Consider the following 212555-nt stretch of genomic DNA (forward strand, 5'->3'; position numbering starts at 1 on the left):
CATCACCTTGGTTCCCCACTTCCCTGTTTGTCTCTTCTTCCACTTCAGTTGTCCCCCCCCCCACACACACTTTGGTTGTCCCCCTCCACTACGGTGCTCCCCCCCCACTTAGGGTGTCCCCCCACATTGGTTGTTCCCCTCTCCCCCCACTTTGCTTGACACCCTTTCCCCCCTTCCCTGGTCATCCCCCTTTTCTCTCATTTCAATTGTCCCCCCACACTGGTTGTCCCCCCTCTGTCTCCACTATGGTTGTCCCCCCCCCTCAACTTTGCTTGTCCCCCTTTCCCCCTCCCTGGTTGTCCCCCTCTTCTCCAACTTTAGTTGTCCCTCCACTTTGGTTGTCCCCCTCTACTCCCTCTTCGGTTTTCGCTCACCTTCCCCCACTTTGGTTGTCCCCCTTTCCCCCTTACCTGGTTGTCCCCCTCTCTGGTTGTCCCCCTCCCTCCCTTGGTTGTCCCCCTCTCTCCCCTCCCTGGCTGTCCCCCTCTCTGGTTGTCCCCCTCTCTCCCCTCCCTGGCTGTCCCCCTCTCTGGTTGTTCCCCTCTGTCCCCCTCTCTCCCCTCCCTGGCTGTCCCCCTCTCTGGTTGTTCCCCTCTCTCCGCTCCCTGGCTGTCCCCCTCCCTGGCTGTCCCCCTCTCTGGTTGTCCCCCTCTCTCCCCTCCCTGGCTGTCCCCCTCTCTGGTTGTCCCCCTCTCTCCCTTCCCTGGTTGTCCCCCTCTCTCCCCTCCCTGGCTGTCCCCCTCTCTGGTTGTCCCCCTCTCTCCCCTCCCTGGCTGTCCCCCTCTCTGGTTGTCCCCCTATCTCCCTTCCCTGGTTGTCCCCCTCTCTCCCTTCCCTGGTTGTCCTCCTCTTCCCCCACTTCGATTTTCCCCTTGTTCTCCTGTCCCTCCACTTTGGTTGTCCCCCTCTCCCTCCCCTTCAGTTGTCCCTCATTTTCCCCAACTTTAGTTGTCCCATTCTCCCCCCACTTTAGTGGTCCTCCCCTTCTCCCTCACTTTGTTGGTCCTCCCCTTCTCCCTCACTTTGGTGGTCCTCCCCCACTTTGGCTTCCCCCCTACCAACTGCCTTGGTTGGTCGTGCTGTTCTCTTTTCCTTATGACCCCCTCCCCATGTTTGTCCCCCTTCTCTAAATTGTTCCTTTCTTCCTCCCCTTCTCTCTCCGAAATTGGTTCTCCGTCTCTCTCCCCCCTCCTTTGTTATTTCTCCCTCCCTTCGTTGTCCCTCTCTCTTTCCCCCTTCCTTTGTTGTGTTCCCCCCCCCCCCGTTGTCCCTCTCCCCCATGCCTGATTGGCACTAGAGTGGACCTGTTGATTTGGCAATGTGGATACTGGACAGATTGGCCCTAACTGATCTCAGAAAACCGTGTACTTTGGACCAGACGATGAGAGGCCACCTGTCCTCCCTCTCACCCACTCAGTTTTCCCACCCCCTTGAGGTTTTATCCTTGGTTGCCTCTCCCTCCTCCCAAGTTGGCTGTCCATATCTCCCCCCTTTTTTCCTTGGTTGCTCCTCTCCCCTGAGTTTCCCCACTGGTTGCCCATGTCTCTCCCCCCTTCATTGTCCTCTTCACTCTCTCCCTCTTCTTTGCTGTCCCTTTCCATATCAGTCACCTCATCCCCCACCTTGGTTGTCCCTCTTTCTCCCCCTGCTCAGTTTTCCCTCTCTTTCCTCTTTGGTTGTTTCTCCATCCTTTCCTCGTCCCTTTCTCTCCCCCTAGGTTGCCCCTACCCCTTTTGTTGTCTCCTCCTCTCCCCAAGGATGTTCCTCACTTTCCCTCTCTTCCATGGTTGTCCCTCTCCTATCTTTGGTTATTTGCCCCCCCCCTTTTCCTTTTTCCCAGTAGTCTCTTCTCCCCTCGTTTGCCCCCTCTCCGGTCCCAAACCGCCTCTCCCCTCTGACGTACAGACCTCTCATACAGTATTATAATGGTGCACTTATCCTTACACCCATCTCTGCTTGGTGATTGGCCCAGTGCTGCCACATAGGGGCGGGACCCGGGGAGGGCGGCACTAAAGCAGAAAGTTATCTCAGAAAACCATGTATGTTGGGCTAGATTAGTGGTCTCCAAACTGTGGCCCGGGAGCCGGATTTGGTCCTTTGCTTGCTATTATTTGGCCCTTGGGGCAATATTTCATCCTCACCAACAATGGGGCATAATTACTCCCAATGACGCCAACAATGGGACACAGTTCCTCCCAATGATGCCAACAATAGAGCACAGTTCCTCCCGGAGATGCCAACAATGGGGCACAGTTCCTCCCAGAGACGCCTACAATGGGGCACAGTTCCTCCCAGAGACGCCTACAATGGGGCACAGTTCCTCCCAGAGATGCCAACAATGGGGCACAGTTCCAATGATGCCAACAATGGGGCACAGTTCCTCCCGGAGATGCCAACAATGGGGCACAGTTCCTCTCAATGATGCCAACAATGGGGCACAGTTCCTCCCAGAGACGCCTACAATGGGGCACAGTTCCTCCCGGAGACCCCAACAATGGGGCACAGTTCCTCCCAGAGACACCTACAATGGGGCACAGTTCCTCCCAATGACGCCAATTGGGCACAGTTCCTCCCAATGACGCCTACAATGGGGCACAGTTCCTCCCAGAGACGCCTACAATTGGGCACAGTTCCTCCCAATGAGGCCTACAATGGGGCACAGTTCCTCCCAATGACGCCAACTATGGGGCACAGTTCCTCCCAGAGACGCCAACAATGGGGCACAGTTCCTCCCAGAGACGCCAACAATGGGGCACAGTTCCTCCCAGAGACGCCAACAATGGGGCACAGTTCCTCCCAGAGACGCCTACAATGGGGCACAGTTCCTCCCAGAGACGCCTACAATGGGGCACAGTTCCTCCCAGAGACGCCTACAATGGGGCACAGTTCCTCCCAGAGATGCCAACAATGGGGCACAGTTCCAATGATGCCAACAATGGGGCACAGTTCCTCCCGGAGATGCCAACAATGGGGCACAGTTCCTCTCAATGATGCCAACAATGGGGCACAGTTCCTCCCAGAGACGCCTACAATGGGGCACAGTTCCTCCCGGAGACCCCAACAATGGGGCACAGTTACTCCCAGACACCTACAATGGGGCACAGTTCCTCCCAATGACGCCTACAATTGGGCACAGTTCCTCCCAATGACGCCTACAATGGGGCACAGTTCCTCCCAGAGACGCCTACAATTGGGCACAGTTCCTCCCAATGACGCCTACAATGGGGCACAGTTCCTCCCAATGACGCCAACAATGGGGCACAGTTCCTCCCAGAGATGCCAATAATGGGGCACAGTTCCTCCCAGAGACACCTTCAATGGGGCACACTTCCTCCCAATGACGCCTACAATGGGGCACAGTTCCTCCCAGAGACGCCTACAATGGGGCACAGTTCCTCCCAGAGACGCCAACAATGGGGCACAGTTCCTCCCAGAGAAGCCAACAATGGGGCACAGTTCCTCCCAGAGACGCCAACAATGGGGCACAGTTCCTCCCAGAGAAGCCAACAATGGGGCACAGTTCCTCCCAGAGACGCCAGCAATGGGGCACAGTTCCTCCCAGAGACGCCAGCAATGGGGAACAGTTCCTCCCAGAGACGCCAGCAATGGGGCACAGTTCCTCCCAGAGACGCCAACAATGGGGCACAGTTCCTCCCAGAGACGCCAACAATGGGGCACAGTTCCTCCCAGAGACGCCAACAGTGGGGCACAGTTCCTCGCAGAGACGCCAACAGTGGGGCACAGTTCCTCCCAGAGACGCCAACAATGGGGCAAGTTCCTCCCAATGACGCCAACAATGGGGCACAGTTCCTCTCAATGATGCCAACAATGGGGCACAGTTCCTCCCAGAGACGCCTACAATGGGGCACAGTTCCTCCCGGAGACCCCAACAATGGGGCACAGTTACTCCCAGACACCTACAATGGGGCACAGTTCCTCCCAATGACGCCTACAATTGGGCACAGTTCCTCCCAATGACGCCTACAATGGGGCACAGTTCCTCCCAGAGACGCCTACAATTGGGCACAGTTCCTCCCAATGACGCCTACAATGGGGCACAGTTCCTCCCAATGACGCCAACAATGGGGCACAGTTCCTCCCAGAGATGCCAATAATGGGGCACAGTTCCTCCCAGAGACACCTTCAATGGGGCACACTTCCTCCCAATGACGCCTACAATGGGGCACAGTTCCTCCCAGAGACGCCTACAATGGGGCACAGTTCCTCCCAGAGACGCCAACAATGGGGCACAGTTCCTCCCAGAGAAGCCAACAATGGGGCACAGTTCCTCCCAGAGACGCCAACAATGGGGCACAGTTCCTCCCAGAGAAGCCAACAATGGGGCACAGTTCCTCCCAGAGACGCCAGCAATGGGGCACAGTTCCTCCCAGAGACGCCAGCAATGGGGAACAGTTCCTCCCAGAGACGCCAGCAATGGGGCACAGTTCCTCCCAGAGACGCCAACAATGGGGCACAGTTCCTCCCAGAGACGCCAACAATGGGGCACAGTTCCTCGCAGAGACGCCAACAGTGGGGCACAGTTCCTCGCAGAGACGCCAACAGTGGGGCACAGTTCCTCCCAGAGACGCCAACAATGGGGCAAGTTCCTCCCAATGACGCCAACAATGGGGCACAGTTCCTCCCAGAGACATCTACAATTGGGCATGATTCTTCCCACCCAATGACAACAAAGATGGGCAGACTTCCCACTTCCAATGGCCACAGTCCGGCTCCCATAAAGTCTGAAGGACAGTAATCTGGCCCTTTGTCTAGACAGTTTGGAGACCCCTGAACTAGATAAGAGGACACCTGTCCTCAACCCCCACACATACACACAATTTAATTGTTCCCCTTACCTGAGTTATGCCCTTCTCTTCCCTTGGTTGTCCATATCCCTTCCTTTATTGTCTGTCCATGTCCCCCCCCTTTCCTTGGTTGTCCTCCCACCCCCTTGTCCCTCTCTGCCCTCTCCTTTGTCTTCCCCCCCCCAGTTTTCCTTCTCTCCGTTTTTCCATTGTCCCTGTCTCTCTCCCCTGCCTTGGTCAAAATTATAAATCATGTATTCATTTCCACATTGTATTTCATTCATTTCTAGCCCACTCCTATTACACTGGACTGTCTTGAAGTTTCTGAACTTGGCGAAGATCCCACACAGTTGCTTGGATTCTGCGAGAAATAGTCAGTATGAACTGTGAGTAGTTACACATTTCACAGAGCCTGCCTTCTGAACTGCAAAGGTGCCAAGAGGGGCTTGCAGACAGCAAGGCACCATGGGATATGTAGTCCTTTGAAGTTGACAGTAAACAGCAGAGGAGAAGCTTCAAAGCATGAAGGAAATCCAGGAAAGAGACGGCCGGCAGACAGGCAGGATTCTTCAAGTACTCTTATAATGGACTATCAAAAATAACTATTGTTTATAAAGCAGAGTTCCACCCAAAAGTGGAAGCTCCGCTTGTTTGCTTCCTCTCCCCATCCACTGCCATATTTGGCACCTTTTGGGGTGAAGAGGGGAGCGGGTACCTGGTTTTGACAGGTACCCGCACCCACTTCCGGCTTAGTTCGACACGGCAAAGTGAGCCAGAATTTCGTCCCCCTCCTTCCTCCAGCAGTCTCCTGGGAACTTTCACAGGTCCCAGAAGACTGCCAGACCAATCAGGATGTGAAGCGCGACTCGCGCATACGCAGTAGGCACCCGGCTGTGAAGCTGCAAGCTGTCACAGCCTGATGCTCACAGTTGAGATTCCGGCGCCGTAGAGGAGAGAAGGGTGAGAACATCGCTGGAACCCGGGACAGGTAAGTGTGTGTTTATTAAAAGTCATCAGATACAGTTTTTGTAGCTGCTGACTTTTAATAAACACAAAAACGTCTGGAACTCCGCTTTGCAGTTAGACTTAAAAAATATCAGAAAGGAACACCAGAGGGAACACCAGAGGGCACGATCTAAGTGCAGTAAATAATCTCTTTATTGATTAAAAAGATAATTGGCCACTCACATGTTGGGGAATAAAAATCGCTTGTTATTCTACAACGTGAGTGGCCGAATATCTTTTTTTTTTTTTTTTTTTTAATCAATAAAGATATTATTTACTGCACTTACCGTATTTTTCGCCGTATAAGACGCACCTGACCATAAAAATTCTGAACTAATGGACTGCAGACACAGTACAGATGACCAGAGACTGCGGACAGCACAGGGATGACCAGAGACTGCGGACAGCACAGGGATGACCAGAGACTGCGGACAGCACAGGGATGACCAGAGACTGCGGACAGCACAGGGATGACCAGAGACTGCGGACAGTACAGATGACTGCTGACCTTTGGGGAGGTGGGGAGCGGGTACCTGAATTTGACAGGTACCCGCTCTTACTTCCGCAGAGTTTTTGTTTGATCTCACCTGTTCCTCGATCCAGCCGCGCGCTGTCTTCCCGGCTTCTGTAATGGCGCTCGGCATGACAGCCGGGTGCCCAGTGCGCATGAGCGAGAAGCACTTGCGCTTTGTGATTGGTCCGGCGGCTTCTGGGATCTGTCATGTGTCCCAGGTACCGCCTTACCATTCACAAAAAGCACCGCTTCTTGCGCATGCGCACTTGGTATCCGGCTGCCATGCCCAGTGCCCACACTACAGAAGCTGGGAAGACAGCGCGCCGCTGGATAGAGGAACAGGTAAGGTCCCGCTGCAGAGCTGAGCGGCCGGCCCGGTATTCTGACACGGCGGCGGTGGAAATACCGGACCGGCCGCTCCATATTCGCCTTATAAGACGCACTGACATTTCCCCCCCAGTTTTGGGGAAGAAAAAGTGCGTCTTATACGGCGAAAAATACGGTAGATATTTTTTTTATTGTAAAGATTAAAATGGATTAAAATTAGATCGTGTTCCTTTTTTATTGTAAAGATTAAAATGTTGTGAGCTTAAAGGGGAACTACACTGTAGCTGAGCACCACAAACCAACATTTTATTATTTTTTAATTGATTTTTAATATTAAAAGCAAACTCCCCCATCCATCCATGTCTCAAAATTTTATTTTGCGGAGAAATCACTTTGAAAAACACCCCCTTAGCATTTATGTCCGTCGTCATCTTGAATAAGGGCAGATGATTCTTGTAGCACTTACTTTCTGGAATCCATCTGCTGTTAGCTCAGACAGGAGGGTGTGCTTAGCTGACAAAGCCACTCCTGAAGACTCCAGGGAATATCCGATTGCCTCTCGGGGGATCAGGAAGGATTTTTTTTCCCTGCAGGAGCAAATTGGATCGTGCTTTGCTGTTTTTTTTTTTTGCCTTCCTCTGGATCAACTGTGGGTGTAGGATTATAACTTTTTTTTTTTTAATGGATGAACTGGATGGACTTTTGTCTTTTTACAGCCAGACTGACTATGTAACTATGTATGACATCATTTGCCTAGGCATGGAAACCAGGAAGTAACTGAAGAAATGGATGGAAAAAAAGTTTAATTCAAGTAAATATAATATAGCTTCCTATCTACAGTCATCACCAAAAATCTTGCCTCCCCTGTACAGGGGCGGACTGACAACTCATGGGGCCCCCGGGCAATAGGGGATCATGGGGCCCCTGTGTCCTTGCCCAAACTCAAAAAAGCCTATGAAAAAGGTACCAGGGCATCTCATGGGGCCCCCTACTGACCCCGGGCCCTCGGGCAGTGCCTGAGTTTCCAAATAGTCAGTCCGCCACTACCCCTGTATTTCTGTCAGATAACGCACCACTTCGCCCAAAAAACTGTTGCAATTATAAATGTTTAGGCATCATCCTGTTTATTTTTTTTGTTTGTATTGGTATGATAGAAAAAAGTGGAGAAACAAAAAGCCACATCTGACACATTCCGCGCAATACCCCAAAAATGGACTGGACAAAATTATTGGCACCTTCTTTAAATTGTAAGAAATAATTGCATTCCAAGTTTGCGATGCTCCTGTAATTTGTCATTAAACTCACCTGTGTAAATTACCAGGCGCTGACAATATAGAAATCACACCGGCAACCAGTTAAAATGGTGAAAAATGGACTCCACCTTTCAAGTCCATTTCCAGAGATCCTAATGTTCCTGTGTCCACAGTGCACAACATTGTCAAGACGTTTACAGCCCATGGCACTGGAGCTAATCTCCATGGACGTGGAGGAAAGAGAAAAACTGATCAAAGATTGTAACAAAGGATTGTTCGAATGGTGGCTAAAGAATCTCGATAAACTCACAGACAAATTAAAGCTGATCTTTAGGCACAGGGTATAAATGTGTCAGATCACACTATATGTCGCCATCTGAATGAAAAGGGACGTTGTGGTAGGAGACCCAGGAGGACCCCACTGCTGACACAGAAATATGGTAGGAGACCCAGGAGGACCCCACTGCTGACACAGAAATATGGTAGGAGACCCAGGAGGACCCCACTGCTGACACAGAAATATGGTAGGAGACCCAGGAGGACCCCACTGCTGACACAGAAATATGGTAGGAGACCCAGGAGGACCCCACTGCTGACACAGAAATATGGTAGGAGACCCAGGAGGACCCCACCGCTGACAGAAATATGGTAGGAGACCCAGGAGGACCCCACCGCTGACAGAAATATGGTAGGAGACCCAGGAGGAACCCACTGCTGACACAGAAACATAAAAAAAGCCAGATTGGAGTTTGCCAAAACTTACCTAAGGAAGCCAAAATCCTTTTGGAAGAATGTGCTGTGGACAGACGAAACAAAATGGCAGCTTTTTGGTAAAGTCCATCATTCTACTGTTCTCAGAAAAAGTAATGAGGCCTTTCAAAAGAATCCAGTCCCTCCAGTCACACATGGTGGGTGGTCACTGATGTTTTGGGGTTGCGTTGCTTCAGGCCAAGGATGAAATCTAAAGACTACCAAAGAATTCTGGGGTGCAGTGGAGGGCCCAGTGTCAGACAGTTGGGTCTCCATCAGAGGTCATGGGTCTTCCAGCGGGACAATGACCCAAAGTACATGTCAAAAAGCCCCCAGAACTGGTTTCAGACAAAGCACTGGAGAGGACTGAACTGGCCAGCAATGCGTCCAGATCTCAGTCCCATAGAGCTCCTGTGGAGAGATCTCAGAACATCAGTTGGGAAAAGGAACCCTTCCAATCTGAGAGACCTGGAGGAGTTGGCTGAAGAAGAGCGCTCCAAAATTCCAGTAGAGAGGTGGAAGAAACATTGATGGTTCCAGGAAGCCATTGATTTCACTTATTTTTTCCAAGGGGTGTGCGACCAAATATTACATGGAGGGTGCCAATAATTTTTTCCAGTCCATTTTTGGGGTTTTGCGTGGAGTGTGTCAGATTGGGGTTTTTGTTTCTTCTCTTTTGTGTCACCAATACAAACACCAGAAATAAACACGAGAATGCCGAAACATTTGTAATTGCAACAATTTTCTGGGTGAAGTGGTGCGTTATCTGACAGGAATGCCGGGGGAAGGGGGGTGGGGCAAAATTTTGGCCATGACTGTATTAATGCTAGCAGCATAAGGATTAAAAACAGTCCATGTTGATTGAGAGAGTGAATTTCTACTTTATCCCGTTGGCGCCTCCCGGCCCTTTAAGGGTTTTGTTGGGCCGGGTTTTAGAGTCATGTGATGGTGAATCACGGCGGTCACATGATCGGGAAAGGTCCCGATCGAAAAAGGAGATCGGGACCTTTCCGTGAGTACCGGACATGTGTGCTGGGAGCACGCAGGGCGCGCACTCTCAGCACATATGTTTTTCTTAATTGCACGCAAGTGTGCGGCCGCTCGGTGTCAAGGCCCAGACGCCGGGAGGCCGCACATTTGCGTATGGCCGGTGCCAAGAGGTAATGAAGCTTCCCTGCAGATAGATGGAATGCAAAAGAACACCAGAGGGCGCAATCTAAGTGCAGTAAATAATATCTTTATTGATAACAAAGATCATTGGCTACTCACATGTTGTAGAATCACAAGCACCTTTTTTACTACAACATGCGAGTGATCACTTATCTTTTTTCAATCAATAAAGATATTATTTACTGCACTTAGATCACGCCCTCTGGCGTTCTTTTCTGATATTTTTATAGAAAAGTTTAAAATGGTCTGATTCTGAGAGTTTCTCTATATTGCCGGCCTACAGACAGTTCACGAGTCTCCATGTCCATTTCATTGCATATCCTAGGAACGTGCTGTGGTGTGAGCAGTTACAGGTGACACAATACAAGCAGATAATAATAGTGACTCCGGACCACCAGGTTCATGCTGCTTTGTGAATTTATTTATTTTTTTCATTTTATTTATTTATTTTTTTTTCAACGCTTAAATGTTTCCACTTGTGCTCCTGCCGCGAGTCATCCAAAAAGACAATCAGAGCAGCAAGAGTTGGAGCTCGGCATCACTGTGTCCTCATTATAAAATCATGTACATTGGTAATTTTTTATTTGTTTATTTAATTTTTTTTTTTTTTTTTTTTTTGCTTTTTTGTGTTTTTTAATTTTGCTTCTTTGAAACCACAAACATTCCAGTATCACACTGCAGGAGGAGGAACAGCGATACAGCATAACCTTTTGCATAGTATTAAATGAACATAGACATAACGGTTTTTTTTTTATTTACAATTAGTATTACCTAGAATTAAAAAAAGTATGTAAAAATGGGTGAACCAAAAGATTTTCTCCCTCACTGCTAAATAAAAAAATCTTAAACAGTAAAGCAGTCTTTTTTTTTTTTTTTTTTTTTTCTTTTAGCATAGATAGAGGAAATCGTTTACTGAATGGACAACTGTACCGTTTTTTTTTTGTTTGTTTGTTTTTTTTTTTGTTTTTAATATATATTTATATATTTATATATCTTTGTATATATTTATATTTTTTGCCTATTTTTTTTTTTTTCACATCTCCCATGCTGCTAATTACAGAATGTAGAAAGCACATTTGTGTTTATAACAAGCTTTTGAAAAAATACACATTAATTCCATTTCCTGAACGCCACTCACATCAGGGAGCTGTTATTTCTTTAGGCTGTGATTTATGCGTGCAAACATTTTTAGTTGAAAGGGACAGACAAAGATACAGAAAGCAATTGCAAGTGATGAATCTTCCTTTACTTACAAACTAAAAGTACGCAGCGGCGCCATTGTGTGGGAGGAATAGTTGTCCCCTCAGGAAACCAGGCTCATTTCTCTGGACTTTCAGCCTTTTTTTTCTTTTTTTTTTTTTGGTTGTTGAAGATTCCTGAATGGCAGCTCATGAATCTTTTTTTTACACACTTACTACATGTTGTATGGAGTCACATAGTGTAGCCAGGCCCTGTGTGCATTGAGCTGCTCCATTAAGCATCAGTGTTTTGCTATAAAAGACAATGCATGCAGTCACACTATGTACATCTTAACTGCTATGTCCTAAAGTCGTTGGGCACGGCCTGGAGATCGAGGGCATGGCTTGTGCAGTCCGAGAGATGACTGACAGGCGTACTTATTGCTCAGATACATGCTTCGAATGGCAGTTGTGATACAACAGGTCGGGTTTTTGCCGTGTGTAAAATCAAATTCAGGTACCTCATCTAAAAAAATCAGAAATACAAAATACTTTGATGTGGTTATCTTGGTATTTCACCTTTTGCCTTGTTTCTGTCGTTTCGTGGTCATTTTAGAGTTGAAAGTCAATGGGCGGGAGCTGGATCCAGCTGCCGTCCCGAGCCTCGTCAAAGAAACCTACAGCTGTGACTTCAGAAAAGGGATCTTTTGGCAAAAAAAAAACCACACAGGCCTGGAACGCCTGGAGGGGTAGACATTAGCAGTCATATTTTAAGAGCTTCTTAGGTCAACTATCGTGTTTCAGCTTCATAATGTGTACAATGGGGTGAGTATCTGGTCTGTTGCGTTGGGCTAGAAAGAACAGGTGACACTTGTTTTATTTGAATGATGTCACATAATGCGACTAGTTCGGGCCCGTGGAAAAATTAATTCAATTTTCAAAGTTATTGGGATAACAAATGAATCCAAATTTCGTTAATGCTGATGCACATGATGCCAGCCGATATTGTCCAGTCAGCTCATGCCATTTCTCTTGGTGGGTTGGACTACACTCAGGCCTTGAATGCCTAGAGGGGTAGACATTAGCAGTCATAGTTTAAGAGCTTCTTAGGTCAACTATCGTGTTTCAGCTTCATAATGTGTACAATGGGGTGAGTATCTGATCTGTTGCGTTGGGCTAGAAAGAACAGGTGACACTTCTACACCAAGGCCCATCCGTATTATAAATGGGACATCTGAGGGCTACATTTCATTTTAAACTTGAGAGCCGGTTAAAGTTTTGTGAGTTATGGTTCCCTCATGAGTTGTGAGTTTAGTAAACCTGCCATTGCGACGTTTTGGAATTATTGCCAGTGCAAATTCCTCAACCTTCAACCTGCTGCACTCTAAAACCTGCGTTATATGGACTGGGCTCATTAAAATGGGTCCTATTCTGGGGAGGAAATCCAATGAATTTGCAGAAATTCTAAATTAAACATGCATTTCGTTTCGATTTGTTTTTAGGGCAAAAATTCCATTTTTTTTTTGGAGATTCGGATGTATAAGAATCTCAGAATTGGACATATTAACGAATGTCAACAAATCCAAAAAAAAGTTATAACGAAATGAACGAATGCTTTTGTTTTATTTGAATGATATCACATAATGCGACTAGTTCGGGCCCGTGGAAAAATTAATTCAATTTTCAAAGTTATTGGGATAACAAATGGATCCAAATTTCGTTAATGCTGATGCACATGATGCCAGCCGATATTGTCCAGTCAGCTCATGCCATTTCTCTTGGTGGGTTGGACTACACTCAGGCCTTGAATGCCTGGAGGGGTAGACATTAGCAGTCATAGTTTAAGAGCTTCTTAGGTCAACTATCGTGTTTCAGCTTCATAATGTGTACAATGGGGTGAGTACCTGATCTGTTGCGTTGGGCTAGAAAGAACAGGTGACACTTCTACACCAAGGCCCATCCGTATTATAAATGGGACATCTGAAGGCTACATTTCATTTTAAACTTGAGAGCCGGTTAAAGTTTTGTGAGTTATGGTTCCCTCATGAGTTGTGAGTTTAGTAAACCTGCCATTGCGACGTTTTGGAATTATTGCCAGTGCAAATTCCTCAACCTTCAATCTTCAACCTGCTGCGCTCCAAAACCTGCGTTATATGGACTCGGCTCATTAAAATGGGTCCTATTCTGGGGAGGAAATCCAATGAATTTGCAGAAATTCTAAATTAAACATGCATTTCGTTTCGATTTGTTTTTAGGGCAAAAATTCCATTTTTTTTTTGGAGATTCGGATGTATAAGAATCTCAGAATTGGACATATTAACGAATGTCAACAAATCCAAAAAAAAGTTATAACGAAATGAACGAATGCTTTTGTTTTATTTGAATGATGTCACATAATGCGACTAGTTCGGGCCCGTGGAAAAATTAATTAAATTTTCGAAGTTATTGGGATAATGAATGCATCCAAATTTCGTCAATTCTGATGCACATGATGCCAGCCGATACTGTCCAGTCAGCTCATGCCATTTCTCTTGGTGGGTTGGACTACACTCAGGTCTGGAACGCCTGGAGGGATAGACATTAGCAGTCGTATTTTAAGAGCTTCTTAGGTCAACTATCGTGTTTCAGCTTCATAATGTGTACAATGGGGTGAGTATCTGATCCGTTGCGTTGGGCTAGAAAGAACAGGTCTTTCTTGAGACACTTCAACACCAAGGCCCATCCGTATTATAAATGGGACATCTGAGGGCTACATTTCATTTTAAACTTGAGAGCCGGTTAAAGTTTTGTGAGTTATGGTTCCCTCATGAGTTGTGAGTTTAGTAAACCTGCCATTGTGCCGTTTTGCAATTATTGCCAGTGCAAATTCCTCAACCTTCAATCTTCAACCTGCTGCACTCCTAAACCTGCGTTATATGGGCTGGGCTCACTAATATGGGTCCTATTCTGGGGAAGAAATCCAATGAATTTGCAGAAATTCAAAATTAAACATGTGCATTTCGTTTCAATTCGTTTTTCGGACAAAAAATTCATTTTTTTTGGAGATTCAGATGTATATGAATCTCAGAATTGGACATAACGAATGTCAACAAATCCGAAAAAAAAAAAAAGTTATAACGAAATTAACAAATGCTTTTGTTTTATTTGAATGATGTCACATAATGCGACAGTAGTTCAGGTCCATGAAAAAATTAAATTTTCACATTTTCAAAGTTATTGGGATAAGGAATGGATCTAAATTGTGTTAATTCTGATGCACATGATTCCAATCAATATTGTCAGCTCATGCTCATTTCTCTTGGTGGGTTGGACTAGCATCTGAATCTTTTCGATTCAAATCCGTCCGATTCCGTAATGTATCGAATATATAGCAATCTTCCGAAAAAGACTGCAAAATTTTTCAAATGCACCTAGACCAATGAAGATATGAAACAAACCTGATTCAATATGAAACAGGTCGGTTCAACATAACAGATATGACAAAACAAAATCAATGACCGAATAAATCCGAAACTAAATTAAAATTTCCAGCGTGCACATGTCTATTGGACTCACTGAAACGGGTCATATTCTGAAGAAGAAATCCATTAAATTTGTGAAAATTCCAAATTATATTTAGACAAAAATGATATCTGGCTCCACAATTTGCATTTAATTTGAATGCTCTGTTGTTTTTTTTTTCTCTATATCTTATCCATACATTTACTTACAGCCACCACCAATAGCGGATTAAGAGTAGTAGTGGCACCACCCAACTTCAGAGTCTGAAATAGATTCATTAAAGTTACCCAATACAAGATAAATCTACCTGTTTGTCAGTGTAGCGGGGGGGGGGGGGGGGGGTTAGAAACCTATTTGAGGATTCTGAGTATTTGGGCATCCTGCACATCTCCCATCAGTCACTTCTGCTCTCTTTCTTTGGAGTCTTCAAATTCTTCTGCCAAGGGCTCTTTCTTTGGAAGCTTCCTATTCTGTTGCCCAGGGTTCTTTCTTCGGAGTCTCCCTATTCTGCTGCCAAGGGCTCTTTCTTTGGAGGCTTCCTAATCTCTTAATTTGGGGGAAAGTACTTCGGGGGACACAACTGGTATCTTTTCCATACATCTGTTTGCAGCCATCATCAACTGTGAACTATGTAAAGAAGTGAAGCCACCAAAGTTCAGAGTCTAAAATAGGTTCAGTTAATTACCAGATTAATCCACCTGTATGTCATGGAAGGGGGAGTTAGGGATTCTGAGTATTTGGGCATCCCACACAGCTCCCAGTAGTCCTTTCAGCTCTATTTCTTTGGGGCTCTTTCTTTGAATGATTCCAATTCTGTTGCCAAGGGCTCTTTCTTTGGAGGCTTCTTATCCTGTTGCCAAGGGCTCTTTCTTTTGAGGCATCCTATTCTGTTTCCAAGGGCTCCTTCTTTGGAAGCTTCCTATTCTGTTGCCAAGGGCTTTTTCTTCGGAGTCTCCCTACTCTGCTGCCAAGGGCTCTTTCTTTGGAGGCTTCCTATTCTCATAATTTGGGGGAAAGAACTTCGGGGGACACAACTGGTATCCTTTCCATACATCTGTTTACAGCCATCATCAACTGTGAACTATGTAAAGAAGTGAAGCCACCAAAGTTCAGAGTCTAAAATAGGTTCAATTAATTACCAGATAAATCCACCTGTTTGTCATGGAAGGGGGGGTTGGGTGGGGATGGTGAGAAACCTATTTCGGGATTCTGAATATTTGCCCATCTCCCAGAAATCCTTTCTGATCTTTCTGTGGAGGCTTCCTACACTGTTGCAAAGGGGTCTGTCTTTGGAGGCTTCCTGTTATAATTTGGTGGAAAGAATTTTGGAGACACAGTTGGCAACTTATCCATACATCTAGTTACAGCCACCATCAATTGTGGATTAAGAATAGAAGTGGAGCCACCCAACTTCAGAGTCCGAAATAGGGTAATTAAAGTTACCTGATACAAGGTAAATCCATCTGCTTGCTGGTGCAGCGGGAGGGGTGGTGGAAAAGGGGAGGGGGTGTTTTGGTGAGAAACTTATTTGGGGATTCTAAATATTTGGGCATCCCACACATCTCCCAGTAGTCCTTTCAGCTCTATTTATTTGGGGCTCTTTCTTTGAAGGATTCAAATTCTGTTGCCAAGGGCTCTTCCTTTGGAGGCTTCCTATTCTGTTTCGAAGGGCTGTTTTTTGGAGGCTTCCTATTCTGTTTTGAATGGCTGTTTTTTGGAGGCTTCCTATTCTGTTGCCAAGGGTTCTTTCTTTGGAGGCTTCCTATTCTACTGCCAAGGACCCTTTCTTTGGAGGCTTCCTATTCTGTTGCCCAGGGCTCTTTCTTTTGGAGTCTTCCTATTCTCCTGTTTTGAGGAAAGAACTTTGGGGACACAAGTGGTATCTTATCTACACATCTATTTACAGCCACCCTCAATTATGGACTAAAAATAGAAGTGGAGTCACCCAACTTCAGAGTCAGAAATAGGTTCATTAAAGTTACCTGATACAAGATAAATTCATCTGCTTGGGGATTGGGGGCTGTAAGAAATCTGTTTGGGGATTCTGAGTATTTGGGGATTCTTTGCAGTAACTGTGGACTAAAACCTATAAATCAAACTCTCTGAATTGTCTTTATAAATTAAAGCTTTAAATCATTTATGTTGGGGCTTTTCCTAATTTCGTAATTGAGCAAATAAATTGCTTTTGAAGGATTTAAATTTTATATTTAAACAGTGTGGACCATGCAGAAAATGTAATTAATGCATTTTTGCCATTTATCATGTAAAAAAAAAAATATTAAAAACAAAAAAAGGCAATGTTGATAACAATGAAAATACGCTCTGCATAAAATATAAGTATGGAATTTCTTACTGCTTTTTGTAAACTTTTTTTTTTTGGTATTTAAGTTTCTACTTTAATGGTATTTATTATTAATTACAGGTCTATGTGAAAAAATAAAACTTCCATTTAAATCACTTATTATACATTTTTCTGGTCTCTTGTTCTCCTTAATTCTAGAGAATAACCCCAAAGTTTTAACTCAAGCTCTCACATCATTATTACAAAAATATGTCTCTATTTAATTTAAAACATACATTTTTAATTTTTTTTGTAAACTATGTCGTGTTTTTAAACTAGACTTTTTTGATGTTATGTGGACTGAGGTTTCCTTTTTTCTTTTTCTCATTTTCAAACTAATCCATATTGATCCTTCTGAGAGGCTTCCGGCAATCTGCCATACATTCAGTTATATCTCAGGTGCAAATATTTTCTACACAATAGGAATTGGAGTTCTCTAGTAGTTATAGTCATAAAATATATGCTTCCTTCTGTCTTTAGTATACCCGTACATCATATTCAACACTGCTAACTGTAAGAGAATAGAAATCTTTACGTTCTTGTATAACACAATTTCAGTAAAACTATATCACACATGGACAGAATGATGATGCGTTAAGGCATGCTGTGTCAGTGGCTGAGTGCTCCAACAGGTGTTTATTGCACATAAACTGACCTATATGTACCCCTAATGTCATCCCGCACATCTCCCAGCAGTCCTTTCTGCTGCCAAGGGCTCTTTCTTTGGGGGGCTTTCTATTCTGCTGCCAAGGGCTCTTTCTTAGGAGGCTTCCTAGTCTGCTGCCAAGGGGCTCTTTCTTAGGAGGCTTCCTATTCTACTGCCAAGGGCTCTTTCTTAGGAGGCCTCCTTTTCTGCTGCCAAGGGGCTCTTTCTTTGAAGGCTTCCTATTCTACTGCCTAGGGCTTCTTTCTTTGGAGGCTTCCTATTCTACTGCCAAGGGCTCTTTCTTAGGAGGCCTCCTTTTCTGCTGCCAAGGAGCTCTTTCTTTGGAGACTTCCTCTTCTGCTGCCAAAGGCTCTTTCTTTGAAGGCTTCCTATTCTACTGCCTAGGGCTTCTTTCTTTGGAGGCTTCCTATTCTACTGCCAAGGGCTCTTTCTTAGGAGGCCTCCTTTTCTGCTGCCAAGGAGCTCTTTCTTTGGAGACTTCCTCTTCTGCTGCCAAAGGCTCTTTCTTTGGAGGCTTCCTATTCTGTTGTCAATGGCTTTCTTTGGAGGCTTCCTATTCTGTTGCCAATGGCTTTCTTTGGAGGCTTCCTATTCTGTAGCCAATGGCTCTTTTTCTTTAAAGGCTTCCTATTTTCATAATTTGGAAGAAAGAACTTTGGGGATACAATTGGTATACTATTCAAACAGACTGTCTCCACAACGAACAATGTTACTGTGATTTCACATCACTTCGCCTTAATCTTTCCTTTTTGTCCCGACCTTAGCGTCGGGAAACTTACATTCTTCTTCCCGGGACACAAACCGCAATAATAAATAGTTGAGACTGAAATAAGGCAACCTGCCAAAGTATCGTGTTCTCTGAGGGTGTCTGTCTAGGGTTCCTAAAGAAAACAAATGTAATAAAACAAGCTGTAGCTTTTACAGAAGCAAATAATTAGCGTGTTGTAGTAGCAGCCCATCAAGGTAAGAACCTTGGCGGTCAGACACAAAGGGAATTATTGCTATTGTAACCCCTAATGGGGAAAAAAAATGGTAAAAACAATCAATGTTTTTACAATAACATCTACTCTTTGTCCTAGTTCCATGGCAGATGTGCCATGTTGGTGTGGGTCTTGGCTGGTCTGATGAAGCAATATCCAGCCGCATTGCACATGGAAACGGTCCAGTTGGTGGAATGCCTTGTGCATGTTCTCCACTACACACAGTATATAGAAATAGACATAACCTTTTCGTGCACCCTGCTTGCAGTATTATAATTATATTTTTTTTTGTATTTTTTTTTTTAAATATCTTTTTACCTCATATTTTCTCATAAGGGAACAATGTTTTCCCCTTCTCATATGCATGCATAAAGGGTTTATACACATATTTCAATTTTTTTTTTTCAAAGAGACAGAAAATATATGGAAGGATGGTGTCATTTTCCACCCCTGGCTGCAAAGATATGCCAATGTACTTGTTTTTTTCCCTCAGGCTCATATGAAGGGATTTATACATACAGTATGTATATATAAATATATATACTGTACATACATGCGCGCGCACACACACACACACGCACCTCTCCTACAGAAATGTTTTGTATATGTTCCTTCGTCATTTTGGGTGCTGTAAAATCCCCTGTGCAAGTCAAGCTTTGCAACTTCAAAAAATAGCATTTGACTAGAAAGGTCTGAGCACGAGGTCTTTGCATTGTTAGCAGTTTTGTGGCTCATGTGTCAGTTACCAGATAAATACTGTTGTCTGGGGAAAACTCTTTCTTTTTCTTGTCTTTCACATCCCTGTGCAAGGAAAGTCCCAGAAGTGTATGTAAAAAAAAAAAAAAAAAAATCAAAGCAGTAAAAGGAGGGATTGTTAGTGTACATTCATGCAGGAACATGGTTGGATAGTGTCTTTGTTTTTTTTTTTTTCCTAGTTTGTCTTTCTCTTTTTTTTGTTTTTTTTTGTTTTTTTTTTCCGGAGGCAGCAACATCAGGCCGTCATGAAAAACCCGCCACATTCTCACTGCCAGCACTGCTTGGACACGGAGCTTCCTCTGCCGGGCCTCCAAAATGTGAAAACATCTTACTGAGCCAGACACAAATATTCCTTGTTTTGGTGATTAAGGAAGCGGTGCCATCTCCAGCTAAAGGGACGTCTCCAAGCTGTGTATGGGGCTCCCTGGGCTGGAAGAGGTAGCTGATTTGCTGGTCTCTGTAGTGAGGTTTATCCCGCTGTCAACCGCATTGTTGTTCTTGTTGGGTGAAGGGGGCTGGCTAGAGTTTTGTTTCAGGGCAGGATCTTCCTCCAGATCTGTGTCATCAATAAGAGGGATGTGAGGCTGAGAATCTTCTATCTTAAACTCTGGATGGGTCATGAAGTTGTGAATGGAAGTTCGAGAATCCGGTTTTTCTAAACCTTCATAGAGAGAGCTACGGAATGCCTTCACGACGCGGATCTGTGTGAAGGGAGTCGGGAGAAAAAGAAAAAAGAAAAGAGGGTGAAGCAGACAAAAGTGGCAAGATTCTTCATTTCTACACTACGAATGGAAAGGTAGGAGTCATAGGAGGCCCCACGGCACACAGCAGCTATTAGAAAAGGGCAGAACAGGCAGCACAAGTTCAAAACATCAGAGGACAAGGCAGCTCAGTGTTGTGCTTTCACGTGTCTAAAATATTATAAGTCTTGAAGACTATGTGGATTACTGGCCAGTTTAAGGGTCTTTGTGATCAATACCAAATGGATGAAGCTGGATTTTATCCTGTGGTAGAGCTAGTTGTGCATGGCCAAGTTAAACAGTAAAAAACGAGGCCAAGGGGTGGGTTTTAGATAGTCACAAAAAACTCTTCTATGGGTACCATCTCAAGTTTGAGCAAATAAAAGAGGCACTCTACCACTTAATCCACCAAAACCAAGGTGGCTGGGGGATAATAGTGGATGGGACTTTAATTGTACCTCACAGAACAAAAAAAAACATTAAGGATAAAACATACAACTGGCTATTGCAAAAATGAAAAGGGATATAATCCATGTACACAGAGTGTTACCATCAATTGTTATTTTTTAGGGCTCGTTTACACTTGCATCAAAATGTGGCACTGGACACGCTTTTTTAAAGCACTCTGAATGCCAATTAAAGCACCTGTCACTTAATAAAAAGGTCACCTTACAGTCCTGTTTACACATTGCATTTCCTTTGCTTTGCTCCAAAAAGTAAGCCCCAGGTCACTTAGTGCTTCAAAGCATCTCCAAAGCTTCCGTAGAAGTCTATGACAACAATCGCTAACAGCACCTGAAAGTGGTTCCTTCAATGTGCAGCAGCCCCCCGCCCCCATAATACTTGCCTGAGCCCCATCACGATACAGCGATGTGCACAGCAGTCTCTGCCTCCTCATTGGCTGAGAGAGCAACGGAAGCCATTGGGAGCGCAACTGCTCAGGGGCCCCACAGCAAGCTGCTTGCTGTGGGGGCACCCAACAGGAAGGAGGGGCCAGGAGCGCCTGCAAGGGACCCAAAAAGAGGAAGATCAGGGCTGCTCTTTGCAAAATCACGTTATTTAAAAAAAAAAAAAGCCTTTAGTAACGCTTGAAGCTTTTGAGGGGCTTTTATTCAGCTTTAGCTTCGCTTTGTTTTGTAAATATTGCAAGCATGAGATATCCCAGGATGCACCAGGAAACTAACAAGCAAATCAGAAAGACATCATCAGCAGTCTCTTCCAGTTCATGTGTATATATTCAGGGAGTGTCTATTGCAGATGTCATATCTGGTGTGCAGTGTGGAACATCAGGAAGTCAAGTAGAGACTGGACTGGAGCAACTAGCAGATGGCACACCTGGTGTGCCACCTGGGAGCGCTATAGCGGAAGGTGAGCAGGGACCAAGGAGGGAGAGGACTGAGTGGCAGAGGATCAGCAGAGCTGGGGAACCGGAGCAGGAGAAACTAGCAGTTTCAAACATGGTGCACAGCATGGAAGCAATATAGCGGGATCAGAGAAGGAGGGGATCTGCAAAACAGAGGATCAACAGAGATGGGGGTAACTACTGAGTAACGGATCAGCAGAGCTGGGGGTTACTAATAAGTAGGGAATCAGCAGAGCTGGGGGTACTACTGAGTGGGTCATCAGCAGAGCTGGGGGTACTACCGAGCAGGGGATCTGCTGAATGAGGGTACCAATGAGCTGGGGATCTGCTGAACATGAGTACTAATGAGTTGGGGATCTGCTGAACAGGGGTACTATAGAGCTGAGGATCTGCTGAGTGGGGGTACTAATGGGCCCCTTTTTTAAAAAAATTGAAAATCAACACACAGGGCATTTGCCAAGCTTCAAACAAAGCCTCATTGAAGCATGACAGGGACATCAAAAAGCATGTTGAAGCAGTAGGTACTGTATGTTAAAGTCGAAGCAAGTGTAAATGAGTCCTTAGGGTTCTTCATAAGTTGATCAAAGATGTTATACATTATGATCATGGAGATTATACAGTTTGGTTTTGGTGAACTGAGTGGTAGTTTGCCTCATCTTTGGCCATATAGTTTACAAATTCAACAGCAAAAGAATACAATCAAATGGAGCAATAACACTGCAGACAGGAAAAGCATAGAACAACACTGGCACGGCTGATGAGTCCAAGAATGGAGAGATGTCCATTACGAGGGGTAGCTTTCATTGCAATCAGAAAACAGGGACATGAAATGTTTTCCTCTCAACGTCCTAAGGAAAGTAAGAGGCTCATTTTAATAAATAAATACATGTATAATGGCTCTTTGTAAAAACATTCTTTAAGTTGCTAATAAACATGCTTTATTCATCAAAGTGCTATGTGTCCTGGTATTTTGGGTCAAATTTTATTACGACTGTGGAAGACCTGGAACCTTCGTCAGGTCTGTATTGCTGTCTGTGTGTGTCGGTAGACTTCCCCCTCTCTTCCTGTCACGGTGACAACATTCTTAGTAAGGAACTTTCCAATGAGGACACAACAGCAAAAAAAAAAATAAAAATTTTGGCTAGCACCTTTTGTTGGCTTCCCTCTCATTTGATCATGGTGTCAGCTTTGTCACTGGGACAGGAAATGATGGGAAAATCTCCACAAAGAGGTCCCACACACCAATAAAAAGCTAACGGAGGTTCTAACAAGTGTTGTTACACTTTAAAATAAGATTTGGTAAATTGTTTCAAGCTTTTTGGTTGGGTTTACGCAGCTCGTTACTCTTATTCTAGAGCTTTGGAGGTTCCCATGAAGACGGTCATACATTTAGGAACCTGATTCTGCCCTTGAAGTGACGTCCTAGAAAAGTAGTAAGGAAGACTTTAGGATACATGGAGTCGAATGCAAAACAGAAAAGCACAGCAGCCACAAGCAGACAAGGAACAAATACATGCCACGGCATACAGAAGGGTCACAGTTACCACTAACACAAAGGACTGGCACAGCACAGCTACAAATTGGAGGCCTGGATAATGTGAAACATTGAATGTTTCATATGTAAAAGTCTTATTTTTTTTTCTCATGCACAAAAGGTAAACACTTGAGTATAGGCCCAACGTTCTCTCCAGCAATCTTAGTCCTAACTGTCAAATAGAAGGTGTTTTCCACAAGATGTAACTTGGTTCCAAAGTGATGACCTCTAAAGAGAACAGAATCTATTCACCGAGAATGTGCTTCGGAGAACCCCAATGAGATAGTCAACCAAAAACTGGCTTCTTAACTTAGAAGAACAGTTGCTTAAGACACTAATCCTGATATATGGGCTGTCCTATTCCAGGACTGGCTTTAGGGGGTTGATTAGATTTAGAGCCCTGCATCAGTTGACCTTGAATTCTGAGGTTTCGGAAGCTCGTCATTGCCAAAACTGTGAAAAACCAGCTGCCATGCATGGAAAGCTTTTTTTAATCAACAATATTGACCTGTGGAGTGTCTTTATTTTCAAACTGGAGAGGTATTCACATGCAGGACAGGATAAAAAGCTCCCATTTTTTTTCAATGGAACTTAGTGTCACCAAGCCTGGGATAGAGCTATGAAAGCCAGTGGACAGAAGACCACATCATAACTAATACTGCATATAACTGGAAACCTGAAGAGCTAAATGCCAGGAAACAGACACTGAGGGAGGAAGAGCGACACTGACAGACAAGGATAGACAGGCCCCTGTACTAACGGGAGCAGAGACAACAGCACAAAGACAAAAATAAACTTCTGGGGACATGGAGGCTACAAGACAGACATGGATAATAATATTCCGCTACACACAATTCTCTTCTTCTCCGACAGCTGGAACAAATAATCACAATAAGATCTTCGTCCAATGCCCGCTGCCAGCCCTGTAAGTTAGACTGGTAATACTGACAGTGCTGGAGAAAGAAATACATTCACTTTGTGTCACATATTCTACAAGTTAGTGGTTGCCTACCATGACTTGTACAAGAGGCACCTTATTTAGTGTGATATCTTTTGTCTTTAGTAATGCAATTATGTGTAACATCTCTGTGTTGGTTGGATGTAAAGGATGATAGAAAGTACAAGGATGAAGGGCGTATCAATTAAAGGAGCCCAGCTTTCTTTCAAAGCAACACACGACAAAGAAAGAAGTCCCTTGCCTGGTGGCATCAGAGAACATAGGGTGTAGTAATGTAATCACAATGTAGCAAACACCGGAGCATGTTAGAGAACCCTCTTTACTGGTGGAAATTATAATACAGAATAAGATATAAAGCTAGATTGCCTTCATATTATATATATGTCCTGCATGTATACTCTTTTAGGAAGATGAAGACCACCATGACAGTTCCTACAACTAGAAGATAGAGGATGGTTTGCTGGACAGAACCTATGAGTTAACTAATTTCCTTAGATAAGGGGTCTCCAAACAGGGGGCTAGATGTGCCCCTTTGTTTGCCTTTACCTGGCCCTTCAGTCACTATTCCTTCAATGAAGAGGAACTATTCCTCGCACTGACACCAGGGATGGGACACTATTCCTTCCACTGAGACCAATGACAGGGCATTACTCCTCCCACTGACACCAACGATGGGGTACTAGTCTTTTCACTGACACCAGTCATGGGGAACGAATTCTTCCACTGAAACCAATTATGGAGCACTTTTCCTCCAAATTACATCAATGGTGTAATTGTTTTTTTCTTACTTCCACTGACCACCAAGCTTATGGCATTGTTGACTCCTACCAATGCAAGAGAATTTTCTACTCCCACTGGCCACCATCTGGGCCTCCTAAATCTTTGTAATGAGACCCCTTTAGAGACTGGCTGTCTAACTCCAGTCTCCCGGTGCCAGGATCATCAGGTGTTTTGAGGACTGCTCCAAAATATTCCTTGAGCATTGAGAAATTTTGGCCTCTCAGATAAGTTCCCACTGGCACAATGAATGTTTTAAGCTACAGTATCTGTAAGGGGGAATTCTTCCCAAATGTAAGGAACATTCTTCCCACCGACTATCTCACTAATGTATCATGATTTATAGATAGTCATTTTTATCAGGGGTTCTCCTTGATTGGAAGGTTATTTGAAGGGTTCCCCTGTGTTGAAAAGGTTGAGAAAGATGATAAATGGTTTTGCCTATCCCATAATCCTTGCCTGTATGTATAGTCATTGAACAGTGGAGTTTTACACTGTTTTATATTCTGCAGGGTGGGTGTACTCTGGGGTCTGCGTGCGATCTAGTAAAAGTGAATATCACCTACTTAACAGGTTATATTTTCATAAATGCTGAGTACACATCAGCCAGACATCCACAGGTTATATTTTCATAAATGCTGAGTACACATCAGCCAGACATCCACTATAGAAAACTGCCAGGAAAGGTGGAATTGCATTGAAGTACGATTGGTACCATCATCTTTGGGATTAGCACAAAGAAAGAAATGCTCTCTATATAGGTTTAGATCAGGGGCCTCCAAACTTTCTAAACACAGGGCCAGTTTTCTGTCCTTCAGACTTTAGGTGGCTGGACTGTGGCTAGTGGGAGTAGAAAAGGTCCTGGCTTTAATGGTGTAAACAATGGCTCGTCATTTGTGTCAGTGAGAGGAATAGTGCCCCATCATTGGTGTCAGTGGGAGAAATAGTGCCCCATTATTAGTATGATTGGGAGGAATGGTACCCTAATATTTGGTGCCACTGGGAGGAATAATGCCCCATCATTGTTGACAGTAGGAGGAATAGTGACCCATTATTTGTTGTAGTGGTAGGAATAGTGCCCCGTCATTGGTGTCAGTAGGAGGAATGGTGCCCCATTATTTGTTGTAGTGGTAGGATTAGTGCCCCACCATTGGTATCAGTAGGAGGAATGGTGCCCCATTATTTGTTGTAGTGGTATGATTAGTGCCCCACCGTTGGTATTAGTGGGAGGAATAGTGCCCCATCATTGGTATCAGTGGGAGGAATAGTGTCCCATCATTGGTATCAGTGGGAGGAATAGTTTCCCATCATTGGTATCAGTGGGAGGAATAGTGCCCCATCACTGGTATCAGTGGGAGGATTAGTGCCCCACCATTGGTATTAGTGGGAGGAATAGTGTCCCATCACTGGTTTCCATAGGAGGAATAGTGCCCCATCATTGGTGACAGTAGGAGGAATGGTGCCCCAGTATTTGTTGTAGTGGTAGGATTAGTGCCCCACCATTGCTATTAGTGGGAGGAATAGTGCCTTTTATCAGTGGCAGGAAAAGTGCCCCAAGGTCCAGATAAAGGCAAGCAAAGGGCTGCATTCAGCTCCAGGGATGCAGTTTGGAGACCACTAGTTTAGATGGACACAAAGGTCAGACTGCAGGCCGAGATAGTTTTTGTCCTGCATGAGATCCTGTAGTGTGTTATGTTTGAGACTCTACAGCACTGGAACATCCAGATAAGTCAGAGTATACTCTACATATCACTCCTGCCAGAGGCCATGCCATAGCTAGAAAACTCACTATATACAATGCCTAGTACCAGTAACCTTCCCTATTATGTGCAATAAACTTCCCATCACCTCTGTTGTGTCTGTAGAACTGGGGAAACTGAAGAACATGACATGACAGTCCATGGGTGCCTTAGACCAAAACATAATATGGGTGCATCGCTGGCTGTTTTTGGGCATATACTCGAAGTTTTACCCTGGCTTCGGCAAGACGAAACCTTTGGAAGTCAGTCACATTAAATTCAGGCTCAAGGATAAAGACTCACAACCTGTTTATATTTCACTCTCTCTTGCTAAACCTTTGGTCCAGTGTTTTCTAGCCCTCTGAGAAAGACAAACAGAGTGGAAAAGGTTTAGACAGAGAGTAGAAAAAAAAAACAAGAAATCAATTTTACTGCAGTATGTTGGCTAATTTCCATTACTCTTTATATATTGAAAATGTTTAAACATTCCCAAGAGATGCCAACTGCATGGAGGGATGCTCAATGATCTGGGAATGGGATAGTCTGTTCATTGAAAACCTGACGTCCTTCATTCGGTGTGCTCTGTCCCGTGTCTTCAGGCAAGAAATCAGTGTTCTATTCATAATGGAGTGCGTGTATATGTGTGGGAAGGAAGGGAGGTGGAGGAGTGACGTTTGATGATGTCATCACATTGAAATGAGGTGGGGGAGGGGGCATCCTGTGATCTCATCATATCAGTATGAGATGAATGAAAGGAGACTGGTAATCCAAAACTGAGCTCATAATATTTCCTCCCCCCATGTCCCCTCTACCCAACTTCAATGCAATCAATCACTGCCTTCAGGTGAGGGTGCTAGGTGTAATTTCGGACTCAGACCTCTCCGTTTAGCCCCACACCCAATCACTGTCCAAATCTCGCTGCTTTCATCTGTGCAACATTTTAAACAAATTGCCCCATTGTAACAAAGGACACCACTAAGCTTCTGATAAAATCTCTTGCCTCGAGTATCGCAACTCTCTCCTTGTTGACCTGCTTCTACCCAAGCTATCCTCTCATCACTCGATCATGAATGGTGCTGCCAGACATCCACCTAATCAACTGCTTAGTGTACACCACACCTCTATGCCAATCCCTCCAAAACATTCAAAGCTTCCACAACTCCCGAGCTACATCACTAGCCTCATCTTATGACCCAAGCCTTCCCTTCCACTCAGGGGTGTATTTACCACAAGGCAAACAAGGCAGTTGTCTAGGGCAGCATTTTTCAGGGGGGCAGCACCTCCCCCCAGAAGAAGAGATGGAAGAAGGGACACGCACGCCATGAGAACCAGGTGGGATCCAAGAGAGGCTCAGAGCTGCTTGATGGTGTATGAAGAGCCTTCACACGGGGGGGGGGGGAAGTAATAATGGAAGGCTCGCACAAGTGGGGGCAGGGGTGTTGTTGGTCAATGTCAGAATTACTCTGCGGGAGGGGGGTATGGTGTTGGTCAGTGTCCGTGGGGGGCAGATGATTTTTGTGTTGCCTAGGGCAGCACAAAATCTAAATAGACCACTGCTTCCACTCCTCCCAAGACCTCCTGTTCTCGACCCTCCTTGTCACCTCCAGAATTTCTCCAGAGCTTCTCCCATCTTCTTTAGCCGCTTCCAGACTGCCCTATAGCAGAACCACTCCTAGAGGGCAGCACGGGTGCGCAAAATCACGTACATATACGTGATATTGCATTTCCAGGTAGGGGGCGTGCTGCGAGCCCTACCCGCGCCGCCATTCGCGGCCGCCAATCACCGAGTCCCGGTCAGTAATTACTCAACTGCGCCCGGTGATTACTGAGGACCTTCGACGGGGAAGAGAACTGTTTTTTAAACTAACAGTTCTCCTCCATGTCAGCTCAGGCACACTGCTCTGGCTGGCTGTGCACAGCGCAGCCAGCCAGAGCAGTGTGATTACAGTGAAGCACACAGACACCGCCCTTTAGTAAAACACTCCATGCACACAGTTAACCCTTTGATCGACCCTCATGTTAACCCCTTCCTGCTCAGTGCCATTAGTACAGTGTCAGTGCTTTTTTTTTAGCGCTGATCACTGTGTTGGTGTCACTGGGGATGTCATTCGCTGCTGCCAATCACCGGATTCCGGTCAGTAATTACTCGCCGGCACCCCGTTATTACCGAGGATCTTCGACGGGGAGGAGAACTGTTTTTTATATTAACAGCTTTCCTCCATGTCAGCTCAGGCACACTGCTCTGGCTGGCTGTGCACAGCGCAGCCAGCCAGAGCAGTGTGATTACAGTGAAGCACACAGACACCGCCCTGTAGTAAAACACTCCATGCACACAGTTAACCCTTTGATCGCCCCTCATGTTAACCCCTTCCTGCCCAGTGCCATTAGTACAGTGTCAGTGCTTTTTTTTTAGCACTGATCACTGTGTTGGTGTCACTGACACCAAGTCAGTTCCCCCGCAATCCCACCAGCTGCACGCAAATGTGCGGCCTCCCGGCGTCTGGGCCTAGATGCTGAGCGGCCTCACATTTGCGTGCAATTAAGAAAAACGTGCTGAAAGCGCGCACTCCCAGCACACGTCCGGTAGTCACGGAAAGGTCCTGATTTCCTCTTTCAATACGGGAACTTTCCCAATCATGTGACCGTCGTGACGGTGAATCACGGCGGTCACATGACCCTAAAACCCTGCCGCGGCTTCTGAAACCCTTAAAGGGCCGGGAGGAGACGGCGCCAAGGGGTTAACATTTCCCCACATAGTTATTACCTTTTGTATCACTGACCTCTACCTTTAGATTGTAAACTCTGAACCCTCCTGTATTGGACTGTATTGTAACAGAACTGTCTACCTTTATATATAAATCCCATTTAAAAAATTCACGTCATAATGGTATGAGGTAGTGATGGGAGGCCAGTGATATCAAATTGGTGTCAGGTGGAGGAGGGGTGTCCTGTGATTTCATCATATTGGTATCAGGTGGAAAGGAGGAGGCTGGGGATTTCATGATCTTGGTATGGAGGGAAGGCTTTTGCTATTGTTATATTGGTATAAGGTAGAAGAAGGAAGTTTTGAGGATCTCTTCATCTAGGGGAGGCTGTTGATTTCATTATATTGGTATGAGGAGAAGGAAGAAAGGCTTGAGGATCTCTTCATGTTGGTATGATGGAGAGGCTTTTGATTTCATTTTATTGATATGAGGTGAAGGAGGGGTGTCCTTTGATCTCACCGTATTGGTATCAGGTGGAGGGGGGGGGAGGCTAGGGATCTCATAATACTGGTATGGAGGGGAGGCTATTGATGTTGTTATTTTGGTATCAGGTGGAAGAAGGTAGGCTGGGGATCTCATCATGTTGGTATGGAAGGGGAGCTGTTGATCTCATTATATTGGTATGAGGTGGAGAAGGAGTGTCCTTTGATCTTACCATATAGGTATCAGGTGGGGGAGAGGCTAGGGATCTCATAATGTTGGTATGCATGGAGGCTGTTGATGTCATTGTATTGGTATGAGGTGGAAGAAGCAAGTCTGGTGATGGGAAAGCTGTTGATGTTGGTATAATGGTATCAGGTGGAGAAGATGAGGAGTGAGATTTCATGATGTTGGTATGGAGGGGAGGCTGTTGATGTTGTTATATTGGTATGGGGAGGAAGATGGAAGGCTGGGAATCTCTTCATGTTGGTATGGAGGGGAGTCTGTTGATCTCATTATATTGGTATGCAGTGGAGAAGGGGTGTCCTTTGAGCTTACCATATAGTTATCAGGTGGGGGAGAGGCTAGGGATCTCATAATGTTGGTATGGATGGAGGCTGTTGATGTCATTGTATTGGTATGAGGTGGAAGAAGCAAGCCTGAGGATGGGAAAGCTGTTGATGTTGCTATATTGGTATCAGGTGGAGAAGATGAGGATTGGGATTTCATGATGTTGGTATGGAGGGGAGGCTGTTGATGTTGTTATATTGGTATGGGGTGGAAGAAGGAAGGCTGGGAATCTCTTCATGTTGGTATGGAGGGGAGTCTGTTGATCTCCTTATACTGGTATGTGGTGGACAAGGGGTGTCTTTTTTGATCTTACCATATAGGTATCTGGTGAGGGTGAGGCTAGGGATCTCATAATGTTGGTGTGGAAGAAAACTGTTGATGTTGTTGTATTGGTATGAGGAGGAAGAAGCAAAGGCTGGGGATCTTATTATACTAGTATAGATGGGAAGGCTGTTGATGTCATTATATTGGAACCAGGTGGAGGAGGGAAGGCCAGGGATCTCATAATGGAAGGGAGGCTGTTGGTGTCATTATATTGGTATGAGGTGGAGGAATGGAAGGCTGGGAATCTCATCATGTTGATATGGAAGGGGAGCTGTTGATCTCATTATTTTGGTATGAGGTGAAGGGGGGGGGGTCCTTTGATATCAACATATTGGTATGAAGTGGAAAGGAGGAGAGGCTAGGTATCTTATAATACTGATATGTAGGGGAGGCTGCTGATGCTGTTATATTGGTGTTGGGTGTAGAAGGGGAGGCCACGGATATCATAATGATGGTATGAAGGGGAGACTGTTGATGTTGTTATATTGGTATCGGGTATAGTAGCGAAGGCCAGGGACTTCATAATGTTGGTATGGAGTGGAAGCTATTCATGTTGTTATATTGTTCCAAGGGTGTTGTTATATTGGTATGAAATGGAAGAATGGGAAGCTGGGGATCTCATCATGTTGGTGTGGAGGGGAGGCTATTTATCTTGTTTTATTTCTTTGAGGTGGCGGACGGGTGTCCTTTGATCTCAAGTGGAACAAGGAAGCTAGGGATCTCATAATACTGGTATGGAGGGGAGGCTGTTTACATAGCTATATTGGTATTGGGTGGAGGAGGGTTGTCCTGTGACTTCATCATATTGGTATCAGATGAAAAAGAGAAGGCTGGGGATTTCATGATGCTGGTATGGATGGGTTGGTGTTGTTGTTATATTGGTATTAGGTGGAAGAAGGGAGGCTGAGGATCCCTTCATGTTGATATGGAGGGAGGCTGTTGATCTCATTATATGATATGAGGTGAAGGAGGGGTGTACTTTGTTCTCTATGTATTGGTATCAGGTGGAGAGTGGGAGGCTAGGGATCTCATAATACTGGTATGGAGGGGAGGCTGTTGCTCTCATTATATATGAGGTGAAGGAGGGGTGTTCTTTGATCTCACTGTATTGTTATCAGGTGGAGAGGGGGAGGCTAGGAATCTCAAAATACTGGTATGGAGGGGAGGCTGTTGATGTCATATTGGTATTGGGTGGAGGAGGGAAGGCCAGGGATCTCATAATACTGGTGTGGAGGTAAGGCAGTTGATGTCATATTGGTATTGGGTGGAGGAGGGAAGGCCAGGGATCTCATAATACTGGTATGGAGAGGAGGAAGTTGGTGTCATTATATTGGTAATGGGTGGAGGAGGGAAGGCCAGGGATCTCATAATACTGGTGTGGAGGGAAAGCAGTTGATGTCATTATATTGGTATTGGGTGCAGGAGGGAAGGCCAGGGATCTCATAATACTGGTATGGAGGGGAGGCAGTTGATGTCATATTGGTATTGGGTGCAGGAGGGAAGGCCAGGGATCTCATAATACTGGTGTGGAGGGAAGGCAGTTGATGACATTATATTGGTTTTGGGTGCAGGAGGGAAGGCCAGGGATCTCATAATACTGGTGTGGAGGGAAGGCAGTTGATGTCATTATATTGGTATTGGGTGGAGGAGGGAAGGCTAGGAATCTCATAATACTGGTATGGAGGGGAGGCAGTTGATGTCATTATATTGGTATTGGGTGCAGGAGGGAAGGCCAGGGATCTCATAATACTGGTGTGGAGGGAAAGCAGTTGATGTCATTATATTGGTATTGGGTGGAGGAGGGAAGGCCAGGGATCTCATAATACTGGTGTGGAGGGAAGGCAGTTGATGTCATTATATTGGTTTTGGGTGCAGGAGGGAAGGCCAGGGATCTCATAATACTGGTATGGAGGGGAGGCAGTTGATGTCATTATATTGGTATTGGGTGCAGGAGGGAAGGCCAGGGATCTCATAATACTGGTTTGGAGGGAAGGCAGTTGATGTCATTATATTGGTAATGGGTGGAGGAGGGAAGGCCAGGGATCTCATAATACTGGTATGGAGGGGAGGCAGTTGATGTCATTATATTGGTGTGAGGTGGCGAAATGGGAGGCTGGGGATCTCATCATATTGGTATGGAAGGGGAGCTGTAGTTCTCATTTATTTGTATAAGGTGAAGGATAGAGAAATGTTGAGTCAAATGATATTGGAATGAAGTGGAGTTAGGTTAGGAGAAAGATGTGTGGGTTCTAGCAGAACCTTTTCTCTGTTTTAACTGATCCTATTACCACATATCTTGGTTTATAACCTGACTTTAGCTATGTCTAACAATGTATAATTATATTTGGATGTAATATTGTGTGTAGTTATACTGTGGTCCTTTATAGATCGTATTGCTGGAAGGATCTGGTGATGACATACAATGAGCATTTGGCTCTCACTGAGGTTCTTTCGCTACAAGTCATTCCTCTCATTCTGATATTCCATGTTTTTAGGGCAGCACGCATAATTTCAGTGATTCATTCTCCCTAACAATTTCCACTGGACTTGGGACAAAGGAGAATCTTGGGACTGTACAAGGAATGCACTGGCTACCTTTGAGATTACAGGTCTAGACTGACTCTTGTCTGATCACCTACACTGTGCCATGTATTCCATGGCCTATAGAGAGTTAAATGACCTGTCGGTGTACATGTATGGATATATTATGGTGATCACATGAAATGGTTTTTGGTGTGGTTGCTGGTCTTGGTAGAATGGCACAGATTATGGTCACCTGTAAGGAAGAAGTCAGAAGGTTGAGGAGGCTCTAGTGAGGATGCAGCACAGATAGTGGATACATGAAAGAAGAGGCGTCCCGGAGATGTAACAACTGAAAATGGATCTGGTTTATGTTACGGCAAAGATAAATGATGATACGGACATAAAACCAATGGAGGAAGGTCACCGGCAGAGGACAAATAGAACGTTACAATCTAGGCTGGCAGGCTGCACAGCTGCTTGTTAGTTTTCACTGTATTACATGGATATGTTTCCGTTATCTGTGCTCGCTTCCTCACAGAGACAGAATGGGGTCCAGAGTTGGCATTTCTGTGGATGTGAGGCAGTAAGAAGACACACTCACGCCCTGCGGCTGCAGCTGACGCACTGGTAGGAGAGGAAAGAGCATTGCTTAGCGATACGTGACTAGGACTAGAAACATTTGTTACATCCTGGTTCTGGCTGGTGGTGGAGGATTGTCTCCGCAGAGCCCCCTGAAAGGAAGCTCCGCTCTTGAATGTATTCACTACTTCAATCTGTAACGGAGGAGAGAATGAGACAGGTTTGTTCAACACCCCACACAAAAAAAAAATGGCAAAAATAATACAATAAAGACACAACACAAGGACAGGACGAAACACAAAGACAACGCACCTGGATGTAATATGCAGAGACTACTGAGCCGGGTTGCAATATGCACATACAGCCTAGTAAATATTGTGCAAAATACAAGTATAATCTGTAGAATAAGTTAGAACATATATACTTAAACATGGTACAGTTTCTACACTTACTCTGTTATGATCCATAGGGTCCTAATGTTAACATACCTAAATAGGAGACCAAAATATCTTCTGTGTGATTTTTTAATTTTTTATTGTTGTGAAAAAGTCTATGATTTGATTGTCACGGAGGGCTGACCCTAGATAAGCACATATATCCCTGAGAGTGACAGACCTGTCCTTGAAGCGCCTCGACCCGTCACTTGGCTGGAAAAATGAAGTGTCACCTGAAGAGGCCTAGATATGCCTTAGTCCCTGTCACTGATGGATGTCCAATACGTGGATCTTCCCTTTACCAAAGCTGGAAGTAGAACTAAAGGCAAAATGTTTTTTTTTTTGGTTTGGACAGAGTGGAGAGGGATTAGAACACCTATCAGGTTTTTATCGCTACCCCTGCCCCCGTTGGGGAGAGTCACCCTCTCTATTTTTCCTGTTTACCGTTATCATTAAAAGTGAAAGAAAACCCCAATTTTGAGTTGTCCCCAGAAAAAGAAATAGAGGGCAAACTTTCCAATGGGGAAACTTGTTCTGGTAACCTAGGGGTCCCCAAGGGATTTCCTTTATTTGTAGGGGTTTTCTCTCACTTCCTGTTGTGGCTATGTGTCAAGGTCCTACCTTTTCCCTGAAGTTTTGTTACTCCATGTGCTGGCGTCCATCTTGGATTCTGCTGTGCATGGTGGGAATCCTTTTATGCCTTCAGGTCTCTGAGGTCCACCCCCCAGAGGGGCGTGGCTGATGACATATAAGCCTGTGGCCCGCACATGCTCTTTGCACTTGTGTCTTGTGTCTTTGTCTTCCTACAGCTCTGTGTATATGCTCGTGACTCTTCTGGTATCTGACTCGGCTTGTGATTAAGACCATTCTCTGTGTTTTCCTTCGATCTGACCTTCCGTTGCTGAACCCGGCCCATGACCTGTGATTCTCTGTCTACTGTTCTGTACCGTTTTGTCCCGTTGTTGTCGACCCAGCTTGCCTGACTACGCTATTGTCATTCTCACCAGCTACACGCCATTGGCGGCGGCCATTACCGCAGCCGGGGTGTCTCGGGGGCCGCGACCTGGTACCTGGCTGCGTCAAGTCCATCCCCACCATCAGGGGCCCTGGTGAAGGTCAGCCTGGGACTTAGACTCCGCGCCCTGAGGGACTTCGGTCTGTTGATGGTGGTTGTCGTCAGCCAGTGCGTTACCCTGCCACTAGGCCTACCTGTCCGTTCCACAGCCCTGCCCTGACACTATGGGACAGGAAGTGAAGGTAAATCTCTACGATGGGATGCAGATGGCAAAAAATAATCTGACAAGGGTTATAACCCTCCATTACTGTATCCAAAATGAAAGAAAAAAATGTTTTGCCTACTGTATAGTTCTACTTTAACCCAAAGCCGTTCTGTAGATGTAGATCACTTAGGAGGTTTTCTGGCATATCCAACATACTCATCTATTTAGAAGTAGTCTCTGGGGGACTTGATGAAGATTAGGCCACCTTCTCCCCATCTGTGATTGGTTTCTGTGATTTTGTAATCTGGCTCATTCAGTAAATTCATCTGTTCAGGAGTAGTCTCTGGGTGGCTTGTTGAAGAGATCCTCATCTATCTTTGGCTGCAGGTCACGTAGAAGGAATTCAGGCTCCTTTGCTATACTCATCTGTTCAAGAATAGTATCTGGGTGGTCTGCTGAAGATCAGGCCCCGTATCCTCCTCTATGATTAGCTCCCATGTTCGTTGTAACCTGGCTCAGTCAGTATACTTATTTGTTCAGAAGTAGTCTCTGGGTGGGTTGTTGAAGAGATCCTCATCTATCTTTGGCTGCAGGTCACGTAGAAGGTATTCAAGCTCCTTTGCTATACTCATCTGTTCAAGAATAGTATCTGGGTGGTCTGCTGAAGATCAGGCCCCGTATCCTCCTCTATGATTGGCTCCCATGTTCATTGTAACCTGGCTCAGTCAGTATACTCATTTGTTCATAAGTAGTCTCTCGGTGGCTTGTTGAAGATCAGATCGGATCTAGTCTCCTTATCTGTCTTTGGCTGCAGGTCACATAGGAGGTATTCTGGCTCCTTCACTATACTCATCTGTTCAGGAATAGTATCTGAGTGGTCTGTTGAAGATCAGGCTCTGTCTTTTCATTTACAATTGGCTTCAACGTTCTCTGATCTGGGTCATATAGTATGTTCATCAGTTAAGGAGTAGTCTCTGGGTGGCTAGCTGAAGATCAGTCACAGTCTCATCATCTACGATTGACTGCAGGTCACTTAGGAGGTAATCTGGCTCTTTCACTATAATTACTGTATCTGTTCCGGGTGGTCTGCTGAAGATCAGTCGTCTCCTCATTTATGATTGGCTGCCATGTTCTTTGTTCTGGCTCACCCAGTGTGCTCATCTGTTCTGTCCTTGTCTACAATTGTCCTCTGTGTTTTGGTAATCAGGTTCATTCTGTATATTCATCTATTTAGAAGTAATCTCTTGGTGGCTAGCTGAAGATCAGGCCTCATCTCACCATCTACACTTGACTTCCAGGTTCTGGCAATCTAGATCATCTATCTAAGAACGAACTCTGGGGGGCTTGTTGAAGATCAGGCTCTGTCTCCTCCTCTACGATTGGCTTCCATGTTCTGGTAATCTGGTTCTTCCAGTATACTCATCTATTCAGGAAGAGTCTCTGGTTGGCTAGCTGAAGATCAGTCCTCATCTCCCCATCTACACTTGACCTCCAGGTTCTGGTAATCTCACTCATCGGGTATATTCATCTGTCCAGGAATGATCTCTGGAGGGCTTGCTGAAGATCAGGCAAAGTCTCCTTGTCTACGAGCTTCTGTGTTTTGGTAAACTGGGTCATCCAATATATTCATCTGTTTAGGAATAGTCTCTGGGTGGCCTGCTGAAGGGCAAGCCTGTCTCTTCGTCTACTAATGGCTTCCACTTTCTGGTAATCTGGCTCTTCCATGATACTCATCAGTCCAGGAATGATCCTTGGGGGGAGGGGGCTTGCAAAAGATCAGTGCCGTTTCTGATTGGTTGCAATCCTGTATAGTCATATGTTCAGGAATAGTATCTTGGTATCTTGCTTGATAAGTTGAACACCAGGTATGATCCTCTTTGCATGGTTACATTGTGCCAACTTGGACCGATGAAAGTATATGCATACCTGGTGGACCACTGTGGAAGCTGGAAATCACTGTAGTAGTCAGTGCTACTATAGTGCTCGATGCTATATTCCAGGTCTTGTGCTGACCATCTTTCCTCTGTGCATACTGAACACAGAGGGCTGATCGCTCAGCATTGAAAGGTGGTAACTTTCTTTAATAAACACAAGATATTCTCTGGTTGGCAGAGTTGGAGATTGTGACTTCATCACCCAGATCTCCACTTTGTCCAACCAAAGACCACTGAGACCACATTCATTGAAAGAATAAAAAATGTCGTTCTGTGAATGGTGGCAGTGCCACAGGACCCGGAAGATAATGGCTATTACTATTGTAGCGCTGATTACTATAGCTTTTTCAGCTATCCCCAGCTGCCCCTAAGAATGAGATTCACATACTTACATTGGTCCAAGCTGGACCAATGTGAATATGCAATAAATATCATACCTGGAGTTCAGCTTTAAGATCTGGCCTTGTCTCGCCATCTACGATTGACTTCTCTGTTCTTTAACAATGTCATATTGGTAAATCTGTATGAACGGCTCACTACATACGTGCAGTTACTTGTAAATCTGTAGACTTGGCTATCCATATACATTTGGTGCCTTGTACATCAATAGGTGCAGATCTCCATATACATGCAGTCCTCGTAAATCTGAAGGTGTGGCTCTCCATATACATGCACTCCTTTGAAGATTAAGAGTCTGACATGGATGCTATATGGCATTGTAAAACGCATCTGTGGTCTTTATATGTGCATGGAATAGAGATCAGATCACATTTCAGGAGCCCCTTATGCAGAAATAATGAGCCTACATAAGTCAGTTTCGAAAAAAATTGGTGCTAATGAACCAATTGTAACTAATAAGAAATTTGCATTCAGTAAATGATAATGGGCAGCCATTGTATATAAGGGCAGTGTTGATGGGCGAATGCAGAGGTATTTTCACTTGCAGTTGACCTGCATTTGACCTGTTTCAGCTGCTGTTCCATAGGCTTGTATGGGGAGAGAAGCAGTTCTAAAGCAAACAAAAGCCAGCTGACTCTGGCTTGAAAGCACTTTCCTATTGGTTGTCGCAGATGCCCTTTGTAGTCACTTATGTACTGCACATGATGTGATACGTAGTATACTATCCTGTATAGATTTCTGTGATGTGTAATATACTCCTATGTTATTCTGAGGTGTGATATACAGTATATTGTACACAATAGCGTGCTTTCTATACTGTGTGATATATTTTGTAGTATGCTGTCTATACTGTTCTGTAGCGTGTTATATATGTAGTATGCTGTCTATACTGTTCTGTAGGGTGTTATATATGTAGTATGCTGTCTATACTGTTCTGTAGGGTGTTATATATGTAGTATGCTGTCTATACTGTTCTGTAGCATGTTATATATGTAGTATGCTGTCTATACTGTTCTGTAGGGCGTTATATATGTAGTATGCTGTCTATACTGTTCTGTAGGGAGTTATATATGTAGTATGCTGTCTATACTGTTCTGTAGCGTGTTATACATGTAGTATGCTGTCTATACTGTTCTGTAGCGTGTTATATATGTAGTATGCTGTCTATACTGTTCTGTAGCGTGTTATACATGTAGTATGCTGTCTATACTGTTATGTATGCTGTGATATACACTATACTGCCAAAAGTATTGGGATGCCGGCCTTTCCACACACATGACCTTTAATGGCCCCCCAGTCTTAGTCCGTAGGGTTCAATATTGAGTTGGCACCGCCCTTTGCAGCTATAACAGCTTCAACTCTTCTGGGAAGGCCATCCACAAGGTTTAGGAGGGTGTCTATGGGAAGGTTGGACCATTCTTCCAGAAGCACATTTGTCAGGTCAGGCACTGATGTCGGGGGAGGAGGCCTGGCTCGCAGTCTCCGCTCTAATTCACCCCAAAGGTGTTCTTTCGGGTTGAGGTCAGGACTCTGTGCAGGACAGTCAAGTTCCTCCACCTCAAATTCGCTCATCCAGGTCTTTATGGACCTTGCTTTGTGCACTGGTGCGCAGTCATGTTGGAAGAGGAAGGGGCCATCCCCAAACTCTTCCCACAAAGTTGGGAGCATGAAATTGTCCAAAATGTTGCCTTAAGAGTTCCCTTCACTGGAATTAGGGGGCCAAGCCCAATCCCTGAAAAACAACCCCACACCATAATCCCCCCTCCACCAAACTTTACACTTCGCACAATGCAGTCAGGCAAGTATTGTTCTCCTGGCAACTGCCAAACCCAGACACGTCCATCGGATTGCCAGACAGAGAAGCATGATTGGTCACTCCAGAGAAAACTTCTCCACTGCTTTAAAGTCCAGTGGCGGCGTGCTTTACACCACTACATCTGACGCTTTGCATTGCACTTGGTGATGGAAGGCTTGGATGCAGCTGCTCAGCCATGGAAACCCATTCCATGAAGCTCTCTACGCACTGTTGTTGTGCTCATCTGATGGCCGCACCAAGTTTGGAGCTATTGACTCTGCAGACAGATGGACTTATTACACAGGTGGCAACCTATCACGGGACCACTCTTGAATTTACTGAGCTCCTGAGAGCGACCCATTCTTTCACAAATGTTTGTAGAAGCAGTCTGCATGCCTAGGGGCTTGATTGTATTCACCTTTGGCCATGGAGGGGATTGGAACACCTGAATCACATGATTTGGAGGGGTGTCCCAATACTTTTGGCAATACAGTGTATGTAGAACACTCACTATACTATGCTGTGATATATTGTATGTAATACATCCTCTATACTATGTCCTATGGTATGCTATATGTAGTACACTCTCTATACTATGCTGAATGGTATGCTATATGTAGTACACTCTCTATACTATGCTGTATGGTGTGCTATATGTAGTACACTCTCTATACTATGCTGTATGGTTTGATATACTGTATGTAGTGCACTCTCTATACTGTCTCCTGTGGTATGATACATTACATGGCCATAAGTCAGTGAGCCCTTGACCATCATACGTATATATGTTTGTTGGACACCCTTTTCCAAAGCCATGGCAGTTAAAAGGGAGTGGTCCCCCACTCCTCATGGCCATTAGTATGGAGTCGTTCCACTCCCCCATGGCTGTTAGTATGGAGTTGCCCCCCTCCCTCCAGGGCCATTAGTATGCAGTTGTCCCCTTCCTCCCATGGCCATTAGTATGGAGTCGTCCCCCTTCCCCCATAGCCATTAGTATTGAGTTACCCCCATGGCCATTAGTACGGAGTTGTCCCCTTCCTCCCATGGCCATTAGTATGGAGTCGTCCCCCTCCCCCCATTAGAATGGAGTTGACCCCTTTGTGACTGCCCCCACTTTCCTTTTTCACATTTTGGAAACTGTTTGTGCCCATTTGTGGGGTTAGGTACTGATGTTGGATGGGAAGACCTGGCAGACCCTTCACTGGAGACACCTAAACTGGAGACACCTAAACTATTCTTTATGGCATGGTGTGTGTACTATACCGCCTATACATTTGGTATTTTATTACAGTGTTATTGTTCAATGCTAATAGCTTTGTTTCATGGTATGTATTTCCAGTATGCCTTGATACCACAGAATGTCCTGATATTGTATTTCAGTAAAGGGAATCAGCGGATCCACTCAATTACCTATACATTATCTCTTATCCTTGCTGGCAATCTTGTATACGTTGACCTTAAGTCGGCCCCATGGCATAGTAAGATACGTTGACCATACAACGGGTGATGGTAAGCTGGACTTTTCCAGGAAGAGAGTGCACCTAGACCTGGAATATGGTTTCCCCTCCCCACAATGTGCTGCCACCCATGTACCTGGGTTTGTATTCTGTTGAGTCCCCGGAACCAGAGGATCTGCCCTCGTCTTAACTCCCTCTCTGCGTGGTCTATTTCCTCAACATCCTCATTCAGTTCCTCTTCTGGAATTTCTTCCTTCTGTGTCAGGTGGCCAGCCCCCTTCAGGAATTTCAACCTATTGGTCGGGATGCTAGCGATGACCTATGGCACACAAAACTTTATGAAGCAGATCTAGATAACAAGTAGCATATAAGCTAGTAATGACTACAGCTTTTATTGATAAACTGAGTGCAATGGCACTTTCCAAACAACATATAATACAAAATTATGGTACAAATGTATCAGGTTTTGTGAAAGTTTGGTGTGTTTTCTCTAAAACAGTGGTCTCCAAACTGTGTCCCAGGGCCAGTTGTGGCCCTTTGTCCTTGTCCAGCCCTTGGAGTTCTATTTCTCCTACTGATACCACTAGTGGGGGCTTTATTTTTGCCACTGACACCAACAATGGGGCACTATCCCGCCCATTAATACCAATGGTGGGGCACTATTCCTTCCACTGACACCAATGATGGGGCACTATTCCTTCCACTGACACCAATGATGGGGCACTATTCCTCCCACTGATACCAATGATGGGGCACTATTCCTCCCACTGATACTAATGATGGGGCACTATTCCTCCCACTGATACCAATGATGGGGCACTATTCCTCCCACTGATACCAATGATGGGGCACTATTCCTCCCACTGATACCAATGATGGGGCACTATTCCTCCCACTGATACCAATGATGGGGCACTATTCCTCCCACTGATACCAATGATGGGGCACTATTCCTCCCACTGATACCAATGATGGGGCACTATTCCTCCCACTGATACTAATGATGGGGCACTATTCCTCCCACTGATACCAATGATGGGGCACTATTCCTCCCACTGACACCAATGATGGGGCACTATTCCTCCCACTGACCCCATTCATGGGGCACTATTCCTCCCACTGACCCCATTCATGGGGCACTATTCCTCCCACTGACCCCATTCATGGGGCACTATTCCTCCCACTGACACCAATGATGGGGCACTATTCCTCCCACTGACACCAATGATGGGGCACTATTCCTCCCACTGACACCAATAATGGGGCACTATTCCTCCCACTGATACCAATAATGGGGCACTATTCCTCCCACTAAAGATGTGACATTGTTTACTCCCACTGACACCAGGACATTTTCTACTCCTTCTGGCCAAAATCCAGCCCCACTAAAGTCTGAAGGACAGTCAAGTAGCCCCTTGTTTAGAAAGTTTGGAGACCTCTGTTCTAGAATGCAATAACTGACTGGCTTTTTTTGAGTTCTTGTGGAGAAATCACAATCCACACACTAGTTAGGAGATCCAAGGACACATGCGAGAAATAAAGGAGGCTATTTCCTGAATAACAATATATAGGGACTATCCAACACTTATTTCAGATGACAGTGTGGTAGCGTGCACTGAAATGACATGGCTCTATGTGTGATCTATGGAACATAGAGAAAAATAACCACATTGTAATTCTATAGATCTATAAATGGTCTATGGGATGCAGAGAAAAGTAACCATCAGGGGCGGACTGACACCTCATGGGGCCCCCGGGCAATAGGGGATCATGGGGCCCCTGTGTCCTTGCCCAAACTCAAAAAAGCCTATGAAAAAGGTACCAGGGGCATCTCATGGGGCCCCCTACTGACCCCGGGCCCTCAGGCAGTGCCCGAGTTTCCAAATGGTCAGTCCGCCCCTGGTAACCATACTCTGTAATTATATGGATCTATATATGATCTATGAAATGCAGAGAAAAGTAACTAAACATTGTTTTTATGTGGATCTATATATGATCTAAGTAACTGTATAAATGTATATATATGTCAGGATCCAGATCTGAACCTGGGACCTCTGCGGTATTTGGGTGTGGCTCTTCATACTGTGCTACCTGACATGATGGACAGCTCTGTGCCTGATCCCTTGGACAACTTTACATTGTATCTTGTTTTTGGTGAACCTTGAACTTCTTGCTTCTCCCACAAACCTCCTATTTAGCTCATGTCCTTGTACTTCCTATTTGCCAAATTATTGTGCTCTCTGCAGCCGATGTCTTGAGCCTTGCATACCTGCTGCTGACCTTATCCTTAAAATGGAGCTACAGTCAAACCTAAAAAAAATAACAGTCAGCAGCTACAAAAACAGCCACTCGCCTGTCCCACGATCCAGCAGTGTACTCACCGCAGCCGGTTTCACTGGCCGTCCTCGCTCCCTGGCATCGGCATACTAAATGTGGTCACCCGGCTGTGACAGCTTCACAGCCAGGTGCCCACTGCACATGTGCGAGTAGCGCTGTGCCTTGTGAATGGTCCCGTAGTATTCTGGGACCTGTCACATATCCCAGTATACTACGAGGAGGGAGGATGATTCTGCTTCCGATCGCCTAGGCGGTTGCAGTGGGAGCAGGTACCTGTCAAAATCTGGTACCTGCTACCCAAAGGTGTCAGTTCCTCATGGGGAGCGAGGGACCAGTACTTAAAGCGGAGCTTCCCCTTTTGGATGGAGCCCCGCTTTAACTACAACTTGTTATCGATCCTTGGCTTGTTGATCGACCACTTTTCTACCAGATCCTATCCAGCTACTACTCATTACTGATCTTTTGGCTTGTTCATCAACTATCCTTTTGCTTTTTTCCATCTGCATCATCCACTACCTGACATTCTCCTGTCTTCATGCTGGAGGACTCCAGAGGACCACAACCTGGCTTTAGCATGCAGAGAAACCAACTCCATCCTCTGGAGCTCTGTTCATCAACTATCCTTTTGCTTGTTTCCATCTGCACCATCCACTACCTGACCCTCTCCTGTCTTCATGCTGGAGGACTCCAGAGGACCACGACCTGGCTTTAGCATGCAGAGAAACCCATCTCCATCATCTAGACCTCTGTTCATCAACTATCCTTTTGCTTGTTTCCATCTGCACCATCCACTACCTGACCCTCTCCTGTCTTCATGCTGGAGCACTCCAGAGGACCACGACCTGGCTTTAGCATGCAGAGAAACCCATCTGCATCATCTGGAGCTCTGTTCATCAACTATCCTTTTGCTTGTTCCCAACTGCATCATCCACTACCTGACCCTCACCTGTCTTCATGCTGGAGGACTCCAGAGGACCACGACCTGGCTTTAGCATGCAGAGAAACCCATCTGCATCATCTGGAGCTCTGTTCATCAACTATCCTTTTGCTTGTTCCCATCTGCATCATCCACTACCTGACTCTTTCCTGTCTTCATGCTGGAGCACTCCAGAGGACCACTTGGCTTTAGCATGCAGAGAACCCATCTCCATCATCTGGAGCTCTGTTCATCAACTATCCTTTTGCTTGTTTCCATCTGCATCATCCACTACCTGACCCTCTGCTGTCTTCATGCTGGAGCACTCCAGAGGACCACGACATGGCATTAGCATGCAGAGAAACCATCTCTATCATCTGGAGCTCTGATGAAGACTGACTTGTGCTTAGGCCACGTACTTCAGCTGAGCTTGCGTTATTGCTAGGGGCACCTGCTTGTGTATTCATCTAGCTGTCTACTGCATGAACCTGTCTACTGCTACAGCCACTGGCCTCCAATCCTAATCTCAGACCGTGAAAATGTATATATATGTGGTCTACAGAAAGTAACCGTGCGCTGTAATTATAGACACTGAAATTATAAGGATCTATATGTAATCAATGAAACATAGAAGAAACACGTGAGCATTGAGTAGAATCCTGTCAACATTTTTCTAACAAGGCATTGACTAATATGTACAAAACCTTCACTGCCTCCGAATCTCACTAACATGAAACAAAAGTGTCTAAGTCAGTTTGAAACCTACCTGCCCCCATACCAATTCTCCAAAGCCAAGAAATATGCACCACATCCACTGGTCCAGCTGTAGCGGAGCACAGCTAAATGGCTTTCCACCGAACTGTACTATTATTATCTGCAATATAAAATTCACCATCAATTAAAGCTGAAATCTGAGGAAAAATACTCATGCACTTATGCACTCAAATAATTTCTCTGCGGTAATTGATGGACACAGAAAGTCATATACTGTTTGGTTATACTGCTGCCTACAGGTGGCAATAGTGGCAAACAAATCATATTCCAGTAAAACTCCTTCTCTTCTCAGCAAGTCTTGGTTTGCAGCAAACAGTAACCACCGCATAAACACAAAACACGGGCCGGTGTCCCTCAATGGACTCCTAGAGGGGATTTTATGGTAAGTTCAAAAATCCTATTTTTTTTTCTCATCCATTGAGGGACAGGGGAAGTCTTATACTCTATAATTGAGGGGTGGGCAAATAGCAACGCCCACTAACAAGCCCAACGCTGTCACTGGATGAGGTCAAAGCCCTGCCTAATAGGTGAATCTGCCAACACAAACGCTGATAAAATCGACTCCTGAACGCAAGTTTGGTGCGTTCAAAAAAATGACTGTAAACTCAACTGCCTGTAAATGGCTGTAAACGACGATGTGTACATGGACACATAGGAAAACATTAGGGAGAGTTCAGGGGATGCTGAAAAACACGCTGAACATCTCCTAAACGGGAGTTTATCAGCTGCAGTGTACATGGAGCCTAATGCAGGCCATAGACGGTTCGTTTATCGGCTCAATTTTCAGCCGAAAAACCAAAAATCGGTCGTTCTGTTGCCACCAATGATTACAAAAATCGTCCGTTTTTTGTAAATTTTCCAGAATGACCGATAAAAGAAATGAGGAGGAACCGCGAAAATTCGGCAGATAAACGAACTGTCTATGGCCCGCATTAGTAACCTTCTTTCCTAATAAAAAGGAAATATACACCCTTCCACCAGCAGGGGGCATTAAACAATTGTGAGAAGACGGAGTCTGATTGGCAGATTTATGTTCAGTCTATCACTGCAAAGAAACATTATGACTACAAATATACCGGAGGTAAACAGCTGTTGTTTATCTGCCATATGTAATCATTTCTTCCAATAAATTTGCAAACAGCTTAACTGAGGAAGAGTACTGAAAGACGAGAAATAAAGTTTAATATGAAGAAGTATAAACCGGAAAATTGTACACTTATCTGACGGTAATCTTTCCTTCTAGGTGCATCCAATGGTACCACCCCTCTAACCCAATAGGACCGGATACGAATAAATATGAGGGTACAGCCTGCCGCAGTAGTGTTGTATTTATCACACCCAACTTTTCAACTCTTTATTTATAAATGAATTAGTTTGGAATTAAAAGTATTACTTCTCATACTTCTTAAGTAGGTGGGTTCAGAATGAGCAGGCGGTGGTGACGGCAGTAATAGAGAGAAGATAAGAGTGTCAGGAATCTGCAGCGGAGATGGCCTGAGGTGTGTATATATATATATATATATATATATATAGTAAAGTGAATTTATTAGCAGTGAAACAAAAGAGGATGTTCACGGATATATAGCGGTGGATTTAGAGGACTCAGTGTTCAATGAAAAACGTCCACTAAAATTCTCTAAAACTGAGCAGAGTCCATATCACATGGGCAGGCTTTCCAATGAGCAGAAGCAAGCTCTGTGCAAACAAAAGAGCCTCCAAGTGCAGTAAGGACCAGGGGCAGACTGACAACTCATGGGGCCCCCAGACAATAAGGGATCATGAGGCCCCTGTGTCCTCGCCCACACTCAAACCACTCCCAAAAAAGCCTATGAAAGGTACCAGGGACATGTCATGAGGCCCCCTACTGACCCCGGGCCCTCGGGCGGTGCCGAGTGTCCGAATGGTCAGTCCGCCCCTGGTAAGGACTAACCTTATTGAAACACCACTATGGGCCACTCACTGGATGCAGAGAAAACGTCAAGAAGTGGTTTGTGCCACCGCGTTTCGGGGCATGCGCACTCCTTTGTCAAGTCACATGCTCTGAAAAGCATTGCTACACCCAGCTTGGTGACATCTCTGCTTCGGGTACATTCCGCTGTGTTTCCCATTGATCCCTGTCGGTGTACCTGTGACACAGCGCAGAACTGGCAGCAGGAGGATGTTAACTAAAACAAAGTGTTGGATTTATTTATCCCTCCTAGATTGTAAGCTCCAAGGAGCAGGGCCCTCGAACCCCTCGTGTATTATATTGTATTGTATTGTACTGTCTCGTGTATTGTCTCCCATTGTAATGTACAGCGCTGAGTAAACTGTTGGCGCTATATAAATACTGTGTAATAATAATAATAATATTGAAGAGCCTTATTATTTTTATAAAATGTGAGTGGCCCATCGTGGTGTTTTAATAAAGTTAGTCTTTGCTGCACTTAGAGGAACTTGCCCTTTCCTCTCTTCTGTATGCTCAAAGCTTGTTTCTGCTCATGGAAAGCAAGCCCTAGTGATATGGACTGTTTTAGAGAAATGTTGTGGACTTTTTCATTAAACAATGAGTCCCTTGAAGGTCAACATACCCAGGTGCGCCTACCTTTCCTGTGAAGAGGCAGAGAAGAGATAAACACATCATGTGTTTCCTTCAAATTGAGACAGTTACTCTTAGAAGTGCTTTCCCATATATTTTTTCTAAGAAACAGGAGAAGAGAGCAAGAATCAGGGGGTTGAGGAGACCCCACTGGGGTAGGGAACAGCCTGGTAATCTGTGGAGTGACACAGAGGGGTAGAGGGTGAACAGCTGAAGAGAGTGCCAGCAAAGGATTGGCCTGTAAACCTAACAGGGTACCACAAGGATTAGCAACTCTCCACTTACTTGCAAGGTACTTGAAGGTGTCCCTTCATGCTAAAGACGTTTCTGAGGGCTTCTTTCTTTCATCCTTGCAAGTAGACAGAGAACCCGACTTAGAGGGTTTGGGTGTGTCCACTCCAGGAGTAGGTGAAAGAGAAGGATTGGGCTCAGCCTTCCCTAGACTGCTTATGCTGAGGCAGGTGAATGCTCTGAATATCCAATGCTATCCTTAATATGGATGGCAAGGTTAAGTTTGAAGACCGTGCAAGTCAGGTGCTCCTTGGATATGGCATCTGAGTCCCAGCACCTTAACCAGTGACCTCAGGGTCTGGTTGATTACGAGAACCATATAGGACACTAGCTTAGATATTTCTAGCAAGCCTTCACAACTATCAGAAAGGGGTCTACTGCAAAAGTGTAGTTCTTTTGAGGGAATTTACAGTATCCCATTCTGCCACAGTCTGGCAAATTAGGATAGCAGCCAGTACAGGGCAAAGGGCTAAACCCACCAGTAAAAATGAAAAGTTAAGAAAGGGTTTCGGCTGCTGGTCAGTAGAATAGATAAAAGTAAGCACAGCCTCTACTGGCTTAGTGGTTTCCCTGGTAAGGTTGGTCACTAGCAGATCCACGGTGGATATTGAACACCATTTAACAATTCCCTCCCATAAGGGGAGCAGTTCCAAAACATGCTTAAATGGGGTCCAGGACCCCTCAGGGTGCTTAGTGTCCACATAGAGGATACACCACATTGGGTGGATGGGAAAAGTCTTTGCAGCTGAAAGACCCAAGGATGTAGACATCAGGCTAATCCTCCACTCAGAGATGGTCACTGTGACCGGTTGCAGAGGAACAATCCACTTTGTGTCTAAATACAGACATGTTGTAACCATGTGGTGGTGATGCAACTAGCTCACAGTAGGTGGCAAGCCCTCAAGTACCCACAAACCCAGACAGTGGGTACCTTATTAGGGTCTGAAGGCCCGAGGTGACCAAGATCACTGTAGACTGGCAATAGGAATGGACTGGAATGAAGGCTTCCATATGGCTCCAATGCAAAGCAGTAGCAGCAGCGGGATGGTGCTTCCTCTGCACTGAATCAAGGGAAAGGGAGCACAGACCACATGTAAGCAACACATCCATTCAGGTGATATCATCCCTCTGTCCCTCAGTGTTACCTCCTTCCACAGTTAAAATTGGCAGATAGTGGGAAATTAGCACTGAGCACTGCAAATTGTGAGATAGTTCTCAGTACTCAGCCCGACCAGCCTACAGCTCTAGACTGGAAAAGCTCTCTACAGCTAAATCGTTACCAGAACAGGGTCTGGAAAGTGCCTAACTCAGGACCCTGTGCCCAAAGGTTAGTTTCAGAATAGCCCCATGATGTTCAGTCCAGCAGGTCTAGGTACAGCACTCTAAAGCTATGCTGAGGAAAGCCTGATCCAGATGGCAGTCATGTAGAGACCAGCTCAGGCAGCAATGTATTGAAGAATCTTGATTGAGGAAAAGAAGGAAAAATTGAAGAAAACAAACTAGCAAAATTATTAGATTTTTTCCAGAAGGGCTGAAGAAAAGATATTTATCTCTCTAGGACACTAGCAAAAAACGGAAGCATGCTGGGAATAGGGAGGGTTATCTTGACCTGGCCTCTCTTTGTTCTCCACTGTCTAATCCACCATAACCCAACAGTACATGATTTTCTGTGTCCTTCAATAGACAAGAAAGGAAACCTTTTAACCTTTCAGGGGGCCCTCCTGCAAGGGTTAACTGCTTGTTTTACTAGGGGATGATAAATAGGGTGCTATACTTTCCTTATTCCTCGCTCCTGTGGCCTTCTTCCTCCTCATGCTGCCAATGCTCTGAAGCCTCTTCCCTTGGCTGCCTGACCAATTGCATCTATCAATGTCCTGCCAAACAATGCCGGACCAGCAGTCCTGCATTTTATGAGAATGCTAAGAGCCCGCCCACAACCTAGGGTACAGGTGTGGCCAGCTCACATATATAGTATACATAATCTTAAAGCAGAGCTCCACCCAAAAGGGGAAGTTCCGCTTTAAGCCTTTGTCCCCTGCTCTCCATTAAGGATTGGCACCTTTGGGGAGCGGGTACCCGAATTTGACAGGTACCTGCTCCTACTTCCGCTGCAATCGCTTAGGAGATCGGAAGCAGAAGTTGTCCTCCCCCTCCTTCCCCGTAGTCTTCTGGGACATGTGACAGGTCCCAGAAGACTACGGACCATTCACAAAGTGCAGCCCTTCTCACGCATGCGCAGTGGGCACCCAGCTGTGAGGCCGCAAGCTGTCACAGCCGGGTGCCCACACTGAAGATGCTAGACCAGGGAGAGAAGACGGCCGGTGAAACTAGCGATGGTGAGAACACCGCTGGACCAAGGGACAAGCAAGGGACTGTTTTTTAAAAGTCAGCAGCTACAGTTTTTGTAGCTGCTGACTTTTTTTTTTCAGCTGGAACTCTGCTTTAAGTATATCATCTTATTTTCCATACCCTAGGCCACGGGTCTCCACACTTTCTACACAAAAGGCATGTTTACTGTTCTTCAAAATTTGGGGGGCGCAGACTGTGGCCACTGGGAGAAGAAAATGTCCTGGAGTCAGTGGAAATAAATCATTATTGGTATCAGTAGGAGGAATATTGCCCCTTCGATGGTATCAATGGAAGGAATAGTGTCCTATCATCGGTGTCAGTGGGGGGAAAAGTGCCCCATCATTAGTATCAATGCGAGGGATTGTGCCCCATCATTGCTTTCAGCAAGAGGAATATTTCCCCATCATTGTTATCAATGGAAGGAATATTGCCCTATCGATGGTATCAATGGAAGGAATAGTGCCCTATCATCGGTGTCAGTGGGAGAAAACGTGCCCCATCATTACTATCAATGGGAGGAATAGTGCCCCATCATTGGTGTCAGTGGGATCAATCATGCCCCATCATTGGTACCGATGGGAGTCATAGTGTCCCATCATTGGTACCGATGGGAGTCATAGTGTCCCATCATTGGTACCGATGGGAGTCATAGTGTCCCATCATTGGTATCAGTGAGAGGAATAGTGACCCATCATTGGTATCAGTGGGAGGAATAGTGCCCCATCATTGGTGTCAGTGGGAGGAATAGTGCCCCATCATTGGTGTCAGTGGGAGGAATAGTGTCCCATCATTGACATCAGTGGGAGGAATCGTGCCCCATCATTAGTATCAGTAGGAGGAATAGTGCTTCATCATTGGTATCAGTGGGAGGAATAATACCCCATCATTGGTGTCAGTGGGAGGAATAATACCCCATCATTGGTATCAATGGAAGGAATATTGCCCCACAATCGGTGTCAATGGGAGGAATAGTGACTCATACCTGGTGCCAGTGATATGAGTAGGACCACATTGTCAGTGGCAGGAACTATGTCACGCTTTTGCTGGCAGTGTGAGGAATATTGCCCAGAGGACTGGATAAAAGCAAGCAAGGGACCACATCCACCCCCTGGGTCGCAGTTTTGGGGACCACTGCCCTTGGCAAAATGAGCAATTAACCTTTGCAGTGAGGAAGGGTAAAGGTTTTTCTTTAATAACTTGCACAAAGGAAATACAATCCACAAACCCACAGTCCAAAATATTGCTTATTAAACTTTAGAGCCTAGATCAGAACAATTTACTGGAGACAATTTTCTTAGACCAAGCTGGTAGCCATTGCAGGCTGCAACACTTTCCTCTGACAACTTGTGAGAAGTATGGCTGTTATATTATGCAGTAAGCTTCGACTGTCACCCAACTGCTGTGCCTCCCTATTTATTAACAGCCATGATTAATCTTTAGCAAGGCATGTGAAAGTAAATCCCAGATTCAGCAGGATTATAGCAGGGAAATAGCAGGAAATATGGACTGGGACACTTCTGAACGATGGAAACTGACTGCTGGAAAACGTAGGTTAAAAAATGTCTGTTTAGCCGTGTTTGCACACCGTGTTTATGAGCGTTTGCGTTTAGAAGCGTCTTTTTAAAGATAACCTCAGGAGACCTTCCAAAATGCCCAGAACGCACTGAAAAACAGTAAAAAATTAACTATTTCAGACATTGTGAGATAAATAGAGAGAGAAGTATTTGTTGAGATTAGCTGTCTTTTTTTTTTGTGGTGTTTGGATGTTCCGGCTCATTTCTGTGCAGAAATTATTGCAGCAATGTCTAACATGTTTTCTTTCAAGTGAAACCTCAAAGTATGGTGGGCCGGGTCCATCCGAGTACCGGGAAAATGCTTTGCATGCATTTTTCATGATGAAAAAAGGCCCCGGACTGCATCTGGAAATGGAAGAGTTAAAAAAAATTTCCAAACACTTAGAAACGTGGTTAGTCGCGTTTACAAGCGGTTGGCCTTTGAAACGCTGATAAAATCTACTCCTGAACGCAAGTTTGGTGCCTTCAAAAAAAAGACTGTAAACTCAACTGCCTGTAAATGACGATGTGTACATGGACACATAGGAGAACTTTAGGGAGAGTTCAGGGGCTGCTGAAAAAAAAACGCAGAAAAGCTCCTAAACGTGAGTTTATCAGCTGCAGTGTACATGGAGCCTTAGGCCCGATGTACACAGGACACTTCTGAATGATGGAAACTGACTGCTGGAAAACGTAGGTTAATAAAACGTCTGTTTAGCCGTGTTTGCATAACGCGATTATGCGCATTTGTGTTTAGAAACGTTTTTTAAAGATAAGCACAGGAGAACCTCCCAAATGCCCAGAATGCACTGAAAAGTGGTAAATTATTAACAATTTCAGACTGTTTCAGAGAAATACAGAGAGTAGAAGCAGAGACAGCGGCATGTGTTGAGATTAGCTTAGGTGTGAGTTGCTCATTAACATTTCTTTTGTTTCCAAGGGTGGGAAAGGTGTCTGGTGGAGGGAGTCATTAAGGCCACCTGGCAGGAGGTCTTCATGAGGAATTTTAGGTGTGAATGGTCGTTAACATATCTTTTGTTTCCAAGGGTGGGAAAGGTCTGAGGTGTGAATGGTCATTAACATATCTTTTGTTTCCAAGGGTGGGAGAGGTCTGAGGTGTGAATGGTCATTAACATATCTTTTGTTTCCAAGGGTGGAAGAGGTCTGAGGTGTGAATGGTCATTAACATATCTTTTGTTTCCAAGGGTGGAAGAGGTCTGAGGTGTGAATGGTCCTTAACATTTCTTTTGTTTCCAAGGGTGGAAAAGGTGTCTGGTAGAGGGAGTCATTAAGGCCACCTGGCAGGGGGTGTTCATGAGGAATTTGAGGTGTCAATGGTCGTTAACATATCTTTTGTTTCCAAGGGTGGGAGAGGTCTGAGGTGTGAATGGTCGTTAACATATCTTTTGTTTCCAAGGGTGGGAGAGGTCTGAGGTGTGAATGGTCGTTAACATATCTTTTGTTTCCAAGGGTGGGAGAGGTCTAAGGTGTGAATGGTCGTTAACATATCTTTTGTTTCCAAGGGTGGGAGAGGTCTGAGGTGTGAATGGTTATTAACATATCTTTTGTTTCCAAGGTGGAAAAGGTGTCTGGTGGAGGGAGTAATTAAGGCCACCTGGCAGGGGGTCTTCATGAGAAATTTAGGGTGTGAATGGTCATTAACATATCTTTTGTTTCCAAGGGTGGGAGAGGTCTGAGGTGTAAATTGGTCATTACAAGGTATGACAAGCTTGGTAGGAACATCCTGTGTTCAGTGTTTTGTCCATCTGAGTACCTTGTACATGGAGCCTAACAGCACAAGTCATGCTCCCACATACAAATGATGGTATAAGATTTCATTCAATTCTCTTCCCAAGTAGTGGAGAGCAGAGAGAAGAGTAAAGTGTGACATTAAATCATCATTAGATGCATAGTAAAGGCATCGGTATCAGTGTTACCTGGATTGCAAAGGTGCCGATCACAATTGTGCAGAAAATAGGATTTCTGAATATGCCGTCAAACACATTGCGCTCTCCGTGGATCTTTCGTGCGTTGATTTCATTGAAGAGTTGCATCATGACAAACGTGTTGAAGATGATGGTGTAATGTTCAGATGGAGGAGAGTGCAGAGGGGCATTCCTTCCACTATCGATATTAAAGAGTTGTTCTCCTACAAACACAACGTGTGTTAGTGCTTAATGTTAGAACAGAAACAGGGACACCATCTGCTATGTAAGCTATCTTACCAGCAAAGAGTAATGTGAATATCAGAGTCAGCTGGTACACAGCGTGCCCCAAAATATTTTTCATCATTGTACTTGATATGAGGGGCTTATTCCTTCCATAGGGTTTACGTAGCAAGAGTGACTCTGTTGGTGGTTCAGTTGCCAATGCAAGAGAAGCAAACGTGTCCATAATTAGGTTTACCCACAACATCTGCACAGCCTTCAGTGGAGAATCCTGGAATGAGAAATAAAATGCGAAATATTATCAATTCGACTACCAACATTATCTCTTGTGACATGACTGACTTTTCTTTACTGTGGTGGCATTGTGTACAAATAGGTCTTAATGGTATGTGAGAATATGGTGTGTGACGGGAGTCACTTTGGGTGGGGGGCCCATGGAACACAGCTCACTTTGGAGAGGTGGGGAGACCCCTGTCTCAGCTCCCCATATCCCTATTATGTGAAAATCACCCTGTGCCTGTTACGGGTACAGGGTGATGTGTCCTAATATTAGGGTGGGGGGTTGTTGATTGTGTAATGCCATGTGGTTGCATCCCATTGTTCTATTGTGTGTCTTGCTTGGGAGCAAACTATTATGGGATGTATGTGTATTGGCTTGGTGAGGGGGTGTCTCCAGCAGCCCTCCCCCCTGATGGGACTGTCTGATGGTGTGTCTCTTGTTAAGTGTTCTTGCATGGCAGACCACTTCCTGTTATCTCACATATATATTGTTATTATTATAGCCAAATTTACCGCCCTAACTCCTCCCACAGTTTTTACACTACATAGACAGTAATATACGGAAACATGCGGATTGTTCCCGATTGGTGTGCTATTACTTTGTGGAACATTTCGCGGAACGGTTCACGAAATATCGGCGTTTTTGTGTTGAAATTGGTCCCATAGGAACGAATGGCGGAGTGTTCAAAAATAGAGTGGGAGCTGACAAAAGCTAGAGTGTGAGCTGAAAAATCAGGACATGATTTCTAAACTGCCATCACTCCATCATTTTTAAGCCCACCTACACAAATCTTATATCAAATCGTTCAGCTATCCCTGCTGCCATAGTCCTGATAGTTTTCACAATATGACCATTTGTTTGCAACTCACACCGCCCATTGACATTAATTGAAACTCCACTCTTGCCACCTCAAATTTGAAGGGCAATTTATAAACTGCGACTGTGCCTTCATTTTTAATATTTCAGAGACATACTATCAAAATGTAGGTCTGGGTCTTGTGATTCTCACAATATAAAGCTCTTCGGTGTAGGATTTATAATTTTTAAACTACAACCGTTTGAAGATGGCAACTATTAGTGAAGTGAGCAAGTTGGAGCAGTTTGTTTTTAACCGCTCTTCTCTTCCCTTGCTGTAGAGTGAGTTGCCATAGGAACCCAGGTGTGTGAGCAGGCAAGAACACTTCACACAATTTCCCCAGAAATTGTAGCTTTTCTAGTTACTAAAGGTAGATTGCCCCGCCCTGTGTCATTATGCAGGGAGGGGGGGATTGTCCCCTTGAGTGTATATATCTTGTATCTGTGTTAAAATAAAGTAGTCTACTTCCTGGCTTACTTCAAGACTGGTGCTGTCTAGTCTCGTATGGTCTGCTGTGGTGTCTGTTGTCGGTGTTCGGACGGGGAAGCGGTATTCTAACGGAAGTACCAAAACGCAGACTGGGCCGGTTCTGTTACATGGTGTTTACCATAAAGGTCCTTACTTGTGGACAGAACCCCATTAACTCTTCGATGATTCCCTCAGAAATGATAATACTGAGTGTAACATCTGATCAAACTGCATTTAATGAGGACATTTAGTACATGTAAACCCTAACTGGGTGTCATTTGGTTTGCTAAGCACCATGTATCTCCAGCAGCCTATCTTCCTGTCTACTTTGCATGTGCTTCAGGAAAGGCTACATTGCATTTCTTAGGGTGGGATTCCTCAAAAAAAAGGATAAAATAAGAAAATGCCCATGCAATGCGCGTCAGCATGGGCGCACTAGCAAGAGTAGCAGTACAGAAGACCAGCAGCCAACAGCAAGACGTTGTCTTGGTATAGCGCTTACCATAATGTGACAGGAGGGAGATCAATGTTTCAGAAATAATTGGATCCAGGGGCGGACTGACCATTTGGAAACTCGGGGACTGCCCGAGGCCCCGGGGGTTAGTAGGGGGCCCCATGAGATGCCCCTGGTACATTTTTCATAGGATTTTTTGAGTTTGGGCAAGGACACAGGGGACCCATGATTATCTATTGCCCGGGGGCCCCATGAGTTGTCAGTCCGCCCCTGATTGGATCGACTCAAAATGGTTCTTTTATTTTATCTTGGGCTAAATCAAACTTCTCACACCATTACATACCCATTAAAACATTTAACAGATAAAACTAAGAAGAAGCTTTAATACCCATCAGCATCCTAAACAAAGGGCGGAATAATCTATAGAAAAGTGAAGGCAGAAAAAGACCAAGTGGTCCATCGAGTCTGTCTGTTTTTTGTTTTTTTTCTTTTGTTTTCTTAGTTTTTTTCTTGGGGGGGGGGGGGTCTTACTATAACTTACTATAAACTGTAACACACTGCATTCCTGCACCTCTGACATGATGCATGTTCCTATTTGTAAAGGTCAACAGTAATGTCTGTACATATGATCTGTCTAACCCTATCACAAACAAATATCCAATAGGTACCTGGAGCAAAGATAATCGATTATTTGATGTTTTAGAACAGTGGTCTCCAAACTGCTGCCCTTTGCATACCTTTTTCAGCCCTATTCCTCCCACTGACACCAACACTAGGGCACTATTCCTACCACAGACACCAATTATGGGGCACTGTTCCTTCCCTTGATACCAATGATAAGGCACTATTCCTCCCGCTGGCACCAATGATGGGTCACTATTCCTCCCACTGATACCAATGATGGGACACTATTCCTCCCCCTGACACCAATGATGGGGCACTATTCCCCCCACTGATACCAATGATGGAGCACTATTCCTCCCACTGACACCAATGATGGGGCACTATTCCTCCCACTGACACCAATGATGGGGCACTATTCCTCCCACTGATACCATTGATGGGACACTATTCCTCCCCCTGACACCAATGATGGGGCACTATTCCTCCCACTGATACCAATGATGGAGCACTATTCCTCCCACTGACACCAATGATGGGGCACTATTCCTCCCACTGACACCAATGATGGAGCACTATTCCTCCGACTGACACCAATGATGGGGCACTATTCCTCCCACTGACACCAATGATGGAGCACTATTCCTCCCCCTGACACCAATGATCGGGCACTATTCCTCCCACTGACACCAATGATGGAGCACTATTCCTCCCACTGACACCAATGATGGGGCACTATTCCTCCCACTGATACCAATGATGGGGCACTATTCCTCCCACTGATACCAATGATGGGGCACTATTCCTCCCCCTGACACCAATGATGAGGCACTATTCCTCCCACTGATACCAATGATGAGGCACTATTCCTCCCCCTGACACCAATGATGAGGCACTATTCCTCCCACTGACACCAATGATGGGGCACTATTCCTCCCACTGATATCATTAATGGAGCACTATTCCTCGCACTGACAATAAAAATGAAGCACTAATATTTCCCCTAATACCAAAGATGGGACAATGTTTACTCCCACTGACACCAAGACATTTTCTACCCCCAGTGGCCATGGCCTGGCTCCACTAAAGTCTGAAGGACAGTAAACTGGCCCTTTGTTTAGAAAGTTTGGAGACCCCTGTTTTAGAACATCCATCTGATCCCTGTGAGGCTGTTATTAAAGAGCAGAGTGACCCCGGTTCGGTTATTAAGAACAAGAATCCAAAGAACAAAATAAAGAGAAAGCGGCAAACAATGGTAAATGAGTCAAAGATATTGTAATCATACATTAAGTGACCAAAAAGCACCATTGTGTAATTGGGGCCGTGCCATGAGTGCTGACTGAGCGCCCCAGATTGCTATACATTGGCTACATATACAGCACCAGTGAGGGGGAATGTTTGTGCCCCCCAAAAGCGTTGGCTGTCTTGTTCGATCACACAATCACTTACGCTTTTCTGGATTCATTTACCATTGGTTTGTTGCTTATTTTACTGTTTTGTTCTCTGGGTTACAAACGCCAAGTCTATGACAAAACTGCAGTGCTGGCATCTGTTCATAGCCGGTTATCTGATGGTCACTTGGAGTATGTTGCAGTGTTGCAATCCTTAGTAGTTCTAATGCAGGGGTATCAAACTGGCGGCCCTCCAGCTGTTGCGAAACTACAAGTCCCATCATGCCTCTGCCTTTGGGAGTCATGCTTGTAACTGTGAATCTTGCAATTCCTCGTGGGACTTGTAATTAGGCAAGAGCTGAAGGGCCGCCAGTTTGACACCTGTGTTCTAATGGATGTCATATTAATCGCTGTCGTGTCATCTCCGCTCTCAAATTCCCTTATGATCTTCTATACACCTTAAAAAACATCCCAGCAGAAAGCTCCTGACATAGGGACTCCACAAAAAAAACTTTTTTTTCCTGCCTGCTTTTGTTTCTCCTTTAAATGTAGTTCGTTTTTCATAAACGCTTTATTGTAACCCTCTGATGCCACACAGGCATCTCAAATATTGTCACTGGACAGCAGACTGAGAGACGTTTCCTAGAAGTGATGAGAAGCATCTTGTCCTCCTCACCTGGGTGATGCAGGCCCCGGTAAATGCCACGATCACAGCCACCACGTTGACAGTCAGCTGGAACTGCAGGAATTTGGAGATGCTGTCATACACATTTCGACCCCACATTACAGCCTTTACTATGCTGCTGAAGTTGTCGTCAGTAAGAATGATGTCGGAGGCTTCTTTAGCAACATCTGTGCCAGCAATCCCCTGGAAGATCATAAGAAGGGCAATAATTAGGTAAATTTGCTGAAATTAAACATTTCACATGATTTCTGATTGAGGAACAAGAGATGTTAGTATATTACAAGTTTTGTCTTAGACTTATCAGGAAGAGAGTTTACGTTTGATCCAGAACCCAGACATCCTGTAAGGGATTTCCGGCAAGAAGAATCATGATCGGGAATGCGCATGCACATAGGAATTCCCGCAGAAGAATTGCCGGTTGTGCGCATACGCGCAGGAATGCGTGATTGCACGCGCGCACGGCGAAGATTGGCGCCAGACGGCCCATTTAGGGAGTGCCTCTGCTCAGGTTCAGTGCTGACTGGTCTTCAGCTCCCCCCGTGTCCTGCTTGTTCCTGTATGATTCCTCTGTTACCAACCCGGCTTGTTCCTCACCCGACTTCGATTACTCCTGACACTGGTTCCTGACTTCGGCTCTGCTCCTGACCTTGGCTTTTCCTTCTGATTCTGTACCGTGCTGCCCAACTGTTGATGACCCTGGCTATCCCATGACTCTGCTCCAGTCTCTTGTCCTTACTACCTACCTTGCTCTGCTACACTCCTGGCAATCCACAAAAAAAACCTGCTCTGCCTATTACTACGGTATCCAAATCAGAGGATCATCCGCATTCCAAGATCATCATCTGCAAGAGCTGCAAACAACACCCAGTGGCGCTCTTGTCCCCCTGGTGCCTAGACTCCCTCTGTTCCAACATCAGCGGAGTCAGGGCTAGTGACACAAGTGAGGCCGACCTTATCAATTCAGTCTCCCATCAGGTATGTGACACATCCTCATTGTAGGAAATGCATCGCTCATCAAATGTTTGCCTTTTATCTGTCACCTACACTAACAAAGAATGTTATCTGAAAATGGGTTCCTATGGAGGAAAAAAAGGGGTATTTGTACTCACCATTTTTTTTCTTGGCGCCCAGACATAGAAAGTCCTTGGATTATACTGCTACCTACAGGAAGACTGGACACTTGCAAACAAGGAGCTGTAGGCCAGCCCAGGAGCCCTCCTACTACCGGCATGCCTCAGTTTGTAACAACGTTTTACCAAGAGCATGAGCATAAGGGGTTGGACCTGTGTTCCTCAATGGACTGCATAAAACGATTTTACGATAAGTACAAAAGTACTATTTTCTTTCTCATCCACTGAGGAACACAACACGTTGTTAACTTTCAGAAATGCCCAAAACCAGTTCAGCTGAGAGGTGGACAACACAGCAAACAATCATTTACAATCCTAAGAAAACAACATAAAACTGCTCGAAAAGCTGCCTAAAGGACCTTATGCCTAAAACTGGCATCACATTAGGTGGTAATGTTCACCCGGTAGGACTTGGAGAACGTGTGATCAGAAGACAAGGTGGCTGCCTTGCAAACAACCTTGGTGAACTGGAGCCAGACAGAGGGACAGAAGAGTGATGTCCTGGTTGAGGTAAAAGGATAAAACTACCTTAGGCAAGAAGGAAGTTGTGGGCCTAAACACCACCTTGTCCCTATGCAATCCATAAAGGGTTCCTTGATGGAAAAAGCCACCCATACAGAAACTTGCCTTCAAAGGTGATGATGACAAAGAAAACCACATTGTGAGTAAACAAAGCTCTTTCCAAAAAAAGGGAGGCAGTACAGTTACAATTCAATACTGTACAAGATAGATCAGAGGGAATACAGAGAGAACCGGAATTGGATTTCATAGAGCTATAGGGTAATGAACAAGGGGGCCTACATTGGAGACTCCATGTACAAAGGTCCTATTGAAGGAGTGAGAGGCCAATAGTGTCTAAAATGGAATAGAAATGCAGAAATCTGGCCCTAGATAGTGCTTAGAGTCAAATGCTGGTCCAGGCTCAGCTGTTGGAAGAAGAGGGTACATCCCATGAAGAAACTCTAAGGGGTGGAAGCCCTGAGACTCACACCAAGTGTGTGAAGGCCTTGCAGGAAGTAGCATTTCTACCTTTTAGCATCATAGGAAGCACAGATTGGGATATGTCCCGTCTTTCAAAATCTAGGCTTCAACAGCCAAGTCAATAACTGTAAACAAAAGGCATAGATGAAGACATGCTGGGGAGAATTTACTAAGACTGGAGGGTACAAAATCTGATACAGCTCTGCATAGAAACCAGTCGGCTTCCAGGTTTTATTGTCAAAGCTTAACTGAACAAGCTGAAGTTGAAAGCTGATTGGCTACCATGCCCAGCTGCACCAGATTCTGAGTGCTCCACTTTTAGTAAATTTCCCCCACTGATACCACAGACTACCACAGCATCCACTAAAGGACCCCTGTACCTAAAGACAAACATACTGTATCTAGTTTGTTGTTGAACCTCGAAGCCAGGAGGTCCACATCCAGTATTTCCCCACCTGCTACACATGTTCTTCAGCACTTCTGGGTGTAGCAATCACTCCCACAGGTCCAGGAGCTGCTACATGAAGACGTGTGCCTGCTAATTGTCTACCCCAGGAATGTACATGGCGGACAAGACTGAATTGTGAAGTTCTGTCTAGGACAGAATCCAGTCTCCTTCTCTTGATGGTTGATGTATGCCTGACTAAATCCAAACAGAATCACCTTTCAGCACAATAATCCAACCCTGCACCTACAGGGTACCCAGGCCTTCTTCCCTGGCTAACAGGGATTTTGTCAGAAGGATCTTACAAAAGTCGGGAAGGAAGAACTTACCTGATTCCAGGGCCAGATTCCTGAGCCACCAGCAAGGGACACCTTAGTCTTCAGTGCCAAGCAAACCAGTCTGTCCAATGACTTGTCCCACAATGACAGAATGTGGTGCTGTAGAGGTTTGGAGTGAAACTGGACACATGGAACTGCCTCAAAAGAGGCTACCATCAGACCTAGGACTATCATACAAAAGAAAAGAGTGGGGCAACTCCTTGACTGGAGAACTTGAATCTAAGATTGGAGAGTCAGAAGTTTATCCTGTGTAGGAAACACTCAGGTCTGAGCTGAATCCAGGGCTAGACCTGAATACTACAAAAGATGGGTTGGCTCCAGCGACACTATCTAATCTTTAATAGTGCTTAGGGCCAAATGCTGGTCTGGACCCAGCTGTAAGAAGAAGGGGATTCATCCCATGGAGAGATTCCTAAGGTGGAAGCTCTGAGACTTACACCAAGCAGAGTATGCCTTCCATGTCTGGTTACAGACCTTGTGTGAAGTAGCCTTTTTAGCATCATAGGAATCACAAGATCAGAGATGCCTGTGTCTTTCTGAACCTGGGATTCAGCAGCCATGTTGTTAAAGCCATTGATTATAAAATAGGATGGTCCACATCTTGATTCACAAGCCAGATTCCTCAGCCACCTGGACAGGGACGATCTGGACCTCTGTACCAAACAAATTGGTTTGTCCAGGGACTTGAATGACATGTCCCACAATGACAGACTGTGCATTGTAGAGGTCTGGAGTGAAACTGGGCAAATTGTACTGCCTTGAATTAGGTTACTATCAGATCCAAGACTCTCAAGCAAAAGAATTCGATGATTCTGATATCAGTGGGTTTGAAGCTTCTTCTGTTCCAGTATTGGACCCAGATACTCCAAATGGTAAGTCAGTTCCAGCAATCATATCTGAAGTTTCAGGCTCTATAAAACCCACTGTAGTGTATGGACAGTCAAATCCATGTTGTCTTACAGAGCCTAAGCTGACTGTTCCTTCAACAATAGGTCGTCTAACCAGTCACATTGTCAGGAGAGTGCAATAGAGCTAATACTGGATCCAGCACCTTGGTGAACACCTGAGGTGTAGATGAAAGGCTAAAGGCCAGGGCCCCAAATGGATAATGTAGAAGCCCCACAGCAAAACAAAGGCAGTGCTGATAAACTAGAAAGATGAAGACATGTAGGTACAAGTCCTCGATGTCCACCAAAGCCAGAAAGTCTCCCTGGTGGAAGAAGGCTTTGACAGATCTGGTGGATTCCATATGCAATTTCTGGGATCCAAAGAGGACATTCAAAGCTTTTGGGATCCAGTATGATGGGGTGGATGTGCCCTTTGGTGTGAGAATGGTAAACAGGTTAGAGTAAAACCCCTGAAACCAATCTTCCACAGGAACTGGTCCAATAAAACCTTGGTCTAGAAGACCCGAGAGGACAATAGTCGATAGAGATTTCCAATCTTTGCAATGACACAATAATGTTGGAGGTCAAAAACACCAGGAGGGGGCATGGAGCAAAACCCTAACATGTATTCCTGGGATACTACATCCTGCACTCAAGCATCTAAGATGCAAACTGTCTAAGCATTCTAAAAGGTTAACAAATGCCCGCTTTACTCTGGAAAGTGGGGGCGCAACTCCATGCCGAGGAGAGGTTGCTTGAGGATTTCACAGCTTTTGAGCCCCAGAGTTTGTGATTGGATTGAGAGCCAAGCTTTACGGGTCTCAATGTAGAGGGCACAGAGGTAAATAAATCAAAAGAATATTTCTTAACAGATAAAGTGGAAGAAGACTTTGCATTATGTTCCTTAGGCTTCCTCTGCTGAAGAAGATGGGTGCTTTTGCTACCATAGCATCCTTGATCATAGTATCAAGGCCATGCAGATCATACAGTTCTTAGACAGTGGTTCCGCAGTACAGCAACCAAGATGTCCTATGCCTGTATACAGGCAGGAGATATTTGAGAGATAAGCAGGGAAGTGTCCACCAGACTGTTACGACTGAAATTTTAAACTACAACCATTTGTGAATTCTATAACCAAGGGATCCAATGCAGCAATGGTGTAATCTTTTTTAGGAGATTTTGACTAGTCAACCAGACCAGCCAGTCCTTCCTGCGATAAATGAACTTGGGATCAATGTGTACTTCTGGGTTCCATGGAGAGAGACACCTGCCGGATCCCTGTCGAGACAATGGAGACACGGCAGGGTTGGCACATTCCAGCTGTCTGAATCACTCCCACCATGATACCCAAACGTGACCAAAGTCACTTTTAGATAGGCAGCAGAAATGGATCAAGGATCAAAGTTCTACACAGATCTTTGCAAGCAGGATCAGTAGCAGGAATTTGCTTCTTCGACATCAAATGACGATTGTGCATGTGACACTCCTTCCAGTGGATGACATCTGCATTCAGTCCCACAGCAATCACCCCTTCTGCAGAGAAACCCAGCAGGAAATTTGACATTTTAAAGATGCAGAGCGACCTAATGTATGTGACTAAAAGAGAGGTATGGGTTCACAAAAAAAAAAACCAAACATACAAACTCACCTAGATGGCTGCAGTATTGATCCGATGCTGCAGCTGTCCTCCCACCAGCTCTATACCAAGAACTGTGCAATCAAAGACCTCCTAATTGCTCAGTTTTCGGTCTTCAGTGAGTAATAGTCTGCCGGCTGCCAGTCAGGCTTCTGGGTGGATCCAGATGGATCCCACTGTTGGCTGAATCTGGGGCATTGGAGTACAGAACTAAGTGCACTCCTGTGATGCCCAGAAGTATGACCAAAAAAACATTGACCATGTTTTTCCTTTAAAGTAGTTCCCAACCAGCCTGCTCGCAAACAGTGTCATTGCCAGCAGTTGTGGAATTTGAAAGGGTCCCATGGCTAGCTTTTACCAGAACAGGGGCTGTAAAGGCCCCTACGTGGAACCCATTGCCTGAGGGTCACTTTCATGGTAACCATAAAACATTGCAGCGTCCGGGCCTGGCAATCCAAAGGATGAAAGTGCCAGATAGCTGTAATCGAAGAGGCAAAGCTTTAGCAGTAGAGAAAAGTCTTTGACTGAAGAAAAAAAACATTCTAGAAAAAAGGAACTAGTAAAAAAAGGTTAGTCTTTTTACAAACTACTTATTACAGAAGTCTAATGTATGGGGGTATTTGAGGGGTGTGAGAAATTAGGATTTTTTTTCAAGCATATGGCAAATCAGGAATGTTATACTTACCATCGCAAATCCAACATCTGCTTTCTTTAAAGCGGGGCCATCGTTTGTTCCATCTCCGGTTACTGCAACTACTTGCCTCTGCTCCACCTGTGTGCTGTCTATGATACCTACAACAGGAAGCGATCATTAGTGTAACCTGAATAAACATATATTGGGTAAGATCGGGAAGAGACACACATTCATTGTAATACACATATGATGGCATAGATCGGTAAGTACATGTATCAGTAAGGTCAAGGCTTTTTTTCAGTGGGGGAACACAGTTGCGTCACCTCCAGCAATGAATGTATGTATTGGCAAGAGGTGCTGGGGTGCACTGGAGGGTCCATTGATGCTGGCTGCTAGTGGATCTATTATTGCTGTGGGGGATCTGTTGTTGAGGAAGGGACCTATTGTTGCTGGGGGGTCAATTGATGATGGGAGGGATCTGCTGTTACACAGTTACATAGTTAGTATGGCTGAAAAAAGACAAAAGTCCATCCAGTGCAACCATTAAAAAAAAGTTATAATCCTATACCCACAGTTGATCTGAAGGAAGGCAAAAAACCCAGCAAATCATGATCCAATTTTCTCCTGCAGGGAAAAAAAAATTCCTTCCTGATCCTCTAAGAGGCAATCGGATTTTCCCTGGATCCACTTTACCTATAAATGTTATATCCAGGTATATTCTGTGTATCTAAGGAAGAATCCAGGCCTTTCCTACAGCAATCCACTGAGCTGGACACAACCAACTCTTGAGGGAGTCTATTCCACATTCTCACAGCTCTTACTGTGAAGAAACCTTTCTGTATTTGGAGACGTACAGAAAGGTGATGACCTCAGGGTGAATAACTCTACACCGAGTTCACTATATGAACCATTGATGTATATATACATGGAGATCATACCCCCCCCCCTTATGTATTATACATGGAGATCATATCCCCCTTATGTATTATACATGGAGATCATATCCCCCCTTATGTATTATACATGGAGATCATATCCCCCTTATGTATTATACATGGAGATCATATCCCCCCTTATGTATTATACATGGAGATCATATCCCCCCTTATGTATTATACATGGAGATCATATCCCCCCCTTATGTATTATACATGGAGATCATATCCCCCCTTATGTATTATACATGGAGATCATATCCCCCCTTATGTATTATACATGGAGATCATATCCCCCCTTATGTATTATACATGGAGATCATATCCCCCCTTATGTATTATATATGGTGATCATATCCCCCCTTATGTATCATACACGGTGATCATATCCCCCCTTATGTATTATACATGGAGATCATATCCCCCCTTATGTATTATACATGGAGATCATATCCCCCTTATGTATTATACATGGAGATCATATCCCCCCTTATGTATTATACATGGAGATCATATCCCCCCCTTATGTATTATACATGGAGATCATATCCCCCCTTATGTATTATACATGGAGATCATATCCCCCCTTATGTATTATACATGGAGATCATATCCCCCCTTATGTATTATACAAGGATATCATATCCCCCCTTATGTATTATACATGGAGATCATATCCCCCCTTATGTATTATACATGGAGATCATATCCCCCCTTATGTATTATACATGGAGATCATATCCCCCCTTATGTATTATACATGGAGATCATATCCCCCCCTTATGTATTATACATGGAGATCATATCCCCCTTATGTATTATACATGGAGATCATATCCCCCCTTATGTATTATACATGGAGATCATATCCCCCCTTATGTATTATACATGGAGATCATATCCCCCCCTTATGTATTATACATGGAGATCATACCCCCCCTTAATCTCCTCTTCTCAAGAGAGAATAAATTTAGTTCCTCTAATCTTTCCTCATAGCTGATCTCCTCCATGCCTCTTATCAGTTTGGTTGCCCTTCTCTGCACTTTCTTCAGTTCCCCAATGTTCTTTTTGTGAATTGGAGCCCAAAACTGAACTGCATATTCCAGATGAGGTATTACTAATGATTTGTACCGGGGTAAAATGATATCACTCTATACGTCTTTTAATACAAGAGAGGATTTTGCTCGTTTTAGAACCCGCAGCTTGGCATTGCATGCCATTATTAAGCTTGTGATCTACCAGAACCTCCAGATCCTTCTCCACCATTGACCCCCCAGATCCTTCTCCACCATTTATTCCCCCAGATCCCTCTCCACCATTGACCCCCCAGATCCTTCTGCACCATTTATTCCCCCAGATCCTTCTGCACCATTTATTCCCCCAGATCCTTCTGCACCATTTATTCCCCCAGATCCTTCTGCACCATTTATTCCCCCAGATCCTTCACCATTGATTCCCCAGGTGGTTCTCCCCCTAGTATGTATGATGCATGAAGTAAGAAGCAGCTGCCTTGGGCAATTCAGTAGTAGGGAGGTGCAATAATGGCAAGGCCTGCAACATTTGCAGCTGAGGTAGTTCACAGCTCATTAAGGGGAGCTGCACTTTGGCCTTTCTGTCTTGAGTACTAAAGGAACCTGTCCTAGCACTGGTCTTACCTTTCACCTTTGTATGTCTGTCAGCAAAGTCACCTATGGCCTCTGTATATGTGTCAGAAGGCTGGGTTCCTACCTCTCACCTCTACATGTGGGTCAATAAGGTCCCGGTCTTAACTTTCTCCTCTAGGTGTCAATAAGATCATGGCCTCAGCTTTCACTATTGTACATTTTTCAGTATGTCCTTACCTTTCACCAGTGTATGTTTGTCAGTAGGTGATGAGCGAGCCAGAACCCTCAGCTTTGGCCATATCTTATCAATCCGCTCCTGTTCAATCTACACACAGACAACAAGAACTCTGTGATAAGGTGACATTTACTACGCAACATATTCATGTGTGCTCTTGTATTGTAAATTACATACCTCTCCCTTTTCATTGCGGATCCGTCTGTTAAACTCTTTCCCTTCAATGCAGAGAAAATCTTCTCCAGGATGTATGATGCCACATTTAATGGCAATGGCACGTGCTGTATTAATGTTATCTCCTGTCACCATACGAACAGTGATACCAGCCCTCTGGCACTTTCTGATTGCCTCAGGAACCTGTTGAGGAACCAAACAGCATTTCTTTAAGAGTTAACACTTCCAGAGCCATCCAGTGAAATGCTGGAGTTCACGTCCAGGAAACAAAACAATAGAATTTAGTGATGTTCATCTGGCCGAGTGGTCTCCAAACGGCAGCCCGGGTGATGGATATGGCCATTTGCTTGCCTTTATCCAGCCCTTCAGGCATTGTTCTTGCTGCTGAAAACAACAATGGGACAAAATTCCTCCCATTGACATAATCGATGGGGCAAAATTTGTCCCACTGACACCAACAATTTGGCACTATTCCCCCACTGATATCAATGATGGGGCACTATTCCTCCCACTGACACCAATGATGAGACACTATTCCTCCCACTGACACCAATGATGGGGCACTATTCCTCCCACTGACATCAACAATGGGGCACTATTCCTCCCACTGACACCAACAATGGGTCATCATTCCTACCACTAACACCAATGATGGGGCACTATTCCTCCCACTGACACCAACAATGGGGTGCTATTCCTCCCACTGATACCAATGTTGGGGCACTATTCCTCCCACTGACAACAAATATGGAACACTATTCCTCCCATGGACACCAATGATGAGACACTATTCCTCCCACTGACACCAATGATGGGGCACTATTCCTCCCACTGACATCAACAATGGGGCACTATTCCTCCCACTGACACCAATGATGGGGCACTATTCCTCCCACTGATACCAATGATGGGGCGCTATTCCTCCCACTGATACCAATGATGGAGCACTATTCCTCCCACTGATACCAATGATGGGGCACTATTCCTCCCACTGACAACAAAGATGGGACACTATTCCTCCCACTGACAACAACAATGGGGCACTATTCCTACCACTGACACCAACAATGAAGCGCTATTTCTCCCCCTAATATCAATGATGGGGCACTATTCTTCCCAGTGTCACCAATGATAGGCACTCTTCCTCCCGCTGATACCAATGATGGGGCACTATTCCTCCTGCTGACACCAATGATGAGGTACTACTCCTCCCACTGACACCAAAGATGTGGCACTACTTCTCCCACTGACACCAATGATGGGGCACTATTCCTCCCATTGAAACCAGCAATGGGGCTATATATCTTCCCCTAATACCAAAGATGGGGCACTTCTCCCACTGACACCAACAATGGGGCATAATTCCTCACACTGACACCAACAATGGGGCATTATTTCTCCCACTAATAAACAAAGATGGGGCATTGTTTACTCCCACTGAGCACAGTCCAGCCCCCTGAAAGTCTGAAGAAAAATAAACTGGCCCTTCGTTTAGAAAGTTTGGAGACCCCCTGTTCTGGCCTAATACAGCCTCTGTACTAGGAAGGTAAATAGTCAGAATTATCCCAGAGAAAGTCAAACTAGGAGGGGAGAACTGTGTGCGAGGCAGTTGCGCCCATTTACAACCACATCCAGTGCAGAGAAGGAAGGTATTGACTTACCAAGTTCATGCTTTCATATTTAAGCAAGCATTATACTAACTGGAAGCTGACTGGCCACTACAGACAGCATCTCTACTTCCATCTCCTTCAGTTTCCATACCAGAGGCCATAGTTGTGTCAACATCAGAGCTGTCAGTCAGTTAGAAATTCTTGATTCCGAGTTTTACAATATAGCTAATCACAATTTCTATCTCATCAGTTGGGGACACAAGAAGTCTTTTACCTTTGGGTCAAACTGCCACCTACAGGAGGAACGGACACTGGCAAAAAAAAAGCTATTGGCCAACAGAGGATAACCCTTCCTACTACCAGCATGCCTCCGTTTTTTGCTAGTGTGCAAGACTAACTATTTTTATTAGCATTTTTTTTCTTGCTCCTGAATTTGTTTTTTTTCTTTAATCAAGACTCTTTTCTACATCACTGTTGAAGCTTGCTCCTGCAATCACAACTTTCTACAGTGGTTGTCTTGGGCTTGGCTTTTGGAAGGCTGGACTGGATATTGAGGGGATAGCCTGGAAGCAAGCTTTGGGTACTGTCCAGACAACGTTCTGGATAAACATTGGCAGTGGATCGCTCCCTGTCTCTGATGACTCACTTTATGAGTAAGCCAGATGGGCCAATTACCAGCTACCTCAACACATAGCCAATGGGCACCTTTTCCACCACAGGCAAGGTTAACACTGTGGGCCTGAGTGATGTCATCCACTGGATGGAGCAATGCATCCTCTTTTGTTCCCACCATTTAGCATCAAGGAAGCATCTCCCCACTGCTGCTTCTGCTGTGACAAGAAATTGGATCCTTTTCTTTACATTCCTGTCTTGTATGTTGTGTACATCTCAGGTATGGACAATTGACAGGCAGATTTCCTCATCATCTGGAGGAGTTCCAGGACCTGTGTTGTAGGTGGGGGAAGATGGATGTGTCCAGGGATCCTCTTGCAGAAGCAGTGGATGCTTTGTGGACTTCATGGGATCAGCAGAGCCTGATCTATTCCTTTTCATCCCTGAATCCTACTTTGCATCTTCATTGGAGAACCAAGATGGGGGGCATTCTGGTGATCCTCATTGCTCTTGGACTTGAACTCTGGATAAAATGGATATTTTCCCTCCATTTGTGTGGTTCTAGATGTGGTTTGGGCTGTGCAAGAGTGTCTCGTAATCACTGCTTTCAGAAAGACTGTTTTCCTGTTTGTCATCGAAGGTGTTCCCTGTAAGGTTACACCAGATTCTTGTTCTGCTATCTCTAGGTGACTCCGACAGGCTATCATTCAAGCTTACGGTCTCATGGATCGGGTTCCACGCTTTCCTGTTAAAGCCCGCACAACTACATCTGTAAATGCTTCTTGGGGTTTTTGGCTTCAAGCTACTTTTTCCCAGATATGCAAGGCTGCCATTCTGGTCTTCCGTTCTCTAAGTTTTACCAGATGAAAGTTGCAGCTTTCAGGTCCTTCAGATGGCTCCTTGAGCTGCAGGCAGGGCCTAGTTCTCTGCTGTTTCTTATGCCTGGTAGCATTTTGTTTGCTGTGTTGCCACCCCTTTTATATCCCAAAAGTGAAAGTCTTCCTATGTCCCTTAATGGACAACACACAAAATAGGATTTTTGCACTCCCCAATAAATATTTTAGTACCAGAAAATATTTTCCTTGGAGTAGATTTAAGGGTTACTGGATTGTAGAATATTCTGTTACATATGAGATATACTTCTGTCTACAGGAGGTTTGGACACTGGTAAAAATGTTAAACCAGGCCCTATATAACCCCATCCCCAACTGGCATGTCTCAGTTCTGTGAGCAAGAGGTGCATAAGGCCAAAAACACAGAGGAGCTGTGTCCCTCAATAGACTCCAAGAAGACTTCACAATAACTGCAAAAATTTTATTTTCTTTATTGTCCATTGAGGGACAAGGGATTTTAGAACAGTCTAACATATGGGACATCCAAAAGCAGTCAAACTGAGGGGTGGGCAAAGGTGCTAGAAGAAAAACACATGTGAAATTTAACTAGTATGAATGCCAGAAAAAGCATTGATGAGTAACAACCACCAAGGTGGAAAAGGACATTGTCAACTAAAGACATGTAAAATCAACCTGATATTCCACACCATGACTAACAATTTCTGAGAGAAAACTGGTCCATGAAGGAGCAATGAGCCTTTACTAACAATGTGGAAGATAACCTAACATCCACCATGAGGGATAGAAGTAACCAAGCAGGAAAAGGAAAATAGCCCACAGATACATCAATCAAAAAGAAATATTGCTGTGAAGGCCTTAGCGTTTTAAAACCAACTCCTTAAATTCAAGGTAAGAGAAGCAAGGACGAACAAAGTATGCCCAGACAACAAGAAAATGACTAGATATCAGTCAGAAACGTAGATAAAAAGGGGAGATTTTACAAAAACTGGATCACTCAGAATCTGGTGCAGCTGTGCATGGCCACCTTCCAACCTCAGCTTGTTCAATTAAGCTTTGGCAATAAAACCTGGAAGCTGATTGGTTTCTATGCAGCGCTATACCAGGTTTTGCACTCTCCAGTTTAGAGTTTAAGTTACTTTGGTAAATAACCCCCTATGTATCTACAACCCATGACGTTAGGGCAATCCTAAAAAGAAAAAGAGGAGTGGTAACAAAAACCCACATCAGATAGGGGTAAGTGAAATTGTAAAACCAAAAGGTCAACAAAATAATAAGCAGGAGGATGAGATGATCAATGCCTTAAACATTCTAATTAATTTGGGAATGTGACAGGCATAAGAAAGCCAGTTTTATCAAGTAAACAATATATTTATAATTTAAAGAATTAGTATATTTAGATGTGATGAGCAGAACCCACCTCAGAGAAACCAGGGTTAGGAATCTGCTAGGAGCACAAGAAAGAGGAATGAAAAATGAAATGCTCCTAAAGCTGTTGGATTACATCACCCTACTAATGAAATGGACTGCATTGTTAGATGACCTTCAGGAAAGTACAGGAAATGTAGTAAAGGATGTTTCCTTGTAAGAAGGACACAACCTTAGAATAAGTACTCCCATAGTGTAATGAGACAAAATACAAATGGAAGTAAGGTCAGCATAGACATTCGTAAAAGTAGTCCCAAACAATCTCTTGGGAGGGCAATCGAATGGGATGTGATGTTTCCATGAAGGTAACATTTTTTACACCCTTATTGTCAGGTCTACTCCTAACGTAGGTGGTCAAGCACTTTGGCTGGTTGCTGCGACCTTCACTTATAGCAGCCCCCTTTTCCATAGGGCAAGCATGCCTACCAGTACTCAGTTGCCTCCAGGTCTTATACACAATGCTATAGTGCCTGGCTACCATGCCGGGAAAGATGCAACCCAAGCACAGCGAACAGGTACTTGCAGTTGGCAACCAGGGAGAGTGGTCTAGTGATAGTCTATCTCCAAAGCAGGCAGAGTACAAAGAATCCCCAGAGTCAATCCGTGGTCAAAAGGCAGGCAGAGTTCTCAGTGTGGTCTAAATCCGATCCAAGGTCATCAACAAGGCAACCCATACAAGCTGGCAGGGCAGGGCTAAGATGCAGGTCTAGACATGGGAACAATGCAGAGAAATTGGAAGCATGAGTTACAAACACTATCACAAGCATGAGACTGCGGGCTTGGCTGGCTTAAAACAGGTTTGGTCTCCACCCAGAGGCTGTCTACATCAATCACCCAGACAAAGAGAGTGAAGCTCAGCCAAAACCTGGATGCTGGAATGACACCAGCAGCTGTCAAGGAACAGGAGCATTACACACTCCTGACACTGATGCAGGAAACTGCTTGGGAGAAGGATTCTGACCTTTTTAGCAAAAATATTTAGAATAGCTTAGGGTTCTATGCCAAGGTAAAAAATACAAAATACCAATGGTTTAGAAACTGATTCCTGTAGAAACAGCTAACTGGAAGATCCCTACAGAGGGGATGGAAGCCTCAAGCATCCAAAGGAATGCAAACCTAACAATGAGAAATAACTCCACATAGGCTGTACCACACTTTGAAGTTGGAAAGGATACATTGTGGTAAAACACAAATAAATTCAAGTGTTGACAGCCATAAATCAGGTAAAAACCGGAGTCTGAATATGGTAGTCAAAAGCCTATATGGTTTTAATCACTAAGAACATTTCAATAGGGACTGTGCTGCAGTCCTAGACTAGGGAAAAAAATGCCCTGCAGCTGACAACACAGTACACAAAGGCAATCTTCAGCCCAGCAGGGTTCGGGTATAGCCTTCAAGGCAAATGCTGAGGATCCTGATAGCCACTATGCAGCCAAGTTCAGGCAGCATCTTTGAGGTCTTGAATGAAGCTACTGTAGAAAAAGCAATATATCTTGATTGAAAAGAAAAAAAATGGTGGAAAAGAAGAAATTAGAGTTTGTCACAGCAGAGCTGAGGAAAAGACATCCAACCTCCTAGGACACTAGCCGGAAAATGAAGCATGATGGTTGCCAGAGTCCAAACATCATGTGTGTATAACCCACTTGCCATAGACTATTCTACAATACTGTGTCTCTCAAAGGACAATAAATAAAATCCTTTTCTTTAATCTCATCAAGGAACATAGGTCCCACGCTTGTTGGGTAGGTGCAGCAGTAAACATACAGAGGCTCTGGATGCAGGAAACAATGTATTGTAGAATTTGCAAAACAGAACAACTGCCCAGCGGGAGAGCTCACCCTACCAGGAACTAACAGTCAATGGAGCGGAGAGTCAGCGGTGAGTAGGCCTGAACTAAAGACAGTGCCTGCCAAAGAGGACGGTGTGACGGGAGTCACTTTTGGGTGGGGGGCCCATGGAACCCAGCTCACTTTGGAGTGGTGGGGAGACCCCTGTCTCAGCTGCCCATATCCCTATTATGTGTAAGTCACCCTGTGCCTGTTAGGGGTACAGGGTGAAATGTCCTCATATTGGGGTGGAGGGTTGTTGATTGTTTAATGATATGTGGTGCATCCCATTGTTCTATTGTGTGTCTTGCTTGGGAGCAAACTATTATGGGATGTATGTGTTTGTGTATTGGCTTGGTGGGGGGGTGTGCTGATGTGTCTCTTGTTGCTAGATGTGGTTTGCCCTGCCCTGTGTCATTATGCAGGGAGGGGGGAATTGTTCTCTTCAATGTATATATCTTGTATCTGTGTTAAAATAAAGTAGTCTATTTCCTGATTTATTTCAAGGCTGGTGTTGTCTAGTCTAGTATGGTCAGCGGTGGTGTCCGTGGTCGGTGTTCAGACGGGGAAGCGGTATTATAATGGAAATACCCAAGTGCAGTCGGGGTCCGGTTCTGTGTCAGACGGAATGCAGCCTGGCTGCTCTAACCCAAAGGGGAGCTTGCTGAAGTCACAGGCGTAAGCCCTGAGCTTTCCCTACTCCTCCGGAACCTCTCCCTGTCGCTTGTGTTGCCCCTGACAGGTAGGCTCTCCCTCCACTAGCCCTTTGCAAATGTGTGCCAAAACCCAGGGGCAGCAACTTAAAAAGACTCTGCTTGACCCATGATAGCCGCCAGGGTCACCTGGATGCAGCATCGCCAACTGGAACCGCTGCTCCCGGGACCCAAAGGAATCTTAAAGAAACCCAGTTTCCCTTTGCCAAATTTTAATCGCCCTGTAGTATACATTATATCCTGAAAGTGAAAGGCTTCCTAAGTCCCTCAAGGGTTTCCAAGAAACAAATTTTTACAATGACTACAAAAATCCTATCATTCACATTCTTTTTATAAAAAAAATCACATCCATTTTTACTTTGATTTCAGTGAAGAAAAGGAAACAGTTTTCAAACAAGGTACATACTTTACCTCTGGCCTGACAGGATCTTCAATGCCGACAACAGCGATGCATGTCAGATCCGTCACTATATCATTCTCGTTGTCCCAGTCCGGCTCTGGACTCTGACTAAAATCCCGGTAGGCAATGCAGATTGTCCTGAGTCCATCGCAGGCCATGGGTTCTATCACCTTTTTTACCATCTCATCTCGATCTCTGGGCCTGAAAAGTCTGGTCTCTCCGGCTGAATTCTGGATTTTCGAACACCTACAAAACATAAGATGATGAAGTCGCCTGTTCTGCGGTGCCTAGAAAGCTATGGTATGAGCAGACAAGTCACCGGCTTACTTTTTCAGAATGATCTCTGAGGCTCCTTTGCTGTACATGCGGAAACTTCCGTCCTCCAGTTTAACGACAGTGCTCATGGATTTCCTGACAGAATTAAAGGTGTACACTTTGTACAGCTTCTCCTCCGGTATGATATTGCGCACTCCCTGGTAGTCTCGCTTTAGATCCAACACAAATCCTAACAAACCGCATTCTGTTTTATTGCCGACTTGCCTTGGGAGACCACCGTCCTTTTCCGCTGGCTGAGCAAGAAGATCAAAATAATGAGAAACTCACTTTCTGAATAGAATATATATAGTAGTTACTGTGCAAAAGTTATAGGCAGGTATGAAGAAATGCTGTGAAGTAACAATGCTTTCAAAAATATATATTTTAATGGTTTATTTTTATTCATTTGCAAACTGTAGAGTGAGTGAACAGAAGACAAATCTAAATCAAATCAGTATTTGGTGTGACTACCTTTTGTCTTCAGAAATCATCAGTTCAATTAATCAAGTTCTTTTGAAGAAGCACAAAGAAATGGGCAACGTTGAGGACTGTAGACGCAGTTGAAAGACACATCATGATTACTTCCCTTCCACATTGGAAGATGTCCTGCAGTGCCATCAGCACAGAACTGGGGGAAACCAGTGGGACCCAGGTGCACCTATCTACTGTCCAGGGAAGTCCAGCCAGAAGTGGTCTTCATGAAAGAATTGTGGCCAAAAGGCCATACCTTCGATATGGAAACAAGGGTATGCGACTCAAATATGCAAGGAAAACATAGGAATTAGGGTGCATAAAGATGGCAGCAGGTACTCTGGACTAATGAGTCAAAATTTTAAGTATTTGGCTGTAGCAGGAGGCTGTTTGTTGGCGAAGGACTGGAGAGTGGTACAATAATGAGTGTCTGCAGGCAACTGTGAAGCACGGTGGAGGTTCCTTGCATGTTTGGGGCTGCATTTCTGCAAATAGAGTTGAAGATTTTGTCAGGATCAATGGTGTTCTCAATGCTGAGAAATACAAACAGATACTTATCCATCATTCCATACCATCAGGGAGATATGTGATTTGCCACAAATTTATTCTACAGCAGGAAAACGACCCCAACCATACAGCCAAGGGACTGAACTATCTTCAGCTTAAAGAAGAACAAGGGGTCCTGGAAGGGATGATTTGGCCCCCACAGAGCCCCGATCTCACCATCATGAAGTCTGTCTGGGATGACATGAGGAGACAGAAGGCTTTAAAGCAGCCAACATCCACAGAAGATCTGTGCTTAGCTCTCCAAGATGTCAAACAACCCACCTGCTGAGTTCCTTCAAAAACTGTGTGTAAGTGTACCCGGAAGAGTTGATGCTGGTATGAAAGCAAAGGGTGGTCACACTGAATATTGATTTAATTTGGATTTCTATTCTCCTCATTTACTTCCATTATGTCAACTGATAAAAATAAACTAATAACACTTCTATTTCTGAAAGCATTCTTCATTTACAGCCTATTTCACACCTGCCTAAAACTTTTGCACTATATATATATATATATATATATATATATATATATATATATATAAAATATAACTGATAATACAGATAGCTTATCATTAATCCATTTTGCCAGCTTTGTCCTTTGGATAATGTCCATCCAACCATATATTTGGGGTATTAGGTTTACATACTTAAACAGATTCTTTAGTGACGTCACCACTGGCTGTATTGCTATTGTGTTATCACCCCTAGCTTGTGAGAAAGCACAAACCTTTTTTAGTTGTTTGCCATGTATGTGTCAGAACACCCATTCCACCAGGTGAGAAGATCCATGTATATCATTACGTGTGATCCACCACAGAGATACCCCTAGAAATGCTTCCTTTCTCAGTTTGGGTGGTTCTAAAGACTAAATGATTTTTAGCTTAATGCAGGGGTCTCCAAATTTTCTGAAAAAAGGGCCAGTTTACTGACCTTGAGGCCTTAGTGGGGCCAGATCATTGCCAGTGAGATTAGAAAACGCTGTGGTGTCAGTGAGAGCAAACAGCGCCCCATCATAGCTTTAGTGGAAGGAATAGTGCCCTATTATTGGTACTCAAAATAGGAATGGTGCCCCCCCCTCGTTTGTGTTTATGGGAGGAATGGTCATGGTGCCCCATCATTGGTTTCTGTAGGAGGAATGGTGCCCCATCATTTGCGTCTGTGAGAGGAATGGTGCCCCATCATTTGTGTATGTGGGTGGAATGGTGCCCCATCATTTGTGTATGTGGGAGGAATGGTGCCCCATTACTGGTGTCTGTTGGAGGAATAGTGCCCTATTACTGGTGTTTGTGGGAGGAATGGTGCCCCATCATTTGTGTCTGTGGGAGGAATGGTGCCCCATCATTTGTGTCTGTAGGAGGAATGGTGCCCCATCATTTGTGTATGTGGGTGGAATGGTGCCCCATCATTTGTGTATGTGGGAGGAATGGTGCCCCATTACTGGTGTCTGTTGGAGGAATGGTGCCCCATTACTGGTGTTTGTGGGAGGAATGGTGCCCCATCATTTGTGTCTGTGGGAGGAATGGTGCCCCATCATTTGTGTCTGTGGGTGGAATGGTGCCCCATCATTTGTGTATGTGGGAAGAATGGTGCCCCATCATTTGTGTATGTGGGAGGAATGGTGCCCCATTACTGGTGTCTGTGAGAGGAATAGTGCCCCATTACTGGTGTCTGTGGGAGGAATGGTGCCCCCTCATTGGTATCAGTGGGAGGAATAGTGCCCCATCATTTGTGTATGTGGGAGGAATGGTGCCCCATCATTTGTGTATGTGGGAGGAATGGTGCCCCATCATTTGTGTATGTGGGAGGAATGGTGCCCCATTACTGGTGTCTGTTGGAGGAATAGTGCCCCATTACTGGTGTTTGTGGGAGGAATGGTGCCCCATCATTTGTGTCTGTGGGAGGAATGGTGCCCCATCATTTGTGTCTGTAGGAGGAATGGTGCCCCATCATTTGTGTATGTGGGTGGAATGGTGCCCCATCATTTGTGTATGTGGGAGGAATGGTGCCCCATCATTTGTGTATGTGGGAGGAATGGTGCCCCATTACTGGTGTCTGTTGGAGGAATGGTGCCCCATTACTGGTGTTTGTGGGAGGAATGGTGCCCCATCATTTGTGTCTGTGGGAGGAATGGTGCCCCATCATTTGTGTCTGTGGGTGGAATGGTGCCCCATCATTTGTGTATGTGGGAGGAATGGTGCCCCATTACTGGTGTCTGTGAGAGGAATAGTGCCCCATTACTGGTGTCTGTGGGAGGAATGGTGCCCCCTCATTGGTATCAGTGGGAGGAATAGTGCCCCATCATTTGTGTATGTGGGAGGAATGGTGCCCCATCATTTGTGTATGTGGGAGGAATGGTGCCCCATCATTTGTGTATGTGGGAGGAATGGTGCCCCATTACTGGTGTCTGTTGGAGGAATAGTGCCCCATTACTGGTGTTTGTGGGAGGAATGGTGCCCCATCATTTGTGTCTGTGGGAGGAATGGTGCCCCATCATTTGTGTATGTGGGTGGAATGGTGCCCCATCATTTGTGTATGTGGGAGGAATGGTGCCCCATCATTTGTGTATGTGGGAGGAATGGTGCCCCATTACTGGTGTCTGTTGGAGGAATGGTGCCCCATTACTGGTGTTTGTGGGAGGAATGGTGCCCCATCATTTGTGTCTGTGGGAGGAATGGTGCCCCATCATTTGTGTCTGTGGGTGGAATGGTGCCCCATCATTTGTGTATGTGGGAGGAATGGTGCCCCATTACTGGTGTCTGTGAGAGGAATAGTGCCCCATTACTGGTGTCTGTGGGAGGAATGGTGCCCCCTCATTGGTATCAGTGGGAGGAATAGTGCCCCATCATTTGTGTATGTGGGAGGAATGGTGCCCCATCATTTGTGTATGTGGGAGGAATGGTGCCCCATTACTGGTGTCTGTTGGAGGAATGGTGCCCCATTACTGGTGTTTGTGGGAGGAATGGTGCCCCATCATTTGTGTATGTGGGAGGAATGGTGCCCCATTACTGGTGTCTGTGAGAGGAATAGTGTCCCATTACTGGTGTCTGTGAGAGGAATGGTGTCCCATTACTGGTGTCTGTGGGAGGAATGATGCCCCAAAATTTGTGTCTGTGGAAGGAATGGTGCCCCATTACTGGCATCTGTGGGAGGAATGGTGCCCCCTCATTTTTGTCTGTGGGAGGAATGGTGCCCCATTACTGGTGTCTGTGGGAGGAATGGTGCCCCATCATTTGTGTCTGTGGGAGGAAAGGTGCCCCATCATTTGTGTCTGGGAGGAATGGTGCCCCATCATTTGTGTCTGTGGCAGGAATAGTGCCACATTACTGGTGACTGTGGGAGGAATGGCGCCCCATCGTTTGTGTAAGTGGATGGCATGGTGCCCCAAGGGCTGGATAAAGGCAAGCATAGGGCCAAATCCAGCCCATGGGCTGCAGTTTGGAGACCACTATTTTAAAGCATTCTCTGCACTACAGTAAAAACAACCCTCTATCTGTCTTAGCTCCCCATGCCTAAACACTTACCTGGCTCCTACCACCGCTCCAGTGCTGTCCCTGGCTCCAGCATTGTTCAATTCACTTCCTGATTTTACAGCAGAAACTGAAGGCAGTGGAGCCATAGTCTCCTGTTGCTGTCAGTCAAACTACTGTGAGAAGAGAACAGGGGTATGGCTTACTGGCACTGTGTGTGTGTCTATGGATGCACATAGCTCAGCTCGGGAGTGCACAAGTACTCAGCTTGCTACGGAGGCAACTGGTGCAGGGAAAAAGCTGATTGCGCCGGCTGCCAGAAGAGCAGGAGAGGGTGCTGTCTGTGCAATATCATTGCAGGGAGTAGGTAAGTATGACCCTTTTTTTTAAATTGGATTTTATTATCACTTTAGGCTGCCATTATACAAGTAGGTTCTCGTATTATTATATGAAGACTTTCCAGGCCAGTGATTGTTTGCTCCCCCTTTGTTCTAAGGCTTGATATAGTTACAAGCTTGTGAGAAGGTGAATTGTTACAGTGACAAGGCTTCTACATTAAAAATGTTGCATATAGACAATTCAAGGAAACATTTTCTCATCTTTCAGACTCTCACTTTGCTGTAAAGTCCCTTGTTCACATAACTCAGTAACTCAAGCTGAGGTTTATAGTCATCAGAACGATGACCAATCCCTTACCACGGAGCTTGAAAAACAGCATTCAAAGCAACCTGCGGTGCTGTCTCTTTGGCTAACCCATAATGCTCTGGAAATCCTTTATCTGTGATCCAAAAATTGCCTATTAATATATACTATATATAAAAGAGAGAGAGAGACGATCTAAAATAATAAAACTTTAGCTTCCCTTCTCATTTGTGAGGACTAAATAAAGCATCAAACACCACCCCAGCCTGGGATTATCCAAAGGACAATTATTTAGTCGTTTAGAAGCACCAGATACAAGTTTTCCTGGCATTCATTTCAGAGACGGCACAATAACTTGACTTTACCAGGACTTTGGATGTGTATGCACTGTTGATGGCAATGGCATTCACTAGAACATCTAAAGTTTTGGCTGGAAGACCATCGGGGTCTGGGATCTCCTTGTAGTGGACATCTCCAACGTAGGCCTGAACCACAGTCATTCGATTGGTTGTCAAGGTTCCAGTTTTATCGGAGCAAATTGCCGTGGCGTTGCCCATAGTCTCACAGGCATCTAAATGTCGTACTAAATTGTTGTCTTTCATCATTTTCTGTAATAAAGTAGCATTGGTGTTGTTGTCAGTGAACAGGAGACTCAGACGGGACATTGGACATGAATCACTTGAGTGAAAAAGACTTACTTTAACAGAATATGCCAGAGAAATGGTTACAGCCAGGGGGAGGCCCTCAGGGACAGCTACAACTAGCACAGTGACACCGATGATGAAGAATTTCACAAAGTACTGGATGTAAATGGGAGTGCACTCGGGCAACCATTGCCTTTTCTGGACAACGAAGGAATCAATAGCAAAATAAAGGACCAGGATGATCACTGTGATGGCCGACATCACCAAGCCTGTAGGACAAAGACAACGGTTAGCCGGAGAAGCTTGGAGAAGGAGAACAATTTCAGTTCCACAATGTGTTATCACAATGCCTTGAAATAAACAGACTCCGTATTACGGTAGACCTCAACCTGAACATTAATATAAATCTAAAGTCCTGCCGGGATGTATATAAAAAAAAAAATATAAAATTTTCTAAAATGCTTTTCCGGGCGCCCACTTGTGCAGGTCACATGACCAAAAGGCCTTCTGATCTCTGTTCAAAGGGGAGGATCAGAGTTACAATTGGCTATTGCTCCCATTTACAAGAAATCATATGACCAGATCCCTTCAGAAGAAGTCCGGAAGTGACGAAACGCTTCAGAGAATGTAACATCTGACGTAATTCCGTAAACCGGAAGTGGTGGAGCGGCCATCTTGACTGTTGGAAAAGGCAATACTAACGTTCCAGGAAGCTGCTCAGGCTGAGTCATGGGAATATATTGCTGATTTTTGTTATCCCCAATGTAAGCACTACAATTAAATGTTTTATTACCCACTATGTTTTGCTACATGGGCCTCTCTCTCTATTTGCATGAGGATGATGGAGTCTCAAGGGCTTTCCCTAAGGATTGGAACCCCATACACAGCATTCTGGAGTAGGAGTCTGAGAAGTGACTACAACACCTGATTGTTCTCTGTTATGGCTTGAAATTACCTCTTGAGAGGGTAACTGTACGCATTTTAGCTCTATAGAAGTGTTCACGGAGTGTTCACCATTTTATTGATTTTATTATTTTATATTTATTTATCATTTTTTATTTTATTTAATGTATTTGATTTATTGATTTATATTTTTGTTTTTTGTTTGTTTGTTTTTTTTATATTTTTTTTTGGTTTATGAGTGTACACTGTTTTTTCACATTTATTTATATTTATTCATTTATAGTGTACACCGAGTGATCTCATGATTCACGTGTTACTCACGTTTTGAATCTTGGTTTGTTTTTGCACTTATTTGTTATAACTATATACTTATTGGTTGTTAACCATTTGAATACCGGGCAATTTTACACCTTGCTGCCCAGGCCATTTTTCAGGTTTCAGCGCTCTCACACTTTGAATGACAATTGCGCGGTCATACAACATTGTACCCAAACTAAAATTTTATCATTTTCTTCACACAACTAGAGCTTTCTTTTGGTGGTATTTAATCACCGCTGGGGTTTTTATTTTTTGCTAAATTATCAAAAAAATACCGAAAATTTTGAAAAAAAACACGTTTTTCTTTGTTTCTGTTATAAAAGTTTGCAAATAAATAATTGTTCTTCATAAATTTAGGCCGAGATGTATTCTGCTACATGTCTTTGGTGAAAATAACCCAAATTAGGATGTATTATTTAGTTTGTAGGAAAGTTATAGAGTTCACAAACTATGGTATATATCTGAATATTGATCAATCCTGAAGTACTGACAGCCAATCTAATTTCTTGAGGTCCAAGAATGTCAGGACAGTACAGATATCCCCCCAAATGTCAGAACAGCACAGATATCCCCCAAATGTCAGAACAGTACAGATACCCCCCAAATGTCAGGACAGTACAGATATCCCCCAAATGTCAGAACAGTACAGATATCCCCCAAATGTCAGAACAGGACAGATATCCCCCAAATGTCAGAACAGTACAGATATCCCCCAAATGTCAGGACAGTACAGATATCCCCCAAATGTCAGGACAGTACAGATATCCCCCAAATGTCAGAACAAGACAGATATCCCCCAAATGTAGGGACAGGACAGATATCCCCCAAATGTCAGGACAGGACAGATATCCCCCAAATGTCAGAACAGTACAGATATCCCCCAAATGTCAGGACAGGACAGATATCCCCCAAATGTCAGGACAGGACAGATATCCCCCAAATGTCAGGACAGTACAGATATCCCCCAAATGTCAGAACAGTACAGATATCCCCCAAATGTCAGGACAGTACAGATATCCCCCAAATGTCAGGACAGTACAGATATCCCCCAAATGTCAGAACACTACAGATATCACCCGAATGTCAGGACAGTACAGATATCCCCCCAAATGTCAGAACAGGACAGATATCCCCCAAATGTCAGGACAGTACAGATATCTCCCAAATGACCCCTTTTTGCAGAGTAGACAGTCCGACGTACTTCATAAGAAGCATGGCAAGTTTTTTGAAGTTGTATTTTTTTTGTCATAATTTTTCGGAAAATGAAAAAAATGCAAAAAATTATTTTCACTATTTTTTTTTTACACACTGTCACCAGTGCAGTACAGCGTCATCATATAACTGGCATGGCGGTGATCAGGGACACTGACTGGTGACAGTATGAAAAAAAAATGTATGTTTTTATTTATTTTTTTATATTTGTTTTATTATTTTTATTTTTTATTACCTTTTTTTTCTTTTTTTAAGATTTTTTTTTCATATTTAACTATATCCAAAGTAGTACAATATTACCATAGTAACACTGTACTACTTTGGGGAAGTGATCAGTTTTTGTTTTTTGTTTTTTACACACTTTGCTTATAGCAAAGAATTACTTTGCTATAAGCAAGCATTTACTGGAATGACATCGATTCATTCAGGGTTTTGTTTTTTTTTGTGCTTAGCTGTGATTTGGCCACAGCTAATCACATGACATGGGCATGTGATTAGCTGTGACCATTCACAGCTAGACACTAGTATACAATGGATGGCATGAATGAAGCCATCCATTGTATACAACTGTCATGTGACCTGCTGTGATTGGTCACAGCAGGTCACATGGTACCGGCAACGGGGGGCCGACACTCAGATCTGTCATCGGCCGTGTCCGAGGTACACGGCCGGTGACAGATCGCGCCGCTGCGCGGCTCTGCAAGCGCAAAAAGTGCGCATGTGCGGGAGGATGCCATTTGGCGTCCAACCCGGAAATCCAGTACATTTTGCGGCCGCCTTTTGGCTATTGGCCGGGCGTGTATTGGTTGAAGTATATACTGATTGTTATTGAGGTAATGCACTATTTTAATTTTTGAGGTACACACCTGATCTGGATTTATGGGAATATTGAAGTTGGACACAGAGGATTCATTTATGTGGACTTTATTTTGCTATAAGCATTGACTGACACAAAAAAGGTTTTCGTATAACATGTGACCAAATGCCCATGGTCATGTGACCCACACTGGCTGGAGCGGCGTTTTCTCCAGGAACAGTGTAGAGTTTCTATTTGGGTGGTTCATGTAGCTAACATTCGAACATTGGGCTCAATTTACAAAGTTTCAGCCCAAGGAGACAGATCTTTCTTGAACCCCCCGTGACTGCAAACTTCAGGCCTCATTGAACTACGCTGAAAATATCTATCATTTTTCCTGCAAAGAAGGATTCTTATCCTGGTACATTCGCTTTGTGAATCGAGCTCCATATGTCTGTATTATATTCACAGATATTTATACTCCGCAGGATTTGGTATCAAAGTTATATTGTGAAGAAAACAGAAGGATGGAGCTGGAAATGGCTGTTACGCGTTTTTGTGGCTGACAGCCAAACACGACATTCCCGATATCTCCCGAGGAGGCCAGAAAATAAAAATACTGCAGAAATGGCGGAATTCTGGAGGGAGGAAGGGATTTAGGGATCTGGATTTTGATCAGTTGTAAATCTGTGGAATGGGATCCTAAAAGAAGGTCAGAAAGGGAAAAACTTACGTCCTTTTCACAAGATAATTATTGGAGGAATGCTGCCTGCTCAGCGCCACGAGAGTAGTTACTGATCAGCAATGTGAGAGTGTGGTTACTGATCAGCAATGTGAGTACAGTTATTGATCAGCAATGTGAGAGTGAGGTTACTGATCAGCAATGTGAGTGAGGTTACTGATCAGCAATGTGAGAGTGCAGTTATTGATCAGCAATCTGAGAGTGCGGTTACTGATCAGCAATGTGAGAGTGTGGTTACTGATCAGCAATGTGAGAGTGTGGTTACTGATCAGCAATGTGAGAGTGTGGTTACTGATCAGCAATGTGAGTGTGTGGTTACGGATCAGCAATGTGAGTACAGTTATTGATCAGCAATCTGAGAGTGTGGTTACTGATCAGCAATGTGAGTACAGTTATTGATCAGCAATCTGAGAGTGTGGTTACTGATCAGCAATGTGAGTACAGTTATTGATCAGCAATGTGAGAGTGTGGTTACTGATCAGCAATGTGAGAGCGCGATTACTGATCAGCAGTGTGTGAATACAGTCACTGATCAGCAATGTGAGTACAGTTATTGATCAGCAATGTGAGTACAGTTATTGATCAGCAATGTGAGAGTGTGGTTACTGATCAGCAATGTGAGAGCGCGATTACTGATCAGCAGTGTGTGAATACAGTTACTGATCAGCAATGTGAGTACAGTTATTGATCAGCAATGTGAGTACAGTTATTGATCAGACATGTGAGAGTACAGTTACTGATCAGCAATGTGAGTACAGTTACTGATCAGCAATGTGAGAACAGTTATTGTTCAGCAATTTGAGTAGAGTTACTCATCAGCCGTGTGAGAGTACAGTTACTGCTCCACAATTTGAGTACAGTTATTGATCGGCAACGTGAATACAGTTAGTGATCAGAAATGTGAGAGTACAGTTACTGATCAACAATGTGAGTACATATATTGATCGGCAACGTGAGTACAATTAGTGATCAGCAATGTGAGTGCCATTATTGATCGGCAACGTGAGTACAGTTAGCGATCAGGAATGTGAGTACAGTTATTGATCAGCAACGTGAGAGTACAGTAACTGCTCAGCAATGTGCAAGTATAACTGCTGATCAGCAATGTGAGTACAGTTATTGATCGACAATGTGAGTAGAGTTACTTATCAGCCGTGTGAGAGTACAGTTACTGCTCGGCAGTGCATGATTACAGTTACTGCTCCACAATTTGATTACATTTATTGATCGGCAACGTGAGTACAGTTAGTGATCAAAACTGTGAGAGTACAGTTACTGATTAGCAATGTGAGTACATATATTGATCGGCAACGTGAGTACAATTAGTGATCAGCGATGTGTGAGTATAGTTACTGATTAGCAATGTGTGAGTATAGTTGATGATCAGCAATGTGTGAGTATAGTTGATGATCAGCAATGTGACTACAGTTAGTGATCAGCAATGTGTGAGTATAGTTGATGATCAGCAATGTGACTACAGTTAGTGATCAGCAATGTGACCACAGTTACTGATTAGCAATGTGTGAGTATAGTTGATGATTAGCAATGTGTGAGTATAGTTGATGATTAGCAATGTGTGAGTATAGTTGATGATCAGCAATGTGAGTACAGTTAGTGATCAGCAATGTGCGAGTATAGTTGATGATCAGCAATGTGAGTACAGTTAGTGATCAGCAATGTGTGAGTATAGTTGATGATCAGCAATGTGAGTATAGTTGATGATCAGCAATGTGAGTACAGTTAGTGATCAGCAATGTGCGAGTATAGTTGATGATCAGCAATGTGACTACAGTTAGTGATCAGCAATGTGTGAGTATAGTTGATGATCAGCAATGTGAGTACAGTTAGTGATCAGCAATGTGTGAGTATAGTTACTGATCAGCAATGTGAGTACAGATATTGCTTGGCAATGTGAGTATAGTTGCTGATAAGTAATGTTTGTACAGTTTCTGTAAAGCAGTGTGAGTACAAATACTACTCACCAATGTGAATATAGTTACTGCTCAGCAATGTGAATATAGTTACTGCTCAGCAATGTGAATATAGTTACTGCTCAGCAAAGTGAGTACAGTTCCTGATTGGCAATAAAAGCAAAAGAAGAAGGCACACTGGCCTAGTGCATCATCGTAGGACTCTTTATCAAATAAAACCAAGCTCCAATGTTTTCATAACAATACCCAATATAGTGCATGTAGCACAGTCCGGTCCCAACGCCGAAACGTGTTCATCCACCGGGGCATAGCTTACGCGTTTCAAGGGCGATGCGCTCTTCTTCAGGGCTAACCAGAACCCTCTCACTGCAGTTTATAAATAGTTGTACAACAATTGAACAAAGTACAAGATCCCAGCCCTGGAAGGGGAAGGGCCATGTTCTAGCACTCGATATGCATTAACCCCCGCAGAACTGTCCGGGATTGTGGTTCTGCACATGCGTATGGAGTGTCTTGTGCGAACGTGGCCCCTCCAGGGGTGGGCTCTTGTACTTTGGGCAGTTTGAGCAATCGTACAATTATATATACTATAGATTACAGTGAGGGGGTTCTGGTTAGCTCTGAATTCGAGGGCACAGCCTAAGCTGATGAACAGGATTTCAGCGCAGGGACTGGATTAAGTTGCATGCACTATAGCTGGTACCTTTGTGGGTACATTGGAATCTGGTTTTATGTAATAAAGAGTCTTATGATAATGCACTAGGCTGCTGCGCCTTCTTCTTCTTTTTCTTTTATTTCAGTATTGATTCTCCTGATCTGGAGTTGGCAGCAAGGCTGGTGTGGTGCAGGGGCGTATTTACCACAAGGCAAACAAGGCACGTGCCTAGGGCTGCATTTTTCAGGGGGGACAGCACTTCCCCCCCAGATGTAGGGATGGAAGAAGGGACATGCGAGCCATGGGAACCAGGTGGGATTCCGGAGAGGCTGCGGGCTGCTTGATGGTGTATGTAAAGCCCGACTCTGTTTCCCGGGGGTGTCCGGAGCTGTGAAGATGAGTGTCTTTCTCTCTATCCCTGGGGGGGTTAGTGGAAGGCTGTCCCAGGTGGGCGGCAGGGGTGTTGTTAGTCAATGTCAGGCTCTCTCCATTAAAGGGGGAAGGGGGGGTGGTGTTTGTTCATGTCTGTGGGGGCAGATGATCTTTGGGTTGCCTAGGGCAGCACAAACCCTAAATACACCACTGGTGTGTATGGTGTTGAGGTCCCAGTGGTGGTTGCCTTATCCCTGGTGTCCAAGATTGGAGAGTAGCCTGCCCTGGGCCTGCACTTGCACTCAGTCTTGAGGGTCTTTATTACCGGTAGCTCAGACAGCAGTGTTTGTATCCTGATCAGCAATGTGAGTCCAGTCACTGCCCTGTAATGTGTGAGTCCAGTCACTGCCCTGTAATATGTGAGTCCAGTCACTGCCCTGTAATGTGTGAGTCCAGTCACTGCCCTGTAATGTGCGAGTCCAGTCACTGCCCTGTAATATGTGAGTCCAGTCACTGCCCTGTAATGTGTGAGTCCAGTTACTGCCCTGTAATATGTGAGTCCAGTCACTGCCCTGTAATATGTGAGTCCAGTCACTGCCCTGTAATATGTGAGTCCAGTCACTGCCCTGTAATATGTGAGTCCAGTCACTGCCCTGTAATATGTGAGTCCAGTCACTGCCCTGTAATGTGTGAGTCCAGTCACTGCCCTGTAATGTGTGAGTCCAGTCACTGCCCTGCAATATGTGAGTCCAGTCACTGCCCTGTGATATGTGAGTCCAGTCACTGCCCTGCAATATGTGAGTCCAGTCACTGCCCTGTGATATGTGAGTCCAGTCACTGCCCTGCGATATGTGAGTCCAGTCACTGCCCTGTAATATGTGAGTCCAGTCACTGCCCTGTAATGTGTGAGTCCAGTCACTGCCCTGTAATGTGTGAGTCCAGTTACTGATTGGCAATATGTAAATACTGTTATAATTGTGGTTGTTGCACATTTTGGAGAATAGGTGGATCGTTACAGATGTAACGTTACTGATGTTGGGTCCTCCGGAGGCTCTTTGCATGGAATTTGGATGGGGGGTGGTTTTAGGTAGTTTGGAATAGCCAAGGTCATTGTCATATACGTATACAGGCGTACCTCGGTTTACGAGCGCCTCGGTTAATGTAATTTTCGGTTTACGAATGAAAATCCATTGAAAATAACGGCTCGGTTTACGAATTTGTTTCGCAATACGAACAGATTCATTGGTTTTCAGTGCATTTACAAATTTTTTTTAATCATGTCCCTGTACAGTATTTATGCCGTTAAAGTGCACTTTATAAAGAGTTTTGAACAGATAAAATACTTTTCTTTTTACCTTTTTCTGACCTCCAGAACGGATTAATTGGTTTTCAATGCATTTACAAATTTTGTTTTTTTAATCATGTCCCTTTATGCCTTTAAAGTGCACTTTATAAAGAGTTTTGAACAGATAAAAGACTGTTTTACTTTTTTCTGACCTCCCGAATGGATTAATTGGTTTTCAATGCATTTACAAATTGTTTTTTAATCATGTCCCTGTACAGTATTTATGCCTTTAAAGTGCACTTTATAAAGAATTTTGAACAGATAAGAATTTTTTTTACTTTTTTCTGACCTACGGAACGGATTAATTGGTTTTCAATGCATTTACAAATTTTGTTTTTTTAATCATGTCCCTTTATGCCTTTAAAGTGCACTTTATAAAGAGTTTTGGACACATAAAAGACTTTTTTACTTTTTTCTGACCTCCGGAACGGGTTAATTGGTTTTCAATGCATTTACGAATTAATTTTTAATCATGTCCCTGTACAGTATTTATGCCTTTAAAGTGCTCTATGTAAAGAGTTTTGAACAGATAAAATACTTTTTTTTTTTTTACTTTTTCTGACCTCCGGAATGATTCAATTGGTTTTCAATGCATTCCTATGGGAAACCGCATTTCGGTTTTCGTATTTTTCGCAATACGAAAGTCCCGCAGAACTAATAAATTTGTAAACCGAGGTACGTCTGTACATACATATAGAGGTCACTTACCTGCTTTTCCTATCTGCACTGCCAGTTTGGTCAGCTTGCCCTGTAGGACTGACTTTTCCTTCTTGTGTGGATTTACTTTCTTCTTGTCCTTGTCATCTCCATCACCCCCCTCAGCACTTTTCAGGGGCTGCATTTCCATGGCAGCTGCCCCATCTTGTTGTTTGGCTGTAAAAGCAGAAAGAAGTGGTTGGTGCCATGTTGTCTATGGAGGGTCAGATATTTCTAGAAGTGTCGGTGGGATCTCACGGCCCCCATAGCACACTGCAGCATTTTACTGATCGTCACCTGTGGATGTCAATATGTCATATAAACGGAACAGAGTGAAGTAAAAAAGTTTAGATAGCTAAAAGAGCAATGAGATCATCATCTGCAGATGATGTGCATCATGTGTGTGTGCCGCCCTGATATCGGTATGTTTATGTACTCAGGGCTACTAAAGGAAGGTACTGTATCTATTCCAACTTGGAAAAAGAAGGATGTGTTGGTGGATAAAGAGATATGATTGAAGGGAAGAAGAGAAGGGAAAGACAGAGAAGGAAGAGGGAGAGAAGGAGGGAGAGAAGAAGGGAGGGAAGGAGGGAGAGAAGGAGGGAGGGAAGGAGGGAGAGAAGGAGGGAGAGAAGGAGAGAGGGAAGGAGGGAGGGAAGGAGGGAGGGAAGGAGGGAGAGAAGGAGGGAGGGAAGGAGGGAGGGAGGGAGGGAGAGAAGGAGGCAGGGAGAGAAGGAGGCAGGGAGACAGGGAAGGAGGGAGAGAGGGAAGGAGGGAGGGAGAGAAGGAGGCAGGGAGAGAGAAAAGGAGGGAGAGAGGGAGGGAGGGAGAGAAGGAGGGAGGGAGAGAAGGAGGGAGGGAGAGAGGGAAGGAGGAAGAGAGGGAAGGAGGGAGGAAGAGAAGGAGGCAGGGAGAGAGAAAAGGAGGGAGAGAGGGAGGCAGGGAGAGAGAAAAGGAGGGAGAGAGGGAAGGAGGGAGGGAGAGAGGGAAGGAGGGAGAGAGAAAAGGAGGGAGAGAGGGAAGGAGGGAGGGAGAGAGGGAAGGAGGGAGGGAGAGAGGAAGGGAAGGAAGGAGGGAGAGAGGGAGGGAGGAAAAGGTAAGAAAAAGGGTAAGAGAAAAGGGGGAGGGAGGAAGAGAGGAAGGATCCAAAGGGGGTATCTTAGGAATGGGGGAGAGAAGGAAGCAGGAGACCAAGAAAGAGTAGGAATGAAAAATGTGATAAAGGCAATGAGGGAACAGAAGGGGGGATGAGAGGAAGGGAAAGAAGGCGGATAGCAAGAAAGGAAGGAAGAAATGAAGAAAAAAAAAAGGGGGGGGGTCAGGAAGCAAAAGGAATATGGAGTAAAGGGAAAAGGGAGACAATAAAGGAACATAGAAAGGAAAGTAGGAAGGTAGGAAAGACTAGGTAGGGAAGAAGAGGACAGAGGGTAAGATATAAGGAAGTGAGGACACAGGGAAGGAAGGGAGGAAGGAAGAAGGGAGGCAATGAAAGGAAGGAAGAAAAGAAATAGGGGAGAGAGGGAAAGATATAAGGAAGGGAGGACATAGGGAAGGAAGGAAGGGATAAAGGTAGAAGAGAGGCAAGGAAGGAAGAAAGGAGAGAGGTAGGGAAGAGGGGGAATGAAGGAAAGATATAATAAAGGGAGGACACAGGGAAGGAAGGCAGGGAGGAAGGAAAACGCGAGTCAATAAAGGAATGGAAGGAAGGAAGGAGGTAAGGAAGAAGGGTAGAGAGGAAATAAAGTAAAGTGGGGAGGGGGTGGGGAAGGAAGGAAGGAGGGGATGAAGGAAGAAGGGACTCAATGAAGGAATGAAATGTAGGAAAGAGGGAGATACAGAAGAAAGGGAAAAGGGAAAGAAGATAAGGAGGGGAGGAGCGAGGAAAGGAACAGAAGAAATAATGGGAAGGAAGACCGTACATGATGATGTGTTTTTTTGCTTGGTTGTGTATGCAGTATGCAGCCCTCCCCAGTGCACAGAATTTACCTTTGTTCTGGATGTTGTCCACATTCCCATCTTGCATTTTGCCTACACAGTGGAAGTTCAACAGACAACAAAGAGCAGAACATGAAACATCAGACCAAACAAAGAACAAGACAGATGAAGCAAATCCCAACCAACTCTACACCACAGACAGACATGGATTTTTCATGTATCTATCACTCACTTTTAGAGGTTACAGTACCAGTTTGGTTTAATAATAGCCAATTCTGATATATATTATTTATCTATTAATACACATTATCTGGCCAACAGAAGTTGCAATTCTCAGCTCGGAATCTGGTCTGCAGATTTCAATTTAGGACAGCACAGCCGTGTCCTACATAAATCTTCCTTCCAAAGTCTCCAACCTACACTGCTTAGCTTGTGCTCCTCTGAGATGTAGGCTGGAGGAGTTTTCAAGGACAGATGAAAAAGTTTTGAAGGAAGACTGATGGAGAACAAGGAGCGTAGATGTCCTTCAAGGTCCTTTAATGGACTCCAAAGGCAACCTTAACCAACACACAGGGCTTCTATCCCTCTAGGTTAATGTTGCCTGCTTCTAATAAATGTGACATTTTGACTTCTAACACGTCAAATTAGCTACTACCACACCTCAAATAGACCGGATAATCATCAGAATTTGTATATTGCCTTTGTATATGACATAATGTGGACAGAAGTTCTGACCCCCTGTCTGAGGACTACCAAGACAGAGATCCTGAAACAGATGATGACTAATAAAAGAGGACTCCAGCCTAAAGGAGAAGATTAACAAAGACACCCATAAGGTTTAAACACGGATTTCTTTACATTAATTACTATCTATACCTGGACATGACAGACTTGGAAGCTACCAATTCCGGAGTACTTCACTAACTAGCAATATCGATAAACAGGTGTTCGATCTACAGAGAGAAGCGTAAGGATGCTACAAATGGAACAATGGATTGTGGGAAAATTAGATGTTGACATACCATTCACTAAGTTGGCATTTGCATTATCAGTGACGTTTGCCCCTGCTGCCCCATCTGTAGCTGCAGGAGGATGAGAGGATGGGTGGGTGGAACCGACTGTGATAAGAAAATGAAAATAATGACAAGAAAGCAAGTAAAATCACAGCATGAAAACATGAGTACAAAAGGAGGGAAAAGAAATATTTGTGCATCCCTAAAGTCAGCTCAGGGAATCTGTCTGAGGATCACATGGTCCATGAATGGCCAGTGTCAGTGGAAGGGAACAAACTCTCACTTAGGGATACAAGAAGACCTCATTGACTAACGTGCGAGATGAAGAAAAACTGTGTCCACAAATCAAACGCAGGAGAATCAAACCAAAAAGAGCTTCCTGTTCTCAAGATTGGGTGTTTGAAGTGAAGACCAGTTCTCTTTACGTCTCAATTCACGATTTTCTTAATCACTACTAGAGTCAAGAAAAGTTGATTGGATGAGGAGGAACAACCAACGCCCCTTCCTCGTTATTCTCCTAATGCCTTTGGCCGATTTTATCAAGATTTGTCCAATTCATTTAAGAATCCCATCCAAGCCCCAGTTACTAGTTAGGGTAAATCAATACTGTCTTCATTTTTTTGGACTGTTGTGCTGATTGTTCTGTGAAATATATTCCGTTTTGCAGTTAGTCCCGATTCGCATTGATGCGATTTCCAATGTGATAACATTTACTATAACATTAGTTTCTATGGAGCCCGTTCATGGACATGCAGTGCGACTGTGATCCGACTTTAGGGGGCTTTGCGACTTTGGTGCGGTGCACTTTGATTCTGAGGTCTATAAACTTCAATGAACATGCATCAAACTCGCATCTATTGCTCTGAGGAAGGGAGTTCGACTCCCGAAACGCAGTAGCACTTTATCCAAGGACCCATGCTGTCCACGATTGGCACCTTTGACTTCTTGTCTCTGTTTTTATGACCTTTATGGCTTGTGAGTCTGTTTTTGCATCTTTTTAATAAATGTATGGTTTTCTGCGTTAATGCATGAGGAGCGTGCGCCCTGTTTTGTTTTTTCTTGCTAGTATCAAGATTCCACGATCTATCAAGGGCGGAACCTCAGGCAATGCACTATTCCATTTTGAGTGCAGCAAGAGAGATTTGAGTGCCGGTTTCTGGTTACTGTTGGATACTGTTGGAAACTCGCATCTGCATGTGTTTTTTTTAAATGCTTTTCAATGCAATTTGTGCTGGTTGTTAGCAGCCGGAACCTGATGTCAGAGTACCCCCCCATGTTGAGGGCATGTGGCCTGGTATGGTTTAGGAAGGGGGGGTGGGGCTCATTTGCCCCCTCTCCTTTCCTGCCAGGCTGCATGCTTGGATAAGGGTCTGGTTTGGACCCCAAGCCACTTTTTTGGCATGGGAATCCCCTTAACCTCTTGGCGCCGGCGCCTCTCGGACCTTCAAGGGTTTCAGAAGCCGGGAGCAGGGGCGGGGTTTAGAGTCATGTGACACGCCGTCACGGCTGTCACATGATCAGGAAAGGTCCCGATGGAAAGAGGATTTCGGTACCTTTCCGTGAGTACCGGACATGTGTGCTGGGGGCGCGCAGGGCGCGCGCTCTCAGCACATAGGTCTTTTTTTAATAGAACACAAATGTGCGGCAGCTCGGCGTCTAGGCCCAGACGCCGGGAGGCCGCACATTTGTGTTTGGCCAGCGCCAAGAGGTTAAAATCCATATTAGCCCAAAGGCTTGGTATTAAGGGCAGCACAGTGGCTAAAAGGTTAGCACTTCCGCCTGGCAGTACTCGGGTCGTTGGTTTGAATCCCAGCCACGGCACCACCTGCCTGGAGTTTGCATGTTCTCCCTGTGCCTGCGTGGGTTTCCTCCGGGTACTCCAGTTTCCTTCCACACCCCAAAGGCATGCTGGTAGGTTAATTGGCTCCTGTCTAAATTAGCCCTAGTATGTGTATGTATGAATGTGAGTTGGGGACAGGGGTGGACTGACCATTTGGAAACTCGGGCACTGCCCGAGGGCCAGGGGTCAGTAGGGGGCCCCATGAGATGCCCCTGGTACCTTTTTCATGGGCTTTTTTATGTTTGGGCAAGGACACAGGGGCCCCATGATCCCCTATTGCCCAGGGGCCCCATGAGTTGTCAGTCCGCCCCGGTTAGGGATCTTAGATTGTACGCTCCTCGGGGGCGGGGACTGATGTGATTGTACAATATATATATATTATATGTAAAGTGCTGCGTAAATTGACAGCGCTATATAAGTACATGAAATAAATAATTTGGGAAGGGAGGAGGGGAATGCATTTGTTCTTATTATTTTTTGACACGCAGTCCCCTTTAAAATCCATAGGGCCCCCACGCTGTTTTCGCCTCAGCTCTTTTGTTTACATTCTACTCAGAAGGGAATCCCCCCGGCCAGGAGGGATGACTCATCGTTGTTAGGAGGCGCCAGCTCCTTAACAACCAATGATTCATCCTTGCTGGTTGACAAAACGTGCAATAAAAAAAAACAAGAGAAACCAAATCGCACTGCAGCTGCACTACAAAATCACATTGAAAATTGGATCAAAATCTCACTGCACTACTTTGAACCTAGCTTTAGGTGCATCCACATAAGATGCAGTCGAAACATTTTGGGGGTCTGAGTCCTACACTGCACATCGGCTATTCTGACGAGCCACGAATGTAATAAAAGCAAAGCTGGAAGATTCTGGACCTCTCCACTTACAGTATACTGTTTATCTATAGACACTATTATTTATTCCTAAAAACTATCTTTTTACACTTTTTTTCTATTTCCTCACCACAAACAGTAGCTATTTACATACAGACTGTGTACAGTATATCTCTATGCACACAATTTTCTAATTCCTCCCCACATACAGCGTATATCTAAGCAGACTTTTTTTTTAGTACGATCGGCGTTCAAGTCAACCTGGGACCTTTAATTTTCCGGGTATAAAAAGGGATGCTGGCATGGCGGTACAACATGCAGTAATAAATGGAAAGTGTGTCCTAATACTGATAGGCCAGTGAAAGAGTCTGACATTGACCAAGAACACCCGTGCCCTCCACCCAAGCCTTCCAATACCACTGCCCCCCATACACCAGCCACCATCCCCCATGGCTTGAGAGAGAAAGACACTCACCCTCACAGCTCCGGACATCCCCAGGAATGAGAGTCGGGCTGTGCATACACCGTCATGAAACCCGCAGCATCTCTCGGAACCCACCAGGTCCCCATGCCGCATGTGTCCCTTCTTCCAAGGGGCAGTGCTCCCCCCCCTGAAAAATGCCGCCCTGGGCAAATGACTTGTTTGCCTTGTGGTAAATACACCCCTGGGCGGCGCATATGTCACAGGCAGGGGCGGACTGACCATTTGGAAACTCGGGCACGGCTCGAGGGCCCAGGGTCAGTAGGGGGCCCCATGAGATGCCCCTGGTACCTTTTTCATAGGCTTTTTTTGAGTTTGGGCAAGGACACAGGGGCCCCATGATCCCCTATTGCCCAGGGGCCCCATGAGTTTTCAGTCCGCCCCTGGTCACAGGCCAGTCCAGAGGCCGTTAATCAAGATGGTAGACAACAGTGTTGTATGGAAAAGCGTGCGGTGATGACGTTTCTCGCGAACGAAGGCCTAAAACCCACGGAGATCTGCAGAAGACTTCAAGCACCCTACGGTGATGAGCCGTAGAAGGACATCTGAATGGTGTAAACGTTTCGAAGACGGCCCTACGTCCATCAGTGACGACCCCGGCCGTGGTGGTTCCCAGCCCACAGCAGTCATTCCTGTGAACATTCAGCACGTGGAACGCCTGATCCTGGATGATCGACGCATAACCTGTCCTGAAATTGCACAAAAGACGAATCTTTCTGTGGGAACGGTGAACACAATGATGACAAAGTGAAGCCGGCTGTCCTAGGATGGTTCAGGCGTACCGACAAATCTTTCTATGCCGAAGCTTTCCAGGCATTAGTTAAACGCTGGGATAGGTGTATAAATGTAGCAGGGGAATATGTTGAAAAATAAATGCAGTTTTCACTCCTTGAAATTTGTTCTTTTATTATATAAACTCAAAAGTCCCGGTCTGACTTGAACGCCCTTTGTGTGTATCTAGGCACACTCTTTTCTGTGGGGCAGTGATGGACCTTACCACAAACAGTATAGACTACTTTCTATCTATATACACTATTTTCTATTTCCTCCTTTGCACACGTTGACTTTTTGTCTACAGAAGGGGGGAAATTCGGTGTACATATACCTGGTAGATTGGCTCCATCCTGATTTTTCTTTCCTGTGTGATGATGATGAAAACAAAACAAGAGGGAGATGTTAACCATGCAGAGATGTTTCATGGGAATCAGCGGGGACATTATGGTCGCACAATAAAAAAATAAAATGAGTTTATGGTGACTTGCAGACCCTTCCTCATCTACCTCCACATCACCTTCTACAAGCTGCCACCAACGGACTGAAGACAAGTGTTCTACACAGGACAACAAACACGTGGTGGGACATGACCGCACTAGGCAGTGCCGGAACCGACCTGTGCATGGATCACTGACCTTTCTTGTCCTTCTTTTCATCCTCAGCTTCGCTTGCCCCCAACAAGGTGAAAATGATTCCAGTTTGAGAATTGACACCAACAGCCGTTACCAGCATTCTTCCAGAGCCTTCCATCACATGAGTCCCTAGGTAGAAAATGCGATATGCATGAAAAGACAGTATAGAAGTCAGAATGCAAGGACAGTACGGGTGTGAGCAGGGGCGGACTAACCATTTGGAAACTCGTGCACTGCCCGAGGGCCCGGGGTCAGTTGGGGGCCCCATGAGATGCCCCTGGTACCTTTTTCATAGGCTTTTTTGAGTTTGGGCAAGGACACAGGGGCCCCATGATCCCCTATCACCTGGGGGCCCCATGAGTTGTCAGTCCGCCCCGGTTAGGGATCTTAGATTGTTTGGCAACAGCTGGAGGGCCGCCAGTTTGACACCCGTGTCATAGAGGAATCAAGTTCCTCACGACTTCCATCCCCTCCTGTATTGCCACTTCGGTTGAGCGCCACCTAAGGTGGGGAGTACAGACTGGACCTGCCTACACAGGGACTGTGTGTCGGTGTAAAAAGACACTATAGAAGCCATGAGGCAAGATAGATTTAAAAATCTGTAAAATTTTCAGTAAGATAAGAGGACACTAAAGTGGTCTGGCACAGATTTTTACTAATAAAAGGCAACAGAGCAACTTAGTGGTTAGCAGCAGGGGCGGACTGACCATTGGGGAACTGCCCGAGGGCCCAGGGTCAGTAGGGGGCCCCATGAGATGTCCCTGGTACCTTTCATAGGCTTTTTTGGGTGTGGTTTGAATGTGGGCAAGGACACAGGGGCCCCATGATCCCCTATTGCCCAGGGGCCCCATGCGTTGTCAGTCTGCCCCTGGTTAGCAGATCAGCCTTGGAGCGCTGCCTCCGTTCAAATCCAAACCAGGACCATCTGCATGGAGTTTGCATGTTCTTCCTGCGCTTGCATAAATGCACTCTCAATACTACAATTTCCTCCCACATACCAAAGACATGCTGGAAGGTTCATTGGCTCCTGTCCAAATTGTATGTATGTGCGTTAGGGACTTTAGATTTTAAGTTTCTTGAGGGCAGGGACTGATGTGAATGTACAGTATGTACATTGTTGGTGCAATATAAATGCGTATAATAAACAAGGAAGACCTACAGTGAAAATTTTAGACCTGGAGTCAGCATTTGGATCAAAAAGTCCAAGTAAGGTTGTAGGCAGGTGCAGTGTGTTTTCTCCACTGTAGGTGGTGCTCGACCGTAGCGGCAAGGCAGTGGGGAGAGGAAATGGAGGAAAACTGGGTTTTTCTTTGACTTCCTCAGTAACAAAGGACAGTGATCCAGTTGGATACTCTCGTCCCACGTAACCCTGAAGGCCATCTTGGGTCAGGCATTTAAGACCCAAGATGCGTTTATGCGAGTGGCTAGTGTAGGGACAGGTCAGGGATCGTATTAGCTGCAGGGAAAAGTTCCGATGGTGTAGGGAAAGAGTAGGGCCTTCTTAGGAAGCCCCCCATTGGGTTGGACAGGCCAAGCCACACTTCACTCCTGTGACAGACGCTGTCTGCAGCTCAGAACCTGCATCCCGCTATCTCAGCACTGAACTGTTGTGAGTGCCCTGGTCAGGTGAAGCTCCCCATCGGGCCTGTTTGGACCGTTTGTTCTTGCAGTACACCGTTTTCGGCAATCGGGACTCTGTATGCTCTCTGCCCACCGCACCATGCTGCATCTACCCAGCAAGGTCTGATCTCCCAAATGAACATACTTATTCCAGGTTAAAAGAGAACTAGACTATATTGAACTATACCAAAGCTTTTTGGAGAAACATGACAGATTCACAAGTAGTTTTTTTTTCTTTTTTTTTTTTTAAATGGAAAATTTATATGTATTTCCTCAATTATTATTATTATTATTATACAGGACTTATATAGCGCCGACAGTTTGCTCAGCGCTTTACATTATGGAGGGAGAAAGTACAGTAACAATACAGTTCAATACAAGAGGGATTAGAGGGCCCTGCTCCTTGGAGCTTACAATCTAGGAGGGAGGGGCTAGTGATACAAGAGGTCATTAGCTGTGGGGGATGGAGTGGTTAGGGGAGTAGTGGATTCCAGTAGTTAGCCGGGTCGGGGTAGGCTTCCCTGAAGAGATGAGTATTCAGAGTGCGCCTAAAAGTGAGCAGAGTAGACGATAGCCTGATAGCTTGGGGTAGGGAGTTCCAGAGGATGGGTGAAGCCCGTGAGAAATCCTGGAGAAGAGCATGGGAGGAGGAGACAAGGGAGCTAGAGAGTAGGAGGTCTTGCGAAGAGCGGAGAGTATGGTTTGGGTGGTATTTAAAGACAAGGTCGGTGATGTAGTTAGGGGCAGTGTTATGAATGGCTTTATACGTCAATATTAGTCTTCTGAATTTTATCCGTTGGGCAATTGGAAGCCAGTGGAGGGATGGGCAGAGAGGGGTGGCAGATACAGAACGGTTAGTAAGGTGGATGAGTCTGGCAGCAGCATTCATGATAGACTGGAGGGGTGATAGCCTGCAATGAGGTCAGCCAATGAGGAGGGAGTTACAGTAGTCGAGGCATGATATAAAAAGGGAGTGGATGAGTTGCTTAGTGGTTTCTGAGGTTAGGAACAGTCATATCTTGGAGATGTTGCGGAGGTGAAGTCCACATGAGTTTGTCAGTGATTGGACCTGGGGCTGGAAGGACAGATTGGAGTCTAGGATTACACCTAGTACCCTGGCGTGAGGGGTGGGACTGATAGTAGTGTTGTTGATCTTGATGGAGAAGTTGGGGGGGGGGGGGGGCACGGACTGGGGGGAATACTAGAAGCTCAGTTTTGGAAAGGTTGAGTTCAATTCTTGGTTATGTTCTGTTGCATGTTATACTGCAAAGGTGAGTGGCAGGCTGAAGACTATCATGTTGTATGTAGAATACAGAGCTGGGATGTTCTTTTTGGTTGGGGACGGAAGACGAGACAATTCCACAACCTATATGTAACAGGTGACCTACATCAAGGAAAAATGTCACCAGCACACCGAGGATCACCAATATGGGTCCAAAAGTTTTAATGAACGATCACATAGTAGTTACAGCAAGGCAACGTTTCGGAGTCTCGCAGGACCTGGTCACATGCCTGAGGAAGGGGTCCTGCGAGACTCTGAAACGTTGCCTTGCTGTAACAATGTGATCGTTCATTAAAACTTTTGGACCCGTATTGGTGATCCTCGGTGTGCTGGTGACATTCTCCCTCGCTGATTCTGTTCGTTTCCAGCCGGCGATCTCTGCAGCACCCACTTATACACATAACCATCTTTAACGCAGGAACGTGTGCGTTTGGATTGTACACTTGCATTCAGGTGACCTACATCTTCTACTCTACATCAGGGGCGGACTGACCATTGGGGAACTCGGGCACTGCCCGAGGGCCCAGGGTCAGTATGAGGCCCCATGAGATGTCCCTCATACCTTTCATAGGCTTTTTTGGGTGTGGTTTGAGTGTGGCGAGGACACAGGGGCCCCATGATCCCCTATTGCCCGGGGGACCCATGAGTTGTCAGTTCACCCCTGCTCTACATATTCTGTCTATGGACAGGAATACTTCCCTTACCTGACAGCAGCATTGGATCTTTATCTACAGATTTGCGGACCTGATCAGACTCTCCCGTTAAGGAACTTTCATCAATTTTCAGGTCATTTCCCTGTATGAACACTCCATCCGTTGGAAGAAGGTCACCTAGTGGTAGAAACAGAAGAAAACAAGGTCTTAAGAGGGTCACTGGCTCCGCCCACCTTACAGAGCATCATGTTCACGAGATACCAATATTTTAAGTGGCAGAACGTACCATACTTAACCTGTGCTATGTCCCCAACCACAAGTTCAGCCACTGGGATCTGAATGACTTGACCACCACGGACCACAGAAAACTTCTGCTCCTGTTCAATGCGGCTCTGGAGACCTCGGAATTGTTTCTCTTTGCTCCAGTCATTGAAGGCAGTGACTAATACAACACACACCACAGATAAGAGGATAGCAGCACCCTCAATCCAACCTGCCTCTGCTTCACCCTCATCTTCAGCCCCAGCTGCCGCTCCACCACAACCTGCAAGACACAAAAAAACACTTGAATGAATGCTTACTCTACGCAGTTGCCTTCTGCAATACGATGACAGATAGATGTCCTCAAACTAGGTCACACAATATTCATCTCTGACAATGCGTTATAAATCCACATGTATGTGACTTTCTCTTAACTGACATATCTGTAAACTTTTAAAAGAATGTATAGTCATCTCCCTGACTTCTTAGCTATTAGTGTAGAAAGGGCCAGTTTGCTCTAATTTGCTGTAAATTATGTTTTTTTTTGTTTGTTTTTTTTATTACGGCGTGTTGTTAAATTAAATGAGAATTTTGTACGCACAGTGTAGGCAGGTGCAGTTATCAGCTTTGCCACTAGGAGGCTCTGTACCAGAATAGTGTCTGGTACAGCAGGTAGTGACACCAGGTGTTAGGCTCCTTTTGGGGCATGGGAGCCATACACACCACATCTGTCAGAATGTAATTTGCCCACATGGGCCCTGGACAGGGCAGGAGGCCGGGTGGAGTGGACTTGGATGCAGGGGGAGTCGTTTGTAGTCCCTTCAGGAGGTGGGGGCTAGGGCAGATTGCAAAAGGCCTTTTAGACCAGGCTGGAGATCCCTGTATTAGGCTGATTCCCTGGAGAGGTGTAGCCAGCTAGGAGGTGTCTGCAGAGAATACAGTTCTGTACTGTATGACCCTGGGCAGAGGAGAGACTGCAGGGAAATGGCTCTGAGGTGCTGCACGTGCTTTCACCTGAGACTGCTGTGAACTGTCCACTTTGTGATTGACTGTTTATGTCAAGTGACTCTGGATTGTATGTCCTTGTGACTGTGTTACCATTATCTGAGCAACACCAGTAAAGTGCAGTGAAGGTATTTAATGTGTGGACATTCCTTCTTCAGGTAATTTAGGTCTATGGCCGTCATGAGCAGGCCTAAGGACAAGGAGCAGGGCACAAGATGGTGGAGGCTCAGCCTCAGCAGGTGGGATTGTATCCTAGCACGGCTGGGGCAGGGGTAAGGCCTTGTACTTGGGCGCCAAAACTAACCAACTACAAAGCTTGTTTTACAACCATATAATCCTTTCTTGGAGTTCATTGAGGGAGACAGGATACAGAGATGTTTAGGATACACCGGCACTTACAGGAGGATTTGGAAGCTGGCACTCAAAAAACAGTGAGTGGCCTGATATTATCCCTCTCACTCCCAGCATTCCTCAGGTTTGTGACAAAATAATCCTAACAGCAAGTCGATAAACACAGAGGGATGGGACCTATGTTCCTCAATGAACTGACTTTATGGTGTTTACATAAATCCTATTTTGTTTCTCGTTCTTTGAGGGACACAGAATTCAGCGACATTTGGGTTTTCCAAAAGCAGTCCAAATGAGGAGTGGACAACACAGCAAACCAAATGCTAACAGGCCCACTAAACAAGAGGAGGACCTGCTTGGAGCTCAAGGATCTGCCTGATGGACTCTTCATCCACAGCTTGCATCAGCTAAGGCCTAAACATCTACCTGGTAGAACTTAAAGAACATGTGAAAAGCAGATCAGATGGCAGTCTTACAAATCTGGTGAACAGCTGCCTGCAGCCAAAAAGCCCAAGTGTGCCTTAAAATGAAAGGGTGGAACCCTAACCTTAAGACCACCTTAGGAAAGAAAAAGGGTCTAGGCCCCAACACATCCATTACTTTATGTAGGACCAGAATCATTTTTTCAAAAGACAAGACCACCGGTTTAGACAAGCTACCTCGCAAGAAGGAAAGCAACCTTGTGAGTAAGAGTCAAAAATTGAATATTCTTAATAGGTTCAAAGGGTGTCTTTTGAAGTTGAGAAATTGGTGGATGTATTGGGGGTGCCGCATTAGAAACATCCTGTACAATATTCTTGATCAAAGAAAGGGAAGCTATCAGTCTCTGGAACAAGATTGCAAACACCAAGATTTGTATTTGTTCCTGAGGGATTTGACCCGAACCAATTTCTGGCCCACATCTAATTGTGATAAGGTTAGGATATGCCCCACAGAATATTTTCTGGGATGAGGTTTTGTTTCCTTGTCACGAGCAAATCTTCCATGTGCAATGGTAGACCTATTGGGAAGCGGTCTTCCTAGCTTTTAGCATTATAGGAATCACTAAGCATCCTCTATTTTTCTACTTTCTATTTCTCAAAACCTGGACTTTATTAGTCATGCCATTAAAGCCAGCAACTGTAATGTGAAGCAGGATGATAAAGCAGTCCTTGGAATAGAAGATCCTGACAAGGGCCCACAAAGCATCTACCAGGAGTCTGATCAGGTAAGAGTACCACATCCATCTTGGCCAGTCCAAGAGCTAAAAAGATCACCATAATGCCCTCTGTTTCAATCCTGTGAAGCAGAAATGTGTTTCATGGAAGGTAAAGTGTAGAACAGGCTGTACTGATCCCATGAAGCTACCAGAGCATCCACTGCTTCCGTCAGTGGATCCCCTCACATGAAGATAAACATGTACAGTTTGTTGATGAACCTTGAGGCAGGAGGTCCATATCCAGCATTCCCCACCTGTGACACAGGTCCTAGAACAATTCCAGTTGTATGGTCCACTACTGCAGATCCTAGTACTCCTGGCTGAGAAAGTCCACCTGCCACATGTCCATGCTTGGAATGTAAATGACTGGTTGGTGCCTGCAGTTATGCCCAGGATAGAATCTTTTCTACCTCTCTTGCAGCGGCAAGACTTCTGTTTCCTCCCTGATAATCTGTGTACATCACTGCTGTGGCATTGGTCCTGATCAGGTGACCATTCAAGATGTACAGCACTGTAGAGACAATCAAATGTCCCAGAATTCCAAAATGTTTATTGGGAGATGGGATTCCTCCAGCATTCAAGTCCCCTGCAACAACAAAGGGTCTTGGGCTCCACCTCAGCCTGTCAGGTTAGCAACCATTGTTAAGATCCTCCAAGAGATCAGAAGGAAGAATGCCCCAGCTTCAGAACTGGATTTGTGAGCTACCAGCTCAGAGAGAATCTGGTTCTCAACAACAGCCAAAACATCTACCTGTTGAAGACAGGCCGTGGCCTGTCCTAGTGGATTCCATGAAGAGTTTTTGGGCCTGAATGAAGCCATCTAGAGGCTTCAGATATGAGATGGGATGAATGCCACCTTTTGGAAACCCCCCTTATCTTGAAGACCTGCAAAGGCTGCATGTAGGTCTGCTAAGCATTGAGGTGACACAGGAAGGTTGGAAGACATAGGAGGGGACAGAGAGCAGAACACATTTGTAGCTCTTGGAAACCACCTACCCCTTACATCTGAAATGCTGTCTTTCCAGATATCCACAACCCCCCCCCCCCCACTATGGAATGTGGTAGCATCTATTTATGCTGACGAAAAGGTTTGGAGACTTAGAGACCCAGGGTTTGTTAATGGACTGTACTCCTGACTTGGGTTTGGTCTCAGAGGTTGAAACTTGGCAGTAGTGAATGAAACTATTCTTGACCTTGGTGGTGGGCAATTTTTCCCAGCTTGAGGCCTAGGCTTTTTCTGGGGTAGATGGATACTCTCACCCCCAGTGATATCCTTGATGATGTCCAACGCAGGTCCAAAGAAATGCTAGCCTCAAAGGGAATGCACAGAACATGTTTTTTACATACCTGCTCCACAGACAAACATTTTAACCAAAGAGTTCTCCGTATATTCACTGATAGGAGACCCATTTGGCATAAAAGACAGAAGACATCCATGAACGTGTTTACACAGTAGTGTTACATACAGTAGTTGGCAAGGTAAATAAAGACACCAGTCCATCCAGTTCAACCTCTGTGTATGTGTTTATGTCACTACCATTTCCCATATCCCTGTATATTACACTCACTTAGATACCCATCCAAATGTTTTTTGAAATGATCAACACTCCCCACTGACACCACCAACTGTGGAGGTGAATTCCACATCCTTCCCACTCTAACAGTAAAGAATCTCTTACGCAAGTCGTGTGTCTTCTTGACAGACCTAAGATTGAATAGCTTACCCCCTATGAATCACCATTTGGATATTTGGATATTGCGATCATATGTCCTCATCCAGCACCCTTAATAGTTTTGTTGCCCTTCTCTGGGCTCTCTCCAATTTCAGCACATCCCTCCTGAGGACTAGTGACCAGATCTGGACGTCACACTCAAGATGTGACTGATCCAGAGTAAAGTGGTAGATTTATTTTATTATCTTTGCTCTGAGAAAGGGGGTTTAACTCCTGAAACGTGTTAGCATTTTACCCGAGGACTTATGCTGTCCACGACTGGCATCCTTTGACTTCTTGTCTCAGTTTTTATGACCTTTTTGGCTTGTGAGTATGTTTTTGCTTTTGTTAATAAATTTCACATTATTACGGTAATGCAGGAGGAGAGTGCGCCCTGTTTTGCTCTTTTCTGCTAACTTGCATTCATGTTTTTAGCCCCCAAGGGCATTACTTTACATTTTTCGATATTAAACCTTATTTACCATGTAGTTCCGCACCCCTTTATCTTATTGAGGTTGTAAAATTGTTATCTCCTGTTGTGATGTTATTACCCTGCTTAGATATGTGTCATCAGCAAGCACTGAAATGGAGCTATTTATACCAACCTCTCTATCATTTATGAATAAGGGAAACAGAATTGGTCCCAGGAGAGAGCCTTGGGGTGCCCCACTTACCACTACTGACCATTGTGAATACATGCTGCTATACCCAGGTACACACACTATCATCAATGCAAAAGACTTCAGTTTGTAAATGAAGAGTTTATGGGGTACCGTATCAAATGCTGTAGTAAAATGTGGATACACCGTGTCCACAGGCCTTCTCCTATACAGATCACCTCCTCATAGAATGTTTTTGGGGTTTTTTTTGTACCAAAAAAGATTTATTCATCAATAAAAAAAACATGTAGTACATAGTACTGTAAACAGTGAAGCACATAATACTCTGATAAGCATAGGCAAAAAAAGAAGAATTTCAAGGATACAATCCGCAGTGCAGAGAATCACACTCAATGACATTTAACCACTTTAGCTCCGCCCCATAGCAGAAATATTGCTACAGGGCTGCGCGCGCCCTACCCGTGCTGCCATTCGCGGCCGCGGCTGTCAATTACCGGGTCCCAGCCGGTGATTATTCACCAGTGCCCAGTGATTGTCGAGGATCTCCGACGGTGGGGAAGAACTGTTAGTAAACAATACAGTTCTCCCCCCTGTCAGCTCCTGCACACTGCTTTGCATGGCTGTTGCACAGCACAGCCATGCAAAGCAGTGTGCTTACAGTGAAGCACAAACACAGAACATCATGTAAAATGGCATACAGCACACAGTTAACCCTTTGATTGCCCCATATGTTAACCCCTTTATGCCCAGTGCCATTAGTACAGCGTCAGTGATTTTTATTAGCACTGATCACTGTATTGGTGTCACTGGGGATGTCAGTGACACCAAATCAATTCCCCCCAGTGTCAGAATGCCTGCAGCAGTCCCGCTATAAGTCACTAATCACTGCCATTACTAGTAAAAATTAAAAAAAAAAACCAGTATATATACCGCCATTTGTAGACGCTATCACTTTCACGTAAACCAATTAATTTACACGTATTGGGATTTTTTTTTAGCAAAGACATAGAGGAGAATACATTTTGGCCTAAATTTATGAAGAAATTAGATTTTTTAATTTTTTTTACTGGACATGTTTAATAGCAAATGTCAAAAATATTGTTTTTTTTCTCAAAATTGTTTTTTATTTTTTTTATAGCGCAAAAAAATTGAAATCCACAGAAGATCAAATACCACCAAAAGAAAGCTCTATATGTGGGGAAAAAAGGACGTAAACTTAATTTGGGTGCAGCGTTGCATGACCGCGCAATTGTGAGTTAAAGTAACGCAGCGCCGTATTGCAAAAAACGGTCTGGTCAGGAAGGGGGGGGGGGGGGGGTGGTGGGTAAATCCTCTGGAGGGCAAATGGTTAAGAGTGTTCAGAAAAAGAAAAAAACATCAAAACCTTGAAGGGCCATTCCCAAGTTACCACTTCAGGGGTTAAGGAGGTCTTTGATTGTAAGCTCCAAGGAACAGGGCCCTCCTAACCCTCTTGTATTGAAATTATTTATTTATTGAAATTGTTGCATATTGTCTCCAGTTATATTGCAAAGCGCTGAGCAAACTGTTGGCACCATAAATCCTGTATAATAATAATAATAATAATAATAATAATAAGGTGAGCTTCTACACCATAGGGGATCAGGGGAACAGAAGAGGACCTCATACAATGTTAACAAGTTAGTCTGGTAATGTTAAGGATCCGCCAGGTGGTGCCTCTGGCAGCCCACTGGACAGGAATACCCAGAGTGTGGAGTCTAAGTCCCGGTCTGCGCGTTCACCAGGGCCCCTGATGGTGGGGATGGACTTGAAGCAGACCAGGACCAGGTCACGACCTCCGAGCAATCCCACCCGTGGCAGAGGGAACCTCCGGGGATGGATACAGGAGGAGAGCCAGATGTGAGGAGGACGGCAGGCCCAGGCAGGATGGATGGATGGATCGTAGTCAAACTAGCCAGTTGTCACCGAGGGGGCAGCGAGGTACAGAATCGTCAGGCAAAGGATAGTCAGGTCACACGCAGAGTCAGTATCGGAATGGTCAGTCCGTAGAGAGGTCAAAAACAGGAGAAGGCAGCGTAGTCAAGGCAATCCAGGTCAAAATAACACAATCACAGGGTACAGGAACTCAGGTAACAGGATAAGACCTTGCGGCGATTTGTAACAGCGCAGGGCATCTTTAAATATTGCGCCCTGCGCTGTCATTGGCCGCCCAGCATGTACTTGCGGCGCCTACTGCGCATGCGCGAGTCTCCCTCAGCCGCGGCCGGCCGGGACCTAGTGCCTGTATCCCGGCGCGAGCCGCCGAGACTAGGCATGCGCCGGATGAGACGCCGCGGCGGACCCTGACAGGTAAGAACGATCTTTTATAAATACATGTTGGTTACTACTATTGATATTATTTTCATTAGCTAATTCATGGATACGGTCCCTTATCAGCCCCTCCAATAGTTTACATACTATTGATGTTAGGCTGACTGGTCTCTAGTTTCTAGGTATATATGGTCCTTTTTTGAATATTGGTACCACATTAGCTTTTCGCCAATCAGCTGGTACCATTCCAGTCAGTAAGCTGTCTTTGAAGATGAAGAATAATAGTCTGGCTATAACCTGGCTAGGTTCCTTGAGGACTGTTGGGTGTAAGCCACCTGGTCCTGGTTATTTAGTCACATTAAGTTCTCCTAGTACTTTTTGAGCCCTGGTTTCTGTCACAAGGGTACATTCTAGGTTGTGATACAAACATTACTGTTTTTTTTTATTATACCCCTCCTTTTCCCTTGTAAAAACTGAGCAGAAGTAGTATAGAGCAGCCAGAATGAGGGCTCTATGAATAAGGGATCAGCGTGAATGGAAAATGCATCCCTTCTTAGTGAGTGAGTTTAATCCATTCCCTCAATGTTGGGCCTGCCAGAGAGAACAAGGTTCTTTAAAGAATCTCCAAACCGTTTTTCTACTGGATTGTTAAACCAAGGACGCATCCTCTACAGAAATCGCCAGTGTTTTACGAAGACGTAACGCTGTTGGATCAACAGTGAGAACAGCCTAAACAGGTATATTGGCATGCAAAATGTTTGGGAGGTGGGAACCATCTATGAGGAATCTATCCGTCACTGTGAAGAATGTCTTGGAGTAGAGTATGCGCCACAAAAGTTTTTGAAGTCTTACAGCCTTTAAGGGATTCCATACTAGTAACAGCACTACTAGACGCCACAGGCTGTTCTTCCATTTTGAACGTGGCATGCACCACATTAATATGAGCCAAAATGATCTGTACAAGCCTGGGAGTTACGGCAGATGCCTGCGACTCCTTAGGGGAAATATCATCTGGCAAGGATTTTCAGACTCTTCGTCAGAAACAGCAGAAGGCTCAGAAGCTGCTAAAGCTGCAGGCAGATCAGATAATGATTCTGGAGGGGAAGACATTGAGGTACACATAAAGCCTTTGCAGTCTGCAGAATCGGCAGAGTTGTAAATTGTCCCATGAAATCCTGCATAACTACATGGAAATCCTCTCGGGAAATGGCCAAGGAGGAGGCCACACCTGAAAGAGCCAAGAAAGGCCCTTGAGAGGGTGCACTGCAGGCTGTCCCAAAACTGTTAGAGCTCATACACACTGCAGCTGACGTTTAGGAGATGTTCAGCATTTTTTTCAGCAGCCCCTGAGCTCTCCCTAATGTTTTCCTATGTGTCCGTGTACACATCTTCGTTTACAGTCATTTACAGGCATTTGAGTTTACAGTCATTTTTTTAAACACACCAAACTTGCGTTCAGCAGTCGATTTTATCAGCGTTTCACACGCAAAGCACTTGTGAAAGCGGCTAGACGCGGCAAATTGCGTTTATAAGCGTTTGATTTTTTTTTTTTAACTCTTCCAGTTCCCGATGCTGTCCAGAGCCTTTTTTCCATCATGAAAAATGCATGCAAACCATTTTCAAGGTGCTCAGATGGACAAAACACTGAACACAGGATGTTCCTACCAAACTTGTCACACATTGTAATGACCAATTCACACTTCAGACCTCTCCCACCCTTGGAAACAAACGATATGTTAATGACCATTCACACCTCAGACCTTTCCGGCCCTTGGAAACAAAAGATATGTTAATGCCCATTCACACCTCAGGCCTCTCCCACCCTTGGAAACAAAAGATATGTTAATGACCCTTCACACCTCAGACCTCTCCCGCCCTTGGAAACAAAAGATATGTTAATGACCATTCACACCTCAGACCTCTCCCGCCCTTGGAAACAAAAGATATGTTAATGACCATTCACACCTCAGACCTCTCCCACCCTTGGAAACAAACGATATGTTAATGACCATTCACACCTCAGACCTCTCCCGCCCTTGGAAACAAAAGATATGTTAATGACCATTCACACCTCAGACCTCTCCCACCCTTGGAAACAAACGATATGTTAATGACCATTCACACCTCAGACCTCTCCGGCCCTTGGAAACAAAAGATATGTTAATGCCCATTCACACCTCAGGCCTCTCCCACCCTTGGAAACAAAAGATATGTTAATGACCCTTCACACTTCAGACCTCTCCCACCCTTGGAAACAAAAGAAATGTTAATGACCATTCACACCTCAGACCTCTCCCACCCTTGGAAACAAAAGGTATGTTAATGACCATTCACATCTCAGACCTCTCCCACCCTTGGAAACAAAAGATATGTTAATGACCATTCACACCTCAAATTCCTCATGAAGACCCCCTACCAGGTGGCCTTAATGACTCCCTCCACCAGACACCTTTCCCACCCTTGGAAACAAAAGAAATGTTAATGAGCAACTCACACCTAAGCTAATCTCAACACATACTGCTGTCTCTGCTTCTGCTTTCTGTATTTCTCTGAAACAGTCTGAGATAGTTAATAATTTACCACTTTTCAGTGCATTCTGGGCATTTGGGAGGTTCTCCTGAGCTTTTCTTTAACAAACGCTTCTAAACGCAAACACACATAAACGCGTTATGCAAACGCGGCTAAACAGACGTTTTTTTACCTATGTTTTCCAGCAGTCAGATTCAATCGTTCAGAAGTGTCCAGTGTACAAGAGGCCTTAATGGATTGTGAGCAGGAGGAACTTGTTACAGTGGGACTACTCCCGTCATGTTTGGGGTCTGTCATTGCTTGGCAGGGAAAACTGCACACAGAATACCAAAAAGAACCTTGAGGGCTCAAGTACCAACTGCCAAGGGCAGAAGAGGTTCAAATGGCTAGAGGTTATAAAGTTACTGTAGGCACCAGCAAGGACTAATTAAGGTGTAACTAGGAGCAGTGGCAGGAAGGTGCTGAATGGCGGGAATAAAGGGCGAAGTATGCATGTGCAACACTCCACCTAGTGATACAGCACTCAATACTTCAGCATAGTTACATAGTTATTCTGGCTGAAAAAAGACAAAAGTCTATCCAGGACAACCATAGAAAAAATAAAAAAAATAAAAAAAAGTTATAATCCTACACCCACAGTTGATCCAGAGGAAGGCAAAAATAGAACCCATCAAAGTACGATCCAATTTGCTCCTGCTGGGAAAAACACAATTCCTTCCTGATCCCCCGAGAGGCAATCGGATATTCCCTGGATCAACTTTCCCTATAAATGTTATATCCAGGTATATTCTGTGTATCCAAGAAAGAATCCAGGACTTTCCTACAGCAATCCACTGAGCTGGCCACAACCAACTCTTGAGGGAGTCTATTCCACATTCTCACAGCTCTCACTGTGAAGAAACCTTTCCATGTTTGGAGATTAAATTTCTTTTCCTCCAGACGTAAAGAGTGCCCCCTTGTCCTCTTCACAGCTCTCACTGGGAAGAAACCTTTCTTAAGCATCTTACACCCTTTCCATGGAAAGCAACAGAAAAAAAGGAAATAGTATTGACACCCAATGGTCCTAATAAACAAAGTATGTTTAGTCCATATAGCCTGCTCATTACTGAGTACTTCAGAGGCTGTCCCATGGCTTTGGACCTGGAAAGTTCTCTGCGGCTAACACAGTGCACTAAGGTCTCAAAACAGCCACAATGCAGAGCCCAGTGCCTGACATTCCAATGTAGCCCCTCACATCTAGTCCAGAAGGGTCCAGGTATGGCTTCAAAAACAATTGCTGAAAGCACTTTGATCTGGATAGCTGAATAGAGACATATCAAGCAATGTGTTGCGAAGTCTTGACTGCAGGAAAAAATATTATAAAAATGGTTAAACTTTTCTCACTAACAAAGAGCTTTCATTCCCTCAGGAAAATAGCAGAAAACTGAGGCATGCTGGAGTGGGAGGGGTTATTACAAGCAAGTCGCTGTATTTTTTTGTTTGCTAGTGTCCAAATCCTCCTGTAGCTGGCAATATAACCCAGATGTTTCTGATCCGAACGAGAAAGAAACCTTGTTTCTGTGTAGAGTCTGAACTTTTATACATGTATATACTTAGAGGAAGCCATAAGTTCTAAATACATACCCGTACTTTAATGTGACCTCTCACAGTAGACATCTTTGAGTCAGAAGACTCACTGAAAACAATTCTCTTCCTGTTTCCCTGATTTCTTATCTCAGTACTTGTTAAATTGTCTCTCCAGGCAAAAATGAAATACAGTATTTTGCAAGGTTCCCATAATATATACTCATTACCAATGCTTCTTGCCTTTAGCCTAAGTTAAGTTAAAGTACCCCGTGATCCTGACATTTCTTTGAAAATTGCTTGATTTTTGGTGCTGGGCCAACCACACTATTCAGATGCAATTGAAATAGCCAATCACCAAAGCGTTGTTGCCACCCAGAATCTTCAATTCTTCTTTAGTATGCCCAGGTTGGATGGTCCCCTTATTGTGTATGTAATTGTGTCTGAAGTCTAGCAGTGCTCACTCTGCACATACCCTTCTACCCAGGGGCGGATTGACCATTTAGTCACTCGGGCACTGCCCGAGGGCCCGGGGGTCAGTAGGGGGCCCCATGAGATTCCCCTGGTACTTTTCTTAGGCTTTTTTGGGTGTGGTTTGAGTGTGGAAAAGGACACAGGGGCCCCATGATTTCCTATTGCCCAGGGGCCCCATCAGTTGTCAGTCCGCCACTGCTTCTACCCCTCCTCCATCAGCCCTCAGGGAAATTTTTGCCTGTTGCTCACCAAGGAAACGACCAGCAAAAGGTTAATAGTCATGTGACTGCGTATAAAAACACAAAAAATGTAATTCTGTGGGAAATTTTCAAAAAGCAATATTTGAGGTAAACTTTGGATGGTTGGGTTGCATTTCAATCTCTTACAAACTGGAAGAATAGACTTAGGCCCCATCAAATCCAGAGCCTCTTCTAGTGGCTAATCCACAAACCATCTACATTTAATATAACGATTAAACCTGAAAATCAAAATTAAAATTACTTTATGGTAACCAAAGAAGTAAAAACTCATAAAATGTACATTTATTGAAAATCAATTATACATTCCCTTTTCACATTCACAGATGGTGCAATGCAAGTCAAGTCCTTTTGTACCCAATACCAGCTCTATGTGCAGCTCTGACATTGGTTGTATGACATTATGATACCACTGACTGGGCCATCTCACTTGCATTTTCTGCCAGTAAGGTCAGGTGACACAGCTCTGATGGATGTAATTGGTGGACTGATCACACAATGACTGTACAGATGCCAGCTTTTTGTTTTACAGCAGCACCTGTGATGATACAATACACATAAGAGGCAGCTGAAATGATTATGAACATCGATCTGGAATGTTCTGACATCTTCTAATCTTCTAGTCCAGGTTCTGCTGCTTCTACTACCACGATGCTCCCCCCGGGAGCGTGATACAAAGCAATAGCAATAGCAATAACCCATTTCTCGTGTTTCCTTAGGTAGTAGTTTGGCAGATGAAGCCAAACCAGTCATTTTCAAGGGTAGACTGAACCCAAGCCATTGTACACCCCTCACCCTCTGGATAGGCAGGTAATTGTCAGTGTGGCTTGGATGCTCTATGATGCCAAAAATATAGAGCAGAAGGACACCAGCACATAAGGTCTGTTCTGACATCTTCTAGCCCACAATGCTCCTCTGGGGGTCACCTAGACAATCACAGTGTGATACAATGCAAGAGTAGCTACCCATTACTCATCTGTTTCCTAAGATAGGAAGTAGTTTGGCAGATGATGCCAGACCAGTCACTTTCTAGGGTAGAATGACCCCAAGCCATTGTTCAACCCTCACCCTTGGGATGGTCAGGTAATTGTCAGTGTGGCTCTGATGCTCTGCAATGCCCAAAATATTGAACAGAAGGACAGTACCACATGGGGCCTGTTCTGGTATCTTCTAATCATCTAGTCCAGGTTCTGCCACCACAATGCTCCTCCGGGGTCACCTTGACTATCACAGCCTTATACAATGCAACAGCAACAACCTATTTCTTGTCTGTTTCCTTAGGCAGGAAGTAGTTTGGCAGATGATGCCATACCAGTCACTTTCTAGGGTAGAATGACCACAAGCCATTGTTAAACCCTCACCCTTGGGATGGTCAGGTAATTGTCAGTGTGGCTCTGATGCTCTGCAATGCCCAAAATATAGAACAGAAGTACACTACCACATGGGGCCTGTTCTGGTATCTTCTAATCATCTAGTCCAGGTTCTGCCACCACAATGCTCCTCCGGGGTCACCTTGACTATCACAGCCTTATACAATGCAACAGCAACAACCTATTTCTTGTCTGTTTCCTTAGGCAGGAAGTAATTTGGCAGATGATGCCATACCAGTCACTTTCTAGGGTAGATTGACCCCAAACCATTGTTCAACCCTCACCCTCTTTATGAGCAGCCAATTGTCAGTGTGTCACTGATGCTCTGTGATGCCAGAAAGAGAAGAAGGACACCACCACAGGAGGCCTGTTCTGACATCTTCTAGTACAGGTTCTGCAGGTTCTACCACCACAATGCTCCTCCGGGGTCACCTAGACTATCACAGCATGATACAATGAAACAGCACAACCCATTTTCCGTCTCCTTAGGCAGGAAGTAGTTTGGGAGCAGGGGCGGACGGACAACTCATGGGGCCCCCGGGCAATAGGGGATCATGGGGCCCCTGTATCCTTGCCCAAACTCAAAAAAGCCTATGAAAAAGGTACCAGGGGCATCTCATGGGGCCCCCTACTGACCTCGGGCCCTCGGGCAGTGCCAGAGTTTCCAAATGGTCAGTCGGCCCCTGTTTGGGAGATGATGCCAGACCAGTCACTTTCTAAGGTAGAATGACCACAAGCCATTGTTCAACCCTCTCCCCCGGAATGGGCAGGTAATTGTCGGTGTGTCTCTGATGCTCTGCAAAGCCAAAAATATAAAGCAGAAGGACACCACCACATGGGGCCTGTAGTAAGATGAGCACTCTTCCTCTAGGATACAGGTACCAAAATGGTGGCCCTCCAGCTGTTGCCAAACTATAAGTCCCATGAGACATTGCAAGATTGACAGTTACAAGCATGACTCCCAAAGGCAGGCTATTCCCCCTGAGGTCATCACAGAGGACAAGGGGGCGCTCTTTACGTCTGGAGGAAAAGAAATTTAATCTCCAAACACGGAAAGGTTTCTTCACAGTGAAAGCTATGAAAATGTAGAATAGACTCCCTCAACAGTTGGTTGTGGCCAGCTCAGTGGATTGCTGTAGGAAAGTCCTGGATTCTTTCTTGGATACACAGAATATAACTGGATATAACATTTATAGGTAAAGTTGATCTAGGGAAAATCCGATTGCCTCTCGGGGGATCAGGACGGAATTTTTTTCTCTGCAGGAGCAAATTGTATCACGCTTTGCTGGGTTTTTTTGCCTTCCTCTGGATCAACTGTGGGTGTAGGATTATAACTTTTTTTTTTTTTAATGGTTGAACTGGATGGAATTTTGTCTTTTTTCAGCCAGACTAACTATGTAATTATATGTAACTATGATGGGACTTGTAGTTTTGCAACAGCTGGAGGGCCACCAGTTTGACACCCCTGCTCCAGGAAACCCCTCTCATGAAAAACCATCTAGAAAAGATCCTTCATGTGTGGACACGGCATACTTCAGCCTTAGCAATATCCCAACATAAATAATTTTTTAATGGTTGAACTGGATGGACTTTTGTCTTTTTTCAGCCAGACTAATTAACTATGTAACTATGATATAAATCATCCTTACAAGGCAATTTTGAGGATTTCATGCTCGGCAGTGCTGGATACCCCTAATTTGTGAATTAGTAACTCTAACAAGATTTTACAGCCAACACTGGAAATAATTTGCACTTGCTTCCATTTGCAGGAGAGGCAGCAATTACAAAGATTAAAGTCTTTATTCAGAACTAGATTGCAGAAGAGATGGCAAATGCCCAAACAGAAAACTTGCATGTAGATGCTCGTTATACCAGCAGCAGCAGCAATGATTTTAATGATAGGATATGAGGAGGTGTTCAGAGAGCACAGGGGGGCTATCTTCTCTTTATCTTCCTATAAATAATGCGAGGTATCCAGGACAGACCATTGTCCATGGAGCTTAGTGGTGTCATCTCCATTGCCCATGGTGTCATCTCCATTGTCCATGGGGTCATCTCCATTGTCTATGGAGCTTAGTGGTGACAGACACTGCTCCTGGCAGTTAGGTGATTCTTCCATATTCATATATTAAGGATTGGCATCTTTGGGGAGCGGGTACCCAAATTTGACAGGTTCCCGCTCCCACTTCCGCTGTGGTCGCCCAGGCGATCGGAAGTGGAAGTTGTCTCCCTCCCCGTAGTCTTCTGGGACATGGGACAGGTCCCAGAAGACTACAGGGCCATTCACAAAGCTCAACGCTTCTCACCGAAAGCTGCCACAGCCAGGTGCCCAGACTGAAGATGCCGGCACCAGGGAGAGAAGATGGCCGGTGAAACCAGCGGTGGTGAGGACATTGCCGGACCGAGGGACAGGTAAGTGACTGTATTTTAAAAGTCAGCAGCTACAGGTTTTGTAGCTGCTGACTTTTATTTTTTTTTTTTCAGGTGGAACTCCACTTTAAAGTGATTGCAAAGGCCCTAGGTTTTCTATGCATGAAGATAAAAAAAAATCCTTCTGTGTGCAGCATCCCCCCTAATACTTATCTGAGCCCCACTGCGATCCAGCGATGTGCACGAGAGCCTCCGCTGTCTAGGGTCTCTCCCTCCTCATTGGCTGAAACAGCAGCGGGAGATGTTGGCTCCCGCTACTGTCAATCACAACCAGTGAGCCAATGCGGAGAGAGGAGGGATGGGGGCCGAGCTGCGTTTGTGTGTAAATGGACAAGCAACCTGCTTGCTGTGGGGGCACTTGACAGGAGGGAGGGGCCGGGATCGCTGGCGGGGGACCTGAGAAGAGGAGGATCTGGGTTGTTCTGTGCAAAATTACTACACAGAGCAGGAAGTATGACATGTTACTTTTTTTTAATTGGCTTTACAGTTATGTTAAAACTAACGTAACCCTTTACCTTAACCCTTGGGTGTAACCAAATACCAACCCCTACCTTAATCCTAAGGGCTCATGTACACCGCAGCTGATAATCGCACGTTTAGGAGATGTTCAGCGTTTTTTTCAGCAGCCCCTGAACTCTCCCTAATGTTCTCCTATGTGTCCATGTACACATCGTCATTTACAGTCGTTTACAGGCATTTGAGTTTACAGTTGTTTTTTTTAACACAACTTGCGTTTCAAACGCAAAATGCAGCAAATCGCGTTTATAAGCGTTTGTGTTTGAAAATTCTTTTTAACTCTTCCAGTTCCCGATGCTGTCCAGAGCCTTTTATTCATCATGAAAAATGCATGCAAAGAGTTTTCAAGGTACTCAGATGGACAAAACACTGAACACAGGATGTTCCTACCAAGCTTGTCACCCATAGTAATGACCAATTCACACTTCAGACCTCCCCCACCCTTGGAAACAAAAGATATGTTAGTGACCATTCACACCTCAGACCTCCCCCACCCTTGGAAGCAAAAGATATGTTACTGACCATTCACACCTCAAATTCCTCATGAAGACCTCCTGCCAGGTGGTCTTAATGACTCCCTCCACCAGACACCTTTCCCACCCTTGGAAACAAAAGAAATGTTAATGAGCAACTCACACCTCAGCTAATCTCAACACATACTTCTGTCTCTGCTTCTACTCTCTGTATTTCTCTGAAACAGTCTGAAATAGTTAATAATTTACCACTTTTCAGTGCATTCTGGGCATTTGGGAGGTTCTCCTGTGCTTAGCTTTAAAAAACGCTTCTAAACGCAAACGCGCATAGACGCGTTATGCAAACGCGGCTAAACAGACATTTTTTAACCTACGTTTTCCAGCAGTCAGTTTCCATCGTTCAGAAACGTCCAGGGAGACCTGTTTTTACTCTAGCCACAAGCCCGGAAACCAGGGTCTTAAGTAGACTCAACTGGACCCAAGTCACATGGAGCACTAGCATCCAATCAGATAGCTGCCCCTGTGACCCAGGAAACCATACAGGAGCTACGTTCCTCTTGACGTCCTCTCCCTCTGCAGTACCGCTGCGGTTGAGCACCACCTGCAGTGTAGCTGCACCAGCCTACAAGTCATCTTTGTCTCTTTAGGACAGAAGTTCCCTTTAAGCAGCAGTAAGCAATATGATATAGGTAGCCAGCGTAGTTTAATGCTCAGCCCTACAGTTTCAGCTAAACAAAGACCAAAAATCAAACGCTGCTCCAGGGGACAGAGGGAACCATAGAGAAACCTAGAAAATTAAAAAAAATGTGCGCCAAAACCTGGGGGCAGGAACCTAAAAAGGGTCTGCTTAACCCAGTGCCTCTCAAATAGTGGGGCGCGCCCCCCAGGGGGGGCGCGAGGCTCTGTCAAGGGGGGCGCGTACAGGGGTGGGCAGAGGGCTGCTGTCACTTACCTGGCTCCCACGATGATCCATCCAGGAAGCGCTGCTCCTTCCGTCACTCCGGCCACTCCCTCACTCCTGCCGCTCGGCTCCGCCTCCTCACCGGTGATTGGCCGCCAGAACTGTAGCTCAGGAAAGGTACACAGGCGGCCAATCACAGGCGAGGAGGCGGAGCCGAGCGGACCCGCGAAAATCGAGTGAGGGAAAAGCCGGTAAGTGTGCAGTGCAGAGGTGCTGCTGCAACCACATATGCTGGCTGCAGCAGCACCATACTGCAACAGGGGTCAGCAAGTGTCATTGGTGTCAGTGGGAGGAATAGTGCCGCATCATTGGTGTCACTGATACTAATGATGGGGCATTATTCCTCCCACTGACACCAACGATGGGGCACTATTCCTCCCACTGACACCAATGATGGGGTACTATTCCTCCCACCGACACCAATGATGGGGCACTATTCCTCCCACTGATACTAATGATGGGGCACTATTCCTCCCACTGATACTAATGATGGGGCACTATTCCTCCCACTGATACCAATGATGGGGCACTATTCCTCCCACTGATACTAATGATGGGGCACTATTCCTCCCACTGACACCAATGATGGGACACTATTCCTCCCACTGACACCAATGATGGGGCACTATTCCTCCCACTGATACCAATGATGGGACACTATTCCTCCCACTGACACCAATGATGGGACACTATTCCTCCCACTGACACCAATGATGGGACACTATTCCTCCCACTGACACCAATGATGGGACACTATTCCTCCCACTGACACCAATGATGGGGCACTATTCCTCCCACTGACACCAATGATGGGGCACTATTCCTCCCACTGATACCAATGATGGGACACTATTCCTCCCACTGGCACCAATGATGGGACACTATTCCTCCCACTGACACCAATGATGGGGCACTATTCCTCCCACTGACACCAATGATGGGACACTATTCCTCCCACTGACACCAATGATGGGACACTATTCCTCCCACTGACACCAATGATGGGGCACTATTCCTCCCACTGACACCAATGATGGGGCACTATTCCTCCCACTGATACCAATGATGGGACACTATTCCTCCCACTGGCACCAATGATGGGACACTATTCCTCCCACTGACACCAATGATGGGGCACTATTCCTCCCACTGATACCAATGATGGGGCACTATTCCTCCCACTTATACCAATGATGGGGCACTATTCCTTCCACTGATACCAATGATGGGGCACTATTCCTCCCACTTATACCAATGATGGGACACTATTCCTCCCACCGACACCAATGATGGGGCACTATTCCTCCCACTGACACCAATGATGGGACACTATTCCTCCCACTGACACCAATGATGGGGCACTATTCCTCCCACTGACACCAATGATGGGGCACTATTCCTCCCACTGACACCAATGATGGGGCACTATTCCTACTTATAACAATTTTATAGACAAATTATACTATTTACAGTCGCGCGGGGGGGCGCAAAATGTTTTCTTCTTCCTAGGGGGGGCATGACAGAAAATAATTGAGAAGCACTGGCTTAACCCAAGATGACCACTAGGGTCACCTGGATGCAGTGCAGCCAACATTAATGCTGCTCCAGGGGACAGAGGGAACCATAGAGAAACCTAGAAAAGCCAAAAAAATCACTACAATCTCCATCTGTTATAGTGAACCCAAAGAATGTAAAGCAGAATAGTGTCATACCGTTCACTAGGACACTTCCATCCTGCTTTTCTTGGGCAAACACACAAGACCGGAAGACAAATGTATTGATTTCCTCCTGCCTTTGCCATCTCTTAACTCCAGGTGTAGTCACGTGGTGTTCAAGTTTAAAGCAAATGAAACACCAACTCTACAGAGCAGTCGTCTCCAAACTGCAGCCCGAGGGCCAGATGCAGCCCTTTGCTTACTTTTATCTGGCCCTTGGGGCACTATTTCATCCACTGATACCAACAATGGGGCATAATTTCCCCCATTGACACCAATGATGGGGCACATTTCCTCCCATTGATACCAACAATGGGGCCCACTGATACCAATGATGGGGCATAATTGTACCTACTGACACAAATGATGTGACGCTATTCTTCCATATGACACGAATTATGGGTCACAATTTCTCCCAATAATGACAACGATGCGTCACAATTTCTCCCAATAATGCCAACGATGGGTCACAATTTCTTCCAATGACACCAACAATGGGGCCCATTGACACCGCTGATGGGGCACAATTCCTCTCACTGACACCAACGATGTGGCACAATTCCTCCCACTGACACCAAAGATGGAGCATTGTTTTTGCTCCACTGAGATCGGGACATTTTCTACTCTCAAAGGTCACAGGCCAGCCCCCCTAAAGTCTAAAGGGCAGTAAACTGGCCCTTTGTCTAAAAAGTTTGGAGATTCCTGCTATAGAGTTTCTGGTGAGCTCACTATTGAAATGGAAAGATCTAAAATGTTCCAAATTTGTGGCAGTGTGACAAGCTGTGACTCCTGATCACTGTAGGTTTCCTGTTGAGAAATTTGAGAGGCCTGGTGTGCAAATTTCACTCAGGTCTCCCGGTGAACATACTGTCTTCATAGTTGGTTAGGTCAGTAATTTTTATTATTTTATTTATTACAGGTACATTTATTGTGCTGTCAATTTATGCAGCACTTTGCATATATATTTTGTACATTCACATTGGTCCCTAACCCTGAAGGGGCATACAATCTAAAGTCCCTAACTTACATTCACATATTAGGGCCAATTTAGACAGGAACCAATTAACCTACCAGCATGTCTTTGGAGTGTGGGAGGAAACCAGAGTACCCACAGGAAACCCACACAGGGAGAACATGCAAACTCCAGGTGGTGCCATGGTTGGGATTTGAACAAATGATCCTAGTACTGCCAGGCAGAAGTGCTAACCATTTAGCCACTGTGCTGCCCAGTAATGACACTGAATCCCAAGATGGAGAAAATGGTATATTGTAGAACTTGCAGTACAATCACAACAAGCCAGGAGGAGAACGCCCAATTGGGAAATCACAGTCAATGAAGCAGAGAGCCAGTAGTAGTAGATCCGAGCTGAAGACAATGCCTGTTGAGAGAGGTGGAGTGCGATGTGGCTGGTCTAACCCAAAAAAGGACCTTTCGGAAGTGTAGAAGTAGGACCTACACTTTCCCAACTCCTCTGAAACCTCTCCCTACCGCTAGTGGTGACCCTGACAGACGGTGTATCTCTCCCTACACTAGCTACTTTGCAAAATGTGCGCCAAAACCTGGGGGTAGGAACCTAAAAAGGATCTGCTTGACCCAAGATGGCCAACAGGGTCACCTGGATGCAGTGCAGCCAACAAGTAACACTGCTCCAGGGGACAGAGGGAACCATAGAGAAACCTAGAAAATCCAAAAAATGTACGCCAAAACCTGTGGGCAGGAACCTAAAACCTTGACCCATGATGACCACTAGGGTCACCTGGATACAGTGCCAACAAGTAACACTGCTCCAGGGGACAGAGGGAGCCATAGAGAAACCTAGTTTCTGTTGTTTTCCTCTCCAGTTGAAGTATAGCTGTCAGAGCCTGGAATTGAACCTGGGCCTTCTGCGGTGAGAGATGGTGTTTCTTCTCACTGAGCCACCTGGAATGCTGGACAGCTCCCTTGACAATTCTTTGGATGATCCTGCCTTTGCCCTGTTTTGTCTTGAACACATAAACTCTATAAGCCAGTCTGTCTCCCCACTGATTTCTGAAGAGAATAAAGTGAACTCACTACTTTCTCACTTTGTTATCCCTATTAAACTTGTATTTGAGGGCCGCGAAATCTCAGCTATGCTGGACTCCGGGGCGGGGGGGAACTTTATGGATATAGAGTTTGCCAACAGCAATAATATTGAAGCAAGAGACACATTTACCCCTATTGATATGGAGACAGTTGATGGGTCACCCTTATCTTCAGCACCTGTTACCCATAAAACGGTCCCCCTGAAACTGTTGTTTGAGGCTGACCATTGTGAGACCATCAGCTTTCAGCTGATTACATCACCCAAGTTTCCCATCATCCTGGGCATTCCTTGGTTCTCCACTCACAATCCTTCCATCAACTGGGGAGCACGGACTATAGATTTTACGTCCTCCCACTGTGAAAAACATTGCAAAAAACCTTGCCGACCAAGTTCATCGCCGACCAAGGAAGCGCAAGGTGATATAGTGGCTACCCAGTCATATGACGACTTGCCCACACATTACCATGAGTTCCGGGACGTCTGTGACAAGAAGAATGCAGATCTATTACCCCCTCATCGCCCATATGATTGCCCCATTGAGCTGCTCCCAGGGGCAGAAATACCTTTTGGCCGCCTCTTCAATCTCTCGGAACCTGAATTAAAAGTACTCAGGGTGTGGATCGATGAGAATTTGGAGAAGGGCTTTATTAGACACTCAACTTCTCCAGCGGGGGCAGCCCTGTTCTTCGTTGAAAAGAAAGACTCCACCTTGCGTCCATGCATTGACTACAGAGACATGAATAAAATTACTATTAAAAACCGCTATCCATTACCTTTGATCTCTGAAATGTTGGAAAGACTTCGCTCTGCCAAGATCTTTACCAAGCTTGATCTACGAGGGGCATATAACCTTGTCCGCATTCGTCAAGGAGATGAATGGAAGACTGCCTTCAGAACTAGGCATGGACATTTCGAGTCCTTGGTGATGCCGTTTGGACTTTGCAATGCCCCTGCAACATTTCAACATTTTGTCAACGATGTTTTTCGTGATCTGTTGGACCAATTTGTGATTGCCTATCTAGATGATATCCTTATCTTTTCCAATAATTGGGAGGAGCACCGCAAACATGTTTGCACAGTCTTTGAAAGATTAAGGAAGAATAGACTCTACATTAAATTGGAAAAATGTTAGTTTGAACAAACCCAGATCCAGTTCTTAGGCTATATCATTTCTCCAGAGGGCGTGAGCATGGATCCTGAGAAAATCAAAGCAGTGGTAGATTGGTCAGCACCTGGAAACGTTAAGGAAATTCAACGTTTCGTTGGGTTTGCCAACTTTTACAGAAAATTTATAAGAAACTTTTCTAAAGTGATAGCTCCAATCACACAGCTTACAAAGAAAGGGGTACCCTTTGTGTGGACCTCTGAGGCACGAGCTGCGTTTGAAAAACTAAAAGCTCTTTTCACTTCTGCACCAATTTTGGTACATCCGGATCCTGAACTACCCTTTACAGTGGAAGTGGATGCCTCCAATTCTGCCGTGGGAGCGATCCTGTCTCAGCGAAGGGGTGAAAAGATCCTTGTGCCTTCTTCTCCCATTTGATGTCCTCAGCCGAAAGAAATTACGACATTGGGAATAAAGAGCTACTGGCAATTAAGGAAGCCTTTTCTGAATGGAGGCATCTGCTAGAAGGGGCTAATCATTCTGTAAATGTTCTCACGGACCATAAAAATCTGGAATTTATTCGTTCGGCCAAGAGATTGTCTTCTAGACAAGCTCGCTGGTCTCTATTCTTTTCCAGATTTAATTTTGTTATATCATATCGACCGGGATCGAGGAATGGTAAGGCTGATGCCTTATCAAGGATGTTGTCCGAGCCTCCCCTGGAGGGCAACTCCGAATGTTCCATCCTAACACAAAAAAACTTCCTAGGGGCCACAAGTGCAAAGACGTTCTTGAGTCTTCTCAAAGAGGGGTATGAGAATGACCCACTTCTCAATGATCCTCCTAGGGACATGAACCTGGTGTATAAAAATGGCTTTTGGATTCAAGGACATCATCTTTATGTACCTGAATCTGTTCGGGTGGAAGCTCTCAAGTTGGTTCATGATTCCAAACTTGCTTGGCATTTTGGAGTTACTAAGACCGAAGAACTGTTGTCACGTTCCTTTTGGTGGCCGGGGTACAAGAAGGATGTCAAACGCTATGTGGCCTCATGCTTGACCTGTGCACGCAATAAAACTCCCCGAGCCTCTCCTTTGGGGTTGCTTCAGCCACTCCCTGTTCCATCAAGACCATGGGGGTCTATTTCTATGGATTTTGTGGTAGATTTACCTCCCTCAAAAGAAATGACCACCATTTTGGTGGTGGTTGACCGTCTCACAAAGATGGCCCATTTTGTTCCAGTGAAGGGGGTGCCCACTGCTGAACAGACTGCAGAACTAATGGTTCGAGAAGTATTTAAACTGCATGGAATCCCTGATGATGTGGTGTCTGACAGAGGTGTGCAGTTTACTTCGAAATTTTGGAAAAGCTTTTGCTCAGCCTTGGGTGTTACAATCAATCTGTCCTCTGCTTTTCATCCCCAGTCTAATGGTCAGACTGAGAGAACTAATCAAACAATGGAGCAGTATCTTCGATGCTTTGTCACTTATCTTCAGGATGACTGGGTGGACTGTCTTCCCACTACAGAGTTTGCATACAACAATTCTAAACATAGTTCCACCTCTCAAAGTCCCTTTTACTTAAACAACGGTTATCATCCAGTTTTTATTCCTGATCTCCCTATCTCAACTTCAATTCCTGCTGTTACCAACAGACTAACTACATTGCAGGAGATTCAGGAGAAATTGATTGAGACTTTGAGGGAAGCTCAGGAATATTACAAAAAGGCTGCTGACAGACACCGGAGAGCACTTCCTACGTTTCATGTGGGGGACAAAGTTTGGTTATCAACAAATAATTTGAAGGTGCATGTGCCATCTGCTAAGTTGGGTCAAAAGTTTGTTGGTCCTTTTCAGATTTCTGCTCAGATCAACCCAGTTACCTTTCGCTTAAAACTTCCCGACAGTATGAAGATTCAACCGGTTTTTCATGTATCGCTTTTCAAACCATTTCATGAAAATCCTTTCTCTGGAAGAATTCTTCCACCTCCTCCATCTGTTGAGGTACAGGGCGAAGAAGAATATGTGGTGGAGAAGATTATTGATTCTAGGATGTTTAGAGGAAAGTTGCAATATCTGGTCCAATGGGAAGGATATGGGCTAGAGGAAAATTCTTGGGAGCCTGAGGAAAATGTTCATGCTCCTAAACCAGTGGTCGACAAGCCGCGGCTCGCGAGCCACATGCAGCTCTTTACACGGTTTAATGCGGCTCTTGTGTGCCGGGCGCCCGCTCCCCTCCCTCCTCTCGGGCGGCAGGGACTCTTCAGCGTGATCAAAAAAAAAACTGCCAGGGCAGCGCGCTCAAATGCAATGATTGGCCAGTCTCGCTGCCACTCACATCCTGATAGCCAGTGATTGGCTGTCAGGATGTGTGTAGGCGGGGCAGCGTGACGAACGTGAGAGGAGCTAGGCTCCTCTCACAGTCCGCACTGAAGACCGGAACGGCGCGGGAACACGGCGAGAGGAACGCGCGGAGCAAAGGTAAGTGAATTGACACGGGGGGGACTTGGCTTACTACTTGCTACTTACTTACTACTACTATATGAGGGATGAATTAATATGGGGGATGAATTACTATAGGGGGGATGAATTACTATATGGGGGATGAATTACTATATGGGGGATGAATTACTATGGGGGGGATGAATTACTATATGGGGGATGAATTACTATGGGGGATGAATTACTATATGGGGGATGAATTACTATATGGGGGATGAATTACTATATGGGGGATGAATTACTATGGGGGATGAATTACTATATGGGGGATGAATTACTATGGGGGATGAATTACTATATGGGGGATTAATTACTATGGGGGATGAATTAGTATATGGGGGATGAATTACTATATGGGGGATGAATTACTATATGGGGGATGAATTACTATGGGGGATGAATTACTATGGGGGATGAATTACTATATGGGGGATGAATTACTATGGGGGATGAATTACTATATGGGGGATGAATTACTATATGGGGGATGAATTACTATGGGGGATGAATTACTATAAAAACCTATTGAAACTAAAAACAGTGTACCATCCTATGTATTTTCAGTTTTAAAAATGTGGCTCTCAAAATAAATTTCAATCGTGGTTTTGGCGAGATTTGGCTCAGTTGAAAAAAAAGGTTGCCCACCACTGTCCTAGACTAACAAGAGAATTCCACCAGAGGTTTCCCCACAAGCCTGGTCCTAAGACATCCAGGGGACATCCTGTGAGGAAGGGCGTACTGTCAGAGCCTGGAATCGAACCTGGGCCTTCTGCGGTGAGAGACAGTGTTTCTTCTCGCTGAGCCACCTGGAATGCTTGACAATTCTTTGGATGATCCTGCCTTTTCCCTGTTTTGTCTTGAACCTTGAACTCCTTGCTCCTCCCATGAACTTCCTATAAAAGCCATGTCTCTGCACTTCCTGGTTGCCAGATTATTGTGCCTTACCAGCCAATATCCTGCTTACTGTTCCTGCTGCCGCCTTCTTCTACGTTACCGACCTTTGGCTTGCTACTGACTACGATTCTGCCTCATCCTATCTACTACCATTGGTGACCGATCCTTGGCTTGTGACTGACTCCGCTTCTGTTTGATCCCTGAACTGTTTGATCCGCTCTTGGTTTCCAGCCTACTCATTCCCTGGTGGGGTGATCCTGAGATCTGCGACCTGGCATTCACACGCAGCCAAATCCATCTCCACCATTAGGAGCTCTGGGGAAGACCGGTGGATGCTTAGACCCCGCACTTCAGGTGAGCCTGCGTCATTCCCGGGGTGGGCCGCTGGTGTACCAATCCTGCTGGTTTCAGGTAAGCCTTACAACTGCTGTAGCAACTGGTCTCTGAACCTGACCCAGATCGTGACAATAGCCCCGGTCGAATACCAACTACAGTGGAGAAAGTAGATTGTAGCTGCCTACAATCTCCTCTCACATTCTGCACCTCTCATCACAGCAATAAGAGAACAATATGGCAAGTGGTTGAAGACCTGGATGTCCTTCTGGAGAAACCTAGAATGTAGGACTGCCAGAGTACAGACACTTAGCAGGAAATACGATCTTTGGTTGGTCGCTATGTGTTTTGCGTATCATTCATAAAGCTCCATGTTACATCCAGTGGTATATTTAGGTATTGTGCTCCCCTAGGCAACACAAAAATCATCTGCCCCCATGGACACCGACCAACACCACCCTCAGAGAGCCTGACATTGACCAAAAACACCAATGCCCCCCACCTGGGAGAGCCTTCCACTGTCCCCCTGCGATAGAAGGACACTCATCTTCACAGCTCTAGACATCCCCAGGAATGAGAGTCAGGCTATACATAGACCAACAAGCAGCCTCTCTCGGATCCCACCTGGTTCCTATGGCACGCGTGTCCCTTCTTTCATCTCTTCTTCTGGGGGGGAAGTTGCTGCCCCCCTGAAAAATGCCGCCCTAGGCAAGTTCCTTGTTTGCCTTGTGGTAAATACACCCCTGGTTACACCTATCAGCAGCCATAGAGCTTACCTTCGGTTTCCCCTCCAGGCGGTCGGTAGAAGGACAGACCAAGTGAAATAATGGCTGCTATTTCCAGGATGATCAGAGTTACATCTTGTAGTGCTTCCCATACTAGCTGTAAGAAAGTTTTTGGCTTCTTTGGAGGTATGAAGTTTTTTCCATACACTTGCCGCCTCTTATCCAGATCTGCTTGTGTCCCCGGCAATCCTGCAGAGAGAGAAAAGACGGTGAACAATGGACATGGAACACACAGAAGCTCCTTGCAGTTCATTTCTGACTCTTCACGGAACTTTATCAGGACTTTACAAGTTTACACATTTTCTGACTTTTGTGAACAAAACCACTGAAGTGCAATTGCATCTCTTGCTTTTCAAGTATTTTGATCTTCAAAAAATTAAATCGGATAACATAATATACTCTCCAGCGCTCCAGGGATCAAATGCCAAAGGAAAGTCAGGGGAACCGGGACCAAAATCGCCTATGGATAGCCTTTTCGGAGATGCTGCCCTGGTCAGATAGCGAAATCAACAACCAGGGGCGGACTGACCATTTGGAAACTCAGGCACTGCCCGAGAGCCCGGGGTCAGTAGGGGGCCCCATGAGATGCCACTGGTACCTTTTTCATAAACTTTTTTGACTTTGGGAAAGGACACAGGGGCCCCATGATCCCCTATTGCCCGGGGGCCCCATGAGTTGTCAGTCTGCCCCTGTCAACAACTGGAAAAAAGAGAAGACGGGAGGCGCACACCCCTAGTGCATTATCCAAGGTTTACGTATAAGTAAAATGGATGAAAACACACAAACATGGCGTAAAAGTAGAAAGGTAACAATGGCGGGGTGTCTGACGGTCAGTGCGGTCGGGTTACTGACGAGTTTTGGGGACAAATCCCTTTCCTCAGAGCTGGGTCACTAGCCAAAACAAACCATAAAACAACGGGCGGGGGGGGGGGAGTTTACCTTGTGAAAACTCTCTTCAGACTGAAGACCCCCCCGCCACACCCTGTCAGACCACCCCTTATAGCTCCACCCGCTCCCTCCTTACCCACTTCCCATCCAGCCCATGTTTATAAATGGCCTCCCCGCACCCTGCTTGTGCACGTTCCCTGGAAGCATGCAGCACCGCGATCCGGTGCCCGTTGTCTCCTCCAGACAGACACAGTGGAACACCGATCGTCGTACAGGACCTCTCTGTGAGGTCCCGATCATGTGATCACTGATTGGCCAATCAGTGATCACATGCAGAGTAGTAAGCGAGATGTCACTTGTGACATCATTGCTTACTACATGTGAAATCTGTGAATGCTCACAGAGGTCACATGGTACAGGGCTATTCACAACAGTCTTGTACCATGTGACCAATCACAGCTCTCACAGTATTTCTCAATGGCTGCAAGAATGCAGCCAGAGAGGAGGAGAAATGATTGCTTTTACAGCCTTTATGGGTGTAAAAGCAATCAGTGTAAAAAAAAAAAAAATCTTCATCACCCCCCACAAGTAATACAGGGTCACCATGGTGACACTGTACTGCTAGGGTGACAGTATGTAAAAAAAAAAACAAAAAACATAAATAATATAAAAAAAAGTAAAAAAAATATTTAAAAATTATATTTTTTGGTTATAAACTAATTTGGGTTATTTTTTTTTACTAAAAAGATAACGGAATAATTTTTGGCCAAGATTTATGATGAAATATTATTTATTTGCAAAATTTTATAAGAAAAACACATTTTTTTCAAAATTTTGGGACTTTACATTTACATAGCAAAAAAAAATAAAAATGAATAAATACCACCAAAATAAAGCTTTATCTGTCTCACAAAAATGCTAAAAAAATTCATATGGGTACAGTGTTGCATGACCGCGCAATTGTCATTCAAAGTGCGACAGAACTGAAAGCTGAAAATTGGCCTGGACTGGAAGGGGGGGAAAGCGTCCGGACTGGAAGGGGGGGAAAGCGTCCGGACTGGAAGGGGGGGAAAGCGTCCGGACTGGAAGGGGGGGAAAGCGTCCGGACTGGAAGGGGGGGGAAAGCGTCCGGACTGGAAGGGGGGGGAAGTGTCCGGCCTGGAAGGGGGTGAAAGCGTCCGGACTGGAAGGGGGTGAAAGCGTCCGGACAGGAAGGGGGGGAAAGTGTCCGGACCGGAAGGAGGGGAAAGCGACCGGAAGGAGGGGAAAGCGTCCGGACCGGAAGGGGGTGAAAGCGTCCGGACCGGGAGGGGGTGAAAGCGTCCGGACCGGAAGGGGATGAAAGCGTCCGGACCGGAAGGGGTGGAAAGGGGACTCCCCCTTTTGCTAATGGGACTCTCGTCCCCCAACCCCCTTTAATCCCTGTCATGCCGGCCCTTCATTCGGGTCTTCTTCCTTTTCACTCCGGACCTTCCTTGAATGTCAAAGCACGTCACAGAGAACAGCACCGTCCAATCCACACTACATGTCCATCCACAATGGGAACTCTGGACTTCTAACAGCCTAACGCGTTTCAAGGGCTTTGCCACTTCCTCAGAGCCAACCAGAAGAAGAGGCCAAGCCCTCGAAACACGTTAGCCTGTTAGAAGTCCAGAGTTCCCATTGCGGATGGACATGTAGTGTGGATTGGACGGTGCTGTTCTCTGTGACGTGCCTTTGACATGTATGTCAGTTGTGAGTACGATGCCAATTTTTTATCATTTCAATCAATGTTTTTGATGATAATGCACTTGGCCGGCGCGCCCTCTATTTGTTTTCTTTATATCCAGTGCATTTCGGCTACCCCAGTCTGTTGAGGGCAGCAAGGAGTGTGCATTCCAGGACACCCAAGATGTAGCCCCAGCTGAGTCCATCCCAGGGGCGGACTGACCATTTGGAAACTTGGGCACTACCCGAGGGCCCGGGGTCAGTAGGGGGCCCCATGAGATGCTCCTGGTACCTTTCTCATAGGCTTTTTTGAGATTGGGCAAGGACACAGGGGCCCCATGATCCCCTATTGCCCAGGGGCCCCATGAGTTGTCAGTCTGCCCCTGGTCCATCCCCAAGAGAAGGAGTATTTGAGTTTGCTGCTTTTCTAAGGAGAATAGATGCAGGAACTCCCCCTTGTCTCCGCCCCTACCCACCTCCAAGCACAGCTCCTTGGTCCTTTGTATGGAATTTGTTAACGATAACAAGAAAAACAGTAAAACAGATCCCCTGCAGCCAGCAACAATAGACCCCTACCCCCAGTAATAATAGATCCCCCCCAGAAACAATGGACCACCTGCAGCAAAATACCCCCCCCCCCCAAGCAATAATATACCCCTGGCAGCAACAACAGATCCTCCTGCAGCCAGCATCAACAGTCCCTCCTGCAGTTGGCAACAACAGATTAATCCCTCAATAGTAGATCCCTTCTAGCAACAACTGACTCCCTTGCAACCTAAGACCCCCAGCAACAATAGATCCCGACCAGCAATAATAGACCTCCCCAGCAGAAGCAGACCCCCCACAAAAATAGATCCCCTTCAGTGGCAATACATACCCCAGCAGTCAACATCAATAGACCCCCCCCTCAGGAACAGTAGATTCCCCACCAGCAACAATGGACCACCTACAGCAAAATATCTCCTCCCCAGCAACAATAGACCCCTGGCAGCCACACCAGATATCTCTGCAGCCAGCATCTATAGTCCCTCCAGCAGTTGGCAACAACAGATCCATCCCTCAACAGTAGATCCCTTCTAGCAACAACTGACTCCCTTGCAACCTAACCCCCCAGCAACAATAGATCCCCGACCAGCAATAATAGACCTCCCCAGCAGCAGTAGACCTCCCACAAAAATAGATCCCCTTCCATGGCAATACATCCCCCAGCAGTCAACATCAATAGACCCCCCAGCAACAATGGACCACCTGTTGCAAAATACCCCCCCACGTAACAATAGACTCCTGGCAGCAACAACAGATCTCCCTGCAGCCAGCATCAATAGTCCCTCCAGCAGTTAGCAACAATAGATCCATCCCTCAACAGTAGATCCCTTCTAGCAACAACTGACTTCCTTGAAACATAAGACCCCCAGCAACAATAGATCCCCAACCAGCAATAATAGACTTCCCCAGCAACAGTAGACCCCCCCAAAAAATAGACCCCCTTCAGTGAGAATACATCCCCCAGCAGTCAGCATCAATAGCCCCCCACAGCAACAATTGACCACCTGCAGCAAAGTATCCCCCAAGCAACAATAGACCCCTGGCAGCAACAACAGATCTCACTGCAGCCAGCATCTATAGTCCCTCCAGCAGTTGGCAACAACAGATCCATCCCTCAACAGTAGATCCCTTGTAGCAACAACTGACTTCCTTGAAACCTAAGACCCCCAGCAACAATAGATCCCCAACCAGCAATAATAGACCTCCCCAGCAGCAGTAGACCCCTTGCCATTGCATACATTCAGTGCTGGAGGGGCGGGAACTGCATTCCCCCGCTTTACCATTTTTGGTTCTATAGTCTTCTTTGTGGGGGGCATATTATGAGGAAGATCTCTCCAATTGTGAAACAGAATTTTCGTGCCCCCCCCCCTTTTTTTTTGCGCCTTTTCTCATCTAAACAGAATCAAGGACCATGTGGAGTTCACCGGTCAAGGAGTGGCTCCTTGACTGGTGAATTCCACATGCTCCTTTCCTCTTTGACGCTACCTGAACCACATAGATTTCCTTTGTGGGGGGGGGGGTATTGTGAGGAAGATTTCTCCAGTCGTGAAACATATAATTTTCACACCTCCCCCCCCCCCTTTTTTGCGTCTTTCCTCACATCTAAACAGAGGAAAGGACCATGTGGTTTTCACCGCTCAAGGAGTCACTCTTTGACCGGTGAACAGCGCATGCTACTTTCTGCTTTGACGATATCTGAACCACAGATTTCTTTGTGGGGGGGATATTGTGAGGAACATTTCTCCAATTTTGAAACATACAATTTTTGTGCCCCGCCCCTTTTTTGTGTCTTTTCTCATCTAAACAGGCTATCCCAATGTCTGCCTGTGGTGGATCTTGGGTGACATGGAGTCTCCTTTCTTTTTTTCCATCTGAAAAGGGGCGCTTGGGTGTGGTGGCATTCGGTCATGTTGTTTCCAATAGATTATTATCTCTATACTCAACTGGGGGTGTAGGATTATAACTTTTTTTTTCTATGGTTCACCCGGATGGATTTTGTATTTTTTCAGCCAGACTAACTATGTAACTATATATTTAATTGAATATATCATATTGTATACAGAGTTTCCTCTGAAGAAGGAGCTGTTGTCCCGAATGCATCGGATATTCAGTATAGAGTCCCTGCTTATATAATAAATTGTTATGTGTTGTTCGGTAACAATACTGCATGGATAACAATGTAAAATATCATGTTTTATACTTTTTAGATACTATTATAATAAAGACTATTTTGTGATTTTTTTTTTTTAACACGGTTTCTAAATTCCCATACAATTGGGGGTATTTTGTTGTGTAAATTCTAGAAGAGGGATCTTGGCAAACATATAGGAGATAGTTACATAGTTAGTCTGGCTGAAAAAAGACAAAAATCCATCCAGTTCAACCATAGAAAAAAAAAGTTATAATCCTACACCCACAGTTGAGTATAGAGATAATAATCTATTGGAAACAACATGACCGAATGCCACCACACCCAAGTTGCGTCACCTCCAGCAATGAATGTATGTATTGGTAAAGGGTGCTGGGGTGTACTGAAGGGTCCAATGATGCTGGCGGATCTATTGTTGCTGTGGGGTATCTGCTGCTGACGGAGGGACCTATTGTTCTTGGGGGATCAATTGATGATGGGAGGGATCTTCTGCTGTTACACAGTTACATAGTTAGTCTGGCTGAAGAAAGACAAAAGTCCATCCAGTTCAACCATAGGAAAAAAAAAAAAAGTTATAATCCTACACCCACAGCTGATCCAGAGGAAGGCAAAAAAAAACCCAGCAAAGCACGATCCAATTTGCTCCTGCAGGGAAAACAATTCCTTCCTGATCCCCCGAGAGGCAATCGGATATTCCCTGGATCAACTTTCCCTATAAATGTTATATTCTGTGTATCCAAGAAAGAATCCAGGACTTTCCTACAGCAATCCACTGAGCTGGCCACAACCAACTCTGGAGGGAGTCTATTCCACAAATCTTCCATACCCGCTGAATAGCAAAAAATGCCCCAGTCATGAAGGGGGTAAAATCTTCTGGAGGTGAAGTAGTTAACCACCCCCCGTCCGGCCACTGTATATAAACGGCCGGATGGTGGCAGTGCAGGAGTGGGTGGCCGTTTATAAAAGCCTCCCAGCCTCCTGCTTGTGCGCGCTCCCTGGGAGCGTGCAGCACCCCGATCCGATGCCCGCTGTGTCCTCCAGACACAGTAGAGAACCAATCGTCGTATGGGACCTCTGTGCGAGGTCCCGATCATGTGATCACTGATTGGCCAATCAGTGATCACATGAAGAGTAGTAAGAAAGATGTCACTTCTGACATCATTGATTACTGCGAGTGAAATCTGTGAATGATCACAGAGGTCACATGGTACAGGGCTATTCACAACAGTCTTGTACCATGTGACAAGCTGTGACCAATCACAGCTCACACTGTATTTCTCAATGGTTGCAAGAATGCAGCCAGAAAGAAGGAGAAATGATTGCTTTTACAGCCTTTATGGGTGTAAAAGCAATCAGTGCAAAAAAAAAAAAAAATCTTCATCAACCCCCACAAGTAGTACAGTGACACTACAATATGGTGACACTGTACTGCTAGGGGGACGGTATGTTAAAAACAAATAATATAACAAAAAAAAAATGTAAAAAACAATTTTTAAAAATTATTATTTTTGGTTATAAACTAATTTGGGTTATTTTTTTTTTTTTGCTAAAAAGATAACTGAATAAATTGTGGCCAAGATTTATGAAGAAAGATTATTTATTTTTTAAAAATCTTCACCACCCCCCACAAGTAGTACAGTGTCACCATGGTGATACTGTACTGCTAGGGTGACAGTATGTAAAACAAATAAATAAATAATAATATAAAAAAATATATAAAAATGTAAAAACCTTTTTTTTAATTAGAATTTTTGGTTATAAACTAATCTGGGTTATTTTTTTTACTAACAAGATAACTGAATACATTTTGGCCAAGATTTATGATGAAATATTATTTATTTGCAAAATTTTATAAGAAAAACACTTTTTCAGAATTTTTGGACTTTTTCATTTATATAGCAAAAAAAAAATAAAAATCCCAGTGGGAATAAATACCACCAAAATAAAGTTTTATCTGTCTCAAAAAATGCTAAAACATTCATATGGGTACAGTGTTGCATGACTGCGCAATTGTCATTCAAAGTGTGATAGCGCTGAAAGCTGAAAATTGGCCTGAATAGGAAGGGGGGGGGGGGAAGTGTCCGGACTGGAAGGGGGGGGAAAGTGTCCGGGCTGGAAGGGGGGGGGGAAGTGTCTGGGCTGGAAGGGGGGGGGGAAAGTGTCTGGGCTGGAAGGGGGGGGGAAAGTGTCTGGGCTGGAAGGGGGGGGGAAAGTGTCCGGGCTGGAAGGGGGGGGGAAAGTGTCTGGGCTGGAAGGGGGGGGGAAAGTGTCCGGGCTGGAAGGGGGGGTGAAAGTGTCCGGGCTGGAAGGGGGGGCGAAAGTGTCCGGACTGGAAGGGGGGGGAAGTGTCCGGACTGGAAGGGGTGAAAGAATACACCAGGGGCGGACTGACAACTCATGGGGCCCCCGGGCAATAGGGGATCATGGGGCCACTGTGTCCTTGCCCAAACTCAAAAAAGCCTATGAAAAAGGTACCAGGGGCATCTCATGGGGGCCCCCTACTGACCCCGGGCCCTCAGGCAGTGCCCGAGTTTCCAAATGGTCAGTCCGCCCCTGGAATACGCAATACTGGAATGATCGACCCCTACACTGGAACGGCCTGACTTTTCTAGGGTAAAGGAAACCCAACAATTACTTGGAGCCCAGATGCCAGAAATTTGCAGTTATATAAACGGAGAGAATAAAATACTTTGCGCCTGGAAGTCTCACGTCTTCAGCTGTTCCTCCAAAATCTGTGTGAAGCATCCTTATGACACATTTAGAACACATATCAATTGCAGATTGAAGTGTGTGTGTTAAAGGAAAATCTCCAGACGTTCCTCGCCTCGTAGAGAATCATAATTCTAGTGGTTACAATGCAGGAAGGTCTATTGTGAGCTCTTCTCAATTGTGTGCTTCCTATATCTGCTGTTCATTTATCGTCCAGCTTGTTGCAGCGCCCTTGCTGTGTCCTTGAATAAGCTCTTAGCCCTGATTACTGAGCCAAGTACGATGTTCACTAGATCTCGGTGCGGCACAAAATTCATCTTGTAGCACTGTCTAGACATGCAAGAGACATACAATAAAATCTCCTGAAAAAGACATTCCGACAAGAGCACTACAGAGAAGAACGACACTAAGCAGCAGCTGGAGAAGTGATGGTTGTTCTGTGTGCTGCTTCATCCAATAACTGGATTCTGTAAAACCGCCACAACCCGTCGTAATTCCATCCTCTGCTGAACCCCAAGCTCCATGTCCAACGTCTTCCCATTCTTAGTTACTGCTTCAACCAAATTTTAGTTGAGTTCTATCTTTTGTTTTCAGGACAACCTTTCAAGGCCTACCTCTTCCATGTAACTTCAAAGAGACACTGATCTTATCTTAGAACAGACTTTAGAGGGGCTGGACAGTGAATAGCGAGAGTACAAAATGGTGTCAGTTGGAGGAATAGTGCCTGGTTGATGGTATCAGGTGGAGGAATTGCCCTTCATCATTGGGAGGAATTGCCCCCTGTCATTAATATCAGTGGGAGGAATAGTGCTCCATCATTGGTATCAGTGGGAGGAATAGTGCCCCATCATTGGTGTCAGTGAGAGGAATAGTGCCCCATCATTGGTATCAGTGGGAGGAATAGTGCCCCATCATTGGTATCAGTGGGAGGAATAGTGCCCCATCATTGGTGTCAGTGGGAGGAATAGTGTCCCATCATTGGTATCAGTGGGAGGAATGGTGCCCCATCATTGGTGTCAGTGGGAGGAATAGTGTCCCATCATTGGTATCAGTGGGAGGAATAGTGCCCCATCATTGTTGTCAGTGGGAGGAATAGTGCCCCATCATTGGTGTTACTGGGAGGAATAGTGCCCCATCATTGGTGTCAGTGGGAGGAATAGTGCCCCATCATTGGTGTCAGTGGGAGGAATAGTGCCCCATCATTGGTGTCAGTGGGAGGAATAGTGCCCCATCATAGGTGTCAGTGAGAGGAATAGTGCTCCATCATTAGTGTTACTGGGAGGAATAGTGCCCCGTCATTGGTGTTACTGGGAGGAATAGTGCCCCATCATTGGTGTTAATGGGAGGAATAGTGCCCCATCATTGGTGTCAGTGGGAGGAATAGTGCCCCATCATTGGTGTCAGTGGGAGGAATAGTGCCCCATCATTGGTATCAGTGGGAGGAATAGTGTCCCATCATTGGTATCATTGGGAGGAATAGTGCCCCATCATTGGTGTCAGTGGGAGGAATAGTGCTCCATCATTGGTATCATTGGGAGGAATAGTGCCCCATCATTGGTGTCATTGGTAGGAATGGTGCCCCATCATTGGTGTTACTGGGAGGAATAGTGTCCCATCATTGGTATCAGTGGAGGAATAGTGCCCCATCATTGGTGTCAGTGGGAGGAATAGTGCCCCATCATTGGTATCAGTGGAGGAATAGTGCCCCATCATTGGTGTTACTGGGAGGAATAGTGTCCCATCATTGGTATCAGTGGAGGAATAGTGCCCCATCATTGGTATCAGTGGAGGAATAGTGCCCCATCATTGGTGTTACTGGGAGGAATAGTGCCCCATCATTGGTGTCAGTGGGAGGAATAGTGCCCCATCATTGGTGTCAGTGGGAGGAATAGTGCCCCATCATTGGTGTTACTGGGAGGAATAGTGCCCCATCATTGGTGTCAGTGGGAGGAATAGTGCCCCATCATTAGTATCAGTGGGAGGAATAGTGCCCCATCATTGGTGTTACTGGGAGGAATAGAGCCCCATCATTGGTGTCAGTGGGAGGAATAGTGCCCCATCATTGGTATCATTGGGAGGAATAGTGCTCCATCATTGGTGTCATTGGTAGGAATGGTGCCCCATCATTGGTGTTACTGGGAGGAATAGTGTCCCATCATTGGTATCAGTGGAGGAATAGTGCCCCATCATTGGTGTCAGTGGGAGGAATAGTGCTCCATCATTGGTGTCAGTAGGAGAACGTGTGCCCCATCATTGGTATCAGTGGGAGGAATAGTGCCCCATCATTGGTGTCAGTGGGAGGAATAGTGCCCCATCATTGGTGTCAGTGGAAGGAATAGTGCCCCATCATTGGTATCAGTGGGAGGAATAGTGCTCCATCATTGTTGTCAGTGGGAGGAATAGTGTCCCATCATTGGTGTCAGTGGGAGGAATAGTGCCCCATCATTGGTATCAGTGGGAGGAATAGTGCCCCATCATTGGTATCAGTGGGAGGAATAGTGCCCCATCATTGGTGTCAGTGGGAGGAATAGTGCCCCATCATTGGTATCAGTGGGAGGAATAGTGCCCCATCATTGGTATTACTGGGAGGAATAGTGCCCCATCATTGGTGTTACTGGGAGGAATAGTGCCCCATCATTGTTGTCAGTGGGAGGAATAGTGTCCCATCATTGGTATCAGTGGGAGGAATAGTGTCCCATCATTGGTATCAGTGGGAGGAATAGTGTCCCATCATTGGTATCAGTGGGAGGAATAGTGTCCCATCATTGGTATTACTGGGAGGAATAGTGCCCCATCATTGGTGTCATTGGTAGGAATAGTGCCCCATCATTGGTGTCATTGGTAGGAATAGTGCCCCATCATTGGTGTCATTGGTAGGAATAGTGCCCCATCATTGGTGTTACTGGGAGGAATAGTGCCCCATCATTGGTGTTACTGGGAGGAATAGTGTCCTGAAGGCCAGATAAAGGCAAACAAAAGTTTGGAGACCACTGCCTTAAAAAAAGGTGGTAGACTCTGAAAACCTGTCCTGAAAATGTAACTGTGTATCACACTCCAAGAGTAGAATAGGCTGCTAGGTAAATGTACCTGGCTCCACTGTAAGCAGAGGAGAAGGGGTTGATTAATTAGGGTTGCTCACTGTCTCACAGGCTGCTGCTGCTCTGTTACTTCCACCTGTCTTCTACAGGATTCTAGAATCATAGCAGGAGGAAAAACAGGGTATACAGCCTGAATATTTATGGGACTTCAGCCAATCCCTGGGGAGGTGTGCCCAGTTGGTGGTGAGAGCCCATAAAGAGCCTGAGGTCAGAGCAGCAGGGTGAAGAGCTCCTGGATCCAGTCCTGCTGGAGGAGACCCGTCTAGGGGGGCTGTGCCCTTGGGTTAGCTTTCTATAAGAAGCCTTTGGGAAGACAATGAAGTCCCAGCTAGGCTTACCTGGGGCACCTATTTGCAAGCTTGAGTCCAGGGATCAAGTTGGGTCTGGAGACGTTTATTAGAGAGAGCGAGGATGAAGATGGTGGGAAAGAGTCCAGCTATCCTATGGTGGTATGAGTCTACATCTCACTCACTAGGTAGAGCTTGGTGGACATCAGTAGGAGGCAACCGATGATCCTGTGGCTAAGTGAGTAAGTGATCCCAGAGGCTGAAGAGTTGGTGACTGTGTATTTTAAATATAGATATTAGTACATAGTTACATTGGGCTAACTTTGGCAGATGTCCAGGTGTGGAGTAGTAGTAGATGTGCAGGTGTGGAGAACGAGGGGCAGATGTCCAGGTGTGGAGTAGTAGGAGTAGATGTGCAGGTGTGGAGAACGAGGGGCAGATGTCCAGGTGTGGAGTAGTAGGAGTAGATGTGCAGGTGTGGAGAACGAGGGGCAGATGTCCAGGTGTGGAGAACGAGGGGCAGATGTCCAGGTGTGGAGTAGTAGGAGTAGATGTGCAGGTGTGGAGAACGAGGGGCAGATGTCCAGGTGTGGAGTAGTAGGAGTAGATGTGCAGGTGTGGAGAACGAGGGGCAGATGTCCAGGTGTGGAGAATGAGGGGCAGATGTAAAGGTGTGGAGAACGAGTGGCAGATGTGCAGGTGTGGAGAAGGAGGGACAGATGTGGAGAAGGAGCGGCAGATGTGCAGGTGTGGAGTAGTAGGAGCAGATGTGCAGGTGTGGAGTAGTAGGAGCAGGTGTGGAGAAGGAGGGGCAGATGTATAAATGTGGAGTAGTAGGGGCAGATGTCCAGGTATGGAGAAGGAGAGGCAGATATGCAGATTTGGAGAAGGAGGTACAGATGTGCAGGGGTGGAGAAAGAGGGGCAGATGTGCAGGTGTGGAGGAGGTACAGATGTGCAGGTGTGGAAAAGAAGGGGCAGATGTGCAGGTTTGGAGGAGGGGCAGATGTGCAGGTGTGGAGGAGGGGCAGATGTGCAGGTGTGGAGGAGGGGCAGATGTGCAGGTTTGGAGAAGGAGGGGCAGATGTGCAGGTTTGGAGAAGGAGGGGCAGATGTGCAGGTGTGGAGAAGGAGGGGCAGATGTGCAGGTGTGGAGAAGGAGGGGCAGATGTCCAGGTGTGGAGAAGGAGGGGCAGATGTGCAGGTTTGGAGAAGGAGGGGCAGATGTGCAGGTGTGGAGAAGGAGAGGCAGATGTGCAGGTTTGGAGAGGGAGGGGCAGATGTGCAGGTTTGGAGAAGGAGGGGCAGATGCGCAGGTGTGGAGAAGGAGGGGCAGATGTGCAGGTGTGGAGAAGGAGGGGCAGATGTCCAGGTGTGGAGTGGTGGAGCAGATGTCCAGGTGTGGAGTGGTGGAGGCAGATGTCCAGGTGTGGAGTGGTGGAGGCAGATGTAGAAAGTATGGAGTGGTCGAGGCAGATGTCCAGATGTGGAGTAGTAAGAGGGGTTGATGTTAAGGTGTTGAGTGGGAGGGGCTGATGTTCAGGTGTGAAGTAGGAGAGGCAGACATTTGGGTGTGAAGTAGGAGGGGCAGATGTGCAGGTGTGGAGTAGTAAGATGGGCTGATGTTCAGGTGTGGAGTAGAAGGGGCAGATATTCGGGTGTGAAGTAGGAGGAGCAGATGTCCAGGTGTGAAATAGAAGGGGCAGATGTACAGGTGTGGAGTAGGAGGGGCAGATATTTCGGTGTGAAGTAGGAGGAGCAGATGTCCAGGTGAGGCGGTAGAAAAAAACCATGAATCCCATGTTTTCTGCTGTGTCTGGTGGAGGAAGACGCTGACCTACATACTCATCTTTCCAGTCAGATAATAGATGGTAATCCCGCTTTTCTTCCTGCCAACTAAGTTTCAGTATAAAGCATTCAGTAGGATTTGTAACACAGATTAAAGGTCTTAGGAATTTATCTAAGATTCACCCTCGCCTTTAACTCGAACAATTTACCTCTATCCGATTTCCCAGCTGTTAAGAACATTGTGGTGACAACAGATTTCTCGGGCTTAATGCCTGAAGGCTCGGAGCACCAAGCCCAGTAGCCCAGTATATATACTGTGTGTGTGTACAGCCCTGGTCAAAAGTTTTGAGCATAACACAAATTTTATTTACCTGCCAGGAAACACGTGCAGTCATCGTTGCTTTGTACAACAAGGGATTCACAAGCAAGGATATTGCTGCTACTAAGTTTGCACCTAAATTGACCATTTATCGGATCATCAAGAGCTTCAAGGAGAGAGGTTCAACTGTTGTGATGAAGGCTTCAGGGCACCCAAGAAAGTCCAGCAAGCACCAGGACCTTCTCCTAAAGTTGTTTCAGCTAAGGGATTGGGGCACCAACAGTGTAGAGCTTGCTCAGGAATGGCAGCAGGCAGGTGTGAATGCATCTGCACACACAGTGAGGCTTTTGGAGGACGGCCTGGTGTCAAGAAGGACAGCAAATATGACACTTCTCTCAGGAAAACCATCAGGGACAGACTGATATTCTGAAAAAGGTACAGGGATTGGACTGCTGAGGACCGTGGGAAAGTAATTTTCTCTGATGAATCCCCTTTTCGATTGTTTGGGGCATCTGGAAAAAACCTTGTCTGGCGAAGAAGAGGTGAGCACTACCATCATTCCTGTGTCATGCCAACAGTAAAGCATCCTGAGACCATTCATGTGTGGGGTTGCTTCTTAGCCAAGGGAGCAGGCTCACTCCAAGACCACAGCCATGAATAAAGAATGGTACAAAAACATCCTCCGAGAGCAACTTCTCCCAACCATCCAAGAACAGTTTGGTGAGGAACAATGCCTTCTCCAGCTTGATGGAGCACCTTACCAGATGGCAAAAGGCATAACTAAGTGGCTTGGGGAACAAAACATTGAAATTTTGGGCCCATGGCCAGGAAATTCCCCAGACCTTAATCCCATTGAAAACTCGTGGTTAATTCTCAAGAGGCGGACGAACAAAGAACTTCAATGGAAACGCTGCAGAAAAACATGTATTGCGTTTTTGATGCATTATTGCTGCATTTTGTGTTCTAAATCTGCCTAGCAACAAGAAAATTTTTTAAAAATGAAAAAAACATGGCAAAAACGCAGGTGCAAAATGCAAGGCAAAACGCAATGCAGAAACGGGTCAAACGCAACCTGCATAGGTGTGAACCTAGCCTTACTAAAAGCAACACACCAAGCACTGTTACACAGTTAACCCTTTCATTGCCCCAGATGTTAACCCCTTCCCATCCGATATCATTAGTACACTGTCAGGGTACGTATATTATTAGCGCTGATCGCTGTTTTAGTGTCACTGGTTCCCACTAAGTGTCAAAAGTATCAGTTAGTGTCAGATTGCCCGCCATACTATCACAGTCCTGCTATAAGCCGCTGATCGCTGCCATTACTAGTATAAAAATACATAAATAAATAAAAATTCCAGTATTTATACCATAGTTTGTAGACGCTATATAATTTGTTGACCACTGCATTAGAATAAAGGAAAGCGATGATGACTATTTTAGATGGATCTGTACCTGTACTGGACTCTGGTCCTCACAATTCTACATCTCACCTTCTGGGCAAGTGACTATCACATGCACAGCCCCAGGGAGTGCGGAAAAGCACACTTACAATCAGGGGCAAACTGACCATTTGGGCACTCGGCACTGCCCGTGGGCCTAGGGTCAGTAGGGGGCCCCATGAGATGCCCATGAGATGCCCCTAGTACCTTTTATAGACTTTTTTTGGGTGTGGTTTGAGTGCGGGTGAGGAGACAGGGGCCCCATGATCCCCTATTGCCCAGGGGCCCCTTGAGCTGTCAGTCCGCCCCTGCTTGCAATCAAATCTTCCTTGTCAGTCATTTAGGTTGGCTGCCCCCAAATTGTTGGATTGGTGATGCCTAAAACAGAAAAGAGACACCTTCAGGAAAACAACCCATCTTCCTCCATCATAATTCCAGCTACCCTGTTTATTATTTCCAATTATTTTGAGAGAAAATTCCTGTTTTGGCCTGTTTAGAGCCATGAAGACTTTTTTTTTTTAATTTAAATTTAGAAAAAGAAATCATAGGCGGCTTTTCAAACCACTCAACAATGGCATTCTGCAGAATATGGGGGTTGGCTCCTTTGGTGGAGACAATATCAAGATTTTTAGTGGTGGCAGAGCAATATGCTTTACCTAAAATGTTGGAGACCCCATGGAGCAATCTACTGAAAGCGTTCCGTAGGAGTGCCATACAAAGCGACTTGTTTATCGGAGAGCTCAGAACTGACTGTATTATCATAAAACATAATTCACACCACAGGCGGCTCTACCAACCCACAGGAGAACGCAAAGCCGAGCACAAATGCTGCCGGAGTGCCACAACTTACAATAAAATTCATATTCTCCAGAGATGAAGAGTTCAGGGTGGGAACTATTAAAGGGAACAGTCACATTTAGGTTTATTCAGCTGATAAACTGACGTTCAGGAGCTGTTCAGCATTTTTTTCAGCATCCCCTGAACTCTCCCTAATGGGTCCTATGTGTCCATGTACTGTACATATCTTCGTTTACAGTCATTTGTCCAGAGCCTTTTTTCATCATGCAAAGCATTTTCAAGGTACTCAGATGGACAAAACACTGAACACAGGATGTTCCTAAGCTTGTCACACCTTGTAATGACCAATTCACACCTCAGACCTCTCCCACCCTTGGAAACAAAATATATATTAATGGACATTCACACCTCAGACCTCTCCCACCCCTTGGAAAGAAAAGATATGTTAATGACCAATGCACACCTCAGTCCTCTCCCACCCCTTGGAAAGAAAAGATATGTTAATGACCATTCACACCTCAGACCTCTCCCACCACTTGGAAACAAAAGATATGTTAATGACCATTTACACCTCAAATTCCTCATGAAGACCCCCTGCCAGGTGGCCTTATTGACTCTCTCCACCAGACACCTTTCCTACCCTTGGAAACAAAAGAAATGTTAATGAGCAACTCACACCTAGGCTAATCTCAACACACACTTCTGTCTCTGCTTCTACTCTCTCTATTTCTCTGAAACAGTCTGAAATAGTTAATAATTTACTACTCTTCAGTGCATTCTGGGCATTTGGGAGGTTCTCCTGTGCTTATCTTTAAAAAATGCTTCTAAACGAAAACGCACATAAATGCGCATAAACGCGGTATGCAAATGTGGCTAAACAGACGTTTTTTAACCTACGCTTTCCAGCAGTCCGTTTCCATCGTTTAGAAGCGTGTACATGCTGCCTTAATCTGAAATTATAATACTGCAGGCTTCCCTTTGGAAAGGATTTTATATACCCCTTTATTTAATTTATTTTTTGAGAATGGCTCTGGGTTCTGAGAGGGGCCCCTGAGGTCTGACATTTGCTGTCCTGTCAATGCAAGAACTCTTAGAGGACAAGGGGGCGCTCTTTACATCTGCAGGAAAAGAGATTTAATCTCTAAACACAGAAAGGTTTCTTCACAGTAAGAGCTGTGAGAATGTGGAATAGATCTCTCAAGAGTTGGTTGTGGCCAGCTCAGTGGATTGCTGTAGGAAAGTCCTGGATTCTTTCTTGGATACACAGAATATAACTGGATATAACATTTATAGGGAAAGTTCATCCAGGGAATATCCGATTGTCTCTCGGGGGATCAGGAAGGAATTGTTTTTCCAGCAGGAGCAAATTGGATCGTGCTTTGCTGGGGTTTTTTTGCCTTCCTCTGGATCAACTGTGGGTGTAGGATTATAACTTTTTTTTGGTTTTGGTTGAACTGGATGGACTTTTGACTTTTTCCAGCCGGACTAACTATGTAACTATATAGATTCCAACACAGGCTACAAAATGGTTAGGATCACATCATACCTGCAAAGGCGGGTAGATATCTCTTGATGCAGACCCAATGAAGGACTGACAACTCATGGGGCCCCCGGGCAGTAGGGGATCATGGGGCCACTGTGTCCTCACCCACAATCAAACCACACCCAAAAAAGCCTATGGAAGGTACTAGGGACATCTCATGGGGCCCCCTACTGACCCTGGGCCCTTAGGCAGTGGCCAAGAGCCCGAATGGTCAGTTCGCCCCTGTGAAGACCAGATCTTGTCAAATGTTTTCAGGACAATTTCAGTTAATATATATAAGATTATATACAGGCAGGACCGTGTTAAGAGTAGTACACCAACAGGCTACCGTGGGTTGGTTAACGGACCTCCATCTATGGTGTATCTCCCTACGAGCACAGAAGGAAGTATAGCATATAAACAGTTTAATATATCTACCCAGAAGAGGGTCTTTAAAAAATATTCAAAAGCCAAATTTTAGATCCAATTTGAGGGTCAACTCACACACCTGATTAAGATCAGCCACAACTTCCATCCAAAAAGACTGGAGCGAAGGGCAAGACCGAACCATTTGAAAGAAGGATGCCACTTTTAGAGGCTTTGATGAAGGAGGGTGGGGACACCAGAAACGTGTCAACCATTAACTACATATTTAACAACTTGTGATTGTTGGAGGTGATTTATGGAAATTATTCCCATTAAATGCCAGTCAGCAGAACCATTTTTTATATGCTGGACCTCTTTTACATGTGTGTGAGGGTACTGCTTTGATTTTATTTATTAAGTGGACCAACATGCTTCATGAGGCCGGTGAACTGCACCTTCTGCATTGTTTGTAATTCCAGGTTACCCCATCTGTACATGAGCTGTTAGCCAAGCTGTTGTTTAAGAACAGAGGAGTATTGACTTTACAATTCCAGGAATAATATAGTCTCACTTGATCTTGCCTGAACCGCTGTGGATTTAAACATCTGCACAATGCTCACCGCCGGAGGGAGGGATTGTATTGTTCCCATGAGGACACAATTAGTATAAGAAGGAAATAATGTGTAGAACAATAACAAGGAAACAGAAAAATGAAAGTTAATAGGTGACAAGGAAAAAAAAAATAGATGAGAAGGTGAAGGTAACAGGGAGAGAAGAGGTAAAAAAGAAGAGGAGCGGATTCCAAGGGGTGGGACTTGGGAAGGATGAGGAACGGAGGGGGATTCCTTTCCTCCACAGAGGCTCACCAGTCCTCAGTGATCCTTTTCTATCCCACCATGACAGCTATCTTCTGAAAGTAATGGGGATTAACTAGGTTAGTTATTGCAGTAAAAAAACATTCTATTACACTCTATGCATATGAAACTACACCCCCAACATGACCCACCACTGGACATGACCATAATACCATTCTACTACACTCTATACATGGAACACTACACCCCCAACATGACCCACCACTGGACATGACCATAATACAGTTCTATTACACTCTATACATGGAACACTACACCCCCAACATGACCCACCACGTGACATGACCATAATACCATTCTACTACACTCTATACATAGAACACTACACCCCCAACATGACCCACCACTGGACATGACCATAATACCATTCTACTACACTCTATACATGGAACACTACACCCCCAACATGACCCACCACTGGACATGACCATAATACCATTCTACTACACTCTATACATGGAACACTACACCCCCAACATGACCCACCACTGGACATGACCATAATGCCATTCTATTACACTCTATACATGGAACACTACACCCCCAACATGACCGACCACTGGACATGACCATAATACCATTCTACTACACTCTATAGATAGAACACTACACCCCCAACATGACCCACCACTGGACATGACCATAATACCATTCTACTACACTCTATACATAGAACACTACACCGCCAACATGACCCACCACTGGACATGACCGTAATACAGTTCTACTACACTCTATACATGGAACACTACACCCCCAACATGACCCACCACTGGACATGACCATAATACAGTTCTACTACACTCTATACATGGAACACTACACCCCCAACATGACCCACCACTGGACATGACCATAATACAATTCTATTACACTCTATACATGGAACACTACACCCCCAACATGACCCACCACTGGACATGACCGTAATACAATTCTATTACACTCTATACATGGAACACTACACCCCCAACATGACCCACCACTGGACATGACCATAATACAATTCTACTACACTCTATACATGGAACACTACACCCCCAACATGACCCACCATGTGACATGACCGTAATACAATTCTATTACACTCTATACATAGAACACTACACCGCCAACATGACCCACCACTGGACATGATCATAATACAGTTCTGCAACACTCTATAGATAGAACACTACACCCCCAACATGACCCACCACTGGACATGACCATAATGCCATTCTATTACACTCTATACATGGAACACTACACCCCCAACATGACCCACCACTGGACATGACCATAATGCCATTCTATTACACTCTATACATGGAACACTACACCCCCAACATGACCCACCACTGGACATGATCAGAATACAATTCTATTATACTCTATACATGGAACACTACACCCCCAACATGACCAATAGGAATAGGCTTTGGACTGAACTTGATTTTGGTCCCAACTTTACCTGTTTGGTATACTAAATAGGGTGTAATATTTTTAGTAGTGGTATTACTACCACCTCTAAATGTTATGACCTCCTGCTCAGGGTGGTTGTTAGGAAGCCAGCCAGCGGTTACATGCTTCCTAACAGTGACGCATCCCCAACAGACAACTGAATGTAAACAAAGGGGCAGGGAAGGTGGCTGACATCACTGATACGGCACAGCCATACTTGATCAATGGCAATGGCCATATTTGGTTAATGACATCAGCTGCCATCCCCACCCCATTATTTACATTCATTTGTCAGCCAGGAATCTGTCATTTGGCAAGGGGTAGCAGTGGGAAGGGATGTGTTGGTGTATGTTTTCTTTCAGTGGGTTGGCCGGGAGTTGTTCATCATGACTGACGTGTATTAGCATTGCTGAATAATGCGACTGATGATGAATTTACATCATAGGTCTTTTTCTGCCGCAACACACAAAAAAAAAAAGTTGGGTGGCTGCAGCACCCCCAGTGAGACCGCACCCCCTGCACCCCTATTAGTACACCACTGCGGTACTGTCCAAGTATTTGAACCACATCTCAGTGTCCTGTGAAACCAACTCAGTGTCCCAGCACTGGAACATGGGTTTGGTATGGATTTGGGGGGGGTGGAACAAGCCATTTTTTGTTCTTCTTTTTTTTTTTGGCTATGGGTCTCCCTTACAATTTATACCAGATCCAAAGGGCCTTGTATGGATTGTGGGGGAACCCCCACACCATTTTTCTGAATTCCTTTGTTTACATTTGCCTGTCAACCAGGGGCGTATTTACCACAAGGCAAACAAGGCATTTGCCTAGGGCGGCATTTTTCAGGGGGGCAGCACCACCCTCCTGGAAGAAGGGAAACATACGGCTTGGGGACCAGATGGGATCTGAGCAGCTTGACTCTCGTTCCTGCTGATGTCCAGAGCTGTGAAGGTGAGTGTCTTTCCCTCTCTCGCTGGGAGGGGAGTGGCCGGTGTATGGGGGCAATGGTAGTGGAAGGCTCTCTCGGGTGGGGGAGGGCAGGGGTATTGTTGGTCAATGAGGGGGGTGAATTTTGTGTTGCCTAGGGCAAAATACACCACTGCTGTCAGCTTGGAGTCCGAAAATGACAGCTGAATGAGCAGAGCAGGGATGAGTCACTGGTTGTTAATGATGGAGAAATTTTAATTTCCTTATGGCTCCATAATACAGAAGAATGCATCCCGAGCAGGGGCGGACTGACCATTTGGAAACTCGGGCACTGCCTGAGGGCCCGGGGTCAGTAGAGGGCCCCATGAGATGCCCCTGATACCTTTTTCATAGGCTTTTTTGAGTTTGGGCAAGGACACAGGGGCCCCATGATCCCCTATGAGTTGTCAGTCCACCCCTGATCCAGAGCCTGGTCTAGGGATGGTTTTACCTCAACTGACCTCATGCTACAGGAATGTCATTACAGACCGACTGACCAAGTCCCTTCAGGAATGTGTGCTGTCTTCCTTAAAGGTTATTGCTGTTTTCCGAGGGTCACAACTGGGTCATTAATACCAATTATTCCTGTATGTACCACAGCCAAAACAGAAATGTTAGCCTTTCCCCAGGGCTGCTACACGCACACGTCTGGTTTGATCATCCGCCAAGCCGTTGAAACGGGTGCGACTTCTTGGCGAAAGGCATCCCTAGCTTCTGGTTATATTTTTCCAATATTAATTACACTTTTTATATCTGTCATTATTTACTCTCCGCTCCTTGCATGACCTCCTGCTCTCTAGCTCCCTTGTCTCCTCCACCCATGCTCCTCTCCAGGACTTCTCCAGAGCTTCCCCCATCCTCTGGAACTATCTACCCCAATTTATCAGACTATCGCCTACTCTGCTCACTTTTAGGCGATCTCTGAAAATCTCTTTCTTCAGGGAAGCCTATCCTGCCCTCAGCTAATAATGGAATCTTCTACTCTTCTAACCAGTCCATCCCCCACCGTTACTACCTTTTGTACCACTAGCCCCTCCCTCTTAGATTGTAAGCTCCAAGGAGCAGGGTCCTCCTATCCCTCTTGTATTGAACTGTATTGTTGCTGTATTGTGTCTGCAGTCTCCGGTCATCTCCTGTACTGTGTCCGCAGTCTCCGGTCATCTCCTGTACCGTGTTCGCAGTCTCCGGTCATCTCCTGTACTGTGTCCGCAGTCTCTGGTCATCTCCTGTACCGTGTCCGCAGTCTCTGGTCACCTCCTGTACTGTGTCCGCAGTCTCTGGTCATCTCCTGCACTGTGTCCGCAGTCTCTGGTCACCTCCTGTACTGTGTCCGCAGTCTCTGGTCACCTCCTGTACTGTGTCCGCAGTCTCTGGTCACCTCCTGTACTGTGTCCGCAGTCTCTGGTCATCTCCTGTACCGTGTCCGCAGTCTCTGGTCATCTCCTGTACCATGTCCGCAGTCTCTGATCATCTCCTGTACTGTGTCCACAGTCTCTGGTCATCTACTGTACTGTGTCCGCAGTCTCTGGTCATCTCCTGTACTGTGTCCGCAGTCTCTGATCATCTCCTGTACTGTGTCCACAGTCTCTGGTCATCTACTGTACTGTGTCCGCAGTCTCTGGTCATCTCCTGTACTATGTCCGCAGTCTCTGGTCATCTCCTGTACTGTGTCCACAGTCTCTGGTCATCTCCTGTACCATGTCCGCAGTCTCTGGTCATCTCCTGTACTGTGTCCGCAATCTCTGGTCATCTCCTGTACTGTGTCCGCAGTCTCTGGTCATCTCCTGTACCGTGTCCGCAGTCTCTGGTCACCTCCTGTACCGTGTCCGCAGTCTCTGGTCACCTCCTGTACCGTGTCCGCAGTCTCTGGTCACCTCCTGTACCGTGTCCGCAGTCTCTGGTCATCTCCTGTACCGTGTCCGCAATCTCTGGTCATCTCCTGTACTATGTCAGTCTCCGGTCATCTCCTGTACTGTGTTCGCAGTCTCTGGTCATCTCCTGTAGTATGTCTGCAGTCTCTGGTCATCTCCTGTACTGTGTCCGCAGTCTCTGGTCATCTCCTGTACTGTGTCCGCAGTCTCTGGTCATCTCCTGTACTGTGTCCGCAGTCTCTGGTCATCTCCTGTACTGTGTCCGCAGTCTCTGGTCATCTCCTGTACTGTGTCCGCAGTCTCTGGTCATCTCCTGTACTGTGTCCGCAGTCTCTGGTCATCTCCTGTACTGTATCCGCAGTCTCTGGTCATCTCCTGTACTGTGTCCGCAGTCTCTGGTCATCTCCTGTACTGTGTCCGCAGTCTCCGGTCATCTCCTGTACCGTGTCCGCAGTCTCCGGTCATCTCCTGTACCGTGTCCGCAGTCTCTGGTCATCTCCTGTACTGTGTCCGCAGTCTCTGGTCATCTCCTGTACTGTGTCCGCATCTGTGGTCATCTCCTGTACTGTGTCCGCAGTCTCTGGTCATCTCCTGTACCGTGTCCGCAGTCTCTGGTCATCTCCTGTACCGTGTCCGCAGTCTCTGGTCATCCCCTGCACTGTGTCCGCAGTCTCTGGTCATCCCCTGTACTATGTCCGCAGTCTCTGGTCATCTCCTGTACCGTGTCCGCAGTCTCTGGTCATCTCCTGTACTGTGTCCGCATCTGTGGTCATCTCCTGTACTGTGTCCGCAGTCTCTGGTCATCTCCTGTACCGTGTCCGCAGTCTCTGGTCATCTCCTGTACCGTGTCCGCAGTCTCTGGTCATCTCCTGTACCGTGTCCGCAGTCTCTGGTCATCTCCTGTACCAAGTCCGCAGTCTCTGGTCATCTCCTGTCAAGTGAATTGAGCAGTCCCCTTACCCTACAAAAAAAAATGCAGTAGCATGCAAAAACGCATCAAAAATGCGCAATTTCACAGTGAAAATCAGATCATGCTGCAGCTGTGTTAGCGGGAACCTAGGATAAGTGCGCAGTGTATCAATGAGTAACTACACCAACTGGAATTACCAACAAATGGATACCAGCATCACCCCGAATTGCAGCATCAACTGAAATCACCAAAATATGGACAACCGTGTTAACCAAAATGACGGAAAAATGGAAACCGGCATCAACTGGAACCAACAAATGGATGACAGCATTGGCTGGAATTTGCTGCATAAATCTTTCCTTGCGATGTGGCGAGGTACGTACAGGAATGCTGCAGATATCTCTTACACGTTTCCCACTAATTAGCGCCTACAGATAGAGTCTCTATGAAACACGTCTAATATATCGGCAGCATTCCTCCATGCGCCCTGCCAAGGCAAGATTTATGCAGTGAATTCTACTTAATTACCTTCAAGCAGCACAGAGGTGATAATTAGTGATTGTGTAAAAGAATGTGCAAATTATTTTTGGTATACATGACACGAGAGCTCGTTGGGAACAGGTTTGTGAAAGGTGAACCACATCTGAAATATGATCGATCCCCACATCTGCCCTGCAGATTACAAAGCATGCTAGTGGTCCAGAAAATGCCCCTTCTACAGGCGGGGTTCAGAGAATCCCTGGAGGGTGGAAGAGCAGCTGCACCCAGGAAATGCCCCCTCTACAGGCGGGGTTCAGAGAATCCCTGGAGGGTGGAAGAGCAGCTGCACCCAGGAAATGCCCCCTCTACAGGCGGGGTTCAGAGAATCCCTGGAGGGTGGAGGAGCAGCTGCACCTAGGAAATGCCCCCTCTACAGGCGGGTTTCCAGCAAATTCCTGGAGGGTGGAAGAGCAGCTGCACCCAGGAAATGCCCCCTCTACAGGCAGGGTTCAGAGAATCCCTGGAGGGTGGAAGAGCAGCTGCACCTAGGAAATGCCCCCTCTACAGGCGGGTTTCCAGCAAATTCCTGGAGGGTGGAAGAGCAGCTGCACCCAGGAAATGCCCCCTCTACAGGCAGGGTTCAGAGAATCCCTGGAGGGTGGAAGAGCAGCTACACTCGGGAAATGCCCTCTCTACAGGCGGGGTTCAGAGAATCCCTGGAGGGTGGAAGACCAGCTGCACCCAGGAAATGCCCCCTCTACAGGCGGGGTTTCAGCGAATCCCTGGAGGGTAGAAGAGCAGCTGCACCCAGGAAATGTCCCCTCTACAGGCAGGGTTTCAGCTAATCCCTGGAGGGTGGAAGAGCAGCTACACCTAGGAAATGCCCCCTCTACAGGCGGGGTTTCAGCTAATCCCTGGAGGGTGGAAGAGCAGCTACACCCAGGAAATGCCCTCTCTATAGGTGAATTTTCCAGCTAATTTCTGAAGGGTGGAGGACAAGCACTCAGGAACCCCCCCCCCCCCCGCACACCCCTTCCCACGGGTGAGTTTTGCAGCCAATCCCTGGAGGGTGGAGGAGCAGGAGCACCCAGGAAACACCTCCTTCTACAGTGACGTTTTGCAGCCAATCCCTGAAGGGTGGAGGGATAGCAGTACCCATGAAATATCTCCTACACGGGAGTTTTGCAGCCAATCCCTGGAGGGAGGAAGGGGTAGCAGCACCAGGGAAATGCCACCCTCTACAGGTGAGTTTTGCAACCAATCTATGGACGGTGGAACAGCAGCAGCACCCAGGAAATGCTCCACTCTACAGGTGAGTTTTGCAGCCAATCCACGGACGGTGGAACAGCAGCAGCACCCAGGAAATGCTCCCCTTCCACTCTACAGGTGGTTTTCCAGCCAATCCAAGGATGGTGGAACAGCAGCAGCACCCAGGAAATGCTCCACTCTACAGGTGAGTTTTGCAGCCAATCCACGGACGGTGGAACAGAAGCAGCACCCAGGAAATGCTACCCTTCCACTCTACAGGTTAGTTTTCCAGCCAACCTATGGATGGTGGAACAGCAGCGGCATCCAGGAAATGCTTCCCTCCCACTCTACAGGTGAGTTTTCCAGCCAATCTCTGGGGGGTGGAACAGCAGCATTGCCCAGGAAATGCCCTATACCAAATCTACAGTTAAGTTTTTCAGAAGTCCCTGGAGGGGAAATACCCCCTCTATAGGTGAGTTTTCCAGCTAATCCCTGAAAGGCAGAGGAGCAGCAGCACCTGGGAAAGGTCCCCCTCCTACAGGTGAATTTCCAGCCAACCCTTGAAGGGTAGAGCAGCAACGGCACCTGGGAAAGGTCCTCCTCCTACAGTTGGATTTTCAAGCCAATCCCTGTAGGGAGGAGCAGCAGCACCTGGAAAGTGCCACCCCCTTCCCTCACAAGTGGGTTATCCAGGCAGTTCCTGGAGGGTGGAGGTGCAGCAGCACTCAGGAAATGCTACCACAGGTAGAGAATTACCCAGGAAACGCCCCCATCCTGTACATTAGACTTTTCCAGCCAGTCCATGGAAGGTGGAGGAGCAGAAGAACCCAAGAAATAATCCCATCTACTAATGAGTTTTCCAGCCAATCTCTGCAGGAAGGAGAAGCACCCAGGAAATGCCCCCATCCTGCACATTTGATTTTTCAAGCCAGTCCATGGAAGCTGGAGGAGCCACAGAACCCAGGAAATAACCCCCTCTACTTGTGAGTTTTCCAGCCAGTCCATGGAAGGTGGAGGAGCAGCAGAACCCAGGAAATAACCACCTCTACTGGTGAGTTTTCCAGCCAGTCCATGAAAGGTAGAAAAGCAGCAGAACCCAAGAAATAACCCCCTCTACTGGTGAGTTTTCCAGCCAGTCCATGGAAGGTGGAGGAGCAGCAGAACCCAAGAAATAATCCCCTCTACTGGTGAGTTTTCCAGCCAGTCCATGGAAGATGGAGGAGCAGCAGAACCCAGGAAATAACCCCCTCCACTGCTGAGTTTCCCAGCCAGTCCATGGAAGGTTGAGGAGCAGCAGAACCCAGGAAATAACCCCCTCCACTGGTGAGTTTTCCAGCCAGTTCATGGAAGCTGGAGGAGCATCAGAACCCAGGAAATAACCCCCTCTACTGGTGAGTTTTCCAGCCAGTCCATGGAAGGTGGAGGAGCAGCAGCACCCAAAAAATAATCCTCTATACTGGTCAGCTTTCCAGCCAGTCCATGGAAGGTGGAGGAGCAGCAGAACCCAAGAAATAGTTTTCCAGCCAGTCAATGGAAGCTGGAGGAGAAGAACCCAGGAAATAACCCCCTCTACTAGTGAGTTTTCCAACCAGTCCATGGAAGGTGGAGGAGCAGCAGAACCCAGGAAATAATCCCCTCTGCTGGTGAGTTTTCCAGCCAGTCCATGGAAGGTGGAGGAGCAGCAGAACCCAGGAAACAATCCCCTCTGCTGGTAAGTTTTCCAGCCAGTCCATGGAAGGTGGAGGAGCAGAAGAACCCAAGAAATAACCCACTCTACTGGTGAGTTTTCCAGCCAATCCCTGGAAGGGAAAAGGAGCAGAAGATGAGTCATATTAAAGGTCTCCTGGTGCCCAAATTGCTGCCCTCGGACCACATGCTGCTGTTTGGTGTTTGCAGTGCAGCCCTTGGACCCGGTCAGCAGGAAATTCGATTTGTAAAGGGTCTGTAATATTTGTGATCCCTAGTAGTTAGCCAGCACGTAACATGTCTCCAGTCTCTGCTCATCTGCAGTCTCCAACAACTGCTGTTGCACGGTCCATGACCATCTCCTCTAGTAAGTCTTCAGTCGGTGACAGTCTTTTGTAGCAACGCAGATAATAAATATTGTATGTGGCCCTTCGGTGATATCAGGGGCTGCATTTGAGGGCCCATATACCTTGTAAGTTGGCAATCATTGATATAGACCGCCTCCAGAAGAGGTGCCGATGTAGAGATAAGACAATAGGGATGTCCCATCTCCTCACCAGATCCCACTGTTATGGCAGAGAAGCAAATCTTTTTTCTCTCATCTATTTTTTCAATATCTTTTTTTTATTTATTTTTTTACATAAAAAAACCCAGAAATGCCACAACAGAGGTCTGATTAGATGAGCTTTGCCTGAAGCCTGTTGGCTTTGAAGACCTCGCCTGCCACGACAGAGGGAAGTGCGGTCTGCCACGGCGAAGGTCACAAACGTTGGCAGAGAGCTTTTCATTCTCTTCGTCGGAGGTTAATCAGTCATGGCTCTAAGTGCACAGACAAGAGGAGAACCAAATCCCTCGGGCACAGAAATGTGGGTAAAGCCACCGCGTCACCACTCTGCAGTGTCACATACAACAGGATACACTTCTGTCCTACAGGACAAGTCATGTCACATTATTAGTTCCTGTCTGCCTAGCCTGCCCATTCCTTCCCAACTGACTCCAGAACATACAACCCCAATTCCAAAAAATAGTTGGCATGCTGTGTAAAATGTAAATAAAAACTGAATGCAATGGTTTGCAAATCTCATAAACCCATAGTTTATTCACAATAGAAAACAGACCAAATGTTTAAACTGAGAAAATGGACCATTTTAAGAAAAAATAGTCATTTTGATGAAATTGATGGCAGCAACACATCTCAAAAAAGTTGGGGCAGGCAGGGGTGGACTGACAACTCATGGGGCCCCCGGGCAATAGAGGATCATGGGGCCCCTGTGTCCTTGCCCAAACTCAAAAAAGCCTATGAAAAAGGTACCAGGGGCACCTCATGGGGCCTAAACAGGCTGAACTGCTGTAATACTGACACTCAGTGGCTGAATATCTCCTTGCTATGGGAACTCTGCCATACTGAAGTCTCTATCTGCTCAACCCAGCTCTGATGAAGAAGGGAGCACCCTTCGAAACGCGTTAGCCTTCATTCCCCCCCCCCCTTTTGGATTTACCTGTAACCCTGTTTGGATTATGGTTACTTATGCCTGTTATACCGTCACTTTGTGAGTATATTTCCTAATAAAATTAGTCACTATTTATTGAGGTAATGCGCAAGGTTTGTGCGCTCTTTCTTTCATCTTCTTCTACAGTTTTATCGAGCTTCCCCAGCTTCATGATAGAGCTGCACAACCTCTGATCACCAGCGGATGAACACACTGCTTGTTACTAAGGCCCGTTTGATCTGAGTCTTTGAGCGCAGGAGATGATGGATCTTTGGCATCTCATGTGGCCCCTTACTGACCCCGGGCCCTCGGGCAGTGCCCGAGTATCCAAATGGTCAGTCCGCCCCTGGGGGCAGGTTAAAGCGGAGTTCCACTCACCCTGTCAAAAGCTGTAGCTGCTGACTTTTAAAAAACAGCCACTTACCTGACCCTCGATCCCGTGGTGTGTCCCCTGCAGCCCGTTTCACTGTATTCCAGGAGGCCGGCATCTTCAGTGTGGGCACCCGGCTGTGATAGCTTGCAGCTTCACAGCCGGGAACCCACTGCGCATGCGCGAGTAGCGCTGCGCTTCATGAATGGCCCTGCAGTCTTCTGGGACCTGTCACGTGTGCCAGAAGACTACAGGGAGGGAGGGGGAGGACAACTTCCGTTTCCGATCGCCTACCCTGCCAAATTCGGGTACCCGCTCCCCCCCGCGCACCCCAAAGGTGCCAATCCTTAATGGGGAACGGGGGAACAGTCCGTAAAGCGGAACTTCCCCTTTTGGGTGGAGCTCCGCTTTAACAAAAAGCTGGCAAAGGCTGGCCATACATTATACAATGAGATATGCTGACCGGAGATTGCACTATGGTGCTGGAAGATACAGTATGCAGTGGGGTATTTAGGTTTTGTGCTGCCCTAGACAACACAAAAAACGGCGCCCCCCACAGAGAGAGCCTGACATTGACCAACAACACCCCTGCCTCCACCAGAGAGAGCCTTCCACTACCACTGCCCCCCATACACCAAACACCATCCCCCATGGCGAGAGAGAGAAAGACACTCACCTTCACAGCTCCAGACATCCCCGGGAACGAGAGTCGGGCTGTGCATACACTGTCATGAAACCAGCAACCAGGGGCGGACTGACCATTCAAGCACTGGGGCACTGCCCGAGGGCCCAGGGTCAGTAGGGGGCCCCATGAGATGCCCCTGGTACCTTTTTCATAGGCTTTTTTGGGTGTGGGCAAGGACACAGGGGCCCCATGATCCCCTATTGCCCAGGGGCCCCATGAGTTGTCAGTCCGCCCCTGCCCGCAACCTCTCTCAGAACTCACCAGGTTCCCATGTCCCTTCTTCCATCCCTTCTTCCGAGGGGCAGTGCTGCCCCCCCGCAAAAAAATGCCGCCCTAGGCAAATGCCTTGTTTGCCTTGTGGTAAATACACCCCTGACAGAATGTATATGTGTGTGTTTGTGGTGGGTAATATCCTGGGAGCAGTGGTGTATTTAAGTTTTGTGCTGCCCTAGACAACACAAAAATCGGCGACCCCCCACAGAGAGAGCCTGACATTGACCAACAACACCCCTGCCCTCCACCCGAGCCTTCCACTACCACTGCCCCCCATACACCAGCCACCATCCCCCGTGGTGAGAGAGAGAAAGACACTCACCTTCACAGCAGTGGCGTATTTAGGTTTTGTGCTGCCCTAGGCAACACAGAATTGCACCCCGCCCCCCAAAGAGAGCCTGACATTGACCAAAAACACCCCAGCCCCCTCCGCACCTGAGAGAGCCTTCCACTACCATCACCACCATACACCGGCCACTCCCCTCCCAGCAAGAGAGAAAGACACTCACCTTCAAGGCTCTGAACATCCCCAGGAACAAGTGTCAAGCAGCCCACAGCCTCTCTCAGATCCCACCTGGTCCCCAAGCTGCATGTGTCCCTCTTCCGTCCCTTCTTCCATGGGTAGCAGTGCTGCCCCCTGAAAAATGGTGCCCTAGGCAAATGCCTTGTGGGAAATACACCCCTGCTTCACAGCTCCAGACATCCCTGGGAACGAGAGTTGGGCTGTTCATACACCATCATGAAACCCGCAACCTCTCTCGGAACCCACCAGGTCCCCATGCCACGTGCGTCCCTTCTTCCGAGGGTCAGTGCTGCCCCCCCCCTGAAAATTGCTGCCCTAGGCAAATGCCTTGTGGTAAATACATCCCTGACAGTATGTCTAGTATGTATGTGTGTGTTTGTGGGGGGTGATATCCTGGGAGAGGTAAAAATTAGGGAGCCTAGCAATATACAAGCGAAGTGGAAAACGTGCGCAGACAGAATAAAATGTACATATTGTAATTATGTTGCAAAGAGTGTCAGGTCTCCGTTACATGAGGCTGCAGACTGTCTCCCCCCTTCAATCTGCACTCTATTGGTAGCATGTCGCTGGCTCCGGTTCCATGGAAAGTAATCTGTGTAGCAGAATACTCCACAATAGACTCAATGAATCTTCGCGTCTTTCAGCACTTACTTTCACACTGATTGTAAGCTCCGCAGGAAGCACTGACTGTACTTCACAAATGAGATAAAATATACATCAGTCAGTCCCGGCAGCACAGATACTAGACCAGCCACAAACCGGGGAAGAGGATCGTCACGTTCAACAATTTCCAGAAAAAAGCCGACAGTGATTTCCAGTCTGTGGCCATTTTGAGAGAACGTAGCTATATAACATTGGTGATCGCAGTCTGGATGAAGTCGGTGAAATCGGTGATCACATTCTGTGTGTAGCCAGTGAAATCTGTGATCCCATTCTGGGTGTAGGCGGTGAAATCGGTGATCCCATTTTGGATGTAGCCGATGAAATCGGTGATCACATTTTGGGTGTAGGCGGTGAAATCGGTGATCACATTCTGTGTGTAGCCAGTGAAATCGGTGATCCCATTTTGGATGTAGCCAGTGAAATCATTGATCCCATTTTGGATGTAGCCAGTGAAATCATTGATCACATTCTGGGTGTAGGCGGTGAAATCGGTGATCACATTCTGAGTGTAGCCGGTGAAATCGGTGATCACATTCTGGGTGTAGGCGGTGAAATCGGTGATCACATTCTGAGTGTAGCCGGTGAAATCGGTGATCACATTCTGGGTGTAGGCGGTGAAATCGGTGTTCACATTCTGGGTGTAGGCGGTGAAATCGGTGATCACATTCTGAGTGTAGCCGGTGAAATCGGTGATCACATTCTGGGTGTAGGCGGTGAAATCGGTGTTCACATTCTGGGTGTAGGCGGTGAAATCGGTGTTCACATTCTGGGTGTAGGCGGTGAAATCGGTGATCACATTCTGGGTGTAGGCGGTGAAATCGGTGATCACATTCTGGGTGTAGCCGGTGAAATCGGTGATCACATTCTGGGTGTAGGCGGTGAAATCGGTGTTCACATTCTGGGTGTAGGTGGCAAAATCGGTGATCACATTCTGTGTGTAGCCAGTGAAATCGGTGATCCCATTCTGGGTGTAGGTGGTGAAATCGGTGATCCCATTTTCGATGTAGCCGGTGAAATTGGTGATCACATTCTGTGTGTAGCCAGTGAAAACAGTGATCCCATTTTGGATGTAGGCGGTGAGATTCGGTGATCACATTCTGGTAGTAAGCAATGATATCGGTGATCACATTCTGGGTGTGCGTGGTGAGATTCGGTGATCCCATTCTGGTAGTAGGCGGTGAAATCGGTGATCCAATTTTGGATATAGCTGGTGAAATCGGTGATCACATTCTGGGCGTAGGCGGTGATATTGGTGATCACATTCTGGGTGTAGGCGGTGAAATCTGTGATCACATTCTGGTAGTAGGAGGTGAAATCTGTGATTACATTCTGAGTGTAGACGGTGAGATTGGTGATCACATTCTGGGTGTAGGCGGTGAAATCGGTGATCACATTCTGGGTGTAGGCGGTGAAATCGGTGATCACATTCTGGGTGTAGGCGGTGAAATCGGTGATCACATTCTGGGTGTAGGCGGTGAAATCGGTGATCACATTCTGGGTGTAGGCGGTGAGATTCGGTGATCACATTCTGGGTGTAAGCGGTGAGATTCGGTGACCACATCTGGGTTTATCTGGTGAATCGGTGTTCCAATATTTTACGGTTCATATTGTGAAATCTTCTGTTGAGTTGGACACCATGTGCTGTGTAGTCATCCATCGTACATAATACCAGAATGTCTCCGGCATGTGGGCACAGCACTCTTACCTGGGGGCACCGGCACGCTTACCTGGGGGCACCGGCACGCTTACCTGGGGGCACCGGCACTCTTACCTGGGGGCACAGGCACTCTTGCAATGTCAATTTTTATCCAAAGTGTCAATTTGGCACCAGATCATGAATTAACGTCTCACCGGCTAACCATCACCGCTGTGGTACTGACATCACTGCACTCACCTTCCTTTCCTCTGGCAATGGCACATCAGTCATTATTGTAATAGATTCACCTTCCCGTTTGATCAGAAAGCTGATATCATCTTTAAGGCCTGACCCGTCTCAAGTGTGAAAGGTTTTCTCTTTCTTCCATCTGCCTTTATCAGTTCCCTAAATTAACCACCTCCTTACCGGGCCAATTCTGACACTTCCCTCATATATGTAAAAATCAGTGGGGTTTTTTTTGCTAGAAAATTACTTACAAAACATTATATATATTTTTTGTAGCAGAGGCCCTAGAGAATAAAATAGCGGTCATTGCAATTTTTTATGTCCCACGGTATTTGCTCAGCAATTTTTCAAAGAATTTTTTTGAGAAAAAATACACTTTAATGAATATTTGCTCAGATATTTTTCAAATAATGTTGGAAAAAATATACTTTAATGAATAAAAAAAAAAAAAGCACAATAGACAACTCAATTGTTTTGTAGAATATGAAAGATTATGTTACCCAACATGTCATGCTTTAAAATTGCGCATGCTCGTGGAATTGGCGCCAAACTACGGTACTTAAAAATCTCCATAGGTGAAGCTTTAAAAAATTTCTACAGGTTACCAGTTTTGAGTTACAGAGGAGGTCTGACGCTAGAATTATTGCCTCTCATGTGTTGTTTGGACACCGATTACACATGTGGTTGTGACCTACGTAGGCGTTCATCATTGCACGTGAGCATGGAGGGACCGGGTTGCATTAAATGTTATTTTGTTTCTATTTATTATTTATTTTATAAAATAAATAATCTGCTGCTAGGATCACTTTTAGCACCTGAAAATAAAAATATATATCGTGGTTATGGCACATTGCTGAAACCATACCCCCGGTATTCCACTTCCAACTGGGAGCGTCTTTAGACTATGGCCTGGTTTGGAAGTGGTTAAGATATTCTCATACAACCCCCACTCCATTTTCCTTAGACCCCCATGGTACCCCAGACCTGGTGTTTTTGTACAGAATAAAGTTCCTTTAATTTTGAGTAAATATTTCTATTTATTATTTATTTTATAAAATAAATAATCCGCTGCTAGGATCACTTTTAGCAGAAAGGGAATCGCCACCTGAAAAAAAATAAAATATTGCAGTTATGGCACATTGCTGCAGCCATATCCCCCCGGTATTCCACTTCCAACTGGGGATGTCTTTAGACCATGACCTGGTTGTACAGAATAAAGTTTCTTTTATTTTGAGTAATGTGTGTTAATCTGTATTACTGCGTATGATATTACGTAGGCTCCATGTGTTCGTGAGTCAGTAGGCTGCTCAGGAGACAGTAAGGGGTTCTGGCTACAGACTCCCAGGTATTCATAGTCCTGCCCTGTTCCGGGGCCCATAAATACAAGGGAAGATAACAGGAGAGGGGGCTCAACGTGGGAACTAGCCAGAGAACTGCTGCATGGTGCAACTCCAACGAAGAGGTTCTTCCCATTGAAAGGGTACCAAGTTGGGGAACTGAAGAGGGCCAAGCTTTGCATTACTCATCAAAAGAGCAAGGGCTTGTATTAACTGGGGGTGAAGGAGAGAAGGCCACCATACAAGGGTTAAGTTGCCGGAAGATCTGGATAATATGCTGTTGCTATGAGTAACCAGCGAGTGGTGGAGAATGTTATAGCAGCCAGTGGGAACTTAGTACTTGACAAATGAGATCCCTGGTACTGAGGAAGTCAGTGAGCTGACTCCCTCCTTAGTGACGGTTATCCCGTACACCGGACTAACATTGGGGCACAGGGAACCTAGGAACCTATCCTGGAGGTACGGGAAGAATGAAGAAACGTTTCTTAGGAAAGTGGGAACGTTTGTCTCACAACAGAAGTCTGTGCTAGGTGCACTGCAGGACCTTCATATTGTCACCGGGAGTGAGGTGACAATCATGGCTGTGCTGGTAGAGAGGAACACAGGCACCGCAGCTGTATTCGTATGGGAGGAGAAGGCGTACAGTGATATCTCCTTTGACCTCTTGCTTCTTCTAGCTACTCCTGGATATAGCATCCTGTCCTGGCCCTCCGCTATTTTTCACCACCACACCCAGCACCCTTCTTCCTCTGACAGCAGCTGCAATCCACAAACTCTAGTTCCTACTTCACTGTTTCCAAAAACGAGCCCCCCGTTCTCATGTCCCCTCTGCAATGCCCTCTCAGTCTGTAACAAACTCACCTCTGTCCATAACATTTTTCACAACAAAATCCTTTAACCTACTTGCCATTGCTGAAACCTGGCCTCAGGAATCTGACTCTACTTCTCCTTTGGTGGCCTCTAATGGACTCACTCACTCATGTACTATGAACCAGTCTCTGGCTCTCTGCTCTGCCCCTCCAGCGCTCACTGGAGTGCCAGGCTGTGGAGGGGACAAGAGCTGCTAGCTCAGGCTCTTGGCCGTGCAACGAGGGGCTGAGCCAGCTGCCGGTCAGGCATCTGGGTGAATCCCGACATTAAACTTGGGATCCTTCCAGAGTCTGGACCAGCTCAGTGAAGTCAGCCATCAGAGGGCTTTAGCCCACTGTCAGCTGAATCTGGGTCACTGGGGTGGAAAACTATGTGCACTCCTGTGACCAAGAAGAGAAGTGTTGCCATAAGAGCTTTGGCCATACTTCTCCTTTAACATCCTTGTTAAAGCAAACACCTTGGCTACCTCTCAACTTCTCAAACTAACCTCATCCTTTGACCTAACACAGTGGACACCTCTACTCACTCCGCATACCCTTGACCTTGTATTCTCCCATCTGTGCGCTGGGGGGGGGGGGTCCCCTATCACTCCAAGCGGTAAATGATTACCTGTAGAAACCTTCAACTCTTCTCTTCTCTATTCTGCTACTGACCACCTCTATTACAAAAATTCACTATTATCCTGCCCTGACCCTGGCCACTTCTGTCTACAACAGCTCACTCTCCTTCTCCCTGGATGTACTCTCCCCAGTTGCTACATACAGAATTAGGCTCCCACTGCTACATCCCTGGCAAATAAACAACACCAGAGGTCTCCAGAGATAGCTGTGCTCTTGAGTGTGGTGTAAAACTGCATCCCTTCAAGTCTTCGTCCTAATAAAATCTACCCTTCAGAAAACCTCCCCATCCAGCCCTCATGAACTACACATGCATTTCATGATGAGATCTTCAGTGTCCAGTTATCTCCCCAATTACCATTCCATGGGGTTGATTTACTATAACTGGAGATTGTAAAATCTGGTGCAGCTCTGCATTGAAACCAATCAGCTTCCATTGTTTCTTTGACAAAGCTTAATTGAACAAGCTGAAGTTAGAAGCTGATTGGCTGCATCAGATTTGGCACGCTCCGATTGTAGTAAATCAACCCCTATGTTTATGGCCTTATTCAGTACATTCCTCTTTTGACCTTTCCTACTATTGGAGGAGGTTGCTAAATTTTACTTGGAAGCCCACCTCACCCATTGCCCGCTGGACCCAGTTCCCTCACAACTCACCATCTTTCTCTATTCTGCACTCTCTAACCCACACATTCAATCAATCTTTCCCTCTTTATTGGCATCTTTTCCTACCCACTAAAACATGCACTAGTCACCCTCAAACTTGAAATTCCTCACTGGCCCACACCAGTCTAAACAACCTAACCCATCTCCTTGCTCCTGTTTACCTGCAAACATTTAGAACAACAGGTCTAAAACCATATGAGCTGCTACCTCACTGATCATAACCTTCTTGAGCCATTTCAGTCTGGCTATCGAAGTAGTAACTCCAATATACTACCTTCCTAAATCTCACTAATGACTTACTAACTGCTAAAACCAATAGCCACTGCTCCATACTCACACTAGTAGACCTTTCTGCTGCCTTTGATAAAGTTGACTACCTGCTCCTCCTCAAATAACTCTATTTCATTGTCCTACAAGACTCTACTCTTTTCTAGTTTTCCTAATACCTTTTTAAGCACTCCTTCAGCCTCGCCTACATCTCCACCTCCTTTTCCTCCCTTTGTAGATGCCCCCTAGGGCTCTGTCCTTGGACCTCCTATACAGTGCTACTGGCATTCCAATATAAAACCATGACTCTGTATTCTGGCCTAATAAGTTCCTGGTGTACCAATATAGACTTATTAGGCAAGAATGCTGAGCTATACCTATTCTCATACCTATCTAAGCATTCCTTCAGCCTCACCTACAACTCTACCTTCTCCTCTCCTCTCGCTCTCTTTGTACAAAACTCTTCCTCCCATGGCCTACAAGATTACCTCCTCTTCTCCTCATCCTCCCTTTGTAGTCATCCCCTAAGGCTCTGTCCTTGGACCTCTTCTGTTCTCCACCCACACATCTTCACTAGGTCAGTTGATAACCTCCCATAGCTTCAAATACCATCTCTACACTGACGACAACCAAATCTATCCCTCTACTCTTTGGGTCACCTCTTAAGTCTTTTCATGCATCACTAACTTATTAACTGGCATATCAGTATGAATGTCACACCACGTCCTAAAGCAAAGTCTTTCAAACACTGAGCTCCTAATATTTCCTCCCCCCTCCCGTGCACCCTCCCCTGAATTTTGCATCAAGACCAACAGCGCAACTGTGAGTCCCTCCACTCATGCCAGGATTCTAGGTTTAATCGTGGACTCTGACTTTTCCTTTCAGTCCCACATCCAATCACTCTCCAGCTCTTGCCACCTTCACCTGTGTAACACTTCCAAAATATGCCCCTACTTAACCAACCAGCAAGTTACTAATTCACTCCCTTGCTATCTCTCACCTCAATTAGTGCCACTCCCTCCGCTTTGGCCTACCTCTATATAAGCTATCCCTCCTTCAGTCTATCATGAATGCTGCTAGATTCATCCACCTCACCAACTGCTCAGTGTTCTCCACCCCTCTTTGCCAATCTCTTCAATGGCTTCCTCTCATCTATCAAATAAAATACTAACAACCACATACAAAGCAATGCACAACTCTGCCCTGAGCTGTATCACCAACCTTTTTTTGAATATCACCCAATTGGTCCTCTCCACTCCCAAGACTTCCTTGTTCTCTAGCTCCCTTATCATCTCCATTCATGATTGTCTCCTGGACTTCTCCAGACTGCAATCTCATCTGAACTTCTACTTCCTCCATCATCTCATCCCCTCACAATCATTACCTTTCTTTTCACTTTCCCCTCTCTATTATATTGGAGGCTTTCATGAGCAGAGCCCTCATGACCCTTTTGTCTTGAATTGTATTGTAATTGTACTGTCTACCTTTATTTTGTAATGTAGCGCAGACCCCAAACTAGCCCCACTCTTTGTCCCAGGTTCTATTCCCTTTTAGGTGCACATCAGCCACACACACAGCAGTTTCTCAATCTTTCCACTAAATAACCAGGCAGAAGTTGTTTTTTGGGGGTTTTATTTGGTTAAAGAACTGGGATGGGGAATAGGGTGAGGCCTGGGATACTCCAGAACTAGCGCAACTTGAACTGAGGACACCCTCGAACAGAAATAACTTTTTCAAAGTAGGCCTCTAGTATCAGAGGTGGTGGACACTTAGCTTCAGGGGGATCCCGCACTGAAAACAGCCAGAGTCGGTAAACTCTGAAACAATCTCTCACAGAAATAGACCAAAACAGCAACAGTCTCTCCAGGATCTCTCTCGGGCCTTTACTTGCTGTGTCCCTGTATACTTGGATGCCTCCTTTCCATATCACCCAGACCCTGTACCGTGAGCCTCCTGGCCAGATCCTCTGCAGACTTTACTTCAGACTGTCCCTCAAGACTTATGAATCGGCCCCCCAGCTCTCCCTTATCTGGGTCCACGTTGAACCACCTACAGCTCCACTGGATGACCTAGGAGGGCAGTCTGCCCCTCCAGGCTGGCTCTCTCTCCACCAGGCAAAGGGCCTTGCTGTTCCAGGCCCCATACTTTTTATGTACACCTCAGCCCCCTACCAGTCACTCTCCTCACCAGGGATTGGCTGGGGCTGCATAAATATTCAGGATGCCCATTTGGTGACACCACAGCTATGTTCCAGAACCTCCCAGGGAGTTCTGGGATGCAGGGAGGAGCAATCAAACTTGCAACCTGTGAATCCCAGAACAGCCAAAAGCAATCAACTTGTTCCTCTGGCTACAGAGGAGCCAAAATTAAAATGACCTACATCTACTAGCACCTAAGTAGAAGGGCGCTGAAGTAAGGAGCTGCACAAACTGATGGCACTGCAGTATATAAATCCTGTACTATAACATAATTATTAGGTTTGTGTGTCTGTGTTCACACTGCTGGAATATGAAGATTCCCAGCGGGGTCTATACTGACCATTCTCACATGATTTCCTTGCCAGGTACGTTCTTTGCATACTTTCTTCCGTTTTTGCATTATTTGGATTTCCCTGAAATATCTGCTCTGTAGTTCTGAGTCATTTTCACTTTTACGCTAATTAATTGGAATGTAAACTTTGCTGATTCAGCAGCTGCAGGAGGAGGGGTAAGCTGAATGATTTGTTTGCAGCAGAAATGTCATCATCAGTGTCAGTTTTTCCTGGAATTAGGTTGTTTTTTAATCTTCTTAAGATGTCGGGAAATACTCACAAGTAGAACGATATCTTGTCCCACACAGCAACGCCCCAAATGGGGAAAGATTAGCATCGTACCCCTGTACAGAGTAATGACACCCCAGTATATAGTCCAGATATCTAAGTACAGAGTCTCTGACACCCTGAAGTAAAACCATGACTAACCAGTACAGGGACCCTGAAACTCCAGTATAAACCTTTACACACCAGTATAGAGCTAATAACACCTCACTAGAAAGTCCATGACACCCTAGTATAAAGTCCATGACACCCTAGTATAAAGTCCATGACACCCCAGTATAAAGTCCATGTCACTCCAGTATAGAGTCCATGACACCCCAGTATAAAGTCCATGACACCCCAGTATAGAGTCCATGACACCCCAGTATAAAGTCCATGACACCCCAGTATAGAGTCCATGACACCCCAGTATAGAGTCCATGACACACCAGCATAGATTTAATAACATCCCACTAGAAAGTCCATGACACCCTAGTATAGAGTCCATGACACCCTAGTATAGAGTCCATGACACCCCAGTATAAAGTCCATGACACCCTAGTATAGAGTCCATGACACCCTAGTATAGAGTCCATGACACCCCAGTATAAAGTCCATGACACCCTAGTATAGAGTCCATGACACCCCAGTATAAAGTCCATGACACACCAGTATAGAGTTAATAACACCTCAATAAAAAGTTCATGACACCCCTGTAGAAGTGCCTGACACATCGGGATAGAATTCATGACACCCCAATATATAGTCCATGATATCTCTGTATATTGTTCCCTGACAATTATGTACCCTTGACATCCCAGTATAGAGACATAAAATCTCAGTGTATTGTCTCTGACAACCAAGTATAGATTCCTGGCACTCCAGTATAAGGCCATGAGTTGTCATCATAGATCCCCCAATCATCAAATACTGATCTGTGACACCCCAATATAGAGCCATGACAACCTAGTATAGTGACCCTGATCCATCACACTCCAGTTTTGAGCTCTATCATCTCATTACAGAGCCCCTGAAAATGAAGTATAGATCAATGAGCCACAGCACCCCACTGTTGTGCCACTGGTATCCCTAAACCCCAGTACAGTTATGACAACCCAATATACAGCTCCTGACACCCCAATTTACAACCCTGACTCTCAAGTAATACACTGCACTATAGACTGACTAACAGGCCAACATAGGGCCCTATCATAGTATACAGTGCTACTGCCATTCCAGTATACAGCCATGACTCTGTATTCTGGCCTAATAAGTCCCTGATGTACCAATATAGACCTATTAGGCCAGAATACAAATCTGTGACATGTCAGTGTAGAGTTACAACATTCCCATAAACAATCCCAATACACCAGTATACAGACCTGACACCCCAGTGCAAAGTTCTAGAACTCAGTCCCTGATACACCAGTAAAGAGCCCTGACATCCCAGTATAGAGTTTTAGTATTCCAGTACACAGTCCCCGATACACCAGTATAGAGCCCTGACATCCCAGTCTAGAGGTATACCCTTCTGGCACACAGTCCCCGATACACCAGTATAGAGCCCTGACATCCCAGTACAGAGTTAAACCATTCCAGTATACAGTCCCTGATACACCAGTACAGAGTCCTGGCATCCCAGCATAGAGTTCTATTGTTCCAGTACACAGTCCCTAATACACTGGTATAGAGCCCTGACATCCCAGTCTGGAGTTAGAACATACCAGTACACAGTCCCCAATACACCAGTATAAAGCCCTGACATCCCAGTATCGTTATAACAATCCAACACACAGCCCTGATACACCAGTATAGAGTTATAATATTCCAGTACACAGTCCCTGATACTCCAGTATAGAGCCCTGACATCCCATTCTAGAGTTATAACATTCCAGTTCACAGTCCTTGATACACCAGTGTAGAGTCCTGACTTCTCAGTCTAGAGTAAGAACATTCCAGTACACAATCCTTTACATACCAGTATAGAGCTCTGACATCCCAGTCTAGAGTTACACCATTCCAGTACACAATCCCCGATACACCAGTATAGAGACCTGACATCCCAGTCTAGAGTTACACGATTCCAGTTCACAGTCCTTGATACACCATTGTAGAGTCCTGACTTCTCAATCTGCAGTAAGAACATTCCAGTACACAATCCTTAACAAATCAGTATAGGGTCCTGACATCACAGTCTAGAGGTATACCATTCCAGTACACAATCCCCAATACACCAGTATAAATACCTGACATCCCAGTCTAGAGTTAAACCATTCCAGTACACAATCCCCAATACACCAGTATAAATACCTGACATCCCAGTCTAGAGTTACACCATTCCAGTACACAATCCCCAATACACCAGTATAAATACCCGACATCCCAGTCTAGAGTTACACCATTCCAGTACACAATCCCCGATACACCAGTATAAATACCTGACATCCCAGTCTAGAGTTATACCATTCCAGTACACAATCCCCAATACACCAGTATAGATACCTGACATCCCAGTCTAGAGTTACACCATTCCAGTACACAATCCCCAATACACCAGTATAGATACCTGACATCCCAGTCTAGAGTTATACCATTCCAGTATACAATCCCCAATACACCAGTATAGAGACCTGACATCCCAGTCTAGAGTTACACCATTCCAGTACACAATCCCCAATACACCAGTATAGATACCTGACATCCCAGTCTAGAGTTACACGATTCCAGTACACAATCCCCAATACACCAGTATAAACACCTGACATCCCAGTCTAGAGTTATACCATTCCAGTACACAATCCCCAATACACCAGTATAAACACCTGACATCCCAGTCTAGAGTTATACCATTCCAGTACACAATCCCCAATACACCAGTATAAACACCTGACATCCCAGTCTAGAGTTATACCATTCCAGTACACAATCCCCAATACACCAGTATAGATACCTGACATCCCAGTCTAGAGTTATACCATTCCAGTATACAATCCCCAATACACCAGTATAGAGACCTGACATCCCAGTCTAGAGTTATACCATTCCAGTATACAATCCCCGATATACCAGTATAGAGACCTGACATCCCAGTCTAGAGTTACACCATTCCAGTACACAATCCCCGATATACCAGTATAGAGACCTGACATCCCAGTCTAGAGTTACACCATTCCAGTACACAATCCCCAATACACCAGTATAGAGCTCTGACATCCCAGTCTAGAGTTACACCATTCCAGTACACAATCCCCGATATACCAGTATAGAGACCTGACATCCCAGTCTAGAGTTACACCATTCCAGTACACAATCCCCGATATACCAGTATAGAGACCTGACATCCCAGTCTAGAGTTATACCATTCCAGTACACAATCCCCGATATACCAGTATAGAGACCTGACATCCCAGTCTAGAGTCCTAACTTTCCAGTATATAGTCCTTAACACACCAGTATAGAGCCCTGACATCCCAGTATACATGTCTTCCATTCCAGTACTCCGTCCCTGATACATCCCAGGGTAAAGAACTCCTAATGCCCCCTCGTAGACATAGGCATCCTCTTTGTGTTGATAAAAGATGGCGGCCCTCATGTGGGTACATACAAGGCCGACATATTGGCACGTCTTACCTTCAGTAGGAGATGTTTTCAGCCGCCGGCACATGCCATCTGTGTCCCCATAAAATTCCTTGATTTTAACCACAGCCTCAGTCCCTCGTAGCTCCATGAGGGAGCGCAGTTCGTCGAGGGTGCACCCAAATTCGGATGCATGATTGGCCTCATTTCTTTGGTTCTTGGAGTAGAAATCACTATTGCTCATGTCCCCCATGGCCGCCACGTCTCTCACAGGCACCAAGGATCCCCAGAAATGCTGCTGCTCACAATGTCCGATGAAACGGCGAGATCCAGCGTGTGTTTCCTATCCACCAACCTCGATGTCTTCCTAGGAAGAGCGCAGGCTCCCCAGCCAGGCAACAGTCCACTGGGTGCTCGATCGCTTTCAAGGCTGCAAAACCGAATTTCTCCATTTAGTATATCCCATCAGGCTGAACTCCGTCACTACCAGAAGCATCTTCATCTCTCTGCTGGAAAAAAAAAACACAAAAGACAAGAAAATTGAGAAGACAGATTCTATCTCGAACCCCCCCGACCCATTGTCCTGTCCCGCTCTCCCCTATGACAGGGCAGTAGTGCCTGCAGCCCCCAGCATCGGACTCAGCTAGATGAGATGCTTCATGTATATTGATGAGTAGACATCCGTCCGACAGCTTAGATGTGCCTGAATTACGTGGGCAAGCTTACACTGCCCATCAATCTTTTATTGGATAAGGGAACACAGAGGATGAGGGGAAAGGATGGAAAGGCCCCGGATAGGCGATACACACACAGACATCGATGTTTCTGGAGGATCAAGTCACCGAGACAACATTTTCAGGATCAAGAATTATTGGCTACTTTATAGGATTGACAATTCATTTATCAGCCTGCTAAACGAACTCGAATGATAGATTCTGTATATAGAAGTTATTATATCACCGTCATATTCTGTATATATATGTTATTATATCACCGTCATATTCTGTATATATACATTATTATATCACCGTCATATTCTGTATATATAAGTTATTATATCACCGTCATATTCTGTATATATATGTTATTATATCACCGTCATATTCTGTATATATATTTATTATATCACCGTCATATTCTGTATATATACATTATTATATCACCGTCATATTCTGTATATATATTTATTATATCACCGTCATATTCTGTATATATATATATATGTTATTATATCACCGTCATATTCTGTATATATAAGTTATTATATCACCGTCATATTCTGTATATATACATTATTATATCACCGTCATATTCTGTATATATAAGTTATTATATCACCGTCATATTCTGTATATATAAGTTATTATATCACCGTCATATTCTGTATATATATGTTATTATATCACCGTCATATTCTGTATATATACCTTATTATATCACCGTCATATTCTGTATATAGAAGTTATGATATCACCGTCATATTCTGTATATATATGTTATTATATCACCGTCATATTCTGTATATATACGTTATTATATCACCGTCATATTCTGTATATAGAAGTTATTATATCACCGTCATATTCTGTATATATACGTTATTATATCACCGTCATATTCTGTATATAGAAGTTATTATATCACCGTCATATTCTGTATATAGAAGTTATTATATCACCGTCATATTCTGTATATATACGTTATTATATCACCGTCATATTCTGTATATATACATTATTATATCACCGTCATATTCTGTATATAGAAGTTATTATATCACCGTCATATTCTGTATATATACATTATTATATCACCGTCATATTCTATATATATATATATATATATATATATATATATATATATATATGTTATTATATCACCGTCATATTCTATATATATATATATATATGTTATTATATCACCGTCATATTTGTATATAGAAGTTATTATATCACCGTCATATTCTGTATATATATATATATGTTATTATATCACCATCATATTCTGTATATATATGTTATTATATCACCGTCATATTCTGTATATATACGTTATTATATCACCGTCATATTCTGTATATATATGTTATTATATCACCGTCATATTCTGTATATAGAAGTTATTATATCACCGTCATATTCTGTATATACAGTCAGGTCCATAAATATTGGGACATCGACACAATTCTAACATTTTTGGCTCTTTACACCACCACAATGGATTTGAAATGAAACGAACAAGATGTGCTTTAACTGAAGACTGTCAGCTTTAATTTGAGGGTATTTACATCCAAATCAGGTGAACAGTGTAGGAATAACAACAGTTTGCATATGTGCCTCCCACTTGTTAAGGGACCAAAAGTAATGGGACAATTGGCTTCTCAGCTGTTCCATGGCCAGGTGTGTGTTATTCCCTCATTATCCCAATTACAATGAGCAGATAAAAGGTCCAGAGTTCATTTCAAGTGTGCTATTTGCATTTGGAATCTGTTGCTGTCAACTCTCAAGATGAGATCCAAAGAGCTGTCACTATCAGTGAAGCCATCATTAGGCTGAAAAAACAAAACAAACCCATCAGAGAGATAGCAAAAACATTAGGCGTGGCCAAAACAACTGTTTGGAACATTCTTATAAAAAAAGAACGCACCGGTGAGCTCAGCAACACCAAAAGACCCGGAAGACCACGGAAAACAACTGTGGCGGATGACTGAAGAATTCTTTCCCTGGTGAAGAAAACACCCTTCACAACAGTTGGCCAGATCAAGAACACTCTCCAGGAGGTAGGTGTATGTGTGTCAAAGTCACCAATCAAGAGAAGACTTCACCAGAGTGAATACAGAGGGTTCACCACAAGATGGAAACCATTGGTGAGCCTCAGAAACAGGAAGGCCAGATTAGAGTTTGCCAAACGACATCTAAAAAACCCTCACAGTTCTGGAACAACATCCTATGGACAGATGAGACCGACATCAACTTGTACCAGAGTGATGGGAAGAGAAGAGTATGGAGAAGGAACTGCTCATGGTCCTAAGCATACCACCTCATCAGTGATCATGGTGGTGGTAGTGTCATGGCGTGGGCATGTATGGCTGCCAATGGAACTGCTTCTCCTGTATTTATTGATGATGTGACTGCTGACAGAAGCAGCCGGATGAATTGTGAAGTGTTTCGGGAATATTATCGGCTCATATTCAGCCAAATGCTTCACAACTCATTGGACGCTTCACAGTGCAGATGGACAATGACCCAAAGCAGACTGCAAAAGACACCAAAGAGTTTAAGGGAAAGAAGTGGAATGTTCTGCAATGGCCAAGTCAATCACCTGACCTGAATCCGATTGAGCATTTCACTTGCTGAAGACAAAACTGAAGGGAAAATGCCCCAAGAACAAGCAGGAACTGAAGACAGTTGCAGTAGAGGCCTGGCAGAGCATCACCAGGGATGAAACCCAGCGTCTGGGGATGTCTATGCGTTCCACACTTCAGGATGTAATTGACTGCAAAGGATTTGCAACCAAGTATTAAAAAGTGAAAGTTTGATTTATGATTATTATTCTGTCCCATTACTTTTGGTCCCTTAACGAGTGGGAGGCACATATGCAAACTGTTGTAATTCCTACACCGTTCACCTGATTTAGATGTAAATACCCTCAAATTAAAGCTGACAGTCTGCAGTTAAAGCACATCTTGTTCGTTTCATTTCAAATCCATTGTGGTGGTGTATAGAGCCAAAAATGTTAGAATTGTGTCCATGTCCCAATATTTATGGACCTGACTGTATATGTTATTATATCACCGTCATATTCTGTATGTAAAATATACCCTAAAATACCGCAACCTTCCATCCGGTGTTATAACTGAGGTCCTAACAATACAATGACAATCCGCGTACAATTTATCACCAATCACACCACAAAAAAAAAGTCTACATTTCGGGCCAGAAAATCATCCAAGATTTTTATCTAATTCCATATCAACACAATGTAGCGTCTCTTGTACAATGTAATGTATATATATTGTACGGTATATTATTCAGGGTGTCAACTGTACCGTGTAATATGTAGAGTTTCACCTGTACAATGTAACATGTAGAGTATCACCTGTACAATGTAATATGTAGCATGTCACCTGTACAATGTAACATGTAGAGTATCACCTGTACAATGTAATATGTAGCATGTCACCTGTACAATGTAACATATAGAGTGTCACCTGTACAGTCTATTATGTGGAGTGTCACATGTCACCTGTACAGTGTAATATGTAGTGTGTCACCCATACAATATAACATGTAGTGTCACCTGTACAGTGTATTATGTAGCGTGTCACCCATACAATGTCACATGTAGAGTGTTACCTGTACAGTGTATTATGTAGCATGTCACCTGTACAGTGTATTATGTAGCGTGTCACCCATACAATGTCACATGTAGAGTGTTACCTGTACAGTGTATTATGTAGCATGTCACCTGTACAGTGTATTATGTAGCATGTCACCTGTACAGTGTATTATGTAGCATGTCACCTGTACAGTGTATAATGTGTTACCTGTATTTTCTCACTTGCTCAGGGTAATGGATTCTTATTATTCAATGTCAGATATTTTGGTTGTTTTCTCATCCATCGCCCCCCAATTGTCACCCATCCCAACACCTATTGCCCACCCAACACTGAACCATTTTCCTCCCCTAACCCTAACTGGTCCCCAAACCTAACCGGTTCTAAATCATTTCTGTCCCAATCTTCCAGCCTAACCCCCACCATGGACCCCTCACACTTCACTGAGACTGATCATTGTGCGGAATGAAGCCCAGCCTAACCCCCACCATGGACCCCTCACACCTCACTGAGACTGATCATTGTGCGGAATGAAGCCGAGCCTAACCCTCACCATGGACCCCTCACACCTCACTGAGACTGATCATTGTGCGGAATGAAGCCCAGCCTAACCCCCATCATGGACCTCTCACACCTCACTGAGACTGATCACTGTGCGGAATGAAGCCCAGCCTAACCCTCACCATGGACCCCTCACACCTCACTGAGACTGATCACTGTGCGGAATGAAGCCCAGCCTAACCCCCACCATGGACCCCTCACACCTCACTGAGACTGATCATTGTGCGGAATGAAGCCGAGCCTAACCCTCACCATGGACCCCTCACACTTCACTGAGACTGATCATTGTGCGGAATGAAGCCCAGCCTAACCCCCACCATGGACCCCTCACACCTCACTGAGACTGATCATTGTGCGGAATGAAGCCGAGCCTAACCCCCACCATGGACCCCTCACACCTCAGTGAGACTGATCATTGTGCGGAATGAAGCCCAGCCTAACCCCCATCATGGACCTCTCACACCTCACTGAGACTGATCACTGTGCGGAATGAAGCCCAGCCTAACCCTCACCATGGACCCCTCACACCTCACTGAGACTGATCATTGTGCGGAATGAAGCCCAGCCTAACCCCCACCATGGACCCCTCACACCTCACTGAGACTGATCATTGTGCGGAATGAAGCCGAGCCTAACCCTCACCATGGACCCCTCACACTTCACTGAGACTGATCATTGTGCGGAATGAAGCCCAGCCTAACCCCCACCATGGACCCCTCACACCTCACTGAGACTGATCATTGTGCGGAATGAAGCCGAGCCTAACCCCCACCATGGACCCCTCACACCTCACTGAGACTGATCATTGTGCGCAATGAAGCCCAGCCTAACCCCCACCATGGACCCCTCACACCTCACTGAGACTGATCATTGTGCGGAATGAAGCCCAGCCTAACCCCCACCATGGACCCCTCACACCTCACTGAGACTGATCATTGTGCGGAATGAAGCCCAGCCTAACCCCCACCATGGACCCCTCACACCTCACTGAGACTGATCATTGTGCGGAATGAAGCCCAGCCTAACCCCCACCATGGACCCCTCACACCTCACTGAGACTGATCATTGTGCAGAATGAAGCCCAGCCTAACCCCCACCATGGACCCCTCACACCTCACTGAGACTGATCATTGTGCGCAATGAAGCCCAGCCTAACCCCCACCATGGACCCGTCACACCTCACTGAGACTGATCATTGTGCGGAATGAAGCCCAGCCTAACCCCCACCATGGACCCCTCACACCTCACTGAGACTGATCATTGTGCAGAATGAAGCCCAGCCTAACCCCCACCATGGACCCCTCACACCTCACTGAGACTGATCATTGTGCGCAATGAAGCCCAGCCTAACCCCCACCATGGACCCCTCACACCTCACTGAGACTGATCATTGTGCGGAATGAAGCCGAGCCCAACCCCCACCATGGACCCCTCACAGCTCACTGAGACTGATCATTGTGCGGAATGAAGCCCAGCCTAACCCCCACCATGGACCCCTCACACCTCACTGAGACTGATCATTGTGCGGAATGAAGCCCAGCCTAACCCCCACCATGGGCCCCTCACACCTCACTGAGACTGATCATTGTGCGGAATGAAGCCGAGCCTAACCCTCACCATGGACCCCTCACACCTCACTGAGACTGATCATTGTGCGGAATGAAGCCCAGCCTAACCCCCACCATGGACCCCTCACACCTCACTGAGTCTGATCATTGTGCGCAATGAAGCCCAGCCTAACCCCCACCATGGACCCCTCACACCTCACTGAGACTGATCATTGTGCGGAATGAAGCCGAGCCCAACCCCCACCATGGACCCCTCACAGCTCACTGAGACTGATCATTGTGCGGAATGAAGCCCAGCCTAACCCCCACCATGGACCCCTCACACCTCACTGAGACTGATCATTGTGCGGAATGAAGCCCAGCCTAACCCACACCATGGACCCCTCACACCTCACTGAGACTGATCATTGTGCGGAATGAAGCCGAGCCTAACCCCCACCATGGACCCCTCACACCCCACTGAGACTGATCATTGTACGGAATGAAGCCCAGCCTAACCCTCACCATGGACCCCTCACACCTCACTGAGACTGATCATTGTGCGGAATGAAGCCCAGCCTAACCCCCACCATGGACCCCTCACACCTCACTGAGACTGATCATTGTGCGCAATGAAGCCCAGCCTAACCCCCACCATGGACCCCTCACACCTCACTGAGACTGATCATTGTGCGCAATGAAGCCCAGCCTAACCCCCACCATGGACCCCTCACTGAGACTGATCATTGTGCGGAATGAAGCCCAGCCTAACCCCCACCATGGACCCCTCACACCTCACTGAGACTGATCATTGTGCGGAATGAAGCCCAGCCTAACCCCCACCATGGACCCCTCACACCTCACTGAGACTGATCATTGTGCGGAATGAAGCCCAGCCTAACCCCCACCATGGACACCTCACGGAGACTGATCATTGTGCGGAATGAAGCCCAGCCTAACCCTCACCATGGACCCCTCACACCTCACTGAGACTGATCATTGTGCGGAATGAAGCCCAGCCTAACCCCCACCATGGACCCCTCACACCTCACGGAGACTGATCATTGTGCGGAATGAAGCCCAGCCTAACCCCCACCATGGACCCCTCACACCTCACTGAAACTAATCATTGTGCGGAATGAAGCCGAGCCCAACCCCCACCATGGACCCCTCACAGCTCACTGAGACTGATCATTGTGCGGAATGAAGCCCAGCCTAACCCCCACCATGGACCCCTCACACCTCACTGAGACTGATCATTGTGCGGAATGAAGCCCAGCCTAACCCCCACCATGGACCCCTCACTGAGACTGATCATTGTGCGGAATGAAGCCCAGCCTAACCCCCACCATGGACCCCTCACACCTCACTGAGACTGATCATTGTGCGGAATGAAGCCCAGCCTAACCCCCACCATGGACCCCTCACTGAGACTGATCATTGTGAGGAATGAAGCCCAGCCTAACCCCCACCATGGACCCCTCACACCTCAGTGAGACTGATCATTGTGCGGAATGAAGCCCAGCCTAACCCCCACCATGGACCCCTCACACCTCACGGAGACTGATCATTGTGAGGAATGAAGCCGAGCCTAACCCTCACCATGGACCCCTCACACCTCACTGAGACTGATCATTGTGAGGAATGAAGCCCAGCCTAACCCCCACCATGGATCCCTCACACCTCACTGAGACTGATCATTGTGCGGAATGAAGCCGAGCCTAACCCCCACCATGGACCCCTCACACCTCACGGAGACTGATCATTGTGCGGAATGAAGCCGAGCCTAACCCCCACCATGGACCCCTCACACCTCACGGAGACTGATCATTGTGCGGAATGAAGCCCAGCCTAACCCCCACCATGGACCCCTCACACCTCACTGAGACTGATCATTGTGCGGAATGAAGCCCAGCCTAACCCCCACCATGGACCCCTCACACCTCACGGAGACTGATCATTGTGCGGAATGAAGCCCAGCCTAACCCCCACCATGGACCCCTCACACCTCACTGAGACTGATCATTGTGAGGAATGAAGCCCAGCCTAACCCCCACCTTGGACCCCTCACACCTCACTGAGACTGATCATTGTGCGGAATGAAGCCCAGCCTAACCCCCACCATGGACCCCTCACACCTCACTGAGACTGATCATTGTGAGGAATGAAGCCCAGCCTAACCCCCACCATGGACCCCTCACACCTCAGTGAGACTGATCATTGTGCGGAATGAAGCCCAGCCTAACCCCCACCATGGACCCCTCACACCTCACGGAGACTGATCATTGTGAGGAATGAAGCCGAGCCTAACCCCCACCATGGACCCCTCACACCTCACTGAGACTGATCATTGTGCGGAATGAAGCCCAGCCTAACCCCCACCATGGACCCCTCACACCTCACGGAGACTGATCATTGTGCGGAATGAAGCCCAGCCTAACCCTCACCATGGACCCCTCACACCTCACTGAGACTGATCATTGTGCGGAATGAAGCCCAGCCTAACCCCCACCATGGACCCCTCACACCTCACGGAGACTGATCATTGTGCGGAATGAAGCCCAGCCTAACCCCCACCATGGACCCCTCACACCTCACTGAGACTGATCATTGTGCAGAATGAAGCCCAGCCTAACCCCCACCATGGACCCCTCACACCTCACTGAGACTGATCATTGTGCGCAATGAAGCCCAGCCTAACCCCCACCATGGACCCCTCACACCTCACTGAGACTGATCATTGTGCGCAATGAAGCCCAGCCTAACCCCCAGCATGGACCCCTCACACCTCACGGAGACTGATCATTGTGCGGAATGAAGCCCAGCCTAACCCCCACCATGGACCCCTCACACCTCACTGAGACTGATCATTGTGCGGAATGAAGCCCAGCCTAACCCTCACCATGGACCCCTCACACCTCTCTGAGACTGATCATTGTGCGGAATGAAGCCCAGCCTAACCCCCACCATGGACCCCTCACAGCTCACTGAGACTGATCATTGTGCGGAATGAAGCCCAGCCTAACCCCCACCATGGACCCCTCACTGAGACTAATCATTGTGCGGAATGAAGCCCAGCCTAACCCCCACCATGGACCCCTCACACCTCACTGAGACTGATCATTGTGCGCAATGAAGCCCAGCCTAACCCCCACCATGGACCCCTCACACCTCACTGAGACTGATCATTGTGCGGAATGAAGCCCAGCCTAACCCCCACCATGGACGCCTCACACCTCACTGAGACTGATCATTCTGCGGAATGAAGCCCAGCCTAACCCCCACCATGGACCCCTCACACCTCACTGAGACTGATCATTGTGCGGAATGAAGCCCAGCCTAACCCCCACCATGGACCCCTCACACCTCACGGAGACTGATCATTGTGCGGAATGAAGCCCAGCCTAACCCCCACCATGGACCCCTCACACCTCTCTGAGACTGATCATTGTGCGGAATGAAGCCCAGCCTAACCCCCACCATGGACCCCTCACACCTCTCTGAGACTGATCATTGTGCGGAATGAAGCCCAGCCTAACCCCCACCATGGACCCCTCACACCTCACTGAGACTGATCATTGTGCGGAATGAAGCCCAGCCTAACCCCCACCATGGACCCCTCACACCTCAGTGAGACTGATCATTGTGCGGAATGAAGCCCAGCCTAACCCCCATCATGGACCTCTCACACCTCACTGAGACTGATCACTGTGCGGAATGAAGCCGAGCCTAACCCTCACCATGGACCCCTCACACCTCACTGAGACTGATCATTGTGCGGAATGAAGCCCAGCCTAACCCCCACCATGGACCCCTCACACCTCACTGAGACTGATCATTGTGCGGAATGAAGCCGAGCCTAACCCTCACCATGGACCCCTCACACCTCACTGAGACTGATCATTGTGCGGAATGAAGCCCAGCCTAACCCCCACCATGGACCCCTCACTGAGACTGATCATTGTGCGGAATGAAGCCCAGCCTAACCCCCACCATGGACCCCTCACACCTCACTGAGACTGATCATTGTGCGGAATGAAGCCGAGCCTAACCCCCACCATGGACCCCTCACACCTCACTGAGACTGATCATTGTGCGGAATGAAGCCCAGCCTAACCCCCACCATGGACCCCTCACACCTCACTGAGACTGATCATTGTGCGGAATGAAGCCGAGCCTAACCCCCACCATGGACCCCTCACACCTCACTGAGACTGATCATTGTGCGGAATGAAGCCGAGCCTAACCCCCACCATGGACCCCTCACACCTCACGGAGACTGATCATTGTGCGGAATGAAGCCGAGCGTTGAGCGGCCCTTCGCCTACATGAGCAGATGGCGGGACGCAGTATTTATGACTCAGGCACATTAATTAGGTCTTTCTCAGATGGATTGAGTCCTTTAAATGGTTTTTTTTTATGATGCATTAAATCTTTCTGGGAAAGTAATAAATTGCAGCTTTTTGGATGTTTTAGGCTTTATGACCCTTCAACCCTGATGTATGGAGCATCAATAGACGGTCCTGATTGGGGAAAGGTTCTGCAAGTCACCTTCAGTTCACGATCAGTGACCTCCGCCAGGATACAGCCATGCACTATTCCGTGTGGGGGAGGGGGAGAAAATATGACTCATTTTTAGTGTAGTAATGCCATCTTACATGTCGATCAGATGAGTCTGATCCTCCCCCTCCCTCTGTCTGTGGGGATCACACCGAATGCACTGACTCTGCACAGCGACCTTCAGCAACCGCAATACAAAGTACATACACAGAGGGGTGCTCTATACATACATAAAGGGGCGCTCTATACATACAGAGGGGTGTTCTATACATACACCGAGGGGCGCTCTATACATACACAGAGGGGCGCTCTATACATACACAGAGGAGCGCTCTATACATACACAGAGGGGCGCTCTATACATACACAGAGGGGCGCTCTATACATACACAGAGGGGCGTTCTATACATACACAGAGGGTTGCTCTATACATACACAGAGGGGCGCTCTATACATACACAGAGGGGTGTTCTATACATACACCGAGGGGCGCTCTATACATACACAGAGGGGTGCTCTATACATACACAGAGGAGTGCTCTATACATACACAGAGGGGCGCTCTATACATACACAGAGGGGCGCTCTATACATACACAGAGGGGCGTTCTATACATACACAGAGGGTTGCTCTATACATACACAGAGGGGCGCTCTATACATACACAGAGGGGTGTTCTATACATACACAGAGGGGCGCTCTATACATACATAAAGGAGTGCTCTATACATACACAGAGGGGCGCTCTATACATACACAGAGGGGCGCTCTATACATACATAAAGGAGTGCTCTATACATACATAGAGGGGCGCTCTATACATACACAGAGGGGCGCTCAATAAATACACAGAGGGGCGCTCTATACATACACAGAGGTGTGCCCTAAACATACACAGAGGGGTGTTCTATACATAAAATCCAGCACATCCCCCAGTAACACACAACACATCGCACAGTGTAATCACTCCCCAACACAGCGCACGGTGTAATCACTCCCCAACACAGCGCACGGTGTAATCACTCCCCAACACAGCGCACGGTGTAATCACTCCCCAACACAGCGCACGGTGTAATCACTCCCCAACACAGCGCACGGTGTAATCACTCCCCAACACAGCGCACGGTGTAATCACTCCCCAACACAGCGCACGGTGTAATCACTCCCCCAACACAGCGCACGGTGTAGTCACTCCCCGACACAGCGCACGAGATAATCACTCCCCGATACAGCGCACGGCATAATCACTCCCCAACACAGCGCACGGTGTTATCACTCCCCGACACAGCGCATGGTGTAATCACTCCCTGACACAGCGCACGGTGTAATCACTCCCCAACACAGCGCTCGGTGTAATCACTCCCCGACAGCGCACAGTATAATCGCTCCCCGACACAGCGCACAGTGTAATTACTCCCCGACACAGCGCACGGTGCAATCACTCCCCAACACAGCACAATCACTCCCCAGCACAGCGCACGGTGTAATCACTCCCCAACACAGCGCACAGTATAATCACTCCCCCAACACAGCGCATGGTGTAATCACTCCGCCAACACAGCGCACGGTGTAATCACTCCCCAACACAGCACACGAGATAATCACCCCCCGATACAGCACATGGTGTAATCACTCCCTAACACAGCGCACGGTGTAATCACTCCCCGACACAGCGCACGGGGTAATCATTCCCCAACACAGTGCACGGGGTAATCACTCCCCAACACAGCGCTTGGTGTAATCACTCCCTAACACAGCGCACGGTGTAATCACTCCCCAACACAGCGCACGGTGTAATCACTCCCCGACACAGCGCACGGTGTAATCACTCCCCAACACAGCACAATCACTCCCCAGCACAGCGCACGGTGTAATCACTCCCCAACACAGCGCTCGGTGTAATCACTCCCCAACACAGCGCACGGTGTAATCACTCCCCAACACAGCGCACGGTGTAATCACTCCCCAACACAGCGCACGGTGTAATCACTCCCCAGCACAGGTCACCCTGTGATCGCCCCACAGGTTAACCCCTTCCTGCCCAGTGCCATTAGTACGGTGTCAGTGATTTTTTTTATCACTGTATTGGTGTCATTGGGGATGTCCAATGCAAAACATCCCCATTAGTTAGGATCCAAGGAAAATTAATATTTTTTTGTTATCAAATCATATGATATAAACTCTCTGCTGCGAGGAGAACCCGAGAACAAAACCATACAAAAGAAAAACAAAAGAAATTGGAAATAAATCAATGTTCAATCGTATCCAATCACAGACATCGAGCCGCGTTCACACCCCAGCGATTTGTAGCTTGAACCTCGCAGCTCAAGAATGCTTGAGGAGAAAAAAAAAATCAATAATTCGAGAGAGAGACGGTTCATATCTCCAAGTCGCCTGAAGCCGAACACCAAAAGCTCAAACAAGTTCCGCAGCTTTTTCTGTCGCTTAAATCGGGCAGATTTTCAAATTTTTGAGTGTTTTTAATCCCGTAGAAATGACTGGAAATGCGCGATTTGCGTAATTTTCTGCTCAAATAAAAAAAAAATTTTTTTTTTTAAAAATAGTAATCATATATGTTAAATAAATTATGTATTATTAATAATAATAATAATAATAATAAAAAATTAACAACTAAACACCCAAACAAGAAGAAAAAACAAGAAATGCGTTTTTATTACAAAATATCTAAAAAATATTTTTAAAAATACATTTTCAAATATACTGTATGTCTTTAAAAATACAAATCTACTGTACATTTTTTGGAAAGCATTTACAAATATATGTTAAAATGAGTTTTTATACGTTAAAAAATAATTTGGCAGAATTTATTTTAAAAAATATATTTTTAAAAATATATTTCATATATTCTGTAATATATAAAAAACGCATTTCAGCATGCCGTGTATATATATCTGTTTGATGTAGAAGAGGAGACCTAATTGTGACCTCCTAGTGGGAGCACCAAAATACGACAGGAATCTCTAAACCCCACCGTGATGTCCACATTGGAGACAACTGCGGCAACTGTAAGTGATGACCTCCATCAGATTCTGTCTGTTAGAAGAGGAGACCTAATTAGGACCTCCAAAATACGACAGGAAACCTCTAAAACCATTGACGAGACCTACATCCCACCGCGATGTCCACACTGGAGACAACTGCAGCATCTATACGTGATGATCGCCATCAGATTCTCTTTGTTGTAGAAGAGGAGACCTAATTGTGACCTCCAAAATACAACAGGAAGCCTCTAAAACCGTTGATGGGACCTACACCCCACTGCAATGTCCACACTGGAGACAACTGCGGCATCTATACGTGATGACTATCATCAGATTCTGTTTGTTGTAAAGAGGAGACCTAATTGGGACCTCCAAAATACAACAGGAAGCCTCTAAAACCGTTGATGGGACCTACACCCCACCGTGATGTCCACACTGGTGACAACTGCGGCATCTATATGTGATGACCGCCATCAGATTCTCTTTGTTGTAGAAGAGGAGACCTAATTGTGACCTCCAAAATACAACAGGAAACCTCTAAAACCATTGACCTACATCCCACCGTGATGTCCACACTAGTGACTACTGCAGCATCTATACGTGATGACCGCCATCAGATTCTCTTTGTTGTAGAAGAGGAGACCTAATTGGGACCTCCAAAATACAACAGGAAGCCTCTAAAACCGTTGATGGGACCTACACCCCACTGTGATGTCCACACTGGAGACAACTGCGGCATCTATACATGATGACTATCATCAGATTCTGTTTGTTGTAGAAGAGGAGACCTAATTGGGACCTCCAAAACACGACAGGAAGCCTCTAAAACCATTGATGAGACCTACACCCCACTGCAATGTCCACACTGGAGACAACTGCGGCATCTATACGTGATGACCGCCATCAGATTCTGTTTGCTGTAGAAGAGGAGACCTAATTGTGACCTCCTAGGTGGAGCTCCAAAAATACGACAGGAAGCCTCTAAAACCGTTGATGGGACCTACACCCCACTGCGATGTCCACACTGGAGACAACTGCGGCATTTATACGTGATGGCCGCCATCAGATTCTGTTTGTTGTAGAAGAGGAGACCTAATTGTGTAGAAGAGGAGATCTAATTGTGACCTCCTAGCAGGAGCTCCAAAAATACGACAGGAAGCCTCTAAAACCATTGATGAGACCTACACCCCACCGCGATGTCCACACTGGAGACAACTGCGGCATCTATACGTGATGACCGCCATCAGATTCTGTTTGCTGTAGAAGAGGAGACCTAATTGTGACCTCCTAGGTGGAACTCCAAAAATACGACAGGAAGCCTCTAAAACCGTTGATGGGACCTACACCCCACTGCGATGTCCACACTGGAGACAACTGCGGCATTTATACGTGATGGCCGCCATCAGATTCTGTTTGTTGTAGAAGAGGAGACCTAATTGTGTAGAAGAGGAGACCTAACTGTGACCTCCTAGGTGGAACTCCAAAAATACGACAGGAAGCCTCTAAAACCGTTGATGGGACCTACACCCCACCGTGATGTCCACACTGGAGACAACTGCAACATCTGTAAGTGATGACCGCCATCAGATTCTGTTTGTTGTAGAAGAGGAGACCTAATTGTCACCTCCTAGTGGGAGCTCCAAAAATACATCAGGAAGCCTCTAAAACCATTGATGGAACCTACACCCCACTGCAATATCCACACTGGAGACAACTGGAACATCTATACGTGATGACCGCCATCAAATTCTGTTTGTTGACATGTATCCAGGACTTTTCAGTCCCGTGATTTCTCCAATGTAGATTCACAGAAGGAGAATCAGAAGGGAAATTGCCAGTTGGGTGATGAGATTTGCTCTGGAGGTTCTATAATTAAATACGGAACATATTAATAGCCTCTGGAATCATGAGGGATCTGGAGGGAAGGAAACGAGAAAGCAACAAGGCAGAGCGATTACCACACCGATTATTTTTAAATGGAGAAGTTCGTGTAGCCCGGGACCCAGGGAGAGCTGATTGAGGGGAGAGGAGTCTACGTGTGTGTGTGCACATCTCAGCCACATCCAACCCTACAGAATATCAATCAGAACCAAATCCAACTGCTGGACAGTCAACATAAATATTCATATACCAGCCTGTGCTCCTCTCCATACCCATCCATATACCAGCCTGTGCGCCTCTCCATACCCATCCATATACCAGCCTGAGCTCCTCTCCATACCCATCCATATACCAGCCTGCGCGCCTCTCCATACCCATCCATATACCAGCCTGAGCTCCTCTCCATACCTATCCATATACCAGCCTGTGCTCCTCTCCATACCCATCCATATACCAGCCTGTGCTCCTCTCCATACCCATCCATATACCAGCCTGTGCTCCTCTCCATACCCATCCATATACCAGCCTGTGCATCTCTCCATACCCATCCATATACCAGCCTGCGCTCCTCTCCATACCCATCCATATACCAGCCTGCGCTCCTCTCCATACCCATCCATATACCAGCCTGCGCTCCTCTCCATACCCATCCATATACCAGCCTGCGCTCCTCTCCATACCCATCCATATACCACCCTTTGCTCCTCTCCATACCCATCCATATACCACCCTTTGCTCCTCTCCATACCCATCCATATACCAGCCTGTGCTCCTCTCCATACCCATCCATATACCAGCCTGTGCTCCTCTCCATACCCATCCATATACCAGCCTGCGCTCCTCTCCATACCCATCCATATACCACCCTTTGCTCCTCTCCATACCCATCCATATACCAGCCTGTGCTCCTCTCCATACCCATCCATATACCAGCCTGTGCTCCTCTCCATACCCATCCATATACCAGCCTGTGCATCTCTCCATACCCATCCATATACCAGCCTGCGCTCCTCTCCATACCCATCCATATACCACCCTTTGCTCCTCTCCATACCCATCCATATACCACCCTTTGCTCCTCTCCATACCCATCCATATACCAGCCTGAGCTCCTCTTTATACCCATCCATATACCAGCCTGTACATCTCTCCATACCCATCCATATACCAGCCTGTGCTCCTCTCCATACCCATCCATATACCAGCCTGTGCTCCTCTCCATACCCATCCATATACCAGCCTGTGCTCCTCTCCATACCCATCCATATACCAGCCTGTGCTCCTCTCCATACCCATCCATATAACAGCCTGTGCTCCTCTCCATACGTATCCATATACCAGCCTGTGCTCCTCTCCATACCCATCCATATGCCAGCCTGTGCTCCTCTCCATACCCATCCACGTGAAGTGCTCCCAGAGAAGCAATGTGTGGAGGCACTGGCACCATTTTTCTGGGGAACCCCAATAGGCGTACTGTTCTTTACAACCTCGGGATTCCAAGCAGTATCCTGAACCCAAAGTACACATCCCGCCAGGCTGAGTGTTACCATCGCCATCCGAGCAAAGTTGTGTAATTGCATGAAAATACCTGGAAGACTTGTGAATTCCCAGATATATCATTTTTTCCACCTTACAAGCAAGTGATTGCAACTGGAAGTGCTGAACCCTCCACAGTTGGTGTTGCAAGTGGCCTGCCGCCATTACACCAGAGCCTTGCCTGTCTGGATGCAGGGCCACATTAGGTACACCGACTCCCAGACTGTGGATGAGCAGGGTACTGTCACTGACTGCAACCTATGAAAACCTTCATGGAGTGCCGCTATCGGCCTCGGCTGAGCAGCCTCGGACTCAACTCCTCCTAAGATGACGCCGGCTGACGCATTTCACCTCGGCCCCTATGACTTTGTCCCCAGGGGGCAGAGCAAAAGCTGTCAGATGTGGCCTTCAAAGGAGCTGAGTCTGTGTCCGCTCTTGGTCTTGGGTGAGCAGCTTCGGGCTCAACTCCTGCTAAGATCACGCCCACTGACGCATTTCACCCCGGCCCCTATGACTTTGTCCCTGGGGGGGCAGAGCAAAAGCTGTCAGGAGATGTGGCCTTCAAAGGAGCTGAGTCTGTGTCCACTCTTGGCCTTGGGTGACCAGCTTTGGCCTCAACTCCTCCTAAGATCACGCCCTCTGACACGTTTCACTGTGGCCCCTATGACTTTGTCCTCGGGGGCAGAGCAAAAGCGGGAAGGAGATGTGGCCTTCAAAAGGAGCTGAGGCCGCTCTTGGCCTTGGATGAGCAGCTTCGGACTCAACTCCTCCTAAGATCACACCCTCTGACGCGTTTCACCCCAGCCCCTATGACTTTGTCTCCGGGGGGGCAGAGTAAAAGCTGTCAGGATATGTGGCCTTCAAAGGAGATGAGGCTAAGGCCACTCTTGACCATTTCATATACCGTACTTGTCTAGGATACTAATACTGAGGACTACTCCAAGACCCGGCCTCCAAGCCAGTAGGAGAAGGGTTGTGAATGTTAAATAGGAACAGCGTCTTAGCCCAAAAGGATTCTCTTCTGTGAGAGAGACACCAAATAATAGGTGCCGGAAAACAAGGGGCGCCATACAGCCATTTTGACAGGTCCCTCCCCCCCAAAAAAACCCCACAGTTTACTATGCTTCAGCTATGAATGCACACAGCGAGCGATCAGTACCAATCACTCATTGTGTTCATTCAGGAAAGGAAGGGGCTGGTATATGTGACATATTTACCGGATCCTTCACCCACTCTTCATCTTGAAGGATCCTATGGCGTGCTTGCCGGTGGGAAGGAGAGGAGAGAAGCCGGAAGCACTGAACAAGTGAGGGCTCATAGGGGGGACTGGGCAGCGGGGGAAACGCATGGTGCACAGGGAGGGTGATGGGTGCAGCGGAGAGGCAATTACTGGAATTGATCCCCTGTATGACTCTCTGTGCAGCAGCTGCAAAAGTGACTGCAGAGCTCAATCTCAGTCCCGTGAAGAATGCTGATCAGACAACACTTTCCCGGAAACGATATACGCCGTCATAACCTCTGATCCTGGACCGCGCTACGTGACAAATAAATTGGCAACTTAAGTCACAGATCCACCAGCTAAGAGTCACCAACAATCTGCCCTCTTTAAAGCTCAGGAAGCTCTGAAATGACTCCGTATTACTAGCAGCACACGAAAATGAGGCTGCTCATCTGTTAGCTAGGTGTCTCATCACACAGCGGAAGCAAAAGAATGTTGCGTCACTTCTGCTTTCAACGTGTTTCCATTTTTCTCGTCCACTCCCTGTATATGGGAGCTAACTGATGACTATCACCCTCTCTCTATCCCTGCTCTGGGAGCCTGCTGCTAGATGAAAATGGTGACTGCTGACAGGTACTAATACCGCCTCTTTGTTTTGGGGAACCTTCTAGGGGCCCCTGCTATTCAACAACTGACCATACTTTAGTTAGTGGCTCAGACAAGCAGATACTGTATACCATATTGCCAAAAGTATCGGGCCGCCGGCCTTTCCACGCACATGAACTTTGATGTCCTCCCAGTCTTAGCCTATAGGGTTCAATATTGAGTTGGCCCCGCCCTTGGCAGCTATAACAGCTTCAACTCTTCTGGGAAGGCCGTCCACAAGGTTTAGGAGGGTGTCTATGGGAAGGTTGGACCATTCTTCCAGAAGCACATTTGTCAGGTCAGGCACTGATGTCGGGGGAGGAGGCCTGGCTCGCAGTCTACGCTCTAATTCATCCCAAAGGTGTTCTATGGGGTTGAGGTCAGGACTCTGTGCAGGACAGTCAAGTTCCTCCACCCCAAACTGGCTCCTCCATGTCTTTATGGACCTTGCTTTGTGTAGTGGTGTGCAGTCATGTTGGAACAGGAAGGGGCCATCCCCAAACTCTTCCCACAAAGTTGGGAGCATGAAATAGTCCAAAATGTCGCCTTCAGAGTTCCCTTCACTGGAACTAGGGGGCCAACCCAACACCTGAAAAACAACCCCACACCATGATCCCCCTTCCACCAATCTTTACACTTGGCACAATGCAGTCAGGCAAGTACCGTTCTCCTGGCAACAAACCCAGACACGTCCATCGGATCACCAGACAGAGACGCGTGATTGGTCACTCCAGAGAACACGTCTCCCCTGCTCTAGTGTCCAGTGGCGGCATGCTTTACACCACGGCATCCGACGCTTTGCTTTGCACTTGGTGATGGAAGGCTTGGATGCAGCTGCTCGGCCATGGAAACCCATTCCATGAAGCTCTCTACGCACTGTTGTTGGGCTCATCTGAAGGCCACACCAAGTTTGGAGGTCTTTAGCTATTGACTCTGCAGACAGTTGGCGATTTCTGCGCACTGTGCGCTTCAGCATGCGCTGACCCCGCCCTGTCATGTGGCGTGGCCTACCACTTGGTGGCTGAGTGGCTGTTGTTCCCAGTTGCTTCCACTTTGTTATAATCCCACTAACAGTTGAGCGTGGAATATTTAGTAGCCAGGAAATGTCACGGATGGACTTATTGCCCAGGTGGCCACCTATCACGGGACCACGCTTGGAGTCACTGAGCTCCTGAGAGCGACCCATTCTTTCACCAATGTTTGTAGAAGCAGTCTGCATGCCTAGGGGCTTGATTGTATACACCTGTGTCCATGGAGGGGATTGGAGCACCTGAGTCACATGATATAGAGGGGATTGGAACACCTGACCCACATGATTGGGAGGGCGGGGCCAATACTTTTGGCACTATATTGTGTGTGTTGTTTAATGCTGTGAACTTGCTGCCTTCTGCATACAAGTGCACGGCTGTTCCTGGGTGTCCGTGTTTTGTGTATGCTTTATAGCTGACAATGATGTCACCTTTACTATATATATACTGTATATACACTTCATAAACTGCAAACAACACAAACTAGCAACCTTGAAGGATCCATCATTAATTACTGAACTTTATTGACCAGAAACCTTCTGACAATTAATCAATACAAAGATGCAAAAGCCTAAAGAGACCACTGAACACAAATGGTGCCTCTAACCTTGAGGAAGAGGATCCTACGCAGCACAACACAGGAGAAAATACTATCTCTACTAGTATACATTGTACGGTGTACATCCTCCTGTATACATTGTACGGTGTACATCCTCCTGTATACATTGTACGGTGTACATCCTCCCACAGTATACATTGTACGGTGTACATCCTCCCGTAGTATACATTGTACGGTGTACATCCTCCCGTAGTATACATTGTACGGTGTACATCCTCCCGTAGTATACATTGTACGGTGTACATCTTCCCGTAGTATACATTGTACGGTGTACATCTTCCCGTAGTATACATTGTACGGTGTACATCTTCCCGTAGTATACATTGTACGGTGTACATCTTCCTGTAGTATACATTGTACGGTGTACATCCTCCCGCAGTATACATTGTACGGTGTACATCTTCCCGCAGTATACATTGTACGGTGTACATTCTCCCGTAGTATACATTGTACGGTGTACATCCTCCCGCAGTATACATTGTACGGTGTACATCTTCCCGTAGTATACATTGTACGGTGTACATCCTCCCGTAGTATACATTGTACGGTGTACATCCTCCCGCAGTATACATTGTACGGTGTACATTCTCCCCCAGTATACATTGTACGGTGTACATTCTCCCGTAGTATACATTGTACGGTGTACATTCTCCCGCAGTATACATTGTACGGTGTACATCCTCCCGCAGTATACATTGTACGGTGTACATCCTCCCGCAGTATACATTGTACGGTGTACATCCTCCCGTAGTATACATTGTACGGTGTACATTCTCCCGCAGTATACATTGTACGGTGTACATCCTCCCGTAGTATACATTGTACGGTGTACATCCTCCCGTAGTATACATTGTACGGTGTACATTCTCCCGCAGTATACATTGTACGGTGTACATCCTCCTGTATACATTGTATGGTGTACATCCTCCCGTAGTATACATTGTACGGTGTACATCCTCCTGTATACATTGTATGGTGTACATCCTCCTGTAGTATACATTGTACGGTGTACATCCTCCCGTAGTATACATTGTACGGTGTACATTCTCCCGCAGTATACATTGTACGGTGTACATCCTCCTGTATACATTGTATGGTGTACATCCTCCCGTAGTATACATTGTACGGTGTACATCCTCCTGTATACATTGTATGGTGTACATCCTCCCGTAGTATACATTGTACGGTGTACATCCTCCCGCAGTATACATTGTACGGTGTACATCCTCCCGTAGTATACATTGTACGGTGTACATTCTCCCGTGGTATACATTGTACGGTGTACATTCTCCCGCGGTATACATTGTACGGTGTACATCCTCCCGTAGTATACATTGTACGGTGTACATCCTCCCGTAGTATACATTGTACGGTGTACATCCTCCCGTAGTATACATTTTACGGTGTACATCCTCCCGCAGTATACATTGTACGGTGTACATCCTCCTGTATACATTGTATGGTGTACATCCTCCCGTAGTATACATTGTACGGTGTACATCCTCCCGTAGTATACATTTTACGGTGTACATTCTCCCGCAGTATACATTGTACGGTGTACATTCTCCCGCAATATACATTGTATGGTGTACATTCTCCCGCAATATACATTGTACAGTGTACATTCTCCCGTAGTATACATTGTACGGTGTACATCCTCCTGCAGTATACAATGTACGGTGTACATTCTCCCGCAATATACATTGTACGGTGTACATTCTCCCGCAATATACATTGTACGGTGTACATCCTCCTGTATACATTGTATGGTGTACATTCTCCCGCAGTATACATTGTACGGTGTACATTCTCCCGCAATATACATTGTACAGTGTACATTCTCCCGTAGTATACATTGTACGGTGTACATCCTCCCGCAGTATACAATGTACGGTGTACATTCTCCCGCAATATACATTGTACGGTGTACATTCTCCCGCAATATACATTGTACGGTGTACATCCTCCCGCAGTATACATTGTACGGTGTACATCCTCCCGTAGTATACATTGTACGGTGTACATTCTCCCGCAGTATACATTGTACGGTGTACATCCTCCTGCAGTATACATTGTACGGTGTACATCCTCCCGTAGTATACATTGTACGGTGTACATCCTCCCGCAGTATACATTGTATGGTGTACATCCTCCTGCAGTATACATTGTACGGTGTACACAGCCTTGGCAGAAGCACGCAGTCGTGCACGCAGCTCTCACACATAGCACATCACCCCCCCCCCCATCCCTCCGATCCTCTCACATCAGTAATTCTCAGGAAATGATTTACCCTTTCTATTTTTATCACCGGCGCAGCGCTGCACTGATGTAGGCTGTAATTTCCCCTGCAGCCCAAGCTGGCGCTGGTGGCTGTGACTCCACCGCAAGAGAGAAAACCCCATTTTATATTCCTTCCCACCCAACGCAGTGGGGGGGGGGGCAGATTTATACATTGACCAGCACAATGAGGGGGCAGGGACAACATGCTGGGGATGGATGTGTCCTCAAACTGTATCTGGTGTTGTTATTCCTGCTAAAACAGACCTCGGTACACTCATTTATATTGCACGAGGCACTGTGAGGGTTCCATATCCAAAGAACTGCACTTGGTGGGCACTGGATTGTTGATGTATACCCCGTCATCCTTCCAGTACATGATGGTTGACCCTCTACAGCTACCGGCCCACCAGGCACTGTGAGGGTTCCATATCCAAAGAACTGCACTTGGTGGGCACTGGATTGTTGATGTATACCCCATCATCCTTCCAGTACATCATGGTTGACCTTCTACAGCTACCGGCCCACGAGGCACTGTGAGGGTTCCATATCCAAAGAACTGTACTTGGTGGGCACTGGATTGTTGATGTATACCCCGTCATCCTTCCAGTACATCATGGTTGACCTTCTACAGCTACCGGCCCACGAGGCACTGTGAGGGTTCCATATCCAAAGAACTGCACTTGGTGGGCACTGGATTGTTGATGTATACCCTGTCATCCTTCCAGTACATGATGGTTGACCTTCTACAGCTACCGGCCCACGAGGCACTGAGGGTTCCATATCCAAAGAACTGCACTTGGTGGGCACTGGATTGTTGATGTATACCCCGTCATCCTTCCAGTACATGATGGTTGACCTTCTACAGCTACCGGCCCACGAGGCACTGTGAGGGTTCCATATCCAAAGAACTGCACTTGGTGGGCACTGGATTGTTGATGTATACCCCGTCATCCTTCCAGTACATGATGGTTGACCTTCTACAGCTACCGGCCCACAAGGCACTGTGAGGGTTCCATATCCAAAGAACTGCTCTTGGTGGGCACTGGATTGTTGATGTATACCCCGTCATCCTTCCAGTACATCATGGTTGACCTTCTACAGCTACTGGCTAACAAGGGTTACCGGGGTTGAAAGCCAAGGACTGGTTCTTCTCATTACCTGTTTCACAATCAGGGGTCAGGCTCAAAGACCAGTTGCTCTAGAGTGAGCCTTTGGATACTCCAAATACAACGGAGGACACTAATTACTGATCTGCTACACCCTCTTGAATGCGGAGTTTGAATGAACTACCAATGTAACCCCTCTACAGGAGTATAGTCCTGAATCAAGGAACCGTAATAAGTTCTCCCAAAGGTGGCAAGGACAGTCTCTAGTATCCTTGAGGCTAGTACTCACTGTGCCCTGGATACTGTCATGGCTGGTTCCCTGAGACTTGATCCAAGCCCAAGCTGTCCCCCTGGAAGCCCTGGCCAGCCTTCTTCCCCAACTTCACCCCTGGTTTCAGGTGACCCCTGCTAGACCCCAGAGGTCTTCATTGCCACAGCGTCACTGAACAAAAGAATAGTTTTGTGAACATAAGAGCACAACTTAAATCCCAATTGCACACTCAAAAAAGGTAGTACCAGTCAGTCTGTGTACTTGATGCTTCTAGCCTGGATCCTCTGCAAAGCTCCCTGCACATCTTTAGGGTACTCTGGGCAAAGATCCTCGAGCTGTAATTGTGGCATGGACCCCAAAAGGGTTTTCTTCTATTCTGCAGCTTGCAGCCCAGGGGTGCACCAACCCTCATGCTGCGTCTCACTCCCCCAGGAACAAGATAGTTCTGCTCGAGGTCCCTGGCTATTTATATCCCCTCCCAGCCCCCTGCTGGTCACTCTCATGACCATGGATTGGCTGAGGATATAGAAATATTCCGGCCAGGGTCTCACTACTCCACCCACTATGTCTGAGAAAGTGGAATGCAGCGGGAAGTGGTTGAGCCTGCACCAGCAGAACCAAGAACAGTCAAAATCAACTGAACACTGCTCCCCTGCTACGAGGAATCCAATAATGAATTTTAACAAAACTCTATCGGCCTAACTAGGATGGTGCTACACCTACATTAGTGCAAGGAACCTGGACTCAATCCTGGCCTCCCCTCTGCTTTGACCATACACTGGTACAGTACATGTATGAGATGTCCATCCTACCCTGTGGGCTATGACACTATATATTCCCTTTGATGAGGCAGGTGTGGGGATTTTGAGGAGATGGAAGTTTAGATCCCTTAAGGCCATGGGGGTCACACAGAGTCTAACATGAAGAACCTCTCTCATGTCAGGGTATACAGGAGCCCATGTCTTGGATGACGCACATTCTCATACATGAGGCTAATAATATCTTCTAAAAGCATCGGCGTCTTCCTTTACTTTTTCCCAATTAATATCTCAGCTACTGGATTCTCTACATCTCTATATGGTGACTCTACATATTATAGTCAGTTACCCCAGATGTAACCGTAGACGCTGAGAAGTCCAAGCAGGAACCACTTCAGAAGGACAAACCAGCCAAGCTGAGAAGATGAGCAAATGTCAACTTCACCAAAACTAGTATATGACCTCCAGAGGAGCCAAACAATCCAGCACTATAATGACTTATCGATGAGCCACAGATTACAGGAAGTTAGATCTTTCAGTAGAAAAGAGATGAAATCACCCAACGTCACAATAAATGTAAACTGCCACATCTCAGAGGGTGTGCAGCCCTCATACTACTACATCTCAGAGGGTGTGCAGCCCTCATACTACACCTCAGAGGGTGTGCAGCCCTCATACTACTACATCTCAGAGGGTGTGCAGCCCTCATACTACTACATCTCAGAGGGTATGTAGCCCTCATACTACTACATCTCAGAGGGTGTGCAGCCCTCATACTACTACATCTCAGAGGGTGTGCAGCCCTCATACTACTACATCTCAGAAGGTGTGCAGCCCTCATACTACTACATCTCAGAGGGTGTGCAGCCCTCATACTACTACATCTCAGAAGGTGTGCAGCCCTCATACTACTACATCTCAGAAGGTGTGCAGCCCTCATACTACTACATCTCAGAGGATGTGCAGTCCTCATACTACTACATCTCAGAGGATGTGCAGCCCTCATACTACTACATCTCAGAAGGTGTGCAGCCCTCATACTACTACATCTCAGAAGGTGTGCAGCCCTCATACTACTACATCTCAGAGGGTGTGCAGCCCTCATACTACTACATCTCAGAAGGTGTGCAGCCCTCATACTACTACATCTCAGAGGGTGTGCAGCCCTCATACTACTACATCTCAGAGGGTGTGCAGCCCTCATACTACTACATCTCAGAAGGTGTGCAGCCCTCATACTACTACATCTCAGAGGGTGTGCAGCCCTCATACTACTACATCTCAGAGGGTGTGCAGCCCTCATACTACTACATCTCAGAGGGTGTGCAGCCCTCATACTACTACATCTCAGAAGGTGTGCAGCCCTCATACTACTACATCTCAGAGGGTGTGCAGCCCTCATACTACACCTCAGAGGGTGTGCAGCCCTCACACTACTACATCTCAGAGGGTATGTAGCCCTCATACTACTACATCTCAGAGGGTGTGCAGCCCTCATACTACTACATCTCAGAAGGTGTGCAGCCCTCATACTACTACATCTCAGAAGGTGTGCAGCCCTCATACTACTACATCTCAGAGGGTGTGCAGCCCTCATACTACTACATCTCAGAAGGTGTGCAGCCCTCATACTACTACATCTCAGAGGGTGTGCAGCCCTCATACTACTACATCTCAGAGGGTGAGCAGCCCTCATACTACTACATCTCAGAAGGTGTGCAGCCCTCATACTACTACATCTCAGAGGATGTGCAGTCCTCATACTACTACATCTCAGAGGGTGTGCAGCCCTCATACTACTACATCTCAGAGGGTATGCAGCCCTCATACTACTACATCTCAGAGGGTATGCAGCCCCCATACTACTACATCTCAGAAGGTATGTAGCCCCCATACTACTACATCTCAGAGGGTATGCAGCCCTCATACTACTACATCTCAGAGGGTATGCAGCCCCCATACTACTACATCTCAGAAGGTATGTAGCCCCCATACTACTACATCTCAGAGGGTGTGCAGCCCTCATACTACTACATCTCAGAGGGTATGCAGCCCTCATACTACTACATCTCAGAGGGTATGCAGCCCCCATACTACTACATCTCAGAGGGTATGCAGCCCCCATACTACTACATCTCAGAGGGTATGTAGCCCCCATACTACTACATCTCAGAAGGTGTGCAACCGCCATACTACAACATCTCAGAGGGTGTGCAGCCCTCATACTACTACATCTCAGAGGGTATGTAGCCCTCATACTACATCTCAGAGGGTGTGCCACCCTCATACTACTACATCTCAGAAGGTGTGCAACCGCCATACTACAACATCTCAGAGGGTGTGCAGCCCTCATACTACTACATCTCAGAGGGTATGTAGTCCTCATACTATATCTCAGAGGGCATGCAGCCCCCATACTACCACATCTCAGAGGGTATGTAGCCCTCATACTACACCTCAGAGGGTGTGCCGCCCTCATACTACTACATCTCAGAGGGTATGTAGTCCTCATACTACATCTCAGAGGGCATGCAGCCCCCATACTACCACATCTCAGAGGGTATGTAGCCCTCATACTACACCTCAGAGGGTTTGCCGCCCACATGCTACTACATCTCAGAGGGTATGTAGCCCTCATACTACATCTCAGAGGGCATGCAGCCCCCATACTACCACATCTCAGAGGGTGTACAGCCCCTGTATTAAAACATCTAAGAGGGTGTGCAGCCCCCATACTACCATACTGCAGCCCGTATTCTGGGGTGAAAGAAGATCCAGTCAAAGAAAACAAAGAAATCCTCTTCCGTAGGGCTTGCAGCTTATTCATGCGTTCATTTTTTTGTGTCAAGAGAAATTATATGGGGCACCAGCAAAATGATATCCAATCCACAGATCTTGTTTGAACAGACTGGATGCCATGTGCACCTAAAACACAGCCGTGATCATTGCACAGGTAGCCTCATTCACTAAGGTAGTGTAGTGGTCAGTAACCCACGCCGACATATCATCTCCTTACAATTCACTGAAATCTCTTTTGGTACCAGGACTGCATTTGGCCCGAATAAGTCCACCTCAGGGATCCCATCAAGGCAGCTGCTTACAATACGAATGACATCACCCAATCCATGGTGCAATAGAAGGTTATTTGTGCAGAATCCGAGACTCGAAGGTTCTTCTTCTGTATAATAATTCTAGAAGGAGGTGGCTGGCCGCAGATGTGTCTGCTGCAAGTATGATTACTAGAAGAGGAGACTTGTGATTATCGGTCCCCGGCAGTGTCTGGGGACTCCTACACACACTGTGCACTGAATATGTTGCTGGAAAAACAAAGCTGGCCCAGAGTTTTCCATACACACCTGTCACTTTCAGCACGCCAGCGGAACTTGTAATTCCCACAAGTAGATGGCAAATAAAATAAGCTGAATTCAGGAACGGTACTGTAGCTGAAAATGTGGGGACTGTGGCCAGACTCTGCAGTCCTCGGTGTGTCCCTCCATCCATGGGAATAACCAACTGCCATGTTCAGGGGATGGGGCCCGGCCACTTCAATGCAGTTCTGCAGATTTATGAGAGCAAATGAAGTGGTTCTGATAATGCAATTCTATGCTAACAGTGGTATGGGACTACGAAGGTGACACCGCTAATGACATCCAGAAGATTGATCAATGCACGGTACTCAAAGGAACACTAATGGCATCCAGAAGATTGATCAATGCACAATATTTAAAGGAACACTCCACTTTCATTTAAACCAAATGAATTTTATATATATATATATATATATATATATATATATATATACACACACGCACACACTGCTCAGAAAAATGAAAGGAAGACTTTGAAAACCCATCGGATCTCAATGGGGAAGAATCTCTTTCTGGATCTCTATACTGACATAGACGGGGTGATGTGTGAGGAACGTAAGGATGCCCCATTATTTGATGGAAATGAAAATGATCGACCTACAGAGGACTGGATTCAAAGACACCCCGAAAATCAAAGTGAAAAAATGATGCAGCAGGCGAGTCCATTTTGCTGAAATGTCATTGCAGCACATTTGCTGGTCCTCAGTAGTTTGTATGGCCCCCACGTGCTGACAACGTTGGGGGAGGCTCCTAATGAGACCACGGATGGTGTCCTGGGGGATTTCCTCCCAGATCTGGACCAGGGCATCACTGAGCTCCTGGACAGTCTGAGGTTCAACCTGGTGGCGTCAGATGGACCGAAACATGACATCCCAGAGGTGTTCTATTGGATTTAGATCAGACGAGCGTGGGGTCATTCAATGGTATCAATTCCTTAATCTTTTAGGAACTGCCTGCATACTCTCCCCACATGAGGCCGGGCATTGTTGTGCACCAAGAGGAACCCAGGACCCACCGCACCAGGAAGAACCCAGGACCCACCGCACCAGGAGGAACCCAGGACCCACTGCACCAGGAGGAACCCAGGACCCACTGCACCAGCGTAGGTTCTGACAATGGGTCCAAGGATTTCATCCCCATACATAATGGCAGTCAGGGTGCCATTGTCTAGCCCGTAGAAATCTGCGTGTCCCTCCATGGATATGCCTCCCCAGACCATCTGTAAGGGACCGCCCGGCGGTACTACTAGCACTCCACTGAATAGGCGTCCCCAGCGCACGGAGTCTAAGTCCCAGGGTGCTTGTTCACCAGGGCCCCTGATGGTGGGGATGGACTTGGAGCTCCCTGAGACCAGGTCGTGACTACTGGGTGCGTCCGTCAGTGGTAGTAGTATGCGCAAGGGGCTCCCACGGGGAAGAGTCTGATGTGAGGAGGTCAGAAGACCCCACTGCACGGGATGGATGGATGGATGAGCAAGGTCAGACGGGCCGGGTCGGTAATAGAGAGGGCGGCAAGGTACAAGGCAGCGGGCATAGAATGGTCGGGTCACACGCCAGGTCAGCAACAGCAGGTCAAATCCAATAGGGGGCATTCAGGAGAGAGGTCAGGCAAAGCAAGGGTCAGAATAGGAGAAAACAGCAAGGTCAGGTACAATCCGGGTCAATAACTTACAGGGTACAGGTTCACAGGATACAGGATGCAGGAAAGACCAGAAGGCACTGAATGACAGCTCAGGGCCATTTAAATATCCCGCCCTGCGCTGCCATTGGTGCCCAGCGGGCGGCCGCGGCTTCTACTGCGCATGCGCGAACTCGAACGCCGCGGCCGGCCCGGACCTAGTGCCTGTGTCCCTGCACAGGGCGGTGCACTGCGCCTGCGCCGGGACCATCGCGGCAGGGATCGGGGAGATCCCTGACACCATCACTGACACTCACCACCAAAATGGTCATGCTGAACCATGTTACAGGCAGCAGAACATTCTCCACGGTTTCTCCAGACCCTTTTACATCTGTCACATGTGTTCAGGGTGAACCTGCTCTCATCTGTGAAAAGCACAGGCTGCTAGTGGCAGACCTGCCAATTCTGCTGTTCAATGGCAAATGCCAATCGAGCTCTATGAGCACAGGGCCCACTAGAGAATGTCGGGCCCTCAGGCCACCCTCATGAAGTCTGTTTCTGATTGTTGGGTCACAGACATTCACACCAGTGGCCTGCTGGAGGTCATTTTGTAGGGCTCTGGCAGGGCTCATCCTGTTCCTCCTTGCACAAAGGAGCAGATACCGGTCCTGCTGATGGGTTAAGGACCTTCTACGGCCCTGTCCAGCTCTCCTAAAGTAACTACCTGTCTCCTGGAATCTCCTCCATGCTCTCGTCTCCTGGAATCTTCTCCATGCTCTTGAGACTGTGCTGGGAGACACAGCAAACCTTCTGGCAATGGCATGTATTGATGTGCCATCCTGGAGCAGTTGGACTGCCTGTGCAACCTCTGTGGGGTCCAGGTATGGCCTCATGCTACCAGTAGTGACACTGACCCTAGCTAAATGAAAAACTAGTGAAAAACAGTCAGAAAAGATGAGTAGGGAAAAACTTGTAAGTGGCCTCCACCTTTAAAACCATTCCTGTTTAGGAGGTCATCTCGGTGTTGGCCATCTAGTGCACAAACCTCATTCAAACAATGGAGAAAAATCTCAGTAGCATGTGTGGCAGGACAATCTCAAGATGGCTGGTCATGATGGAAGGGAAAAAGCCATCTTGGAAAGTAAAGAGGTCCTATACCTTATGACAACCTTGTCTTTGTTCAACACAAGCAAAGGTTCACTACTGGTCTAGGCTGCCAACAAAGAAAAATGGAGAGCAAATGTGATGATGACAAGGACAACCTTGTGAGTAAAGGTAGACAGGGATATATTTTAATAGCCTCAAACAGTGCTTGCCGAAGGACCAATGGGACTAGATTGAGATCCCATGGAGTCTCATAGAACATACAGGTGGAACAATGTGAAAACCCCCTTCGTATAAAGGTCTTTACTAAAGAGTGAGAAGTGGTCATTGACCTGGATCTATAAAATAATCATGAAAGCTAAAGGGTAATTCCAATGAAACTTCAAGAAATGTTTCACAATATTTTCCCATTTCATTCTCCAAACACTGATGACGGGAACAGGTGTAACTCTATCAGAGTTCCTCAAATGTGTCTCTGTTGGGGCTCGCCTACATTTAACACACATTAGAGCGCCCACCGCTTCAACATACTTTTTTTTATTTTTTTTATGTGTTTTTGGTGCTTCTGTGATGCTTTGGTGATGCTTTAAGCAAGCTTGGCTTGATTTTCTATTTGTTTTACAGGGCCTAGTAGAACTCCAGCTAATTATTACCCCTGCTCAGCAAATCCCCAGCTCATTAGAATCCCTGTTCAGCAGATTCCCAGCTTATTAGCACCCTTGTTCAGCAGATCCCTGTTCAGTAGTAGCTCTGCTGATGCCCCACATAGTACCCCCAGATATGCTGATGCCCTACACAGTAGTAACCCCCAGCTATGCTGATCCCCTGCTCAGTAGTAACCTCAAGCTCTGCTGATCCCCTACTCAGAAGTAACCCTCAGCTCTACTGATCTCCTACTCAGCAGTAACCCCCCAGCTCTGCTTATCCCCCACTCAGTAGTAACCCCCAGGTCTACTGATCCCCCACTTAATAGTAACCCCCAGCTCTGCTGATCCTCTGGTTTGCTGATCCTCCTCTCTCTCTCTGATCCCTGCTCGCTTCCTGCTCTATCGCTCCCATGTTGGCAACCACCTGTGCCTTCTGCTAGTTGCCCCGCTCTGGTCCAGGCCCTGTTCACCTTTCTGCTGCTCCACACAAAATGTGACACCTGCAACAGACATTCCTAGAATATTTACACATGAACCGGGATTGACTACTGATGATGTCTTTCTTGTTCACTTGTTTATTTCCCAGTACAGCCTGAGATATCTCATACCTGCACTACCTACAAAACAAAGAGAAGCTAAGTCTGATTAGAAGCCCCTCAAAAGCTGCTGGTGCTGTTAGCGAGCCTTATGATAGACTTCTATTGGAAATGCTTTGAAGCACCAATAAAGCAACATGGGGTAACATTTTTGAAGAGAGACAAAGCAAACACAACAGTGTGAACAGGACTGTAAGGTAGCCATTTTTATTTAGTGAGAGGTGTTCTGATTGGCATTCAGAGTGCTTTAAAAAAGCGTGTTAAATGTCACATTTTGAAGAAAACGTAAACAAGCCCTTGGGGTTCCTCAGGTGTGCCTCTATAAGGGGTTCTTCAGTTTTGCCTCAAATAGCGTTTCTCAGGTGTACCTCTATAGGGGTTCCTCAGGTGTGCCTCTATCAGGGTTCCTCATGTATGCCTCTATCAGGGTTCCTCACGTATGCCTCCATGAGATTACACAGGTGTGCCTTTATCAGGGTTCTGCAGGTGTGCCTCTATCAGGGTTCTGAAGGTGTGCCTCTATTGGATTCCTCAGGTGTGCCTCTATCAGGGTTCCTCAGGTGTGCCTCTATCAGGGTTCCGCAAGTGTGCCTCTATTAGATTCCTCAGGTGTGCCTTTATCAGGGTTCCTCAGGTGTGCCTTTATCAGGGTTCCTCAGGTGTGCATCTCTCAGGGTTCCTCAGGTGTGCATCTCTCAGGGTTCCTCAGGTGTGCCTCTATCAGATTTCTTAGGTGTGCCTCTATCAGCGTTCCGCAGGTGTGCCTCTATCAGGGTTCCTCAGGTGTGCCTCTATCAGGGTTCCTCAGGTGTGCCTCTATCAGTATTCCTCAGGTGTACCTCTATCAGTATTCCTCAAGTATGTCTCTATCAGGGTCCCGCAGGTTTCCTCTATCAGGGTTCCTCAGTTGTGCCTCTATTAGATTCCTCAAGTATGCCTCTATCAGGGTCCCGCAGGTTTCCTCTATCAGGGTTCCTCAGGTGTGCCTCTATTAGATTCCTCAAGTATGCCTCTATCAGGGTTCCGCAGGTTTCCTCTATCAGGGTTCCTCAGGTGTGCCTCTATCAGGGTTCCTCAGGTATAACTCTTTCAGATTCCTCAAGTATGTCTCTATCAGGGTTCCACAGGTGTGCCTCTATCAGGGTTCCACAGGTATGCCTCTTTCAGATTCCTCAGGTGTGCCTCTATCAGGGTTCCTCAGGTGTGCCTCTATCAGGGTTCCTCAGGTGTGCCTCTATCAGGGTTCCTCAGGTATGCCTCTTTCAGATTCCTCAGGTGTGCCTCTATCAGGGTTCCTCAGGTGTGCCTCTATCAGGGTTCCTCAGGTGTGCCTCTATCAGGGTTCCTCAGGTGTGCCTCTATCAAGTTCCTCGGGTGTGCCTCTTATTAGCAGTGTACAGGCCTTGGGAGAACATCCAGTATTATAGTCTAGCTAACTTTGTCCTGGCTGGGAGACGGTGACTGGCAGATCTCTACTCTGCACTGAGGAGGAAACAATGCTACTTGTAGTCAGTGAATTACCATCACTGAAAATAAGATTACACGTCGCTTAATTTTTAGAAAAACCCCGATGTAAATGCTGCATATAACTTCCACACCGTATTCACTACAGCAGCGGGTAGGAAAGCTAGAAGGAGCTCAACGTTCCTCCATGTGCTGGAGATGGAAATCTGTTGAATTGTACATGAGGGCAGCCGTAACAATGATGCTGTGATGACCTTCTCACTGATCTACTCTTTCACATTTGCTAGAATATATTTACCATTGCCTGCAACCTGAGCATTCTCACAGCTAACTGAAGCTGTGAAAACAAAGAGTTACCATGGCTGCAACACACACGATACTGACCTTAAAAAGAGTTCCCAGAAAGCCATGCAACAGAAGAGACCACAAAACATAGTGGAGAGGGGAGGCCGTCTTACCAACATCCTCATCCCTTTCGCTGGCACAGAAGAAAATACGAACTCTACTAGAGATGGTTTCCTTCCACCATCCTCTACCAATCCAGAACCAGGGTCAGACAGAGGAAAACACAGGCTCTAGAAGTGACAGGTCCTCTTCCATCATCGGCTACCCATCCTCCCAGCACTAAGGTGACACCGAACTCTAGAAGTGACAGGTCCTCCTCGACCATCATCTACCAATCCTGCCAGCACTATGATCATACAGATGGAAATACAGACTCTAGAACAGGGGTAGGCAACCCTTGAGATATGGAGATCTAGCTGAACAACATGAAAGAGATCAAAGATCACAAGGGTCCGGTGCCCTAACTAAATAGTAATGAAAACTTTGAAAAGTATAATGTAACAAATGTCAATGTAAAAATATAAACTTAGCCCACCGTAAAAGTGGGCAGCCTCAGTCAGTAGGAGACAGAGTCAATAGGACACAGGACGGTGTCAGTAGGGCAGGGGACAGTGCCCTACTGACACCATCCTCTGCCCTACTGACACTGTCCCCTGCCCTACTGACACCATCCTCTGCCCTACTGACAGAGGATGGCATCAGTAGGGCAGAGGATGGTGTCAGTAGGGCAGAGGATGGTGTCAGTAGGGCAGAGGTTGGTGTCAGTAGGGCAGTGGACGGTGTCAGTCAGTAGAGCAGTGGAAGGTATCAGTTAGTAGAGCAGTGGATGGTGTCAGTAGGGCAGTGGACTGTGTCAGTAGGGCAGAGATTGATGTCAGTAATTTTTTTATTTTTATTTTATTTTTTTAGTTATTTTTTACAATTCTGTTTTACAATTTTAGTTTTTTGGGGTTTTTTTGTGAAATATCAGGGGTCTAAACAGACCCCTGATATCTCACTTTTGAGACAGAACCTCAGCTGCATAGAGTGAATAAACAAGAAGAGCTCTACAAAGTCTCCCTGTTCATTCACAAACTGTTTACTATGCTTCAGTTACGAATGAACACAGTCAGAGAGAGAGAGGAGGGGAAGCCAGCAGTGCTGCAGGGGGACCAGGGGAGCACAAAGGGGGGCCTAAGCAGAAGAAGGAAGGGGAACCTGAACAGGAGGGGTTTGGGGGGTGGCCTTTACTGGAACTGATTCCCTGTATTTCCCCCTTGCAGCAGCTGAAAGCCGCCGGGAGAGAAAGGAGGAGAAGCCGGATTTCAGCTGCTGTGGGGGGGGGGGGGGGGAGGACACAACAGGGGATCGGTTCCAGTAAGTGCCGCCTCTGCAGTCCAGGTTTCCCTTTCTTCTGCTCTTTTAGTGGTACAGTAGTTCCTTTCCTGCACTGCACTGCATATGTCAGAGGAGCAGTCCTGGGATTGGCAAGGAAGGGACAAAATCTACCCATCACCTGCCCGCGACAGACGAGTAGATCACAATCAATGGGTTACCAGCCCTTACTCAAAAAGAAACAGGTCATCTTCTCATCAATCTCCACCAATCCCTCCCAGCACTATGGTCTAACAGAAGGAAAAAACAGAACTACAGAAGGAAAAACAAGAGACAGGTTCTCTTTTATCTTCCTTTACCAATCCCGCCAGCAATGTGGTCTTACAGCAGGAAATTCAGACTCTAGAAAAGATAGGTCCTCACCCATCACCCTTTACCAATCCTCCCAGCACTATGGTCGTACAGAAGGAAATAGAAATAAAATACAAACTCTAGATCTAAAACAGACAAGTCCTCTTCCATCATCCTCTACCAATCCTCCCAGCACTATGGTCATTTAGAAGGAAATAGTATGAAAACACAGACTCTAGAAGAGACAGGTCCTCTTCCATCATCCTCTACCAATCCTCCCAGCACTATGATTGTACAGAAGGAAATAAAAATAAAATACAAACTCTAGATCTAAAACTGACAAGTCCTCTTCCATCATCCTCTACCAATCCTCCCAGCACTATGGTCGTACAGAAGGAAATAGGAAGAAAACACAGACTCTTGAAGAGACAGGTCCTCTTCCATCATCCTCTACCAATCCTCCCAGCACTATAGTCGTACAGAAGGAAACAAGAAGAAAATACAGACTCTAGAAGAGACAGGTCCTCTTCCATCATCCTCTACCAATCCTCCCAGCACTATGGTTGTACAGAAGGAAACAGGAAGAAAATACAGACTCTAGAAGAGACAGGTCCTCTTCCATCATCCTCTACCAATCCTCCCAGCACTATGGTCGTACAGAAGGAAATAGGAAGAAAATACAGATTCTAGAAGAGACAGGTCCTCCTCCATCATCCTCTACCAATCCTCCCAGCACTATGGTCGTACAGAAAGAAATAGGAAGAAAACACAGACTCTTGAAGAGACAGGTCCTCTTCCATCATCCTCTACCAATCCTCCCAGCACTATAGTCGTACAGAAGGAAACAAGAAGAAAATACAGACTCTAGAAGAGACAGGTCCTCTTCCATCATCCTCTACCAATCCTCCCAGCACTATGGTCGTACAGAAGGAAATAGGAAGAAAATACAGATTCTAGAAGAGACAGGTCCTCCTCCATCATCCTCTACCAATCCTCCCAGCACTACGGTCGTACAGAAGGAAACAGGAAGAAAACACAGACTCTAGAAGATACAGGTCCTCTTCCATCATCCTCTACCAATCCTCCCAGCACTACGGTCATACAGAAGGAAACAGGAAGAAAATACAGACTCTAGAAGTGACAGGTCCTCTTCCATCATCCTCTACCAATCCTCCCAGCACTATGGTTGTACAGAAGGAAATAGGAAGAAAATACAGACTCTAGAAGAGACAGGTCCTCCTCCATCATCCTCTACCAATCCTCCCAGCACTATGGTCGTACAGAAGGAAATAGGAAGAAAATACAGACTCTAGAAGAGACAGGTCCTCTTCCCTCATCCTCTACCAATCCTCCCAGCACTATAGTCGTACTGAAGGAAACAGGAAGAAAATACAGACTCTAGAAGAGACAGGTCCTCCTCCATCATCCTCTACCAATCCTCCCAGCACTATGGTCGTACAGAAGGAAATAGGAAGAAAATACAGACTCTAGAAGAGACAGGTCCTCTTCCATCATCCTCTACCAATCCTCCCAGCACTATGGTCGTACTGAAGGAAACAGGAAGAAAATACAGACTCTAGAAGAGACAGGTCCTCTTCCATCATCCTCTACCAATCCTCCCAGCACTATGGTCGTACAGAAGGAAACAGGAAGAAAATACAGACTAGAAGAGACAGGTCCTCTTCCATCATCCTCTACCAATCCTCCCAGCACTATGGTTGTACAGAAGGAAATAGGAAGAAAATACAGACTCTAGAAGAGACAGGTCCTCCTCCATCATCCTCTACCAATCCTCCCAGCACTATGGTCGTACAGAAGGAAATAGGAAGAAAATACAGACTCTAGAAGAGACAGGTCCTCTTCCATCATCCTCTACCAATCCTCCCAGCACTATGGTCGTACTGAAGGAAACAGGAAGAAAATACAGACTCTAGAAGAGACAGGTCCTCTTTCATCATCCTCTACCAATCCTCCCAGCACTATGGTTGTACAGAAGGAAACAGGAAGAAAATACAGACTAGAAGAGACAGGTCCTCTTCCATCATCCTCTACCAATCCTCCCAGCACTATGGTCGTACAGAAGGAAACAGGAAGAAAATACAGACTCTAGAAGAGACAGGTCCTCTTCCATCATCCTCTACCAACCCTCCCAGCACTATGGTCGTACAGAAGGAAATAGGAAGAAAATACAGACTCTAGAAGAGACAGGTCCTCTTCCATCATCCTCTACCAATCCTCCCAGCACTATGGTTGTACAGAAGGAAACAGGAAGAAAATACAGACTAGAAGAGACAGGTCCTCTTCCATCATCCTCTACCAATCCTCCCAGCACTATGGTCGTACAGAAGGACACAGGAAGAAAATACAGACTCTAGAAGAGACAGGTCCTCTTCCATCATCCTCTACCAACCCTCCCAGCACTATGGTCGTACAGAAGGAAACAAGAAGAAAATACAGACTCTAGAAGAGACAGGTCCTCTTCCATCATCCTCTACCAATCCTCCCAGCACTATGGTCGTACAGAAGGAAACAGGAAGAAAATACAGACTCTAGAAGAGACAGGTCCTCTTCCATCATCCTCTACCAATCCTCCCAGCACTATGGTCGTACAGAAGGACACAGGAAGAAAATACAGACTCTAGAAGAGACAGGTCCTCTTCCATCATCCTCTACCAATCCTCCCAGCACTATGATTGTACAGAAGGAAATAAAAATAAAATACAAACTCTAGATCTAAAACTGACAAGTCCTCTTCCATCATCCTCTACCAATCCTCCCAGCACTATGGTCGTACAGAAAGAAATAGGAAGAAAACACAGACTCTTGAAGAGACAGGTCCTCTTCCATCATCCTCTACCAACCCTCCCAGCACTATGGTTGTACAGAAGGAAACAGGAAGAAAATACAGACTCTAGAAGAGACAGGTCCTCTTCCATCATCCTCTACCAATCCTCCCAGAACTATGGTTGTACAGAAGGAAATAGGAAGAAAATACAGATTCTAGAAGAGACAGGTCCTCCTCCATCATCCTCTACCAATCCTCCCAGCACTATGGTCGTACAGAAAGAAATAGGAAGAAAACACAGACTCTTGAAGAGACAGGTCCTCTTCCATCATCCTCTACCAATCCTCCCAGCACTATAGTCGTACAGAAGGAAACAAGAAGAAAATACAGACTCTAGAAGAGACAGGTCCTCTTCCATCATCCTCTACCAATCCTCCCAGCACTATGGTTGTACAGAAGGAAACAGGAAGAAAATACAGACTCTAGAAGAGACAGGTCCTCTTCCATCATCCTCTACCAATCCTCCCAGCACTATGGTCGTACAGAAGGAAATAGGAAGAAAACACAGATTCTAGAAGAGACAGGTCCTCCTCCATCATCCTCTACCAATCCTCCCAGCACTACGGTCGTACAGAAGGAAACAGGAAGAAAACACAGACTCTAGAAGATACAGGTCCTCTTCCATCATCCTCTACCAATCCTCCCAGCACTACGGTCATACAGAAGGAAACAGGAAGAAAATACAGACTCTAGAAGTGACAGGTCCTCTTCCATCATCCTCTACCAATCCTCCCAGCACTATGGTTGTACAGAAGGAAATAGGAAGAAAATACAGACTCTAGAAGAGACAGGTCCTCTTCCATCATCCTCTACCAATCCTCCCAGCACTATGGTCTTACAAAATGAAACGCAGTCCTTGGCAGCCATTAGAGGCACAGAGAGATTTCCCTTTTGGTGCCCAGTTATCGATTTCTGATTCAGTGGAAAAGAAGGAACATCGCTTTCACCTTGTGTGCAACACATTGCGCTCTCACCTTTATCATGAAGAAGATCACAGCTGCTGCCATAGGCACACACTTATTCTTGGTTTCCCATCCATCTGCGTACGGCTGTCTTTGCTAACACTACACAGTAAGAAGAACATTGCCAAAATGGAGATTATAAATAAGTCTGTCTTCACTAGAACTCGGTTGGGTAAGAGTCCTTGTTTGGGCATATTGCAGTGTTGGCTAACAGGCCCATGTCTTTCAAGTTGGCTGTCAGTAAATTAGCCGGCCAAGCCTACTTATCTGTAAAAGGCTAAACATAAATAAAAGACGCACTGTTTAGCAAGATCGAAATGGCAACCGACCAACCGCACCTGCCCGTTCCATAAATTAAAGCCTAACCGCGTTAGACTCGTAGACACGCTCCGAGCAGCAATGTAAGGACTGTGAGGAATCTGCACCAGGAGAAAGAAAGAAGACGCGGGGGCTCATTCTATCTGTAAAAGCCTAAACATAAATAAAAGACGCACTGTTTAGCAAGATCGAAATGGAAACCGACAAACCGCACCTGCCCGTTCCATAAATTAAAGCTTAACCGCGTTGGACTCGTAGACATGCTCTGAGGAGCAATGTAAGGACTGTGAGGAAGCTGCACCAGGAACAAGAAAGAAGATGCTGGGGCTCATTCTATCTGTAAAAGGCACACTGTTTAGCAAGATCGAAATGGCAACCGACCAACCGCACCTGCCCATTCCATAAATTAAAGCTTAACCGCATTAGACTCGTAGACACGCTCCAAGTAGCAATGTAAGGACTGTGAGGAAGCTGCACCAGAAGTAAGAAAGAAGACGCGGGGGCTCATTCTATCTACAAAAGGCTAAACACAAATAAAAGACGCACTGTTTAGCAAGATCGAAATGGCAATCGATCAACCGCACCTGCCCGTTCCATAAATTAGAGCTTAACCGCGTTAGACTCGTAGACATGCTCTGAGGAGCAATGTAAGGACTGTGAGGAAGCTGCACCAAGAGAAAGAAAGAAGACACAGGGGCTCATT

The 212555-nt window shown here is 46.1% G+C and overlaps 1 protein-coding gene across 9 annotated transcripts; it reads right to left on the bottom strand.

Annotated features, from left to right (window-relative positions):
• Positions 1-10223: 10223 nt before the first annotated feature.
• On the bottom strand, positions 10224-172100 carry ATP2B2 (ATPase plasma membrane Ca2+ transporting 2). 9 transcript variants are annotated; one of them, XM_089689765.1, is made up of 24 exons: positions 171626-172100; positions 128456-128653; positions 101346-101603; positions 101111-101236; positions 97508-97633; positions 97204-97236; positions 92956-93051; positions 91985-92026; positions 90011-90175; positions 81083-81297; positions 80750-80992; positions 75266-75507; positions 74950-75184; positions 67502-67681; positions 67327-67414; positions 64602-64708; positions 58491-58682; positions 53802-54015; positions 53514-53725; positions 44798-44905; positions 40915-41097; positions 33562-33733; positions 26665-26719; positions 19813-19948 (listed from the first exon to the last, which is right to left on the bottom strand). In XM_089689765.1, the coding sequence occupies exons 1-23, from the start codon at positions 171822-171824 to the stop codon at positions 26712-26714; spliced, it is 3642 nt and encodes a 1213-aa protein (XP_089545891.1). In that variant the 5' UTR covers positions 171825-172100; the 3' UTR covers positions 19813-19948; positions 26665-26711. The 9 variants fall into 9 exon arrangements, with proteins under 9 accessions (XP_089545895.1, XP_089545888.1, XP_089545896.1 ...); XM_089689769.1 differs by lacking the exon at positions 26665-26719 and having other exon boundaries at positions 10224-19948; positions 33647-33733; positions 171626-172099; XM_089689763.1 differs by lacking the exon at positions 26665-26719 and having other exon boundaries at positions 19779-19948.
• Between the last annotated feature and the right edge of the window lie 40455 nt (positions 172101-212555).

Source organism: Staurois parvus, unplaced genomic scaffold, assembly GCF_062004578.1.
Source record: "Staurois parvus isolate SC_StPar_1 unplaced genomic scaffold, SC_StPar_1.0 ptg000496l, whole genome shotgun sequence".
Classification (NCBI taxonomy): domain Eukaryota; kingdom Metazoa; phylum Chordata; class Amphibia; order Anura; family Ranidae; genus Staurois; species Staurois parvus.

Coding starts and splice junctions, on each gene's coding strand:
- ATP2B2 (XM_089689769.1), bottom strand. CDS start 171,824: ATGGGGGACATGAGCAATAGTGATTTCTACTCCAAGAACCAAAGAAAT. Junction 81,298..90,010: donor AGTGCAGATAGGAAAAGCAG/GTAAGTGACCTC, acceptor TTTGTCCTACAG/GCTTGGTGATGTCGGCCATC. Junction 80,993..81,082: donor CTCTGGCATATTCTGTTAAA/GTAAGTCTTTTT, acceptor ACTTTATTACAG/AAAATGATGAAAGACAACAA.